The 242,908-nt window shown below is 39.6% G+C and overlaps 17 protein-coding genes and 1 pseudogene across 30 annotated transcripts in view; 8 read left to right on the top strand and 10 right to left on the bottom strand.

Moving 5' to 3' along the window:
- Positions 1–8,506: 8,506 nt before the first annotated feature.
- Positions 8,507–13,909, top strand: LOC6034733 (glycine dehydrogenase (decarboxylating), mitochondrial). Its single transcript, XM_001844961.2, has 6 exons — positions 8,507–8,911; positions 9,125–9,203; positions 10,906–12,776; positions 12,835–13,089; positions 13,152–13,616; positions 13,733–13,909. The coding sequence occupies exons 1-6, from the start codon at positions 8,693–8,695 to the stop codon at positions 13,844–13,846; spliced, it is 3,003 nt and encodes a 1,000-aa protein (XP_001845013.1). The 5' UTR covers positions 8,507–8,692; the 3' UTR covers positions 13,847–13,909.
- A 10,010-nt stretch (positions 13,910–23,919) lies between these two features.
- On the bottom strand, positions 23,920–29,492 carry LOC6034734. The gene is made up of 5 exons (XM_001844962.2): positions 29,262–29,492; positions 29,140–29,193; positions 27,052–28,482; positions 26,656–26,976; positions 23,920–25,959 (listed from the first exon to the last, which is right to left on the bottom strand). Exons 1-5 carry the CDS (start codon positions 29,284–29,286, stop codon positions 24,755–24,757), a joined length of 3,036 nt encoding a protein of 1,011 aa, XP_001845014.1. The 5' UTR covers positions 29,287–29,492; the 3' UTR covers positions 23,920–24,754.
- Positions 29,493–37,418: 7,926 nt separating this feature from the next.
- On the top strand, positions 37,419–39,081 carry LOC6034735 (ruvB-like helicase 1). The gene is made up of 2 exons (XM_001844963.2): positions 37,419–37,716; positions 37,778–39,081. Exons 1-2 carry the CDS (start codon positions 37,576–37,578, stop codon positions 39,005–39,007), a joined length of 1,371 nt encoding a protein of 456 aa, XP_001845015.1. The 5' UTR covers positions 37,419–37,575; the 3' UTR covers positions 39,008–39,081.
- Positions 39,082–44,314: 5,233 nt separating this feature from the next.
- LOC6034736 (E3 ubiquitin-protein ligase HRD1) lies at positions 44,315–49,783 on the top strand. Its single transcript, XM_001844964.2, has 6 exons — positions 44,315–44,783; positions 47,673–47,918; positions 47,982–48,361; positions 48,421–48,812; positions 48,874–49,085; positions 49,145–49,783. Exons 1-6 carry the CDS (start codon positions 44,655–44,657, stop codon positions 49,589–49,591), a joined length of 1,806 nt encoding a protein of 601 aa, XP_001845016.1. The 5' UTR covers positions 44,315–44,654; the 3' UTR covers positions 49,592–49,783.
- A 6,952-nt stretch (positions 49,784–56,735) lies between these two features.
- Positions 56,736–81,064, bottom strand: LOC6034737 (cyclin-dependent kinase-like 4). 5 transcript variants are annotated; one of them, XM_038248244.1, is made up of 7 exons: positions 81,045–81,064; positions 59,931–59,984; positions 59,216–59,522; positions 57,675–57,840; positions 57,369–57,619; positions 57,210–57,305; positions 56,736–57,147 (listed from the first exon to the last, which is right to left on the bottom strand). In XM_038248244.1, exons 1-7 carry the CDS (start codon positions 81,047–81,049, stop codon positions 56,893–56,895), a joined length of 1,134 nt encoding a protein of 377 aa, XP_038104172.1. In that variant the 5' UTR covers positions 81,050–81,064; the 3' UTR covers positions 56,736–56,892. The 5 variants fall into 5 exon arrangements, with proteins under 5 accessions (XP_038104172.1, XP_038104170.1, XP_038104171.1 ...); XM_038248242.1 differs by lacking the exon at positions 81,045–81,064 and adding an exon at positions 75,598–75,746 and having other exon boundaries at positions 59,931–59,999; XM_038248243.1 differs by lacking the exon at positions 81,045–81,064 and adding an exon at positions 75,598–75,746.
- Positions 81,065–84,750: 3,686 nt separating this feature from the next.
- On the top strand, positions 84,751–122,698 carry LOC6034739 (cell growth regulator with RING finger domain protein 1). The gene is made up of 8 exons (XM_038266494.1): positions 84,751–84,890; positions 91,568–92,557; positions 96,593–96,747; positions 110,648–110,822; positions 111,154–111,304; positions 114,952–115,059; positions 119,912–120,155; positions 120,222–122,698. The coding sequence occupies exons 2-8, from the start codon at positions 92,451–92,453 to the stop codon at positions 120,398–120,400; spliced, it is 1,119 nt and encodes a 372-aa protein (XP_038122422.1). The 5' UTR covers positions 84,751–84,890; positions 91,568–92,450; the 3' UTR covers positions 120,401–122,698.
- On the bottom strand, positions 122,694–126,702 carry LOC6034740 (helicase SKI2W). Its single transcript, XM_001844967.2, has 5 exons — positions 126,691–126,702; positions 124,310–126,634; positions 123,482–124,247; positions 123,239–123,417; positions 122,694–123,175 (listed from the first exon to the last, which is right to left on the bottom strand). Exons 1-5 carry the CDS (start codon positions 126,700–126,702, stop codon positions 122,807–122,809), a joined length of 3,651 nt encoding a protein of 1,216 aa, XP_001845019.2. The 3' UTR covers positions 122,694–122,806.
- A 2,323-nt stretch (positions 126,703–129,025) lies between these two features.
- Positions 129,026–135,023, bottom strand: LOC6034741. The gene is made up of 6 exons (XM_038249708.1): positions 134,789–135,023; positions 132,925–133,380; positions 132,521–132,853; positions 132,240–132,458; positions 131,448–132,182; positions 129,026–131,060 (listed from the first exon to the last, which is right to left on the bottom strand). Exons 1-6 carry the CDS (start codon positions 134,823–134,825, stop codon positions 130,576–130,578), a joined length of 2,265 nt encoding a protein of 754 aa, XP_038105636.1. The 5' UTR covers positions 134,826–135,023; the 3' UTR covers positions 129,026–130,575.
- Positions 135,024–135,829: 806 nt separating this feature from the next.
- On the top strand, positions 135,830–139,501 carry LOC6034742 (annotated as a pseudogene).
- An 11,098-nt stretch (positions 139,502–150,599) lies between these two features.
- Positions 150,600–151,327, top strand: LOC119765570 (thioredoxin domain-containing protein 17-like). The gene is made up of 2 exons (XM_038249709.1): positions 150,600–150,926; positions 150,981–151,327. Exons 1-2 carry the CDS (start codon positions 150,782–150,784, stop codon positions 151,217–151,219), a joined length of 384 nt encoding a protein of 127 aa, XP_038105637.1. The 5' UTR covers positions 150,600–150,781; the 3' UTR covers positions 151,220–151,327.
- Positions 151,328–152,497: 1,170 nt separating this feature from the next.
- LOC119765569 lies at positions 152,498–156,239 on the bottom strand. The gene is made up of 5 exons (XM_038249707.1): positions 155,910–156,239; positions 155,651–155,845; positions 154,879–155,591; positions 154,754–154,822; positions 152,498–154,694 (listed from the first exon to the last, which is right to left on the bottom strand). Exons 1-5 carry the CDS (start codon positions 156,039–156,041, stop codon positions 152,660–152,662), a joined length of 3,144 nt encoding a protein of 1,047 aa, XP_038105635.1. The 5' UTR covers positions 156,042–156,239; the 3' UTR covers positions 152,498–152,659.
- Positions 156,240–164,148: 7,909 nt separating this feature from the next.
- LOC6034743 (protein SEC13 homolog) lies at positions 164,149–165,347 on the bottom strand. Its single transcript, XM_001844970.2, has one exon. The coding sequence runs from the start codon at positions 165,228–165,230 to the stop codon at positions 164,250–164,252; it is 981 nt and encodes a 326-aa protein (XP_001845022.1). The 5' UTR covers positions 165,231–165,347; the 3' UTR covers positions 164,149–164,249.
- A 107-nt stretch (positions 165,348–165,454) lies between these two features.
- On the top strand, positions 165,455–170,647 carry LOC6034744 (protein max). Of its 2 annotated transcripts, none has more exons than XM_038253297.1 (5): positions 165,455–165,798; positions 165,867–165,935; positions 169,734–169,862; positions 169,918–170,041; positions 170,107–170,647. In XM_038253297.1, the coding sequence occupies exons 1-5, from the start codon at positions 165,718–165,720 to the stop codon at positions 170,277–170,279; spliced, it is 576 nt and encodes a 191-aa protein (XP_038109225.1). In that variant the 5' UTR covers positions 165,455–165,717; the 3' UTR covers positions 170,280–170,647. The 2 variants fall into 2 exon arrangements, with proteins under 2 accessions (XP_038109225.1, XP_038109234.1); XM_038253306.1 differs by having other exon boundaries at positions 165,456–165,798; positions 169,734–169,841.
- LOC119766896 (THAP domain-containing protein 1-like) lies at positions 170,609–172,346 on the bottom strand. The gene is made up of 2 exons (XM_038253288.1): positions 172,161–172,346; positions 170,609–171,432 (listed from the first exon to the last, which is right to left on the bottom strand). Exons 1-2 carry the CDS (start codon positions 172,253–172,255, stop codon positions 170,712–170,714), a joined length of 816 nt encoding a protein of 271 aa, XP_038109216.1. The 5' UTR covers positions 172,256–172,346; the 3' UTR covers positions 170,609–170,711.
- Positions 172,347–173,252: 906 nt separating this feature from the next.
- LOC6034745 (solute carrier family 23 member 2) lies at positions 173,253–184,482 on the bottom strand. Its single transcript, XM_038253269.1, has 5 exons — positions 184,258–184,482; positions 184,073–184,192; positions 175,846–177,344; positions 175,699–175,781; positions 173,253–173,457 (listed from the first exon to the last, which is right to left on the bottom strand). Exons 1-4 carry the CDS (start codon positions 184,282–184,284, stop codon positions 175,727–175,729), a joined length of 1,701 nt encoding a protein of 566 aa, XP_038109197.1. The 5' UTR covers positions 184,285–184,482; the 3' UTR covers positions 173,253–173,457; positions 175,699–175,726.
- Positions 184,483–186,861: 2,379 nt separating this feature from the next.
- LOC119769653 (uncharacterized protein K02A2.6-like) lies at positions 186,862–188,802 on the top strand. The gene has a single exon (XM_038262931.1). It carries the CDS (start codon positions 186,862–186,864, stop codon positions 188,800–188,802), a length of 1,941 nt encoding a protein of 646 aa, XP_038118859.1.
- A 10,748-nt stretch (positions 188,803–199,550) lies between these two features.
- Positions 199,551–200,006, bottom strand: LOC119769652. Its single transcript, XM_038262930.1, has one exon. It carries the CDS (start codon positions 200,004–200,006, stop codon positions 199,551–199,553), a length of 456 nt encoding a protein of 151 aa, XP_038118858.1.
- Positions 200,007–206,105: 6,099 nt separating this feature from the next.
- Positions 206,106–242,908, bottom strand: part of LOC6034748 — a 43,552-nt gene continuing 6,749 nt past the window's right edge. For 6 of the 9 annotated variants that reach the window (XM_038248737.1, XM_038248741.1, XM_038248742.1 and 3 more), the window contains 12 exons: positions 227,486–227,796; positions 227,228–227,427; positions 224,466–226,655; positions 224,267–224,394; positions 223,712–224,205; positions 223,366–223,488; positions 223,181–223,307; positions 222,991–223,118; positions 222,401–222,451; positions 222,052–222,158; positions 211,465–215,767; positions 206,106–206,669 (listed from right to left, as the gene is read on the bottom strand). In XM_038248737.1, the coding sequence (XP_038104665.1) occupies positions 206,618–206,669; positions 211,465–215,767; positions 222,052–222,158; positions 222,401–222,451; positions 222,991–223,118; positions 223,181–223,307; positions 223,366–223,488; positions 223,712–224,205; positions 224,267–224,394; positions 224,466–226,655; positions 227,228–227,427; positions 227,486–227,652 (8,070 nt within the window). In that variant the 5' untranslated portion in view covers positions 227,653–227,796 and the 3' untranslated portion in view covers positions 206,106–206,617. The remainder of the gene's footprint in view (positions 206,670–211,464; positions 215,768–222,051; positions 222,159–222,400; positions 222,452–222,990; positions 223,119–223,180; positions 223,308–223,365; positions 223,489–223,711; positions 224,206–224,266; positions 224,395–224,465; positions 226,656–227,227; positions 227,428–227,485; positions 227,797–242,908) is intronic. The other 3 variants (XM_038248745.1, XM_038248744.1, XM_038248743.1) reach the window with 3 other exon arrangements.

Genomic DNA, 242,908 nt, shown 5'->3' with positions numbered 1-242,908 from the left:
TATAACATAAAAAAACAGTTTAATAAACAGTCTAAAGAATACAAGTTTAGTTATTTCAACATTTTTGCAAAAAAAATACTCTTGATAAACACAAGATTCCTGTTTTCGTTGAGTGTTTTCCAATATTTTAGCTAGACATTTCAAAAAGGCTTTCTTTTGCATTTATTGCAATCCAACGGACTTCGCAAAACAAAAAAATGCCTTTTGTGCCAAAAAACAAAAGCGGGTCTGAAACTCGACTTGAACGCTTCATCACTTGCTTTGAACCATGATTTAAAAAAACTGCTCAAAGGCACGACGAAGGTCAGGATGAGGCAACACAATAATATTTGTTACATCGCAAAATACAAGCTAAACACACCACAAACTTTTTTTTTCTTGAAAAGCAAAAAAAGCGATTTTTTTGCAATCCAACAATAGTTGAGCTGATGTTCATAGAGTTAAAAATGTTATTAAGCCCATTGTATTTATCTATATATTTTTTAAAAGATCATTTAATTCAAAATTACTCTCAACACAAATTCAAACAAAAATTATGTTAAGTTCTGTTAACGGTACACATCAACCAAAGCTTTTGCACAACGAGTTTTGGTAACAATCATTTTAGTATCTTCAAAACTACAGGAACTATCTATATGATTTGTTATTCAAGTTTCACTATTTTTACAATCAAGTTGTTGCAGGATTGGGTCCGTAAGTTTGATCATTTTGGAATAAGAAGACAACAACTTTCTTTGTTACTGTGCACCCTTAAAATAAAACAAAAATCAATCATCATTTTAAAATCTGCAATGTTGGACGAGCATAAACAACCATTCATATTTGACAAAATTTACATCAAAACTGAAAAGTTACTATGTCATTGCAAACAGGAATTGGATTACACAATTCACGCTGAAAAAAACTCAGAAGGATGATCAGTACATGTAAATAACTTAGGCCGTTGTAAATATTTTTCAAAGTTTATGTCATTTTTACATGAGTGAACTCCTTTGAAAACATTTTAAATTTTCATGAAGTACCAATGTACAGTCCTACGAAAAGTTTTTTTTTCGTGAAAAAAAATTTCCGTCTTTACCTCGATATTTTAAAACCTAATGATTTGATAGCACCTGGCCGCGTGTAAAATGCATTTTAAAACACTTTTTTCATCGAAATGTTGAAATGTTGTCCCCCTCCCCCCCCCCATGATTGAACTCCTTTGAAAACATTTTAAATTTTCATGAAGTACCAATGTACAGTCCTACGAAAAGTTTTTTTTTTCGTGAAAAAAAATTTCCGTCTATACCTCGATATTTTAAAACCTAATGATTAGAAAGCACCTGGCCGCGTGTAAAATTCATTTTAAAACACTTTTTTCATCGAAATGTTGAAATCGTGTCCCCCCCCCCCCCCGGCCTTGGTCAGAGCCGAGGGACACAAACTTCAGAAAATATTGGCAACGACCTTACAAAATATTTAAAAAAATATATTAAACTAAACGCTTAGTCGCAAGACAGTACTGAGCATAGTTTCTTCAGTTACTTTTATATTCCCTTTGAATTGATATGATTGTTATGATCTCCACTTTGCTAAGTGGATAAGCGAATTTGTAAATAAGTTAGTTTAAGATTCACAATTTTAGGCAACTGCAACATTTCAAAGCTGCGTTAAAACATTTAAGAATTAGAATGTTCAACAACTTACAAATATGTATAAAACAAATTTCGACTGTTTTTTTTATATTTTCAATAAATATTATAGCTAAAAAAGAAACAAACTTTGTAACACCCAATAGCGATTCATGTAGACTCACTAAAGCGAGAGAGTTTTGGACAATTCTCAGCATATTTCCCTGCTAAGATCCCTTTGTTGCATTTTGTATAAATTGAACTATACTGAAAAAAAACCTATAATCCAACCTTACTTTACAAACCATCAGAAGTGTCGAGATATTTTCAATGTCCAAAATCCTCTCGTTTCTCTGTTAGGTATACATCGTAATTTCGGGACGTGGTCATCGCAAGGTCGTGGAATGTTTGTCATTGATTAAGTTTTACCAATGGAACGTGTATAGTTAAGTCATTGAAATAATGAACTAAAATATATAAGTATGTAAAATGAAAGGTTCACATTTATTGGAAATACATCATCCGAAAAACCCGTTTTACGAAGCCTTAGTCGTTATTTTATGAAATGTTTTTAAAGATCGACGGTATCTTGAATTAAATACATTTTTTTTTAAGATATTTATCACGGAGTAGACAACCCTGGTAACGCTAGAGCCAGCAGAGCAATTCTCCACGAAAGCGGTATTTTTTCTTAAATTTTAACTTTTGTATTTTTTAATCCAGCTGAAACTTTTTTAGTGCCTTCGGTATGTCCAAAGAAGCCATTTTGCATCATTAGTTTGTCCATATAATTTTCCATACAAATTTGGCAGCTGGCCATACAAAAATGATGTATGAAAATTCAAAAATCTGTATCTTTTGAAGGAATTTTTTGATCGATTTGGTGTCTTCGGCAAAGTTGTAGGTATGGATATGGACTACACTGAAAAAAAATGATACACGGTAAAAAATTTTTGGTGATTTTTTATTTAACTTTTTGTCACTAAAACTTGATTTGCAAAAAAACACTATTTTTATTTTTGATATGTTTTAGAGGACCTCAAATCCCAACTTTTCAGAAATTTCCAGGTTGTGCAAAAAATCTTTGAGCGAGTTATGAATTTTTTAATCAAAACTAATTTTTTCATATAATCGAAAAATTGGTCGCAAAAATTTTTAACTTAATTTTTTGATGTAAAATCAAATTTGCAATCAAAAAGTACTTTAGTGAAATTTTGATAAAGTGCACCGTTATCAAGTTATATCCATTTTTAGGTAATTTTTTAAAAATAGTCGAAGTTTTTCATTTTTTTTTAAATTAGTGCACATGTTTGCCCACCTTTGAAAAATATTTTTGAAAAGCTGAGAAAATTCTCTATGTTTTGCTTATTTGGACTTTGTTGATAGGACCCTTAGTTGCTGAGATATTGCCATGCAAAGGTTTAAAAACAGAAAAAATTATGTTTTCTGAGTCCCACCCAAACAACACACCATTTTCTAGTGTCGATATCTCAGCAACTAATGGTCCGATTTTCAATGTTAAAATATAAAACATTCGTGAAATTTTCCGATCTCTTCGAAAAAACTATTTTAATTTTTTTTAAACCAAGACTAACATTTCAAAACGGCCAAACATTCAATATTACATCCTTTTAAAATGTTAGTCTTGGTTTAAAAAATTTGAAAATATTTTTTTCGAAAAGATCGGAAAATTTCACGAATGTTTCATATTTAACATTGAAAATCGGACCATTAGTTGCTGAGATATCGACATTAGAAAATGGTGTGTTGTTTGGGTGGGACTTAGAAAACATCAATTTTCCTGTTTTTAAACCTTTGCATGGCAATATCTCATCAACTAAGGGTCCTATTAACTAAGTCCGAATAAGCAAAACATAGAGAATTTTCTCAGCTTTTCAAAAATATTTTTTTCAAGGGTGGGCAAACATGTGCACTAATTTAAAAAAATGAAAAACTTCGACTATTTTCAAAAAATCACCTGAAAATGGATATAACTTGATAACGGTGCACTTTATCAAAATTTCACTAAAGTACTTTTTGATTGCAAATTTGATTTTACATCAAAAAATGAAGTTAAAAATTTTTGCGACCAATTTTTCGATTTTTTTAAAAAATCAGTTTTGATTAAAAAATTCATAACTCGCTCAAAGATTTTTTGCACAACCTGGAAATTTCTGAAAAGTTGGGATTTGATGTCCTCTAAAACATATCAAAAAAAATAAATAAAAATAGTGTTTTTTTGCAAATCAAGTTTTAGTGACAAAAAGTTAATTAAAAAATCACCAATTTTTTTTACCGTGTAACATTTTTTTTTCAGTATAGTCCATATCCATACCTACAACTTTGCCGAAGACACCAAATCGATCAAAAAATTCAGATTCAGATCAGATTTTTGAATTTTCATACATCATTTTTGTATGGCCAGCTGCCAAATTTGTATGGAAAATTATATGGACAAACTAATGATGCAAAATGGCTTCTTTTAAACAAGCAGTGACGACGACGACGACAACAGCAACACTCCTGAGTTCAGCGTAAAGGAGAAGAACAAAACGCGTTTACAAGAACGAAGGCCGCCGCCTATCTATTGTCTGGGCCATCTCGTAGACGATATTGACGAGCTCCTCGCGGGCAATAAATATTCGAAAAACTGCAGTGCAAGTCATCACGCTCGACAAAAAAAGTTTTGCCGATGTGATCGCGACTCTCAAAGCAAATGTCCTCGGCGGGTATATGGATCGCGATATTTTGCAACTGGAGGAATACCTCCAAAACGCGAAAGTACAACCGCGGGAGATAAAGGTGCTCTCGCGCAAGACCACGGAGACAGGTACGCACACGCTGTACTTGTTGTACTTCAATCGCGGCGCCGTCAAGATCCAGGACCTGCGGCGGATTAAAAAATTGGACGGGTTTTGGGTAAACTGGCGGTTTTACTCGAAACACCCGAACGACGCAGCGCAATTTCACCGTTGCCAGAAGTACGGCCACGGCTCACGATGCTGCAACCTCCAGCCGCGTTGCGTGAAATGCGGTGACACACACCTTTCTGAGGTGTGTTCACTGCCACGAAAGGCGGATTTGGGGGATGACGCAGCCCAAACCAAGCCGCGCATCAAGTGCGCCAACTGCGAAGATAATCATACTAGTAATTTCCGTGGATACAGCGCACGCCAAGCTTACCTCGAGGAGCAGGAAAAGAGGAAGAAGAAAACAGCAGCGTCCTGCCCTCCTCATCGAAGTACGTGCACACCCGTTCCTGCAGCTGAGCAGCGTACGGTCCCAGTGAGCAATTTAGCGTCTCCTGCTGGATGGGGACGTTCTTTTGACAGCGTCGTCGCCGCTGGCGGCAATTCGGCGCAGCAAGAAGTAACTGGCGAGGATCTTTTCATCCTGCCGGAGTTTTTTGCTCTCGCGGGGGAGATGCTAACGCGGTTCAAGACCTGCCGTAACAAGGCAGAGCAATTTATGGCGCTTGGCGAACTTATGATTAAGTATATCTATAATGGATAAATATTTTACTGTGATCTATTTTTAAGCTTTCCTCTCTAACTATCCCCTTTCCTTAGCAAGTACTGATAGTTTTTTATTATTTTTCTATCTATTGTTAAATCCTTATTTAAAAGCAATTAGAGTTTCCAAATAAACTATGAAATAACTCACAGATTAAGGAACCCCAAAACTCTGTCATGTACTTAAATGAACTAATTGTATCATGATTATTCGCTAATAAAACCTGAATCGAATTGAATTGAATTGAAAATTATCACGGAGTAACCCAGAGGGAATACTGCCATTTTATTTATGGTTCCACTTCGCGGTACATGCCATGCTTGCTACCAACAAATGCATTGGAGCCAAAAAATTAAATGCATTTTCTTCGGGCTTTTCTCTCTGGGTTTAGCTTGCAACATTATTATCCGTCGAACGCAGTCGCAGAACTTGGTGCCTGTCATCGTAGTCCTGCTTGTCATCAACAATTGAACAAAGCAACCCCTAAAGATTTTCGGACTGCCATATCTTGGAAAAAAATAACTGGCGCAAAGTTCTAAAAATAACCTAGTAAGCGGTAGATCGATGTTCAAATCCATGGGAAACGGGAAAACAGGGGGGGGGGGGCATCAACTTTGAAAAATATTTGCAACGGCCTAACTGGTTTTGGGCTGCAAAATTAAATACACGCCAGAAAATGATTAAACAGTGCGGCGTCCTGTACACCGACAATTAAATAAGCAATAAAGAGCCTTATTCGTCTACCTTAATTTTTGTTCACCTTTTCGGTTAACACCTGAACAATCTTGAAATTATTTATGCGAATTTGTGGTTCCCCTCGTTCCATCATTCCCTTGCATATATCAGTTGAATGAAATAACAAATTTGATATTATGAAACGCAAAAAAAAAATCTATGTTTCAACATAAGTAACAAGCATGTTACACTAGCCTGTCCCATTTTGAGGTCATGTCGAGGAATTTCAGGTGCTCACTTCTTAAATGGTAGATTATGATGTTAGGAACAATGTTTTCTTAGACAAGAAAAAATAATAAAATACTTTCTCGCACCCCCTAGTCGATTTACTGAAAAAAGTCACTTTTTTGAACAAATTTTCTAAAATCGCTTGGAATCAATACAAAAACTGTTTCGATCAGGTGTGTATTATCTTCAAACGATAGGTTTTTGTCCATAGATTAAGATGCACTATCAATATTGGACGAAAATTTAAGTTTTTGGACTCTCCCAGGCGGATTTGTGTCGAAAAAATCGCATTTTTTCGAAACTTTTTTCAGAAATGTTCATTTAATTCAGGGTAGCCTATTTTTCCCAGTGAAACCAATACGTGCAGCTTGTAGGAAATTTCATGGCGAACATTTTTCTCTCTGAGAAAATGCAATTTCGACACTCCAGAGCCAAGATATTTGAGTTTTAGTGAGGAAAAAAGTGCCAATTTTCAAAATTTCTCAGAATTCTGAAGCAAGGCCTACTAATTACACGATGTAGCAAGCATATGTCTCAAAGGTCAGGGTATGCTTTTATAGTAATTTTGGCCGCTGAATCCGAATCTGAAATCAAATTTCGTGCAAACAGTGATGTTTTGGAGCTACACCCTTTTGGAATGTTATTTGCGTGTTTAAGAGGTAGTTTTTGTAAATATTGCTCGGTTTGTTGTCGTATCAAGGTGCTCCGATTTGGATGAAACTTTCAGCGTTTGTTTGTCTATACATGAGATGAACTCATGCCAGTTTGGAGTTTGAATTTTCCGAGGATTTCGAATATGACAAAAGTGAGACTAAACAACAGGACAATAACTAACATTGTAAAATGTTTGTTATAGAAAAATCGAAAAACTATGAGAAAAACTGCGATTGGCCAAAAAAGTTATTACCGTAGGCTTATAGTCCATGAAATTCCCTAACTTGAACTAAAAGAGTATGGGTGTTGGAGGCTGTTGCAAAAATATATTGAGGTTTAAAAAAAACAATTTTTAACAGTAATTTGCAAAAGCTATGAGAAAAAGTTAAACCAATCTTGGATGTCTATGGCTCATTTTGAAGTGCTTCAAAAGACCATTCAAATGCATCTAAGATAGTTGAAATTGATGAAGTTTTACTTAAATACGAGCAATTTTAAGATTTTTTATGTTTTTTGGACCTCAATCTTCAATGCCCGTTTTACCCCACTTCCCTTTGTCTTAGAGGGCTCATTTTTGGCATGAGTTTATCTCATGTATAGACAAACAAACGCTGAAAGTTTCATCCAAATCGGAGCACCTCGATACGACTCTAGAACAAACCGAGCAATATTTACAAAAACTGCCTCTTAAACACGCAAATAACATTCCAAAGGGTGTAGCTCCAAAACATCACTGTTTGCACGAAATTTGATTTCAGATTCGGATTCAGCGGCCAAAATTACTATAAAAGCATACCCTGACCTTTGAGACATGTGCTTGCTACATCGTGTAATTAGTAGGCCTTGCTTCAGAATTCTGAGAAATTTTGAAAATTGGCACTTTTTCCTCACTAAAACTCAAATATCTTGGCTCTGGAGTGTCGAAATTGCATTTTCTCAGAGAGAAAATGTTCGCCATGAAATTTCCTACAAGCTGCACGTATTGGTTTCACTGGGAAAAATAGGCTACCCTGAATTAAATGAACATTTCTGAAAAAGTTTCGAAAAATGCGATTTTTTCGACACAAATCCGCCTGGGAGAGTCCAAAACTTAAATTTTCGTCCAATATTGATAGTGCATCTTAATCTATGGACAAAAACCTATCGTTTGAAGATAATACACACCTGATCGAAACAGTTTTTGTATTGATTCCAAGCGATTTTAGAAAATTTGTTCAAAAAAGTGACTTTTTTCAGTAAATCGACTAGGGGGTGCGAGAAAGTATTTTATTATTTTTTCTTGTCTAAGAAAACATTGTTCCTAACATCATAATCTACCATTTAAGAAGTGAGCACCTGAAATTCCTCGACATGACCTCAAAATGGGACAGGCTAATGTTACACAGATATTCTATCAACTGACTATCTGACTGAAATTGGTCGAACAGTTGTTATTAGAACTGTTTAACAACAAGTTTGCTTCTTGGGAAAATTAACTTTCGAATGACAAATTAAAATAGTTATTGTTGTAAGTAAGTACACGATTTTTTCAGGCTAAAATGAAAAAAAAAACGAGTGTCGGCCAGCAAGTCCTGTGGTACGCTAGTATGTGTGAATAATAATAACCTTATACCTGTAACAAATAAAGTACCTAATAAGGCACCAACTCATAATTAAAATACAGCCATACCTATCACAAATAGGGTACCTTGGGTCGAAGCTATTCATATTCGAATCATCTTCGTGTGTTGTTGATAAGCCCCGGAGTTAAAACTAGACTGAAGATCGAGCGATCGGTTTAGTCCTGTGCAAATTGTCGAGGGGAGCGAGTGTTTTTCAGCTGAAGCGATTGACTACGTGTAAAGTGATCAACGCATGGTAGATTCTTTATCATTCGTGTGGATGCTGCCGAATATGTGTTTTTGAACCTATTGATTGTTTTAAAGATTTAGTATCGATTTTGTGCAACTGAAATGCATCGCGCCATACTTTCTAAATCGTGTAGGAGTGTTGTCTCTGGACAAACACTTCTCGATCCATGGCTGAAAATACAAGTGCTGAGTAACAAACAGTTCCAGCGATGTCTTGCCACCGTGGAGGAAATATTTCCGAACAAGCCGGATTTTGCCTCGCGCCACATTGGGCCCCGCAAAACGGACGTTGTTACCATGTTAAATTCAATTGGTTTTAAGGTAATTAAAAAAGCTGACAAACTGTAATCAGCTTTGAGCGATAACGCTGACGATCGTACAGAAAATTTTGGTTGGACACAATATCAGTGATTTTGTTCACACTTGAACTCTACGTGAATCAACAACCATTAAGCTCATCGAGCGGAAATTATGAAAAGTGATATGCAGTGGTGAAATTTTAAGGAAAATAAACCTATTTTTTTTTATTTTCAGTCATTGGATGAACTATCAGAAAAAGCTGTCCCTACTGCCATTAAGTTCCAGAGAATTTTGAACATTGAAGACCCACTGAGTAAGTATTTATTAATGTAATGGGGTCGTCCCATAGATGACGAAACACGAAAAGAAATTATCGTGTACCAACCATGTGGGACATTCTCTGACACCTTCTGTGTCGGTTAATTGAAGGCCCCTAAAAAGCTAGTTCAACCAAATATTACACTTAGAATGAATGGCCCTTAGCTTCTTCACCTCCTTTACCCTTATAACTGCCAGCGCCCTGTCTGATCTATCCACCAAAGGGTTTGAAAAAACTGTTGTCGCGATCTTCAATTCTGTCTCTCCTCGTTCTGTCCTAGGCTAGTTTAATATTTCTCGCCGCTAATTGCCAATATAAGCAAATAATTAAACTTGTAATTACGAAAGGTAACTCGGTCCTAACCAGATCTTAGCATCGAAAAAAAAAACTCATAAAAATAAGTTTTTGCAAAAATATGTAATTGGACCATCCGCTAACCACGTGGACACACCAACCTCTCCTTCATGTGTCCACATGATTTGTATTTGGCTCCTAAATCGAAATTTCATCGGAAATAAATTGCAGTCAACTGAGTTAAAGGAAATACAATTTAAAAACTATATTTTCATAGCCTAAGTTATTTGAACTAATTTATATCATAAATATAGCCTCTAAACCACGAAAACAAAAGAAAAGAGAGTTCATAAAATATATTGCAAAATTTATGCGCTGAACTGAAAATCTTTTAAAATTCCTGCGTTATAGTTATTTTTGCTAGTTTGGTATATTTTAAAAATATTTTGGATACACAGGACAGGAGCCAGAATGAGCCACTTTAGTAAAATGATCTGAAAAGCTTGGAAAAATTTACCCTCAATGTTGTGTTAGTACTTGGTTGAAGAAAAACATTTAGTCTAAATAGTAACATTTAAATTTAAAATTTATTTTATTTGAACTTAACCTTTCGGAAGTCGCGCTTGTGTACACGGAGAAAAAAGAGTTCACAAAATCAAACAAGCGTTCATGAAATTGGGAACCATGAACAAAATGTTCAAATGTTATGGTACGTTGTGCACCATTTGAAAATATGTTTGTAACGGAGGCCAATAAATATACATTTTAGTATTTATTTTGAAAAATAAAATGAATTCAAACGTCTTTTAAAAGAACCATGCTTTATGATTAGTCAAAACCTTTAAAAAACCCAAAACCAAGGATTGCTCATTCAGAGCAAAAAAAAGCAAAAGAAATTCAAATGCGTAAAACAGCAACATATTCAGACATTGAACGAGTGAAAAAACAACGAATTGACTACTGATAACCTCTTCTGTAAACGATCCCTCATGAAAGAATCGGAATCACCACTCAGTGATGATTACGTATTTACAGTATTTACTATATTCCTTTCAAATCAGCATAATATTTTCTCATTGCCTCCCCGCAAAGAGACAAGCCCGCAAGGTTCATTGGAAACAGCCGATAGAAAATGAAATGTGCAATTTTGCTTCCAAGGCCCTATCTCTAATGTCTACTACCTATAGAAAGTTTTCAAAAATATACTACGTTTGCATGCATCAGATTAGATCGGATGTATTCGAGAATTGGCGTTAATAGGATTGGGGAGGGGTAACGTAACGCAGTTAGTAGGGGGTCGAGGCAATAAAGGCAGATCTATGCTATAACTAAGTTCGCTAAAAGAAATTGGCATTGTGCGTCTTCATTTATCATTTATATAAATCTTTGCTCTCATTCACAGATGAACATGAGTTGATTGAACGGATTCGAGCCATTGCTAACAAAAATGAAGTATGGAGATCCTACATCGGTATGGGCTACCACAATTGCTTGGTACCTCATCCGATTTTGCGTAATATTTTCGAGAATCCCGGCTGGACCACACAATACACTCCTTATCAACCGGAGATTAGCCAAGGCCGTCTGGAGTCGTTGCTGAACTTTCAAACACTAGTTACAGAGCTGACTGGCCTTGAAATAGCCAACGCCTCATTGCTGGACGAAGGTACGGCCGCCGCCGAAGCTATGAGTTTGTGTCATCGTCACAATAAGCGTAAGAAGATTTTCATTTCACGTAAGTTGCATCCACAAACCGTCGCAGTGGTGCGAACCCGTCTGGAAGCTTTTGGAATCGAGGTATTGGTCGGTTCGGTTAAGGAAATTGATTTCGGCGATCATGAAATATCTGGCATCTTACTCCAGTACCCGGATACTTACGGAGATGTGCAAAATTTCGAGCAAGTTTCAGCAGACTGTAAAAAAAATGGAACCTTGGTGGTAGTTGCGACGGATTTGCTCGCGTTGACACTGTTGCGCCCTCCAGCGGAATTCGGAGCGGACATTGCGATTGGATCCGCCCAAAGACTTGGCGTGCCGTTGGGTTACGGAGGCCCTCATGCTGCCTTCTTCGCCTGCAGACAAAAGCTGACGAGATTGATTCCAGGCAGAATGATTGGTGTTACGAGGGACATGGATGGTCAGGACGCTTATCGTTTGGCCCTACAAACTAGGGAGCAGCACATCAGACGAGACAAAGCTACCAGCAACATCTGTACTGCTCAGGCGCTTCTTGCCAATATGGCCGCCATGTATGCAATTTACCATGGTCCCGAGGGTTTGAAGGGAATTTCGAATCGCATTCACAATTGTGCGCTGACTCTGAATGCTGGATTAAGAAAAGCTGGTCACGATCAGCTCAACAAGATGTTCTTCGATACGTTGCATGTAGTTCCCCATGGCATGAGCACGACGGAAGTTAAAGCCAGAGCTGAAGCGAAGAAGATTAATTTGCGCTATTTCGAGGATGGATCGATCGGAGTGTCGATGGATGAGACTGTCAAGACTTCCGATATCGCAGATTTGCTGTGGGTGTTTAACTGCCCGGACATTGAAACGACCGTGGCTGATCCCATTGCTACATCAATGTCCGTTCACAAATCTCAATTCAAGCGTACTTCCCCGTTCTTGACGCACCCGATTTTCAACAAGCATCACAGTGAAGCAAGAATGGTTCGTTACATGAAGCAGTTGGAAAACAAGGATATATCTTTGGTGCATTCAATGATCCCGTTGGGCTCTTGTACCATGAAGTTGAACTCAACCACCGAGATGATTCCTTGCTCGTTCCGTCATTTCAACGAAATTCATCCATTTGTACCAATCGAACAGGCCAAGGGCTATAAACAAATGTTCGAGGAGCTGGAAAAGGATTTGTGCGAAATCACCGGATACGATAAGATTTCCTTCCAACCTAACAGTGGAGCCCAGGGAGAATACGCTGGACTCAGAGCGATCCGCAGCTACCATGAGTCACGTGGTGAGCACAATAGAACCATTTGCCTGATTCCCATGTCTGCCCACGGGACAAATCCTGCCTCGGCACAGATGGCTGGCATGCGAGTGGAAGCAATCCGCGTGAACAGTGCCACCGGTACAATTGACATTGCCCATCTGAAGGAGAAGGTTGAGCAGCATTCTGCAAATTTGTCCTGCCTTATGATTACCTATCCCTCAACGAATGGAATCTTTGAAGACAACGTGGTGGAAGTGTGTAAGCTCATCCATGAACACGGAGGTCAGGTATACCTGGATGGAGCTAACATGAACGCTCAGGTAAGTTATATCGGTATACATTAGAGCTTTTATAAAAATCCTCGGTCAATTTCATCAGGTCGGACTGTGCCGTCCAGGAGACTTTGGCAGCGATGTGTCTCACTTGAACTTGCATAAAACGTTCTGCATTCCACACGGTGGTGGTGGCCCAGGGATGGGCCCTATTGGCGTCAAGGGGCATTTAATTCCCTTCTTACCGACTCACCCGGTTGTTGATCCATTGGCCGGAATCGAAAACCAAAGCTTCGGTGTCGTCAGCGCTGGACCGTACGGTAGCTCGTCAATCTTGCCAATTTCGTGGGCATACATCAAGGTAATGTTAAAAGTACAATTATGTTCTATGTTTCAAATAAATAAATTCTTTAAATCTTACAGTTAATGGGTGGTCGTGGATTACGCCGCGCAACTCAAGTGGCGATCCTAAACGCAAATTACATGTCCAAACGGCTGGAGGACCACTACAAAACTCTGTACACTGATCCTAACACCGGATTGGTGGCGCACGAGTTCATCATGGATGTGCGTGACTTTAAGAAAACCGCAAACATTGAGGCTGTAGATATTGCCAAACGGCTGATGGATTACGGTTTTCACGCGCCCACAATGTCTTGGCCGGTGGCGGGCACGCTTATGGTCGAACCGACAGAATCGGAGGACAAGGAGGAACTGGATCGATTCTGCGAGGCCATGATTTCCATTCGCGGAGAAATTCAAGACATCGAGGAAGGCCGCCTGGACATTCGAGTGAATCCACTCAAGATGGCTCCTCACACCCAGAAGCAAAGTATTTCATCCGACTGGAACAGACCATACCCTCGAGAACTAGGAGCATTCCCTGCGGTAAGACCTTGTTAATTAACAACTGTCAAAGCATCAAAACAGTTAGGATATTGAGCTACCTTTTGCTCATTTGGCATCTCAATAATCGTTATTATTTTCTTCCTTCTACCATCTAGCCATTCGTGAAGCCGGAAACTAAAGTGTGGCCAACGGTTGGCAGAATCGACGACCTGTACGGTGACAAGCATCTTGTGTGCACGTGTCCGCCAATGGTTCCTGACTACGAATAATTCAAGTCCTAACAATGTAACATGATCGGAATAATACAAATGTCAGTTGTACGTCTTTTTTTTTTAATTAAATTAATTTTTGACTTGGACCCCCGTCATAATCAAACGAAGTTAAGTGATTTTGAGCAATTTTTATTCTATTCTAATCTAATCTTTTTTTTTTCCTTGGATGGCCCACCACTTACCCATACACAGTTTTTGTAGCATGAAAGGTTTATGAGCAGATATCTTTCGATAATTCTTCGTTCGTGTTTCGAGAGTGTCCTGTTATCTTACTCCACTTCCGTGAATGCCCATCCATATCTCTCTTTTCTCGTCCTCGTCCTTTTTTTTATAAACAAATTGCAGCAATTATTCATCCATTTAGGGTATTGGAACCATTTGCAATTCCACACGCATTGAGCACATAGGGTTAAGGTGAAGCCGTTGATCATTTTCGAAGAAAATTGATCATCACTATAAAATATTCTGTATTAAATTCAATTTAGCGAATTTCTGCACCAAAATGAATCAGCATGTGCCGGCTGTTGCCTTCTTGAAGCCACTGAAGGAATTTTTGATCTAAAGCAATTGTGTTTCAAAATTTATAAAATTTTGTGGTACAATCATTGACGTCCTAGTTGGCAATCATTGATTAATGACGATTTCCATAACTTTACAGGGAATGGGATAATCGTTACCAAAAGGAATCAGCATGTGTAGGGCACTATTCTAAACAACTTATTGAAGGAATTTTGTCAAAATACTGAAAGCGACGCAAAATTTATATCTTTGAACGATAAATCATGACAATAATGAAAGTCTACACGTTAAACCGCACCCAGATTCGTGATTCCATGCGAATGCGTACCGATAATAAAGATGGCTGACGGTCACTCTACTCCAACGGCCGTTGCCGTACAAACTCCTTGCAGCTCCGTTTAAACTCGTTTATATTGCTCTAAATCTTTGCAGCCTCTGGAAGCTTGTTATAAAGCTTAATCCTTTGTAGAATAGCGAGTTCTGCGTGCATGCCTTTTTCAAATTTTGCAACCCGAGATCGTCAGCTCCTCTAGTGTCATGCTCATGGATGTCCCATCCGCATACCATGGCTTCCGTCAAGTATTGTGATTCCATTCTTTCATTCGCAATTCGCAATTTTCAGTGTAAGAACGGGCCTTGACCGATCTTATGCACTAGGTTCCCGACGAACACGCACTGCCCTTACACCTACATCTCACCCTTGCTCTGAGTCAGTACGAGCAGCACGCTAGAACACGCTTTGAGTGTTCGTGCCAGGCATGCACACCTTCTTTTCCGGTTTACGCATTTTAACTCGGCCGGGGGTGGTACATCACGTAGGGTTTGATGTAAGTATAAGCGCCTAACCATTTAAAGTGTGCCTAACAACTTTCATTAAAGCAAAAACTGTTTTATTTTTAGTTTGAATTCAAAAACTAATTGTTATTTACTGTGTATTGTTTTCTCCTGAAATCTTCCCTATTGTTGAGTCTGTTTATCTGTTGCCATTTCTTCTGTCGCGGTGTTTTGTTACAATGTTTTGAACCTAAGTCCTAAGGAGCGGTCGTGGCTGAATGGTTACGATGTTCGCTTTATAAGCGAATGGTTCTGGGTTCGATACCCATCTGCTTCCAACGAGAATGTTCTGGACTCATTAAATTTGGAATTAATGGAAAATCATGAAAAAGCTCACGGTGGGGTTCGATCCCCTGTCCTTAGGATTGGCAAGCAAAAATGCTTTCCACTTAACCGTGGAGCATTGGTAGCTTGAAGAGGAATTAGACTGGTATAGTTGAATCCAAGAATCGGACAAAAGAATCAAAATTGGGTCCTAAAATGAAGCTTAGATTGCTGATATTATTGTTTACAGCGATTAAGCTTATTTTTCTGATTACAATGACCCTTTGTACGATCACATAGAGTTTAAAATGGATTTTTAAATCAATTTTGAAAAATTAATCTCGCGGTCCTTCTTGACAGAAAAGCTCCTACTTGACAGCTCGTTCCAAGGGGACCATAGTTAATACATCGAAAAAATGTTGTCTTGTCAAAAAAAAATGTTGCGTTAAAATGAAAAAAAGTGATCAGAAATGGTGTTTAATCGTGTTTTTTAACGTTGTACATGAAAATTGACACAGGGCTTTAGTACCCAATTGAATGCAAGTTGAACATCAGAACTCAAACAAGATTGCATGCAAGATTGCAAGCGCACCCAGTCACGAAATATTCTAGCAGAGCTGGTTCTGTCAGAATCCTGCTAGAACGGTAGAACATTTCTGCTAGAATGCTGTAAGAATATCCAGCTCTGTAAGAACTCTGCTAGAATCCTGCTAGAACGTCGTGACTGGGCAGTTGAAATTGAATCTAAAAATACCTCGCTATAAATAGCCTGGGCGACTGATAGAATTCATCCAATAAGAGATGAGAAGAATTGAAAGCTTTCCCATTAGAAATGAGAACACACGAAGAATTCGAACAACAATGCAAACGGTCGTTACCACTCGCCTAGGGTGGCTCCTCAGACCATTCACCTTCCCAAAAACCGTCCAACTCCAAGCGAAACTTACTTGAGGATACCGTGGAGATTTTCCCTTAATACTCTGAAAAAAGTGGAGCATCAACACTTCCCGTCTTCCAAATCCCCTATCCTTGTCCCTGGTGCGCGGTGGAGATGGGAGCGGCCGGCAATGGACGGCTGCCATGGTGGTGAGAATCTGGTTCAGGTGGAATTGGTTCTATTCCCAATTATCGATTCCTAGGCAACTTGGGCTTAGACAATCATCACATCACATGGCGAAAATCCAGTCTGCAATCCGCTAAAATCACCGTCTCCTAGCGAAGCGAATGTTTTGAACCTAAGTAATAATAATAATTCGCAATAAAATCAAAAAAGATTAGGCGAATGATAAATAGACTTGATATTACTAGTACATTAAGGAAAAGTATATTTTTAGGGAAAAAAAAACAAAACAAAGTTTGTTACAGCAGTATCAATTGATAGAAAAGAGTGGAAAATCTTTGAGAGATAAGAGAATCAAAAGTTAGTAAAATTAAAATCAAATGTTGGATATTAAATAAAAGAATCAGTGAAGAATTGGGAATCAGAAGAGCAAAATAAAAATAGGAGATAGGTGGCAGCTGAGAATGAAGAGAAGAGAAACCCGTTGTGCGATGTTTCAGGTACATCCACAGCAGTTGACTCAACATACTGCGAATCAAAACAATACCGTCTACAATCACAAATTACTTCCCTTTCCCACATTGTTGCGCCCCTTTCTTTTAGCCGTCTCGACTCTGACCCGCGGTAGTCAAAGGTTTACGATCCGTTTCCACAGGCCACCAGCTAGGTCATCATGAAAGCCAAGCCAACGTGGAGGTAAGAAAATATGACACTTGCAAGGAAAAAGAGCTATACTCTTCTGATCAAGATAATACGGATGATCTAACAGAACTACGGATGTAGTCAGTTGCGCTCCTTCCAGGATGTTCCTTACCTGGACGTCAACCAAAGAGCACACAACAAAATCAGAGCCATTGCATGCTCTTAGGTATCAATAATCCTTGGCCTGCACTTGCACTATACAATTGTAAAATAAATGCCAGTGCCAGGATATCCGTGTTGGCTCATTTTGACCCCCCCCCCCTTCCCCCTCTTACCAATGACAATTTGTAAATAACGAGTAGCTGACTAGGGCTTGTAAGATTTTCCCGTTTCGGATTGTGATATGCTTTGAAATGACACGAATCATATGAAATGTTTTTAATTTATCAAATATGCATTTATTTGTGAAGTATCAAACGAAAACAGTGCTTTTAGGTACAGCCGAGATGCGTATGCGATGACTGAGCCTAAAACGGTAGTTTATATTATACATAGGAAGCGTCAAGTAGCTGTTTAGAACACGGAATAAAATAAAAATTTCAATAGCAAATTGCAGCAGAACCGACCATCTTCAGTAATAAAAAGGTATAATCATTTTTCGATCGTTAAAACTAAAGACATTTCACAGATTTTGGCACTCGCCGGCAAATTAATATTACCTTAGGCTCTTAAGGAAAAAGATGCACATTAGCGCCAATAGTGACGGCAGACAAGCGAAAGAGAGAGAGAGAGAGTGACGCAAGGACATTGATCAATTGACAAACATTCGTTTGGAAGGCACTTCTTCTTCGTTGTTATTCAAATACTTTTTAAAACGAAAGTCCGGAAACTTAATAGTGTGGTTTGCTACAATTTGCGTAATCCCAACTAAACCATTTGTCAGTTTGCTACTCAGCGGCTTGCATTGTTGCTCTGCTACTCTTTTTTTTTTCTTGCTGTTGAGTATTTCAAGTAATTTTCCAGTAAATGAGAATTATGCTTTGCAAAATGTGACAGGAAACTTTGTATATTTTAGCGTATTTTTTGTGAACTCGAAAGGAATAATTCCCTTTGTTTTAGCCCTATCGAAAACTACAGTGTTCGAAGAGAATTGTTAATAATCGTCTATGGCCTATCAAAAAACTTCAGCTGCTTATAGAATATTGGAAGGCGTATTAGTCTCTATCATTGGTGATAGCCTATCATTGGTTTATATCAAATTGTATATTAATAACTTCTAAATATCACTACAATTCCGATAACATGTTGTTTCAGTAATTCCTTCTTCCTTTTCATGGCTCTAGCTTCTTCTACACGGTGAACGCGGTGACGGAAAACTATACAAAGAAAATGTGTGTTTATGCTATCAAAGAAAATAAACATCACACATCCAATACAATACAATTAAAACTTGGAAATAATGCTAACGCCTTTTTATCTATTATTTGGAAAGGCAACATGGTTGTGTTGAATTATTCTTTTTTCGTTAAATTTCCGAATGGAAATAACAAACAAATAACCTCGCAATCTTTAACCGCGCCTGTGTTCTTTGTTCACCAACAATGTTACACTAGTTTATTTTGTGAGTGTGTTTTCTTTATCATAAATGTCTTGTTTACTTTTTGATTTAAAGCCGCATTAAACATGCTGTCAATAGTTGTGTATTAGTTTTATATATTGTTTTTAATTTATATATATTTGTATGCTTCTCCTGTTGTTGCTACACGAAACGAAAAAGAAAAATACATTTCAACTAAACGGCCATCCAAATCGTCAGTTAGTGTAGTATACTCGTTAGGTATCAATATAAAGTCGATACATTCAAGTGTACAAATTTTGCCAAGTTTGGCGATGTTGATTCACACTCACACATCGTTGTCCGCAGCAGTGGAACATTGTATATTTACAAAAAATCCTACACTTTGCTTTTTCGCTTTAAATATTTATGTATCGTTGTTCCGTGTAAATATAATAAATATTTGTAAGGCCAGTTATTGTTTCCAATATAAATTCTTATATATATATATATATAGTTTTGTTGTTTTTTTTTTTCAATCTTCAAGATTAATTATTTTTTCTACTTCCTCAACAAGATTAATTTGCATTTCGTTTTGATTTTGTATGTAAAACAATTCTCTAGATTTTCGCATTTTTTTGCGTTTGTAATGTTTGTTTTTACTTTTCCATCGACTCCTTGTGTCTAAAAGTAAACTAGTTTAGATGTTGTCAATCGTTGTATATTTTTCAAGGAATTTTAACAATTTTGTATTTCTGAAAGTTTTTGTGGTGTACTTTGGCACAGCCCCGTTTGACTTTGACAAACTTCATTATTGCTGTCGATCGAGATGGTAGTTCTGCTAGGAATGGTCGAACGATTCTAGGCAGGGTTCTGACAAAAAGCTTTGCTTGAATTCAGGGCATTAGGTGCAATTTGTCAAACTGGAAAAATGCCAAAAATAGGGTCCTAAAGCACTGCAATTTTTATGTACACAACGTTTTTATGCATCGAGATTTACCGAGTTGGATAAATACGACGGTTGCTGTATAAAAACAAGTGAGTTGCATACAATATTTTTAGCAAATCCAGAAAACACCCTTTGAAACAGATTTTTTCCATGAGTGTCAAATTCCAATACAGAAGGGCTGAAAAGTTCTTTGCAGTACTATTAATTTCAGCGATGACAAGTAGAACGTTTCGTCATTTGAAAATGATAGAAAAAGTAGGCAAAAATATGTCCAAGAAGCATTGAATCACTTTCCCAAAACACAAACACTGTTTATGTGAATGTTTAATACATTAAACCTAATCACTGGACCGGGTCCGGTAGTGTAGTGGCTAGCGTGGTAGTCTCTCACCCCAGTAAGGCCTGGGTTCATTCCCGGACGGACCCGGTGGCATTTTTCGAGACGAGATTTGCATGATCACACCTTCTATCGGATAGGAAAGTAATACGCGTCGGTCCATTTGCGTAAAAGAGGTTTTGGGTGATAGAAATGAGCTGAAACTTGCAACGGAGGCCACAAAAGACCTGGGGGTAGTTAAAGTGGATTCCTTTGCTTATTTTATTAATATTTGAGAAATTACTAAGCAAAATGACTTCTTTAGACATGAGGATTGAGCAAGTTGCATCCAAAACAAAAATTACATCTTAAAATGTGGAGTTTTTTTTGAAAAGGTCCAATAAACCAATTTTCCAGTTTTTTCTTTTTGGGTGTTTTTAGAACCGCCTTGAGTCAGGGGTATTAAAAAACACCCAAAAAGCAAAAATTGAAAATTTGGTTTATTGGTCCTTTTCAAAAAAAACTCCAAAAATGAACTTGCGAAAACGTAGAGAATTGCTCACGGTTGTTTTCTGTTTTAGTAATAGATTCTCGTAAGTGTTAGTGAACTGAGTATTTTCTGTTATTCAAATATTATCTACCAAGAAACGCCCTAGGTGTTGGTAATGTATGTTGTCCGTGAATAAATTGTTGTTGTTATCATAGTTATTGTCCCTAATCCAATTCGTCATAGAAAAGAAAAAAAAATCCTAAAAAAGAACCAACGTACAAACATGTTTTCTTATTCTTCCTACTTTGTTTAGAATAGTGTTAATTGCTTTTTCTTCAATCTTTGAATTGGATACTAGTAAATTTTCGTTCGTTTTTCTTTATAAGGCATTTAGCAACCGATAATTGTAACTTTTGTATATAGTAGGAGATGCTCGTTCAAACTGTGCCGGAGGTGTTCAGAGATCATCTTGGGGCTCGATTTTGTCTTCGCGGGGCAGTAACACGAGATACTGACGGTCAATCTCGTCCTGGCGTTCCATTTCCGCCCTGCCCCATGCAACTTCGGCACCGTGTTCTACGATGGCAGCACTGGCGGCCGCCGCAGCGACCGCGTCTTGGCGCATCATCATTTCGACGCCGTGGCACTCGTTGGCGGTCACGAGATTCGACAGACTCCCGATCGGGTTCGTGGCCGCTTCGTAGTGTCGCTCGTTGTACAACATTCCGCTGGTGATGGTGTGCGTCGTCGGTTGGTACAACCGATCGTGCATCATCGGTGGAGAGTTCATCGTTTGTTCGTACTGCCGGTTGTCCAGTATGTACGAACTGGTGATCGTACTGACCGGGTAGTAGTGGCGATCGTCCCGGTACAGCGGAACCGGATTCGAGATGGCACTGTCTGCTGCCGCGACCAGGCCCGTTTCGTACATCCGAGCGTCCCGGGACATCATGCTCGCCGGGAACTCGTACCGTTCGTCCCGGGGAACGGGTATGTACTCCGACTGGAAGGAATTGTCGCTCGTGATGACCGTCGTCGCGGCAGTTGCCGGGGCCACGGCCTGGATTGTGGCCGGAACCGGAAGGGCCGGCGTGGGCGTTATCGACTGGTAGTACCGTTCGTCATCGAATGTGTCTGGGTTTGGCGCGTGGCGTTTGTATGTGAGAAAAGCCACAGTCATTATCATTGGTTCGATTACAGAGGTCCATTCGTGTCAACCTCCGGTGACTGTGTGAGTGTGCGTCCCGAAATGGGCCCTTACCATTTGCCACTCAAAGGAACATCACACAGTTGATCCTTGGATGATTCACGCGAATGGACAATCCTTTCGATTAGTTTTTGTTTACAATTTAATTCGGATGCAGCTCGGCACGGTTCGGGATATCGCACGTACGCTTCGTTGTAGTTTGGTGACAATCGGTTAACTCATAACTTACTCGTTGACATTGACAATCGGTTAAAAGGGTTGGTTTTCTTGCATTGAACTTAATCAACGCTTACAATATTTGTATTAACTATCAAACAACTAAACATCTTACCATAAACACATAAACACAATCTCGCTGACCCACAATCTTACCAATACCTTGTCTCCCACCAAGAGGAGGTGAAAGCGCTTCATGGCTCAGCCTAAAAGTAGATCAAATTTAGAGTAAACAGTGTTTTGGCAATGTTTAAAAATAATAGAAACAAAAAAGGATCTTTTAAGGATCTTCGGACGGGGAAAAATGGCAAAAATTTACTTCAAAAAGTAAAAAAAGATGGGGCGGGAGGGGCGGCGCGCGTTTCTGATCCACTGGCGATCACAGAGTAGAAATAAAAATTACACTTAAAAAAGGGGGGCCTTAAAGGTATCTCTCTCCGTGCAGAGAAAGAACATTCGATGAGAAGTGAAAGATAAAATCTCAATAGAAAGTAATACAGTACAAATGTTAGAATTAATGCGATAATCTAAAACAAATACAAAAAAAAATACATTTTGATGGTGGTAAAATACTGAGGTGTGTGTGTGTATTTCTCATAAAAAAACACACATTTTCGGACGTTTTAAAGCCCAACAACTAATGTTAAATTTAGAAGATTTTAAGCTCAATTGCTTAAATGTAATACTTACGAGCAATCTCAAACAACTAAACATCTTACCATAAACACATAAACACAATCTCGCTGACCCACAATCTTACCAATACCTTGTCTCCCACCAAGAGGAGGTGAAAGCGCTTCATGGCTCAGCCTAAAAGTAGATCAAATTTAGAGTAAACAGTGTTTTGGCAATGTTTAAAAATAATAGAAACAAAAAAGGATCTTTTAAGGATCTTCGGACGGGGAAAAATGGCAAAAATTTACTTCAAAAAGTAAAAAAAGATGGGGCGGGAGGGGCGGCGCGCGTTTCTGATCCACTGGCGATCACAGAGTAGAAATAAAAATTACACTTAAAAAAGGGGGGCCTTAAAGGTATCTCTCTCCGTGCAGAGAAAGAACATTCGATGAGAAGTGAAAGATAAAATCTCAATAGAAAGTAATACAGTACAAATGTTAGAATTAATGCGATAATCTAAAACAAATACAAAAAAAAATACATTTTGATGGTGGTAAAATACTGAGGTGTGTGTGTGTATTTCTCATAAAAAAACACACATTTTCGGACGTTTTAAAGCCCAACAACTAATGTTAAATTTAGAAGATTTTAAGCTCAATTGCTTAAATGTAATACTTACGAGCAATCTCATTGGATAAACATTTAAATCATCTCATGTTTGTACTCCTTCTGACTGTTTTCCTTTTTGTGGCTAAAGCCAATCGTTCTTTTTATTATAATCACTGTTTCAATTTTTCTCTCTAGGTAAACAAGTTGTGTTGAATCAGCACCGATTTTTAGGTCAAGTGTGATTGCGAAGTTGCTGCTACACTGGCATCATTTTATTTTTCTTGGCTGGAAATTCGCCTAAATCAATGAACACTGACAAAAAAATGACATCGCGAAAAAGAAAACCTAATTTTACAGCCCGGAACGTGCGACAGCTGTTTTGAGAAATAATTTGACGGGGGGATTATTTTTTAAACGACACGTTGGCAAAACTGAATGAAAATTCCGCGAAAATGCGACAGAAAAATACACACCGAATGCGACTTTTGTATTTTATTTTTCGGATGGAACCTAAAATCAAAGAAACAAACCATTTCATTCATGCAAGATTTAGCAGCACACACTATATGTTTTTTTTTTTGTTTGGAAATTTGTCTGCTTTAAAAAGCAGATTATGTGTATTTATTTATTTATACTTTGTTTTGCAACAGAGACATTGCAAATGTGCTGCAATTTCTTGTGACCATGAAATAAAAATTAAGACGTCATGTGAGCAGTTTGTAATTAAAAAACCAAATATTTTTTGTTGTTTGTATTTTTTCAGTGTTTCACATTTTATTTAAGTTTCACACCAATTTTTTTTTTCTTCAGTTGGGCCTATTATAAGTTCACCGCGCATAAATGCGATGCGATGTTTACTATTTAATTCAACTACGTGAACTATTTAGCGGGTACGTTTGTCATTATTTAATTTTATCAGCAGCAGGGGCATGTCGCCATCTAGTAGCGAGAAAGAGTACTTTTTTATCTTTTATTTTAAGAGACAAATTGTGTGAGTGTGTGTGACATCACATCAAGAAACTGTACGTGAGCTGCATCTATTGGTTTGTTTGTTTTTTTGTTTATCATTTTTATTCATAGCTTGTCAAAAACATTAAACTGTAAAGACATCGTTGCGTTTGCAGATCAAATTAAAAACATAATTTATTCACTGTATCCGACCTTGCGAAAGAATCGAACGCTTCTGTTATATTTTATGTTAATGTGTGATTACAAGTTAACGTTCCTAATATCTATTTTATTTTCTTTGCTGTGCTGATGACGCACTGCTGTGCTTTGCGGGGGGGTACGACGATCAATTTAATGAGATTTAAATCTGTCTTTCAAATTAAAAATATGGACAAAAAAATCAATCAGGATAAATTAAAGGTCTCTCTCGCTTTCGTACGTTTTGTTATTTTTGTTTTAAGCAAATGAACTCTTAAAATAAGTTTACATTAGTTTGTTCTTCCTATGTCTAAAATTCTCTCTCGCACACACAAATCTCCTTATTTTTCTCCTCCTAACGGGGCCTGAGTCACACAGAGAAAGCTGTGACACTCTACTACATATATACAAGATACTTTTCTTGTAAAAAAGAAGAAAATAAGTTATTAAATGTCTCGTTGGTGGGTGGTGGGGTGGCGACACTTAGAAACGGCGGCTAAAGATCGTGCCAGCGAGGCGACCACCGGACTGATTTTGATTGTTGTTGGACTGTCCGGAATTGTTGGAGTTGTTGTTCCACTTGTTAAAACCACCTCCTCCATTTCCGTTTCCGCCAAAGTTGTTGCGGTTCGAGTTCGAGTTAAACTCGCCAAAGGACATGCCACCACCACCCTGGTTGTTATTTCCGCCAAATTGCTTACGCTGGAAATTCTTCTGATTGTTAAAACCACCCCCATTTCCTCCGACATTGTCACTGTTATCATTATTATCAGCGAAACGGTTGTTACGGTTGTTGAAATTGCCACCGTTGTTACCAAACGAGTTATTTCCACCATTGTCATTGTTTTGGAATCGGTTGTTTCCACCCCCGAAGGAGTTTCCACCAAAAGAGTCACTTTGATTTTGTCGGTTGTTAAAGTTGCGCTGGTTTCCGAAAGAATTTCCTCCATCGTTGGAGTTTCCAAAAGAGTCGTTGGAAAAGTCATTGTTTGAAAAATTGTTGTTGGAGCGGGCATTATAATTGCCACCGCCTCCACCGGAGCCAAAGGAGTTGTCGTCCGAGGCAAAGTTGTTGTTGTTACGATTGCCCTGGTTCTGGTTACGCGTCTGACTGTTGTTGCGGACATTCACGTTGTTGCCCCCCTGCTGATTCTGCGGTCGGTTTTGGCCCAGATTGAGATTGCCCCCACCTTGAACGTTGGGCTTGTTTTGCTGCTGCTGAGTAACGTTACGGTTTTGCTGAACGCCCCCCTGTCCCTGACCTTGACCCTGCACACGGTTCTGACTTGGGTTGCGGTTGTTCGCATTGCCCTGGTTGTTTCCACGGTTTGCATTCTGTGCATTTCCTTGGAAGTTATTTCCGCCAGCATTGTTAAAATTATTGTTGGGCCGATTTTGGTTGTTCTGGTTGTTCATGTTGTTGCGGTTATTCGGCCGGAAGTTGGACTGTCCGCCGCCCATCTGATTATTGCCACCCCGGTTATTATTGCCCCGGAAGCCACCATCGCCGAAATTGTTCGAATTGGCCAGTGGTGGATCGGGAGCATTGAACGAGCCCTGGCCAGTGGCCAAACTCTCGCCTACGTTCTTGCCAGACATAAACGCAAGACGCAACAAATCTTGGATCGCTTGGGGATTGTTCATATTGTTTGAAGGATTGAAGCCAACAGGGCCTTGGTTAAATGTACCTGTAAAATGAAACGTTCGTTGTAGTACACAAATTTGAAACCAAAAAAAAACAAAATCTCTGTTTGTCTGAGTCGAAACGGTGACCAGGAACAGAAACGAAATTTAAATCATCTTCATAGTTTATAATTAACAACAGTTCTCACAGAGGATGGTGTTGAAAAACACCCTCAAAATTTGAACAAACGCGAAAGTATGGATCACTTTTATCATTATAAACTTTGAAGTTTGTTTTTAAAACCTTTGAAAGGATCCGAGGAGAGCGGACAAGAATTAATTGGAAAAGTGGGATGGGAAGAGAAGGTACTACGGTTACTACTTCTACTACCGAAACACAAAACATCAACAATGCGATGGCTGCGTTCCTGTGTACGGTTCCAGTGTAAGGTGGTCCAAGGTATGATTTTAATAAAGTATTTCAAATTTTATCTAAGTTTTAAAATTTGTCAAAAATAAAAAAAAAATGTTACGAGTAAGTTGTAAAATTTTAGCAAAAATATTCTGCATATTATGGACGAAAATTGAAGAAAGTGCGTAAAAATGGCCACTGCTTTCCAGTTGTGATTTAAGCTCAAGTTCTAAGCATCAACAATTTACATTTTGGACCACCCTATCCTGTATTCATGTTGGGAATTTCCGATGAGGGATTCTGAAATAAAGATAGAGAAGACAGACAGAAACCGTATCCAAACTCTTACCGGGTCCGTTCAGCCGCGGGCGTTTGTTCAGCTGGCCTGGCGCGACCTTCTTCAGCATGTCCGGATTCTTGGCGATGATCTTGGCGATGCCACGGAGCACGCGCGTGTCGTTCTCGTCGTACAGACGCACGCTCGTGTTGGCCGAGATTGGTTCCATCTTGGCCTTGTTCAACGGGTGATCGGCGGCGTCGACGTCCATGAACTTGTCAACGTCGGCCAGATCGTTCAGCTCGATGTACGCAGCCACGCGGGTCTTCTTTACGATGCGGTTGATCTTGCCGACGTACGGCTTGACCTTCTTGAACAGCGCATCTTCGGACACTGCAAAATGGCATGAACAGAGAGAGAAAAAAAACGTTAGAATTCTGAAGAATTCAAGTGATTTAAGTTACTTACGGTAGGGAATCTTGGTGATCTTGACGGTCTTCTTCACGTCAAAGTTCAGCTCCCCACGCAGCGGAAGAACGTGCAGACGATGGCCACCGAAGAACTTGTGGTCCAAGAACTTGCAGGCGTTGAGCGCACTCGGGCGGAAGTTGTAGTAGATAATAAAGGTCTTGACCGGGTGCGGCGCGCTCGTCTGGTACGTCACGATTTGCGGCGAGAACATGAACTTGATCGGACCATGCTGGGCAAAGTACCGCTTGAGCTCGAGCGGCGGGCAGTTAAGCGGAACGTTGCCGACGAAAACGGGATGGTATGCTTGCAGCTTCTTCAGTACATCCGCCATTTCCTTGGTCTTTTCCTCCGGGTCGGCCGGGGTACCATCTTCGTTCGTCTTCAGCTTACGCTTCATGGCCAAAGTACGCAGCAGCAGAGGTCCGTCGTACTTCTTCACCGTGATTTCGGTGGTAGCGTCCTTGTCAGCCTCGGTCGGAGCCGGGAGTTTGGTGCAGGCGATAGCCTTCTCGACCGAGTCGGCCGATTTGAAACACACGATGGCAGCATCGTTGCAGTTGCGTCGGTTCACAAACTCAATCTCTCCAAACTGCTTGAAGTGGTCGTACACGTTCTCCTCGGTTACGGTCTTCTCCAGCGACGTAACGTACACCGACGTCTTGTAGTTGGGGATGAGGGCCGAGCCCAGGTGCAGAGCGTGGATGCGCTTGCCTTCGACGATGCGTCCGTTCAGCGAAGCAGCAGCCTTGATGGCCTGCTCCTCAGTTTCGTAAAACACGCGTGCGTAGTTGGAAGAACTCTGGTTGACGTTGTTCGAGACGGCCTCGGTGATGACGCCTCCTTCGGCGCACTGCTTCTTCATTTCCTCCTTATCCTCAATCCACTTGGTGGGAATGTTCAGCAGCTGGACGCGATTGCGATTGCGGAAGAACAGCTTGGCCGCACGCCAGATGTCAAGATGCTGGTTCTGGTCCCGTTGGTTCACGTCATGCGCATTGAAGCCCGCAGCAGTCAGCTTCTCAAGAATGGCCGGCTTGTCGGCCTCCTTGTCCAACGCGACGTATCCCAGCGGGTAGAAGACCAGCACGGAAGTCACTTCGACGCCAGCGGCCTTAATCTTGTCCCACAGCTGATCCTCAGTCGTGTTTTCATCGTCCAGCACGGTCACAATCACTTCGCGCTTAATGTGACGGATGGTCATGTACTCCAGGTGGACGCGAATACGGCGACCACGCAACGTCGAGTGTTCTTTCTCTTCGACGGCCTTGGCAGCGGCATCCTTCTCCTTGAACAGCAAAAGCGCAAGCGTGTACTTCCGGTAGTGGTAGATGTCGACGCGCTCAATCTCGTAACCGCTGAAGTGGTCACGCAGCTGCTGCTCGGTGATGTCCGAGGGCAAATTTCCAACGTTGATCTTGCGTTGGTGCTCTAGAAAAAGAAGCATCAATTAAATTAGTCCTTAATATTGCCAAAATAGTGGGAAAAAGATTTTCTAAAGCAAAATGGCGGGCCGACTCCAAGTGAAACTCTTCAAAAGGCTGCTTCGACAAACCCGCAATTGAATTAAATTGTACAAGTTTTGCTAAACAAATTAGAAAAGCGATGCAAAAAGTAATAGAAAGGCATACGATGGAGTGGAAAGGTTTCAAATTGAATTTGATCTCATCAAAGTCGACCATTTCCAACTAAAAGCCGACGTCAGCTAATAACGGTACCAACAAAGCAAGCCAAGCCACCCAAAAATCCAAAATGGCGCGCCCGGCAAGTGATGAAACATAATTTAATACAAATTTCACCGTATTTGTTATTCCACGTCCACGTTGAAATCCCTCTATAAAAATAGAATGTCACGATTTGCACATCGGTCGCCAATAAAAAAACCTTGATCGTAGAACGAAAGAAAAAAGCGTAGCGCCCAACCTCAACCCAGATATCGATTAGCGCTAGTAATGATGGTGGCGGAGGCATCGGCGCCATTTTGTTTTCTCTTCTGCAAGATGATTCACAGGAAGTAACGCTAGCGTTCCGCCCTGGGGACAAGCCGCCATTATGGCTCGGTGAAAAAATGCCCAGAAGTACACTTACCGTTGTCGGTTTTCGGAGCGTCGCCCTCGTTTTCGGTTCCGTCTTGGGTCTTCTCTACAATAAATAAAAGAAAGAAGGAAATAAGGACGCCATTTTCCAGGAATTGGCCCCGTTCTACTTACCAACTGGCTTGGTGGCGTCAGACATGATGGTGAAAGTTTAGAACACACACACGAGCTCAAAAGTTCAAAATTAGTTTATTAATGCACAAATAATTCTCCTTTAGTGAAGAATAAACCAGATTGGTTCACTTTGAAAAAGCTTTAAAATTTCTTGTAATAGCAGTTAAAACCGAGAGCCACACTCCGACGATGTTCACGGCACGAGAGGATAGCGAACAATGACCTGGATCGTTCAGGAAACTGCGGCTTTTTCAGGCCGGCGAGGTAGAGCAAACTCGCCTGACAGGTAGAGTACGGGCGAACTGCGTTGGTAGCGGGCAGGGTTGCCATCAGCGTTGCCGCAATGTACAGATATTTATTTGAACACATAAAAACATACCAGGGGGATGCTAAAGGCAGCCATCGTGGGGGTTGAGATTAATATTGTGGTTTCGGAAATAAATCGAATTTTTGCGGCGACTTCTCCGACACTACGCTTCGCAAACTTATTAACATCATTTCTGAGTGTAACGATATGTTGTGCTGAAACGTCACTGACAACATTTTGTCGCTCTGGCACCAAATCGAAACGAGCGATTTCAACTCTCGCCGCACTTTTTCTCTCCGCATTTTTTTGCAAAATAAATAGCATCAGTGCTTGCGTGTTGCCGTCGGATGTTTTGGATGATAATGATGGGCATTTTTGAAGATAAAAATAGTAAATATTTTATTTGTTTTTTTATTAAATAAACAAAAAAAAATGTTTCATCCCTCGACAAAAAATTTCGCCAATCAAAACAACATGGAGGAATCCCAAGTAACCAATCAGCACTAAAAGTAGTAATTGTTCAGCACTAACAGCGCTTTACCTGCAATTAATAACAGCTGAATTGTTTTGGAAATTGCTGGAAAAGCGCTTTTACAGCTGATTTGCAGCTGAGTTTGGACTTTATATTTCTGGTTTAGAGCTAGGCCCCTACTGTTCTTGATCCGGCCCTGCAAAACGTCAAAAAATATGAGATGCAAAAATGTTGTCATCTCTTTCTCTCTCGTCCTCCTACCCCAGTTCTATTTTCGGTTTGTTTACTTCTTTACCGACACAGCTTGATGGGAGGAAATTGGCTGAGAGGGGGGAACAATTTATTTGATGAAAAGCTTGGTGTTGGAGACTTGATGCCAGGCATGGGTTGTTGATGTTTTTCGTTGATCGAATCATGCACGCTTGCCGTCATGCCTAAATAGGCGGTGGGATTCGGGCGCAGTTTTAGTTGTATATGTAAGTTGCATTTCGTACTGGAATGTGCTAACTTTTTCTCGAGACTAATTAATCATAAAAAGGAAGCCAAACGACGGACTTGGACAGATTCATCAACGGTGTGTTTGCAACCCCGGAACAGCATGACCAACTCTCAACGGAGAAACATTTGAAAGCAATTAAAAAAAAAATTGTGGTTCTTACGGTGGAATCCCAAGCAATTGCCGTTTGCATTTGATACCAAACTGGCCCCCAAAATGCCAACATCCATCCTCTTAGTCTAAGAAATCTGTCCAGCAGAAGTGATGGTTCCCTTTCTATTGTGCTACACCTTGGTAACACCGCAATTCTCGCCGCAATTTCACCTCATTGAACATAAAATAATCGTGCAAAATATCGGAATTGGATAATCTCAGCTGCGACCGACAGCCGTTCCGTTTTTCCTCAGCTGGTTGATTTTCGTGAGGGATGAGCGAGCCAGAGATATATTGTTTTGGTTTTCATCATTCTTTCTCTTTCACATCTCAACTGTGTTGCCAGTTTAATGGGAAAATATTAGGCAGTGTTGCTGGTAGCAGCATTAAATGAGCTGCATTTCAGCATTTGCTAGAGCAGTTGTTTTAGAGCTGATTTGCTCTAAGGCTAGCTGTTTTAATGCAGATTAGCTGTGGAATGCTGGTTTACAGCCTATTAATGATTTCTTTTAGTGCAGGATGGTTACTTGGGATCATAACAAACTTGGCTACACTCTGATCGGGTAATACCAAATAAAGCTTGGCAGAAAAAGGCGGAGAGGAAAAGTGCGGCGAGAGTGGAAATCGCTCGATTCGGTTTAGTGCCAGAGCGACAATATCACGCGCATACTGCGCACAGTAAAAACAAAAATATTTTTTATTTATACCAAGCTTCCCATGCGCCAGTGACAAGGCACACCGCGAGTTTGGTTTTCTAGCTTCGGTACGAACCCAAACCCATGTGTGTGTTGGTATTTTGGTTCATCGTACTAACGTCGCTCGGCTCGTCACCTCGGTTTTTTGTCTGGCACTCACCCTCGGCATGAACCCTGCGTACACGCAGAAAAATAAGGCATATTTAAATCAACAAAACGTTTTGTTGATTTAAAAATCATTATTTTTGTTGAATCAACACTAAACGTCAAAGCAGCTTTTTCGAAACAACAAAAGACTTTTGTGGTCTTGAGAAAATCAAGGTTTGTTTCAACGCAAAATTGGCGTTGATTATATTCAACAAAAAAATTGTTGATTCAAACCTCGTACAGGCTGATTCTACAGAACATTTTTTATCGAGAAATTAAAAGTGCAACATGGAGTTAAACTTTCTGTCAAGCTGCTGTGAAGTTTTCTATGAGAGCTGCGAAAGTTTCACTCCATGTTACCGGCTCACATCTCTCTTTTTAATTTCTCGATAGGTAGAGTTGCCACTCATTCATTTAACCGGGAGACAAAACAGTGCTGCCTAACTGAGATTGGTGGCGAAACGGGGAACTAACCTAACCTGCGCATTCAAGGTACAAGATGATCATAGTTAGGTGGGCATTGAATATTATTTTACAAATTTCAAGAATAATCCTGCAAAAAATAATGTCAATGGTTATTTTTAATTGTAAATGATATTTCTAGAGTTTTTTTTTAAAAAAAAAGGTCCTATAAACATGTGATAGACAATAGCTGAAAGGACCTTTTTAAAAAGCGTTTTAGCGTTCCGTATACGTTCCAGCTAGTGGTTCACAATTGCAAGAGCTTACGAAGTTCTTTGGATCGGTCTTTCGCCAGCACGAGTTTGCAGCTACAGGAACGATTTTTTCGCCGGTACAGACACTTGGCAACAGGAATGTTTTTAGGTTCTCCAACTGTTAAATTATTAGCTGTGGTGCGTTTCTGGGGACGACCGGAAAGAATCGATGACAAAAAGGGGAAATGCCACGTGTTTAGGGATAGCCACCGAGCGGAGATCCCCAACGAAAAAAAAATAGTAAAGCTTTTATCCGGCGAGAAATCCCGATAAGTTCTTCCAACTCTGAACCTCCAAAGCACTCAAGCTTCCGCAATCAAAACAAATCAACTTTCATTTATTTTGTCTTAGGGCTCTATACAGGGTAGCAATCCAAAATTTCGCGAAGCGAAATGAAACGCTTTGGTTTCACCTTCCCCTCTCGGCAAATTTCCCCTCTTCTTAGCGCACGCTGGTTGGTTGAACAAACGTTTCCCAATCAGTCAAACGAGAGACGTGAGATTGATGTATCTAAAATCACCCCCACTCTACCTCATAATTTTCGGATCGTCGACGTGGCAAAAAGCGAATAAGGAGATGTAGGAGAATGGGTGCAAAAAGGCGGGGCATACGTCCCCGATCTAAATTAACAAAACGGGGCTCGGTCGGTCCCGAAAATTCATTCTGTTGCTGGACATCGACGAGTCAACATCAGGAGCAGATGGCCTGGAGGCCCGGTAGCAGACGGCTTGGAGGCCCGGGAGCAGATGGCTTGGAGACCCTAGAGCAGATGGCCTGGAGGCATGGACACGCCAAGACATGCCAGCCGGCATGAGCGGGAGTTGATTATTGGAACTGGCAACCACCTGGAGTGGCCGGAGGCCCCGGGGATGTTCCGATAAGGGGACATTTGGCGGAACCATAAGAGTTGGGGCAATATGGGTATCAAACTTTAGGGATTTTGATACTGGACATGAAATTTGACATTTTGGCAGTAGTGACCACGACCTGGAGTGGCCGGAGGCCCCGGGGATGTTCCGATATGGGGACATTTGCGGAACCATAAAGGTAAGAACAAGATTGTCCGTCAGACCTGGACGCAAACGCAAAATTTTGCGCCTGTCATCATAGCCTGCCAGTCATCGACCATTGAACAAAGCAACCCCTGCAGATTGTTCGACTGACAGTTGATGGAAAAATCGAACTGGCACAGCGTTCTGCGTTCATCACTGCGTCGAACGGACAATCTTGCTCTTAGCTTAAGAGGCAGTATTTGTAAATTCTGTTCGGTTTGTTCTAGAGGCAAGTCTAGAGGTCGTATCGAGGTGCTCCGATTTGGATGAAACTTTCAGCGTTTATTTGTCTATACATGAGATGAACTCATGCCAAATATGAGCCCTCTATGACAAAGGGAAGTGGGGTAAAACGGGCTTTGAAGTTTGAGGTCCAAAAAAATTTTGCTTTTGACCGTTTTCAGCTCATTCTTCTCGGTTGCTCTACTTTCCTCCAGATTCCTACAGATTCCTCCCAATTGCTCCCATTTGTTCTGGGTTGCTCAGATTTTTTGAGGAGAGATCTCTTTGAAGAGAGCAACACTCGTTGGTGTACTTGGTTTTATTGAATTTCAAGGAACAATCCAGATTATCTAGCATCATTCAAACACGACCGCTTACACTCAAACCCCGATTGTTTGACACCAACTGTTGTCAAACGAAGGGGTCACGTTTTAGTTTGACACCCATTTTACACGGAGTTCACACACACTACCAAACGTTTGTTTTGTTAGTGTGCGTGAGTGCCGTGTAAAAAGTTTGACTTTGACCAACCAACGAGGTACAAACTAAAAAAGTGTCAAACGAAAAAGTGACCAACCACCGGGGGTTGAGTGTATTAGGCTTAAAATGGGCATATTTCCCCTATTTTTTCAATTCTGTACATGCAGATAAAGATATGTTCGAAATAGGAATGAAAAAACTAACCGCAGATTTCATCCTCGTTTTTCTCAATATTTTGAAAAATGAGATTGCACTCAAAATCAGAAGTATCCCTTAAAAGGATACTTTCTATCCTTTATTCAAATTCACCCGGCGTCACCCTTTTAAAATTGTATCGATTTTGAACTTGGAAAAAGGATACTTTTGACTTTCACTGGTAAACAGTAGAGATGGGCTTATTTGAGCGAACCGTTCTTATGACCCGGCTCAAGCTAAAGAACGAATGAGCGACCGCTCAGAAAAAATGAGCGGCGGTTCATTTTGTGAACCGGTTCTTTTCAAAGATCCGTCAAATCAAAGAGTGAGTCAAAGAATGAACCGAACGAGAGCGAATGAGCGAGAGCGAATGAACGGAAAGAACGAACGAAGCGCTTGATTAGCGTCGCTCGCGCCGTCGTCGACGTCGTCGAACGGCGTCGTTTTCGTTCGCTCTTTCGTTCTTTCGCTCTCGCTCATTCGCTCTCGTTCGGTTCGTTCTTCCACGCGCCGGTGGTGACGGTGCTGTAGAGAAAAGAGGGGAAACTAGGTTCTCACCGGTCGCCTCATGTTCCAACATTATGGCGCACTTTATGCACCCTTACCAAAAATCATGACTTTTTGAGTTCCAAATCCCACTTTTCATACGATTTTTTCAGTTCAACCCATATAACCATTTTTATGGTTGTAGTACCTGAATTCAAAAAATCGTATGAAAAGTGGGATTTGGAACTCAACAAATCATGATTTTTGGTAAGGGTGTACTTGTTGCTAGCCCGTGTCGGGGCGCTTGTGATTTTGAATCAGCTGACTGTCGCCATTTCTCAAATGTTATTTACATGAAGTTGTTACACGCATTCGAACATAGTTAGTATGCTAGTTTACGGTTTTAATCCATGTATTGGACCGCTTATGATTTAAAATGTAATTTACCACAGCACATCACACAAACTTGGCATTCTTTTGTGGTAACTGTTCAATAGTTTTCTTAATGCATTTTTTCTGATCTTTTTTTACGCTTGTTTTGATCATTCATTTGCTGTCATTAATAAAAGTTGTTCTTATTAAACAAAAAACTGCATTTCAAGACTATTTTATCAAGTGCAGCAAAAGGCTACCTCAAATATGCCTGTTACTGAACACGAACTTAAATCTATTGTTTCACAAAATAATGGAAAGATAATTATCAAAACTTTTCTTAATTTTTAACGATTGAAAGCAATAATTTGGTTGAAAATATTCACTTTTGAAGAAAACTCAAGTTTGTTAAACAAACAAACTTTGTTAACCTCTCTATGAAAAAAGTTTTCGATATTTGTGGATTTCAGAGATCAATGTTTTTCTTCTTTTTCATATAAAGCGTTTATATTTGAAATGCTTTCCAAAAAAGGATAAAGCAAATCGACGATTTTCTATGTTTTATGGTTGATCTCCAATCTGTTCAGAATAAATGCGATGAAAACATATATTTTTTAATTATCAATCAACAAAAATCATACGAAGCGTGACACTCATGGACACTCCATTGATCGTTTGAAAAAAAATCTTAATATCTTGAGCAGATTCTTCAGTTCATTCCAGTCTACTTTCTGACTTTGAGCGAAATGAGCGGATGAGCCGTTCAAAAGAGCCACTCATTTAAATGAGCGAACGAAAATGAGCGGCTCACAGAAATGAGCGGTTTTGCCCACCACTAGTAAACAGCATTACACTTTTTTCAGTTCACTTTTACACACTTGTACAAGGGGCAGGAAACTCCGTTGAACTTTACTTATTATATTAATAAGTATACTAACGTTCGTTATTATATTAATACTTTCCCACCCTGAATATATACACCTTTAATAGAAATGTCATAACTGACGTAAAGAAAAGTCAGATTTTTGTTGTTGTTTTTGTTTACCGTTGACCGTCGTCGGTCGACCGTTGCCGCTTGCAAGCGGCTTGTCTCACAAGCCAGGTTCCCATCCGATTTCCACCCAGGCTCTTCACGCCGAAAACGGGATGTGGCCAACTTTGAACTCTGTTCCAAGTATCTAACAGGAAATACTCACATATCGTTCAAACTCGCCAACTGGAAGCTGTAACTTTGCCATCTCCGGAGTACATGCGATTGCCGGAAGATGGATTCCGTTGTAGCTGGTTCTGTCCAGAACGGCATGACGAAATTTCTGCCAACCGTACCTCGAACGGCTATAATGTCAGTGCCAAAGGAACAGCCTCATGAGCGCAACAGTAGTAGGAGGAGAAGGAGGGTGACATTTTCTGAAGTGTTTTCATGCCAACGCAAGTGCCTGTCTGACGGTGGAAATTCCGTCAATCGAGCCTGGTCGGGCACGGCGGCTAGCTCTAGCCAAACAAAAGTGGCCAGCTAATGTGTCAAGAGTCCCTACCGAAGATGTTACACCAGACACGGTCAATTTGGAGACGGATGTTGAAGCCAGTCAACGTTCCCTGACATCTAAGGCAAACGAGCACGATAATCTGTTGATGTCAAGGTTGAGGTCCAAATCAGGTCCACAAATATTGCGGCAGAAAATCTAGCCTAGACGAAACATCTCCCAACCCGCCCCTCGAACGGTCTATGATTACAAAATTGTTTTATTATTTGTTTAAAAATTGCTGATTGAAATATTAGCTGATAAATGAAAACAACAACAATTCGCTTGCACTGTCAAAATCAAGGTGCTTCAAGTGTTGGTGAGAACTTATGTTGACATTTCGTTAATATATTAAAAAGTATATTAAAAGTTCGTTATTCTACCAAAATGTTCTTAATATTTTTGAAATTTCCTCCCCCTTGCACTTGTATCGAGGTTTTTAAGCGAAGATGGCGTTCGAATGGTGAACGCCCGAAATGTCAAAATCACGCAGTGGTACCAACATTACGGAACAAGTGTGCCATGGCATGACAGCCATATATTTTTTCTAATGTTGGTGCTACTGCGCGATTTTGACATTTCGGGCGTTCATCATTCGAACGCCATCTTCGCTTAAAGACCTGGATGGGATTTTTCAGTTCAAGTATGATTACACACTTTCGTGAAAAATCCCATACAAGTGTGTAAAAGTGAACTGAACAGTGTGTAATGTTGATTATCAGTGTTGAGTGTGGAATGTTTCGCAAAGGTCTGCAGATGTTTACAAAAATACGTAGTTTTAAAATTATACCTGCAATGTTGGTAACCAAAACAACCATGCGATTTGGTAACCCAAACATGCCGCTCAAATGTCAAATATTCACGCGGCGCGGCATCTTCACGTCGCTCAAGTTGTCAAGGAAACTGGAAAATTATTTAACAAATTTGGAAAAAAGTAAGCTCATTGTTTGTAAAGTTCTGGAACAAGTCAGCAGATTTTAAAGACAATTTGAGAAACGATGAAGATCGAAGAAGTGAAAAGTACGGTCAAAACTCAGCGGATTGCAGCGCACAGCCATGTCAAGGGACTCGGATTGGATGAAAACGGCGTCCCGCTCCAGATGGCGGCCGGTTTAGTTGGCCAGAAGGATGCCCGGGAGGTAATTGTGGTTGCTTGCAGATTCTTTCTGTAATAATTAAAAATGGTCAATTTTTTTGCAGGCCGCTGGAGTCGTGGTGGATTTGATCAAGACAAAGAAAATGTCCGGCAGGGCACTGTTGCTGGCCGGCCCACCTGGCACCGGTAAGACGGCCATAGCATTGGCGATTGCACAGGAGCTCGGAAATAAGGTTCCGTTTTGTCCGATGGTCGGCTCTGAGGTTTTCAGCAGCGAAATCAAAAAGACCGAAGTGCTGATGGAAAACTTCCGTCGTTCAATCGGTCTGCGCATCCGGGAGACCAAGGAAGTTTATGAAGGCGAAGTGACCGAGCTGACCCCGGTCGAAACTGAAAATCCGATGGGCGGATATGGAAAGACGATTAGCAACGTGATTATTGGGCTGAAAACGGCCAAGGGAACCAAACAACTGAAGCTGGATCCAAGTATTTACGAATCGCTGCAGAAGGAAAAGGTCGAAGTCGGAGATGTGATCTACATCGAGGCCAACAGTGGCGCCGTCAAGAGACAGGGACGAAGCGATACATTTGCCACCGAATTTGATCTGGAGACGGAAGAGTATGTGCCGCTTCCGAAGGGCGATGTCCACAAGAAGAAGGAAGTGGTGCAAGATGTGACCCTTCATGATTTGGACGTGGCCAATGCGCGACCCCAAGGTGGCCAGGATGTGCTGTCAATGGTGGGCCAATTGATGAAGCCGAAGAAAACGGAAATCACGGATAAACTTCGCATGGAGATCAATAAGGTAGTGAACAAGTATATTGACCAGGGCGTCGCCGAATTGGTTCCCGGCGTTTTATTTATCGATGAAGTTCACATGCTGGACTTGGAATGTTTCACCTATTTGCACAAATCGCTGGAGTCGGCCATTGCACCAATTGTCATATTCGCAACCAACCGAGGTCGATGCGTCATTCGTGGCACCGACGACATTGTGTCTCCTCACGGAATTCCGTTGGATTTGCTGGACCGATTGCTCATTGTTCGTACCGCGCCGTACAACTTGACGGAAATTGAACAGATCATTCGTCTGCGGGCACAAACAGAGGGACTCAACGTCGAAGACACTGCCATTCAGGCTCTCAGCAAAATTGGAGGAAATACGACATTGCGGTATGCGGTCCAGCTTATGACGCCGGCTCATCAGACGTGTAAGGTCAATGGCCGAACACAAATCACCAAGGATGATATTATGGACGTCAATTCACTTTTCCTGGATGCTAAGAGATCCGCCAAATATTTGCAGGAAGAAAACACAAAATATATGATGTAAGCACACTTTTCACCAAACGATTACTATGTCTCATCTTGACTTGATATGAACTAATAAATGTTAATTGAGCTAAACTTTTCTATTCGTTCAAAACAATTTGATTGACCATAAAAAGGCAGCGTTTCAAATACGGTCCAGAATCAATCCAGACTTATCCCGAATTTGGGTTACGTACTATCATATTCGGAACAGTGTACGGATTTCCCAATGTTTAGAAAATCGATAGTCGATTCGCATTTACCTTCACTTGAAAGATTTTCTTGTGATCTTTTGATTGATGTATCGACCGTCTGCAAATATTAACGTTTTATGTCACAAATTTGGAACACTTTCATTTCCTTATGTACTGTCCATTTTCTGTTGAAATGTGCAGTGTTCACCTTCTTTACACCACCTTGGTGTGCCGTTATTGTGCTAACCTTGCTAGCCGAGCCTTGGTGGTTGTGACAGCTCATTCCCGCCAAACCAGTCGACGCGTGCGGTTGGCAGTTGTGTTTGCTCGCCCAAATAAAAGTTCATTCGTAGAAGTGAAACGCGTGTTCTTTCTTTCCTCGATTCCGGTCCGATTCGCGGTAATCCGCTGTGCGTTCTGGACGGCAAATTCCGTCAGGTTATGGTCCCAGTTAGGACGGTTTCGGGAAAGTGAAAAAGGACGGTTCCGCGTGGAGGAAAAGTTTAGTTTTTTCGCGTGGTGGACGAAAAGTGTGTTTACTTTTGTTTACCGTTCGGTGGAGGAGCACCAACGGAAAAGTGAGGTTGTGTTTTTCGCGTGTGGAAGAACTTTGAAGTGCGCGTGAAAAATGGCCGGAAAGTTCGGGATTGCCAAGCTCGATGGCACGAACTGGCCAGTGTGGAAGATGCGTGTGGAGGCACTCTTGGCCGTCGAAGACCTCTGGGAGGTTGTGATGGAAGATGTGCCGGCGGCAGAGAAGCAGGACGCGGCTTGGAGGAGCTGCGACCGGAAGGCGAAGGAAAACATCTTGTCGCTGCTGGTGGACAGCCAGCGGTCGCTCGTGGAGGGAGAAGTCCACGCGCGGGACGTTTTCAAAGCTCTCAAGGAACATCATCAGCAGGTGAGCCGATCTGCGGAACATACACAGCGGGGGAAATCACGGAAGTGCTTCCGTTGTGGCCAGCCGGGACATTTCAAACGGAGTTGCCCGGTTCGTGGCGGATTGCGGCGGAAAAGCGAGAGCGATGGTGAGAAGGATGCTGCCAGGAACACGGAGAAGAAGATCGCCGGGAAGACGGCGACGGTGTCCATCGAGAGCACGGCGGCGGCGACTGTTGGAACCTTGGAAGTTCAAATCGCCAGGTGCACGGAGATCGAGACCGCTGAAAGCGACGAACAGGACGTCGCGCTCACCACCGGAGTGAGGAGATCTGCGAGTTGGGTGATTGACAGTGGTGCCAGCGCGCACATGAGCAACGACAGGAACTTTTTCTTGTCGCTGCGGGAATTTGCTGGTGGTCATATCACGGTGGCCAACGGAAAGCAGACGGAGATTCGTGGTGAAGGAAGCGGGGTAGTGTACGGCATTGACGGCGAGGAAAAGCCGAAGAAGATCGACATCGGCGAAGTGAAGTTCGTGCCAGGACTAACAACGAACTTGCTCTCGGTCGGGAAGTTGGCCGAAAAGAACTACAGTGTTGTGTTTGAGAAGAAAAGCTGTTCGATTGTGAGTGCCGAAGGTGAAGTGGTCGCTACGGGTAGACGTCACGGAGGACTCTACTACCTGCGCCAGACGAAAGCGGCGGTCAAATCGATGGTGGCTGCGGAGGCTCGACACAACGAGGGTTGCCAGCACCAGTGGCACCGACGGCTCGGTCATCACGACTGGGCAGTGGCAGCGCGGATCTACAAGGAGGGGCTTGCCACGGGGATGAAAGTGCCGAACTGTGGACAGCGGCTGGTGTGTGAGTACTGCGAGGAGGGTAAGTCAACAAATTTACCTCCTATGCTCGGCCGGAAGTCGAAGCAATTGCTAGACGTGGTGCACGCTAGCGTTTGTGGGCCGATGCGCACCGTCACGCCGAGCGGAAATCGATTTGTCTTAACGATGGTCGATGACTTCAGTAGGTTTACGGTCACCTACCTGCTGAAGCGGAAGTGCGAAGCGGCGAGTGGGATCAAGGAGTACGTCCGGTGGGTCGAAAGCCAGTTCGGTCGCAAGCCGCGAGTGGTGAGGTCGGATGGAGGGGGAGTGTTCAACAACACAGAACTCCGGAACTTCTACAAGGTGGAAGCGATCCAACCTCAGTTCACCAATGTGCGGAACGGCGTCGCTGAATGGAAGACCAAATCGCTGATGGAAATTGCTACCTGCATGCTGAAGGACGCGGAACTGGACATGCGATTCTGGGGTGAGGCCATGCTCACGGCCACGTACCTCCAGAACAGGATGCCGATTGTACCGGATCAGAACACGCCCTATAAGTTCTGGTGGGGACAGAAGCCAGACCTGGAACACCTCCGAGTGTTCGGCAGTAGAGCGTATGTCAACGTGCCGGAAAAGGAGCTGATCTTCGTCGGGTACGCCTTGGACCAAGAAGCGTACCGGTTTGTCGACCTGGAGACGGACAAGGTCACCGTTAGCCGTGACGCCAGATTCTTCGAACTCGGTGACGGCATAACAACGGTGGAGTGGCCTTCGTCGGAACCAGCGGAAGAGATCCAGTTGAAGCCGATCGTTGTGAAGGAAGAGTTCAAGGAAGAAGAAGTCGGAGACAACGCGGCTGGAGACGAAGAAGCTGAAAAAGAGGCCAGCGAAAGTGACGACGAAGAGTTCTTCGAAGCAGAAGGAGACGAAGGCGGACTGAGACTAAGCCTTCGACGCTCGGGAAGGTCGAATCTGGGAGCAAGACCGCGCTACCTGGACGACTACGAGGTGAAGCACGCTGTCGGGATCGCGGTGAGCGCAGTCGAGGAGACTGCAGGCCGCATGGAGGAGCTGAAAGGACAGAAGTGGAGCACCTTTAAGCGGTGCATTCAAAGGCTGTGGCTGTGAGAGGAGGCACCGGATGGGGGACTAGTGAAGAAGGCTCACCCTGAGGGGGAGTGTTGAAATGTGCAGTGTTCACCTTCTTTACACCACCTTGGTGTGCCGTTATTGTGCTAACCTTGCTAGCCGAGCCTTGGTGGTTGTGACAGCTCATTCCCGCCAAACCAGTCGACGCGTGCGGTTGGCAGTTGTGTTTGCTCGCCCAAATAAAAGTTCATTCGTAGAAGTGAAACGCGTGTTCTTTCTTTCCTCGATTCCGGTCCGATTCGCGGTAATCCGCTGTGCGTTCTGGACGGCAAATTCCGTCATTTTCCAGTTCCAATCAGGAAGGTGCTGTGTCCTATCCCTCGCCTAGACCAGACCAAAATCCATGATAAAGCTGTCAGACCAAAAAGCAAAAAGTAAACAATCTTGGTCGTCAACGTACACTCAGCCAAAACAAACACTCAGCCAAAACAAACTATACCGGCCATAAGGATTCCATATAATTTTTTTCCATACGCAAATCGTATAGATTGTATAGGATCGTTGATTGATTTTTTGCCATAAGAGAATGGGAGCGTTCTTTTATTACGTAACGCAGTAGGGGGGGAGGGGGGGTCGGAGGCCGTGTTACGCTCCATGCAAAAATTTTAAAATTTGTATGAAAATTTTGTTACGAGGGGGGGGGAGGGGGTCCAAAAATCCATTTTTTTGCGTTACGTAATAAAAGAACGCTCCCAATCTTATAAATCTCATGTATGAGCGATTGTTGCTTCCATAAGAAAACCGTATAACATTCAAATATTCGAAACTCGCAGTTTTAGTTCTTATATGGTAAACATATGAATTAAATTTTCTCTTTTATTGTTACTATTAAAACTAATTGATTTAAAAAACATTTTAAATTTACTTTTCCAAAAATTACATAAAATATATTTAAAAGGCTACGCGTGGTTCTTGGGTTAAGTTGCTTGGGTTGCTCGGCGGACATAGGAAAAACACCGCTTTGGACGAGGGTTTGCTGGTGACGGCGCGGTTGACCGTCTGGTGAAAGTGTTTAGTCCCTGCATTTGTGTGTATGAGGAGCTCAGGTTTCTGTCCACCTTGACCAGCATGCCACAATCGCGTTCTCCAGTTTGCGGACTCCGTACCCGTACTGCTGCGCAAGTTGACGGTGAATCTGCGATTGCGATGGAACCTACCGCCTTCGACCTGGTCGAAGAATAGCAAGCCGTTTTATGTTTGATGCCTGCCTGTGTGGATCAATCGGACCGCGCACTGGACTTACAACCCAGAGGTCGCCGGTTCGAATCCCGAGGCGGACGCTTAAATCTAAACAAATATTTTTTTAATTACAAACCTAGAATTTGCTAGCACTTGCTCCGAAATATATTTGAAGTCATTCGCCATGTAACTTTGAAAACTCATAAGTTTGCCATATGACTTTTTCTCATCAACAATATTAATGATACAGTAGTTGTTCGGTAACTGGGCGTTATTTAACTGGGCTGCTTTTCAACTGGGCGCTCGATAACTGGGCTGTAGCCCAGTTAAAAAGCAGACAAACGTCAAAAAACCAAAACAAACCGAAATGAACGAGGGGTTAATGGATGCCAAAAGCCTTTTCAACAAATAAAAAAAACTTTTTTCAAACATGTATTACATTTCAAGTCACAATTAAAGAAATATGAAAAGTAAGCATTGTAAATAAATTTGAGTATTTTTAATTTTTATTTTTCATCAGGAAAATATTATGCATCGGTGGTCCCCTCGTTATTTTTCGTTCAGCCCAGTTAGCGAGCAGCATTCGGTGACTGGGCTACGTTCTCAGCCCAGTTACCGAACAACTACTGTAATCATAAGCATATCTTATAAATTGAATAATGCCTGTCTTAGTTCATAACTTAAACTTATGGTTTTTAAAACAGGTAACTTTTTCTGTATCTATAAGGTGCGCCATATACATTTGAAAAGGTATTTTGGCTGAGTGTACGGCAAATTCTGAAATGCCGCGGCTAAACAATCACTTAATTTAGTAGTAACATTCACAAATTTCAAAGTTTTTAAGGTAATTTTCAAGAAAACAGCCAAAAATCGCTGTCCAGCCAAACTACTCATTCGGCAGTTCGAGAGCTAAACTCATTTATGAGTTTCAGCATTAAACTCATAAATGAATTCCTCCACGCATGGTCCAAAATGAGTGAATCGAACTTGATTTTGAGTACATCCAGCTGACCGTGCGTGTGGCGTGTACTTTTGAGAGAAACGGACAATACTTTAGCTGACAGTTGTGTTGTCAAATGTCATGTCATTTTGAACTGACTTTGGAAGACATTTGAAAATATTCAGTGTTTCTCAGTGTGTACGTGGAATTGTGGCATTTGTTTTCGAGTGAATTTTAAGTAAAATTGCCAGAATATCAAGAATATTTTGCTAATTTGCGTGGAAGGTTGACGTTACACCATGTTTTAGTAGCAGCAATCCTTCCCGGTGCTGAATTGCGCAGAGCAAAGTGCCGTAACTTTTCGAGCGTATCGCACATATGTAAAAGGTCACGCTCGTCACACGGCGGAAGGAAAAAAGAAAAAGTTTCGCCCAGATAATTCAACAAGATTAACATTTTCTTTGAAAGTATCAGCCAGCTGGCTGAGAATTTACTAGAGATGCGTGCCCTCGGGATATCGGTGATAAGTTTGACGCTGACCGGAATGGTGATCGGGAATGCGTACTACCAGAAGAAGCAGTTTTATCCATCCGTCGTCTACATCACAAAGTCCAACCCAAGTATGGCGGTGAGTAAACATAATTTATTGAGCCGTGGTCCCGCAAGTGGTTTGTAGTTTTCTGGTTTAACATATTACCATTGTTTTGCAAAACACCTCCTTAACTTGATAAAAAGTTGTAAACTAACAGGCTTTCGTCACAAATAAACAATCAATTACAATTACAACATTTTGGCTACGTAGGACATTGTATCTCCAAGACCTTTACTAGACAGCTATCAGTAATTAATGAATAACTTTTGGGTTTGCCTGCCTCAGTGAAGAAGGGAAATCTTTCAAAAATATTGCTTATTTGCCCCTATCCAGTCTGTAATACTTCCGGATCAACACTTCGTGACCCTTTCAACCGTGATCGTGCTATTCCCCATGTCGGAGACGGCTCTTACTGCCGTATGTATTCCAAGCTAATTGTGGCTGAATTGAAATTCCTGGCGTTGACGTGGGCTCAAAGCAGCATCAGTAGAAGACCATGGGTTTGGTGCAGGTTACACATATCCGCACACCATTGGGATTACGTTTTAATAGATAGAAGGACCTTCTCGGACATCTTCTACTTTAGAGCCTATTCCGTGGCAATCATCGACTCGGCATACTAATCGATGATCGGTGATGTTGAATAGATGATTTATTCTAGTGAATTGCATTCGGTTCTGCTGTCCTCCGCGGTTGAATCTGCAGGAGTAATGTCAACGCAGCCAGATTTTGGAGAAAGTAACGCAATTCAGGTGGCTTCCTGTCTCAGTCAGGATCTGAAAGTCAAAACCGCTAGTGGAGGAGAGGAAGCAGGGTTTATGAAGCCTAGCTTCTGTAGTCAAATTGCTTCGGGTTTCACCTCATAAGCGTAAAAACAAGAATTCAAACCCAAATGGCTTGGCACATTCTTTACCAAGACCCAGTATTCTTCGGAGATGTATTATCGCTGAAAGTCGTGCCTGCTTCGGCCTAAGGTCCTAGAAATTCTCTCTACGATACGACCCTTCAACAAGTCGCTGATATAACCGGTCATCCTATACGACGTGGACAATGTTAAGCGCCTTCGAGCGTCTAGTGCTGAGGACCATCTTTGGCGGCGATGCACTATGGGGTATTTCCATATAAGCGAGCGGCCAAAAATATTTTTTTGCTTTTTTGTGACTTTTTTGTGTTGTTTGTACTTAGTATAATGAAAACAAATGAATTTTGATATTTTTCCAAAAAAAAAGTTTAATTTTCGATTTTTTCATATATTTGAGGCCACATGCATTAAAGTGGTGAATTTTAATATTCTTGCTCTGTCTATTTGATGCACGGAATGGCGGTTTATGCTATGTTAAAGTTTCTGATTTACGTTCAATCTCCCTCCTCTTTTTCTTGAGTTTAAATCCACCTCTCTTTGAAGACACCTCCTCCCCCCCTCCCCCTCCAATTAAAATTTGATTTTTGCGGTGTTTTAGAATTTTAGACGGTTTATTTTATGGAACATTGTATGGATTCTCGTCCACGTTTTTGGTTGATCCACTTGCAAAATTCACGTTTTCCACGATAAATTCTTCTAAATCAAAATCACTATGTAACCGATTGTCTTTAGATTACTTAAAATATGAACTTCTTCTATGGGCTTTTGTATACCTCGTTTTGAAGCTACAGAACAAGATGCGTAGTTTTTCCTCTGTGGTTTTTCCCTGAGTTGATCATGTGATGGTTCTGCAATGTTGTAATACCTACAAATATACTCGAAAGCAGTTCTCACGTTTTCAGAATAATGCTTCGTTATATCGTACAGGGACACTACGGTATTATTATCCATACTTTCAAAAGAACACAACAACGAACTGATATGAATATTCGACGAATCGTTTCTGTAAAATACTTAGAATAGGAATTTCTAATTTTATTAAACGTACCTAAGTACCGTAAACTGGGGTGACTTTGATAGCCCGGGGTGACATTGATAGAAATTTGATTTGGCCACTATTTTTGATACATCCAATGTAACAGTCACATTTTTGCATATATGTTCGATAATAAGCTTTCCCTTAATGCTTACATACTCAAAATTCTCAAAAATGTTTAAATATTAATTTGACGGGCATTTGAAAAACCTATCAAAGTTACCCCGGGCTATCAAAGTCACCCCAGTTTACGGTACCAACAAAGTCATGAATATCAAATAAATTTCAAAACATACATAGCAGGTACGTCATTTCTGCCTCCGCAGGTAAATAATGTGATTTTAACCAAGCGTATACGCGAAATCATTAATTTTCTTGCATGAATCAAAATGTTCAAAATGGCATAACTCAAAAAGTGCACATAAGTGCACTTTGAAATTTGGAGACAAGTTAGGACATGGTTCAAATTTTAAACTGCAAAATTTTCAGATCGCACAAATGCACACAAAAAAAGTACTCCATTAACAAAGTTGAAAAAAACTAAATTTTGAATAAAAATCCATCTTTTTTGATTTTTATTATTTTTTTTAGCCTATAAAAGTGTGTTTTGTAAAATTTTATTGAAAAGTTGAATCAATTACCTTTCTGAATATTTATAATGATGCAGGAAAAATACATAAACAGCTACACAGTACAACTATGAAAAATAATCATTTTTTTGTCAAAAACATGTTTTTCTTACCATTTTCGCCTTTGAAGGTCTGCAATTCAGTGAATATTGAACCTACAACTTTCAAACTCCGGATTTTTCTTAGTTAGAATGTTTATTTTCGAAAAAAATACCAAAAAAATAATTAGAGTATGTCGGTTTTTCGATTTATGGCCGCCTGAAACCCCATAGTGCGATGTTGGGGTTTGTGTTAGAACCGGTATAAAACAAGATCTGGTCCCTCCCTTAAATAAACCTGCGTCAACTTTAGTGAGGATTCGGTTCGCATATTAAACCGTATTTTTGCACCTCTTCCAGGTTATCTACATACAGTCGCTGGTCCTAGTGCTGATGCTGGGCAAACTGATGAAGAAGATCTTCCTGGGAACGCTGCGGGCGGCCGAATTTGAGCACCTGATGGAGCGGTTCTGGTACGCGCTGACCGAGACGTGTCTCGCCTTCACCGTGTTTCGGGACGACTTTAATCCCAAGTTTGTGGCTCTGTTTACGGTGCTCCTATTTCTCAAGTCGTTCCACTGGCTGGCGGAGGATCGCGTCGACTATGTAAGCATCATTTGAGTTTGGGGTTTTGGGCGTTTGAATTAAACATCGACTTTTTCTATCCAGATGGAACGAAGTCCAGTGATTGGATGGATATTCCACCTCAGAGTGGCCGGACTGTTGGCTTGCCTGGCCGTTTTGGACTATCAGCTGATTGCTTACGCGTACCAGTCAACGATCGCCAAGGGTGCCACCGTGCAGTTGGTGTTTGGATTCGAGTACGCGATCCTGATGACGATGGTTCTGAACACGGCCATCAAGTACATGTTCCACGCAGCGGAGTTGCGATCCGATACGCCCTGGGAGAACAAGGCCGTCTTTCTACTGTACACGGAATTGATCATTGGACTGATTCGAGTGATCCTGTACGTGATTTTCGTAATTCTCATGGTGAAAATCTACACATTGCCACTGTTTGCTTTCCGGCCCATGTACTACACGATGAGGTAAGTTACTGTTTGATTTAGCTGAACCGGAAAGTATTAACATTTGCTTTCGGTTCCAGAAATTTCAAAAAAGCACTCAACGACGTGATTCTATCGCGCCGTGCCATTCGAAACATGAACACCCTGTATCCGGACGCCACGCCGGAAGAGCTGCAACTGTCAGACAACATTTGCATCATCTGCCGGGAGGACATGGTCAGCAGCTCGAAGAAGCTGCCGTGTGGGCACATTTTCCACACCGCCTGTCTGCGGTCGTGGTTCCAGCGGCAGCAGACGTGCCCGACCTGTCGGTTGAACATTTTGCGCACTCCCATCACAACAACCGCGCCGAATCCCATCCAACCGGCTGCCGGCAACGACGCGAACAATCAAAACGACGCAAATCGATCTACTTCGACGATGGGAGCGGCAGGTGCGACCGTGCCCGGAGCTGCCGCAGCACAGGCTAATTGTAAGCATTTTGAATATTTAACACGTTTTTATTTACTTTATTGTAACATTCCTACTTTCAGTGCCAAATATGAATCTACCAAACTCGGCCACCCTCCCAATAATTCCTGGAGCACCCGGATTTGTACTCCCGCAGATGCCGTTCATCGGCCTTCCACCTTCCACCTTGCTTATGCCTCTGCCCCCGGTTCCGCCAGCTCTGGACACCCTAACCGACGAAGAGCTGCGCGCAATGGAAGGAAACGAGCGCCACCACGTCGAAGAACGAATTAAGGTGAGTCAGCTGTTGTATGAACCCAAAACTGAAATTCTACAACTCCTCCCCCCTCTCAGCATCTCCAAAACATTCGCACCCTGCTGGACGCTTCGGTTGCCCTCATGAACCAATATTCGACGATCGTTGCCCGGTTGCCCCCGGTGGAGATCGTTCCAGCCGCAGCAACTTTGACAACCGCCGCCGTACCGCCACCACCATCACCAGTTGCATCGCCATCCACCGAGGTAGCCGCCAGCAGCAGTGCATCCGCCGTACTTGCGACCGTCAAGCAACCGTCCGAAGTTCAAATCGAAGACCTCGGCAGCGATGACGATTCGGTGACAAAGCTGAAGAAAGAACCGCTCCCGAGTACCAGCAAAGCGTTCCTTATAACTCCCGACCAGCAGCAACAATCGCCGTCCACCAGCAGTAGCAGCGTGCGACATTCAGAGGATTCCGAAATGAGCGAACTAAGGCGCAGAAGGTTGGAAAAGTTTGGCGCCGCCTCGTCTGGAGCCAACTAGAGCGACCCTGCGATAAAACAAGACTGGCGAAGGCTTCAATTTCCGGAAAGATCCGGCAAAAACAGAGAGAAAAGAAAAACATCCACTTGATGCCGCTGGGAGCTGCGGAGTGATACATGAATTATTATTTTGTTTAGTTTTTCTCCGATTTTCTATTTGTTATATAATTATTGCTTTTATCCTTCGCTTTAAGGTTTTTTTTTTTTAATTCGTCGAAAATTGCATTTTTATTTTCACATACCGTTGATAGCTGAGGATAGATTTGATAGCATCACCGTGCATGAACCTGTTTTGGCTGGACAATTTTTTTTAAAGGGCTTCAAAGAAATACAAATTGACGCGAACGCTGCCGTTACTTTATCGGAAACTGTCACTCCCCAGATGATCGATTCCAACTCAATTTTCGATACAGTCACGGCAATCTAAAAAGGTAAAACTATTTATTGCAGTTTGATTCATGCTGATTTGTATGGGACCATCCATAAACCACGTGGACACTTTAGGGAGGGGGGGGGGTATGGCGATTGTCCATGCTCAATTGTCCACGAGGTGGGGGGTCGAGATTACCAAAAAAGTGTCCACGTGGTTTATGAATGTTCCCTATTGATTAAATAGCATTTTGGAGTAAATGACCCTACGTTGGATTTGAAAGCCATATTGCAGGGACATTTGCTCCGAACATAACACAAAATAGAGAAATTCGGTAGAGACGAAAACATCAAATTACAAAATTTTAGTGATGTGGTTTGATGATGTAATCTAACGATGGATATCGTTTAATATTTGTATCTGTAAATATTCGTGCATCTCAATGAAGAATAAATATTAAATAACCTGATAAATTTTGTGTTTTCATTTTGTCTCTTTCAAAAGTAATTATTTTTGAAAGGTGAAAATTTTAGCATTTTTAGAGCATGGTCTGTATGGTTGTTTTGCATGCCAAACCTAATCGAAATGAAATGCATTTTATTTTTTGAAAACATATTTTGCTTAACAACCATACAGACCATATAAAACACAGTTTTCGTGCTAAATATTTTTTGACAGCTGCCCTTACTTTACCTAATCTATAAGCAATACAATCCAGATACGATTATCCGAAGCCTTGGTATTCCGAAGGTTTGTAATCACGATAAAAAACAACTGTTTTTAAATTTTCTTGTTTCATCAAAATCAAGTTATGGGGTCGCAGTCAAATTGGAATAGTGTATTGCCTATTATTCGTAATTCGTAATTTTCAGTGTAAGAAGGGGCCTTGACCGATCTTATGCACCAGGTCCCCGATGAACACGCACTGCCCTTACACCAACATCTCACCCTTGCTCTGAGTCAGTACGAGCAACACTCTAGAACACGCTTTAAGTGTTCGTGCCAGGCATTCGCACCTGTTTCGGTTACGCATTTGAACTCGTTCCGGAGGTGGTACATTGCTTAGGGTTTGATTGCGCCTAACCATTTGTAGTGTGCCCAACAACATTAATTTAAAGTTTTTTTTTTAAATTTTGATATTTATAAAATCCACATTTCCGATGTACCAAAACCGATATTCATATTTGGATTTCCTGAAAGATGCTCTACAACTTTCCCGAAGAGAGCATGGTGCTAACTTGCTCCCAAAAAAGATACAGCGTGTTCAAAACACGTATAAAACGTGTTTTTTGCTCGAAAATCACTTTTTAGACGAGTTTTGAGGATACACTTCTTTAAGGGGCAAGCCAGCACCATTACTCCATACCGGTTTTAGTACAGCGTGAAACGTGGATTTTATAAATATCAAAATTCAAACCAGGTTCCACAATTGTGGGAGGCAAATATCATCCTACAATTATGAAACAGTCAATTTGGAGGCAGTGTTTTACTGCTTTTGATTAAATAGTCTTATAAAGCATTTTAAAAAGAACTACTTTTACTGGTGAAGTAGCAAGGTCCTACAAATAGAAGGGTCGACAGAAAAGATGCATTTAGCATGCTTTTGACAAATTATCACAATAGCGTTCCGAGTTTGTGGGTGTTCCGAATATGTGAGATGACTGTTTCCGAAGTGAAAATTTCGACTCTACGTGGTTTCAAGCTTTCGACAACTTTCGTTCCAATTAGCGAATTCAGATCCGAATCTGTCAAGATATTAACATTCCAACGCCCAAGGCTCCAACAAAGTTGGAACGGTAACTTCAACTCAATGGTTCTCGGGCATAACTCAACCAATCAAGATGATTCTTCTTTCCAGTGATTTGTAAGAATGTCTAGATGATTCTAGAACTTTGCAGAACTTAATTAGATTTTCGCGCGTAAAAAAAAAATCGCCAAAAATTCCGCGGAGGCAGTCGTTTTGAAAAAAGGTGGAACGATGTTTTCGGTCGCAGAAATTACAGATTTCTTCAAATCAAGTTCTGCAAAATTTTAGGATCATCTAGAAATTCTTACAAATCACTGGAAACAAGTTGAGTTATGCCCGAGAACCAGCGAGTTGAAGTTGCCGTTCCACCTTTTTTGGGAGGCTTGGACGTCCGTGTAAGTTGGACATGCGTTGGGCGTTCCAGTGTTAAAATGTATAGCGGAATTAAAGTAACAACACGTCTCTTTTTATTCGCAGTAATTCATTCTGCTAAAAGTTAACCCATTAAGTTAAAAATGCCAACAACAACAATTATGCTACCAAACCAAATCACAACCTCTCCAAAGTTTCGGAATTTATGTACACGGAAATTGTGAAAACTTCCATTATCAAACTACAATCTCTCTGCAACCACAATTTGTTGATACTTGTTCGAAGACTTATGTTCAGCTAATAAAAAAATATTGATTTAATATCACAATGAGCGCTTATTTTATCTTAAATGTTGTTGTGTTCCTGAAAAAAAATACGTTTTCCAATTTTGATCAATGCTTACTCGCAGCACCTGATAATGCTGACAAGTGACCCTGTTCAATATTTTTTTATATTTTTGGTAATTATTAAACTCTAGCATTCAAAACAAAACCTGTTTTTGCTAAATTATCATTAAAAAATGAAATAAACCAGCTTCAATATTTTTTTTCCAAGACGACCAAAAAAAGAAAATGTTCATTTAGTGTGTCCATCCCGGGTATTCCCGGGACAAAAATCCCGGGATTTTTCCAAAACCGGGAATTCCCGAATCCCGGGATTTTTTATTATTTTGTCCCGGGAATTCCCGAAATTGAAAACATATCAAATTTTGGTCTAGAAATTCAGATTTGGTTGTGGAAATTAGTAATCGATAAGCATTTTAAAGCATTAAAATTTTTATTCGGCATATGACAACATTAATTTGGCAGGGAAAATTGTTAAAATTTTTGTTTACAGATCCGCAAAATGCTTTGCGCCTTAGATATTTTCTACTAAATTTTATTTATTTAAAAAAAGACTTATTATTATATTCACGTTCATTTATGACTTTAAACTTGAAAAAAGCATAATATTTTAAAAATTATTTAACTTTTCATCATAAACCGGCATCTGGAGCAAATCAGGAAAAAGTAACGAATTAAGACAGCTGTTTAAGCTAATTTGTTTTTGAATAATGTTCTGATTGTTTTGATTGATTTCGATTACAACAGGAACAGATCAAAACAATTAGTACACTAATTTCCAAATTTATTGCTCTAAAATCTCCTGTACCTATTCAGACTGTAGTCCCGATTATCCCCAGTTGGTAGTTGATTGGTAGTGACTTAAAGATAATTTTTAAAATATGTTTTTAAATATAAAACATAAAATTCGAAACTTATCCAAAGTGTTACATTGTCTGGTATAATTTTATTTCTTGTTGTTTTAGACACTTTCAATGAAATTGTATAAGCTTTTGTAGTTATATTATATAAATAAAAAAATAAAAGAAATATATTCAAAATTCTGGTTCAATTAAATTCCAAAGCACATCAAAGAACACATTTTTTAAATTGTGTTTTACACTATCTAAAGACTGCTGTCCATGTTCAGATTGAAGTGTAGCTAACCATTAACAGTTTTGAGCTAATTCTATGATTTAAGCTGGGTGCTGAAAAGACAGAATGCGTAACGTGATTTCCGAATGATCCCTACTGTTCTTCACTAATACAACTGCACTACAGCTGTAAACATAAACAAAGTAGAAGGCTATGTTCAAGCTCAAGCGTGACATATTTTTTGCTGCTGAAGTGACTTATTTTGAAACATTTTGGATCTGTTGATTTTAAAGTTTTCGCTGAAAAATTAAGTGTTTTGCGCTTTTTTTGTTCGTAGACTAAATGATGGGCGGCCAAAAGAGTCAATCTATGTTTTCCACGTGACGAACAATTGCGTCAGAAGTGGGTGGAATTTTATGAATCTGATAAGCAACCGAATGGATGTTCCGTGATTTTGTATCATTGAAGCGCAGTGATAATATCAGAGTAAGTTTTTTCAATATTATTTAGCTGGTGCCATTCATAGCTATTGATAATTCGTCACTAACATTTCAAAAAACCTCATAAACATAGGTTTTGCGTGAAACATAGCGCTTATTTAAATGTTAGCGACAAATTACCTTCACAAAATTTGTTGACTTCAAATACCTCAAAAGCTCGACGCCCTCGACTTTTTTATTCCTGAAAAAAATAAATCATAGATCGATTACAATACTTGCCACTTCTTGGTATCATTTTTCAAACAGTAAGTTGGTTCCACTTTGACAGTCCTAAATTGAGGCCGTTTTGCGGACAACTATTCTGCACCCAGGATTTAAGCTAGAAAAACGTAACAAATATAATGAAAACATAGATTTTATGACTGCTGCAAAAATTTCCCGGGATTCAAAAAATATTTTTCCCGTTTCCCGGGAAATTCAAAACCCGAGAAAATTGGACGCCCTATGTTCATTCAATTATAAATTATAATGCAGTACAGTTGATCAAGCTTTTTGTTTTGTTCTGAACCCCCATAGTTTTGCTTGAAATTCGGCAATTCTTTGTTTTATTAGTGTAAAGTTACTTAACTTTACATTGTTTAGACTAAATAACGTGAAATAACTCAGCTACCGTTAACCGGGGTGACATTGATAGCCTGGGTGACTTCGATAGGTTTTAAAAACGTACGGAATGGTATGGAATCATACTACCGTTGTAGGTCAGTATGATTCCATTCCATACCGTACACAGAAAAAAATATGTAAATTTACACAGCACGTAAATACTGTTTCTTATGTAAACTCACTCAATGTAATGTTGAAATATGATGTAAAGAGTAAAAAGTCATGGAAATTACTCTAATGTAAATCTAAATCTAATGTAAATCATGAATCTAATGGAAACGTTGAGCATGGAAACTTAAATCTGATGAATTTCTACCCGTGTTCGGCTTCCTGTAAATTCCTATTCAATGTAAATCATATATCCAATGTATTTCTGCCAAACGTTGACTTCAAAACTACCCGAACTAAAAATAGTCATATTTAGTTCTCTTTCTATCGCTCTCATACTTCGCTGGCCCACTGCCTGAGCCTCGCCCTGAACAAGTTGATGCTTTAGCCGCTCGTTTATAAAATGCGAAGATGGCTCAGTCGGCAGCGGGTAGCAGCAGTAACACCGAACATTCTACCCGTCGTCCGTTCGATTCCAGTCCAGCGTTATTCCACTTGGCCGTCGACGAGAAAGCGTCCCCTACCTGTGAAATAACTTTTTTAAATCCGAATTTCCTTTTGCTGCCCGCTTCACTCATTTTAAAATAGAACATAGGCCACACCCTTTTCCTACTGCAATCCAAGTCGAGCTTCTCATTCCCATTGGCCAATCAGAATTAGTTGATTTGAACTAATGTAAATTCAAAACTAATGTAAATTCCAAAACTAATGTAAATTTTCAAAACTAATGTAAATTTCCAATGAATATAATGTAAATTTCCAATGAACCTAATGTAAATATACATCATTTATCATGATACCTTTTGGTACATGATAAACAATGTAAATTTACAGAAATATTTTTTTCTGTGTACGTCTTCAATTTGATCTCTTCATTTTGCGGACAATTCTAAAACCTATCAAATTCACTCCGGTTTACGGTAAACAAATTCAAAGTTGTTTGCAGTCGATATAATTTAATTTAAACGCAAAAGAGGCCTTCAAACATCGCATGATTTTTGAAGCATAAAAAATGGATCTGTTTTTGAAAAGCCATCCGTCACCTTCGAAGTTTCGGTTGTTGTTTATTGAATTACCTTTAACGAAATTTGGTTAAGCTTTATAGAGATAGTAAGAAAGGCAAAAATATGGAGGCGTCTGGCTCTGTATATAAACTACAACTAAACTATTCATTCTGATTTTATTGAATATTTCATCAAACAATCTCCAAACGTTCCACCTCAGGAAACGGATCAACTAATAGATAATAGATTAGAACAAATGGATAAGTGATATTGGATATAAGTTTTAGCAGAAACGCTCAACCATTTATTATCCCATAGATATGCATATTTATTCTTAATGCAGAATTTGGAAAACATTTGCGTTTCTAGTTTTAGAGGGGTACAGTTTAGAAAAAAAAAACCTTTTTGAAACATGTTTGAACTCTTGTCCGAATTAGGATTCAATCAAGCCTCTTAATTTCATTCTAGAACCACCTTTATTTTTACCGAACTGTGTTAGGGTATTCAGCACTCTGTAGAAAAAGTCAAGTTGCTTGAAGTAATTATGTCTCTCCTTAAAGTAGACCATTGCAAAATCTATGTATGATAGATTGAATCTTATTTCGAAAAGAAGTTCAAACATTCTTTTCTATCTATTGAGGAAAAATGATCCAATACAATAAATAAAGTTATCAAATTTGAACAATATTGGCAAATCATAAAAAATATAAACTGCCGCTCTAATCGAGTCCGTCCCATGTGTAAAAACAGCAAGCCGAGAAAAACGTAAGTCAAATTTGTCCCGCCCATAAGGTACCGTCATCTGGGGTGAATTGGGACTACAGTCTGAATAGGGATAGCAGTGTTTAGAGCATTTAATGGTTTTAAATTTGGAAATGGATGTACACATTTTGTTGGTCTGAGTCTGTTCTAACTGTAACCACCCAGAAAAATCAAAATATTGTTAAAACTGCTGTCCCAATTCGCCCCAGTTGACGGTAACATGTTAGAATTTCACGAAAAAGTGAATTTGCTACGGTTTTCTGGAACAAAGTACTAAAGTTTATTGGGTTTTCTGATAGTTCACATGATTTCGAATCAAACTGCATCATTACCTCAAAATTGACGAAATTACATATGGGACGGACTTGCTTTGAGCGGCAGTAAAGCTCATACACAATAAGGATTCAAGAGGTGCAACCTATATGGTAGGTAGATGATGATCAGAGCGAAGATAAAGATTTTTCTGCGGCATGCGGGACTCCTGGGTGGCCGGAAGCTGTGGCAGAGATGTATTTGAAATTTTTGATTTTGAATCTCTGCTGTTAAGCTTCTGACTTTCCAGCGTTATGGTTTGCTCGATTTCCTTCTGCTTGCTCACGTAATCCTCGAAATACGGATGGGTCGATAGTCTCTCACAGGACCATCGTTTTGCAGGATCCTTGTCCAGGCATTTCTACGGGCCGAAACAGGTATTAATTTATAAACGGCTTTGTTTTTTTTTTGATAAATAAATACCTTTAGGAAATCCATCATCATTGGGTTAGCTAGAGTTCGTGGAGGCATTTTAGTTTCTAGAGGCTCCAATGTAGGAGGAACCGGCAAAGTGATACCCTGTAATTGCAACGAAATTTTAATAAAAATCTGCATTGATTTCCAACGGCAAAAGTTCTGTACCTTGAAAAACTCGTTTTGATTAAATATTGCCAGATGCCGAGGTAGCAAATCACCGAGTGTACGACGGATGAGGAAGAGCTGGTCCACATCGCTTCTTCCGGGCCAAAGGGCATCGCCTCGCACAAGTTCGGCAAATACGCACCCGATTGCCCAGACGTCCACCGGTGTTCCGTACTGTGTGTCTCCGACGAGCAGTTCCGGAGCTCGGTACCAACGCGTGGCCACGTAGTCGGTATAGTTTTCGCCGGGACCTGCGCAGAAATCAACAGTCAGCAGATCTATCCAACTTAAGGTGACTAAACTTACTAAGCATTCGGGCGAACCCAAAGTCACAAAGTTTCACCTGTCCTTGGGCAGTTAGTAGGATGTTTTCCGGCTTAATGTCCCGGTGTAGACATCCGGCGTGGTGACAGTAAGCCACACCTTGTATAGTTTGGAAAGTAATCTGCTTGGTAAGATTATCTGGACATCCCTGTATAATTTGAAAAATCGTGAGTTGGTTTCTATAAATTATATCATAAATTTTAAATGTGACAGGATTGACCCCTTCCTGTATTTAAATATTAAATGCTGGTTCTTGATTTATAATATTTATGACACAAGGAATTTGCTAATGGAAATTTAGGCCGATGCAAATATTTAAAAAAGTTTTTGTCCCTCGGCCCTGGCCGAGGTCAAGGGGTAGGCAAAAAAATTAAAAAAATATAAAAATTTAAATAACAAGCCATAATCTTCACATTTAAATGAAAAAAGTTTTTTAAAATGCATTTTACACTAGTTCAGTTGTTTTGCAATCATTAGTTTTCAAAAAATCTAAGATCTGACAAAAACAAAAATTGTATCGAAAAAAAGATTTTGCATCGAAAATTTTCAAAAAATCTTAAGATTTTTTAATAAACCCAAACATGCTAAAAATGATTTTAAACGCAGGAGAATGTATTTTAATTTGATTTCAGCTGGTTGCCCTTGAATTTTCATTGAAATTTTGAAGTTTGTTGTAAAAATATTTTTTTTGCCCCCTGATTTTTCGGGCCAATTTTGGAGGGGGGGGGGGGGGGGGGGACAAAAACATTTAAAAATATTTGTAGCAGCCTTAATATATTTAAATGTAAGATAAAACAAAACATCGTAATGCGAGTTAATTTGGCAATTCGCAATTCGCCATCTTCGCTTCAAAATCTGGATAGCAGTGAGTAACCGAAGTGTCAAAATACAGATATTTATTAGGGTGTTTCAACCAAAACAAAAAGTTCTCAGATCGCAGCAAACCGAGGATACCCATAGGGACTCTCATGCCAAATATCAGCCCATTTTGTTGAGAATTGGCCTGTCCCAGCGTGCTGAAATTTACATGGAAATTACTATGGGATTTTTGTGCTTTTCGTTCAATCGATCCTACACGCCAGGGGACAACACGGATTCACTCGGAATAAAGACAGGTGTGTAGGGGATGGTCCAATGAACACATTCCAGAAGGAATTAGGGTTGTCCATTCTGTCCCCAAGGTGCGCATTGGATCGACGTCCGGTGTCTCCAGAATCAACAATTCACCCTTCAAAAGCATCGCACTCCCTTAGTATGACGGCTTTGTTGAAACCACGACACCACATCTGTCTTTATTCCGAGTGAATCCATGTTGTCCCCTGACCTGTAGGATCGATTGAACGAAAAGCACAAAAATCCCATAGTAATTTCCATGTAAACTTTAAACCGCTGGGGACAGGTCAATTCTCGTTGCCGTGATCTGAGAACTTTTTGTTTTGGTTAAAACACCCTAATATTTATTTAATAAAATATACAATAATTAAAAATATTCAAAAATCATTTAAAAAAAACAATTAATTTACTTCCGGGTGTCTTTCCAACTCGTGCAGCACGGTGTGTTCGCAAAATTCAAACACCAGATGAAGTCGTCGTTTCCGTCGAAAGACCTCCAACAAACACACTAAATTTGAGTGTTTGAGATTTTTCAACAAGCGAATTTCTCGCAGAGCTATCTTCCTGATGGCCGGATCGTCCTCTGATTCGACGAACCGTTTCACGGCGACCAGTGACCCCGTGTCACGATCGCGGCACTTATACACAACTCCGTACGATCCTTCTCCAAGTCGGCTCAACTTTTCGTATCGATCCATTCTGCTGCTTCCACGTGATCTAGACAAAGAAGGTTCAGAGATGTTATTTAAATGTTCATGCTGCTTTAATAACCTAGGCAACAACAAAGAGAGTAAACCTAAATTGGAAAAGAATCATCTCGAATCGCAATGCAATGGAATAAAATTATAATTAATTAGTTCTCCCTCAGCTGGGATAGAAAAATCGTTATGCTAATTAATTTTTCCTTCACCTTACACGCAACCGAACTTCTCAAAATCCGAAAATGTTTTTGGTCACTTTCCTTCATGGTTGGTAACGCTAGGTTTTCCTAGAGTGCGACCTTGTATCTGAACTTTTTCAATGCCAATTAGCAATCAATTCTCCGCAAATCAAGCTTGTTTATCGAAATAAATGAAGAGAAAAACTAAACTTTGACCTTTTGAAAATAGAAAATGCTATAATCACCTCTCTGCTAATGCTTTTAGGGCACTTCCCGCACTTGAGTCTCCAGAGGTCCATCTGAAAGGAAGATTACTGGTAAAATAACACTAATTAACATCTATGATTTGTATGCATTATTTGATATGGTCTTATGATTTTTTTTATTTCCTGCAAAATAACTTTTAGCTCTAACTTTGTCTTAAACAACTTTACCGGAAACACTAATATGATAACATATTCCGTTCTCAAAATATTTACAGAATTTCAAATACTGCTCATAAATGTTCCATATCTAGTTTTTTAAAGGTCCTATATGGTATTGTCTTTCCTATGTTTATTGGACCTATTAAAAAAAGTTACTTAAGCCACCCTACACAGAAAAAAATATGTGAATTTACTCGACACGGAAAAAATGAATCACATGTAAACTCAGTTGATGTAAACTTGAGATTCGACGTAAACGGTTGAATCACACGTAAAATCATGTTTCACGTATAATTTGTCTCAAATTTACATCAATTTGCATTTAAATTTAAATGTTTAATGACGTACAAAAGTGTTACATCATAAATGACGTAACATTCGGAAATATTTTTTTGTGTGTAGGGTGGTTGGTGCCTTCCTCATATTTAAAGGGTGCTATCCAAAATAGTTACAAAAGGGCGGGTTTTTTCAGTGTTTTAACAATTTGACATTATTCATAACACTAGATTGGGTAGTCAGATCTTCATATTGCAGGGCACTTATGTGCTTACAACTTATGATAGGGTAGTCAGATCTCCAATCCAATTCATGCTCGTTGAAAAGGTCTTTTGATTACCTATCCAACGAAAGGTCGCGTGAGAGATCCGAACAACGTGTTCATCAAAATATCTGAGATCCGGCCTCCAAAAAGTGCATAAATAACACTTACGTGCTTACTTCAAATAACTTTATGAAATGTATAACATTTCTTACAAAAATACAATCTTCCGAACTCAAGTCAAAATCGTTTTTTTATCATAACTTTTGAAGTACTTTACTAAACTGCATATTTTTTTTAAAGCGACTCATTTTTCGAGTGATTTTATAGCATTTCCTCAGTATGGTGAGGAAGGCAAAACTCTGGATATGCAAAAACAACAAGCTGAGAAAAAACGAAAGGTGAATTTTGTCTCACCCATTCCGAGCAGGGGTAAATAACACGGGAACACCATATTTTGGTATTACTTGACATAATAACAAATGCCAAAATGTGTTCTTGGTTGCCCAGTAATAGATGGTAAAATACCAAGAAATCATTCCAAAAAATGTATGGATAAGACCAAAGCAATACCACATTCTGCTATTCCAAGGGCAAACGAAGACCGGACGAATTATTTATTTTTTGGGTAAATAAAACACTCAGCAGACAAAAAACAATGAGAATTTTATGCAAAGTTACAATGAGAATACAGTTTGCCTAATGAAATTCTAATGAAAAATAGTTAGAGTTTCGATGCTATTTTTTAAATCCTTTCAACCGGAAACAGGCAGGAAAACGAAATCTACCAAAAAATATCAGGGAGAGAAAACAAGAGGCGTATCCCGAGCAAGGGTAAATAACACGGGAATATCAAATTTTGGTATTACTTGGGCAAATAATAGAGACCAAAATGTGCCCTTGGTTGCCCAGTAATAGATGGTAAAATACCATGAAATCATACCAAAGTCTTGTATGTGGAAGGGCACAACAATACCAAACCATGTTATTCCAAGGGTAAAATAAAACCATTTCAATACCAAGTTGAGGTCTTCTGGATTTTTGAACATTGCTTGAATACCAAAACTTTTAACGTTTTATGTTTAGGTATTCCCGCGCCCTTGGAAAATCAGATTTTGGTATTCCTGTGGTCTTCCACAAACATGATTTTGGTTTGATTTCATGGTATTTTACCATCTATTACAAGAGCACATTTTGGTCGCTGGTTAACTCGTTTTTCAAAGTATTCCGACTTAGAGAAATTTCAACGTTTTTAAAAAAAATCAAAAACACATGAAAATCAGCTTTAACATTTTTGGGTTTCAAATCAATTAATTATCTCGTCAAAATTAATAAAAAAATCCATAGTTTAAGAGGAATTTGATGAAAGCTTTCAATACCAAAATAATACCAAAATGTGGCATCCTGACTTAATTTTTTTTCCACAATTTCAAGTCATTTCTTTAGGGGGTATATCAAAAATGTTTAAAATCAAGTTTAAAATTTCCTTGTTATTAACCCATGCTCGGGATACTGGTATCGAACCCGTGACAGGTACAGTACAGACACCATTTTAGATACCCGTTTACCAACTTAACTATCTACGCTTGTTCAGGCAAAAAAGCCGAAGATTCTAGCGAAGATTCAAAGAAATGGAAACAAACTAAACTAGAATGAGAAATCTATAGCCCAGGCAGTGATTCTGACTGAATAGTATCCACAAATCCAATAATAAAAGGATTTTAGAAAGACGTTCAAATATCACATGCATATCGAAATTTTGTATTGAAATTCAAATTTTATCAAATTAACAAAGATTGACATTTTTTGTTTGGTTGATCGATTATAATGAAAATAGAAAAAAGTCTCTCAAGCGCCCTAAATTAGAAATAAATCTCGGATGAGTTTTCAAAAAGCCGTAAGAGCCATCGTGACCTCTGAAACTATTTTTTGTTTTTCTCGAATATGAAACAAAATTTCATTTATTTTAAGTTTGGGGCACTTGAAGGACGTGTAGATGAACAATCTCGAGCATTTTTGATATTAGTTTTTCGTAAGTAGGTCGAATACCAATGCAAAAAGGACTCTGTTTACCAATGGCTCTTACGGCTTTTTGAAAACGAATCCGAGAAATGAAGTTTTGTTTCAATTTGGAAAAACACGAAAATTAATGTTGGAGGTCACGGTGGCTCTTACGGCTTCTTGAAAACTCACACGAGACATGGTTAAAAGCTAAATACATTCTTAACATTTATATATTTCGCGTTAATCTTATTATGGTGGTATGAAATGTAACGATATGTTATTATTTTTAACATTTACAACTGTTTCAACATACTTTTGAGAATGCATATTTATAAATAAGATTATTTTATTTTTGTTCATAATACCTTTAGAATACCAATATATTGTATTCCCAAAATTATTAAATGAATTTTTAGACCAATTTAAAGTAGTAGGCCCTTATTTGATGTAGATTTTGCGTTCCATTTTGTTAGTAAATATCCTTACGCCAAAATTTGATATTTTCCAAAAATTGGCCCAATAGTGAAAAAAAGCAAAGCAATCCACTTTAACAACCCCCGGGTCTTTTGTGGCCTCTGTTGCAAGTTTCTGCTCATTTCTAGGCGTCCAAAGGTTATGTGTGAGATTGAACCCAGGCCATATTGGGGTGAGAGGCTACCACGCTAACCACTGCACCACCGGACCCGGCAATAGTGGCCCAATATTAAAACAATTCCATAATTTGGTATAATACCACAGATTGGTATTAACTAAGGCTACCAACTTTTGCTGAGCAAAAATCCGCACATTTTGCCGATATGACACCATCAAAGAGTATTGATTTATTTTATTTATTTCCCTTCTCTCTGACACCATGGTAAAAGAAAAACTGTAAAGGAATTATTTAGATAAATTTGTAATTTGAGAATTAAAAATATTAAACTGAATCGTTTTTGCAGCTTATTTCGCTTGCTATCAGAGTGCTTATGACTTTCACGCTTAAAAATATTTACAAAATAAACCGTGATTTGCTGAATTTGCTGAATCTTCGTCATTTTTTTTTTGTTTAACGTTTAAAAGTTCGCGGAATGTCAAGTTGGTTTTTACTAATAATATCATTCTTTCTTAGTGTTTTCAAGAAAATACTTGAGAAAATATTTCCACATTTTTTATAAAAAAGGTCCAATAAACATGTGTAAAACAAAAGTTTACAGGACAGTACAGTTTAAGAACACTACATTTGCTAATTTGCTTTAGAAAGCCTTTGGATCTTTTATTGAAAAAAAATGTTTTGTAAGGAATTTGGAAAGTACACACATCAGTATAGGGGGATGGCGTCGCTAGTTTTAGACCGCGTTTTCCACTTTTTCTCCATCAAAACCGACTACTTTATTGACTTCATTTTGCTGGGAGAAATAGGACGCCGTCTATTTTAAGACGATGACTCAGCACTTTTCCACTCTTGCACTTAAAAAACCAGATGGCAGCACGATGTAACGCCACGTCCCTATGGGAAACCTACTTGACCGAAATGTCAAGCTCATATATGCGTTTATCCTAACTGCTTGAAATCGGACTGATAGCCGAGTGGGCTAAGGCGCCAGTCCTTACTGCTGATGCTTGGTTTGAATCCCGCCGATTGCAACTTTTTTTGTGTTTGCAAAAATTGTACATGCAGTGGGTAATATTAAGTATTTATTTTGACGAGAGTGATGTGCATGCTTTTGCTTGCGATTTCACCATCGGATTTTTTGCTGAGCAATTATTGATAATCCACTCTGAAATAAGGTATCTCTGGAAAACTATTCGCCGAGCTTCCGTGGCCGTGAGTTACGGGTTTCGCCTTGTAAGCGGAAGGTGATGGGTTCGATTCCTGTCTGGCTCGGCAAAGTCAGATCCCTTTAAAGAGTAAATATGCTCACTGGGAATACTGACCGGTAGGGGATGGGTTTCGACTAGCGGCGGGCTGGGTTTTTATTTTATGTTATTAAAATTCCGTACAAATCCGTATTTTGCGAAAAATTCCGGACGAAATCCATGAAAAGAGTCGATAAGTACGGTAAGGAAAAAAATCCGTACAGTTGGTAGGATTAGTATTAACTTACACTTGAGACATTTTTTCATGGGCTAACGAATAGCAAACTTTGGTATTGATATCAGAGAATGGTATTATTTTGCATTTCCATTGTTATTTACCCATACTCGGGATCTATATTTTTATAACAATAAGGATTTCGTGAAAACGTTGTTTTTTTATAAAGATTTCTAAAACAAAGAATAAACTTTTTTTGCATTAGTTTTTTTTTCTGAAGGTCAGCTCTAGAACTAGACCCCATCATTAATTAAAAGTGATTCGTACAGACCTATTCAATGAAAATGAAAACGAAATGATGAAAAAGCATCAAGAAGTTTTCTTTAGGGGACAATACATGGCATTGGTCAAAGTTTCTGTGAAATAATGGAGTTTTTTTTACGGCTATGACGGTGCAGAATCAACAGATGACATTTTTTTTTTAAATTTAATATGTCTTTATTGAACTTTCTTATAATAATTACATTTCTTCAACATGCTAAGTGGTATGGCCTAATAATCTTCATCTTTGTTGTATTTTTCGTTTTATTATTATTCTATTTATTTCAAATTGTTTTACATTTTTGCATTGAATCGAATACATTTTGGTAAAAAAGAAAAAAAATCACTTTTACAACTAATCCTAACTTAAACCTAAAAAAATAAATTCATTGAAATATTCAAAATCATTAGAACGAGTAAACTACGAACTGTATTTTAAGATGAATGCTCCAAGCGTTCTTACTTGTTCCTGGCGAGTTTTGCAACCACGCAGTGTTGTTGTCATCTCGATAAAAATGTTCAAAAGTTCTTGTGGTGAAAACAGGTCACTGCTGCCTTCATCCGTTGAAGCTGGTTAGTTTCCCCTCGGTTGCTGACTGAAGCCTGGAGGTGTTGTATTCTCTGCAACTCTTTGCCGCTGCTTCAACGGCAATGGCTGCGGATTTGGAACCACTCGAACAGATCCCGCTCCAGGTGACGCCAAAGCAGGAAAATCCACGTCCGTGAAAGTATGTGGTGTTTTGCGACGATTTGGTTGGTGCCTCGTCGTCGCTTGCTGCCGAATTTTTACAAACTCAGCTCGTTTTGGGCAGCTTCGATTCTTGGTAGAATGGTCGCCGCCGCAATTGAAGCATTTTGCTTCGATGTTCTCGTTGATTGTTTCGCAAGCTTGAGTTTTGTGCTCACCTCCGCAGGTTGCACAACGACTCTTGATGAAACAGTTCCTTCCACCATGCCCAAACTGCAAACAGTTCGAACACTGTGTCACGTCACGGTGCACTGGACGATAACGTTCCCAAGTCACGATGATGTTGAAAATTGCCCGAACTGCTTTCAGCTCATACGGCGTTGTCGATCCTTTCTCGAGATGAACCAGGTACAGTTGATCACGATACTTGATGATTTGAGCTCTTCTTTCAGCACATTCACATCCATGTCATACAGGCCTCGGAGGACCTGTTTCATGGGGCGTTTACCTGGATCGTCATGGCTGTAGTATTCAATCTTTGTGTTGTTCAGGAAATCCCGAACGTAGTTGTAATCCTTTCTGGTAGGTAGCAGAATTTTGAGTCCATCAGCACACAAGCGAATGGAAGCTCGTAAAGCACCAGATTTGATAAACCCGGTCAGCCACTTTCGCACCGAATCCGATGACGATGTTTTCACAAAAATGGGTGGCAACTTTTCCCGTCGTTCAAATTCTTCCTTCTCGCTCACGTCCACAGGGAGGGTAGCGAACTGGTTTCCAGACTAATTTTGAGCGTCCTTGCTCAAACTGCCTGGCTTTGCAGGTAGCGCTTCGGCATTCTTTAGCTTCTTCAAATCTGCCGATCCTGCTGGTGAGGACCGCCTCTTTTTCTTGCCGTGAGGCATTTTTGCACTTTTTAAGCACTTTTCAGGAGCTAATATCCAGGAGTACCTCACTAATCGGTGGTCCACAAAGGAATCAGACAGATGACAGATGATTTTTTCCTCTTGTCCCACCTTCCCTTCGTGGATTAATTTAAGTTTTTCTTGACTTGTATACAAACATGAAACAAACCGTAACCAAATATATTTTAAATATATTTATCAAAACTTTCTTGAAAGAAAAACAACCTTTTTATATTTCATTTCATTTTTTTGGTTGTTTTAGCAAAACATCAGTGCTATTTTAACAGCTAAATAATTCAAAAGGGGTAATTATTTACTGGAAAGCGAATTTAGCATTCCCCTGCTAAATTTATCCTTTTTAAAAATCTCAAACACTCGCAATTTGGAAACATTAAGAAATAGAAAAAAAGATATAAATTTGATATTAAATAGATGTATCTGGCGGTATCTTAAAGTGCATCGCTGCAGACGGCTGATTCATAACTGGAATCTACAGTCAGTGGTGGAGTCATTCATTACGTTCTTTGATAATATCACGACTTATCTACAACTCAGTTACACTTGCAATACGATGGGTTCCAAAATCCGGAATGAGTTTTGAAATATTTTACATGGCGTGGCGTGATGGATTACTACTGTTGACTACCCTCTTATCACACTTTCGAGACATATGATATTGGTTCACATTTGTGGTGGTCGATGATATAAAAGCAAACATGCTTCTCGAAACTAGCGAGTGTTTCTAGATCCATTTTCGTAACTGTAGCAAGCACTTCTCCTGACATCAAAATGAAGTTTCTGGTGCATATAATCTGCGCGTTTGCAGTAGTGCAGTTGGTTCAATCTAATCCGATCATTGTGAACGAAGGTTCGGTTTTTACCGATTTACCTCCAGAGTTGGACAACATTTCGAGGGCTAACATCAACATCAATGCTGAGACAATCAACCAACTAACAGTTATCGTGGCCGAGGTGGTAAACATTAATTCTGACGGTTCAATTGATGTTGAGAATCCGATCACCACCGTTGTGCCTCCGCCCCAAACTATACCCACCACCGGGCCAGCGCAAACGACTACTCCTGGAGTTCCCGGCACTACCCCCGGAGGACCCATCATCACACCACCACCAATTGGTAGAAAATGAATGTTGTACCATTTTACCTTCCTATCATACAAATAAAATTTAACTATCGACAAATCAGAATTTTATCACTATGATCAATGTGGAAGAAAACCGGCTCCGTGGCTTAATGGTTGCGGCTTCTGCCTCGAAAACAGAAGGTTCAGGGATCAAATCCCGGTCGATTCCCTTGAAATTTGGAATCAGGAATAGGGAGATGGCGTCGCTATTTTTAGATCACGTTTTCCACTTTTTCTTCATCAAAACCGACTACTTTATCGACTTCATTTTGCTGGGCGAGATAGGACGACGTCTATTTTTAGACGATGACTCAGCACTTTTCCACTCTTGCACTTAAAAAAACCAGATGGCAGCACGATGTAACGCCACGTCCCTATTGAACTTTGAATACGAACAAAAAACCTTGAAGAATTAGGTAAGATTCGAACTCACACCTTGGGATTGATGGTCTGGGACGCTACCCATCATAGAAGTTAAAGCTCTAGAAATGAATTGATCCGGGGCAAAATAATGTCACAAGGTATAACATATCAAACCATTATATAACTACTAGCACCGTCTCAAAAACCGCCATCTGCATTACCGATCTATGTATGTACAATTTCAGAAGACATCGTTGGCCAGAGAAAAGTATTCGTTTCAAAGGTTCTTGAGATAATATGGTGGTTACTAACCGAACCGTCTCAGTTGAAATATACTGTGGTCATGGCCAAGTGCTGCCTAGACGGGGGTTCAAATACATACATACATACATACATACATACATACATACATACATACATACATACATACATACATACATACATACATACATACATGCATACATATATTATCCCACCCGTGTGGATCAATCGGACCGCGCACTGGACTCACAATCCAGAGGTCGTCGGTTCGAATCCCGCGGCGGGCGCTCTAAAATTCTTTGTGTAAATATGGGTATTCGGCGCCGTCGCTCCGTGCCATACTTCCATACACTTAGGGCGGCGAAGTCCTTGTAGATAAAAAGGAAGACAACTAGTAGTTGGTACTAGCAATGGTGGCCGACAGCTATAAAGTCAACTTCGTTTTTATACATACATACATACACACAAAAAAATATTTCCGAATGTTACATCATTTAAAACATTTTTAAACATTTAAATTTAAAAGCAATATGATGTAAATTTGCTGTTTACACACAAGATTAAGATTCTAGTCAGAAACTTTTGTACTGTACTGTTTTCGTGTAGTTTTTACCGTAGTTTCTGTTGTCTAGTTTTCTCACTCTACGTTACTTGTAAACACACACATATTTGTACTCACAGAACACAAACAGAATGAAAAGGGTCAGTGAACTTGTCCTGACCGCTCAGTTTCTTGAGGGAAAACATCCCAAGATCAGTCCCATTCCCTGACAGACCTCAGAACAGGTCAGAACAGTTCCGTTCAGTACAGAAACTGCTAAATACAGTTTAGTTTAAAAGCAAATAAACAGTTTTTGCAATAAATAGTTTTGTTTTGTACCGCGAGAACTTTTGTTTGTAATTACCGGGAAAGAAAGTGCGACAGGATCAAACAGACGCTCTTATGTGCGCAATCATAAAATGGTCCTTCGAGCCGGATCATGTCGCGCCGTAAATCCTGGTTCCGAAGCCGATGGATCGTGTCCGTCGGGCCACTGAATTTGTGCTGTAAACAATCGTCGCTGAAGATGGCGCCGGCAGCCATTCCGTCGAAGTGAAGTGCTGAAAAAGAACACTCGACGATCCGCCATCTTCGGTAATCGTACCGACGTTCCGCGCGCGCCTCGATCGCGTCCCGATCCGCGGTCAGTTTTCGTCCGGTGCTTCTAAGACCGGTTTCTGTGACAAAAATCTGCTCCGTCGAAGAAATTCGCAGTTTTCGTGTGTGAAATTTCGGACTTGTTTTTGTTTTGATGTCTGACAACTGCGGTTGTCACTGTGAGCTCCACCAACTGTCAGCGCCGTGAAGAGCTGGGAGCTATTTCACCGCACTGAAGAAAAGTCTGCAGAAAAGTACTGCAGAAGTCTGCATGCCGTCAGTTACAACCTGAAAGTTAAGTTGCCCGTGTCGAAAATCCGTGTTAATTGTGCCAAAACGTCGTACTGTATCCACCATTTTGTTCTGTGTCGCCATTTTGTCTTGTCATTTTGCCACACGAGACCAAAACATGAGCGAAATCCAAAATTGTAAAAAGTTGTGTGCGCCGGTGTAATACCGCGCAGCTCTACCATCGGCGAAAGTGGAACGGCGAAACTGGAGGTGACAGATCTGACGAAGAGGAGAAACGTCAAACGAAATTGAATTTGTTTACCTCGGTCGACTCGGTTGGAAGAAAAATCGTTCCGCGAAAAGTGCAGCAGGGAAATTTCGTTATTTCCTGCGACGGGACGTTTGGTTGTGCGACTTTCTGCGGTGATGACCCGAGACGGAAGAAACGCATGCAGTGCGTCGTGTTCAAGAAGCTACGGGCGTTCCGAACATCACAATTCCGCTGTATTTCGCGCTTTGGTGTTTTGCGAAGGTGAATCGGAGCTGCAACCGGCAGCAGTGCGTACAGTCAAGCACCATAGACTACGGGCGAGGATCAATCTGCGGCTGTTGAATTGTACGAGATCGGAAGAGAAAACGTTGGTTCCAGTGGCAGCATTGGGACGCAGCAACAGCAGAAGAATCTGACCTGACCAGAACAGTACAGCAGCTCAGCACAGAACAGTGTCAGCGTCGCAGACGGCAACAGTCGTCCACAGTACAGTACGGCCAGCAACAGACCAACAGCAGCGACAGTAAGAAACACAACATCTACCGTACCACGGGGAGAACTCGGACTCCTCCACCGGCGGAGGCTGGGAGGCCTCCGCACACCAGGGAAGTTAATTTATTGTTCGAATTTCAAAAGCTAATGAAATGTTTTTCACAGCGTAACTTCCCTCGGACATCACTGGTAGTGGACTGACAACGGTCTAAGTCCATTCTACTGTATCTGCAGTCGTCGCAATTTAATGTAAGGTAACCTGTGTGTTGGTCCGTTAAACTATCCTGGAGTCAGGAATGTTCGTGCTCGTCAATTTGGAAGTTTTGTGTTTGTATGTCTGTGTGCATAAGTCGTGTTCTAAAAGATGCACCCCTTTTGGAATCTTTGCGAGATGGACGAGCACAGCGAGCGCAAATTCAAGTTCAGCTCTACAGTTAGCGCACGCAAACTACGGTCGAGAAGTCCCGTAGTACATCTTCGGTGGAACGGAAGTCAAGGTGCAGCAGTCAACTAAAGCTTGCGGCCGAAGCCGGCAAGTCATCGGAGGTCAGCACGTCTAACGCTGACAGCTGGTTCCAGCACCAGAGGCATGAGGGGTGGCAAGTTCGTGGTCGGACGGGCCAGAACAGCCCCCCACCACCGTCACGAGTTGAGTATTTTCTGTCAACTTTGGTTGCGATCAGTCGCTCAGCGCTCTCACACTCAGGTACGGTGCAGCTGGAACCACAACAACAACTACAGCTGATCAACGATCAACACTCTGATAGTCGGACGGACTGTCGGAGGCATCACTGTTCAGGAGCAGATCTTCAACAACAACCTGGTGGTCTACGACTACTGGAAAAGGGATCTGCACAGCAACAGTTCAGCGAAGGCAACGAAGCTGCAGTCCACAGTGCAACGGACTGTCGGATGCAGCACTGCAATCAACGTTTGGACGGACAGCTGCAAGAACTGTCTGCACGTCATCGGTTCGGCGGTCAGAAGGACTGCTGGGCACTACAGCTACCGATCCAGAATCACCGCATGCTACAGTTGGTGTCGAGGTTCCAGCAAACAAGCCCCAAGGGGCGGCGCGTTCGTGATCGGACGGGTCAGAACAGCCGCTCCAACAGTTCTCCAAATTAAGTACCTGAAATACTGTTCGTGAGCATCCGCTCAATCACTCTGCTTAACAGGTACTTCAACATTTGCTGGAACTCGACAGAAGAAGTCGAGAGTCGTCTTAGTCAGTCAGCCCATCCTCAACGGCCACAGTAAACAGTTTCGGGAACACTGGTTCCATCTACAGTCAACACGTACGTACGGGTCATGTTCGCGACATGACTTCAAGTTGGAAGGAGACACACTGGTCTCAACATTACGGTCGCTTTTTGATGCGGGTTCAAGTCCCAAAGATACTGTTGGCGAGGATGAGTTGAGAAGCGGGTGAAAGTCCCAACAGTTACGGTGAAGGCAGGAGTACAAACTAGGACAGCAACAACGACAACTTCAACAACAACAGCAGCGCAAGTTACAGTACAATCGGTACGCGAGGTGACACCCTGGTCACGCGTACAAAAGCAGCGGTCGAGAGGAAGCAAGAAGCAGCAGCAGCAGGTCAAGCCAGCAACAGCAGTTCGGACCCGTCAGCAGCAGCAGTTCGACTCTGCAGTTACAGCTTACAGTCGAGCAACAGTAGAAGCAGGTTCAGCGAAGCATCGCTCACAGCCCCGTATCAGCATGGCGGGCGGCATTTTATGTTTGGCAACATCGGACAGTGATTGAACAAGAAGAAGAAAGAAGGAAGAAAAGACGATTGATCGTTTGATCACACACATACACACATTAGTTTTGTAACAGTTCAGACCAAGACAGTACAGAAGTTAACCGGAGAGTTTATGCACGAAGATTCATGTTGAAAGCACGCTCAGAGCCGCCGTCTTTCAAGGCGGGCGGCATGTTTACACACAAGATTAAGATTCTAGTCAGAAACTTTTGTACTGTACTGTTTTCGTGTAGTTTTTACCGTAGTTTCTGTTGTCTAGTTTTCTCACTCTACGTTACTTGTAAACACACACATATTTGTACTCACAGAACACAAACAGAATGAAAAGGGTCAGTGAACTTGTCCTGACCGCTCAGTTTCTTGAGGGAAAACATCCCAAGATCAGTCCCATTCCCTGACAGACCTCAGAACAGGTCAGAACAGTTCCGTTCAGTACAGAAACTGCTAAATACAGTTTAGTTTAAAAGCAAATAAACAGTTTTTGCAATAAATAGTTTTGTTTTGTACCGCGAGAACTTTTGTTTGTAATTACCGGGAAAGAAAGTGCGACAGGATCAAACAGACGCTCTTATGTGCGCAATCATTTGCAACAAATTATACGTAAAAACAAGATTTTACGTGTGATTCAACCGTTTACGTCAAATCTCAAGTTTACATCAACTGAGTTTACATGTGATTCATTTTTTTCGTGTCGAGTAAATTCACATATTTTTTTCTGTGTACATGCTATGATCATTGTGGAAGGAAAAAGTATCGTAATAAAATTTAGAGTAAGTATACACATAATTGACAATAACGATCTGATAAAAAATGGTTAATCCCTTTTAAGTAGTGATGTTTTATGAAAGTATGTTACCGTTCAAGGTTACGTCCTTTTGAAAAATTACGTTAGAAGGCTCGGAAGACATTTTCTACAAAATTAATTGAAAAATGATTAAAATTTTACTGAAGTTTTCATGATATTTGACAAGGTTGCCAAATCTTCATCATTTATAACTCATCAGATTGGTCAATTACCAATAGAATAATATGGTCAGGAAAACCTTTTTCACTGAAAAAAGAACCAAACGAAACATCAATTTGCATGACAAGATGAACTTATAATTTTCGAAATTCACAGCCATTTTAAATTGCGTCATAATGAAATACCTTAATCTATGTTTTGATCCAAATTGGACAGCAATGAAGCACATGATACGAAATGAATATCTCAGGCTCACCTTCTAGGAAGTAATGGCAAATGGTTACCAAACAACCACAATCGTTTTTCTCCAAACCATTTGTCCATACAGCCCGGAACCAGGGTTTCAGGTTCGTTCGATGGTCGAATTTTTCGATTAAATTTCTTTCCAATGGTTGGCGAGGGCTGCTGCTGGGGGTACGCAAGTCGCTTTATGTTTAACATTAAGCGTGTCTGCTTGAATATTAATCACTATTTTCCACTGGTCAAATGGTTACGTTTTTTAGAAGTCAAGAATGTTCACACATTTTCAAAAGTTGTTTTTAGATGCACGATTTTTTGACTTGATATATTGGCAATCCACTGAGAAAATGGGTCTCCTGATTGATAATCGATAATTTGCTTTTCAGATATCGCGAACCGTAATAATAGTTGGAATAATTTAAATTACAAACTGATAACACTATTTGATAACCTAGATTACAAACGTTAAGCATACCAACTTGAGGGAAATTATTTTGTAACTCAATAACGCAGAAAAAACACGCGAATGTTCAAGTGTTTGCTTTACACCAAACGGCGTTGTTATATAGAAGCAACTAAGCATCTAAAACTTGGTGAAATTGTTCGTTTTGCGGACACCGCCTTACATGGTAACGCTGGCAACCAACATGCAAAACAAACCAATTTCTTACACCCAAATTTAAATTTATCGTGTCACAGAGACTAATACTAAAATATTGTATTATTTTTAAATTTCAGAATCTAGACTCGCAACACAGTATTCAATTGAGGAAAAAACATTGCGAGGCAGTCTGAAAAAAAAATCTGTACAATTTATCAATGTTTTATACAATACTGCTTTTCAGGGATGGAATAATCGCAAACAAATCATTTTCGCTTGAGAACTTTCTTCACACGCGAAAGAGAGAGGAGGCGAATCACGCAAAAGTAAACCGCTCCCGAACTTTTTAAAGAAAATTAATCTCTTGATGATTTTTTTTGTGAATTTTCTTGTTATTTGCACCATTTAAAATTATCTATTTCTCTAATCAAGCTGATGATTTTTTGGCTTCCTTTTACCGATCTTTTGTGCGCGAGAGAGGAAAGCCATGTTCTTTTCGGATTTTTTCTTCTGATGAACGTTTAAAGATTTTTTTTATGATGAATCCTTCCATCGCTGCTACTTTCATAACTTTTTTTTTTGCTGTGGAAGCGTTTCTGGCGAGGTTTCTGGTAACTTGTAATCTAATGCTCATCAGTGTCATCATTCATTGCAATTCTCATAAATTGCAAACCAGCGATAGCCGTCATGTTTGGGTGTACATAATTTATGTTTTATTTCCCTGAAGCAGAGTTTTCTCTCTCCGTAGAAGAAATTCTGCCTCCTTCCTATAAAGAAACAAAACCAATTGGTTTTTGTAATTGCAAGCTTCCTTTTTGTTACTTTCATTGGGATTTTGTTATCATAGCAGCAATCCATTGATTCAATACCGTAGAGAACATTACCAAAAATCACCGATGAATATTGCCTATTCACCATGCGATATATTTCTATTATTCTTTTGTTGAAAGCAAGATGGTAAATAATCTACCTGAATTACATTGTAATTCAGTTTAAATGCTCCTTGTTCTCTTAAAAATAATATCCGGTTATAATCGTGGTAAAAGAGAGGATGTGAAGTGTAGAATCGTATAGTCAATCTTCATGTCATGAATTAAAAAAATGGTGGAAATTGATAAATAACTGTCGAATAATATAAAAAATCGTGTAATTATTGATGTGTTTATTTTCATTATCTGGTTGGATTGCTCCTAAACGCTTTACAAAACTTTTTATATGAATTCATAACGTACTGTACTACTTCTTTTATTTACATTTCCTTTATAATGAAGCTGAACATAACCTTTAGTGCCACTAGCGAATACTTTTTGTAATGCTATGATTGAATCATCAGTTTTATTTTAAGCTTTCTGATGTTTTTGAGTCAAATAAAAAAAAATCAAATAATTGAGAAAAGTCGCAATCGCCGCAATTTAATTCATGTTCACAAGCAATTAATCGATTGAGTTATTTCCGTGCGTTGAACGACCTTCAACTTAAACTTATACTTGTTCTGTTTCAATGTTAATTTACTAAAAACAACCAATGGTTCTCATTTTCAAAAACTTACCCCATTATCAATGCGGGTAACGCATCTCTTTAATATTCTTCTTAAAAATCACTTTTCCAGTACAAATGCCAATAAACCACAGAAAATATTTTTTGAAATGCCACAAATTAGTTACTTTCCCACGCAAAGATCTAGCGAAACTGACCGCAACAAGCATGTGTTATACGGCGTGTTCCGTAGCCAAAGTAATAAAAAGCATAAACAAAAAAAAATCCTAAGCCGGGAGGTGGAGGAAACTACTCACCTCATGGAACTGAAATTTTTAAGTTATGGTGAATTTATAATTATCTAATAATATTAAGAACCTTGTTCACATTATGTCAATCGATACAAAAGAAATTACAACAATTACCTCAGAGAACAAATTTTTAAGTAAATCCAAGAGGGGCCGGGGCAACTTTTTCCGATTTCATGCTAGTTGAGTCGTCCGTCTCCGTGCTCACATTTTTATTTTAAATTTTAGAACCGCAGTTCGGAAAAAACACTTATGAAAAATAAAATCCATTAATTCATTGATATTTTTTTAATGGAATAACTATAATATTTCATACAAAAATATAATTTATTTAAATATTGAAAATTTCACTTTTTTGCCTTCTCCCTCAGTCTCGACTAGATCTGAGGGACAATAAGAATAATAGTCTAGTCAATTAACTACTCCTCAAATTTTTTTTTCTACGAAAAACTTTACTTCTCTTGTTTTAAGTTTTTGTTGTTTTATTTTTAGTACTTTAAATAACATTTATCTTGTTTAGTTTAAGTTTTTTTGTAGTATTTGGCTTATTATATCACTTTCTATCATTACATTTTGCCTTCCCAATTTTTTATGTTTTTACAGTCGTTTTTTTCAATTTTTTGTTTGTTTTTCACATTTGCTGCTAAAGACTGGCACTGTTATCATTTGAATTGTAACAAAATGCTGGACATCGGCATACGAGAGGATAAAGAGCACGATTCGGTAGTAAAATGGTACTGTGTGCGGACTGAGAGGATAAATCCCGAAATTACCGAGAGTACTTTACTCATGGGTTCATCTTCAAAAAAATTTCATCTATTAAAAAAAGCACCGGTACCGAGACTCGAACCCAAGACCTTCGGCATATTGAACCGTGCCTTTGCCGTATAGGCCACCATGGTTCGGTGACTAAGTGGTGGTCATTTGTCCATATAAGCCACTCAATAGGATGAACTGTTCCAATGAATGATTGAACACGCTAGAGGACTATACTCTCGCAAAATAGGGTGATGGCGTCGCTATTTTTAGACCAGGTTTTCCACTTTTTCTCATCGAAACCGACTACTTTATCGACTTAATTTTGCTGGGCGATATAGGACGCCGTCTATTTTTAGACGATGACTCAGCACTTTTCCACTCTTGCACTTAAAAAAACCAGATGGCAGCACGATGTAACGCCACGTCCCTATAGTACTTTTCTCACGTTTCTTTTCGTGAAGACTATCCCCTCGTTCTTTAACTTTGGGTGTAGAGACATTGTCTGGGACAGTACAAAAATTACCTTTCTTTTTACTTAAAATATAATAAATGTTAGTAAAATAACAGCCAAAGTTGACCCATAAAAAATGTATTTTTGTTTTTAAATGCACCCAAAGTTAAAGACCGAGGGGATAGTCCTCCCCAAAAGAAACGTGAGGAAAGTACTATTCTGCGTGAGTAAAGACCTCTCGCGTGTTCATTCGTTCATTGAAACAGTTCATCCTATTGAGTGGCTTATATGGACAAATGACCGCCACTTAGTCACCGAACCTTGGTGGCCCGTACGGCAAAGGCACGGTTCAATAAGCTGAAGGTCTTGGGTTCGAGTCTCGGTACCGGTACTTTTTTTTGATAGATGAACTTTTTGGAAAATGAACCCATGAGTAAAGTACTCTCGGTAATTTCAGGATTTATCCTCTCCGTCCGCACACAGTACCATTTTACTACCGAACCGTGCTCTTTATCCTCCCGTATGCCGATGCCCAGTTCTGGGTGTGGCAAAGTCACATAAAACAGAGCGAGTTGTGGCGCTATAACCACGGCAAATAGTGTCCAGGGCATTCGTGGAAATACAGTGTCCCATCCCAGTGGGTCCCGGAGTACCAAACCTTCTTTGCATGGTGCTCCCAACCAGAGCTGAAAATGTCAGGGGTCCTGACGCGAAATTCGGCGACGCATACAGGATTTTTTCAGATCCATTCACTGAACCGCAAAACCGTGACATAAACAAACCCGACTCAGTCGTGAGTGCCCTAGCTCACTGAGCAGCTGCAATGCGAGGCAGTAGTCGACCAACGCTCATTGAACGTTGCACGTACACACATAAAGAAACAAGTTTTTACACAAAAAGTTGGTATTTATGCGTGGAAATGTATTTTTGAATATAAGTTATGGTTGTTTTAATTGTTTTGCACAGTCTAGAACCATTTAATTGTTTAAAAATAGTCAAAATAGTGTTTAGAGAGGATTTTACGAGTCAGTCATACGACACGAATTGAGTGAGTGTAGCTCATTTTTTCACGTCTCTCATTCTCCAGCAGCTGACCGGCACGAGTCAGGCGGCAGTGCCCAGTCAAATCAATCCGAATTCTGAAACGGAATCTAATTAGAATCGTATACAAATTCCGTTTCAAACGCAACAACCGGTTCGAACACGGAACCGGTTGTTGCGTTTGAAACGGAATTTGTTTAAGATTCTAATTAGATTCCGTTTCAGAATTCGGATTGATTTGACTGGGTGGTTGAACGGACACAGTAGGCTTACAGTCAGATGCTAGCAGTGAACTGACATTTTGGTTTGCTTCATGTGTACGCTGGGTTGGAAACATTTTGCAGGCCTGCTCCCAACGAATACAACCAAATCTCGGAGCGTATGGTGGTGTGTCCCCACGCTTCTTCTTCCCCTGTCGATTCAGAATTGTGTTGTTGTTCGAACACTCTGTGCTCAAACTCAACCCAATTACGAGTCATCTCTGCGATACGGCTTTACGCAGTAGGCCTGGCCGCTTTAACGCTTGTGATGTTTCAATGCATTCTAATGCAATGGCGCACTACAAATGTTAATAAATGACAAGAAGAGTGCTAGGCGTCATCTAACCTAAGGCACTCTCCAGGATCCCTTCGAAAGATTGGCTGCGCTAGGGTCTGATTAGATTAGATTAGAAATGGCAAAGTCACATATAACAAGTCAAACTTCCAACCCTAAAATTTTAAGAGTTTTTCTTTTGAACACCCAAAGTTGAAGACCGAGGGGATAGTCCTCCCGAAAAGAAACGTGAGGAATGTAAATACTATTTTGCGAGAGAAAAGACCTCTCGCGTGTTCATTCGTTCATTGAAACAGTTCATCCTATTGGGTGGCTTATATGGACAAATTACCGCCACTTATTCATCCAATCATGGTGGCCCATATGGGAAAGGCACGGTTCAATAAGCCGAAGGTCTAAAGTTCGAGTCTCGGTGCTGATAATGGTTTTTGATAAATGAACTTTTTTGGAAAATGAACTGAGTAAAGTACTCTCGGTAATTTTGGGATTTATCCTCTCCGTCCGCACACAGTACCATTTTACTACCGAACCGTGCTCTTTATCCTCGCGTATGCCGATGCCCAGTTTTGGGCGAATGATTCGGAAAGATCAAAAAATGAAAATGGATTTTGGCGAATTTTTAGATCGAAGCCCGTCTAGAGGCGGAGTTGGGTTGTAGAGGGTTGAATTCAAATTTCAGCTTTAGCAAAGTACCTAATTAAATATCAACTATGTGGTGATAACTTGAGGAAAAGTTACCGGACCTTTTAATTTAATGATTCGTACGAAAGGTATTTCAATAACCTCTTCAACGGCACGCTGCATACACAGCAAATAAAGTAGTAATCCAGCTGCGTGTAAAAGGCCTAGGTGTAAAATAAATTTTGCATTATTTTATGAAAATCTGTGTAATATTACACGCTGAAATATGTAGCCGATCAGTATGGGAAACCTACTTGACCGAAATGTCAAGCTTATATATGCGTTTATCCTTTCCATTTTTCAACGGTCTGATGGCCGAGTGGGCTAAGGCGCCAGTTCTTACTGTTGGTGCTGGGTTTGAATCCCGTCGGTTGCAACTTTTTTTTGTGTTTGCAAAAAAATTACATGCAGTGTGTAATATCAAGTGTTTATTTTGATGAAGGTGATGTGCATGCTTTTGCATGCGATTTTACCATCGGATTTTTTGCTGTGTAATGAGCCCAAATATAATGTTTATGAAAATTACTAAGAATCGCTTTTCAAAAAATAGTATCTGTTCGTATAAATGTCCCATATGTAGCAATTTTTTAGTTTATGATTCAGTCATATTTTAAAGCGTTGCACAATGATCAGTTATGTGGATACTAATAACATTTTCATGAAAAAATTTTGAGATCCTGTTCTGAAAAGTATTTATAAATATCCAAAAACAAAATACACTCTAACCCGGATGGTTTGACACCAACTGTTGTCAAACGAACGGGGTCACTTTTTAGTTTGACACCCTTTTTACACGGAGTTTACACACACTACCAAACGTTTGTTTTGATAGTGTGCGTTAGTGACGTGTCAAAAGTGACAGTTCGTTGGGAGCACCATGCTAAGAAGGTTTGGTACTCCAGGACCCTCTTGGATGGGACATTGTATTTCCACGAATGCCCTGGACACTATTTGCCGTAGTTATAGCGCCACAACTCGCTCTCTGTAACAGTATTCCTAATTCCTGTCCAAGTTCACCAAGTCGACATGGCATAGTGGTTAGCGATTTTGCTTACCAATCCAAAGGACGGGGGTTCGAACCCCGCCACGAGCGACTTTGATTTTTCGTTCATGTTCATCATTACTAATTTCTGTGTTCTAAACTTTCTCGTTGGGAGCAGATGGGCATCGAACCCAGAACCATTCGCTTACAAAGCGAACACCGTAACCAGTCGGCCACGGCCGCTCCTGAAGGCGAGGACTCCTAGGTTCGAGCAGAAACTTGCAATAGAGACCACAGAAGGTCTGTGGGTCGTAAAAGTGGATGGTTTGTTTTTGATTTTGGTTTGAAATCTCCAACATATTAGGAGATTGATAGTTAATACTTCACTTGCTTGATGTGTGGAGTCTATAAATCATTTAAAATTTGTACAACTATGTAGAATCCAATCACAATATCCATTTTTTTAATTTCCTGTAGAAAAAACACCCTACTGTTCCTAAAATATAATCGGGTTTAGTCAGTCCTCTGTCACTGCCGTCATGTTTATGAAACCAAAATATTCGATGACGAACACCAAGAAAACAAAAAAGAAAACGAAGGTGTCTACTGTCAGGTTTTGAAAAATAAACAAAGTGGGGGTGAACAATTGTCGATCCTCGGTCCCCGATTTTCCCGGTCGATTCGGACTTTTCCTTTTTATTTGGTTTATCCTCCATTGCTATTGTTGAAGGTTCTTTACTTACTCCATGATTCAGAGCAGCTTTCGGTTGGATTCTTGCTCCGAAAAAACAGGAACCCGGCCGGTACCGGTTTTCGGAAGAGGTAAAATTTTACTCTGCTTCTCTGTCTGCAGCCAGCCAGCCGGCCGATTCAAGAGCTTCTTGGTTTCCGACATCATACACACACGATAAACGTCCGGAAATATGCCGAAGATACACAGGACCACTCGCGTGACCACTTGAATCAAATTTTGTAATAATTTTATCACAAAATTAATATTTTTGTTAAGCGCGCCAGTTATGTAAACAATCAGAAGACACCAATACTACTTCTTCCAAAGCCTTGTTTATGATGGGCTCTTCACACATACACATCCAATGCATTGTTTATGGTGGGCTCTTCGAGGTTTTGGTGACTGTCAAACGTTCTAGGCATTTACAGTGGAGCCAGGGGGCTGGGTGAATCGACCGACGAAATACCCTGTAAAAAATTAGACAGTTCTCAATCTGAGCAATCAGCCAACGAAATAAGGTGACTTCTAAATCGACCGACCAGTAAACCTACTAAGTTGGCATGCGTCGATGCCAACGTTTCAGTCGATCTATTAATCGAAAAATTCCCTGTATAAAGTTTGACCGTTCTCAATCTGAGCAATCAGCCAACGAAATCGGGTGTCTTCTGAAACGAGCGACCAGTATTGTGAAGGCAGACAAAAATCAAAATACGAGCGCCACCTGTCAAAGCCTGTAGTGCAATGGGCTGATGTACACGCTTATGACAAACCACTCAGTTTTTGTACGGCGCAACAGATTTTTTCGCGCAACAGAAGAGATGCGCACTTCGGTTTGGTGGTGCGCAGTAATAAACCTACTAAGTTGGCATGCGTCGATGATAACATATCAGTCGATCTATTAATCGACATATTAAATTGGCCTTAGTCGGGCATGCACGGAAACACACTAAATTGGTCAAAGAATCGATCAATTAAATACGTTTTAGTGTTGTTTACTTAATGGACTTAAGTAAATTATTGTCTGCGTTCATTTGAACCGGAATTCCTGCAATTTGTTGTAGCAAACAGTATAGCTATAGCTTAAGCACACAAAGTGCAAAGTGTAAATGTTTCAATAGTCATTTTTATGAAAAAAAGGTAAGTTTATTGTTTCAGGTGTTTGTTTGTTTTTAAATGTTTTGAAGGTGATCAACCTTCAACCCAAAATTCCATCATACAATTCAGTTAATAACTACAAATAGCTCCCGCAGCACTCGTCAGAGGAACAACCTTCAACGCATTAGAGCACATACAACACGAGGTCAAAATAGATTAAGTTTCATAGGACCTACACTTTATAATCTGCTGCCAGATAATCTAAAGTTATTAGAAAACCGCTCCATCTTTAATGGTAGAATCAAACAACATTATAAACAAAAATTAAATGAAACTTTCAACTAATCGTCATTTAATTTTATTAACCCGTCAATAGCGTTAACAAATCATTACATTGTTGTGGTTCCCTTAAAAGGAAGTAGCTTCCACTGGGATACCATCCTAAAAGTTAATAGTAGTTAAACTACCGCACATCCTAGTAAAGTCAGCTCATTTTTGTATTACATCGCTTTATTATCATTTTGAATTCAAGCTGAAATTAGTTTGCGTCCATAACCAGGGGGCTCTGGAATAATGAGCTTTTTGGTGTGGGGGATTGTGGTGGGTTTAAAAAAAAAAAACCTAGTTTTGAGATAGCGGTCCAAGCAGAATGCCCGGCGCATCGATTAGTCGGCTATTTCGTCAGTCGATCCAACCGACTAAACCCGAATAAATTTAAGGAACAATAAGTTTTTTTTTCTACGGGGAGCCGACTAATCGGTCAACGATGCAACATACGCTTATGGAAATTTAACCCAGACGTAAGCCGGCATTTTTCGAGACGAGATTTGTCTGATCACGCCTTCCGTCGGAAGGGAAGTAAATGTTGGTCCCGGACTAACCTAAAAAAGGTTAGGTCGTTAGCTCAGTCCAGGTGTAGGAGTCGTCTCCCTGGGTCCTGCCTCGGTGGAGTCGCTGGAAGGCAGTTGGACTAACAATCCAAAGGTCGTCAGTTCGAATCCCGGGGTGGATGGAAGCTAATGTGTAAAAAGAGGTTTGCAATTGCCTCAACAATCAAGCCTTCGAACACCTAGTTTCGAGTAGGAATCTCGCAATCGAGAACGCCAAGGCAATGCTGTAGAGCGAATAATTTGATTTTTGTAAGCCGACTAATCGGTATTCGCAATCAGCCAACTCGACCATACGAAGTTGGCTGATTTAAAGGTTGATTAAAATCACTGTCTCCAGAGAAATCCGGGAATCTGTATCCTAATGGACCGGTTGATGAATAAGCTATAAATAAATTTTCGAACTAATTTTTTTGTCTATTTTTTAGAACTCTCGGTCAAAGTTCAAAATGTTTTGTAATTAAAATTTGTTGAATATTTCGTAATAAAAACATACCCCAAAAGATTTAGGTAAATACACCGATAGTCAATTGAAGCGCTGGGCCTTCTGCTGGGACCTCAACCTCAAAACTATGTTTTGGCACACCACCTTCAAAACATTTAAAATTCTACTTGAAACTTGCCTATTTTACTTAAAAGTGACGATTGAAACACTTAGCAAACACTTACCAAACATTGTTGAAGCTACTTTTTCCTACATCATTGAAAAATGCAGGAATTCCTTTTCGAATTAACGTAGACAAAAATTTGCCTAAGTCCACAACACTAAGGGAGCGTTCTTTTATTACGTAACGCAGTAGGGGGGGAGGGGGGGTCGGAGGCCGTGTTACGCTCCATACAATTTTTTTAAAATTTGTATGGAAATTTTGTTACGAGGGGGGGGGGAGGGGGTCTAAAAGTCCGATTTTTCGCGTTACGTAATAAAAGAACGCTCCCTAAAACGTATTTCATTGACCGATTCTTTGACCATTTTAGTGTGTTTCCGTGCATGCCCAACAAAGGCCAATTTAATATGTCGATTAATAGATCGACTGAAATCTTGTCATCGACGCACGCCAACTTAGTAGGTTTACTGGTCGGTAGTTTTAGGAGACATCCGATTTCGTTGGCTGATTGCTCAGATTGAGAACTGTCAAACTTTTTACAGGGTTATCCCGCTACTATCGAGAAATTAAAAGTGAGAGTGTGTGCGTGCAACATGGAGTTAAACTTTTCAAAGTGCCATGGTAATCTTCACAGCAACTTCACAGAAAGTTTAACTCCATGTTGCACACACTCTCACTTTTAATTTCTCGATAGAGTTATCTACGTGCGCATGTGTTGCGTGTACGTACACGAAAAAGATTGAGGTTAAATTTCGTACCGGCCAGCAAAAACAAATGGTAAGCTAGTGTGCGTGAGATCGGGCTTAGATAACTCTATCGAGAAATTAAAAGTGAGAGTGTGTGCGTGCAACATGGAGTTAAACTTTTCAAAGAGTCATGGTAACCTTCACAGCATCTTCATAGAAAGTTTAACTCCATGTTGCACACACTCTCACTTTTAATTTCTCGATACAAAGAATGTGTCTTCAATATATTTTTTAAGCATACACCACACTTCCTTTTAAGATATTCCAACAAAATTGTCAATCTTACGCCCCGTCTAAATAAAGAAGGCACATGAAGAAAATTGAACCGCGTTATGTATCATCTTGACGTATTGGTGGGAACGCAAGCGCAAACGTAACATAACAGACAGACGTCAAAATGTATTTTAGTTGATTTTGTAGTCAAACTTCTCATGTGATTGTAAATAGTACTAGTGAATCACTAAGGAAATATTTTTAATGTATTCTTTTCGCGATATCTATTATAAAAAAAATAATTAAAATTGTGAGTACGCAATGTGAGACTGTGGAGTGCATATACATCTTTTTTATTACTTAGTTTGAATGCTTAAAAACATTATATGAATCCATTTGTTTTATTTTTGCATTCTATGATTTCTTTGCGTAAAAGTTTTTTTTTTCAATTGCCAATTTCACAATATGAGTAAGATTTCATAACATATACGCATACAAAAATCATACATCTCTTTAAAAAAAACTTTAGATAAAAATTATATTATGTTTTACCGAAGAACTCAAATGTTTGGAAATATTTACTTTTCGTTCTTCTTTGCTGGTTTTTTCTGTTGGACATAATGTTATTTGAAATGCTATGCCAATATAATACCAGCGCCGGTTTAAAAAATAATGCATCTGTGTATCTTGCTCAATAAAAGTTTCAAGAACTAAGCACGAGCGTGTCATAATTAGGACACGTACCTACTTTTTGGTCTCTCAGGAGGAATTGAACACGTCAAATTTAGTTTACATTTGAACCAAAGACTTAAGTCAGTATGGGTCACCTCTTGTTTTGATCCAAAATTTTCAGAAACATGTTTCATTTCTTTATTTTTATTAGTTTTCTACACACCAACTATTTGTTTTCATGTAGACCATTAAAAGTTAGGCCAAGTGTAAAAAATCGCCCAAAATTCCGCGGAGGCAAGCGGACAAGTTGGACAGGCGTTGGGCGTGTTAACAAGTGTTCAAAAATCGAGAAGTCCTCAACTTGGTATTGAAATCTACTCACCTGCTGATTCCATGTTGTTCTTAGTGATATTCTTCACCACATCAAATACATTTGTGATTGATGAACGGCTTATGCTTGAATTTCTTGAAGCTTCTGAAAAATAACAAGATTGAAAAATAAATGTTATCAAAATTAATTTGCCCTGTCGGGAACCGTAGTGTAAGTGTAAGCGTGATTGCCTCTCACCCAGTCGGCCTGGGTTCGATCCCAGACGGTCCCGGTGGCATTTTTCGAGACAAGATTTGTCTGACCACGCCTTCCGTCGGACGGGGAAGGAAATGTTGGCCCCGGACTAACCTAAAAAGGTTAGGTCGTTAGCTCAGTCCAGGTGTAGGTGTCGTCTCCCTGGGTCCTGTCTCAGTGGAGTCGCTGGTAGGCAGTTGGACTCACAATCCAAAGGTCGTCAGTTTGAATCCCGGGTGGATTGAATGCTAAGGTGTAAAAAGAGGTTTACAATTGCCTCAACAATCAAGCCTTCGAACAAGCCTTCGAGTAGGAATCTCGCAATCGAGAACGCCAAGGCAATGCTGTAGAGCGAATAAATTGATTTGATTTTTAAAAATTAAACTGGATTAGAATTCAATTCAATAATCTGTCGATTGACTCGTTTTTCAAAGTATTTGGTTATCCCGACTTTGAGAAATTTCAAAGATTTTACAAATTTTCTTAGTGAGTATAAAAAAATGAAAATCAGCTTTATTTTTTTTTTATTTTCAAGTCATTTTAGCTCGAAGTGAATTATTTTGTCAAAATTGGTCAAAAATTCGAAATTGAAAAAAAAACACTTTAATACCAAAATAATACTAAAATGTGGTATCCTGACTTAGAAAATTTTCCACAACTTCAAGTCATCTCTTTATTTATTAGTTATTTTGTTAAAATTGGTCAAAATTTTCCCATAGTTTCAGAGGAATTTGATAAAATACTGAAATACAGAAAAAAAATGCCAAAATGTGGTGTCTGACCTTTGACAAATTCTGTAATTTTGCAATATCAAAACAATATCTTAAATTGGTATTATACCAAATTTTGCTCTTGCATAATCCTTAAGGGTGCACAGCCCTAGTAACATTTTTAAACTTACAGGTTTTATCATGGTTCTGGAAACCTTCATACGGCCTATATGGGCTTTTATGGCCTACTTAAAACCTAAAATGTTACTAGGGAGCAACCAAGGAAGTTGTTGTCTTCTTCTTCCAAAATTGTCAAACTTACGGACCCATTCCTGCATTAACGGGATTTTAAAATTAATCAAACTTTGTTGTAAATTACTTTGTGGACAGTACTTTAGGAGATGAATAAAACAATATTTCGATAGTACTTGTAGTTGTGAAGATACTTATATGTATGTAACAAAAATCTGGGTGTCAAAGCTCTGGTTGATGTGCACCGTTAAGACAAATTTTAAAGGGTCAAGGAATAACAAAAGTTGGTATTGATACCAGACAAAGGTTTACAACATCGAAAAGAAGTCGGGACAACTGATATGTGCACTACCTTTAGTTCATTTAAACTAAACCTTAATATCACTGATAGACTTAAATGTTTTGTTACTAAAAAATGTGATGGTTGAGAGCGTATTTGTTTATTTCTGGACTTTTTTAAAACCGGCTCCGTGGCTTAATGGTTGCGGCTTCTGCCTTGCAAGCAGAAGGTTCAGGGATTAATTTCCGGTCGGTTCCTTTGAAATTTGGAATCAAGAATAGGGACGTGGCGTTACATCGTGCTGCCACCTGGTTTTTTGAGGTGCAAGAGTGGAAAAGTGCTGAGTCATCGTCTAAAAATAGACGGCGTCCTATCTCGCCCAGCAAAATGAAGTCGATAAAGTAGTCGGTTTCGATGAGGAAAAGTGGAAAACGTGGTCCAAAAATAGCGACGCCATCCCCCTATTGAACTTTGAATATGAACAAAAAACCTTTAAGAATCAGGTGAGATTCGAACTCACTCCATTGGATTGATGGTCTGGAAAGCTAACCAGTCGGCCACTATAGAGTTGATTCTCTAAAATCGAATTGATTCGTAGTGACGAAATAATGTCACAAGGTGTACCACATCAAACCATTATATAACTACTAATACCGTCTCAAAAAACAGTCCAGGGCCATCTCATATACTCATGAACTGGACGAGGGAGTCGTGGATCGAAGAAATCGTTAGCCAGAGAAAGGTATTCGCTTCGAAGGTTCTTGAGATATATGGTGGTTACTAAGACCAATTCTCTGAGATTTCAGTCATTCGTTTTTTTTGTATTTTTTAATACGGTTGAAACTTTTTTGGTGCCTTCGGTATGCCCAAAGAAGCCATTTGCATCATTAGTTCGTTCATATAATTTTCCATACAAATTTGGCAGTTGTCCATACAAAAATGATATGTGAAAATTCAAAAATCTGTATCTTTTGAAGGAATTTTTTGATCGATTAGGTGTCTTCGGTAAAGTTGTAGGTATGAATATGGACTACACTGAAAAAAAATGATACGCAGTAAAAAAATGTGGTGATTTTTAATATCACTTTTTGTCACTAAAAATTAATTTGCAAAAAAAACACTACACCCAAAGTTAAAGAACGAGGGGATAGTCTTCACGAAAAGAAACGTGAGGAAAGTGCTATTTTGCGAGAGTATAGTCCTCTCGCGTGTTCATTCGTTCATAGGAACAGTTCATCCTATTGAGTGGCTTATATGGACAAATGACCGACACTTAGTCACCGAACCATGGTGGCCCATACGGCAAAGGCACGGTTCGATATGCCGAAGGTCTTGGGTTTGAATCTCGGTACCGGTACTTTTTTTTTGATAGATGAACTTTTTCGGAAAATGAACCATGAGTAAAGTACTCTCGGTAATTTCGGGATTTATCCTCTCCGTCCGCACAAAGTACCATTTTACAACCGAATCGTGCTCATTATCCTCTCGTATGACGATACCCAGTTCTGGGTGTATTTTTATTTTATTTATTTGATTATTTTTTTGATACACCCAAAGTTAAAGAACGAGGGGATAGTCCTCACGAAAAGAAACGTGAGGAAAGTGCTATATTGCGAGAGTATAGTCCTCTCGCGTGTTCATTCGTTCATTGGAACAGTTCATCCTATGAGTGGCTTATATAGGGACGTGGCGTTACATCGTGCTGCCACCTGGTTTTTTTAAGCGCAAGAGTGTAAAAGTGCTGAGTCCTCGTCTAAAAATAGACGGCGTCCTATCTCGCCCAGCAAAATGAAGTCGATAAAGTAGTCGGTTTCGATGAGAAAAAGTGGAAAATGTGGTCTAAAAATAGCGACGCCATCCCCCTATGGACAAACGACCGCCACTTAGTCACCGAACCATGGTGGCCCATAGGGACGTGGCGTTACATCGTGCTGCCACCTGGTTTTTTGAGGTGCAAGAGTGGAAAAGTGCTGTGTCATCGTCTAAAAATAGACGGCGTCCTATCTCGCCCAGCAAAATTAAGTCGATAAAGTAGTCGGTTTCGATGAGAAAAAGTGGAAAACGTGGTCTAAAAATAGCGACGCCATCCCCCTATACGTCAAAGGCACGGTTCAATATGCCGAAGGTTTTGGGTTCGAGTCTCGGTATCGGTACTTTTTTTTTTTTTTGATGGATGAACTTTTTTGGAAAATGAACCATGAGTAAAGTACTCTCGGTAATTTCGGGATTTATCCTCTCCAGTACCACAGTACCATTTTACTACCGAATCGTGCTCTTTATCCTCTCGTATGACGATGCCCAGTTCTGGGTGTATTTTTATTTTTTTTTATATGTATTAGAGGACATCAAATGCCAACTTTTCAGAAATTTACAGAAGGGGCAAAAAATCTTTGACCGAGTTATAATTTTTTTAATCAATACAGAATTTAAAAAAAAATTGAAATATTGGTCGTAAAAATTTTTCAACTTGAGTTTTCGATGTAAAATCGAAATTGCAATCAAAAAGTACTCAAGTGATTTTTTGATAAGGTGCACCATTATAGTTATAGCCATTTTTAGGTAACTTTTTTGAAAATAGTCGCAGTTTTTAATCTTTGAAAAAAATTGTTTTTGAAAAGCTGAGAAAATTCTCTATATTTTGCTTTATTGAACTTTGTGTAAATGTAAATCAAGACTAACATTTCAAAAGGGCGTAATATTGAATGTTTGGCCCGTTTGAAATTTTAGTCTTAATTTTAATTTTTTCTTAATTTTTTTTCGAAAAGATCGGAAAATTTCACGAATGTTTCATATTTTAACATTGAAAATCGGACCATTAGTTGCTGAGATATCGACATTAGAAAATGGTGGGTTGTTTGGGTGAGACTTAGAAAACATCAGTTTTCCTGTTCTTAAACCTTTGCATGGCAATATCTTAGCAACTAAGGGTCGTATCAACAAAGTTCAATCAAGCAAAATATAGAGAATTTTCTCAGCTCTTCAAAAAAAAGTTCAAAGGTGAGCAAACACTAATTTTAAAAATGAAAGACTGCGATTATTTTCAAAAAATCTACCTTAAAATGGATTTAACTTGAAAACGGTGCACTTTATCAAAAAATCACTAAGGAACTTTTTGATTGCAAATTCGATTTTACATCGAAAACTCAAGTTGAAAAATTTTTGCGACCAATATTTCGATTTAAAAAAAACTTTATTGATTAAAAAAAATTATAACTCGGTCAAAGATTTTTTGCCCATTCTGGAAATTTCTGAAAAGTTGGCATTTGATGTCCTCTAAAACATATCAAAAAATAAAAAAAAATAGTATTTTTTTGCTAATTAAGTTTTGGTGACAAAAAGTGAAATTAAAAATCACCATATTTTTTTTTTTACTGTGTATCATTTTTTTTCAGTGTAGTCCATATCCATACCAACAACTTTGCCGACGACACCAAATCGATCAAAAAATTCCATCAAAAGATACAGATTTTTGAATTTTCACTAACTAATGATGCAAAATAGCTTCTTTGGGCATACCAAAGGCACCAAAAAGTTTCAGCCGGATTAAAAAATACAAAAATTAAAATTAAAGAAAAAAGACCGATTCCATAGAGAACAGCTCCTAACCGAACCGTCTCAGTTGAAATGTGGAGTTTTTTTTTAAAAGGTGCAATAAACCAAATTTACATTTCTTTGCTTTTTGGGTGTTTTTGAGATCGATATAAAAAAAACACCTAAAAAGCAAAAACTTAAAATTTGGTTTATTGGACCTTTTCGAAAAAAACTCCAGAAATATACTATGGTCATGGCCAAGTCCTGCCAAGATGGAGTTTCAAATACATACATACATACATTTCTGGACTTTTTTAACAGGTCCTATAAACAAATCGGCTGTTGTGTGCTATCTTGCGACAATTGTGCTGTAAAAAGAAATGTTCAACGCAGCCAAGATTTTGACTGAGATTCGGCTCAGGCAACAATTCAAGCAAAACAATCTAAATGGGCCAAAGCAAAATATGAACAATCAGTCTATCCTGCTCACATCAGTTGGTGATTACAGCTAGAACGAGCAGGATAGAATTTTTGTTTGTTTTTTTGAACGAGCAGGATAGAATTTTTGTTTGTTTTTCTTGTATGGCCCATTTGTATTATTTTGCTTGATTGTTTCTGAATACCTTTATCATAATTAAATGTGTCATTAACTATTTTTATTGAAGTTCTGCATTTCTAGACATTTTTTGAAAGCGTCCTTTATACATATGGAGCACAATAGCTTATAGGACCTTTAAAAAATCTCTAGATATATTCATGCAAAGTCACTAACGCACGTGAACATTATTACATAAACGAAAACTTTATTCACCGGCTCAATAGGTCGTACTCAAATTGCAGTCTCTAAAGTTTTCTGCATCACCAACAGTGAAAAACCTTGGCTGGTGATGAACAGATCAGGCGTAACCTTCGTCTTTCCATACATACACCTAGAAAACATACATTTCAAAAACTCCAACATTATCGTCCATTTCCAGAGTCAACTCTCCTATAACTTAGTGTTTGTAACTAGTTCAGAACTAACTGTCCACCATCTAGACGAAAATTGTACGCGCGTCCGTTAGAAGTGCACACTTTTCTGAGTCTCAAAGCTCGTGCTTGGCTGCCTCCCAAAAAGAGTCGTAGCGAGGTTCGTAGCTTGCCGACAACAACGTTGACATCTCCCCAAGGCGCTCGGTTGTAGAGGCTCTAACAGTTAACGGCCTGGCCTCTTGGAGTTCTCTCGTGATCGTACCTTAGCCGCCGCAGCTCCGAAAGAGCCATTTTAATGCAGAAGAAGGAAAAGAAGAAGAAGAAATAGAGGAAAGATCAAGAGAGACTTTGCGAGCGATCGAGCGAACGAGGAGTGTGCTCTGGTAGTGTGTGAATATTTGGTGTGTGATATAAAACCATACCGTTTCTTTGATGCTATTTCAACATCGTAACCACTGAGACCTCTCAGTTATGTTTATTCTCTGGTCGAGTGCTGAGGTGCGAGTTCCGAGAGTGGCAGTTCCGGCGGATCGTAGTTTGCGGATCTGTGAGCCTGTTCATGAGACTGCACTGGAGTGGTAATCAAAGCAATTGGCAGCCGCAAGTAATAAAATAATTCAAGAGGATCTACCGCTAGGAAATTCAATGGTTAGCGGTTTAACTAGAGTGATTGTGCGATAATTTAATAAAAATCTTAATCACAAGGATCGAAGAACAAGAAGAAACAAAAGTGGGATGCCGCTTCGTCGGAAGGCCGTACTTTCTGGAAATAGCTGACTCGTGGATTAAAACCAGAAACTCGGATTAGATTTGTGCGTGTTGAAAAATATTTGTGGAAAACAAAGAGCATTTGGTGTGTCTGATCAGCGAGGAAGAAATAACACAACAATGAATGTGCTTAGTTCGCTGATCCTATCAACGGTGGAGGTCGCTAATCTTCTTCCGCTGGTAGCGGTGGTCATCTGCGTTGGTGCCATGATAATGTTTCTAGCCAAGTAAGTGGAACCCTTTCTACTCGTTTTCATGTTTAGAATTTCAGCTGCTTTTCAAAAAATATATTTTTCTACAATAAATTTCATTTTTATTAATTTGTATAGTTAAGTCTTATTCTGTAGAATGATCCAAAGATGTTTTAAATTTTTTCTCAATTATTTTTTCAGAATAAAATGGTTTTGAAACTGAAGTGTAAAGTTATATCTGAGTACAGTCCAGACTCGAAAAATAAAAATAAAAAATAAATAAATAAACAAAATATTTTTTTCAATATTGCATCATCACCATTTTGGCCGCCATCTTGGATTTTAAAATTTTAAATCTTTTAGCGTAGTTTAGGGTTCATACCTAAGCTTGACAATCAAAATTTAGACATCGAAAAAACTTTTTTTTTCGTGATTCGATTATCCGAAGTAAATTTTTTCCGATGCCTTCGGATAATCGAGTCTGGACTGTATTTTCTAAAATTTCAAAATTTGACTTTATTTTAAAAGATAAAAAAACAAACAAGGTTGGTACACAATACAATGTGATTCTTTCTTTTGAATGTTTCTTGCAACTAATTTAGGCACTTTAAACTAGACGTCCCAAAGTATCTCACAAATTTAGTAGGTCAACTAGCACAGTTCTTAATCCAACCACTCTCAGATTTCGTGGAATATTGTTGTCATTGTTATTGTCAAAAGTTTGACAATAACAACTTATTTCAAGACAACTTTTTACTCATAAATTTCTCAACTTTTTTTGACAAGCAACTTCATTTCAAAATCACGCCTAATTTTTTTAAAAGTCAAAATATTGTGTTTTTGAAGTAGAATGATTAAATAATTCAATTTAAGTTGTATCAAAATTTCTAATATTTCTTTTCATAAAATTTCTATTTCTTCACCAGAAATTGTAGAAAACTAATAATTTTGGAATATAAGAGACTGCCATCAAATTTCGGAAGTTGTTTAAGGCTTGAGCGAACCTCTCTAACGAAAACAACTATATAAATTAAGTGAACAGCTGTCGCAAAAAAAGAATTATTAAAAAAGTGAAAGAAGCTTGTCCAAAAAGCATATCATCAAAGTGATGCTCGAACATTTCTCTGTTTTATCGGACGCGATAATTATCAGCCTACCGGAATATGAACGTGTGATAAATGATTGACGAATGCTCGATAATTTATGCAAATCACGATCTAGTCACAACCATTGCCGGTATTCACAGTATTTTTGATGGAAGCGTTCAAGGCCATTTGTTTGTCAGCCGGTGGATGTGGTCAGCCACATTGCTGTTGGCATCGTCGTGTAGATGAAAATCCTGCAGCTTGAACTGAACGTCGCTCGCCTAGGATCTCTTGCAATTCAAAGAACATCACCAGCTCATTCTAAGGAAAAATGTCAATTATATGAATAGACGTTGTCGCGCTCGATACTCTTTATGGCACGTGGTGGGTTTTTGTGCTGTATTCTGAACACTTTTTGGTGGCGTTCAGTGAGATCCTAAAAGCACGGCTTGCGCATTCTGATTTTCATTGCCCACGCCACAAACTTCGAGAACAAGTTTCAAATCTCACCTCCAATTTTGCCGACCAAGCTGAGCTATGACGCTACAAACTGGACAGGCCGGTCTCTCGTGTAGCAGCACCAAGAACAACGTTCAATCAATGATCCAGTTTGACTAGTGGACATTCTTAGGCCCTCCCCGTTAACAACATTCATCTTGTATTGTGTGTGCGGGTTGGATCAAGTGTTTTTTTTTGTACCTAGTCGTCGATCTTCTTTCTGTTGCTTGTTTTAAAGTTGATAAATACAAACTACCTAATTAACAAAAAAAAAAAAGACAATGCTCTGAATAAAGTGTTATACAATGCATTATACACCAGTACAGTTGTTTTGCAATTATTTGTTTCGATGAAAGTTATTTTTTTGCGAAAAGAAACCCTTTTTGCAGTACTGTACATAGATATTTCAGAAAATTTCAAAATATTTACGAATTAGTCCGAACATGATAAAAATGATAATCAACGCAGGAAAATGCATTTTAAATTGACGCTGATGCACGTTTATGAGCATGAGCATGAGCTTACTTTTTATCCCGCCCGTGTGGATCAATCGGACCGCGCACAGGACTCACGATCCAGAGGTCGCCAGTTCGAATCCCGCGGCGGGCGCTCTAAAATTCTTTGTGTAAATATGGGTATTCGGCGCCGTCGCTCCGTGCCATACTTTCATACACTTAGGAGCCCAGGGCGGCGAAGTCCTTGTAGATAAAAGGAAGACACTAGTGGTTGGTACTAGCAATGGTGGCTGACAGCTATAAAGTCAACTTCGTTTTTTTTTTTCGCATGAGCATGAGCATGGTTGACTGCCAATGAGCTGCTACTCCGTTATTGACGGATCAGCTGAAGTTGCACAATGAACCAACAGATGAATAGTGGGAGCTAATCATCCTCACTGTATAACGCCTGAAGATCTCTGCTTTAAGTCCAGGGCATTCGTGGAAATACAATGTCTCATCCCAGAGGGTCCCGGAGTACCAAACCTTCTTAGCATGGTGCTCCCAACGAATACAACCAAATCTTGGAGCGTATGGTGGTGTGTCCCCACGCTTCTTCCTCCCCTGTCGATTCAGAATTGTGTTGTTGTTCGAACACCAAGTGCTCAAACTCAACCCAATTACGAATCAGACGTTAATAAATGACAAAAAGAGTGCTAGGCGTAATCTAACCTAAGGCACTCTCCAGGATCCCTTCGAAAGATTGGCTGCGTTAGGGTCTGATTAGATTAGATTAGATTAGATTAACGTAAACTGGGATGACTTTGATAAGTTTTTCAAATGCCCGTCAAACTAATATCTAAACATTTTTGAGAATTTTGAGTATGTAAGCATTAAGAGATAGATTATTATCAAACATATATGCAAAAATGTGACTGTTACATTGGATGTATCAACATTAGTGGCCAAATCAAATTTCTATAAATGACACCCCGGGCTATCAAAGTCACCCCAGTTTACGGTACTTAACCAATCTAACATTTGAATGGAAACAAAGCCAATCCTAATCCAATAAAAACTTGTCTTAAAATCAAAACTTTAAACAAAGAAACAAACTCTCGAGAAAGAAGAACAGGGAAGTCGTGGATATAAACATTTGAAAGTAATGCGGAAAAGTAACAACGTTACTAGAACTTGTGATAAAGGCAGTTAAAAAACTCCACGACCAGGCAATGGCATAGAAAGCTATATTTTTCTATATGTCAAACCTGTTTGTGCGATGCGTACGTTCACCTTTTCTCTATCAATCGCGCTTCGATGCACATGAGCCGTTTTCGTTTTCAATTTCAAATACAAACAGTGAAGGTTGCCCTTGCCTTGCCGTCGTATCAAACACTAGTGTGTTTATTCTGAACCCTGAAAAACGGATTAGATATTTTGGTGGCTCTCTTTGAAAAGCATGAAAAGCATTGGTGGCAAACCTGTACTATTTATTCATTCTTTATTTATTATTTCATCATCATTGCATCTGAGAGGTCTTCTTTTCCCGCAATAGTTTGAAAAAAAAAAACAATTAAATTGTCAATGACAAATATCTTTAAAAATATATTTTGTGGTATTTTGGTAGGATTATAATTAAGATATCAAAGGAAAATATATTTGTTTAAAGATTCCCGTTTTAACTAAAGCTAAACAAGCAGATCACTTCACCATAAGATGCTGTAAAACTAGACAGAGAGTACCTTGAATTTCACACAAGGTCCTGCCATTGAGTCGGGCCACGGTGCTGGCTTGTCTCGCGATGATGGCTTTTTTCCTCCGTGTATTTGGGGACAACGTTTGCGGCTATTCAAACCAGTTTTTGATAAAAAATACCTTTTTCTAAAATTTTACACTTTAGGTCAGTGCTTGACGGAGATGGTTTGCGGCTTGTCTGTAATGAGTTATAAGTTATAACTAAAAAAAATCAAAACTTCAAATAATATTTTGTATTTAAATTAAAAAAGAATATAATATCTAATCAATTTGGCGTCATCCCTACCCTTGTTTCGCAGGGCTGCTGTTATACTGCGAGTTCAAGCTGACGACACTTTGCGACCTTCAACGATACCCACGAACCCTAATGTGCAAGTGCCCAGGCTGAAAATGACGCGCGTTCACATACCGTTCACCTTTCGCCTGTTGGAGACAGGAAACAACTCTTTTGAAGGTAAGCTAACGTCAATTTGACGGTTATATTTGAGATTCTTATATCTTCCCGCTAAATCTAAATCTGCATTCTTAGAACGGGCCCCTATACTCAGCTAAATCATTTTACAAATTTTATTATCCCAGTGTTTGAGGTGTGTTCGAGAGTACAAATATTTTAACGATTCTCAGCTTACATACTGATCAACATTTGAATCAAAGCTAGACATAGATTGAGATTTGAGATTGAGACAAACCCTTTGGTTTCTGAGTCACGAAACATTTCTGTTGGACAGTTTTATGCATCCTTTGCTTACTAAACACATTATGAATGCATATAGTGCAAAAAAGTTTAAAAAAGGAAGTATAAAAGACTACATCCAAGAATCTGCATTTCTGCATTCAGCGATACGTGATTCTCAAATCAACTTTCCGGCAACTGTCATACGATAACTTTTGGCTATCAAAATATCGAGTTCTTCATCCAACAACCTGATAGTACAAATAATACGCGTACGTGACATATCTCACGTTTAGCATCGCAGTGGGTCTCATTTGAACTAATTACAGCTCACTCAGAATGATAAATAATAGGTCTGGCTAACGAGTGAGACCTGAGACATTTTTTAAAACAGTAATAGCAGTTATTATTATAGCATCCCTCCATTGTATCAATCTATCTCGAAAAGGGGTTCCTAGTAATTTATGAAAAGTCTCTAAAACTTATTTAGCAAATTCAATCAGTTTTATTGTTCTGTGGCTGTTCAAACCAAATCCAGTAAAAGATGCCAAAACATTGTTATAATACACCTAAGGCTTCATCCATAAAGTACGTCTCGCTAAAATCAGCCAAAATTTACCCCCCCCCCCCTCCCCCCTTTTGTCACGCTCACCCTATACTTATAACACGCAATGTCACACTTTCTCATACCCCCCCTCCCCCTAGAGCGTGGCATACTTTATGGATGACGCCTTAACCTTCCCTTGGTATTAAAAAGAAAATCACACATAAGGTATTGGGGTCCTTTTCGACCCAAAACTTTAAAAAATCGTCAAACATCCAGTTTTTGACCGATTCCGGTTCTTTTGGTCACAAATGAAAGCATAGAACGTCCCCTTTCCGAAACCGACCTGGAAAACCGGATTTGGTCACTGTGGCCACCGGGAATCGGCTACAACCGAAAAAAGGCCTTTTTGAGACCCCAACTTTGACGACCTGTATCTCCGGCAAATTTCAACCAATCAGGATGCTCTGGGTTGCATTCGACAGGTGTATACCTGTACTTTGACCACAAATATTAATATCAGGGCCAGGTGACCTACCGGTTCCGGAAATCCGGAACATCCGAAAAGTTCATATTTTACTGATTTTCACGTATATGTGATACCAATACTCTCATGATAGTTGAAATTGATCCATAAAACTTACTAAAAACACAATACAAGATTGTCAAAACCACTCTGGAGTGTTAGTGGCCACTTCCGGGTAACCTGGAACCGGTTCCCGGGTACCCGATGTACGGCCAATTTGATTTTTTTGTTGAAAACCCATCATGTTGCATATCAAACTTCATGAAATTGAAAGATATGTCCATCTTTGATAATGCCGTTAATGGCTGAATCTGGAACCGGTTACCGGTGGCGCCTTGGAGACACTTCCGGAATATGAGAGAATCCCTATCATCCGACATATCAAACTTCATGAAATTGAAAAATATGTCAATCTACGGTCATGCCGTTGTTCGTTGACCCATCCTGGCCAATCTGGAACCGGTTACCCGTGGCCCCTTGGGGACACTCTCGGAATATGAGATAAACCCTATCATCCGACATATCAAACTTCATGAAATTGAAAGATATGTCAATCTACGGTCATGCCGTTGTTCGTTGACCCATCCTGGCCAATCTGGAACCGGTTACCGGTGGCCCCTTGGGGACACTCTCGAAATATGAGATAAACCCTATCATCCGACATATCAAACTTTATGAAATTGAAAAATATGTCAATCTACGGTCACGCCGTTGTTCGCTGATCCATTCTGGGAACTCTGGAATTGGTTTCCGGTGGCCCCTTGGGGACATTCCAGGAATATGAGAGAAACCCTATCATCCGACGTATCAAACTTCATGAAATTGAAATATATGTCAATCTACGGTCATGCCGTTGTTCGTTGACCTATCTTGGCCAATTTGGAACCGGTTACCGGTGGCCCCTTGGGGACACTCTCGGAATATGAGATAAACCCTATCATCCGACATATCAAACTTCATGAAATTGAAAGATATGTCAATTTACGGCCATGCCGTTGTTCATTGACCCATCCTGGCCAATCTGGAACCGGTTACCGGTGGTGCCTTGAGGACACTTCCAGAATATGTGAGAAACCCAATCATCCGACGTATCAAACTTCATGAAATTGAAAGATATGTCAATTTATGGTCATGCCATTGTTCGCTGATCCATTCTGGCCAATCTGGAACCGGTTCATCCGATCATCCGACGTATCAAACTTCATGAAATTGAAAGATATGTCAATTTATGGTCATGCCATTGTTCGCTGATCCGATCTGGCCAATCTGGAACCGGTTACCGGTGGCTCCTTGGGGACACTCTCGGAATATGAAATAAACCCTATCATCCGACGTATCAAACTCCATGAAATTAAAATATATGTCAATCTATGGTCATGCCGTTGACCCATCCTGGCCAATCTGGAACCGGTTACCGGTGGCGCCTTGAGGACACTTCCGAAATATGAGAGAAACCCTATCATCCGACATATCAAACTTCATGAAATTGAAAGATATGTCAATCTAAGGTTATGCCGTTGTTCGTTGACCCATTGTGACCAATCTGGAACCGGTTACCGATGGCAGGGCTTGCAAAATTTCGACTTTTTTGGTGATAGCTGACAGAACACTTTAATCGTCTTCACCACAACAACCTGATTTTTATATTCTACTTTCGTTCGTTTCACACACAAAGGAATGAGTGCTACGCAAAGTCACTCACACAATCAGGTTGGTGTTCCAGATTGGTCACAATGGGTCAACTAACAACGGCATGACCGTAGATTGACATATCTTTCAATTTCATGAAGTTTGATATGTCGGATAATAGGGTTTCTCTCATATTCCGGGAGTGTCCCAAAGGGCCACAGGGAACCAGTTCCAGAATGGATCAGCGAACAACGGCATGACGTTAGATTGACATATCTTTCAATTTCATGAAGTTTGATATGTAAGATGATAGGGTTTCTATCATATTCCGGAGGTGTTCCCAAGGGGGCCCCCGTAACCGGTTCCAGATAGGCCACAATGGTTCAGCAAACAACGGCATGACCGAAGATTGACATATCTTTCAATTTCATGAAGTTTGATATGGCGGATGATAGGGTTTATCTCATATTCCGGAAGTGTCGCCAAGGGGTCGTGCATAAACCACGTGGCCTTTTTTTCAAGAATTTTTTACCCCCCCCTCCCCCCTCATGGTTTTTCGTGGTTTCACGCCAACCCCCCCCCCCCCCCTATAAGACCACGTGGCTTTTTCCTCCCAGGTGAAAAATCTAAAAAAAAACAAAATAGTATAGATTTCCAAACTGTTTATCCACATATCATACACCGTCAGTGGGGATGACTTTGGATCAAAAAACGACATAACGATAAAAACGAATGTTGGGGAATGTTCCTGAATGATTGGTCCAAGTGGGTCTTGCAGGTCTTGATCCTGCCGATGTACTCGGAGAAAATCCCCCCAGAAATTTACTTAAAAGTGTGAAAAAAGTATAACGTTACAAAGTTTAAGGTAAATAATAAAAGTATAACAATTTATTGAAATGGTACAGACAGTAAAAAAATCTCTCAACAAAACAAGAAACTTAGTAAAACATATGCATTTAAAATTATGGATTTGCAGAATAATTAATTGCATCCAGGATAAATATGCTTTATGAATCAAAGCTACTTTGTTATAAAAACATTATTCATGATTTAACTAAAATGCGCTTTTAAATATAAAATAAAAATTATTTAAAAAAACGTTACTTAATCCACCCTTAGGTGGTTGGTGCCTTCCTCTCATTTATAGACTACCTACAGACTTTTTGTCAAGATTATACAGACTTTGAAGAAAATGGCATCCCTCTATACGGCTTTTTCGTGGCGATCAGACCCGACCAGTTGAGGTTATGTGAATTCAGACCATTTTTTAAACTGGTTGTAATTTGAGATAGGTAGGTCAGATCTAGAAAATTCTTACTCCACCTAAAAGGTCTTCTCATATGCTTTCTAAAAATATATAACATGTGAGAGTTTCATGAAAAAAGCACCCTTTTTACCATAATTTTAATTTAATATGAAACAGTTTTTTTACATAACTTTTTAAATACATGATAAAACTGCATGAATTTAAATAGCAACTTAGGGGGCGTTAAGACGGATCGATTAAAACCATTCCGGCCAAAATCAGTTGAGCCTGTGACGAGATATTCCAGTGACATTGATTTGGTACACATGTCTACATACAGCCAAACACACAGACATTTGCTCAGCTGGTGATTCTGAGTCGATATGTACAAATGAAGGTTGGTCTAGGAGGTCTAATTAAAAAGTTCATTTTCCGAGTGATTTTATAGCCTTTCCTCAGTAAGGTGAGGAAGGCAAAAGTAAAAAGTTTTGTTTCAGGAAATTTTTTTTTTATTTTATTTGGAAGAAAATATCTCATTATAAAAGCTCCTAGTTAATATTTATTTTATTCCAAACATTCATAAACAAAACCCAACTAAAGCAACTTTTCTTTTTAACTAAGCATGATTGATTCCAATGATCCAGTATATCCAAAAAAAAGTCGAGTTATGTCATTTATTTCTCCATACAAGAATCAGAGACAGGGACAAACATTCAATATTGCGCCATTTTGAAATTTTAGTCCTGATTTAATTTTTTTGCAAAATATTGTTTTCGAAAAGATCGGAAAAATCCACGAATGTTTTACATATTAACATTGAAAATCGGACCATTAGCACCTATAGCTTTGCCGAAGACACCAAATCGATCAAAAAATTCCTTCAAAAGATTTTTGAATTTTCTTATTTCATTAGCTGCCAAATTTGTATGGAAATTTAAATGGACAAACTTTGAGCATACCGAAGGCACTTTAAAATTTTCGGACGGATTAATAAATCAAAAATAAAAAATAAAAAAAGACAGTTCTCGTTAAAAGTTGCTTGGCTATACAAATAAAAGTTATGTGAAAATAATCTAAAAAATCGATTTCGTGTCTTTGACAAAGTTGTAGACAACGCGCTAAAAATCATTCTTTTAGTCATGGACGTCCGAATTGTTTAAGTCTTACTCTTACTTTAAATTAAATTTGCTATCGACTACGTGTTTTGATAAATCTGAAAGATCAGGAAATTACCTACGATTTAAAATTTTTGATCCAACTTTTGGTTGCTTAGATATTATCTCAAAATATATACAAAAAATAATTAAATATAAGTTATTTTTTCAATCATATCCTTCAAATTATTAACACTGCGACATTGCCCAATATGCACGGATGCCTAAGTCGCATAAATTACAGATTTGATCAAGTCGAGTTCTGCAAATGTTTAGGATCATCTAGACATCCTAATAATTCACTAAAAAAATTGTCCTGGTTGGCTAAGTTATGCCCGAGAACCAGCGAGTTGAAAATACAGTTCCATTTTTTTAAGGAGTTTTATTTATGTTGATCCGGCTTTGTATTGAAATTTGTTTCACAAATTGATATCGGCATTTGAAAATTAAGATTGATATTCTTGGAGATTTTCGGGAGCGATTTTCTTTTGCGTGATTTGCATCCTCTCTCTTTCGCGGGTGAAGAAAGTTCGCAAACGAAATTGTTTTTTTGCGATTATTCCATCCCTGGTTGCCTTTTTACGAAAATTTCATATAAATTGTCACCAATATTTATTTTTAAATTGTTCGGAAATAGAAATATCGAAGACTACATCTACTTTCAATGACAATTTGAAAGCACATTTTTAGCTACAAGACATACGCTTTTTTTAGTAAGTATTAACTTTGAATAATTAATTGAAAAATATTGTGACATTGAAATATAAGTAATATTTCTAAACACAATAAATGTCTCGATAACTGTATGGTTTAAAAGAGTAACAAAAAATGTATGCATATAAGTAAACTTAACGTTCGTTTTTTTTGTTTTTTTTTTATAGAAAAGATTTTTTTTTGAAAGGCCACGTGGTCAGCCGTCAACCCCCCCCCTCCCCCCATGGCTTTTCATGGTTTTTTTCGGTCGGATTTCGGACCTCCTCCCCCCCCCCCCCTAAGGAGGCCACGTGGTTTATGCACGACCCCCAAGGGGCCATCGGTAACCGGTTCCAGATTGACCAGGATGGGTCAGCGAACAACGGCATGACCGTAGATTGACATATCTTTCAATTTCATGATGTTTGATATGTCGGAAATATAAAGCTGCAACAGTGGATTTGCTACGGGACCATCCATAAACCACGTGGACACTTAAGGGGGGGGGGGTCGGTATGGCGATTGTCCACGATCCATATAAAAAAAATTATATGAACAATTGTCCACGAGGAGGGGGGGGGGGATTCGAGATTTCTAAAAAAGAGTCCATGTGGCTTATGGATGGTCCCTACAGAAAATGTTACATTTTATAACAGTTTTTGCAGCAAGCTCATACACTCAAACCCGGATGGTTTGACACCAACTGTTGTCAAACGAACGGGGTCACTTTTTAGTTTGACACCCCATTTACACGGAGTTCACACACACTACCAAACGTTTGTTTTGATAGTGTAAGTGAGCGCCGTGTAAAAAGTGACAGTTCGTCATTTTTTAGATTGACTTTGTCAAACCAACTGGGTACAAACGAAAAAGTGTCAAACGAAAAAGTGACCAACCACCAGTAGTTGAGTGTACACAGAAAAAAATATTCCTGTAAATTTACATTATTTATCATGTACCAAAAGGTATCATGATAAATGATGTATATTTACATTAGGTTCATTGGAAATTTACATTAGATTCATTGGAAATTTACATTAGATTCATTGGAAATTTACATTAGTTTTGAAAATTTACATTAGTTTTGGAATTTACATTACTTTTGGAATTTACATTAGTTCAAATCAACTAATTCTGGTAGGCCAATGGGAATGAGAAGCTCGACTTGGAGTGCAGTAGGGTGTGGCCTATGTTCTATTTTAAAATGATTGAAAGGAAATTCGGATTTTAAAAAGTTGTTTCACAGGTAGGGGACGCTTTCTCGTCGACGACCAAGTGGAATAACGCTGGACTGGAATCGAACGGACGACGTGTAGGATGTTCGGTGTTACTGCTACTACCCGCTGCCGACTGAGCCATCTTCGCATTTTATAAACGAGCGGCTAAAGCATCAACTTGTTCAGGTAGAGGCTCAGGCAGTGTGCCAGCGAAATATGAGAGCGATAGAAAGAGAACCAAATATAACTATTTTTAGTTCGGGTAGTTTTGAAGTCAACGTTTGGCAAAAATATAAATATTTCCATGCTCAATGTTTCTATTAGATTCATGATTTACATTAGATTTAGATTTACATTGGAGTAATTTCCATGACTTTTAACTCTCTACATCATATTTCAACATTACATTGAGTGAGTTTACATAAGAAACAGTAATTACGTGCTGTGTAAAGGAGAATGGGCGAATGTGGTCCAAGGATGTACACGAACGGGACCAGCTTTTTTCGAAAGATCTCGCCGAGACATGAAAAAAAGTCTTCTGGACCAACTCTCTAAACCCCGGGGTTCAAAAGTTACATGCTGTTGAAGTTTGAGCATTTTGAGTAAAAATATACAAAAAATCGGATTTTTGCTATTTCTAAAATCATTCATAAAATCTCTGTTTCATTATGGATTTCGATTTTCTTGACTTCATTCGACGCGTATCAGCAAAAACTATGAATTCTGATATATCTTAGCATGATTGAAATATGATTTCACTTGTTTTTATCCGTTTGAGCCGTTTGTGCAAGAGGCATTCCATAGAAACAAGTCGAAACATCAAGGTTTTGAAAACGGATCCGACCCAAACTGCTTCATTAAGTATAAAAGGCTTCAGTGCAATGTGTTGTTACAACATTTATTGGGATGGTCTGAGTCATCCGAGAACTCCTTGGAGTTAAGACCGGTGAGTCTACCGCCGTAACAAACAAGATGTCGGCGGTTTTTGACCACTGATCATACCCGCATAGCTTCAGTGAGTGTGGTAGACTACTTTGCTAATGTGTTAGGATGCCCTGGGTCATCCAAGGACTCCCTGGAGTTATGATCTGTGGAGCTACAGCCTTAACAAGCAAGAGGTCGACGGTTTTTGACCCCGGAACATACACGCATAGCTTCAGTCAGTATGGTAGACTGCTTTGTTAATGTGTTGGGATGTCTTTGGTCATCCTAGGACTCCCTGGAGTTATGATCTGTAGGTCTACGGCTGTTACAAGGACTCCCTGGACTGGTCTAGAACATCCCAACATAACAGCAATACAGTCTGCCATACTCACTGAATCTTTGCGGTTATGATGCGCGGTTAAAAATCGCCGACCTTTTTCTTGTTACAGTGACCCAAATATCTTAACTCCAGGGAGTCCTAGGATGACCAAAGACATCTTAACACATTAACAAAGCAGTCTACCATACTGACTGAAGCTATGCGGGTATGTTCCGGGGTCAAAACCGTCGACCTCTTGCTTGTTACGGCTGTAGCTCCACATATCATAACTCCAGGGAGTCCTTGGATGACCCAGGACATCCTAACATATTAGCAAAGTAGTCTACCACACCCACTGAAGCTATGCGGGTATGTTCCGTTGTCAAAACCGGTCGACATTTTGCTTGTTACGGTAGTAGACCCACAGATCTTAACTCCAGGGAGTCCTAGGAGAACCCATGACACTCCAACACATCAGCATAGTAGTCTACCATACTCACTGAAGCCATGCGGGTATGATCAGTGGTCAAAAACCGCCGACATCTTGCTTGTTACGGCGGTAGACTCGCCGGTCTTAACTCCAAGGAGTTCTCGGATGACTCAGACCATCCCAATAAGTTATTACAACATTGCACTGAAGCCTTCCATACTCACTGAAGCAGTCTGGGTCGGATCCGGTTTCAATACCATGAAGTTTCGACTTTTTTCTATGGGATGCCTCTTGCACAAACTGGTTCAAACGGATAAAAACAAGAGAAATCATGTTTCAATCATGCTAAGACATATAAGAACTCATAGTTATTGCTGATACGCGTCGAATGAAGTCAAGATGAGCAAAATCCATAATAAAATGGAGATTTAATAAATGATTTTAGAATTAGCAAAAATACGATTTTTTGTACATTTTTACCCAAAATGCTCAAACTTCAACAACATGTAACTTTTGAACCCCGGGGTTTAGAGAGTTGGTCCGGAAGACTTTTTTTCATGTCTCGGCGAGATCTTTCGAAAAAAGTTGGTCCCGTTCGTGTACATCCTTGGACCAGCTCCCATGCAAATTTGCCCATTCTCCTTTACATATTTTTTTCTGTGTAGGCCACACCTTTTTCCTACTGCAATCCAAGTCAAGCTTCTCATTCCCATTGGCCAATCAGAATTAATTGATTTGAACTAATGTAAATTTCAAAACTAATTTAAATTCCAAAACTAATGTAAATTTTCAAAACTAATGTAAATTTCCAATGAACCTAATGTAAATATACATCATTTATCATGATACCTTTTGGTACATGGTAAATATGTAAACAAAGTAATGTAAATTTACAGAAATATTTTTTTCTGTGTACGTTGAAGAGCTTTAACTCCATGATGGCCGACTGATTAGCGTCCCAGACCATCAATCCCAAGGTGTGAGTTCGAATCCCACCTGATTCCTTAAGGTTTTTTTTTGTTCATATTCAAAGTTCAATTAATGATTCCAAATTTCAAGGAAGCCGACCGGGATTTGATCCCTGAACCTTCTGCCTTCGAGGCAGAAGCCGTATCCATTAAGAGGCAGTATTTGTAAATATTGCTCGGTTTGTTCTAGAGGTCGTATCGAGGTGCTCCGATTTGGATGAAACTTTCAGCGTTTGTTTGTCTATACATGAGATGAACTCATGCCAAATATGAGCCCTCTACGACAAAGGAAAGTGGGGTAAAACGGGCTTTGAAGTTTGAGGTCGAAAAACTCTAAAAAATCTTAAAATTGCTCGCATTTTCTTAAAACTTCATCAATTCCAACTCTCTTAGATGCTTTCGAAAGGTCTTTTGAAGCACTTCAAAATGTGCCATAGACATCCAGGATTGGTTCGACTTTTTCTCTTAGCTTTTGCAAATTACTGTCAAAAAATGATTTTTTAAAACCTTAATATCTTTTTGCAACAGCCTCCAACACCCATACTCCCATAGGTCGAAAGATAGGTAATTACATGGACTATAAGCCTACGGTGTTAACTTTTTGGCCAATCGCAGTTTTTCTCATAGTTTTTCGATTTTTCTGCAACATACATTTTACAACGTTAGTTTTTGCCCTGTAGGCCCCCATAGCGGCACTTTTTGATCTCAATTTTGTCATATTCGGAATCCTCGGACAATTTCACGTAAGTTAGAAGTATTGGAGTTGTAATTTTGATTTAAAAAATAATTAAATAAAACATTTTTGAAAAAAGAAATAGATCTTATTTACCCTGTGATCAATACGTCAAATGCTGTATCAAGTAGGCGAAACCCTGTTTTGCCCCTAATCCAACAAATTGTTAAAAAATATTTTAATTCATTCTAAATGGCAACTTTTCCAATCAAATTTACAACTCCAATACTTCTAACTTACGTGAAATTGTCCGAGGATTCCGAATATGACAAAATTGAGACCAAAAAGTGCCGCTATGGCGGCCTACAGGGCAAAAACTAACGTTGTAAAATGAATGTTGTAGAAAAATCGAAAAACTATGAGAAAAACTGCGATTGGCCAAAAAGTTAACACTGTGGCTTATAGTCCATGTAATTACCTATCTTTCGACCTATGAGGAGTATGGGCGTTGGAGGCTGTTGCAAAAAGATATTAAGGTTTAAAAAAAATCAATTTTTGACAGTAATTTGCAAAAGCTAAGAGAAAAAGTCAAACCAATCCTGGATGTTTTGAAGTGCTTTAAAAGACCTTTCGAATGCATCTAAGAGAGTTGGAATTGATGAAGTTTTACGGAAATGCGAGCAATTTTAAGATTTTTTAGGTTTTTTTCGACCTCAAACTTCAAAGCCCGTTTTACCCCACTTCCCTTTGTCGTAGAGGGCTCATATTTGGCATGAGTTCAGCTAATGTATAGACAAACAAACGCTGAAAGTTTCATCCAAATCGGAGCACCTAGATACGACCTGTTACACATTGGTGAAAAACTCGCTCTTAAGGCACAGAACCGGTACTTGGTTGATGAATTTTTTTAGCTTAAAAGTATTTTTGATGGAATTTAAAAAAAATGTGTTTTTCGACTACTTTTCCAGAGTAAGGGCAGAATGCTGAGCTTCCGTGGCCGTAGGGTTACGGGTTTCGCTTTGTAAGCGGAAGGTGATGGGTTCGATTCCTGTCTGGCTTGGCAAAGTCAGATCCCTTAAAAGAGTAATTCTACTCACTGGGAATACTGACCAGTAGGGGATGGGTTTCGACTAGTGGCGTGCTGGATTTCCAATCCAGAGGTCATGAGTTCGATTCTCGTACCGGGATGATGAAGTTTAAAAAAAAGAATGGGCCACCTTAGAAAACAAGTTATTGCGTCTAATACCGATAGGTACCAGGAGTGAAATAATCAATTTAGATCAAATTTCGTTCATTCAGCCCCCAAGTGGATTCTCTAAATCAGCGATTCTCAACGGGGATACCGAGCCTACTTGATTCACATGGCAGGGGGTACCGGCCTAGAAGAAGGTTGAGAATTGCTGCTCTAAATGATTTGAGGGTTCCGTTGTTGTTTGTTTACCTTGGTAGTAACATCTAGTGACATTATAAGCATTGAACAAACTTTTTCAAACAATCCTACTTTCCAGAAAGCTTATTTAAGACCCTGAAATAAACAACATTTGCGTGGTTTTGTCAGTAAAATTACATGTTTGGTCATAATTTGAAAAATACAATGAATTCAAACGTTGTTTTCGGTATGGTGATGTTATTTGACGTCCTTTATAAGACCCTTGCCTTACAGTTGGTCTACACGGAAAAAAATCAATTATCCTAATCGTGAATTAAATTCACGAATGCGAGAACCACGAAGGAATATATTCACGTTTATAGTGCAAATGCTGGAAAAATTTGAGCATCGTAGTATAAAAACAGCTTAAGTTATTTGCAAAACATTAAAATGTTGTGTTTTCATCTAATTTTCATTGAACTTTCAATGTGATTTTTGGACAATATAAAAAGCATTTATTGATATTGTAAGTGTTGATTTCAAAACTTTTTGCTACAATCTTCATCATTCATGTGATAGATGAGTCCAAAAACATTTAAAAAATGTATTTTTAATTAAATTTTCTGCAAAAAGCGTTATCGGGGCAAAATGCACCGCTGTGATGCTCCTTTGTAAAAACAGCGGTGTCATCTAGTGGTGACTAGTGAAAACTGCTTTAACCCGGTGCATTTTTCTCCGTTGTTGTGGTGCATTTTGCCCCGTTGCTGTAGTGCATTTTGCCCCAAAATTGGGGTGCATATTGCCCCGCATGGTTATTTTAAATGAATCAAAAATGTTTTTAGAAATTTGATATTTTAGATCAATTTTGAGGTTTTTAAAGACTTTTTTCACATGGATGACGAAGAATATTAGTTGTGTTGGAACATTGAACAAAATTCTTTCATAGAAATGCTTTCATAGAAATAGTTGAGAAATCACAGTTTTCCCTTAGGGGGTGCATATTACCCCCTCTCCCCCTACTTACTCATCCGACGGAAGGCGTGGTCAGACAAATCTCGTCTCGAAAAATGCCACCGGGTCCGTGTCTGGGATCGAACCCAAACCGACTGGGTGAGAGGCAACCACGCTTATCCCTACACCACGATCCCGGATATATTATATATTTTAATTATATCTGGAGCAACATTTGAAAGGGGCGGTACGACATTGCTCTTACGGCCTTTTGTCCCATTTAAACGCGTGTAATGAAAGGCTGTAAGAGCAATGTCGTACCGCCCCTTTCAAATGTTGCTCCAGATTTGAAGCCTCATCTACAGTGAGAAAATTCTGCGATCTGGTGTTTTCGGGTGTTTTCGGATGTACTGCAATTATTGTTATTGATAAAAAAGTGCTTGGAGGGCAAGGGGTTGGAAACTCTTAGGGCTATAATTATTATGCTAACCAGTATATCAAAATATATGTTAGTATACTTATTATTTCCTTTACATACCGCCAGTATACTTACCAATATACTGAGAGTATCATAATATACTAACAGTTTATTGCTTTTCGGTTAGTATACTAACAAGTATACTGGAATATCGTTAGTATACTAAGTATTCCTAAGTAATATTAGAGTTTCCAGCCCCTTGTTGGAGGGTCTTCTAACCCTAAGACTTTCCAGCAAGCTTTCATCGGACTGGCTCAATACATTTGGCGATCTTGTCCCCTAAACGCTAATAGATACCACAACCGAAACCATTTTTACGAAAATTTCCATGAAATGTATGTTTGTGATTTATTGTTTTATTCGTAAGAATAGCCTGTTTGTATAAACTATGTTCATGGGTTCATCCGGATTGGGTTCACAAATATCCGGTGGCCAGATATTTAAACAAAAGTTCCGCAATCAATGTGATATTTTTTTTTAGCTGACTCGAAATGATATTTAGATTTGTATAGTCTTAAGAACATCAAATGCACTTCGTTTTCTGTTTTGTTTCTTTACAGAGGTTCGGTTAGCTGTTTCCAGCCAGGTTAAGTACCAGATGGCCGCATTTTGGGCCGTTTCGATACGTGAACTTCATATGTCCTTGTGGCGAACCTGGAGTGAACTGCGGGAACAAACACGACTTTCGGTGATAGTGGACTCGGCGCACTGCCAACAGCTCGCTACAAATGTGAGGTTAGGTTTAGTACTATACGGGAAAACTATCAGAGCTTAATTGTTTATTTTTTTTTCTCAATTGGATCTTTACCCTGTAGAGGTGAAGTTTAATTTAGTTAGAATTCTATCAATCTACTGGGATTTTCTTATGCTTTAATTTATTATTTCTGATGTTTTTGATTCAGCTCTCAAATTCAAAAAAGTTAGTTTAAAGTCAACCCTGACTTTTTATTTGTTCTTTAGCCTCTTTTACTTATTTTCTTATGTCATGAGCAAACTCTGCTTAAATCTTAACGTTTCCAGCTCAAGCGTCTTTTGCGCTTTCTCATAAACTCTATTTTACTTGCAGATGTCAACAACCTCACAGCGAAACGGTGGTAGCATTAAAGTCGCCAAAGCCACCCCTTCTGCTAGGTGCCCCACCGCGACTTGCCTATCCGCTGGTGGTGTTTATGATTCGCGAAACTGAAACCGACGAGTTATTGCACCCAGATGAAACGGTACGTTTGTTTACTGTTCTATTGAGTTAGCGTCAGTTACAAGAAAAAGGTTGGTTGGTTGGTTGGTTGTAAAACCAATAACTAAATTTTCCCAAAATCGGCTCTGAAAGTAAGCTCAAACACTTTCATAAAAGTAAATACATTGCAACAGACAGTGATATAACCGTCTACTTGACACACTAACTTGGACTTTCAAGTGGCAATGACGGAAGCCGTGTCCAATACCTTTTCTCCGGTTTATCCCAATAATGGTGAAATGTTCATTAATACATTGAAGAGTTTCCGTGTTTCCCTATAAGGTTATGAGATTGAACTTTCCTCAACAAATGTACACCATATTTGGCACTCATTAATTTTTATTGTACAGACGAGTGTTCAAAGCCCTGAATCAATTGATAATTGCATAATTTCCAAATCCAACTTAATATATATTATACAATAATAATTGACAAAACCTTACAAAAAAACTCATAACCCTACCAATCTCGTTAAGTTTGTCAAGACCACTTTCACCATTCACCACTTTCATTCTTGTGGTAAGCCAACGTACGTGGTCGTCGTTGCCTAACCCGGCAAAATGTTTCTTCTGCGTTGATGTAGGTACATAAACGCGCGCAAAAAAAACACTTTGTGTACGATGGAAATTACTCTCGCTTTCGTTGACCCAGGTAAACTGAACGTACGAGATTAAGTAATAGCCAGCTCCTCGTACGCGCACGTCTGACAAAGCAGGAGAGTCATCCGGCAACCCTCATTCATTGGCGCTGCCGTTGATGATGGGGATTCCTTTTTTTGCCCTGTCTTCCGTATAATTCAAGCACCCTCGGCAGGAGACGACGACGACGGCGAGTATTATCTAATTTTTTTTGCTGCATGAAATTGGCACACGAAAAGTACTGAAGGTTGGAAGCTGTGTTTTTTGGTGTTGTTTATTACGACATCTGACACATTTCGTAATATGTAGTTTTTATCGAAAAGTCAAACACCTTTACAATTGGGTAAACTAATAGTTAGGCCGTTACAAATATTTTTCAAAGATTATGTCTTCCCTTCAAAATTGGTCCGAAAAATCAGTGCGCAAAACATATATTTTTTTCAAAAAAATAAAAAAAATCCAATAAAATAGAAGTCTAATGAACTGAAAACTATCTAAAATGCATTTTTCTGCATATTTAGCATGTTTAAGCTTTTAACCATGTTAGAGCACAATATTTTGATTTTTCTGGTGGGTTTCGGTTAGAACAGACTCTGGCCAACAATATGTGTACATCCATTTCCAAATTTAAAGGCTTTAAGTGCTCTAAAAACTGCTGTCCCTATTCAGACTGTAGTCCCGATTCACCCCAGATTACGGTACTAACTAAACTTAATAATTTTTTTCACGAAACTAACTCCGTAAAAGTAAGACTTAACTCTCTCGAAGACAGCATGATGCTAAATTGCTTCTAACAAAAGTTACATAGCGTTCAAGACAGACACTTCGAAATACTCGGTTAAAAATGTTCCTATATAGCTCGATTCTACTGCCCATACAACAATGATTATGTAAATCTTCCTAAATTTATATTAAAGTAGGGGTTTTTTATCAAGTAGTTCCTTCGATTACAGTATTTGTCAAGATTGATATTAGGATTATTCAGAAAAAATGGAATTCGCTATCATATTTTGTAACCCTCTTTAACATATTAAACAGTTAACCACAGACAAACAGACATGAAAGTCGAGTTCACTAACTTGTCCCAAAAATGTAACGGTCATTTTTGAAAAATCTGAAAGCATGGTGATTACCTTTCGGTTTCACCGCCAGAGGCGCCCTTGTGCTCAGCGACAGTTCTTTTATATGACAGCTTTGAGCTTTTATTTTTATTTTGTTTTGGTTGCCGGCAACACGTGGAGTTATTAGACTTATTTTTCGGACATTGTTGGCTTGAAGTCGTTTTTCTTAGGTTTCCCGTCGGATGGATCATTGCGGAAACCATATGCACTCGATGCTTTCAGAACCTGTTGCTCCGGTGGATTAAGCTGCGCTTGTTTATTCGGAGTGCTTGTTAGCCAGGCAGATGATTCCGTCGGTGAAGTTTCTTCAATAGCAAAGGGGAAACTTGCCACCTACTTCACAGCAGCTTCATTCTCTTCGGCACGTTTGTTGCCACATTCGTGTTTACGTGTTGGAAGATCCCACACGTCGATCGATGGTAGAACGACCAACGCTTTGCGAAAAGCGTTCCGCTTCGACGGAAATTCCTCATATCGCTGAGCAGGCCAGCTTGTTCTTGTATTCGGGACCGTGTCAAATAAACACTAGAATGCGTTGGCCATTCTACCAACCGACAGAAAGTGGAGGTTCTTCCACCACCTACCTACTATGACCCATCGCTAGGGACCGATAAAAGTCCAATTTTTCTACGTTTTCTTTACAACTGGTAAGAGAAGATGTTAAGGCGACCGTGTTGTCCGCGGCAGGACACGCGACTTTATTGTGGGACTTAACTTGGCCAGTAGACGAAGAGGAATAAACAGGCTTTGCAAGCGCGATTTTCCGGTGGGTTTCGGAACGACGACATGGAGAAGTTCCGTTGAAACGGAACGCCTCCTTTCTTGTACCGAAAGTGAACATTTTTTTCTTTCGACGTGCATTTTCAATGTTTTGTTGTGATTGCCTTTGATGCGTGCTTTTGGTTATCTGTCATCACATACTCATACATACATATGCATGTCCTGCTGTCATTTGGGAGAGAGATTCTAGGAATTGTAGATAGATGGCGTTAGTGAGCTAACAAAATTCAAATTCAAACTGGTCCCACTTTTTGAACAGAAATTTGTTCTAACTTTCATGTCTGTTTGTCTGTGAGTTAACATTTAAAAAATCTAAATTTATTTAGGCAATGCTCTCATTTGAGTGTCTTTTCAGCATAAACATAACTGGATGCAATTAAGTGTCGCCGTAATGTGATCTAATTAGCTCTAAGAAAAAAACGTTTTTGCGATGTGAGATTGAGCGAGAGGGAAGATGTTAGTGAACTCTAGCAACGAAAGTGATCTGCAATCGCGTACAACAACTTATTTAGATCAACTCGCCGTTGCCAGTTAGGAACAGGTTATATCACTTTTCAACACTTGCTCGCAGCATTGCTGCCAGTGCCAAGTTCATATAAGAAATACAGACTCGTTTAAGCAGTCCGATTTCTAATTTCTAACTCTGTGATTAAAATTTCTCTTTCGTGGAGCTTATCAAACATTTCTATAAGCTGCTATAACAAAATAAACACAGGGCAAAACCAGCTAAATGTTTTTTAATTCATAGAAAATGTAGAAAATGGATTACATGAAATTGCAATACAAAAAATATCGAAAAAAAACCTTCGAATCCAATCTTAGTTATTTTATGCTTTTGTGTACCAAGCATCAAGCATGCTTTACTTTCGAAACCTTTGAATCGGTTTCAAGACTCGGTACCAAGAGTGTTTGAAATTGTTGCATATCAAATAAATCTCAACTTTCAGCCTATAATTTAACATACTTTCCATAACCGGCCTAAAGATCAAAGCCAAGAATGTTCCCAAGGTTGTCACGTTTTCTTTATTTTCAAACATTACGTTCTGTTTTTTTTTTTCTAATCGACTCTCTTTTTTGCTCCCTCGATCTAGGTTATTCTTGTGAATGTAGTGCATCTCAGAGATCCGGTCTGCCCACTGCCAACGTCCATACTGGCGCAGTATCTAAAGCAAGCGAGCGGACAATTATCATGTTTGAAGGTAAGACCTTATACCTTGTTCGTTCTTATGCTGGTTGTACTAAACTACTGTCAATAAACCGGTTTGGACCCTGTTTCATGCTGTCCCTAGAAGAGGTGAATCTATTTAATATAAATTACAGAACCAGGGAGCGTGACCGCACCGCAGAATTGGTCGGTTTGACTTTGAGCACCGTTTTAATCGTTGCAGATTCAAGTACTGACCACGTTTTAAGGCGTTACATACATGTAAATCGCCAAAAATGTCAGAGGTTGTTATGAGCACACACTTAAACTTTTTTTTAATTTGTTTTCAAGGCATTTAAATATACATTTTCATCCAATAACAAAACAAATTTGAAGACATTTGGTTATATCATTGCCGAGATAGACCGAGCAACGTAGCCTAGTGGTAACGCTTCCGCCTCGTAAGCGGTAGATCGGGGTTCAAATCCCGGCTCTGGATTCGATTGCTTAGTAAAGGGAAGGTAGTGTATCGTCACAAACTGGACCTTATCATGAAACCTTAGGGAGACAACCTATGGAATGTTAACATCAACCTTAACATGTTAACATTAAATTGATTAAAAAGTCAAAGTAGTTGGATTGTTTTGGTAAATCTTTGACTAGAAAGCCTTATATAAACAATGGAAACATCGAATGGAGGAGAGAAGAACGAAAAACGTTTTTTTGCGCGAACCGAATGAAAGTTTGGTAGCAAAATGTGGTGGAGAGAGAGGGGTTCAGAAAGCTGTGCAATCCGTCACCCCCGAAGACCAACACTAGTTCCTGAAAGGCATTTCACCGACTCATCACGGGTGGGACGAGAGACGGGGAGTGAGGCAACTCCGAAGAGTTGGGAAGTCTTCACCCCCTTCCTGATAGTTTCACAACCACGGCTTGACCCACGAGAGGCAACTGTTCGGTGAGACGGCAGCAGGCGCGTGCCTCGTCCCGGGTGGGACGAGGGACGGGTAGTGAGGCAACTTCGAAGAGTTGGGAAATCCTCACCCCCTACCACGAAAGATCCAAACTGTCCGGCCATCGAGAGGCAACTGGCTGACGGTGACGACGAGAAGGCGATGCGCGCTTCTTTTGCAGTTCTGGTCCCTCTCTGCTGCTGCTGCTGCTCTGGTCTCTCTCCTGCTGCTGCTGCTCTGGGCTGAGCTTTCCTGCTGCTGCTGCCGGTCCGACGTCTGAGACGTGAATGATAGAATGGGCTCTTGCGCGCGTTCTTATATATGGTGTCGGCTCTCTATTTCCCCTCCTTTTTCGCGACCGACACCGTTCGCGCTGCTTGTGTGATTTTCCCCTCAAAATAGGTACTTGACATTCCCGTCCGTGAGTGGGAAGCGCTCATTTTGCTTGCAAAATCTCTGCATTTTGAAAACATTTTAAAACATTGAGTTGTTACAATAGTAAAACTATTTTGCCAACATTGAAAATTTAATAGCAAATTGCTGAATAATTTTCGAATCGAATGGAATCAAAAACGTGCCAATTCGATTTGAGGGAAGGAAGATAACAGCGATTGACGGATGACGTAATATTCCAGGGCCTTCGGCCCAGGTTTTTTAGAATGGCTCCCCAGTACCTTCGACAAAGACGTAAGTCTACGTCAAAACTGTAACTGAATCCGCTTTGTAAATGCCGGCCCCGCAACTCTTCACTACAGATTGTCAAGTCAATCTGTACTCTTCACAAATGTTCCCCTCAGGAACAGGGAAAGACTTACTTTTACTTATTGCCGAGATATAGCTATTTGAAGTTAGTAGTTTCAAAAAACGGGTGCAACGGTATCTCAACAACGCTTTGACCAAATCGGCTTAAAATTTTGGTGAAGCCTCGTTAAACCAGTCCCGTGTGCATGACGAACACAGCAAAAAATCCGATGGTAAAATCGTATGCAAAAGCATGCACATCACCTTTGTGAGCAATAGCATGTAATATTGTATGCGAAAACGTGTACATAATAAGCATGTACAAAAGAAAAATAAATTAATGTTGCACACCCCAAAAATATCATCAATCTGTTGAGAGTCATATCCCGATTACCAAGTCCGCGCCCCAACCGTCTCGGCTATCTCACCGTGTTGTAAATGATGTGTCCAATGCCGATGTACCAGTAGGTTTTCCGTACGTCGTATACTGAATTAGCTGCATACGATGTATGGGGAACATACATCTACATCGGTGTTGATCCAGTTAACTTCACAGCGGCGAGATAGCCGAGGTGGTTGGGGCGCGGACTTGGTAATCTGGATATAACTCTCAACAGGTTGATGTTATTTTTGGGGTGTACAAAATTTATTTATTTTTCTTTTGTACATGCTTTTTATGTACACTTTTTTGCTTCAATATTACATGCTTTTGCTCACAAAGGTGATGTGCATGCTTTTGCATGCGATTTTACACAGATTTTTTTTACTGTGAAGGCTGATTTTCAAAAAGTTTATTTTTGAAAAAGATTAAAATATTTTTATGTTTTTCATATAAAAAATCACCAGTTTTTGATTTTTGTATTTTTTGAAAATGAAAAATTTCAAAATCGAGCTTCGTCATGCACACGGGATATGTCTTGAAAGTCTTCACCCGAAATGTCAGCCAATTTGGTCCATCCCATCGATCCCATCTCGAGATATCGTGGCACTCGTAAATCAACGTGGTGTTCGGAGAAAAACGCTCACAAAGTTTGATAGTTTTCGCTTTACGCATGGCAAAGTAAGCTTAAATCGTTTCTTACTCAGTTAAATCATGAAATTTCTTTATGAAACTTTCAGGAGTGATTGAAAAACATCTTTTAAGTGGATTTTATAAATTTCTGCATTATAAAATTATGAGATTTTCTACATGTATGTAACCCCTTAGTCCCAATTAAACATTACATTCAATTGGTCATTCATTTACATACTTCTATGTTTTGATAAATGGAGTAGATTTCATGAAGAGTTTTACACATTTTTTGTGAACAAACATCGATTTTAAATAAACCTACGCAGACGAAAGGTGGATCAAGATTAAAATTTAGTTTGATTACTTAAAATAAATAAATTGTGATCAAATCAAGAAATTTTTATTTTTATTTCATATTTTTTTTTTAGATCTCTTGTTGAAATTTTAAAACATTTGCAGAGCACTCTGTTGATTTTAAAGTATCTCTAAATCAAATTATAAACATGCTGTTTTTGTTTAAGTTTTCAAAGTATGAAGTTTATTTTTTTTCTTTGGGCTGACAGGCTAAGACCGCGGTTGGTCCATCTCGCCATATGAAGTTTATTTTAAAATGTGTGATCCTTGATATTATGAAGTTTTATTTGGTAAAATAGTTTCTCCAATGATTTGAAAAAAAGGATGGTAAATTAATAATTGAAACCGTTTTAATTGAAAAATGGAATTCAAAAGTTTTTTTTTTATTTTAAGTTTTATTAACTTGACTTGTTGTATATTGATAATTTATAAGATGAAAACGCCATAAGCTGTTTTTGTTCAAGCTTTTAAAGTACCGTCAGTGGGGGTGACTATGGGTCAAAAAACGATACACCTCTCGTAGTTTCTTAATAACAAAAACAATTTGAATAACATCGAAAATCTGTTATCGTGGAATTGTTCTTAGATAGTTTACTAACATTTTCCCAAAATATGGTGTAATTTGATGGACTCTACCTTAAATGGCAATCGTTTGAAAATTGGCCCAATCTCACCACTTTGAGGGGGTGACATTGGGTCAAATGAAACTAAATCAATCAATTCCAACAAAAAAAAATCAAAAATTGATTTTTCGAGCGGTCATTTTTGGCCAAAAACATACCTCAACTTTAGACAGCTGCTAAAATGACAGGATTTGTTCTAGGAACGAGATTTTTTCAGAAAAGTTATCTCAAGATGTCCCTTGCACAACAGAATTTAGTTTCATTGAGAAGTACCTGCGAAATTTAAAAAAACCGTAAAAAAATACTTTGACCCAATGTCACCCCCACTGACGGTATGATGTGTATTTGGGAAAGTGTAAGCTTTAATTTATGAAGTTTTATTTCTTAAAATAGTTTCTTCAATGGTTTCAAAAAAAGGATTCTAAATTAATAATTGAAACCGTTTCAATTGCTAAAATAGTACCCAAAGTTTTATTATATAAGTTATTTTGACTTATTTTATATTGTTATTTTATAAGATGAAAAAGCCATAAGTTTACCAATTTGAACAAATCCTGGGTGAAAAATATTAAAGAGTTGTGCGCGATTGATTTAAACTCGGTGTGCAAAACATATCTAGAGTTTTTTCAAAAGGTCCTATAAACATATGAAACAAAATAGCTTATAGGACCTTATTAAAAAAACTCTACACCCTAACCAAAAATCATGATTTTCTGAGTTCATACGAGTTTTTCAGTTCAACCCATACAACCATTTTTATGGTTGCAGTACCTGAACTCAAAAAATCGTATGAAAAAGTTGGAAATTGGTAAGGTTGTAGGTGTAGATATACCGTCATCATTGGGTCATACAAAAATGCTGAAATTTGTAAGACCCAATATCACCCTCAGACCCAATGTCACCCCTGAAGACGGTACACTAAACCCCCGGCGGTTGGTCACTTTTTCGTTTGACACTTTTTTAGTTTGTACCCCGTTTGTTGGTCAAAGTTAAACTAAAAAGTGACGAACTGTCACTTTTTACAGGGCGCTCACGCACATTATCAAAACAAACGTTTGGTAGCGTGTGTGAATTCCGTGTAAAAGGGGTGTCAAACTAAAAAGTGACCCCGTTCGTTTGACAACAGTTCTGGTCGTTAGGTCAGTCAGAAGTGGGAAGTTTGAACACCCTCCCATTTAAATGAAAAATTCAGCGCGTCTTATATAAATCCCTTACATTTTCCAGCAACTGTACCTAGCCACCGGAGATCCGTCGTCGTCCGATGATGGTGGTTCCGCGCAGATCTCCGGATCGCTGTCCCTGGCGGAGCCCGTTGCTTGTGCGGACAGCACTGGGCCACTTTTGTGCACGGACTCGGTGCTTCAGGACTGTCCCGGCATCGAGCAGCTGTGCGTCGTTTGCCACTACTTTCCTCTTTCGCGGGCGCTGTTACCCTGCCGACACACCTGCATCTGCGCGGTTTGCTTCGGTGAGTTTTTGTAAAACATATATTTTAGAACAAATGTATATGCTTATTTGGCTTCACCAATTTCAGGCAAACTGGACCGCTGTCCGATGTGCCGCGCCGCAATCACCAGCTATTTCTGCATACGATCGGAGGAGTACGTACCACCGAATGCGATCGAGTCCAAGGTAAATAGCAAGTCCAAAGTGACCGTTCACTGGCTGGACGCACTCAACGATAGACTAACAGACTTTTTAGGGTTCAGATAACGAGCGTCCCACCTGACTTAAGCGATGTGTTTTAATGTGTTAATAAATTGTGGATTTATGTGTAACGAAAGCTTACGAACTAAACTAAAATCATCTTGGAATAGAATTAACAGCGTTGACGTGATTTCGACATCTTGCACGTGGGAAACGCTTTTAAATCAAAAAAATAAACAATATTCTATTTGATTGTGTATGAACATCGCCGGCGATCGGAGTCACAAAATCTAGATACGATAAGGGAAGTTCTATTGTTTTACCGTTTAAACTTGTGCGGCTTGTTCCTTTTATTTTAAGATTGCTTGATTCGTTTCTATGACTATGCTCTAATTATCTGCCCTTATAACACTCAAAGCAAGTCCGTCTCACAAACATAATGTTGTCGACTTTTTTTTTGGTCAGCCAAATCTTCATCGAAATTGTATGGCTTCTGATTACTTTTAGTGGTAAATAAGATTTATCCCAAATAACCCATGACTGCAGAATCGCAGAGTTGGGCTTTTCAGTGAAATATTTCAGGTGGAGTATCGTTTTACGCAATTCACAGCGATTTCAATCAATGTTTTTTTTAATTCGTTCCACCTTGGGATTCCTTACATCCCTATACAGATTTTTAAGCGATGATGGTGTTACGAATGGTGCACCCCCGAAATATCAATCACGCAGTGGTACCAACATGACAAAAAAATGTGACAAACCAAACGTTTGGTAGTAAGTGTAAGCGCTGTGTAAAAAGGGTGTCAAACTTAAAAGTGACACCGTTCGTTTGACAACAATTGGTGTCAAACGATCGGGGTTTTAGTGTATTATTGTTCATAACAATAAAGTTAATTTTTCAGAGTAGATTGACCCTTTGTAGACCACAAACGATTTAAAAATTAATTTTAATTCAAATTAAAAAAAAAATAACTTTGCGGCTCTTTTTGACAGAAAGCATCCTTCTTGGCAGCTCATACCAAAGGGACCGTAGTTGATCCATCGGAAAATTTTGACTTGCAAATAAATTTTGTGTGTATTAAAATTTTCATTTAACGGTGCACATCAACCAGAACTTGTGCACCCAGATTTTTGTTGCAGACATTTTAGTATCTTCAAAACTCAAAACTAGAGCTATCGATATATTTTTTTATTCATCACCTAAGCTACTGTTTCCATAAACATTTACAACAAAATTCGTCAATTTGTATATTCACATTATTTCAGGATTGGGTCCGTATGTTCAACAATTTTGGAATAAGAGGATAACAACTTCCTTGCTCGTTGTGTACCCTTAATTGAATTAAATTTCATTTAATTTAATGAAACAAGTGATCAAGTGAAATGGTTTTCTATCTATTTTTTAACGGTGTACATAAAAATTAACATAGGACCTTCTTTATACATTTCAGAAGCTGAACCTCCTTAAAGTCAATAAAGTTGATGCCCAGATTAATCATACGATCCGTTGTTTACAGTTTAACAGCAATACACTGAAACCCCGATGGTTTGACACAAATTGCACGGGGTCACTGTTAAGTTTGACACCCTCTTTACACGGAGCTCACACACACTAGGGAGCTTTCCTTTATTAAGTAACACAAAAAAGTGAGCTTTTTGACCCCCTCCTCATTCAAATTTTATAAATTTTGTATGAGGCGTAACACAGCCCTCGACCTCCACTATCGCCCCAACTGCGTTACGTAATAAAAGAACACTCCCCTACCAAACGCTTAAACAAAATTTGTTTAATATTTGTTTAAAATTTATTTAATATTTTTCTATACTAAATTTGCATGCAATTTCAATTTTGGCAATTTCGAAATATCTGGACAAAAATACATTATTAAAAAGCGAAGCTACGAAATGAATGATTCTGCAGGCATGGTAGAGTTTATTTTCATAAACCTGTATAATTAATCTATAGCAACCGGCTTTAATTCTTCGATTTATAGTTCAATCTGAATCTATACATATTTTAGTCCCGCTTCAATAAATAATAACACAAAATAGCCAACTCAAGATAAAAGCAATCCTTCTCCCGTGTATTTTATTAACCATGTAAAACATTAGAACCATATATGTGATTAAAAATTCCAAAATCAAAAGCACGATTTACCCAGATAGGGTGATTCTTCTTAGTATTGTAAAAATAAAGAATTTCAAACGTTCAACGCTCAGAGGTTGATCGGCATAGTAATAACCTTCTGAAGTAATAGCAAAATTTAGCCTAGATAATTTATTGTATGTAGAAGAACCCGATAAACAATATTGCCTAGGTATTTTTAAGGTAGCGAAACATAATAATAAAAAAAAATAATTGTCGGAGAAGATTTTTAAAACAAATGTATTGTGAAAGCCCATTAGAGATACGAACAATTGCAATTTATTAAATAGGAAATGTTTTCAACATTAATGCGTTACCATCGCCACTCACTCCACCGAGTTATCGATCTCGATCGGCGTGCTGGATGTGTACAGACTAGCAGCAAACACAATGTCCCGCTTAATGGCATTGGATGCCTCCTCCATTTTACTGTGCAGCACCGGATCGCCGATAATTCTTGCGGCGTCCTTTACGTTGCACAACGTTTCGTTCAGCTGCTGAATGCAGCGCACAATGATGCCCTCCTTGATGTCAGTCAGGTCCATGATTTCCGAAAACGGCTTGTTCTGGGCCCACTCATACACGACCTCCACCAGTCCAAAGTTGAGCTTGTCCCGTTCCAGCAGATCCGTCACGCCGTACATCTGCTCCACACTGCGGATGTCCCGTTCGACCTCTTCGAAGAGTGCTCGCGCCTGAAATTTACGTTGGTTGAGGGTTAACGTGATCTTCGTTGCGTTCAACTCGAGTAATCTTACCTTTTTCAACGTTTCGATCATTTTCGGTTCCACCTCGGTTTTCGACTGGAAGACCAAGCTCGACAGCAGGGCAGCAATTTCCGCCGGTTGCAGATCGGTCAGAATGTTCCGCAGCACCAGCTCCGTAATCATCAGCTCGTTCTGGCCCATTTCGCACGCGACACGTCCCTTCATGGCCACTGGAAAAAATAATAGTTTTTTCCTACTTATGAATCGCCTCAACTAAATGTGCTCAAGCCTTACCCTGCTGCATATCGTCGATGTACTTTAACTCTTGCAGAACCTTCAGCTTGTTGCAATAATCAGGGTAGAGTGACATGCTTTTGTAGGAAACTTGATACTTGAGGTCTTCCAGTTTCGTTTCCAACTGTTTGCGATCGTACACAAATGCAAACTCGTGCCCAAAGTCGGCAATATCGGTGTAAGGCAGGAAACGATCCAGCACCTCTCTGGCCCGCTTCAAATCCTCGCTCAGTTTAACCTGATTGATGTTGAACTGGAACTTTAATGACTCCAGCTTGGTCTTTTCGTTCACAATGTCCATGTTGAGCTCGCTCAGCGCGGCCGTCGCGTCCAGCACGGATTGTGAAGGCGGTTGGTCCTTGAACCGGGGAATCTGCCGGTTGTCCCAATTTTGAAGAATTTTAACCGGATCACACTTGATCACCTGCTTCGTGACATCCATCACGTCGTCGACGGTAATCTGCAGCACGCAATGTCCACCAACGCCCTCTGGTACAAAGTGGCGATGCTGGGCGGACAGCGCCAGCATTCGGTGCCACAGCTTGCCTCGTTCCATTACCGGGTTATCCTTATCGGCGTCTCCGGTCGATGAGGACGGCGCTTTTTGGTGGTCAAGCACCAGGACCTTGTAGCGTGCGGTATTCTGGTCTTGTTGGACGACGGACAGCAGAATGGCCAGCTTGTTGTGGTGTTGTGCGTGGGTTACCACCAACACCCGGCCCGGTTTCATCTCGTTGGAGACTTTTTGCGAAAGAAATAGTTTGGGCTGAAAGAGAGAAAAGCAATCATGAGTTAAAATACTGAGGTAAGCCATTTGCAACTACTTACCATAAGCTCGTCCCATTTCCCTAGATATTCAGCAGCTGCTTCATAAAACTGGCACAATGGCTTCAAATGCTCGCTAAGATCGTTGAGTTTGGACATTTTTTCCTCCATCTTGTTCAGCTCGCTGGTGCTCTCGGGAAGCTTCAACCTCTTTCCAAACTCGCGGAAGCTGTGTAGCATCATGTTCTCCACCGTGACCAGTTCCACCCGCAGCAGGTAGAGTATCATCGCGTACGTAAGCCGAAACTGTGACTCCAGTCGCATTGGCTTACCAAGGATCATGTTCTGAAGCTCGGATTCGCCCGCCACACCCATCTTGCAGATGATAATTACGGTTCCGTTCTTATCCAGGCCACGCCGTCCGGCACGACCCGCCATCTGAGTGTACTCGGCCGGTTGCAACATTCGCGAGGTTTGGCCATCAAATTTCTTCGTCGAGTCGAAAATGACCGTCCTGGCGGGCATGTTGACGCCCATGGCGAACGTTTCCGTCGCAAACAGGATCTTTACCAAGCCACGCGCAAACAACATCTCCACAATCTCCTTCAGAATGGGCAAAATTCCGCTGTGATGAATTCCGATGCCCCGTTGCAAGCAATTTTGGACCTGAATTACCTGAGGCAGCATACGATCCGGGGGCTTGAGCTTTTGCAGACACAGCTGGAAGAACGACGTTATGAGATATTTCTCCCGGCCCGTGGTCAAATCGCACGACATCAACGCATTGGCATTGTTATCGCAACGGTTCCGTGACAACGTGAAAGCAACCACGGGCAGTTTATCGTTCTTTTGCAGCTGATCAATCAGTCCGACCCATAGGGTTTGCTCCTGCTTCTGATTAAACTGCGCCGGACGGCCAGAGTTCTTGTTGGCGTTTTTGGACATCCTGGCCGTGATGGCTTCTTTCGCCTTCCGGAACCCATCAATGAGGAATTTGCTCTGTTCGTCCACGACCAAAAACATGTCGTCCTTGGACTTGCCCCCACAACCCGTATACAGGTAATGTTTGAGCGGAACCGGTCGCTTCGGAGTACTCACGACGTGGACGCGTTTCTTTTTCGTCTTTCCCACCCAATTGGCAAACTCGAGCGTGTTCGGAACCGTGGCACTCAGCATGACGATGCACACGTGGTCGGGCAGCAAAATTAGAACCTCTTCCCACACGTGTCCCCGGTCGGCATCGGTAATGTAATGAACCTCATCGAAAATCACGTACTCCAAATCTCGAGTTATGTCACTGCCACAGTACAGCATGGAACGGAGAATCTCCGTCGTCATAATCAAGCAGGATGCCGTAGGATCTATCTGAATGTCCCCAGTTATCAATCCAACGTCTTCGAAGGTTGATTTAAAGTCCCGATACTTCTGGTTGGACAATGCCTTGATCGGCGAAGTGTAGATCGTTTTAGTCATGTGCTTTTTGGACAATGCAATGGCATATTCCGCCACAACCGTCTTTCCAGCCGAAGTGTGAGCGGCCACAAACACGTGGTTGTGCTCTTCCAGCTTGATGATGGCCTGCTTTTGAAAAATATCCAACTCAAACGGATATCTGTGCGCCATTTCGGGAATTTTAGTGTGAAAATCCGTCACCGGCTTGGACACGTCCAGAATTTCAGCCCATTCCGCAGTTTTCACCCCATTCGTGCCCGTATTTGCAATCTTAAGCACCTGCTCAGCCGGATTCTGCTCAACTTTGAGCAAATCTTCATCGACATTTTCCCCAAGTGGAACGGCTTTCAGTGTTTTCGGGTCAAATCTCGGCTCATCGTCAGAACTGTCGCTTCCATCCCGATCCCAAACCGACAAACCTTCCATTTCTAGCTCGATGGCCGACAACAGGTCGATGATGCCACCGTCGGAACCCCTCACATCGCCAAACTCCATTCCATTCGTAAACCCGGGCGGACAAGTTTTTAAATTTTCCTCAAACGCCGCGTTATCAATGTCCAGCATCTTAAGCGTATTTTCCGGTTCGTCGAATCCACCCGGCCAGAAGGGAAAGTTCGCTGCCGAACCTCGCGTCGCATTGTCGTCCGCTGGGCCCGGTTCACGCTGCAGGGACATGGAATTTTTTGCATTACTTCCGGCATTTTCCAGGGGAACCTCGACAAAGTCTATAATTGCACCCGTTTCCTGGCAGCGTTTCGGCACGATTTGGGTGCTCAACGGTGCCGGCGGGATCTCGTACAACGACTCGATCGTCAGTGTCCGCGGGTAGAAGCTCGGCTTAGGCTCGCTACCCGAAGAGAACGGTTCCAGGATAAAGTGACGAAGTGTGTCCTCAGTGTCCTCGACGATCGGGGGAGGTTTGCTCCACCAGGATGGCTAAATTTAAATATTATTTATCATTTCAGATGCTTATGGTGAACGATAATACTTACATCAATAGACATTGCGACTAACTTAAAGAACTTCCTAATTTATTTAATGTAAACTTGATGATGTTTCACTTCGCTGATCACAAAATGTAAATAAACCGGGTTTTTTTGACAGCTGCGAAAAGTCATTCATATGCATGAACACTGTTAAACAGCATTACACTTTTTTCAGTTCACTTTTACACACTTGTATGGGATTTTTCAGTTCAAGTATCATACTTGAACTGAAAAATCCCATACAAGTGTGTAAAAGACTGTGTGAACTGTGAACTGAATTCAGTTAACAGTGTGTAATGTTGATTATCAGCTTATCAGTGAACAAATCTAGTACACTGTAAAAATTGTATCACACGACTGCCAAAAATTAAGTCTAAAACTAGCAAAACAATGCAAAAGGACCGAAGCCGAAGTGTAAACAAAGAGTCTATCCTGCTCATTCCGAATGTAAACATCAACTGACATGAGCAGGATAGACTCTTTGTTTACACTTCGGCTTCGGTCCTTTTGCATTGTTTTGCTAGTAGTCTTTGAGTATTTTTTAAAGAGCTAAATAATTAGGTTTTACAGCGTGACGTCACGAGCGCACACGCACACACATTTTTGCTGAGACACACGTGCACAAAATGTAAACAGTGCAGCGAAGCTGTCAAATTTCTAACCTAAAATTCGAGACGGCGTAAAACCTAATTTAAACTTGATTTCGATGATATTTTAGAAAGGGAGCGTTCTTTTATTACGTAACGCAGTTAGGAGGGGAGGGGGTGTCGGCGTCTGTTACGAAATTTTACGAAAATTGGGTGAGGGGGAGTGATGAAAAGTCTTGTGAAAAGTTCTGAAAGTTGGCAGCCCTGCCATCGAGTTCAGAGGCTGGCGGTGTGCGGTCCGCGAAATTTGAATTTTTTAATCGGTTGTTTTTATAAAAAAAAAATCGCGTGAAAAGTAGTGAAAAGATTTTACAATGTGTAGATTTGCATCTGGAAAGTAAAGATTTCCTGCAAATTTGGGAATCTGGACAGTTTTTTTTCGCGATTTTTGTTTTCTACGCCGCTTGGTAAAAGGTTTGACAGTTCGCAGGGTGCCCAGTCACGAAATATTCTAGCAGAGCTGGTTCTGTCCGAATCCTGCTAGAACGGTAGAACATTTCTGCTAGAATGCTCTAAGAATATCCAGCTCTCTAAGAATTCTGCTAGAATCCTGCTAGAACGTCGAGACTGGGTGGTATCTAGGGTGGCCGTCTTACCCCCAGCTCCCCTTCTATAAGTCATGCGTTTTAATTGACATGATTGTTTACCAATAATATGAGTTGGGCTGAAGTGAAATTTACATAAATTCAATTTGAATGTTCGTGAATATGCCCGAAAAAAACAAATTGGTGTAATAATAAACTAAAGGTAAGATACTACAACTTCCTTACTTATTTTGCTAACATTATTTATAATCTTTTTTTGCCTGTAGTCCGCAGTAATGGAGCAACAAAAGCATCCTTTCAATCCGGATCATCGAAATTCAGTGCTCGAAAAAGCAAACCGCCGCAGTTTGCTACGTTCGGTAGCCTTGCAGGCGTGCCAGGAACAGGAACAAAATCCTCAAGCTCAACGACGGCGCAAGTTTCTTGGCGTTCACGCCGGAAACCGGTGCGAGCAGCAAGCGCTCGCGAGGTACGCCATTCGACCGTGTCCACCGCGTTTTCACGGGGAAAGCATCGACGATGTCAGCTACGGCGCGTTCTATGATACCAATTTTCAAAAGTATCGCAACACCTTTTACGAATCATCGAGTTCCGGCGAGGTTGGCGTGGAGCAACCGGATGAACCGGAACGCCAGAGGGTAAAAGTGCCTGCGGCAGCAGCAGCGGAGAAGGAACAAGAAAAGAAGCTATATTTCCAGGTGAAACCACAGACGAGTATTGTGAAAAGGCTCGAGATCTTCGAAACCGATGACTGAATTCGGCGGTCGATTGTTGTCTGATCTGGAACAAGGTAAATTATTGGGCAATTATCGCATTTGTTTGCTATCGCGTTGACAACTTATCAAACTTTATTATTTGAAATCATAACTCGAATGTAAAACAAATTTAAAATTATTTATACACGTTTTAGAGGCCGTATCTCATGCAAACTATCGTTGGATAGGTTATCAAAAGACCTTGCCGATGAGCCAGAAAGATTGTAGATCAGAAAATCCTATCGAAAGTGCAACCAATCAGACTAGTATTTGGGATTCGGGCTCAGTATATCTGGCCCTGTAATGCCCTCAACATTTTTTTAACGAATTTTTGTGAAAAAAAACTAAAGATGATTTTTCATGGATGTCATCATTATCAAGTACAAATACAACATTTGGATTTTAAATACAGTTTGCACTATTTTATTCTAATAGTAGAATGTTTCCATCGTTCACACTAAAATTGAGTTTTGTCAAGGTTTTCTCTTGTTCAAATACCAACTGATATTGAACAATCTTTCAGTGTGTTAGTGTGTTCATTTCGACCTCAGGCTCGTTCATGTAGTTTTTTTGTCGGGGTAAATTGAGGAGGTTAAGCTCTCACCTTGCCCCACCCCAACTACACACGACTATAGTGTATCCAGGCAGTTGTTCCCCAGTCGGTCTGCTGGTCGCATAATCTCCTAACTAGGGCGCACATTACCAACTCGTAGTACCGGCGGCATCCATTTCAGCGCAGACATGGGAATTCACCATCATTGAACCAGTTTCCAATTACGAACCTTTTTGTCAGTTTTAAACTCCATTTTTTCTCAGTGCATATTGTAAGTGCTCGCGATTAAGAGATACAAATGTTAATTTTAAAGTGGAAAAGGAAACAAAAAAATCGCAGCCTTTTTCTATGCCATTTAAACACGAAGAAAGTAAAATATTTAAAGAAAGTAAGAAAAAACAAGCAGAAAAACCAGTTAATATCTACCATTTTGCGCACCAGGTGGCTGCCACCTCTCATAAAAATTTCGCAAAAAAAAACACCATCATTGAAAGTGTTCTGCAATCATTGTGCAAATTGCAGCACTGAAATATATTTAGATATCATGTATTGATTTTTACTCCAGTTGACAGCCACACTGTTTTAAGATAAGTGCGACAAATTTCACTATATCGTAATTGTTTGTTATATGTAATTTTCCAAGATGCAAAGACAAAATGTTTTATTTTTATCAGATACGGTATAGTGTTTTTTTTCTTGTTTTATATATGTGATCATTTCATGCAAATCCATCGGGGCGTCATGAAGAGAAAAGAAGCACATAAACATGTTTTTCATAATCTCAAAATTACATCCTCAATGCCCACCGATAGGAGTTTTCAATATTTACTGTGTATTTTCTGGTCCAAACCGGATTAATGTTCTAATACAATTATTTTTTTATCTCAAATTTTCATTGTTTTCTCACCTACTTCTTGTCATTTAATTGTAGTAATGAATTTCAAGTAATTTTGTTTTGTTTTCATGGAACAGTGTAATTGTTTGTGATTAAATAAAATCAAATCTTAAACGTACTTACAATCATAAAACTACCAATGGAGATACAATATGTTTGTCTTTAATATTTTATAAATTTCATGCACATCAAATCAAGGTTGTCTAAAATCCGTTAAATCGTAAATGTTTGTTGTAATTATTGAAAGTGTGTGATTTTTTTATCATCAAATTTGTTATGTAATCATTAGTTCATCATCTTTCTCGTCATCTTTCTTGCTAAATATGTATTTCGTCACAATGTTCTATAAATCTTATCTGCTCGCTGGAATTATCGGATTCAAAGCGACTGCCGGCTCAAAATTGTTCTTCGTAGCACGTTTGTGTCCATAAACCCAAACGGCTTCCAGCTACGATATCAAAGAAGAATAAAAAGGAAGGGAAGAAGCGTAACGTTCTTAGAAGCGTCTGTTCTGATTTCCCCCCCCTTGGCGGTTCTGGTTCTGGTTTTGGTTATTGTTGTTTCGGTTCTGGTTTTGATTGTTTTGTGAATTGTTGCCAAATTTGTTTCCATTGTTTCCGTTGTTTCCATTGTTTCCAAAGTTGTTTCTATTGTTCTGGTTTCCTCCAGAATTGTTTCGGTTGTTGAAGTTATTTTGGTTATTTCCAAAATTTCCTCGGTTTCCCGAGTTATTACCAAATCCGTTGTTCGAACCTCCGCCAAAGTTACGACCGCTGAACCCGTTGGCCAGGTTCAAGCTGGACAGTGGTGAATCGGAGCTATTGTTAAACGGATTGTTGTTTCCGCTAGCTAGACCCTCGCCCAGATTTTTACCCGAGATAAACGCCAAACGCAGTAGGTCCTGGATGACCTGTGGGTTACTAAAATCATTGTTGCTGTTCATCGAATTAAAATCGTTCCGGTTGCCAAGGTTGCCAAAGTCTGTGGAAGGAAATATTGGGTTATTCATTCTGTTCGATTTATCCAAACCCAACCCTGCTTTGACAGTTGGTACTAGCGTTATCTTTCTAGTGCTAAAGGCAAGCACCCGTCAATCATAAGGGCTGTACACTCAAACCCCGATGGTTTGACACCAACTGTTGTCAAACGAACGGGGTCACTTTTTAGTTTGACACCCCTTTTACACGGAGTTCACACGCACTACCAAACGTTTGTTTTGATAGTGTTCGTGAGTGCTGTGTAAAAAGTGGCAGTTCGTCACTTTTTAGTTTGAATTTGACCAACCAACGGGGTACAAACTAAAAAAGTGTCAAACGAAAAAGTGACCAACCACCGGGGGGGTTCGAGTGTACTGTATGTTGTACTTACTCGGATCTGGTCCATTGAAGCGTCCCCGCTTGAGTGGTGGTGGACCGCTGAACCGGTTCGACTGCACGTTCTCGAGCACAGCCGGGTTCTTGTCGATGATTTCCTGCATCGCCAGTGAGATCTTTTCGTCATTTTCTTTGAAAATCTTCCGGTTAACCTTCGTAGTTAGCGGTTCGATTCCGCAGCGCACGGGCTTCTCGCCGTCGGGAAGCTGCAGCACTTTGTCGCAAACTTCCTTGTCACGGAACTCGATCAACGCGGTGTTTCGGTTACGCTTCACGACGCACTCGATGAAGCCAAACTTGCGGAATTTTTCAAACAGCTTTTCTTCGCTAACACCAATGGTCAGTCGAACCAGGCGAACCGAGGTTTCCGGGTTAAAGTAGGTGTCCTTGCGTCCCGGGAATACGTGCAGGCAGCGGTTCTGGAAGTGCTTTCCGTTAAAAGCCTTGATAGCGTCTGTGGCCTGTTCGCGACGAGCGTAGTAAATCAACGCAGCCATCACCATCGACGTCTGGCTGGTTTTGTACGCCGGGATGTTCGGCGAGAAGATGAACTTGATGTGTCCACCAACGCTCGAGAAGTAATCCCGCATGTCGCGCTTGTCGGCAGTGTACGGAAGGTTGGACACGTAGATTGGCCACAACTTGGCCAGCGGTAGAGGCGGCGGGCGCATCTTGGATTCTTCGCCATCTTCCAGCAATTTTTTAACGTGTGATGGTTTCAGATCGATAACTGTAACAAGAATGAGGTTAAGCAAATTGGTATGACTTTGGAGGTTCAAATACTCACTCAATGGACCGTTGTATTTTTTAACTCCGATGGTTTTATCCTCGGTTTCTTCGCTGTCCGGCTTAGGAACGGGCAACGTTTTGCACTCCAAGGCCGCTTCGACGGCACTGCTGTTCTTGAAGCAAATGATGGCATGCTCATCGGCACACTTGCGACGGCTGACAAACTCGATCTCTCCAAACTGTTCAAAGTGGGAGTAGATGGTCTCTTCGGAAATTGCTGTGGGAACAAGGATCAGTTAGGAACTTGGTATACATTAAACCAAGAGTTTAGCAACTCACGTTTTTCCAACCCTGTCAGGTACACGCTCGAGGTGTAGTCTGGAATGAGAGCAGCAGTAACGTGAAGAGCATGGATCCGTTTGCCTTCAAACACCTGCTGGTTTAGAGTCTGTGATGCGTTTCTAGCGGTATCTTCGTCCTCGTAGAACAGCTGGGCCACCGAACCGTGGCTGTTGTTGATGACCTTAACCTCGGTCAAAGTGCCGGTGCCTTCGACGGCCTTCTTCAGCTCTTCCTGGTTCGAAACCCAGCTTTCGGGCAAATTAATAAGTGATACACGGTTCATGTTTCGGAAGAATAACTTGGCAGCGCGCCAAATTTCAATGTGATGGTCTGTTCAAAAGAAAGAGAAAGAAATTTGTCAGACCTAAATAATCCCATCAGTTTCCCCGGTGACAACATACTCTGATCATGTCCGGTCAGATCGTAAACGGTGGTTTCTTCGGCATTCAGCTCCTTGATGGCCGCCTCCTTCTGTTCCTGGGTGTTGCACGAAACGTACGCCAAAGGGTGGAAAACCAGGACACCGGTCACCTCGGTGATGGTCTTAAATTTGTCGTACACATCTTCTTCAGTAGTGTTATCATCAACGACATAAACAAAAACGTTCTTCTTAATGTTCCAAATAGCGATGTATTCGATATGCATACGCAGCCGGCGGTTCCGGAACAAGGTGCCCTCCTTGGCCTTGAGAGCTTTGGTGGCTGTATCCTTATCCTTGAACAACAGCAAAGCCAAGGTGTACTTCAAGTAGTGGAAAATTTCAACATTCTCCACGGTGAACTCCTTGAAGTGATCGCGCAGCTCTTTTTCGGTAACATCGACGGGCAAGTTGCCGACGTTCAGCTTCTTTCCATTATCTGGGTTAAAAAAAAGTAAATTAAAATATGGTTATTATATTAAATATTTGTGTTCAAGCAAAGACATTGTATGTTTCTCGGTTCAAATCAATTAATGCATTCATGAAGTCATATTTGTCTGAATACTTATGCCGGTTAAATCTCCTCCTAATTATTTTGTTGCAAGAAATAAAGCTTCAGCACTGTCGTTAAATAATTGTACAGTCTAGACTCGATTATCCGAAAACCTTAGAAAAATTCACTTCGGATAATCGAACCACGAATAACAAAAAAGTCGTTGTCTTATTTTTGCTTACACTACTACTCTAAAGTTTTAGAATTATTGAAATCAAGATGGCGGAGATGAAATATTGGGAAATATCTTATCTTTGGCTAATATTTGTTTTGTTTTTTACTGTTGAACTCAACTGTGCTTAGACTAGGCCAAAATGGCTAATTAAATCAACAGGACAAATTCTTCTCACAAAATTCGTGTATTAAGTATTTTGTCTACTATTTATTGAATAAGAGCAATAAGGGACCATCCATAAACCACGTGGACACTTTTTTGGGAATCTGTAACCCCCTCGTGGACAATCCATATATAAAAAATCTTTTTTGTATGGATCGTGGACAATCGCTTAAAGTGGATTGCTCTGCTTTGCGCATTTCGCCAGCTTAATCTCTTTTATAATTTGACTGATTAGAAGCTACTATTTAATTATCAATTTTCTTTATTTGGGATTTGATGAGAAGATCAAATTTCATACAAAAAAAATCATAAAAAAATCAATTTAAACAATGAAAAAGGTTCTGATTAAGAAAAAATAGACTCGATGCTCATTGAAGAATAGGGCATACAAAATAAATCTAGTTATAAAAACCAACCCGCAAACAACAGTGAAAGGAATGGTCAAGCAAAACGTGTGTTTATCGTGGTTTCTTTGCGCTGAAAGTGTACAGTACCGCTACGAATCCAGTGGTAGCGTCTATAGGGACCATTAACTTATAAAAGAGTGCTTACTCGTTTATGGAGCAAGCATCAAAGTAATAAAAAAATGACGAATTATTTCATACATTTAATTATTACCCTCGCCGAAAATATTAACAAACTTTAAAAACATCTTTTTTCATTTTCTTTGTAACAAAGCCAATATTTTTCTTCTTCCCAAAGTAAAAACAACGCGCACCATTTTGATTAGTGCCGGGTCTGGTAAATTTTCTAAGCAAATTTAGTATCGCTCTCAAATTTGCTACTCGGTATTTCGCTAAGATATTTCATTTGCTCGTTAGCAAATGTTAAAATGTTGAAAAAAAATTAGAAAAAGAGTATCAATCTGGCATTTGCAATTTTTCTTCCATTTTTTTTTATGTCGGCTTGGAAAAATTCACAATGGCGTTCCTTGGCTTGACCGTGATGGAGGCTTACCTGCAGCTTTGTTCGACGTATTTTCGTTTGAAGCCATTTTTCCAGCAATAAATAGTTACAAGTTACAATAAATATGATGCACTGCAAGAAGAATACTTTGTTCTTCGATTTTTCACAATTTTTAAGTGGGATGCTGCACTTAAAACAGATAATATTCACAAACAAGAACGTGAAAACGATGTGTGAACGACGTTTGACACCTACAGCCCGGCATAACTTTTTCGCTACCGACTTGACGCTGTGTTACGATGCTGCAGGGTTGTACTACCTCCAGATTTCTCCTTTTTGGCTTACCTATCAAAGGTAACGGTGTTAACTCTTGCTGTTTTTTTTTGTGGTAGTGTAACGTCTGGTCACGTAACTGATCAAGATTCCTCTTCTATACCCTAACTTTTAATAGTTTTAAGGAGTATTTAAGAACATTCCCAGTACCAGTCCCGAAATATTCTAGCAGAGCTGGTTCTATCAGAATCCTGCTAGAACGGTGGAACATTTCTGCTAGAATGCTATATGAATATCCAGCTCTGTGAGAATTCTGCTAGAACGTCGTAACTGGGTTAATTTAACGAAAACATAACTTTTTTGTTTTGAGGTGTTGCACATACATTTCTTGATTTGGGTCCTAAAATGAAGCTTAAATTTGTAATATTGTTAAGGGAGTGTAACCGTTGTTACAGGTTTCCTTAACTTATAAATATTTAAATGCGAACGTTCACGATCTTTAAGGTTATGGTTAGTAGGGAAAACACACTGATACAACACAACAACAAGGTGGGACCAATATCAACAAGAATAACAAACTACAGAATCCATCTCTGGTGGGTGGAAAATGGAACGACTCCAGAGGGTGGTGTGACCTCCCTCTGTGACGTCATGCCGTGTCACTGGCATCGGAGGCTTGAAGGAATCTAGGGAAGGCCGCCATCGGTCTATTCCCCTCAGCCAAGTGTGCGATCAACAAGTAAATTTGTGGAGCATAAATTAGATAAGTGAGAGTGATTTGGTGGAATTCCGGAAGTTTACACCTCACGTCGTTCAGGTATGCCAAACACCCTGCAGTACGGCTCTGTAGTACGGACGACGTTGCTTAGCCTAGATAGTACGGTTAAAGTAACTCCTCTCACTAATCTCCGTCCAACAGGACCTTTTGTGTTGCCGTTTAACGGCCATTTTGTCGGTCAGCAGGAAGCTGGTCCGACACCACGATCGCACACTCTCGGCCTAGCAGCAGTAAGAGCGGAGGAGCCAGCTGCTACGCCTAACCCGTCAAGGATCATCGTTTTCGCTCTGGCCAGGGTGGCCATCAACACCAAGGAGCACGCTCGGACCGGAAGGTTCTAATTCCCAAGGAGCGTTTTCCCCTCTCGAGTTGGCAGGATTGGGCAGGTCCCAGGTCGCCCGATTGAGCCAAAGAGGGAAGGCCTGAGATTCCAGCCGTGCTCTACACCACCACCGTCGACACTGTTCCTGAGAACCGGTGTCCGCCTGTACGCGAGCGCTCACCGGCCGAACGGATTCGGCCCAGAAGTCATCGTCGTCATCAAGGTAGCAGCGGTACGTACCGGCAGCGTCTAACCCCCCCTCCTACACACACATACACTTACAATAAACACACTTTAAACGAATTAGTAAATGTTATTTAATTATTGAACCTAGCCCTAAAAGAAAGTGAACGTTTAAGTCCTTGTCCGCGATCTCCTCTGTTTGACGACCGTAGCGCAGCCGACCCTAAGATTATCCCTCAAGTGCCTCATGCCTTAACCTGAGTTAGCCGTTGGCCTAGTTTTACAATAGTTACAGGAGACAAAAATCAAAATCAAAATGCGCTACAGGCTGGTGTACAAGCTTCCCGGACGAAAATTGCGGGCGCAATTCTGGCGTTCGTCTGCGGGCTTGCGCCAGCCATCTGGCAGAATTTCCCCCAGATTTGCCCCAGATTTCTGCCATGATTTCTGGCGAATATGACACAAACCGGTCGTGCACTGAAAGAAAGGCGCATAGTAATGGCACATGTTTTGCAGATGAATCCGCCCCATACAACTTACCCGGTCGGAAAAAAATCTGGTAAATTTGAGTGTCTGGCGCAGGCGGACGTTTGTCGTGCAGTTCAGACAAACTTGGCACATTTCTTTTAGCCAGGTTTTGCGTGACGCCCGACGAATCTGGCAAAAATCTGGCGGAATAACACACAGCTGTCTGGCACAAAAACCAATCGGTTCAATCGGTTGAACCGTGCACGACCGGTTTGTTGCATATTCGCCAGAATTCTGGCAACATTCTTGGGCCAGTCGGGGGGAAAATCTGCCAGACGTCTTGCGCAGCTAAGTGCAGCGCCCAAGACAAAACGCCCGCCAGGCGCCCCCCTTTTCCGTCTGGGTTAGCATATCCCAGACGGAAACGGGGGGCGCCTGGCGGGCGTTTTGTCTTGGATGCTGCACTTTGCTGCGCAAGACGTCTGGCAGATTTTTACCCCGACTTGCCCAAGAACGTAGTCAGAATTCTGGCGAATATGCAACAAACCGGTCGTGCACGGTTCGACCGATTGAACCGATTGGTTTTTCTGCCAGACAGCTATGAGTAATTCCGCCAGATTTTCGCCAGATTCGTCGGGCGTCACGCAAAACCTGGCTAAAATAAGTGTGTCAAGTGTGTCTGAACTGCACGACATATTCAAGCAAAACATTGTAAAAGGTCCTAAGTCGAAAATGTAAACAAATCGGATTATTGTTTGAAATACATAAGAATAACTTACTTTACACATAAAAAATACAACATCCCTCAAAACTTCACAAAATTTGCATGATATTAAATTTTTTGATAAGGGCCAAATTCGTTGTTGGTTTGTTGTTGTTTATTACTCCGTGTTAGTCTTCCACCACAAGAGGCCGAAAACGTAAATAAACATCATCATTAGGTCAACTGAGTTAGGGCTTTGTGTTCTGAGGACCTATATGGAAAATGAAACGGCTGCTGTCAAAAAAGTTTTTTGCCTCGTGTTGTTAGCTCGCTGCCTTTTTTGTAGAAAAAAATTGAAGTAAAACGTACAAAAAAAATTCGAACCTGTTAGCAATTTTGATTTATTACTAGGTAAGATTACCAACAGGTATGTTTCTGTCGGATAGCAGTCTAGTCTGTTACAAAAATCAAAAGAAACCGATCACCATAAAATGGAATGATAACCGATATTTTATGTTTTATTTCCAGAAGCAGCTCAAATGATGCTGGACGCTTCTGTAGCCACCGTCTGATCGAGAGCCGCAACTTGACCAACAGCGGCCGGGTGCGATACTTCACGGCGAAGGAACTGGTCAAGCCGGAGGCCAAGGAGTGGTGGAATTTAGTGAAGGTTATTTGTACGCAGCCGTTCAATAGTCGGGTTCAGTACGGGGTTGCTTTTGTGATGCTGCACTTGGTTGGGGGCAAGAAGAAGGACAAACCGCTGGTTCCGGCCGCGTTTCAGAAGCAGATTCAGGAGAAGTTTCAGAAGAAGGAGCCTCCGAAGATGCTTCAACTTGGGATGTTTAAGCTCCGGGAGGAATTTCCCGGTTCGGTCGAGGAAGCTCGGCGGGGTTATTTGCGCGCTGGAAAGCGTCGCGATCCGGTGCGGACTCGCAACTCGTCGCGAGTTAACCCACAACGACTCCGGCCAGGGCAGCGACGTCTATGGCGGCACGATTCGGGACGCGTCGACGCCGGCGGGCATCCGGAATACGTTGGCCTCTCCACAACCAGCCAAAATGATGACCAAAATCACGCCAAAGCCGAAGCCACGACTCTTTGACGACAATGGCGAGAAGGAAAAAGCCTCGGAACCGAAACCAGGACGCCCTGCTGTACGACAAGCCAAACGAAAAGCTGGATCACAAGCTGGCCGAAGATTGTGTCCGGAAGCACCGTGAAAAGGACGCCATGGAGGAACGCGAGCAACGTCGGCGACCAAGTTCAAGAACATTTTCTTTGACGAACCGGAAACTTCGTCGGAGAAGAAGAACTCTGCCCGTCGGGACAGAACATCCGACATCAAGAAGCCAAAGTTGGACAAGGATCAAGATCGGGAAGAAGATGAAGAGCGGAAGCGAAAGCCGGTGACGTACAAGTCATTAAACAATTTGTTTGAAAAGGTGGTGCTCGTGATTAGCGGGATTCAAAATCCGGAACGGGCCAACCTGCGGAATCAGGCGCTGGCCATGGGAGCCAAGTACAAGTCCGATTGGGATTCAAGCTGTACCTACGAATTTGATTTGCGTCTTCAAAAATACCCCCAAGTACAACCAGGTCTACGGCTACGGTAAGATCGTACGCAAGGGTGAATCGAACGTCCAGGTCTACGGCTACGGTAAGATCGTACGCAAGGGGTGAATCGAACGGTGCCACGCACTGCGCAAGCGCCTTTCGTGGCGCAAGTTCGCCCTAGATTCGGCGAGTAGAGCGCTCCGACTCGGCGGGTGAAATCGTGGACGAAGCGCGCCGGCCAGAATTGCCGGAAATGGCAACGGTCAAAGATCAGCCGATTGAACTTTCTCAGGAAAAGCTTGCCGTTTTGATGAGCTTGCTCAAATACGTGAGTGAGCGGAACAAGCAGCGGACGGAAGCGGCAATTAATGACCATTTCGAGGCAGACCTAGATCCGTTGGAAGAGTGTTGGTAGTAGGATAGTTGATTATTGATCAAATGCGGTCCTAAATAAAGCTGTTTATATAGCAGTAACAATAACTGTTTGTTTTTTATTTAGAAAAAGCTAGGAATCTCCGATTTACTGTCCCGGTTTACGGCTGTCCAGGTCGAAAACCTTAAGCAGACATTCCTGCTTGCTATCCGGCCGCATAACTGACGAATGCTACCCGTCGTTGTTCCGTAAGACATCTCTAAACTTCAACTCAAACGTGACCATCACCCACGAAACGACGAGCTTGTCTAAATATTTCAAGCACTCAGCAAAATCCATTTATAACGGAACTAGATCCACTTCTGGTTCACTTGAGTCCACGGCCGGTTCCTGCTTCTTGCAAAGACCCGTTCCCAAATGATGAATTAACTCTTCCACTAACAAAGATTTTCTCTAAATAAAAATTATTTCAGTATTTCTGGTATATTCCAAATATTGATAAAAATGTTAATTAATTTATTAGGCAAACCATCACCATCTTTAATGCTCAGGTGCGATTCTCAGATATGCTATTTCGTGCCGTACTGTTCCGTCTCAACTATCTCGGTTACAATCCGCCCGTTGATTGAGCACTTCCGATCCGAAGGTACACTGGTCAATAATGTCCCCGCTTCTTCAACTATTTCACGGAGGAAAACCTGCGGCCGCACTCACCGGCGGACGTCTACCGCTAACCCGGCAGCAACAATGTAAATCAGGTGAACCAACCCCGCAAAGTTTAGCCCAGCCGATGATGTCCAAAACCACCAGGCAAAATGTCGAGTGCTGATGACGATCGGGCTCGTGTAACACTCTGACCATTTTTTGAAACGGCACAAACATATGTCGGCACGTTGTTCGGAGCTGATTCCAAACTTTCTATTTCCTCTTCTGGACTCGTCGGACAATTCACCTTGACTGGTTCGTCCAGCTTGAGCCAACTGGACCGTTGCTTCGCTACAGGTGTCGTTTTGGTCTCCACCGAGATTTCGATTGTTTCTGAAACGCGATTTTTCAGCAAAGTTAAAACAGCATTCAGCAGGATATTAAATTCAACAAGACTTACCTTCAGTTGTTCCGACGGTTGCGAACCACTAATATTTCACCCATCTAAGGTGAAATCCAACACAAAAATCAGTCAAAAGACTGTTTAAAACGTTGAAAAATTAAGTTTACTGCAAAAGGCCAAAAGGAGACTGAAATTTGTTTTGGTTTGGCCTGTTTTGCCACGGGCTGAAAAAACAAAGCATAAACAAAAACAATCTGAAATCGTGTTAGGCCAGGGGCCAAAATGGAAAGTGAAACTTCCACTGTTTTCAAAAGACCAAAAATGCAAAGGGCCAACTCTCTCTCCACGGTGCAAAATATTTTTGTCAGGGTCTATGTTGCTTTTATAGCAATTTTCTCGAATAAAAGATTTTTTTTGATAATTCTAAGTACAAGACATTGTAGTCGTGATAGTTTTCCATCATTTTAATGAATAATCTTTTAGATAATCTTTATTCTCTTGAATTAGGATTTAAAATACGTTCGCCAAACTTCATCCTCAATTTTCTCAATGTTTTGAAAATGGACTTTGAACCTTTTACAATGTTTTGCTTGAAATGTCCGCCTGCGCCAGACACTCAAATTTACCAGATTATTTTCCGACCGGGATGTGATTGTCATGTGTGAATCACTTGGAAAAAAATCTTCGCTTGACAGGTTAAATTCAAGTGCAAAACACGTGAACTCAACGTGACGACTCACTTGAATTTGCAATGATATTCTAGTGAATAAAATATGAAATTCCATTGATTTTCGAGTGATTTTATATCGGGTTCAATAAAAATATATATTTAAGAATATTTATTTAACATTTTATTTTGTTTTTCGCCAAATTTTTACATTATTTATTTTTTACTGTCACCACACGCATCATTTTATTTTTTACACACTGCCAAGTATTTTTAGCGACGTTCATCTTCCCAGAAATAAACACGCCTCCCGGCCGAATCCGCTGGGAACTGACAGTTACGGATTGTCAGAGAACATCACCCCAGTCACGGCGTTCTCACAAAATTCTTACAGAATTCTAGCAGGGCGAAAATATTCTTACTAGAACTGTGCCACCATCCTGTCAGAACTTTGCAAGAATTCTCAAAGAATTCTAGCTCAAATGCAATAACCGGTTCTAGCAGGAGCCAGCGAAATCAACCGGTTCTGTAAGAATTCTGCTAGAATGTTGCTAGGATGAACTGACAGCCCATTCTGCTAGAATTTTGTATGAGTCCTGCTAGAATGAACTGGCAGGAAATTTCTGCTAGAATCCTGCTTGAATTTTGCTAGAAGCAGTTAGTAAGATATTTTTGTTTGTATTATTTTCCAAATTAAAACGAGTTTCAAAATCAAATTTATTTAAACATTCATTTTTATAATCACAACAAATACAAGTAAGAACACTAGCACTTACATTTCAAATCTACACTATAAATTTCTTCTACGAGAATTTTCTTCGTCTTTCTTGAAGTTTGTTGGTTGGGGCGTCCTGCTTGACCCATCTCGTTTCACTCCATGGCCACTCCGATCGTTAAGAAGCGGATGGCCCGGGTCATGGCGATGCGTGGACAAATCTCGGAATTGATTTTTTTTCTCGCGGGTTATTCGTGCCTGTTGATAAATAATAAATAAATAAATTATCTGGGCACGCAATTATCTTGGCTGTATTACTTACCAAAAAGTCAACCAAACAGCTGACAAATAAGAAGCGATGTGGCACCTTCTTTTAACAAAAACCTCCGAATAAAGTGAACTCGTGTAAACAAGTTCGATGACAGGATGATTTTGGCGGAAGTCAAATTCGCTACAAAGCGGTTTGGCGGAAATGCTTTAATTTTTGACAGATTTCGCTCTGTCAGATTTTTCTAGCTAAATTCTCACAGAAATCTAGCAGATTTCGCTTTGCTAAAATATTCTGGTAAAATTCTTAAAGAATTCTGACAGGCTTGCTAGAATCTTTCTAGCAGGATTCTAGTAGAACCAACTCTGCCAGAATTTCTCGTGACCGGGACGGGTAGGAACTTCAGCATCGACGACCCAGTCACGATGTTCTCACAGGATTCTTACAGAATTCCAGCAGAGCGAAAATATTCTTACTAGAACTATGTCATCATCCTGCTAGAACTTTGTAAGAATTCTCAGAGAATTCTAGCTCAAATGCAATAACCGGTTCTAGCACAGGGGTGACCAAAGTATGGCCCGCGGGCCAAACGTGGCCCGCGAGGTGATATTTTGTGGCCCGCGGACCCATTTTGAATGATCATGTAAAATGGTTCGTTGACCACTTGTAAAGTGATTTTATACTTTTTCAAAATGAAGGTTTATTTTAAACTTTTAAATGCTAATCTTTATAATTTTTTATTGATAAACAAAATTTATGATTTATCAATATTCTGATCCCCACATTAGGATACAAATAGTTTGTTCAAAAAAATTTATAATTAAAACAATTTCACACGTTGCAATGTGAGTGAAACTAGTAAATTTCGTCAAAACTTTCATCAAACATTTTTGGAAATATTTAAAAAACGTTAACTTAGGTAGAATTCTGTAATTGTTGCAAAAATATAAGTTTTCTTTATTAATATGCAAGTCATAATGGCCCTTTAATGAACTGACCCTCAAACTTACATTGCACTTCCTCCGGGATTCGAACTCGTTACAGTTGGATAACGAATCTGATTGACTACCAACTGATTCAGGCTGACAAAATGTGGAAATCGGAGGATCAAGTTTGTTGCAAATATTTCGTCAATGAACCCACCCCTCCCCCATTATTAAAAAAATGGCTCGAAAAACCAGGAGCAAAAATATATTTTCAAAAAACTTCAAAACTAAAAAAAATAAATTCAAGTGCAATCAGCTGAAATTAAATAAATATACATTCCTTTCCATTTAGAATCATTGGAGCATGTTTGGGTTTATTGAAAATAATTTGGATTTTAGTGAATTTTCGATGAAATAAATGTTGAAATTCTGGCTCTCAACGATTTTTCTTAGCCACACTTAACTTATAGATAAAATTACGCCTTTAGATGAATTGTTTAATTGTTTGGTGACATAACACATTTTCGAAATATAACAACAAAACTTATTTTTTTATTTGAAAACACAAGTACATTCAGCTAAAAACTTTTTTTCAAATACCTGAAACAATAAAATCAACAATACCGATAGAAAACCGTTATTTTGTTGTTTCTATTATTTTGAATTGACTTTTTTTAAATAACAGAAATTAAATCTTTAAAATTAAAATAACGTTATTTTATTCAAATAACCTTTTTTTTGGAAATTTGGCCCGCAAGCTCATTTGAGCTTCAATTTTGGCCCAGCCTCCAAAAACTTTGAGCACCCCTGTTCTAGCAGGAGCCGGCGAAATCAACCGGTTCTGTTAGAATCTTGCTAGAACTATTCTGACAGGCCTTCTGCTAGAATTCTGTAAGAATTTTGCTAGAATGAAATGGCAAAAAATTCTGCTAGAATCCTACTAGAATTTTGTTAGAAAATACAAGAAACGATTTTTTAAGGATTTTGGAGTTTTTCTAGCTTGTGTTTGCCAAATAAAACTAATAGAAACATTAATTTATTGTAAACTAAAGAAGGTTACAACATCTTAAGTTAACACAATGTTTTTTTTTTTATCACTGTTTCACTGTGGCACTTTGATTCTTCTTATCAACGTATTTAATACCCGACGACGATCGAAACTAGCGGCAAGGGTTGACGTTTTCTCCCGCCGTCCCGGGGAACGAATGTGGTGATTTTCTTGCTGATTTTGGTGAGCTGCATCGGATACACTTGCAGATTGCGGAGTGCCTTGCCTTTCCCGGGGACGCTCCGGCAATTGGAATTGATTTTCACCAGGTTCCCAGCAATATCCTGTTAAAATAAAAAGCGAAATGTTTATTAATGTGGATGATTTATTCTCTTGCATAAATTAACTTACCAAAAACAGGCGGTGCTGGAAAACGCGACATCTTGCGACAGCATGCTTCAACGGAAAAGTAAAAATGAACTTGATCGAACAAGTTTGCCGATGAGATGGTTTTGGTGGCAAACACATTCGCCACAAAGCGGTTATGCAAAATGACGTCATTTTCGACAGATTTGGTTCTGTTAGAACATTCTGGCAAAATTCTAGCCGAAATCTGACAGGCTTGCTAGAATCATTTTAGCAGGATTCTAGCAGAACCAATTCTGTAAGAAATTCTCGTGTCTGGGAGAATTCTGTAAAATTTTGCCAGAATGAAATGGCTTAAATTTCTGCTAGAATCCTGCTAGAATTTTATTAGAATGTTCTTACTAAAAATTTTGAATGAAATTAATGACCTGAAATTTATTTCAAATTATACAAGAAAAAAATATTCATATTCCACATAACAGTAAAAAGAAAACAAGATTTTTAACATTTTTATTACACAGAAAACACTGGGAAAAACAAAAATCACTGGCATTGTCCTTTTTCCTTCACTACGGATGAATCCTGGCTTCGACTAGTTAACGTGTTGTGGATTAACCGGCATCTCCTTGTAAATCGGCGGTAACGGAAGCACCTGAACTCAAATAAGATGATGCATGATGCATGGCCAGCAGGCGGCAACCTGAGTCGATGTTTCTTGGGGTGAAATTCCACCGTGTCTTCCGGGAGTTTCCAACTGGAATTGTGCCAGGGGAGTTAAAATAATGAAATTATAGTTACTTCAATTTATTTATTTATTTATAGCAATCTTACCGATATGCAGATGGCCAGGAAATCAAAAATAAATGGGCATTTTTCGACTGAATTAAAAAATGCTGCTGTTGCTCACAAGTTTTTTTTTTTTGGGACAAGATGGCGGTCACAATACGGTTTGGCGAAAATGACGTAATTTCGACAGATTTCGCTCTGCTAGAAAATTCTGACAAAATTCTTACAGAATTCTTGCAGGCCTGTTAGAATCATTCTAGCAGGATTCTAGCAAAACCAGCTCTGCTAGAAATTTCCGTGACCGCACGCAGAAAAAAGTTTTGTAAAATCAGTCTGTACGAGGTTTGAATCAACAAACTTTTTGTTGAATATAATCAACGCCGATTTTGCGTTGAAACAAACCTTGATTTTCTCAATTCCACAAAAGTCTGTTGTTGTTTTGAAAAAGCTGCTTTGACGTTTAGCGTTGATTCAACAAAAATCATGATTTTCAAATCAACAAAACGTTTTGTTGATTCAAATATGCCTTATTTTTCTGCGTGCGGGGAAAACTGACCAGCTCCCAGAAAGCTTTTTTCAGAGCTTGATCTTGATTATCTGAAAAGTGTTGGAAAATTTTGTTTAAATAATTCCATCGTCATACAAAATAGTTTGTACACTCAACCCCCGGTGGTTGGTCACTTTTTCGTTTGACACTTTTTTAGTTTGTACCCCGCTGGTTGGTCAAAGTCAAACTAAAAAGTGACGAACTGTCACTTTTTACACGGCGCTCACGCACACTATCAAAACAAACGTTTGATAGTGTGTGTGAACTCCGTGTAAAAGGGGTGTCAAACTAAAAAGTGACCCCGTTCGTTTGACAACAGTTGGTGTCAAACCATCGGAGTTTGAGTGTAGTACCTACCGTTATTGTAATTTTGTTATTTGTAATTTGTTGTTTTATTGGGCACGTCAACTTGTTAGCATAACACTTTAAGAGCGAGTTTTTCACCGATGTGAAACAGGTCGTATCGAGGTGCTCCGATTTGGATGAAACTTTCAGGGTTTGTTTGTCTATACATGAGATGAACTCATGCCAAATATGAGCCCTCTACGACAAAGGGAAGTGGGGTAAAACGGGCATTGAAGTTTGAGGTCCAAAAAACATGAAAAATCTTAAAATTGCTCGCATTTCCGTAAAACTTCATCAATTCCAACTCTCTTAGATGCATTCGAATGGTCTTTTGAAGCCCTTCATAATGTGCTATAGACATCCAGGATTGGTTTTACTTTTTCTCATAGCTTTTGCAAATTACTGTTAAAAATGGATTTTTTTAAAACCTTAATATCTTTTCCCAACAGCCTCCAACACCCATACTCCCATAGGTCAAAAGTTAGGGAATTTCATGGACTATAAGCCTACGGTATTAACTTTTTGGCCAATCGCAGTTTTTCTCATAGTTTGACGATTTTTCTAGAACAAACATTTTACAACGTTAGTTTTTGCCCTGTAGGCCGCCATAGCGGCATTTTTTGGTCTCAATTTCGTCATATTCGGAATCCTCGGACAATTTCACGTAAGTTAGAAGTATTGGAGTTGTAATATTTCTTTAAAAAATAATTAAATAAAACATTTTTGAAAAAAGAAAAAGATCTTATTAACCCTATGACCAATACGTCAAATGCTGTATCAAGTAGGCGAAAACCTGTTTTACCCCCAATCCAACAAATTGTTAAAAAATATTTTAATTCATTCTAAACGGCAATTTTTCCAATCAAATTTACAACTCCAATACTTCTAACTTACGTGAAATTGTCCGAGGATTCCGAATATGACGAAATTGAGACCAAAAAATGCCGCTATGGCGGCCTACAGGGCAAAAACTAACGTTGTAAAATGTTTGTTCTAGAAAAATCGTCAAACTATGAGAAAAACTGCGATTGGCCAAAAAGTTAATACCGTAGGCTTATAGTCCATGAAATTCCCTAACTTTTGACCTATGGGAGTATGGGTGTTGGAGGCTGTTGGGAAAAGATATTAAGGTTTTAAAAAAATCCATTTTTAACAGTAATTTGCAAAAGCTATGAGAAAAAGTAAAACCAATCCTGGATGTCTATAGCACATTTTGAAGGGCTTCAAAAGACCATTCGAATGCATCTAAGAGAGTTGGAATTGATGAAGTTTTATGGAAATGCGAGCAATTTTAAGATTTTTCATGTGTTTTGGACCTCAAACTTCAATGCCCGTTTTACCCCACTTCCCTTTGTCGTAGAGGGCTCATATTTGGCATGAGTTCATCTCATGTATAGACAAACAAACCCTGAAAGTTTCATCCAAATCGGAGCACCTCGATACGACCTCTAGAACAAACCGAGCAGAATCTACAAATACTGCCTCTTAAATCAAGTCAAGGAAGAAACAACAGAAGGTTATAAAAGATCCAAAGATAAAACCAAACAAATTATTGTACAATAAGTTTTTTCGTCCATTTTTGATAAATTTTCAATATTATTACAATAAACTTATTTTAAAAGGAAGAGTTCAAACAGCGAGCTTCTGAAATTCGCCATCTTATTTTGTTGACTCATCGTCATTTTTCGACACGCAGCTTTCATAATCAAAACATGTGATTCTAACGTGACTTTCACTTCAGGATCGAAGGACAAGTCGATTAAGGCAAATCAAAGTGAAATTAATTTGACCTTCGCGTGAACTACTACATGCGAAAACGTTTTTTTTTTTCATAAAATTATTTTTATTAGGTCCTTTTCGGTACTGGGACCTGGTTAGGACCGAGTCGGATTTTGTAATTACATTGTTCTTAATGCTAAGAGTATTTACAGAGGATCTTGTGTGTAAATGTTAGTGGGAGGGGAACCGATTACCCGCGGCCTAATCGGGGCTAGTAGGGAAGGGATTGATGTTAAAAGACAAGGCTTGGGAAGGGAAGGGGGATTGTGTAGGGGTCTTGGTTTGCTCTGCTGGCCATTGCTTTTGTCCTCAGCCGCAACTCGGTGTCCAGCTGCTGGGGCGATCTTGCTTTGCTTCCGGTACAAACCAGAAACGACGGCTTTGTGTGAAGGCGAGTTATACTAACTGAAGGAAAACTAACTGAAGAAAAACTAAATTGATATTTTGGAATCTAAGAGGAACTGATAGATCGGATAGAGAACATCAAGGTCTAGTTGAGATAACGCGTCTCGCATCGGGATTTCTGGTGGTCTTCCTCGGGCCCTGAGGGTATCTTTCAACTTAATTCTGTGAACATGGTGATCTGGACACGCCCATACGAGATGGTCGATGTCCTGATAACCCTGCCCACAGTCGCAAAGCTTTCGTGACTGGGCTGCTGCCGTTTTTGTGCAGAATTGCAGAATTCTGCAGTACGGGAATAGACCTACTGTTGTCGAAACAGGTCAGAAAGATGAGCACCCCACTGGTTGCCAGAGACGCTGCGCAGAAAATTAGTTCTTTGCAGGCACTTTTGCTTCAGGTAGTTGATGTGCTTCCCCCATGTTCCCTTTTGATCAAAGATGGTACCCATGTACAAGAAGTGGTCCGACTGCTCGATAGTCTTTCCCGAGAGAGAAAGATTGAGCTGCGGCGGTTCATGCTTCCCCGTAAAAACGACCAGTTCCGTCTTCTCCGGAGAGAATTCAACACCCTTTCCAACTGCCCAATGGGCCAAGTTGTTCAGGGTATCTTGCAAGGGTTCTAGCCGTTCTAGCAGATCGAATTCTTTCTTGGCAGCGATTGAAACCACTGCGTCATCTGCGTACTGTATAGAGCTATCTAAGCCCGATCTCACGCACACTAGCTTACCATTTGTTTTTGCTGGCGGGTACAAATTTTAACCTAAAAATCCATCGTGTACGTACACACAATACATGCGCATGTAGATAACTCTATAAGGGTGCAGTCTCCGGTCAAGCAATCATCGATATCGCTGACGTAGAAGTTATACATGGATGGACTAAGGCGTGAGCCTTGTGCCAAACCCATGTAACTTATCCGGGTGATTGCCAGATCACCTTGCACAAAGTGCATGTGTTTTTCTGACAACAGGTTGATGAGGAAGTTGTCATCGTCGAATTGAGACCGCTCCGCCGCAGCTTTACTCCCAACACCTCGATGGAGACTGAATCGAATGCACCCTTGATGTCTAGGAAGACAGAAGCCATTTGCTGTTTTTTACCACGGGCTATGTCGATCCCTGTGGCCAGCAAGTTCATTTTTCGAGTGATTTTATAGCCTTGCCTCAGTGAGGTGAGGTAGGCAAAAAAAGTGAAGGAATTTTGGTCGACGATGTGTGTGTGTGTGTGGTCCAATCCAATACCCGCTAACCGGTAGCGAAATTATGGGAAAGTATAATTTGTATCAGACTTTGTAGCTGTTTGACATGTGGCGTCGCGGTGTTCATCAAGCATTCATAGCATGCTAAGGAAAATTTGTTGCTTTTCTGGGGAAAACCGTTGGTGCCGAAAACCCCGGATGTATTGCCGTTGAGCTCGATGGGGGTTGAACGAATCGGCCTGGTCTCTTAGGGAAAGTTGTTCTCCAGACGATTCCGCTCATTTTTGGCCATCCTAGAAGTTTCTACATGTTTTCCCAAGGCATGTACGAGCGAATGAACGAAAATTCAAAATTTCCCATAGTAATTTCCAAGTAAACTTGAACTCGCTTGAGACAAGCCAGTTTTCAACCAAATGAGCTGAAATTTGGCGTGAGAGTCCCGTCGGGTATACCCTACAAGGGGAACCACACCAGAACTTGATCTGAGAACTTTTCAAAATCCGTACCCACCCTTGTATACAAGTCGTGAAGTGCGCAAACTAGGGGAACTATACCCTTTCTCAGCCTATTTCTATTATCGGCCTATCAGCACTTTGAACAATAATTAAAGCTTTCATAAAGTGTTTTTGACTGTTCCAAAGTAATAAATAGCTCAAATAAAAGTGAGCAAGCAACTCTACATTGTTGAAACATCTGAAAATGTTGATTTAATAGCGGAAAACAGCAAAAGTGATGAGAATTGGTCGAACGGCTTAGTGTGATTAGAATGGGTATATTTCCCCTACCTTGGGAATCATACCGCAAACTTTCCCGGATGCACCAAAGAGTATTTAGCGTACAGTATTTAGGGTATTTAGGGTTGTTGTACATACATTCGTAAGCATCACGGTTCCTGACCTTATCAATCGAGTTATCAATTCGTGCTTTCCATTTCATTAGGGCACAAAACTTTTGTAAACAAGAGTGTATCCCTCTCACACCTTATACAAACTGTCATTTGAGTGAAAGGGATACATTATTGTTTACAAAAGTTTTGTGCCCTTTTGAAATGTTAGGCTCCAATTAAGCAGTGTCGTCTGACCGTACCAAACGAAACATGACTGTTTATAAATGCGAATGTATAAATACACACAGCGACAGAAAATCTATTATCTGAGCTTCAGCGGCGACTCATCCATCAAGTTGGTTTGCATCTTCCATATCGGTTTTTGTAATAGGTACAAAGCTACTCGAACCAATTTCGGCCACTTGTTTGTTTAGTCTTATCACCATCTCACCCACTATCGCCGATAGCTGGACATTGTATTAGTAGAGTATTGACCGCGAAGAGTGAAACCTGCGGTGGCAAACATGGTCCAAAAACACTACGTAGCCGGTTTTCAAAACTTTGTCGACTTCATGAAGAACTTTAAGGCCGATGGTCAGGACATCAATATCCTCTTCACCGGAGCAAAAATGGACAGTGGAATCAGCTGGTGTAGCGATTGCGTCGATGGTTCGTAACAATCCCCCTGATGATCGTTCGTAGATTAACTGGAATCCATTTCAGCCGCCCCTTTCATCGCTGCCGCCTTAGAGAAGGCTCCGGCGGAGTCACACTTTATCTACGTTGACGTGGGTGATCGGCCAACGTGGAAGGATATGACGAACCCATTCCGCAAGGACACCGACACTCATCTCAGCGTAATTCCGACCTTGATCCGATGGAAAAATCCACAGCGCCTCGAGGGCGAGCAGTGTCAAAATGCCGATTTGCTCGACATGTTCTTCAACGACGAAACTGATTAAAGTGCAATTGAGAGGAATTTGAAGTGGATGATTGTGTGTTTTTTTTTTAAATAAAAGTTGTTTCTTCTTTCGCAACTCTTGTGGGGCTTCCCGTTGAAATTATCCAAAGATCTGAGCGTTTCTTTTAAAATAACCAATGAACCAAATGTAAACATTCAGTCTGCTAAGAAATCAAGGGTTGGTTTGAGACATTTGTCTTTGTAATAGCAATATAGCCGATTCAGAGAAAAATGTCCTCATCCTGCTGAGAAATCAAGGGTTGACTTGAGACATTTGTCTCTGTAATCGCAATATTTAAGCAACCATCTCAATCGATCGAGTTAAACAAAGCCCTTAGTTTGTATTGATTTTTTTTCCAAGCATATCTGTCTGATGTGTTCCCATTTTGTAGTCAAGTTCATCTATAATTTGAGTTATTGCTATTACAGAGACAAATGTCTCAAGCCAACCCTTGATTTCTTAGCAGAATGAGGACATTTTTCTCTGAATCGGCTATAAATTATCATTTTGTCACCGTTCTAGCTGTGCACCATAAACAAATATTGTGAGATTGTGACTGAACTTGGGTTCGTGCCAGAAAGAAGAAGCTGGACTGCTTAAATTGATGATTTCATAAATAGATTTGCGAGGTGGGAAATTACCGGTTGACTGGATTGATGGCCTCGTATGTCCTGACTGGATGCATATGTTTAAGATAACTTGCGGAAAATACCGTGGCATCATCTCAAAATTCGAGAATGAATCTCCGGCCAGACTGACTCGGCTGGTCAAGGGCTACTTGGATCGTGTGATGTGATCGACTTTAGGGGGTTGTGTGAAAAGCGGCAATTGACACGAGAGGCACGATTTGCAACAAGGCAGTTCAACAACTGGCTTACATATGTTGATTACAGTGACAAAAAAAAAACCTGTATACGTTAAGAAGAGTTTACACCGACATGGAGACGCAAGCACGACGGATGATTCAGACGAAAACAATCTACATAAGAGGATGTGTTAGAAAATGTGAACAAGCTCGTGTACGAGGGATTGTTAATATCTACCAAAAACGACACCAGCAAAGTTATTACGGACTCGTACCCCCGCTTCTATTGCGCCTTCTTCGGGTTACGGATAACCTTGACATCTGATCGAGTGCAATGCTGCACGATGCCGGGAATGTAATAGAAACTGCCTAGACTCCCTAGACTTCCAACGGAAGGTGCTGCGAATGATTTACGGTTGATTTTCGGTTGATTACGTACAGCATAATCTTAATTATTTTTAAGTATTGATTGGTTAGTCACGTTAAAAGTTTCTTTAAATTTTATTAATCATTTCAGCATTTATGTGCCTCTCGGCATGTTCTACACTACGCTTGTCAATACAAAGTCGGTCTTCAACTATAAAATGCCACATTATTTTCACTCGTAAGAATAGTATAAAAAGAAAGACCACACTTCAAGGTCTGATGGCGGCATGCACGCTGGATGACCGCCGCACCGCCGAGTTGGCAGCGGCAGCAAGCAGTCTAGGCGACTCGCAACGTCCCTTGTCACTCCGTAACGAAGGGGAAAACGGCGACGAGGTCGAAGCAGGAGCCATCGCCAGTTTGGATCCCTTCAGCGGCGTCTGTTTCCGCTGACCGACGACGGCGAGCCGATTTTCCCGACCCTGCGGGGTTTTGCCGACGATCCGGCGGGGCGAGTTCCGCATGATTGGTTTCTTCGCGTGGGGCGTTTTGTTGTCCAGGTCGTACAAGTTCGGCGAGAGGCACACGCTAATGTCCGGGTTTTCCTGCAGCTTGCTGAGGACCCTCGGCGAGTGGAAGCCCGGGGACTTGGCCGCGACGAGGCGCAGTTTGTCCCGCCGGTTGATGCCACCGTGGGGTGACTTTGTGGTGGTCCGTTTATGGGGTGTGTTTCGGCGGGGACTTTTCACGTTGTGGTGGCTCGAGCTGCGAACCTTCTGCACCTGTCGGAGTTGAATTTTGTCGGGGACCAGCATCAACGGTTTGATGTGCTGACTGCCGTCGGGATTTTTCTTCACGACGAACCGATTGCTCTGGCGTCTGGGGTCGAGCTGGGCCGGTTGAGCTCCCGAACGGTTTGCGCTGGTGACCATTCCGTCGAAAAGTTTCGCTTTGGCCATGACCATTCCGGCATTTTGGCTTCGCAGCCGCGCTATCGATGCCCGTCCCGATTGGAGTTCTTGCAGCGGCGTCAAATGGGTCTTGAGCGCGGCGGATGATTCCGTTCGGCCGGGTGTTTTCGGTGGCAACATCGGGGTCTTCACGGGTGTTTTACGCGGAGGTATTTCGGGCGGCAGCATGGGCGTTTTGGCAACGTTTAACTCAATCCTCGTTACAAAGCTCGGGGTGGAAGCTTTCTTGTGCGAGCCGGACGCCGGGCGGAGCGAAGTACGTCGCGAGGGCACCGTCGTTACCTCCGGTGTCTTGAACACTTCATCGGCCGTGGTGCTGTCCATAAACGAATCCAGTTTCGATTGGCTGCTCGGCGAGTTGAAAAAGTTTTGGGCGCAGGTCCATTTTTCGTCTTGCTGCTTCTCTTCATCGGTAAAATTTTGTCCCACAACCACGGTTGAGTTCTGTTCTGAGTCTTCTTCCGGCCGCCTCACCGGGCTCAGTTCCATATGTTTGAGTCCCGTTTGGATCGTGTTGGGACGACCCCGTTTCAGGTTCGTCTTGGGGTAAAAGGATAAATCGGAAACGACGACAGGTGGTATCGATTTTGCGGTTCCGCCCGTAACAGAACTTGCAACATGCCACGATTGGTTGCGTGAAAGTCGTACGTTTTCCCGGGAACGCCGTCGGATTGTGCCAATTTTTCGCGCACTCGGCGACCGCATGACTTTGTGCTCGGAACTTCGGCGAATCTTCAACTCCCGGCTCAGCCGTTTCGCCAGTTGATCCGTACTCGTGCAGCTTGCCTCGATTGGAATGGTTTGCTCAAGCGTCTGCTGGTACTGGTCCTCAACGCGGTCAACGGTCCCCATTATGCTTCCAAACTCTTGCGAAATGCGCGTTTCTATCGCGCTCACACGCTCCTTGATGGCCTCGTATTCGCTCCTCAGATATTTATCGTCGTCTTCGTGATCACGGCCGCTGCCATCGTCGTCATCGTTGAACAGTGCTTTTCCCTTCAGGAAGGACTTTCGCGCCGCCACCGAATCTTCCGTATCGGCGTCCGAAATGCTAAAGCTTGGAAGGGACACCATCGGGGACAGTCCGGCCAACACATTAGACGCATCATCGTCAGTTTTTACCGCGACTTCTGCTGTTTTGGTGGCCGGCACATTGGCCGCTCGTTTTTTGCTTCGATTCCAAGGAGCGCCGACCACACTCCAGCGCCGTTCCATGACCGGTTTCTCGGCGATCGATGTGGTCGAAGTGCTTGGAACTAGCAGCTGCTGGTTGGCAGATTTAGCCTGTTTGTTCTTGTGTCCTCCCAGACTCAAACGGGACTTTTTCGTTTCTCTGAAAGGTTTAGAAAGTGATTGTGAAAAATTGATTACTTTTAAAATTGCCAGACTTACTTCATTATTGCAATCGGTGTGTATGGCAGAATTTCCTGATTGTCCGGAAGCGACGATACGACTTCCTTCCTGAAAAAAGGAGAACCGTTAATTTCAGATTTCTTACGTATTTCAAACGGTCTTACTTCTTCTTGGCACTGAACGGCATCCCGTCGACGACCTTGCGCTTCTTGGAGGACTTGTTAAGGCACGGAGTGGCAGCGATCGCCATCGTCATATCGGGATGTTCATCGGTCTTGTCCAGGCACTCGGACGATCCCTTGGCGCCCACCTTTTTCATCAGACCGTGAATCATCCGCGTTAGCGATCCGCTGCGGCGTTTCTTCTTTTTCTTGTCGGTGTTGCTGCTGCCTCCACCGGTCATCATGCTGGAATCGGTCGACCGCACCACCACGCTGACCGTTTCGTTTAGCTTTTCCAGAATTCCCAGCGGGATTACTCCAATTTGGTGCGAATTCTCAATCAACAGCTGAATCACCTTGACATGGCTGGTCAAGCGTTGCTGAATCATTTCGGCGATCGGCATCAAGTTCGGGGTCAAGATTATGGCCAGGTTTTCGACGGTCATTTTATTGACGTCCGAATTCAGCGAAACGGTGTGCAGGAACTGAAGAAAAAAGGCCAACGTATTTAGGGTTATCGGCGGCAACAGCAGGCACGTTATCATCAGATCGTAAACTTTTTGTTCGCCGGCCAGCAGGCATCGGATTAGTGCTTCTTGGATGTTACCAGTCGGAAGCAACGGTTCCGGCAGGTCTCTGAAGAAGGTTTTCAGTATGTTGGCGACGTCGATTACGTGATGCGACTTTCCGAGCGGAATTCCAGATTCCAAATTCGCCTGTGAAATAAAATAGTTTACAGGAATTTTCACGACAGAAACAAACCAAAATTACTAACCTTAATTTCTTGCTGCCGCTTAGATGACCCGGCCTTCCGAAAAAGTCCTTCTGTATGAACCTGCTCCAGGATTCGTTGACAGGCGTCGGACACAAACAACGGAACCTGGGCGATTCCCCCATTGGCCAGGATGACATCGGTCAACTCGAGCGTATGTAACGGGACGTTGAAAATTCTTCGGCACCGGAGTTTATCCTGAAAACAACAATAATTTAGATAAACAACAAGAAGAAGAATCTACAACTTTTTTCTCCTTTACCTGGCCCGGTTTTGACCGCTTTTCTTTGCGATATTTAATTCCATGGCTGCGCAACTCGCTCACAATGATGTTGAACAGTTCTTCCTTGTTTTCCACATCATTGATTAGCATTTTTACTCCGGCTTTGTCCATAGCGGTCAGTGCATGGTTTTCCGCAGATTAAAACAATTTATGTCCCAGTAGAACGTTGTAGATTTCAAAAATAAGCTTCGTTTTTCCCTTGAATCAAAAACAAAAATCCAACCACAAACTGTCAACGGTCACTGAGATTGAGGGGAAAAAATGTTTCGCCGCGCGAATTCGACGTTTCGCTCGGCGCTTTGCACGTTTATCGTGGAAGGGTCATGGGCTATCTACAATCACTTAGCTTAGAACATCTAAGTAAAGTAGTTACTTAGGAAAGTACGCAACTTACGGCCGTCATCCACAATCAACTTAGAAATTTTGCTGGGCTGATATACGTTGCTATGCAGTTGTTTGTTTACCTTTGATATTGAAACGTCAACTTACCGTAGATTTTGAAATTTTTCAAACCATACGTCAGTTTCTAATTTGATTACTTTTCCATTGTAGAAGCTCGGCTTCATTTCCATTGATTCAAATTCCTAATCTAAGTGAAATTTTCTAAGCTAAGTGATTGTAGATAGGCCATCATTGTTATGTTTTACACACTTGATTAAATCACAAAAAGTATACACGCAAACTGAGAGCCACGTATCTGATTACATATTTTTCATACGAATATATTGCGCGTATTCCCGAAAAAAACACGCGGCATATAAGCCTCGAAAGGACGTGCCGCCCCACTCGGAAAATAATCTGGTAAATTTGAGTGTCTGGCGCAGGCGGACGTTTGTCGTGCAGTTCAGACACACTTGGCACACTTCTTTTAGCCAGGTTTCGCGTGACGCCCGACAAATCTGGCGGAATAACTCACAGCTGCCTGGCAGAAAAACCAATCGGTTCAGTCGGTTGAACCGTGCACGACCGGTTTGTTGCATATTCGCCAGAATTCTGGCTACAATCTTGGGTCAGTCGGGGGAAAATCTGCCAGACGTCTTGCGCAGCTAAGCGCAGTGCCCAAGACAAAACGCCTGCCAGGCGCCCCCCGTTTCTGTCTGGGTCTGCCAGATGGCCAGACGAACGCCAGAAATGCGTCCGCCATTTCCGACCGGGTTATCGAGACTACCCGATCGGAAATGGCGGACACAATTCTGGCGTTCGTCTGGGGGCTTGCGCCAGCCATCTGGCAGAATTTCCCCCAGATTTACCTCAGATTTCTGCCATGATTTCTGGCGAATATGACACAAACCGGTCGTGCACGGTTCAACCGATTGAACCGGTTGATTTTTGTGCCAGTCACCCACCCGGTCACGGAAATTTCTAGCAGAGATTGTTCTGTCAGAATCCTGCTAGAATAATTCTAGCAGGCCTGCCAGAATGCTGTTAGAATTTTACTAGAAAATTCTAGCAGATATAATCTGACAAAAATGACGTCATTTTCGCCAAACCGTTTTGTGGCGAATGAAATTACCGCCATCTTGTCAATTTTCTCTTCTATTTCGACGCCAACATTTCAAAAAGCATCATGTACAAACCATGCGTTTTGAGAAAAACGCATTTGAATGTTGAGCATCCATTTTCAATTACCATTTTTATATAAAAGCAAAATAAGATGTTCTAATGATAACAAACGATGAAAAACGTTGCTTTTGTTGATACTTGATCATCCATATTCAATAAAACATTATTTCCGTAATTTTATTTGAGAAAAAACAAACATAACTTCTTTTGAAATCACCAACGTCGATATCACCCTGCTGTCACTGAGGGGGGCGCTTTGTTATGATTCGTTTTTCTTGGCCGAATGTACATGGCGCTTTTTTCTTGTTGCTTTTTTTTCGTCACGAGGTTTATGTAGCCTTTTGTTTGACAGGTTGACAGGCCCAACTAGAATTTTGTTAGAATAAAATGGCAGAAAATTTTGGAAATAACCATACAATTAAAAATATTCAATATCAAAAACATAACACAATCTTAAATTCTTAAATTCTTAAATTCTTAACTTCTTAAATTCTTAAATTCTTAAATTCTTAAATTCTTAAATTCTTAAATTCTTAAATTCTTAAATTCTTAAATTCTTAAATTCTTAAATTCTTAAATTCTTAAATTCTTAAATTCTTAAATACTTAAATTATTAAAGTCTTAAATTCTTAAATTCCTATATTCTTAAATTCTGGAGTTTTTTTTTAAAAGTCCAATAAACCAAATTTCCAGTTTTTGCTTTTTGGGTGTTTTTAGAACCACCTTGAGTCAGGGGTATTAAAAAACACCCAAAAAGCAAAAATTGAAAATTTGGTTTATTGGTCCTTTTTAAAAAAAAAAAACTCCAGAATTCATAAATTCTTAAATTCTTCAATTCTATTTTTTTTTAAATTTCCAAACTCTTAATTTTTTTTAAACTTTGGAAGAAATAGAGTTTTTGATTGTTATAATTTCAAGGTTTTCGGAAATTTGTATTTACGAATTTATATATTTTCAAACTTTTTGAATTCAGACTTGTACATTCGTTTCGAATTTTAACAGTTTTGAGCTATTGAATTTATAAAAACTTTAATATTATAATTATTATTCAATACTGCATTTTTTTCAATTTTGAATTTCCAAATTTCAGATTTTTGCTGAAATTTTCTTTATTATTTCAAAAAAAAAGTTATTTGAAATTTGAAAATGTTTGTTTTTCATATTTTTGAATTGTTTGTTTGGTTTGATTTCAAAATTTCTGATTATTATTGTATTTTTAGTAAAAACATCGATATTTGTATGATTATTGTCAAGTTTAATTTCACTCCGATTTACTTCATTTTGGACCCGCGAGTGTGGATCAATCGGACAGCGCAGGGGACTCATAATCCAGAGGTAGCTGTTTGGTACTAGCAATAAATAGTTGGTGACACGATGGCCGACATCTATAAAGACAACTTCTTTTTTTAATTACTCCATTTCGACCAAAAAACTAAATCTGCCCTTTTAATTTCAATATTCTGCTTTTTTAAGATTCGGCGGGAATTTTAAATATTTTTATACCCAATACAAAATTATTATAACGTATGTAATTATCAGTCGCATTCAAAATGGAACATTACAATTCTTTGATTTTTTCATCAAAACATATCCAGATTTTTAAGCGAAGATGGCGTTACGAATGGTGCACGCCCGAATTGTCAAAATCACGCAGTGATACCAACATAACAAAAAACTGTCACATGGCATGACAGCCACACTTTTTTTCTAATGTTGGTACCACTGCGCGATTTTGACATTTTGGGCGTGCACCATTCGTAACGCCATCTTCACTTAAAAATCTGGATTACAAACAAGCACCGCGCGAAGAAACGTCAAACGCAATCTTTCCGTTTCTGTTACTTTTCAGCTGCGTATCGCTTAAGAAAAATCTTTTAAAATCAAATAAAAGGCAAATACCAATAAGTAATGACTATGTATATTTATTTCAATTCAATGTTGTCAATTCAATTAAATGACTACCCTTATTTTGAAAAAAATAATCTGATTTGTTTCAACAAAAATCTGATTTGAACGTACTTTCCGTCAAATTTTGATCAACAAAAAACTGCGTAGATGCACATGTAAACAATAATATCAGCAATCTAAGCTTCATTTTAGGATCCAATTGGGTGCATCTACGCAGTTTTTTGTTGATCAAAATTTGACGGAAAGTACGTTCAAATCAGATTTTTGTTGAAACAAATCAGATTATTTTTTTCAAAATAAGGATCAACAAAAAACTGCGTAGATGCACATGTAAACAATAATATCAGCAATCTAAGCTTCATTTTAGGATCCAATTGGGTGCATCTACGCAGTTTTTTGTTGATCAAAATTTGACGGAAAGTACGTTCAAATCAGATTTTTGTTGAAACAAATCAGATTATTTTTTTCAAAATAAGGGTAGTCATTTAATTGAATTGACAACATTGAATTGAAATAAATATACATAGTCATTACTTATTGATATTTGCCTTTTATTTGATTTTAAAAGATTTTTCTTAAGCGATACGCAGCTGAAAAGTAACAGAAACGGAAAGATTGCGTTTGACGTTTCTTCGCGCGGTGCTTTTGTAATCCAGATTTTTAGTGAAGATGGCGTTACGAATGGTGCACGCCCAAAATGTCAAAATCGCGCAGTGGTACCAACATTAGAAAAAAAGTGTGGCTGTCATGCCATGTGACAGTTTTTTGTTATGTTGGTATCACTGCGTGATTTGACAATTCGGGCGTGCACCATTCGTAACGCCATCTTCGCTTAAAAATCTGGATATGTTTTGATGAAAAAATCAAAGAATTGTAATGTTCCATTTTGAATGCGACTGATAATTACATACGTTATAATAATTTTGTATTGGGTATAAAAATATTTAAAATTCCCGCCGAATCTTAAAAAAGCAGAATATTGAAATTAAAAGGGCAGATAGATTGCTGATATTATTGTTTACAGCGATAAAGCTTATTTTTCTGAGTACAATGACCCTTTGTACGACCACAAAAAGTTTAAAATGGATTTTTAAATCAATTTTGAAAAATTTACCTCGCGGTCCTTCTTGACAGAAAAGCTCCTACTTGACAGCTCGTTCCATAGTTGATCCATCGAAAAAATGTTGTCTTGCCAAAAAAAAATGCATTAAAATGAAAAAAAGTGATCAGAAAATGTTTTTTAAGCGTGTTTTTCACCGTTGTACATAATTGTAATTGTAATTTATTTGGTAACGATATCCTGTTAGTTTTACACTTCGTATCAGGGCAAGGAAGGGATTAAGGAGAAAGTACATTTGGAGCCAAAGAAATTGACAATTTTCTGAACATAAAAATTGACATAGGGCTTTAGTGCCCAATTACCCCGATTTGAATCAACAAAATCTGAGGGTTGATTCAATGCAAAAATTTTGTTGAATCAAACCTCGTACAGGCTGATTCTACAAAACATTTTTCTGCGTGGGACCAAGGGGTTTCCAGCATCGTGTCAGACTGGTCACTAATCCGGAATTACTTGGAATTTGAGCAAGTAATTCTGTAATTCCGGATTTACTGAGTAATTCCAGAGTAATCCTGGTAATTCCTAATAATCCCAGTAATCCTGGTAATTCCATGATTCTTGTTTGTGAAAACATACTTCAGAAAATAATAAAATAATAAAAAATAACTGTTAAAAAGATAATTTCGATAAACCTTTTATAATTCCTATTAATTTTCATGTATGAAACCAAAGTTACAGCTAGTACGGGATCATTCGGATTTTGAGTAAGTAATTCAGTAATTCCAGATTTGGGTACTAAAGCCCTGTGTAAATTTTTATGTACAACGGTAAAAAACACGATTAAAAACAATTTCTGATTACTTTTTTTCATTTTAATGCAATTTTTTTTTTGACCAGACAACATTTTTTCGATGCATCAACTATGGTCCCCTTGGAACGAGCTGTCAAGTAGGAGCATTTCTGTCAAGAAGGACCGCGAGGTTAATTTTTCAAAATTGGTTTAAAAATCCATTTTAAACTCTTTGTGGTCGTACAAAGGGTCATTGTACTCAGAAAAATAAGCTTTATCGCTGTAAACAATAATATCAGCAATCTAAGCTTCATTTTAGGACCCAATTACTCCGCAATTCTGCAGTAATTCCTATAATTCTGGAATTACCTAGTAGTTCCGTAGTAATTCGAGTAATTCCATAGTTACTCAGTAATTCGTGTATTTCCCATTAATTCAAGTAACTACTAGTAATTCTTAAAAGGTAAATCGGCAGAATGCATTTTGCTTTTCCTTGATGCTTTTATGGTTGTAAGAAGTACAGAGCGGATTCGAAATGTCCGCCAATTTGGATGCTCTCTAATTCAAATGTATTCGGATGAAAAACACTCAAACGTCAAAATCAGTTGTCAAACTGACGTTGATGTTTACCACATTATTCGATGATTTCCAAGTAGGGCGTCCAATTTTCCAGGGTTTTGAGTTTACCGGAAAACGGAAAAAATATATTTTTTATCCCGGGAAATTTTTGAAAATGTCATGAAATCTAAGTTTTCTTTATATTAGTTATGTTTTTAAAATCAAACTATTAGCACAATACTATTAAAATCAATCTAAACAAAGATAGCACTTTTAGATAGTTTTGAAGATTTTTTTTGTTCTTTGTTGTGCTTTGAATTTTAAATGCACTCGAACGCCAAAATCAGTTTTCAAAATGATGTTGATATTTACCCAATTGTTCGATGATTTCCAAGCAGGACGTCTAATTTTCCCAGGTTTTGAGTTTCCGGAAAACGGGAAAATATTTATTTATTCCCGGAAGTTTTTAGTTTTTGAAAAGTCATAAAATCTATGTTTTCTTTATATTTGTTATGTTTGTCAAGCTTTAAATTTATAGAATTAGCTCAATACTATTAATATCAATCTAAAGAAGGATAGCAGTTTTTAGATAGCTTAACATTCCAACGCCTAAGGCTCCAACAAAGTTGGAACGGTAACTTCAACTCGCTGGTTCTCGGGCATAACTCAACCAATCAAGATGATTCTTCTTTCCAGTGATTTGTTAGATGTTTAGATGATTATAGAACTTTGCAGAACTTAATTCGATCAAATCTGTAACTTTTGCGATCAAAAACATCGTTCCAACTTTTTTTTCGCTTGTAAAAAAAATCGCCAAAAATTCCGCGGCGGCAGTCGTTTTAAAAAAGGTGGAACGATGTTTTTGATCGCAAAAATTACAGAATTGATCGAATTAAGTTCTGCACAATTTTAGGATCTAGACATTCTTACAAATCACTGGAAACAAGAATTGTCCTGATTGGTTGAGTAATGCCTGAGAACCAGTGAGTTGAAGTTACTGTTCCTCCATTTTTGGGAGGCTTGGGCGTCTGTGTAAGTTGGACATGCGTTGGGCGTTCCAGTGTTAAACAAATTTTTGCTGTTCTCTGTTGTGCTTTGAATTTTATATGCACCACATTTCTAATTCAAATTAAATAAGTATCTTATAAATATTTATTTTTTATTTATTTCTATATGACATGAATAAAACAGCTTGAAAATTGGTTTAAGATGTCTAAAATCAAAAATGACAACAAATTAAATGGTACCAATTTATGTAAATTTTAGAAAACTTTAAACTTATTAATTGTAATACTAATGTAATTTCCAGGCCAAATTATGATTTTTGTTTAATTTCGGAAATTCCCCGTACAACATATAAAAAACCCGGGAATTTTGTGCCGGGAATTCCCGGGATGGACGTACCACAGAGTAACACAGAGCGGGCAGTTCGAAGAAATGTCATTTTATTTTTTGGCTCCATAAGGTTTGCTTTTATAAGGTTTGCTGGTAGCAGGCGTGCGATATACCACAAAGTGGAACTAAAAATCAAATGGCAGTAGTGACTCTGTCTTACTCTGTGGACGTACTATTGCCAAGCACGTGGTTTTGTGCATTTGACAGCTGTCATTCGATCCAATTCTCAATATGCTGGAAGCTAGGCAGTAATTCCAAGTTATTTTTATAAATTTGAGCAATTCTGCGTGGTTTCTGGAAATCCCAAGTAATTCTGGGAAATCATAGTAATTCATGACATATTGCCAGTAATCCTGGTAATTCCATTTAGACTGGTCAGTAATCCTTGATGCTGGAAACCCCTTGCGTGGGACTATAATATCAACAAGTTAAGGTGAAGCCGTTGATCATTTTCGAAGAAAATTGAACATCACTCTGAAATTCTCTGTATTGAATTCAATTTAACGAATTTCTCGCCAAAATAATCGTCAGGATGTGCAGGTTGTTGCCTTCTTGAAGCCACTGAAAGAATTTTTGGTCTAAATCAAATGTGTTTAAAAATTTATATAATTTTGTGGTACAATCATTGACATCCCAGTTGGCAATCATTGATTAATGACGATTTCCATAACTTTGCAAAGAATGGGATAATCGTTACCAAAATGAATCAGCATGTGTAGGGAAGGAATTTTGACCTGTGCCTGCTGATCAATGAAAAACAGAAAATCGACAGCATATGAACACCATAAGACGAGCAAATGGAGCATATTGTCTCCATTGCGGGGAACTAGCTGAAGCATTTTTAATTTAGTATATGTCCACGCGTTGCACTTTTGTTCGGACTGCTCCCTCTGGATTAAATGCTCTGTGCTTAAACCTTATAAACTAGAGAAACTTTACACACATTTGTTTTATATATCGTTTATTAGCAATGAATCGATTATATGGAATACACATTCAAAAAGAAGTTACAACCAAATCAATAAAACTACAATTATTTTCGCATCTAAAGTGTTCTTTGCTCAGGAACGAAATTGTTCTGAGTCTGGTTCAGCGAATGCGACTGTCCTGAAGCGTTCGTGTCCTCGCTAATGCAAATCCATTGGCCTTCGTTGTTCTCGCGCCAAAGGCTGATCTTGTTGTCCCCACCGGAAACGGCCAGAATGTTACCCGTCAAGGACCAGCTCACATTCCACACGACGTCGTCAAAGTTGTTCAGGATAGTCGATTGCCAGTTTAGCAGATCATCGCTGCTCCAGATAATGACTCGGCGATCCTGCGAACAGCTAGCAATCTGGTGCCGCGGAAGGCCTACATTCGGGGCCCAGGCCACATCGCGAACCCAGTCGGAGTGCAGTTCCAGACGTTTTTCCTCTTCCCAGCGTTCTCCTTCCTCTTTCCAAATTTTAACCGAATTATCGCATCCGCCAGTTGCAAGACGTTTCACCGCTAGGTTAGACTTGCTGGACTTTTGATCAAATGCCGGTTCCGGTGCGGTTGCAGGGCACCAACTAACCGTGTTGCAGCCGATGCTGTGGGCGTTTGGAATCTTTTTCGTGTCCCAAGTTCCAGCCTCGACGCTTGCGGTCAAAACGGAAACCGATCCATCCGAACTTCCGCAAGCCAAAATCAACCCATATTCTGCCGGAGCCCAAGCGACGGAATTTACGGAAGAATCGTGATTGTTGTACTCGTAAGATTTGCTCCAATCTCCCGGACCAACCTCCTTCCAGATGATGACCTTACGATCGTACGAGCATGAAGCCAAGATGTTTCCGTACCGCGGGTGGGCCCACGCCACTTGCCATACCGGTCCGCCGTGGCCTTTCAGATCCGCGGCCAGCGTTTGAGCACCGCTTTTGATGTCAAATATCTTGACAGAATTGTCCGACGAACAGGTCGCTAGCCTCAAGCCGTAGTAGTCCACCTCGGCACCGTGGATCATATCTTCGTGGCCAGTATCGATTGTGTTTAGAACGGACACCATTTTCACGGGTTTTTAATGGATTTTATCCGCGTATTTTTCCGAAAATGTTTTTTACGATGCAAAACTGACTGACATAAAAATGTTTGACGTGGAGGGAGAACGAGTGTTGCAGAATGCGTCAAACTTGACTAATGTCAAAATGCCTACACTCTTAAAATAAACTACTAATTTATTTACTGTACTGTCATTGCGGCCACTGCAGCCATTTTGACATTCTCTTCTTTTCGCTGTCAAATTTCATCGTGTGGTCGTGCGTGTGTCGCGTTTTTGCTCTTTGTTGAACTGCGACTTAAAAAAAGGTCCGAGAAAATCGTAAATTTCGTCCATTTTAAGCAATTTTGTGGTTCTCAACTGTGCAAGTCGTGCAGTGCTTCCGGTGCAGAAGCTATTCCGATAGCGATTCCGTACAAGTGTGGGAGGCAACCTGAAGTTAGCAGCCTTTTTTCTTCTTGTGACCCAGCAAAAGGCGACCAGGAACAGCCTGTGAATGCGCCTTTACGAGGACCAGGCCGGAAACTCGTACGACAACATGAGTGACGACGACCGGGACATAGATATAGATAGCGATGTGAGGCCTTTCGAAAGTGGTTCCGACTACAGATTGGAAAAAAATAAGTTTGTGTTTTGCTTTCACAGGATGGTGAGGACTCGGACAACACCAAGAGTCAGCCGCGGAATTCCAGTGGGGGCCAGTTCTACTCACAGGTAAGTGAGAGGCTTATAAGTTTCTTCAAGTAATGGATTCAAGGTCAACAGACGAAACTCTTTCACGCATAAACATGTATCGAGGGACCGAGCAAGTTTTGTATGTATTTAGAGCGCATTTCAATGTGTGATTTTTGCTTCGCGTTAAAATCACCAGTCTTCAAAACAAACACAAAAATAAAAACATATTTAATAGAATAATGATGAATACCACAGATCATGCGCACGTTGCAATATTATTAAATTAATGTGTTTTAAAACTAAAGAGTTAAATTTTGAAAATTCTAGTAACTTGGAGCATAGTTAGGGGAAGGTGGGAAAAGAAAAGCAATCGCTTGTATTGGCGTAATTGGGTCCTAAAATTGGGCTTAAATTTTTGATATTATTGTTCACAAAGATAAAGCTAATTTTTCTGAGCACAATGACCCGACCGCAAAGGATTTAAAATTGATTTTCAAAAAAAACTTTGCAACCCTTCTTGACAAAAAAGGTCCTACTTGACAGCTCGTTCCAAGGGGACCATAGTTGAACCATCGAAAAAATGTTGTCTTGTCAATTTTTTTTTCTTGCATTAGAATGAAAAAAAAGTAATCGGAAATGGTTTTTAATTGAGTTTTTTTAACGTTTTACATACAAATTTACATAAGGACCCTTACAATTTTGATATTCCTGATCCTTTAATCTTCAAATTTGAGTGTCGCAGCTTCGAATGCTCGCTAATTGGGTACTAAAGCCCTATGTGAATTTTTATGTACAACAGTAAAAAACACGATCAAAAACCATTTCTGATCACTTTTTTTCATTTTAATGCAAAAAAATAATAATTACAAGACAACATTTTTTCGATGGATCAACTATGGTCCCCTTGGAACGAGCTGTCAAGTAGGACCATTACCGTCAAGAAGGACCGCGAGGTTAATTTTTCAAAATTGATTTAAAAATCCATTTTAAACTCTTTGTGGTCGTACAAAGTGCCATTGTAGTCAGAAAAATAAGCTTTATCGCTGTAAACAATAATATCAGCAATCTATAGATTATAAGCTTTATTTTAGGACCCAATTCGAACGTATTCAAATCAAAAAGCAAACTTCAACATTAGTTGTCAACCCATAGCCAAAATTCTCACTGGGCGTAGTTTCGTGCCTTTGATATCTGCCAGCCGTTCCAATGGAGTACCCGACGCGATTGATGGTGAAAAAAGTATTTCTTGGTCGTATTAGCCAGTCGTTCGTCGCATGGGACCCCACAGCTGTTGCACCCTGCCTTGAGGTCCTTCCGCTTGGTGGTGGCAAGCAAAAATCATAACTTTTTGAGTTCCAGATCCCACTTTTCGTACGATTTTTTCAGTTCAACCCATATAACCATTTTTATGGTTGTAGTACCTGAACTCAAAAAATCGTATGAAAGGTGGGATTTGGAACTCAAAAAGTCATGATTTTTGGTAAGGGTGTACTGTGTCCGTTCAACCACTGCCGCCTGACTTGGGCCGGTCGGCTGGTGGAGGATGAGAGACGTGAAAAAATGAGCTACACTCACTCAATTCGTTTCATATGACTGACTCGTAAAATCCTCTTTAAACACTATTTTGACTATTTTCAAACAAATTAATGGTTGTAGACTGTGCAAAACACTTAAAACAACCATAACTTATATTCAAAATTACATTTCCACGCATAAATACGAACTTTTTGCGTAAAAACTTGTTTCTTTATGTGTGTGCGTGCAACGTCGAATAAGCGTTGGTCGACTACTGCCTCGCATTGCAGCTGCTCAATGAACTAGGGCACTCACGACTGCGCCGGGTTTGTTTATGTCACGGTTTTGCGGTTCAGTGAATGGATCTCAAAAAATCGTGTCAGCGTCGCCAATTTTCGCGTCATGACCCCTGACATTTTCAGCACTGGTGGCAAGCACCTCCAGGGCGTCCAGCTACAAATCCCTCTACAGCAGATACCATTTCCGGGTTCAGTTCAGGTAAAAGCGGTGTATGCACATCGGAAGGAACCGGTCAAGAAAAAATTCAAATGGACAACAGCGGCAGCGAAAGCAAGCCAGAGAGGGTGAAGAAAAGCCCCAAGAAAACGCTTCCTCTCCTTTGTTCTGCTGTTCGTAAAGCTGTTTCTTGACCCCTTTCCTTCCGATCTCCATACCAGCCTAAACCGCGAACAACTACCCGGTGAGATCGTTCGCTCCGTCGTTCGTGGGTGTAGAATTTCACTTTGTTCTTCTTCAGGAGCTCTCGCAACTTGTCAAACTCTTTGACAGAGAAGCAGGTCACTTTGGTTCCAAATCGGGTTAGTTTGTATATCGGCTCGAAACTAAATTGCTTGTGAAAAGCCGTGGTATACTTAACCACCAGGGGTGGTTGCCTTTGTTTACTCGGCGACTGACCGGGTGCTTTTTCCTTCTCCGACGACAGCTCCGGTGTTAAACCATCAGTCTCGGAGGTCTCTTCCACCTTAAGGCTAGTACGCAGATTGGAAGTAAAGGGGTCAAGAAACAGCTCTACGAACAGCAGAACAAAGGAGAGGGAGCGATTTCTTGGGGCTTTTCTTCACCCTCTCTGGCTTGCTTTCGCTGCCGCTGCTGCCCATTTGAAATTTTTCTTGACCGATACCTTCCGAAGTGCATACGCCGCTTTAATCCGACAAATCAGAGTCAAACAACTACAGCACTTGTTCGGTAACTGAGCTGAGAACGCAGCCCAGTCACCGAATGCTGCTAGCTAACTGGGCATAACGAAAAATTACGAGGGAACAACGGTGCATAATATTTTCCTGATGAAAAATAAAAATATATGTTACTCAAATTTATTTACAATGCTTACTTTTCATATTTCTTTGATTGTGACTTGAAATCAAATAAAAGTTTAATTTTTTTTTTCTTATAGAACATGATTTTTGCATCCATTAACCCCTAGGTCATTTCCGTTTGTTTTGGTTTTTTGACGTTTGTCTGCTTTTAACTGGGCTACGGTCCAGTTATCGAGCGCCCAGTTAAAAAGCAGCCCAGTTAAACAACGCCCAGTTACCGAACAACTACTGTATAGGCACGCCAATTTGCTGCGGTTTCGACGGCTTCATGCTGCGAGATCAATCGGTCTCGTTCCGTTTGGAGTTCACAGACGAACCGGGGATCTTTGAAATAATTTTATGTCGTCTTGTAAATCTAGAACACTTCGTGTTTGCTTGCCATGATAACTACGATGCAAGCATTGGTAACGGGCTTGGAAAACTGATTTTTCTCCGTCGAAGAAAGCTGGAGCTTCGTGACGGTCTGAGCCAGCTTGAAGTCGGTCATCTTGAGAGTTTTGAGAGCGTTGAGAGGGTTTTGAGAATTTTCCAAGCACCTTTTTCTCGTCGTTAAAGGTTAGTAACAAAAAAACGGGCCTGTTATGGTAGATTAAAGGCCTTAATATGTCCGACGTGTTGGCTAGCTGGGAACGAACTGTACTGTTGTATGTGGTTGAATCATCGTAAAATGTTGACATGTTCATTTCCACGTGGACAGTTTTTTTTGTTTTTTTTTTGAAATCTCAAACCCCCCTCTCCCCCTCGTGGACAATTATCCATACAAAAAAAATCTTTTCATATGGAGCGTTGACAATCGACACCGCCCCCCCCCCCCCCCACCCTCAAGGTGTCCACGTGGTTTATGGATGGTCCCTAAACTAAAATAGAGTAATAAATAGTTAAGTAGAAAGTGAGAAAACATATGAGAATTTTCCCTAGTTAGATTTAGCTTCGCTTCACACTTTTTTCTTCTTCTCAAAACTTGCCACCCTTGAATGCCGTGCAGGCGGAAAAACGCGCCCACCACAACGCCCTGGAGCGCAAGCGGCGTGACCACATCAAGGACAGCTTTACTTCTCTCCGCGACTCTGTGCCGTCGCTGCAGGGCGAGAAAGTAAGTAAACGCTCGGAAAAGGTAAACGGTGCGTCCGGTCGGGTTATGTGGTCTATTTACCTTTCGTTTACTTCAGGCAAGCCGGGCGCAAATCCTGAAGAAAGCCGCCGAGTACATTCAGTTTATGCGCCGCAAGAACAACTCCCACCAGCAGGACATTGACGATCTTAAGCGGCAGAACAGCCTGCTGGAGACGCAAAGTGAATAATGTTGAACTTTCGAGCTTTTGTTCAACAGCTGATTTTGTTTTTTTTTGTATCCACAGTTCGATCTTTGGAACAGGCTCGGGCTACCGGAAATTTCGGCGAGGGAAGTGACCTGGGGCTGGGCATGAACGACAGTTCCCGGGAATCGGACAGCTCTGACATTGACGATGGTGGCAGCAACAACGGCAGCATTCATCGAAGCAAAAAGATGAAAACCAACTCAAACTACTGAGTTGGGTGATGATGTTGATCCATATTGCATTGCATTAGTTGGAAGGCATAGAATTGTACAGCCTTTCAAATATTATCTATTCAACGTAAATTTTACACACTATTGAAGCACGATACATCCTTCCGTTTCCCCCCAATACAACAATCATACAAACCAGAATTTAGTATTGATATGAAATTAACGTGACCGTCTTTTGTACAAAAAAAAAATCGTCTTTCTCCAGTTTAGTTTGAAAATTACTGATTTTTTTATGATTACTAATTTTTCATATATCATCAAACAAATTCAGGAGAGGATGTTCGGGCAGAGTAATGAAAGGAAGAGGAATATAGCTTTACGAGTTTTTTTTTTATAAATCTGATGTAACTTAAAAATACAGTTGTTTTAATAAAAGATGAAAGAAATTCCAATTTATTTGACTCAAAACTCTTTTCATCGCTTTAGTTTCTCCTGTGCCGCTCTGAAGGTTTCTATCGTGTTTAGACATCTCGTCGCATCTTCCAAACATGTGAGACAAACTTTCTGGGAAAACCCGTCGCCCGGACAAATCGGATAGTCGGGAAGTATCCTCTCTAAAATATACGCCATCTCGCTCCCATCCCCGAAAATTGGCACCAGCAGCTCGTTGTCTCCGTTCGAAAGACAGAGTCGGCACAGGTTAGGACTAGGCTCCGCTTCCGAAAATTGACATTCCTCGTCCTCCTCCTCTACCAACTCTTCTTCCTTTCCCGCCAGCGATTCGAAGTCGTCGCTACTCTGGACGAAATGTTCCTCCAGTATCTCACTGTCTTGATCGTGGTCTTGGTTGAAAGCAATGTACTCTTCCAGCAGCAGCGGATCCTGCAGTTCTGTCTGATGTCCCGCGAGGTAACTGCATCCGCCGGAATCTTCGGGCAACTGCTCTTGCAATTGGACGTCGGCTTTGTCTTCCTTCAGAGATTTCGAAACGCACTCGTCGAAATTGTTACGAAATATCGTCGGTATCGGGACCACCATAGTCGGACGAGAAGTTTTCTTCAACTTCCGGTTGTGGGGCGGATCTTGAAAGCAGTCGTTGGTGAAATGTTCCGAACACAGATAATATTTCACGATGTTATTTAGGTTCTTTTCGAGCAAATCCTCCCGGCTAGCAGCTTTGGCCCATGCTGTGGCACTGGGAAATAAATGGAAATTTATATTATTTGACCTTTCAGAAGTCACAAATGGTGCACACAGTATGAATTTTGAGCTTTAATTTAGATTCGGACTTCCTTTCAAAAACAGACTAATTCAAAGTGGTCCTCGATATTGATAGATCGAGTTTGTTTTATAGAATCTATAACAAATCCACTCCAACGTTTTCTTACAAGTGTCCATACAAAGTGCGTACAATGTACACTTACTCTACTCGAGGGCTATATTTAAAATTTTATGCAGATAGGTTCAATAAAAATCCTAGTCCCCTGCATTCCCCGGCAAAACGATTTCTTATTACAAACTTTTCGAAAGTTTCTTTACATCGAGAAAAATGTTTTAAATCGCCTACTAAAGTAAGGAGCGCAAATCTGCCCATGATTGAAAATTCGGCTATTATGCCAAATCAAGTATTCCGAGAAAACGCGTTTTAGTGTTTGTCACCAAATCTTCTTCAAGGCAATTTCCCATAAGAGTGGTTTTTCGCATCGGCAGCCAAATCTAAATACTATTTTAGTTAAATTCAAGTTGCAGAAGACTCCCAGTACCGAAAAGGACCTAATAAAAATAATTTTATGGAAAAAAAGTTGTAGAAGATGCGTTCGAACATCCTCTACCACCTGGTGCTAATATCTCGTTTTTGCCAAAAGTGGATATTAGCCGTTTTTTCAATGGTGGGCAGAAATCGAGTTTCCAGAGTTTACTTACTACTCCATGCTCTTCGGGAAGCCAAAGTACTCAAGCGATCGGTTTGAGTTGGCGTTGGAATTGAAACAGGAAGCCGCGCAGCAACGTTTGGACATTTTTAGTTACGTTTTCATACGTGAAAATAATCTAAACACAATATTCAATTCTGTAGAACGACTTTCAGTTTGTTTGTAAACATTGGCATGGTCAAGATATTCACCTGAGAGGCAACAACACTTGTGTGATGTAACTGTGTTAGTGGTTCAGGTAGATAAATTCAATGTGCTGACTCTAGTGTGTTCCTATTAAAAAGTATGCAAAACAATTATTTAACGAAGTCAATTGACTTTCAATTAGTCAAGATGGTAGCCAGATTCGTCTGTTAGAATGCTTTTTTTATACCACGAGCACGTTGTAAACAGCTTGTTTTTACAGAACAACACGAGAAAAGGGCAGATAACACGGCAGATAAGCATTTTGATAGCTGGCACTATTTTGCAAATTCCGAGCCAACGGTAACATTTTCACAAAACTCGAAATGTAAAATAATACCTAGCTGTCCTTCCCAGCTACCAAAATGGATAAGCATTATCCCCCAAGTAACCATCAAGTACTAGCAAAAGTCACAAATCAGCAGTAAATTGGCACCTTTATTGCTGATTCGCCACTCAACAGCATTTGTTAATGCGAATCAGCACTTATTTAATGGCACAGTTAAAAGCTGTTTTAGTGCTGATTTAGAGCCACGACTGGCAACACATTCCAGATTATTTATCAAACTGGCAACACGATTCTGATTATGAGTTTAGAGCGAAAGAGAGAGAAAAAGCAAAACAAACCTTGTGCTAACTCTTCTTCCTTGAAGTAGGAAAAAATTTAGAATGTCCACTCAAATCATAACTTATTTTGTAATGTTTTATGTAATTATGTGAAATAATTCGATACACAGTTTTTACATCATCAATAAATGATGATTTTTTTTCCAGTTTTTCAACATCGTTTCGTTTCAGTGAACAGACAGCTGGTGGGCCAAGTGATTTATTTCTTTTTTATTGATTTATTCATAAAGAAAGTCAATTAATTTTAATAAATCTAAAAAAAACTTTTCAAATGTGACCAAGAACAAAATTGATGTATTTTAGCCAAGTTTGAAACAGTAAACACAAGATGTTTTGAAGTCGCACTTGGAAATTACGTCTCACTTAGCCGTGCGGACACGGGCTCAGGACCATCACCACAACAGCACACTCCTCTGCAGAGCAACATCGACAAAGCAACATCCCAAATCAGCCCAGTCGGTAATGCAGTTAGAAGCAAACTAAAAATAGAGTAGAAATCGTTAAGCCAAAGGGAAGAGGGAGAGCGAGAGCAACTTTTGTTTTGCTCTCTGTTTTTTTTTGTTTTGACATTTTCCGCAGGGGTGAACAGAAACAGTCGAGGCCAGCACTAAACCAGCCGAGTAAAGTCCAAATGCGGTCATTATTCAGCACTATAGTAGTTGTTAGTGCATATCCTTAATGACGAGATGTAAGCAAGGGCGTCTACGTGAAGTGTCGCTACACCTGCTACACATTTCCGGCGCTTGGGAAGGGAAGGGGAAACCATTTTGTTCTATGTGCCGGTATTTGTAGCGTTAAAATTTGTGCAAAAAAAAAACTTATGCACGTGGGTGTACAGATTCCGGAGTAAAAGATGATCGAATCGTTCACCTATAGCCTAGCGCTCACATGTGATTCAGGACCAAGTTGCTTGCGGGTTTGGGAATCATTTGTATAATCTGGGTGCCCAGAAAAAATTACCCCCTGCTCCACAAGCGGAAAACGGTTTATTGGGTTATTTTAAGCATCTGTGCCAACTTTGAGCGAAATTGGTTGAGTTCTAAAAAAACTTAAGGAACAATATTCAGATTGTGGAGCGAGCTTTTGAGAAAAAGTCCCATATTCTCGGCACCCTAATGTACATACATACATACATTTCTCGGGAGAGTTTTCAAAAAGCCGTAAGAGCCACTGTGACCTCTGACACTAATTTTCGTTTTTCTCGAAAATGAAACAAAATTTCGGTTTTTCGTAAGTAGGTCGATTACCGATGCAAAAAGGACTTTGTTTACCAATGACTCTTACGGCTTTTTGAAAACTAATCCGAGATTTGTTTGTTTTATATGAGCAGTTCTCTACGAAATCGATCTTTTTTTTTAATTTTAATTTTTGTGTTTTTTAATCTGACTGAAACTTTTTTGCATATAATCCATATAATTTTCCATACAAATTTGGCAGCTGGCCATACAAAAATGATGTATGAAAATTCAAAAATCTTTATCTTTTGAAGGAATTTTTTGATCGATTTGGTGTCTTCGGCAAAGTTGTAGGTATGGATATGGACTACACTGAAAAAAAATGATACACGGTAAAAAAAATTTGTGATTTTTTATTTAACTTTTTGTCACTTAAACTTGATTTGCAAAAAAAACACAATTTTTTTTATATGTTTTAGAGGACATTAAATGCCAACTTTTCAGAAATTTCCAGGTTGTGCAAAAAATCTTCGAGCGAGTTATGAATTTTTGAATCAATACTGATTTTGGTTTTTGCAATTTTTCAATTTTATTTTTCGATGTATAGTGAAATGTTGATAAAGTGCACCGTTTTCAAGTTAAATCAATTTTTAGGTGACTTGAAAATAGTCGCAGTTTTTCATTTTTTTAAATTAGTGCACATGTTTGCCCACCTTTGAAAAAAATATTTTTGAAAAGCTGAGAAAATTCTCTATATTTTGCTTATTTGAACTTTGATGATACGACCCTTAGTTGCTGAGATATTGCCATACAAAGGTTTAAAAACAGGAAAATTTATGTTTTCTAATTCTCTCTCAAACAACCCACCATTTTCTAATGTCAATATCTCAGCAACTAATGGTCCGATTTTCAATGTTAAAATAGGAAACATTCGTGAAATTTTCCGATCTCTTCGAAAAAAATATTTTAAATTTTTCTAAACCAAGAATAACATTTCAAAAGGGTCAAACATTCAATATTACGCCCTTTTAAAATGTTAGTCTTGGTTTAAAAATTTTGAAAATATTTTTCTGACAAATGTTTTAGTGACAAAAAGTTAAATAAAAAATCACCAAATTTTTTTTACCTTGTGTTTTTACCTACAACTTTGCCGAAGACACCAAATCAATCAAAAAATTCCTTCAAAAGATACAGATTTTTTAATTTTCACACATCATTTTTGTATGGTCAGCTGCCAAATTTGTATTGAAAATTATATGAACAAACTAATGATGCAAAATGGCTTCTTTGGGCATACCGAAGGCACCAAAAAAGTTTCAGTCGGATTAAAAAATACAAAAAAATCGAATGACCGAAATCTGAGAGAACTGCTCATATGTAAATATCTTTTGCAGACACAGAAACAAGGAAGCTTATTTTTTTGTATTAAAAACTATGTTTACAAAGTTAAACAGGGTGTTTTCTTATATGTCAGTTAAAATGTGTAATTTTATGTACACCAAATGATTTTTTACATTTCTGATAAACGATTAAAACTTTAAGTACCGTTTTTTTAGAGAATAAATGACGTTTTTTATAATTCCATCTTGTATGTTGGTAGAAAGGGTACATATTTAGTCCATTTACACCTGTGAAAACATTAAAAATCAGATATTTTAAGATTAAATATTAATGAACAAAAACCTACGTTACCTTTTAAGAAAAGACATTCCGTAAGGAAAGTCAAAAGTGCTCGGGACACCCGTTTGTTCTCCGTCCACTTTAAGTGCCATTTCCTTACTCCAGGCTACCAAACCTCTCTCTTCGGGGGTTCCTGGAATCAAGTTGTCTAGTATACAACCCAGAACGCCCCCAACAAGAATACTGGTGCCTAATAAAACAGACAGCGTGGAGTCGACGGTTTCGTTCCCAGTCTGAATAAATGTGGGATGATCTTTGAGCCACAAGCACAGCACTAGTGGGAAAAATATCGATAATCCTAGAATGTATAAATTTCTTGCGGAACGAAGGTCGACGTACTGTAGAGCAGAGAGGCCAAAGGCAGCTATCATTCCAAACATGACGCAGAATATACCACCGACTACGGGATCAGGAATCATTATGAATGCTGCGCCAAACTTGTTCAAAACTCCCTGAAAGATCATTATGATTGCTGCCCATTGAATTACCCGACGGCTGCCCACTTTTGTAACTCCAATGGCTCCGACGTTTTCTCCGAACGTATTGGTTCCGTTACCGGATCCCCAAAGACCGGCGAGGACTGTGCCAAGACCTTCCGTTGCTATTCCTCGATTGATGGCATGAAGTGGAGGAGGTGGCGCTCCACACATCTGGGATACCGTTGGGTAGTAGCTTATGGATTCTACGGTACATGCTAGAACTCCTGCCAACATCCCCAGCACACCCGCTAGAGTTACCGTTGGAATTCCAAACTGTCCCGGGTACGGCACACGGAACCACGCTGCGTCTTCAAGCACTCGGATCCGAACGTCCGTCCGAGCTGGATGGCCACTGGGGAAAACATTGGTAGCCGTCAGTACGCCGCACAGAGACCACATAATCAGTATGGTCAACAAGACTGGGAACAGCTTGAATAGAGGAAACCATCCAATCTGCAAACCGTGACCTTTTCGGTATTTCAGGGTTGGTACTGTTACACCGGTCATTGCTTGTGAAAATAAAGTCATGAGAACAATGGTTCCGACAGCGATTCCCCAGTGCTTTGAAGCTGTCTCGCTGGCATGGGAGAACAATGTCAGTCCGACTAGCGAAACAGTTGGAACAATAGTAAGCGGGGTGATAACCTTAAGCAGCTTCCCTACTAAACCACTGTATCCGATGAACACTTGAAACAAGGCAGACACGGCAATCGCTCCGGATAACTCGCGCATTCGCACCTGCCACAACTCCGTTTTAGCCTCCGCATCCAGAGTTGCCATTACGGATTCTGCCGGACACTTCCACTGGGGTAAATTTAGAATGGCTAGTGTTGGCACCAGAAAGGAAATGGTCCCTCCTTGGACAATAGGCAGACGGCATCCCCAGGTGGCTTGTATGTACGTTACGATTCCGGTTACAAATATCATTGTAGAAATTATGATTCCACGAGATGGGTCCTCATCTTCCATACACAACGCCGGTGTGAGAATAAACGGTATTGACACAATCGCTCCAATCATCGTGAGGTAGTGCTGAAAGGGAAATGAAGGTGATTAATCATTTGTTTCCAATACTCCAACATAAACCACCTGATCTAATATTTTGCCTTTTTTGATTTAAAATGGTATCTAGAACACAGATTTTCAATTTCAAAGGAATTCAAAACAATCTTCATCCTTCCAGAAAGAAAAAAAAAATGTGGTAACTGGGCGTTGTTTAACTGGGCTGGGTTTTAACTGTGCCCTCGATAACTGGGCCGTAGCCCAGTTAAAAAGCAGACAATCGTCAAAAAACCAAAACGAACCAAAATGAATGGATGCAAAAATCATATTTAATAAATAAAAAAACTTTTTTCAAACTATTGTTTAATTTCAAGATACAACTAAAGAAAGATGAAATGTAAGCATTAGGGTGGGTACGTTTTTCAAAAAGTTCTCGGATCAAGTTTTAGTATGGTTCCCCTTGTAGGGCATGCCCATAGGGACTTTCATGCCAAATATCAGCTCATTTGGTTGTAAACTGGCTGCGCGCATCAGGGCTAATGTTTACATGGGAATTACTATGGGAAATTGGAACTTTTTGTTCAAACGCTCCTGCAGGCCTGGGAAAATCACGCGCCAACTTCTGGTATGGTCAGGCCTATGGGGAATGGTCTGGAGAACACTTTTCCCAAAGAGAGCATATGGATTCGTTGTCCCTAGACCTGGCGCATCGGCAAACAATCCGATGTCTCCGGAATCAACGGTTTTCCCTAAAAAAGCATCAAATTTTCCTTAGCATGCTATGAAAGCTTGATGAACACCGCGACGCCATATGTCAGACAGCTACCACGTGGGTGAGAAACGGCTGGAATATTTAATTGCAAACCTTTTTTTAAGTAGAAAATGATCATTTCGAGTAATCCTGATATTATTTAGTCGAATTCAAAATCTTTGCATAGCAAATTTGTATTTTTTTTGCAAATATTTCAACTACGTGGTAGCTGTCTGACATATGGCGTCGCGGTGTTCATCAAGCTTTCATAGCATGCTAAGGAAAATTTGATGCTTTTTGAGGGAAAACCGTTGATTCCGGAGACATCGGATTGTTTGCCGATGCGCCAGGTCTAGGGACAACGAATCCATATGCTCTCTTCGGGAAAAGTGTTCTCCAGACCATTTCCCATAGGCCTGACCATACCAGAAGTTGGCGCGTCATTTTCCCAGGCCTGTAGGAGCGTTTGAACAAAATGTTCCAATTTCCCATAGTAATTCCCATGTAAACTTTAACCTCGATGCGCGCAGCCAGTTTACAACCAAATGAGCTGATATTTGGCATGAAAGTCCCTATGGGCATGCCCTACAAGGGGAACCATACTAAAACTTGATCCGAGAACTTTTTGAAAAACGTACCCACCCTAGTAAGCATTGTAAATAAATTTGAGTAACTTTTATTTTTATATTTCATCTGAAAAATATGATGCATCGGTGAGTGTGCATTGTGCAGCCCCTATGCTGGGGGGAGAATAGAGTTATCTAAGCCCGCTCTCACAAACACTAGCACGCCATTTGTTTTGCTGGCTGGTACAAAATTTAACCTCAATCTTTTTCGTGTACGTACACACAATACATGCGCACGTAGATAACTCTATGCAACGAGCAGCGGCAGAGCTAAACTGAAATTAGGAAAAAAAAGTTTCTCAAAAGAATTATTTGCGAGTGATCAGCAGGGGTGCCAGGTTGCCAGATAAATCTGGCATTGCCAGATTTTTTGAGCGTCAATTAGAAAAAAATAATTTTCTATTTCTTCCTCACATTGTTTTATTGACGTATTTTGTTTATTTTGTGAAGCTATAATGTATAAAAAATGAAAAATGACAGTTTTTGAACAAAAAATTACTTATTACTTTGAGAAAAGTGGCTTGCCAGATTTTTCCCAGATTTTTTGCCAGATTTTTTACTCTTCAGACCTGGTAACCCTGGTGATCAGTGTTAATTGTCTTTCTTGCATCAGTCGACTACTTCCACGTGGTTGCTGTGCAGGATTGATCGTGATTTTTGGTGTCCATTTTTTGTGTTTAACCCTCTAACGCCCAGAGCTGTTTGCTTATCGTAAAAATAGTAAATGGTTTAATTTTGGTAGAATAATGCAGGAAATACTTTACTTTGACCCACAAACATCGAATTGGGGCAAAAAAATAGAATTTGAAGTAGAGCACCATCAGGAAGATGAGCAACTTTTTTTTTAAGCCACATAATCTCGTTTTCTTCAAATCTTCATTTGTTTGAAAACGCTTCGAAATGTGTTAAACACTATTTATTATTTGCTGTAAGACCATATTTCTGAAGTATTAACTACAAATTCTAAAATCTCTGCATTTTCAGGTTTCTTTGGTTGGCTCATTCAAAACCCACAAACAACCATTTTCATGAAAAATGAGGAAAATAATAAAACTATCGGTCTAATAACAATGTTTTGTCTTGTTTATGAATAGTCAAAACGTTTAAAAACTTTTGTTTTGATAAAAATAAGCTTTTTCTGTAATTTAGAAAAAAGTGCTCCTGAATATTTAGTTGCTCATATGCCTAGGTGGTGCTCTGGTGCACCAAATGAAAAAGGTTGAAAAACACTTTAAACCGGTCCAAACTCACAATGTTATTCACAGGGGTTCTTGTCCAAGGTTCAAATGATAGCAAAACATTTTTCGTTTTATAAAATTTTGTGCTCGGTAATTTTTACGGGCTTTCGAAAACAGATCTTATTTATTTCCCTAAAATTGGCCCATTTTTGTTTACATTTCACACTGTAACTTTGCTTGTGCTTAACCAAATATGATGAAATTTGGGGAGATGTTAGTATACATTCTACATGAACACCAGCAATTTGAAACATCATGAAAAGTTGTGCCAGTTCCGAGATAATTGAGTTCAAAGTTTTGGTGCTCTGAAGTAACCATGGGCGGGAGAGAGTTAAACTGTGCACGTAATTTGGTTTTCTTCAATATGGAAGCATGGTGTGTTAATCTGAACAAGATATTGCAATGTTAATCAATTGTTTGATAATGTTTGGAGCCACGGGTGACCGATTCAAGTAATAATTATATTTATAAAATTTAAAAAGCTGAAATAAGATCAATGGCGTGGTTTAGGCGTGGTTAACATTGTGGACAGTATTTTTGATTAAATTGATATTGGGAGATTGTCCATTTGATTTTAGCATAATGGTGATTGTGAGCTAATGCGTTGATTTGCTAAGGAGTTTTTTCTGATGACAGAAAGGCTTCCTAAGCTTTGGAGCTGAAGAGATGTGTTACTTTTCGGTTTGGGAACCGGGAGGTGAAGTAAACTTTCAGTTTGGAAACAGGGAGGAGTGAACTTCCAGTTTGGGAACTGGAAGGAGTGAACTTCCAGTTTGGGAACTGGAAGGAATGAACTTTCAGTTTGGGAACTGGAAGGAGTGAATTTCCAGTTTGGGAACTGGGGGGTTTTTCATCCTGGGAGCTGATGGAAAAGTAAGCTTCCATTTGGAGAACTGGATGGATTCAGTCTAGGGACTGATGGAAAAATTATTTCCAATTTAGGAATTGGAGGAGTTTTCAGCCTAGGGGCTCATGGAAAAGTATACTTCTAGACACGAAATAGAGGAGAAATAGCTGAAGGACTTGATTATGATTTTGTTTAACCTGATACAAAGTATACTAACGGGCTATCGTTGCCAATTAATTACAAATTACAAACATTAGAAATTGTGGACATGGGTTTGACATGATCGTTATGCATAAATATGACTAATATGGCATGAAGATCTACAAGGTTCAGTAATTGTATAATTAAAAATAATAACGAGTTTTATACAATAAGTCGAAAAAAAAGTTAAATCTATCAATACATAATTTCCAATTTATCAATGTACTGCACAGATCTAAAGTTTGAATGGATAGGTTAATGATGGACTAGAGGCAACATATAATGAATGTTTTTAAATAATCCTGATCCTAACGTGGTATAACAACCGCAAAATCATTCGTTTTCTTTTGTATTTTTTAATCCAACTGAAACTTTTTTGGTGCCTTCGGTATGCCCAAAGAAGCCATTTTACATCATAAGGGTCAAACATTCAAAATTATGCCATTATTCTATAATTATGTTATTCTTGATTTAAAATTTTTGAAAATATTTTTTTTCGAAAAGATCGGAAAATTTTACGAATGTTTCATATTTTAACATTGAAAATCGGATCATTAGTTGCTGAGTTATCGACATTAGAAAATTGTGGGGTGCTGGGTGAGACTTAGAAAACATCAATTTTCCTGGCAATATCTCAGCAACGAAGGGTCTTATCAACAAAGTTCAAAAAAGCAAAATATAGAGAATTTTCTCAGATTTTCAAAAATATTTTTTACAAAAATGGGCAAACATGTGCACTAATTTAAAAAAATGAAAAACTGCGACTATTTTCAAAAATGGATTTAACTTGAAAACGGTGCACTTTATCATAATTTCACTATAGTACTTTTTGATTGCAAATTTGATTTTTCATTGAAAAATGAAGTTAAAAATTTTTGCGACCAATATTTCGATTTTTTGAAAAAATCAATATTGATTAAAAAATTCATAACTCGTTCAAAGATTTTTTGCACTACCTGGAAATTTCTGAAAAGTTGGCATTTTATGTCCTGTAAAACATATCAAAAAAAAAAGTTTTTTTTTGCAAATCTACTTTTAGTGACAAAAAGTTAAATAAAAAATCACAATTTTTTACCGTGTATCATTTTTTTCAGTGTAGTCCATATCCATACCTACAACCGAATTTGGTTGCCGAAGACACCAAATCGATCAAAAAATTCCTTCAAAAGATACAGATTTTTGAATTTTCATACATCAATTTTGTATGGCCAGCTGCCAAATTTGTATGGAAAATTATATGGACAAATTAATGATGCAAACGGCTTCTTTGAGCATACCGAAGGCACCAAAAAAGTTTCAGCCGGATTAAAAAATACAAAAATTAAAATTGAAGAAAAAATACCGATTTCGTAGAGAATTACTCAGTTAAGGAAATGCTCGTTAAAAATCATTGAAAACGTATATAAATCAGTCGGATTTTTTTTAATCTTATTAATCCAGGTCTTGATTAAGACTTTGATAGGACAAACTTCTTAAACTTTGTACCATAACAAATAGATTTCAAAATGATTGATTTTCCGTACGTTCTACTCAACTAGTGGGTATCAATGCATGAAACAACATATTAATTTGTTAACAATTGAACTGTTATCGCTTAGACACATCAGATTAGAATGTATTTTCAGATGAAATAATAATATTTTACCAATATTTTGATCGTTTTTACGAAAAACAAAAAATACTTAGATGATAATTAGTAAATTTTCATAGTATCATCATATATGGCATGGACATTTTTTAATGGTTTATCAGTTTTTAAGTACTTTTGTGTATTTATTTCCCAATAAATTATGTTGTTGCGGCAATTCGTAATTTTTACACACTTAAAATCCATATGGTACGCATGCCCCACCTGAAAAATATTTTTTAAAAGTTCTCAACAAAAATAATTAAAAGATAAATCATACTTTGTAATATGAGCAATTCATTGGTAGGGACCTGGGTGATGAATAGAGAGAATGCCTAACGCGATTTTCGAATGATCCCACTTTGTTTACATCTACAAAGTAGGAGGCTGTTCAAGCAAAAGCATGACTTTTTCTGACTTTTTAAATTATCTGTTTATAATCAGCAATTAGTGTTTTATTTGTCTAGTTTTTGTCATTTTTTGCTGGAAAATTGTCGCGTTTCGATCGGTTAGATTTTTTTCTTTCTAAAAGATGACGAAGAACTGCGGCGAGAGTGTCATTCTATGATGTCGCAGATAAATTCCCTGGCTGGTTTAGGAATCCTGCTGCTAATTCTAGCAAAGCTGATCCAACAAACAGAGATGATTTTCACTAAACCAGGTTTTCAAACGGAATCAAACAATAAAGTCTGCTTCTGGATGGATACAACCCCATCGACAATCTCGCCTTCAACTTTCTTGAGAGGTCATCAAAAGCCACACATTTTGCATTCTCGTAAAAAAATACCATGATCGATAACAATACTCTCTGCTTTTGGCGAACAGTAAATTGGTTCCACTTTGACAGTTCAAAATTGAGGCCGTTTTGCGAACCACTATTCAGCACCCAGGTTGGGACTATACTGATCTAGGAAAAATGGCATTTTGATAAAATGAACATAAAAACGAACCCTAAGTCTTATTTTGGACTTTCCAAATGTTATGAGAAAACAAAGAATTTGAAAAGAACACCATTCAATCTTGTGACCCGTGGCGTTTACGTCGTTTTGGCGGTTTTGTGTTGAGATTTGCAAAAAAAGTGTCCAAGTAGTTTGTGGATGGTCCTGATGATTGAAAATTGATTACAAAATAATCGAAACTAACTTTCGTTTGATGAATCACATTGACCATGTCTAAAAAACGATTTTTTTGCATATTGCTGTCGCAAATCGCTCAGCAATCTAAATCAATTAGCGCGCTCGAGCTTGTATTGTATAATTATGAGTGATCAGTGCCATTGGTTTCATATCTAATTTAAATTGACAATATGATGACTTGTTCTGTGGTTAGTTCTTTTTACTTTGAAAAAGTTACAATTTGATGTTTATATTTTTTTAACTGTTGCTCAGATTTTTTAAATTCAATTTGGTCTTTAAGGTCGTAAATTATCAAACAAGTTTTTTTTTTAAATATAATTAGTAAAATTTACCTGAAGTGCCATAAAAATGCACAAAAACCACGGTGGAATGTCGTCTATCCCATAGTTAATATCGGCGCCACGCTTCAGCTTGTCCTGGCCTTCATTTGTCGTCGAGATTTGAACAACGCTCTGGAACAATATGTTTTTCGGTTAAATTTAATATTTCACTTCACAACTTAAAATTCAAGATATACCACAGCGTGATTTTCTTGCATTTCCATCGCTGATTACGACGGTTTAGCAATTCAATCGCGATCAGTTCAGGTGCTCAATTAAAAATAAATGTAGATTCGATCTTCGGCGGCACTATCTATCGTGTGCTAGTGCATCGGGAGAAATCTCAAGTCAGACTGTTTGGCGCAATCGACCGACAGGCTGCTAAAATCGTGGGTCAGTTGTGTATATTGTTTCAAACTATATCTATAGTTATCCTACGGGAAGGGATCGTGGATTTGGTCAATTGTTGCACAATGTTTTGTGTCTTTGGCTGCTTAAAAAAAAAACATAGTTGAAATATTCAAATTGAACAACCGATTATTTTGTTATTTTTTGCTCTTGAGCAGTTCTCTAGGATTTCGGTCATTCGATTTTTTTTTGTATTTTTTAATCCAATTGAAACTTTTGATCGAATTGGTGTCTTCGGTAAAGTTGTAGGTATGGATATGGACTACACTGGAAAAAAATGATACACGGTAAAAAAAAATTGGTGATTTTTAATTTAACTTTTTGTCACTAAAACTTGATTTGCAAAAAAAAACACTATTTTTATTTTTTTTTATTTTTTGATATGTTTTAGAGGACATCAAATGCCAACTTTTCAGAAATTTCCAGATTGTGCAAAAAATCTTAGAGCCAGTTATAAATTTTTGAATCAATACTGATTTTTTTCAAAAAATCGAAATATTGGTCGCAAAAATTTTTCAACTTCATTTTTCGATGTTAAATCAAATTTGCAATCGAAAAGTACTTTAGTAAAATTTGGTAAAGTGCACCGTTTTCATGTTAAGTCCATTTTTAGGTGACTTTTTTGAAAATAGTCGCAATTTTTCATTTTTTTTTAAATTAGTGCACATGTTTTCCCACTTTTGTAAAAAATATTTTTGAAAAACTGAGAAAATTCTCTATGTTTTGTTTCTACGGACATTGTTGATACGACCCTTAGTTGCTGAGATATTGCAATGCAAAGGTTTAAAAATAGGAAAATTTATGTTTTCTAAGTCTCACCCATACAGCCCACCATTTTTCAATGTCGATATCTCAGCAACTAATGGTCCGAGGGCTTTTGTTAATTTGATTTGGTTAACCGCGGTGGATTTTCTTGAAATAATTCGAACTGTCAAAAATCCACCAAAGCATCTACCACATTGATCGCACAAAAATCTGTGGTAGAAAAGTATCCACCGGTAGATGCTTTGGTGGATTTTTGACAGTTCGAATTATTTCAAGAAAATCCACCGTGGTTAACCGAATCAAATTAACAAAAGCCCTCCGATTTTCAATGTTAAAATATGAAACATTTGTTAAATTTTCCGATCTTTTCGAAAACAATATTTCCAAAATTTTCAAATCAAGACTAACATTTCAAAAAGGCCAAACATTCAATCCATTCATTCCTTTTAAAATGTTAGTCTAGGTTTAAAAATTATAAAAATATTGTTTTCGAAAAGATCGGAAAATTTCACAAATTTTTCATATTTTAACATGGAAAATCGGACCATTAGTTGCTGAGATATCGACATTGAAAAATGTTGGGCTGTTTTGGTGAGACTTAGAAAACATCAATTTTCCTGTTTTTAAACCTTTGCATAGCAATATCTCAACAACTAAAGGTCGTATCAACAAAGTCCGAAGAAGCAAAATATAGAGAATTTTACCAGCTTTTCAAAACTATTTTTTTCAAAAGTGTGCAAACATGTGCACTAATTTAAAAAAAAATGAAAAACTGCGACTATTTTCAAAAAAGTCTCTTAAATATGGATTTAACTTGAAAACGGTGCACTTTATCAAAATTTCACTAGAGTACTTTTTGATTGCAAATTTGATTCTACATCGAAAAATGAAGTTGAAAAATTTTTGCGACCAAAATTTCGATTTTTTGAAAAAAATCAGTATTGATTAAAAAATTCATAACTGGGTCAACGACTTTTTGTACAACCTGGAAATTTCTGAAAAGTTGGCATTTTATGTCCTCTAAAACTTATCAAAAAATAAAAAAAATTAAAAATAGTGTTTTTTTGCAAATCAAGTTTTAGTGATAAAAAGTTAAATAAAAAAATCACCTTTTTTTACCGTGTATCATTTTTTCCAGTGTAGTCCGTATCCATACTGCTACCGCAGAGTACAACCCTGCCGCGAGCGCAGTGTTGCGACCCTGTGCTGTCAGACACGAAGAGAGAAAAAGTTGAGTTTATGTAGAGACGCCAGAGAATAAACAACACTAGTTTTGTAGAAGCAAAAAAACACGTGTTTTGCTAGCTGCTAAACACAGCATTTTGGCGACGAGGTTTATCCTCCAAAGTGATCTAACGCCGGGATCGAAGAGCCATGTCCGGCAACGGAAGTGATGACAGTGACGATGACCAACAAAAGGATTTCCTGGATTCAAGGATCCGGCGACGCAGGAGTTGCTGAAGCAAATGGCCGACAACAATGCTCGGCTATTGCAGCTACTGGAACGGCTCTCAACGCAGCCGGCGGCACAAACAGCGAATCCTGCGCCGGTCCAAAGGAGGCCGGAACAAATCATCGAATCCCTGTCATCGGTGATTAAGGAGTTTTGTTATGATCCGGAGGCTGGCATGACGTTCGATCGGTGGTACAACAAATATGACGATCTCTTCGAGGAGGATGGCAAAGAGCTCAACGATGCGGCGAAGATTCGACTTCTTCTTCGTAGCTTGAGTGTTCCTGTGCACGAAAAGTTTTTGAGCTATCTTTTGCCAAAGCACCCACGCGACTACAAGTTCAAGGAGGTGGTAGACAAGCTGAAGGCCATTTTCGGAGTTAACAGATCCCTGTTCAGCAAGCGTTACGATTGCCTTCGACTGGCCAAGAGCGACGCCGATGACTACATCACGTTTGCCTCGCTTGTGAATCGACACTGCGAGGAATTTGAGCTGCCGCAATTGAAAATCGACCAGTTCAAAGCGCTGGTGTTCATTTGTGGTCTGCAGTCATCTAAGGAAGCCGAAGTACGAACCAGACTTCTGTCTAAGCTGGAAGCGGAAGGAGCTACAGAGATCAACTTGGAGGCGCTCATTACCGAGTGTCAGCGTTTGTCGAATCTTAAACACGACACCGCGCTGGTGGAAAATCCGCAATCCGCAGTGGTTCAAGCCGTCACGTCGCAGCAGCCGCCCGCTTCGGTTCAAGCTGTAGCAGCTCACCAGCGGCACAGGTCGCCGAAGCCAAGCACAGCGGAAGTCGCGAAACACCCAGCAGAAGCAGTACCACCGTCACCTTGCTGGCAGTGTGGAGCAATGCACTTCGTAAAGGAGTGCCCTTACACCGAACACACGTGCAGGCAGTGCCACAAGCAAGGGCACAAGGAAGGATACTGCAACTGCGTAAACAGAACCAGCAGTTCAGGACCAAGTGACTCCAACAAGCAATTCCGGAAGCAGAAAAAGAAACCGGCGCAGTCGAACCATGTCCACGTAATCAACAACATTGGCAACCGCAGAAAATACGTAACTACTCGTATCAACAACAACGTGGTTAAACTACAGCTGGACTGTGGATCGGACATCACAGTCATTTCGGAGCAATCCTGGCAGATCTGTGGATCTCCTGCGCTCGTTCCGACTCTGCACCGGGCCAACACAGCTTCGGGTCAGCCGTTACCGATCGTCGGTGAATTCAACTGCGCTATGAAGATTGGGGAGGAATCGCGGACCGGAGTTTGCTACGTCACGTCGGTGAAAGGACTCAACTTGCTGGGCCTTGACTTCATTGACTCGTTCGACCTCTGGAGCAAACCGCTGACTACCGTTTGCAATCAGGTAAATCGTTCCAATTTGATCAATCCTGCTAGCCGGTACCTCACCCGATTTCCTGAAGTTTTCAGTGACACGCTGGGGCACTGCACCAAAACTAAAGTGAAACTTTACCTCAAGGCTGACGCACAACCCGTGTTCCGGCCAAAGCGACCGGTGCCGTTCCATGCCGTTGAGTTGATCGATGCCGAGCTGGACCGGTTACAACAACTGAACATCATCACGCCAGTAGATTATGCTGACTGGGCTGCTCCAATTGTTTCGGTCAGGAAACCAGGAGGTAAAATCCGGATATGTGCGGATTACTCAACTGGCCTGAACGCGGTGCTGGAATCGCACCACTACCCGCTGCCAACGCCAGACGACATCTTCTCGAAGCTCTCCGGAAGCAAGATCTTCAGCATCATTGATCTATCAGACGCCTACCTGCAAGTTGAGGTGGATGATGACTCGAAGAAGTTGCTGACGATCAATACTCACCGTGGACTGTTCCAGTTCAACCGGCTGTCGCCGGGAGTAAAACCAGCAACGGGAGCATTCCAGCAGCTAATGGCCAAGATGTGCGCTGGGCTCAAGGGAGTGGACAACTTTCTAGATGATTTCATCATCTACAGCGCCACCGCACGCGAGCATGATGAAATTCTCAACGCTCTCTTCGCTCGCATACAAGAATACGGATTCCACCTCCGACCAGAAAAGTGCAGTTTCTACAAGGCGGAGATCAAAATCTTGGCTACATCGTGAACGCTGCAGGAATCAAGCCGGACCCGGAAAAAGTCGCCGCCATCTCTCGCATGCCACAGCCTACAGACGTCAGCACACTCCGCTCTTTCCTGGGTGCAGCTAATTTTACGGGAAATTCGTTCCGGAGATTCACCGCATCCGACGCCCGTTGGACGATTTGCTGAAGAAAGGCAACAAGTTCGTTTGGACTGGGGCTTGCCAAGAAGCGTTCGAGAACATCAAGAACGTGCTGCAATCGGACCTTCTACTCACACACTACAACCCTGCGTTGGAGCTGATAGTGGCCGGGGACGCTTCGAAGACTGGCGTGGGAGCGGTCATCATGCATCGGTTTCCTGATGGCCAGATCAAAGCAATCGCCCACGCATCGAAAACGCTCACTTCAGCTGAACAAAACTACAGCCAGGTGGAAAAAGAAGCACTGGCTCTCGTTTTCGCGTTGGAGAAATTCCGGCGCATGCTGCTGGGACGAACGTTCAAACTCCAAACAGACCACAAGCCCCTTTTGCGAGTGTTCGGATCTAAGAAAGGCATACCACTACACACGGCAAACCGCCTGCAGCGTTGGGCCCTTTCAATGCTTGGATTCGACTTCGGATTGGAGTACGTCTCAACGGATCATTTTGGCTACGCAGATGTGCTCTCCCGTTTGATTAGCAATCATCCGAAGCCAGACGAAGAATTCGTTGTTGCTAACGTCTGAGTCGAGAAAGAGGTGAAAGCAAGTCTCCAAGAAAGCGTCGACGATCTTCCGCTGAGTTTCAAGAAGCTCAAAACTGCAACATCTTCCGATCCTACGTTGCAGCTTGTCACCCGGTACATCAACACCAGTTGGCCGCATTCCAAACTGATAAGCGATTCCAAGTTGAAGGCATTTCACTCCCGCAGAGACTCGCTATCGGTGGTCAACGGATGCATAATGATGGAGGATCGAGTTGTTGTTCCGGAGGTGTTGAGTCAGCGAATCTTGCGGCAGATCCACCGTGGTCATCAAGGCATGGAGCGGATGAAATCAATCGCACGCAGTATTGTTTTCTGGCCGAACATAGATGCAGACATCCAGCAGTTGGTGCGTCAGTGCGGAATTTGCGCCATGGCCGCGAAGTCGCCAGCCCATCATCAACCTCAACCGTGGCCCAGAGCGGACGGCCCATGGAAACGGATTCATCTGGATTATGCAGGTCCACTTGACGGCCTGTACTACTTGGTTGCTGTGGACTCCTTCTCGAAGTGGCCAGAGATCTTCGCGACGCGCTCGACCACGTCAGCCGCTACCATTCGCTTCCTGTTTGAGATGTTCGCAAGATTCGGCATTCCGGAGACTATCATCACGGACAACGGAAGTCAATTCTGCAGTGGGGAATTCAAGGAAATGTGTGATAAACTCGGAATCATACACATACGCACAGCACCCTATCACCCGCAATCGAATGGACAAGCCGAGAGATTTGTCGACACTCTCAAGCGGTCGCTGAAGAAACTCGTTGAAGGGGAAGGTATGCCATCGGCCGAAGCGTTGCAGACTTTTCTTCAGGTGTATCGTTCAACACCCAGTGCTGTGCTAAACGGGAAGTCTCCTGCAGAAGAGATGTTGGGCCGGCCAATGAGGACAACGTTGGACCTATTACGCCCACCATCTCACCGTGACAGTCCGGCTGGTCCGCCTCAAGCAAAGTTTTCGACTGGATCAACCGTGTACGCTAAGCTGTACAGTAATGCCGAAAAGTGGAAATGGGTCGCCGGAACTATAATCGAGGCATTCGGTTCCGTTAACTTCAACGTGTTGCTGGAACACCCATCGGGTCGCAGAAAACTTATCAGGTCTCATGCAAATCAGCTACGCCTACGGTATGAGGACCCCGGGTATCACGCAAGACAGCCAACTACTGCGAAGTCACCGTTGAGCATTTTGGTGGATGACTTCGGCCTCAAACCACCGACACAGCCCAGCAGTTCTGCACAGCATCCAGCACTTCTTCCAGATCTACCAGATGATACCGACGAGTACGAGTCTGCCGAGTCCGAAGCTGAGCATAGGGTAGGGTAGTCATCAATGAGACACTTTTGGTTTTCAACTTTCAACGATTTTTCTAATTTTTTCATCAGCATGTCTTAATGAGCTTTTAGTTGCATTATCATTCTTTTAATGTGTTCTATCATTGACCAATATATGAGATCGATCCGACATCTACAGCCAGAGTTATTCAACTGTCTCATTGTAGACGCACTTGGCAGGAACAATGAGACAGCTGGGGAACAATGAGACACTCTACGAAAATCAACATTTTTCTAGCAAAACATCATGTTTTTGTATTGTTCCCTTGTACATTTTAGAGCAATTTTGCCAACATGAAACTTTTAATAACAAAAGTTACACTAAAAAGTATTTAAATTTTGTAAAATCCATATATTAATACCAAATAACTTTGTATTTTTGGTTAAATGAATTTTAAACTCTATAAATATGCCAAAAATCACTTTTAATTTATGTTTTGAAAGATTTCCATCGATTTTGAAAAGTTTATTGAAGAAAAATCAAAGTGTCTCATTGTTACCCATGGACTGAAATGAGTGGGGAACAATGAGACAGTCCTGGATTCTGGGTGTATTCTAAATTTTGGCCAAATCTAATGAAAGGACATTGTAGCCCAACTTAATCCCAATGGAATGTCGAAAGAAATTTGAAGAAATATTAGTTTTGGTGTAAATGGCAGCCTACGAGCGAAAAAGTATTTTTTGTCCATGATTTACTTTTACACCCCAGAATCAAACATTTATGAATTACTTTTCAAGGGAGCGTCCATAACCAAAGCCACTTATATGGCAGACGTGTATCCAGTAGACACACCTTTCCCCAAAAAATGAGCCTGATTGGTTGAAACTACGACTTGTGAGAGCCGTTTTATCATTGTTCCCCGTGTCTCATTGATGACTACTCTACCCTACAGCCCAACCTGCTGTTGTCGAACCTGCACCGTCCATCCCGTCGCGACCCAAACGTCCTATCAAACTTCCGGAAAGATTGAAGAACTTCGTGATGGGCTGAGTCTTCAAGGGGAGATGCTACCGCAGAGTACAACCCTGCCGCGAGCGCAGTGTTGCGACCCTGTGCTGTCAGACACGAAGAGAGAAAAAGTTGAGTTTATGTAGAGACGCCAGAGAATAAACAACACTAGTTTTGTAGAAGCAAAAAAACACGTGTTTTGCTAGCTGCTAAACACAGCACATACCTACAATTTTGCCGAAGACACCAAATCGATCAAAAAATTCCTTCAAAAGATACAGATTTTTGAATTTTCATGCATCATTTTTGTATGGACAGCTGCCAAATTTGTATGGAAAATTATATGGATTTTATGCAAAATGACTTCTTTGGGCAAACCGAAGGCAACAAAAAAGTTTCAGTCGGATTAAAAAACACAAAAATTAAAATTGAAGAAAAAAGACCGATTTCGTAGAGAATTGCTCTCTTATAAACGGTGAATTGCCAAAAAGCCCTATGAGACGATCATAGATTTTTGCCGTCTGCAGTCCAATATTAGTGTGATGACGATAAAAGGATTGTGTCCATATGTGTGATATTTGCTGACACTTGCTTCAAGTAGTTTTTAGAATTTAAACGTTCTTCTGCATCAAAGCATAATCAGAGTTATCTAGGGGAGTGTGGGGTAATTTGGACACCCTAAGGAAATTGCTCTGCCACGGGGTGTATGGACATTTTAAAGGAATGTGGATGACACCAGAGGATAATAGTGACCATATTTTATGGGAAAATGTCATTTATTTCGAGAAATTTTTATGAAAAACCTATTTTTATCGCAAAAATTAAAAGGTGTCCAAATTACCCCCACATTTTTGTGTGGGGGTAATATAAACACCCCTATGGAGTTATTTGGACATGCCTTGTGGGGTAATTTACACAGTAGTACACCGGTGCATCGCGGCGTGAAATTCCGTCGAGATACTCCGGAACCTGCAGTGAATCGGTGGCCACTAAAAACCGTGCGCGACGATCGTGAGATTGGCCAAAATCGTTGCAAATTTATTGGTCGACTCGCAGATCAAATCGGGCCATAACAAAGAACCAAAATAGTCCCCGCTTGGCAAGTACAATACCGTCGTCGTCGTCGTCTTCGTTTTTTTTGCACGGCGTTTGTGTGCGGGTATCGTCGTCGTCGTCAACGTGCTGGGTGTAGTGCTGCTTGGGAGTGCATACAGAAGAAATTCTCGATAGTGCACAGTGGGTCTGAGTGGAAGATTTTGTGCGAGGAAAAACAACAACAAAAAGTTTTTAAAAATTAAAAAGAAAAATAATTTCAAACGAGAGTGCATTCAAAACCCAAATCGTGCGTGCGCCCCCCCCCCCCACCCCTCCCTCCATCACCCGTTTTTGGGCGGCTGTACCCCAGGTTAGGGTCGGCCCGAAACAACCTGCAGTATACTACTTCGTCTATCGCCGTCTGGATGGTACGTATGCTTTCGTCGAGGATCGCTCCTCGACACGCCACTGTTATGTCGTCTGCAAAATCCAGATAGAAAACTAACTTAATCCACCTATGTGGTTGATGCCTTCCTCACTTTTCACCAACAATGGGTAATATGAGTGGTTTAGACACATATTTCAGCTATTTTTTTTAGGTCCAGAAAAATAAGTACACAGATACAACTTAAGTGGTCAGAACTCGAGACAGGGTTGCCAGATCTTCAATGATGTGGACTCGTTGCAAAGGTCTCTCGATAACCTAACCAACGATGGGTCGGATGATGGTTCCGGACATCGTTTACATGCATTTAGGTGAGATCCGTCTTCAAAAAGTACATAAATATCACTTAAGTGGTCATAACTCGAGATAGGGTTGCCAGATCTTCAATGTTGTGGACTCGTTGCAAAGGTCTCTCGATTACCTAACCAACGATGGGTCGGATGATGGATCCGGACATCGTTTACATGCATTTAAGTGAGATCCGGCTTCAAAAAAGTACATAAATATCACTTAAGTGGTCATAACTCGAGACAGGGTTGCCAGATCTTCAATGATGTGGACTCGTTGCAAAGGTCTCTCGATAACCTAACCAACGATGGGTCGGATGATGGTTCCGGACATCGTTTACATGCATTTAGGTGAGATCCGTCTTCAAAAAGTACATAAATATCACTTAAGTGGTCATAACTCGAGATAGGGTTGCCAGATCTTCAATGTTGTGGACTCGTTGGAAAGGTCTCTCGATTACCTAACCAACGATGGGTCGGATGATGGATCCGGACATCGTTTACATGCATTTAAGTGAGATCCGGCTTTAAAAAAGTACATAAATATCACTTAAGTGGTCATAACTTGAGACAGGGTTGCCAGATCTTCAATGTTTTAGAATCATTGGAATGGTCTTTCAATTACCTAAACAACGATGGGTTGGATGATGGATCTGGGTATAGTTTAAATGCATTTAAGTGAGATCCGGCATCAAAATTCCAGCACCCGATTCGCAACTTTGACACTTTTGACAAAGAACTTTGTCCTAAGGGCACTGTCTACGGGTGTCAATCCAAAATTTCGCGAAGCGAAAGTGTAACGATTTGTGTAATCGTTTAAACGCTTATATCTTCCACCCAATTCAAGCAATCTGCATGCTTTATCCACCAAACGAAAGGGGAAGTCTTAAATTGCAAGTAGACTACCTCACAAAGTTGATAAAACTTTGTTAAAGTACTCAAAAGTTAAGATGAAAAAAAAAAAAAAATCAGACCGGGAAAATCCCGGTCGCTGATTGGTTGAGCGCAACCTTTCCCGAACACATTAATCAGATTCAAGTATCTAGCACTTAGCAAATTTTGCTCTCTGCCACTGCTTCGAAAGCGTCGAGCCGTCACAGCCAAGCGAGGTTATAAAAGAGCGCCGTGCCGCCGGTTGAAGCTCAAACGAGTCCGAAGCTTTGCACGAGGAGGATCGAGAAGCAGCAGCAGCACAGCAGAGCCGCCGAGAGGAAGGAGAGAATTGAAAAATTGGAAAGAGAGGCAGAGCAGGCGCGGGAGGGAAAATTGCCGGCAACTTGGAGTGTCATCATCGCATGGTTTTATCATCGTCATAGGACGTTAAAATGGCCCTTTTCAGGGCCAATTCACACGAAAGAGTATTCTTTAAAAATCTGGTTGGGTACGGTAGTGAGTGTTTGTGTGTGCGGAAGGGAAATCGAGTGGCAAGTTTGGGGCTTGAAAGAGCACCAAATTATCAACGCATACACACAAACGCGGGCTGGGGAGCTTCATTTGTGTGCGCCTGGTTTCTGCCGTGCAACTACCCTTCACGAGTTTGCTCATCCGATCGATCTTGGAGGAAATTGATTTTCGATATTAGTGTGGTTCCGCGAACACAATTTTAGTGTGGTTTACTACACACACACACACACACACACACACACACACACACACACACACGAGCAAATCCACAGTCGATGGCGCTTTCTTGCTACAAATACACTTGCAACACACTGTTTGGTGCTCTAGGTGGTGTGTAGTATGTGTAAAGAGAATGAATAAAAAGATCGGAACCCAATTTTTGCGAAGCGAAATCGTTACGTGGCGATTTCCCTCTTCGCAGACTTCCCTCCTTTTCCTTCACGCTGATTGGTTGAACAAACCTTTCCCGATCATCCTCTCCGAGAGACGTGAGATTGATGTATCTAAAATCATCTCCACTCAAGCTCATAATTTTCTGACAGCCGAGGAGTCAACATCGAGTGGCAGTTGCAGAATCAGAAGGGACAGCAGAAATTTCCCCCGGTCAACGACGTGGAGAGGTTGCCGAAATGGCTCGGGCCGTCGCAGAAACGGGACGGATTGTCGCTGCAGGCCATCAAGGAAGAACGTTAGGGACCGATGCACAGTGGTCGGAAACGCAAATTTAGCAGGAATAATTTATTTCCGCTTCAGGGATGCATTTTCGAGCTTCGGTGTCTAAGAAGCATTTGTTAAAAATGAAATTCTACATCTTTTGGTCAAAACGATATTAGGGTGGTCCAACAATTTCTAATATTTTCAAAAACTATCTTCGCTTCTAGATGAGATAAAGGTATACTTTCTTCGACAGTATTGTAGTACTAGCCATTTCAAACAACTTTGTTGAAGACACCAAATCTCTATCTCTTAATCTGATCATTCTACAGCATTTTATATGAAAAGCAGTAGGGTGGCCCATCAAAAAAGTGTTTTTATTGCGTATCTTTTTTGTATTATTTTTGGCAATTTTGGTGTCTTCGGGACATATTTAGAGCATAAAAATACGCGTCTTTTGAAATGTCAACGAAGTCGCTAGGTCATTTTGGTAAAAAGTTACAGCGTTTTTAAAGTTTTTAATAGGCCTTTTTCAAATGTTTGTATCTTTTCGAGGGGGACACAAAAAAATACGCTCCGCGGTGCATCTGAAAGCTCAAAATTTCTTCTTTAATATGAATATAACATCTCAAAAGGGTTTTTCTTAAACCCAAGTTACAGCGATTTAAAAATGGTCATTTTATGAGATTTTATACCATGCTCTATGAGAAAATTTACATGAATATCGCATTAATCAGTATCAAAACTGCTCTTAGTGAGCTCAAATGCAGGTAAAATTGGTTTGGGGACAAACGTGGTCGAACCTGGTTTTTGTGGCAACTAGGGTGGTCTTAGATGACATAGGGTGGTTCATATTCGTTCACTCTTAAAAGATATGATTTTTTTAAATTCGCATAGAAACAAAAATTAAAAAAAAAACATTGAAACAAAATTCAAATACATAACCTGTTTTAAATAGTAAAGCAGCTGAGGATAAGATATCTGATTAGGGTGGCTCAAATTAATTAGAAATTAAAAAGATTAAAGATTAAAGATTTTATTCGTTAGAAAATGTATTTTAACATATTATTATTCCTCTACGTTTTGATAAATCGTCTTTTATTTGTATTTTTTTTAATAGGATAATACTTTCCATGCATTTTCTTTGACAAAAAGATTCATTTTGTATAATTAGTATGCCAATACGAGGATCCTTTTCCAATTTATATCTTTTTACCAAAAATTTAGTACCAGGTTTTACAACAAAACCTGAACACTAGCCTAAAAGATGTTTCCTTACAAATATGACAAATTTTCAGAAATAAAATAAGAGTTTTGGGAAATCAACTTCAATAACAATTTCTAAAGTGTGCATTTTTCCCTGAAACTATTTTAAGGGTTCAAATCATAACCTAAAACTTTTTCAAGACGCTAAATCGATAAGAAAAAAACATGATACTTACGAATATTCACATTCCCATTTTGTATGGAACAACTAATGATGCAAAATGGAACCCTTTAACACAGTAAATGCATGGAAAGTTATATCCTATTAAAAAAATACAAATAAAGACGATTTACCAAAACGTAGAGGAATAATAATATGTTAAAATACATTTTGTTACGAATAAAATCTTTAATCTTTAATCTTTTTTATTTTCTAATTAATTTGAGCCACCCTAATCAGATATCTTATCCTCAGCTGCTTTACTATTTAAAACGGGTTATGCATTTGAATTTTGTTTAAATGTTTTTTTTTTATTTTTCTTTCCATGCGAATTTAAAAAAAATCATATCTTATAAGAATGAACGAATATGAACCACCCTAGGTCATCTAAGGCCACCCTAGTTGCCACAAAAACCAGGTTCGACCACGTTTGTCCACAAACCAATTTTACCTGCATTTGAGCTCACTAAGAGCAGTTTTGATACTGATTAATGCGATATTCATGTAAATTTTCTCATAGAGCATGGTACAAAATCTCATAAAATGACCATTTTTAAATCGCTGTAACTTGGGTTTAAGAAAACCCTTTGAGATGTTATATTCATATTAAAGAAGAAGTTTTGAGCTTTCAGATGCACCGCGGAGCGTATTTTTGTGTCCCCTCGAAAAGATACAAACATTTGAAAAAGGCCAATTAAAAACTTTAAAAACGCTGTAACTTTTTACCAAAATGACCTAGCGACTTCGTTGACATTTCAAAAGACGCGTATTTTTATGCTCTAAATATGTCCCGAAGACACCAAAATTGCCAAAAATAATACAAAAAAGATACGCAATAAAAACACTTTTTTGATGGGCCACCCTACTGCTTTTCATATAAAATGCTGTAGAATGATCAGATTAAGAGATAGAGATTTGGTGTCTTCGACAAAGTTGTTTGAAACGGCTAGTACTACAATACTGTCGAAGAAAGTATACCTCTATCTCATCTAGAAGCGAAGATAGTTTTTGAAAATACTAGAAATTTTTGGACCACCCTAATATCGTTTGGACCAAAAGATGTAGAATTTCATTTTTAACAAATGCTTCTTAGACTTCGAAGCTCGAAAATGCATCCCTGAAGCGGAAATAAATTATTCCTGCTAAATTTGCGTTTCCGACCACTGTGCGATGTGGTCAAGCTGCTGATCTTCACCCGGAAGGCTCCGGTTAACGGCATCAAGAAGGGGTCTCCGTGTTGATCGAGAACCAGTTCCCTTTGGGTCAAGTTGGTTGTGGTTGCGATAAAGTTTATGGTTTTTGATACTGGACATGAAATTTAACATTTCGGCAGTCGTGACCGCAATCCGGAGTGGCCGGAGGCCCCGCGGATGTTCCGAAGGGGGACATTTGCCGAACCAAAAGAGTTGGGGCAATATGGGTATCAAACTTTATGGTTTTTGATACTGGACATGAAATTTGAAATTTCGGAAGTATTGGCCACAATCTGGAGTGGCCGGAGGCCCCGCGGATGTTCCGATGAGGGAACATTTGCCGAACCATAAGAGTTAGGGCAATATGGGTATCAAACTTTATGGTTTTTGATACTGCACATGCATCTGACCATTATCTGAAGTTACGCAGTTAAAATAAATCGCTTATTTTACGCAGGAAGTAATAAATCGATTACTGCGATTGCCTTTTTATTGTGCCGCGGCGAAATTCTTTTTCTGGAAATATAGAAAAACTATTTCGAATTCAATTAGAGCCCTTGAAAGGGCAGTTTTAATGTTTCCTGTTCAAATTTACTTTGCTGCCGCCAATTGCTTGCAACAGCCTTGCAAAAACATTTCCGCATCTTGATAACTTTCGAGTGGTGAGGGAAAGTCGATTGATTTCACATTGATTTCTATTGCAGCTCCATTTGCAATTTCCGTCCCCTTAGTTCGATAGGACGTAGATATTATGTCTTAAAACTATTCACAAAAGAGTTGTCTTATGTAATTATAAGGGAATCATGGGGAAATTTGGACCGGACATTCTTATCGAAAATTTCAACAATCATCTTGCAAAGTTCTTTGTCATACTGGTCATGTGTAACATAACCACCTGCACCTTTTTTATACGTAACTTTTGAACTACTTATCGGATCTTCAAACAATTCAATAGTGCAGTATGGGGCACCAAACCGGACCGAATGCAACTTGTTTGGCTCAAATCGGATCAGCCAGTGCCGAGAAAACTTGGCAAGAATTTTGAGCACCAAGGGGAATACGCACACACATACACACACACACACACAGACATTTGTTCAGTTTTCGATTCTGAGTCGATAGGTATACATGAATATAGGTCTACGAGCTGTTTTTCAAAAGTTACTTTTTCGAGCAGGATTATAGCCTTACCTCAGTGAGGAAGGCAAAACCCCCGCGATATGGAATCCGAAGAGGCTGAAGATCACGATGTTGAAACACAGAGGACTCAACGGAGACCCTTGTGGTAGTCCAACCCATGTTACCCGTTGAATTGGGTTACCATCCAAACCGCGTGGAGAAGACGTTCCTTGAACAGACTGTACACAGCCTTGACGAGGCACTCGCTGATTCCCAATCGGCGCATCTGTGCTACTAGCACCTCAATCTGTATGTTGTCGTAAGCGCCTTCAACATCAACACTACACGCGATGACGTGCTGATTGTTGTTCAACGCCAGCTGAACTTGGTCCACCAGGATGTGTAGCGCATCTAGAGTACCTTTCCCTTTCCGAAAACCGCATATTTCGTGAGGAAAAAGTTTGTTACTCTCGATGTACCACTCGATCTTCTCATTTATCACATTTACGAAAACATGATGCGAGTCCGATCGGGCGGAAGGAACTGGCGTCAGACGAATGTTTACCGGGTTTGAGGATTGGTATGACCTTGAAGACTTTCCAGGCTTCTGGAATCCGGCCATCGTCGAAGATGTCATTGTATCGAGGTTTTTAAGCGAAGATGGCGTTCGAATGGTGAACGTCCGAAATGTCAAAATCTCCCAGTAGCACCAACATTAGAAAAAAAATGTGGCTGTCATGCCATGGTACACTTTTTTCGTAATGTTGGTGTCATTGCGTGATTTTGACATTTCGGGCGTTCACCTTTCGAAGGCCATTTTCGCTTGAAAACTTGGATATGCGAAGGAGTTTCCTTTTTGCAGTGAAAGCACGGCGTCTTTTTCAGAGGGATAGTATTTTTTGAGAAATAGCAAGAAAACTTTCATATACATATGAAAGTGTGGAACATCCCCGTTCATTTGCGGGGCGAACGAAAATCTTTGGTCGGGAAAAATCAAAGTTATCCTCATTTGAAGTTTTTGAACTTTTTTCCTATGGGGCGAAATTTCGTCTATTTCAATTTAGTATTGTTATAAGTCTACATGGGCATGATTTATGGTTCAGATCATATAATTTCTTATGGGAAATAATGCAAGGAACATTTTTCCTAATGCACGCAAAGTGATTGAAAATAAAGGAAAAAAGTTATAAAGGTTTTATTGAAAATTTGGGAGATTTTCTGATAAAATTGCACACCCCTTTCCCAAAAACCGCAATGCTTTTGATATTCAGATCATTATTTCGATGAATTCTTTTTTGATTAATGTTTCTGGGCCCATTGAGTATATAAATCACTAAAGAAAAGTGTAATTGGTTGGGTTTATGCTCAACTGTAAGTCACATTTATGAATTTTGGATTTCAACCAAATCAACATATTTTTGTGTGTTTTGGTTATAAAATGTACCGTTTACATTATATTTTCACTTTTTTTTTGTGAGTACATGGTCCACATGATATTTGTTTTATCTAATTGAGACATGCAGTGTAAATAACATCACAGGGTTTCTATTTCTATGCCTTTTGTTAATTTGTATTTCCATTTAGGCTATATTATTTGTATTGAAACTATAGAGTTGAACTTGCAATTCTTGGTAATAAATATTGCGTAAAAATCATTTAAAAGTTTAAATGTATGTAAATCTATTAATTTAATCTCAAATAATTAAGCTTAACATACTAAACAAGTCTGGCATCCAAATTTGAAACAACGAACAATACAACTATTAAATTGTTTTGCTAAAAAACACACAAATAATTGATCTTTTTATTTACAGTGGCAGTGCGTGGCCGAATGGTTACGCTGTCCGCTTTGTAAGCGGATGATTCTGGGTTCGATTCCCATCTGCTCCAACCTTCCATCGGATGAGGAAGTAAAATTTCGGTCCCGGCCGTGGTTGTTAGGCCGTTAAGTCATTCTAGGTGTAGGAGTCGTCTCCATGCCATAAGTACAAACAACACACCAAACCAAGCCTACTCCGGTGGAATCGCTGGCGGCGGTTGGACTCGCAATCCAAAGGTTGCGTCAGTTCTAACACTGGGGTGGAAGGTTCCTTGGAGTAGAAAGAGGTTTGGGTGCTCTCATCATTCAATAGAGACCACAAAAGACCCGGGGGTAGTTAATGTGGATGGTTTGATTTTGATTTAAGGGGAAAAGGGGTGTGCAATTTTATCAGAAAATCTCCCAAATTTTCAATAAAACCTTTATAACTTTTTTCCCTTATTTTCAATCACTTTGCGTGCATTAGGAATAATGTTCCTTGCATCATTTCCCATAAGAAATTATATGATCTGAACCATAAATCATGCCCATGTAGACTTATAACAATACTAAATTGAAATAGACGAAATTTCGCCCCATAGGAAAAAAGTTCAAAAACTTCAAATGAGCATAACTTTGATTTTTCCCGACCAAAGCTTTTCGTTCGCCCCGCAAATGAACGGGGATGTTCCACACTTTCATATGTATATGACAGTTTTCTTGCTATTTCTCAAAAAATACTACCCCCCTGAAAAAGACGCCGTGAAAGGCAAATTGCGCATTACCGAGTAGCAAATGCCGTCCACGCCCGTTGCGGTGTCTTGCCCCGGCTTGATGGCACTGTCCAGATCGCTTGTGGTAAAATAAGCTCCGGCCATGATTCTCGTTGCTTCCTGTTGACTAGAACCTTGAACTGTTGCTCTGCATCCGTATAGATGCAGTAACTTTCGTAGTCTAATTTTCTGCGCCAAGCTATGAACTTGTCCCTTCTGTCCTCCAGCGCCGTTTGCAGTTCCGTATCCCAGGGCTGTGGTAGCTTTCTCACCTGGGTGGAGGATTTAGTTGGTGTTGCATCCGTTAGGCTTCGCCACACCGTCTCGAAAAATACTTCGTAACTTGCTGTAGGGCAGGGTTGCCCAACCTTTTGGCCCTGCGGGCCAGATCTGATTTTTCTGAACCAGTGCGTGGCGGGCCGGAAAAAAAGTTTGCTTAACAGTTGAAAATGTAAAAACGCCCAACCAATCCACAAAGATAATATTTTTTTTTAATTTAAGGTTCTTTCAAGTCTAGAGTTTTTTTAAATTGTTTTTTTATGTGTCCTATAAATAAATAAACTAGTGTCAGTTCATGACCATGATTTTAGAAAGATAATCAAAGATAAATTTCAAAAATGATCAGTAGTGAGGTGCCTGTGTGGACGCGCAGTCCTGTTTTTTCGTGTTATTTTCCGTCTCTTTTGTGTCGCTGTTCGAGTGCGATAAGTGCAGTGCTTCTGAGGACGCGCAGTCCTGTTTTTTCGTGATAATTTTCGTCTCTTGTGTCGCTGTTTGTGTTCAGATTATGTTCCACCAGTGCAAGCGGATGGTTTTTTTATGTGCAAAGTAAAGAAAAAAAATCAGGATTGTGCCTGCAAGAATTCTGAGTGAAGGGACGCGTTGGTTGGGGGAAATTTTTCAATTATGGTTGTGTTTGTGTGCAAAGTGAAAAAAAGCAAAAAAAAAAAAAATGAAAAAAAGAAAAAAAAAAAACAAATCAGGATTGTGAGATGGATTTTTGCGGTGTTCGATTTGTGCTGTATTCGGGATCGTGAAAATCAGGAGTGAGTCGCGCTGTAGTTTTAAAACAAGATCGATCTTGAAAATTATTCATATTAATCGGTGAGTTATCGTGTGCTTCAAGCCCTTGTGTTGAAAAGACCTTCCCATAGCTCCGTAGCTCGGAAGGCTCGACGTCGGTTGTTTGTGTGTTAAGCCCTCTCCATAGCATCGTAGCTCGAGAGGCAACGAAAATCAATACCTTATCTAGCTAACAGAAAGAAGATTTGAAGACACTTGATGGTTGAGTTCGTCGCGTTTATTCCGTAACAAATTCATAAACTAAATGATTATATAATTAAAAAGCAGACTACGCTATCATTGCAGCATTGCGTTTAACACCTCATTTTATAAATAAATATTATTTGGTTTTATCTTTCCACAGCCGGCTGTCTAAGATTAAACCATTTCATTAAAACATTAACAACAGTTAAACGGGAAATGTCTCATCCGCAGCATCCGATTGTTTGCCTTGAGAATAAAATATAATACCTTTCAAAAAACACTATGATTTTGGGTCACATCATCATCTTCTATGATGAATCCTGACCAAACACCCTATCCTACTACCAAGTTTTCAGGTTCCTGGCGCTCGTGGGGTGTAAGCACAGAGTAAATCAGCTGCCCTAGTAGCAACCTGCGCTAACTAACATTCCCGTCCCTTAAAATCGAGATCTACAAACTGACATGGCGGGCGCCGTTGGTGGCCAATGACTGTTACCTATTCGCAACTGATCTTTTTTTGGCAATTATGGTGTTTTATCTTTTCAGCGCATTCATACATGCTGTTGATAAGGGAAATACCACTTGATAGTCGAAGTCTATAATCAGTAGTGCTGAAAGGATATTACGGTTCTGTTCAGCAACGGAGAAGGACAACCATGGGTGGTCTCTCATGCTCATGCTCATGCTCATAATCAAAGATAAATTTCAAAAATATGTTTATTTGATTTATTTTTTTTTGTTTAAAATTGATTCAACTACTCAATCAAATGAATGAAAAAATAAAAATAAAAATATTTTTGCTCACTGATTTCGTTACTTATTTTGGACTTTTTTTAAAATTCTAGAATTTTTTGCAGCAATCTTTATTTTCAGTATGAGTAAATTGCTTTCTGTAAGGTTTTTCAAACAAAACTTTATCACTGCAAAATTTTATTTAAAAAAAATACTTTACTTTGCTTACTCACTTATTGAAAAAAATCAATTTTAATCAAGTCCTCAAAAAAGAAAAGCTTCAATTTGCAGTAAACATGGTACAAATTGTAAAATTTTAAATTAAGTGTCTTATTGTGCATTTTTAAACAGTGATACAAGTTTTTTTTTTCATTTACATTTTTACGAAATGGGTAATTTCATTATCTTGCGCCATTTTACAGTTTATTAATTGATTCTGAAACTTTCAATAAAGAAATGACATGAATAAAACTTAAACATAAAAAATTGCATTCGAAAGAAAAAATATTTCAAAATTACAAAGCCAAATTAAAATAATAGTTGAATTCACAAAATTTTATCGCAAAAAATTGATCTCAAGTTTATTTTTTTTATTTAGACACTCAATTTTTTTATTTAATATTTCATGATCAGCGTTAGGGGCCGGTCATAGAACTATTTTGAAAAGTCGTCGCGGGCCGGATGAAATGGCTTCACGGGCCGGATCCGGCCCGCGGGCCGGACGTTGGGCAGGCCTGCTGTAGGGGTCAACAGCTTGAACCTTTCGTCCAGCAGCGTGGAGAACTTTTCCCAGTCAAGCCTTTTGTAATTTATTCCTGGTTGCTGTTCTTCCACCACTTCCGTTGTCGTGCCGAAAGTAATCGGAAGATGGTCGCTACCGTAGGGAAAATCTAACGGAGCCCACTCGAAGAGTAAGCTGATGTCCGCTGAGGCAATGGTCAAGTCAATAGCACTTGGTAAACGATTCGCGTCGAACCGTGTGTAGCTGCCATCGTTCAAAACTACAAATCTCGACACATCCAGAGCCGCCAGAAGGTTCGTTCCACGCTGGTTCTGAATGTCTCCGCCCAAGCTGGATTTTTAGCGTTCCAGTCCCCTGCCAGGATGCACGGTTGAGGGTTGAAGAAGTCTTCGAAAGTGTTTTGCGACACGACCGTGTTCGGATGAATATATACCGAAACGATCGTCAGCTTTCCGAGTCGGCAGTGAACTTGACAGGCCACTGCGTCTATTTCCTGCGGGGTTGGGATGTCCAGCGATGTGGGATTTGGGTCGGTTCTAGCAGCTACGAGTACACCCCTGGAGTTGCTTTGATGATCTTTTCGGAATAGATGAAAGCCTGGAATGTCGAAATTTCAGAATTTTCAAACGTCTCCTGGACAGAACTACGGCACGTACGTAGTCCTGCTGGTACATGCCAATGATAGTCTTTGAGAGGTTTGTTGGTCGAAGATTGTCCTCGCCGATAGCTTCCGCAATGACCAAGAACGGACCGGTCGCCTCGTCTGGATACTGTCCCACCCGACGAGTAGTTGACTCCGTCGTAGTTATTCTTCTCGGCTTGCGGTAGCTATTCAATCGGCAATGTGGATGATGGTGCTATTGCTCAAACAGAACTGTCACCATAAAATTGAAAAAATATTTTCAGCGGTGTAATGCGGAAATAAGCCGGGACCGTGGTGTAGGGGTAAGCGTGGTTGCCACTCACCCAGTCGGCCTGGGTTCGATCCCAGAAGGTCCCGGTGGCAAATTTTGTGACGAGATTTGTCTGATCACGCCTTCCGTCGGATGGGGAAGTAAATGTTGGCCCCGGTCTAACCTAGAGGTGTTAGGTCGTTAGCTCAGTCCAGGTGTAGGAGTCGTCTCCCTGGGTCCTGCCTCGGTGGATTCGCTGGTAGGCAGTTGGACTCACAATCCAAAGGTCGTCAATTAGAATCCCGGGGTGGATGGAAGCTAAGGTGTAAAAAGAGGTTTGCAATTGCCTCAACAATCAAGCCTTCGGACACCTAGTTTCGAGTAGGAATCTCGCAATCGAGAACGCCAAGGCAAAGCTGTAGAGCGAATAATTTGATTGAATGCGGAAATGATTTTTTTATATTTAATTATAAAGCTAAATTTAAAAAGAAAAAGTGAGGATTTTTTTCATTCAAATATTTTAAACACGTAATTCATAGTACACTTCTAACTTTATTTTCATGTTTTTACAAATTATTACATTCTAAAATCTCGATTCAGATTCGCTAGCTTTAATATTTTTTCCGTGCAATTTTTTAAAACGTTAAAACCTAAATAAATGTACAAAATCCTTTCTGTCTTGTTCATGTCTCTCTCCCTCTCATAAGCTTGACGGTTCCATTCATTGTTTTGCTTTCTTAATTGGAAATTCGATGGAAAATATTTTCACTAAGTAACGTTTTAAAATGCTAGTTTCTAAAGTAAACGGTTCTCCGTCAGTAAACAACACACATGTACATTGATTCCGCTTTTCCACCTTTGTTTCCTCCTTTTCCTCGTATTGCGTGTTGTGTAAAACTCTATTCTGTAGTAATGAATGATTTCGTTGAATGTGCTAACCACTACTTTTTTTGTTTGATTTTATTGTTTCAAATTTGATCGCGATAAAGTTTCAAATCCTTAGAAATTGTAGTAAATACCGCACTCGTCAGTGAATGCTGACGATCATACGTTGGTGGGGTTTCGAGGTATTGATGGGTTTCTGAGACGACTGTTTCTGCAAAAACAAATGTGGTACAAATCATTAGTAACAAGTTAGAATCTCAAAGCTAAAGGCCATATTTTAAACTTTATTTGCTCAAGCGTTACCTGGAATTTATTTGGAAGTGGGGGAAAAGAGGAGCATGGGTCGTTTATTTGGCAGCAATTTTCAGGCATAGATGAAAGCTTTTGTAGGCTACGGAACGGACCGGACTTAAACGGGTTTCACTGGTGTTTTTTATTGAATATTTTATTGATTTGTTTGAAAAAAGAAGATATTAAACTGCTCATTATTTTAGGAGAAGCACTAGTAAGATTTGATAAGTTTTTGGCAGAAACATTTGTTATCACAATATAGATGGACTATTGAGTTGTTCAAAATTTCTTTTCGCCGTCTATTATAGGGCTAAATTTTCTTAAATTCCAAATATAAGCTCGATTGGACGGATACTCGGGTATTTTTGATCAAAACTTTTACAATTTCGTGTTAGTTGACAGAAAATATATTATGTTATATTTACAACAGATAAACACGACGAGTGCTGAAAAAGTCGAGTTTTGCATCGAGTTTTATACAATTTTTTTTTTCCAATTCCGAAAACACCCTTGGACAGGGTTTTAAGTGAAAGAAACGTGTTTATTTTCCATGCGTATAATCTATTCAACGACTGTTCCAAATGGTTGAATCGAAAATTGTTTTTTTTTCAGCAACACATTTTTGGGTCCCTTTTAGGGTCCTAAATAACCTCCCAAAATTTCAGTTGTTCAGGACATCCAGGGCAATACTTCTACGGTATTAGTTTCATATGATAATAAAACATGAAATATGTTAATTCAAAAATGTGAAAATACTAGCTTCCCCATAGTAATTTCCATATAAATTTCATTCGCTTTGCGCCAATCGTGGGCTTAACCAATCGCTTCCAAATTTTGGGAGGTTGTTTGGGACTCTAAAAGGGACCCGAAAAATGTGTTGCTGACTGGATTTTTATCATTTTTAATTTTACCATATCAACTAGACTGCCGCTCTAATCAAGGAGCGGCCGTGGCTGACTGGTTACGGTGTTCGCTTTGTAAGCGAATGGTCCTGGGTTCGATTCCCATCTGCTCCCAACGAGAAAGTATAGGAAATATAAATCTTTAAACTCTGAACATGAACGAAAAATCAAAGTCGCTCCAGTCGGGGTTCGATCCCCCGTCCTTTGGATTGGTAACACTAGCGTGCCCAGGGTGGGGCAACATGGGGCAGTTGCCCCACCATCCTCGGAAATGTGTTCTAAAATTGGGCAGGGGGTGTCCATAAACGACGAAATTTTCAAAACTCTAATATTTTTGCCCCACCTTCCTTGAGGACCTGGGCACGCTAGTGATTGGTAAGCAAAAATGCTAATCACTTGGCCATCGCGACTTAGTAGGCTATGACTGGAATTAGGAATACTGTTACTGTTACTATATACGCGCTGGGTCCTTGTCCATTTGACAAGGGTTCGGAAGTTCTAAATAACGTTTGAATCCGATTGATGCAAACGTTCTTCAGGGCGGGGCTTGTCGACTCAAGCTGAGGGACCTCGCGCTCGGCTAGCCAGCGTAGAAATGGGTCACCGAAGCTCGGCAGAGCTAACACCATCCAAATGCCTATGCGAGTTATTTGCATGTATAGAATGTAGATCTAAAAATAAAATACATGGAAACAACTCAATTTATAAGAAGCGACCGCGTGGTCCCGTTTGGTTGGTTGCACACACACACACACACACACACATAACTAGACTGCCGCTCTAATCGTGTCCGTCCCATATGTAAAAACAGCAAGCCAAGAAAAACGCGTGTCAAAGTTGTCCCGCCCATAAGGCTACGTGTTAGAATTTCACGAAAAAGTGGATTTTCTCGGGATTTCTAGAACAAAGTACTACATTTTATTGGTTTTTCTGATAGTTTACATGATTTTGAACCAAACTGCATTATTACCTCAATATTGACGAAATTACATATGGGACGGACTAGCTTCGAGCGAGTTGTGGAGTTGTGGAGTTGTGGCGCTATAACCACGGCAAATAGTGTCTAGGGCATTCGTAGAAATACAATGTCCCATCCCAGAGGGTCTCGGAGTACCAAACCTTCTTAGCATGGTGCTCCCAACGAATACAACCAAAATCTCGGAGCGTATGGTGGTGTGTCCCCAAGCTTCTTCCTCCCCTGTCGATTCAGAATTGTGTTGTTGTTCGAACACTCAATGCTCAAACTCAACCCAATTACTAGTCATCTCTGCGATACGGCTTTACGCAGTAAGCCTGACCGCTTTAACGCTTGTGATGTTTCAATGCATTCGAATGCAATGGCGCACTAGAAATGTTAATAAATGACTAGAAGAGTGCTAGGCGTCATCTAACCTAAGGCACTCTCCAGGATCCCTTCAAAAGATTGGCTGCGCTAGGGTCTGATTAGATTAGATAACTAGATTCCACCCTACTGTTCCAACCTAGTAGTCATTGATTATCGCAATAATGTTTTTGCAATTCCGTCGTGAAACTACCGTAAAACGGGGTGACTTTGATAGCCGGGGTGACTTTGATAGGTTTGCGATTTTTCCGCAAAATGAAAAGTACAATTAAAATATGTAAGGAATGGTTCAGAAACATACTGACCGTGGTAGAGAAGTGTTCAAAGTACCTCAAGAAGAACTTTTCATAAATTTTTGAAAGGTTTATAAAGTTAGTTAACTATAGTTAAGAGAATGTTGATGGAAGTCATTATTTTAAACTTCTCAAAGTGTCATGATTTTCTCAATGATCATGATTTTTAATCGGAAAATGAAATGCATTTTCGGATTCTTTGGACAATTTTCCACTAGGAGAAGGTTTAATAAGTTTGTAAATAATAAATATTATCTGTTATTGAAACACAGTTTAAAAAAAACTTCAAATTTATAGGCATTTTTAGTTGAACAAATTTCATGTAAAATGTGAAAACTTGTGATTCGTGCTTCGAATTCAGTATAAAATGCAATATAAATCGATAATTTTATCAACAAAACTAGTTTTAACAAATTTCAGGCAAAATTCCGACTTTTTAACAAGTTTACCTAAAATTTATATGTATTTAGTTAAAAAGCTTGTAAACTTAGTTAACTTAACATAAACATTGTTTTTATTCTTGCAAACTATATCAGCTACTTTAGTAATGGTACATTTAACGTACAAATAAAGTTTGAACATCTTAAATATGATTTTAACAAGAAAAACTATGACTATCAAAGTCACCCCGGAATTAAAACTAAGAATTTTTAACGTAACTATTTTTCTAAACACAATTGAAAAAACTTTTTTTCCAAAATTGTGCATGGACTTTGTGTGGCCTACCCCAGTACATGTTTTGAAAATAATAATCTTGAGAAAAACCTTACCTGTTGAAAAATATTCTAAAAACAAATTGAAATCCTATCAAAGTCACCCCGGTTTACGGTACTTACTTTTCCTGTCATTCTCATACTACGAAACAGCCTTCTCTACCAAAAATAAAAGGATCGAATAGTAACATCTTTCTAAACAAAAGCTGAAAAGTTCTACTTTCAGCACTGAAATGGATGCTGAAAAGTTGAACTTTTCAGCACTTGTTTCGAAAAGTTATACTTTTCAACAATTTTTCGATTCCAATCGATTCATTGACTAAATCCATGGACATTTGACTTACAATTAAATTCAAAGGATGTTTTTCGGAATTGCAAAAAAAGTTGTATGGAACTCGTTGCAAAACTTGATTTTTTATCACTTGTCGAACTCGGTGAACCTCGTTGGATACGTCGTACGACTCGTGCTGAAAAATCCTCTTTTTGCTACTTGTTGCACAAACTACTTATTCCCTGTCACAAGTCTTAATTTCAGGTCTGAAAAAAGGATTGAAAAGTGAGGCGTCGATTTTTACGTTCTAAAAACAAAACCGCAATGGCGACGCCAGTAAATCTAGTTAACTTTCCCGCACTCTAGCTTTTTTGTTTTGAGAACGACAGGAAAAGAAAGGGCCTATCTACAATCACTTTACTTAGAAAATGGCACTTAGCTTAGCAATTTGAATCAATGGAAATGAATCTGATCTCCTACAATGGAAAAGTAATCAAATTAGAAACTTGACTGCTTTGGTAAATTTCAAAATCTACGGAAGTTTGACGTTTCCATATCAAAGGTGTTTTCTAAGAGTATTGTACAAGACGGCTGTAAGTTGCGTACTTTTGTAAGTGATATATCTATTTGACTTTACTTATTTATTCTAAGTAAAGCTAAGTGATTGTAGATAAGTAGATTCACGACGGAATTGCAAAAATAATTATAAAATACTTTCTAGCACCAGCCCTTGAGACGAGAAATGTTTGATCGCACCGTTCCGTTGGAGTGGGAAATCAATATCGGTCCCGGCCTAAGTGTTAAGTTAGGTTGTTAGGTCTTTCCAGGTGTGGAAGTCGTCGTCCTGGACAAAAAAGTACCAGACTAAAGCCTGCTCCGATGGAATAACTGGTCGGCGGATGGACTCGCCATCCAAAGATCATTGATTCGAGACCGAGATGGTTATTAGTATTAACTGATGATGATGGCCCTCCACTAACCCTTTATTATTAGAAGCTTTCGGACGCCTAGGACCGAATATGAATCTTTCAATAGCGACCGCCAAGACCTGTGGGTTGTAGTGCGAATGGTTTCGTTTTTCTCAAAACATCGACTTTAAAAAAAAAAATATGAGCAGAGAGACAGGACGGGGATTGGTTATAGAAGGACGGGCAGAGAGCGTTACGATTACACGAATTTGCGCATGATATTTACCTGGTCATCGATGTGCTATCATATCCACCATAACGCGAATCTCTTGCTGCTGAAGAGGACGAGTTTAGCATCGAAATGCTTCGGTTGTCGTACGGGCGGATCTTACGCAGCCCACTGGCACCTTCCGATGAGGTCGATGCATCAGTCACGGTAGAATCACGCCGGTGGTACTCCTTTGCCACCGATGGTGCTGTGGCAGAAGAATCTAGTGCTATTGATGAAGAGGATGAAGCAAGATTAGCGGCTGTGGCTGTGTTGCTGGTGTTGAATGATGAACGCCGTCTCGGATTGTATGCAGCGTAATACGGTGGTGACGAGGTTTCGAAATACGTATTTTTAAAGGTGGTGGATTTACCGACAGTGTTATAGTTAATGTTATCGGAAGAATCGTTACTGGTGGAGTAGTGTGGGTAGTGATGATGATGGTAGTAGTCACTGTTGCCTGCTTTTGTGGACTTTGAATGGTCATCTGTTGTTGTACCCGTGTACTTGGTTTTGCTGGCACTTGATGTCCTAGCGATCGGTAGTCGGTAGGAGTAATCGTAGGCATTCTTGGAACGATCAACACTTGCCAGAGCGCCCGCTACCGAAGTAGATGAAGACTTACCGTACTCTTTCAACTGAGTGGACGACGGTCCACCTCTGGAAAGAGATGACTCGCGGTAGCAATCCTTCGAAGAACCGGATCCCATGAGGGTGCTAACACGACTCTTTGACTTGTTGTCGTTAAATCGGGAGTAGAAACTTTTTCTACGTATCCGTTCGATTACACTTTCGGAATCATTATCTACCGGAGAGACAGAGTTCATATAGGTTAGCCTGGAGAGTCGCGACACGGAAGGCGAAGCGCTAAGCATGTTGTTGTGATCATCGGAGCAGATTGACCAATTGTCAAAGTAAAGCTCGTGCTCTTCGGATGGAGACATGAATGTGCTGGACGAGTTGCAATCGTCGTACGGGCTACTTCTAGAACCAGAAGAGTAATTCGTGATGCTATCGTACGAAGGTGTAAGCATGTTTATGTAGTTGTTGTTGTTTTTGTTGTGACTGGTAATGCTAGTAGATGTACCATTCATTGAGCTCATTTCACTGGGCATTGGAGGAGGGTAACTGTAGTTGTTATTATTGGTTCGAACTTTTCGACCGTCTTGAAGCTTGCTAAAGTCCAGGGTCAAAGCTCTGCGGTTAGTTTTGACGCGATCGGTCTCGTCCAACGAGAGGTTTCGAGCATCGCATAGTGTAAAGGAATGCTTCCTAGTGTTTTCATGATTAGAATCTTCCTTATTGCAGTCAGGACAGCTATACTTTACGGGAATATTCGTTGTTGCGTTTCCACCGTTTAGTTTGTCTGATTTTGGAATACTCGACTTACTCGGCTGTTGCTGCTCCGTCATGGTCAGCACGGTGTCACTCCTCGTTCCATTGTACGGTTTGCGTAATTTGCTCACAAAGTTTGCGGACTTTGGCCGTTCCTTCTGCTGCTCTTCGTCCTGTACCAGCTTGTTGGTGCGTTCGATGATGACAGATTCCAGCGCATTCAATGTTGCAGCTGTGTCCATAGTGTTGATATGACTAGATGACTTTGTATTAAGAACTTTATTATTTTTGGTATCCTTTTCAATCTTTTTGAAGAATCCTAGTACCTTTGTAACGCCATATTTATTAAATGTTCCGGGCATCTCTTCAACGCTTACAGCTCGCTTTATCAGGTTAGACTCCGTTAGAGGCGGTGCCCTCGGTACTGACAATTCCCTCAAGTTTCGTATTACTTTGTCGATCTTAGACTCGCGGTTGCTAGTGCCAGCTTCATCCTTGGCAGCTACTTCAACTGGTACGTTTGCAGCAGCGTTCGTTGCACCTGGACTTTTCTTTTTCTCCTTCTTCGTCACTTCGACTTGACTGGCGCTTTCCCCAACTTCCTCTTGCGTTTTGTTATCTGCAGCTGCAATCTTTTTGGCCTCTTTATTGCTTTTGTTCGTTTCGCGGAACTTTTCAAACTTTTGTCCAATACTAGCTAAAAAGCCTTGCTTTAGTTTCTTTTCCGGTGACTTTGATTTATCCTTGACCGTTTTTTCGCTGAGAGTTGGTGAAACTATTGTCACACTTTTCTCTTTAGGCTCTTTAACCTCGACGATGGTCGTGGCTTTATTTTCCTCACTGCTGCTCTTTGTGGATGTATCACTTTTAGTAGATTTCTTCACAATGCGAATAACCTTACGAACTTTTTTAGTTGATCCTTCAGGTGTGATCGCTGCTGTTTGACCATCTGCTGCCACTTTGTTGGAAGTTTTCACTGCAATTGCAGTTGTTGGTGGAGTTGGCTCTTTCACTACTGAACTGTTGTCCAATTTTTGTTCTTCGTTGATTATGTTTTTCAACAGTTTAATTTCTTTGGGAGGGGTTAGTTTCGAACTCGGAAAGCTTTTCGGTCTGGCAATTTTACTTGTCGGCGTTGCTGCTGTAGTTGTTGATTGTGATGAATCCGCACCGAGAGAAGCTTTTACTTCAGCTGGTGTAGCAGGTTGATCCGTTGGCGGCTTTTCGACCTTTACATTTTCCGGATCTTTGCAAGGGTACGATTTAGGGCGGATAAGTTTGGACTCTCTTTTGATAGTTTTAATTTTCTCGCTTTTATCATCGTTGGGAGTGTCAGCGGGGATTGTCTCTACGATTGGAACATCCGTAGCTGGTTTGATTACTTTTTTCACCTTCTTTACGGTCACTGTGATAGGGTTCCCGTCAGCATCCAGTTTTGGCTTTGGTTTAACTTTTTTTACTTTGACCACCTTAGTCGTAATAGGTTCTGTTAATGGATCATCTAGCAGAGGGTCATCCTGCTGTTTGGCATTCATCGTGCATTCAATACAATTTTCGTACGAATTTCTTTTAGTATTTGTTTCCAACGCTGTATCTGCGATAATAAGTTCTTTACTTTTACTCTTGGTTGGCATCGATTTTTGTCGTATCGTCAAGTTTTGCAGTTCATCTAAAATTTTGTCTGTGAATGAGTCGGTCTTATTCATTATGGCGACGCTCGAATCTACGATGTCTCGAGGTTTTGAGATACTTCGACGATTCCGTGAATCTCGAGCATCTCGTAACAATTCCAGCGTTTCGTTAGTCCTGTTGTCATCGCCGATGTTTTCTTTGCGATATTTTTCCATAAAGTAACTCAACCGATCGGAGCTTTTTTCAATATTACAGTCCGAATTGTGATGTCGATCGACGCTTTTCTCGCGACTTTTCTCTCGTATTTCACGCAAGACTTTTTGAGTTTCCTGCTCCTTCTTGGCCTTGTCCTGCTCGTTCGGATCGGTCGGTGGATCAAAAAAATCTGGACGCAAAAATCTGGAAATACGACGCGTGGTTGAGCGTTGGCTCGAGTAACCGGACGAGGAAGAGTTTGGAGGTGGTGAGATGCAGCCAATCGGTGGTCTACTGTAACCTTCCCCAGCTGGACTTAGACAGGAAGTTCGTGAACTGTCGTAATAACTGGCTCTTTTGTCGAAATCCAAAGATTTGCTTTGATCTTGTTCGGGAATGTCGTTGTACGGGTTTATCGAATATGGAGTGTACTTTTCGTACGTTCGGAACCGCTCATGATTCTCGTTAGTATATGGAAAACGAGAAGATGAAGTTCCGTAGTCGTCGTTGAATGTGGGTGGAGGGAGGGGTGGAGGAGATGTGACGTCCCTCGAGTTACTTGAGCTTCGTGAGTTTCGTTCTGATTTACTGTTGCTGAATCGCTTTTGCGAGTACAACTCATTCGTCGGAGTGACGCTATCACGTGATTCGGATGGCTGATAGCTTTCAGAAGTATCCACTGTAGTAGCACGACTGGCACTGCTACTCAGACTTCGCTTGTAAAGTCGGTTGGCTGCGTTATTTCCATTTTGCATTGAAAGTGTTCTTGAGAGTTTTTTTGCTTGCTGGGGCGGAAGCTGGGCGAGCAACTGATCCTGCAAATGTTGAGACAGAGCAGGAGTAATACTCGAGAGGGCTTCCAAATCCTTCTTGGACAAACGTAGCTGCGATAGGTCGAGATCACCCAAGTCTAACACTTGATCGCTACCTTCATGAAGCAGATCTAACGACTTCTGTTCTAAGTTTAGACAGTTATTGTTAAGTACATTGTTTTTGCTATTGCTAACATTCTCAAAACTTGACTGATATGTATCAGATCTACTACTATTGCTGTTGAAATTTCGACTAGATATTGTGCTTGTTTGATTAATGTTGTTGAACTTGCTATGAGATACGCCAATATTATTGTTATTATTGTTTGGTGATTTGTATTTAGTTCCTGGAAGAAATCAGAAAGAAAGGGAAGAGAAAAGAGAAGAACAAATAGTATTGACAGGCCAGACAAAGACAATGCTTAAATTCGAAAGTCGAATGTTGAACAAAACAAAAGATAAATATCTCAAACATTGCATTTCATTGACGACTACTGAACTTGTGTTTGAATACTTGTTCTAATCTTCGAGTGTTGTGTCACACATTTAAGGATATATTTATTAGTGGAGAACAGATTAGATGGGTATAAAAGATATTAAAAAAAACACTTTCGACTTACCTTTACAAGTAATTCAAAGAGCCTCTTTTTCGGTTACCAATTTACTAGCAGAGTACTTTATACAAGATATTAAACACATGTTTGCCTTCTTCGCTGAGGAAATGAATTCGAAACATGATTAGGGCGATGCAAATATTTTTCAAAGTTTTTGTCCCTCGGCTCTGCCGGGGTCGAGAGGGAGGGGCAAAAAAAAAATAAAAATATAAAAACTGAAATAACAAGCCATTGTTCCGACAAAGGAAAAAGTGTTTTAAAATGCATTTTACACTAGTTCAGTTGTTTTGCAATCATTTCAATAAGCAAGAGATTCGACGAAAAAAAATTAGTTTTTACGAAAAAAAACTTACGCATCGAAAATTTTCAAAAAATCTATAGATTTTTAAATCAACCCAAACATACTAAAAATGATTCTAAACGCAGGGAAATGCATTTTGAATTGATTTCAGCTGATAGGTAGTACTTGAATTTCCATTGAAATATTGAAGTTTTTTGAAAAAAAAATTTTTTTTGCTCCCTGATTTTTCGGGCCAACTTTGAAGGAAGGGGGAGACAAAAACTTTCAATAAAATTTGTTAAAATTTGGTTCCTGTTGTTCCAGCTCCGTGTGCAATAAGTGTCCTTACTGAACCAACGTCATTCAAGTACCGCTGGATGTGTACGAGAATTTCCCTCAACATTTCCAACCGGTTCAAACAATTCTGGAGTTTTTTTTGAAAAAGTCCAATAAACCAAATTTCAATTTTTTGCTTTTTGGGTGTTTTTGAAACTGCCTTGAGTCAGGAGTATTAAAAAACACCCAAAAAGCAAAAACTGAAAATTTGGTTTAGTGGACCTTTTCAAAAAAAAAAAAAAACTCCAGAATTGCTTTCTGATTGAGTGTGTTGAGTGATGGCCATCGTCCGAATACTTCTAAGGTCAAGCCGGTGGTTGTGTCGTGTGTTGCAAGAATTCGGCTACCAGATCGCAAGTTCCATCAAGTTTGAGACGTTTGCAAAATGTCCTAAACCATGGATCACTAATTTGTTGAGACCTTTCCTATTTTTATACATATTTTTTCATCTACTCATTCAGACATTTCACTAAAGTCAACCTACGCCAACCTTATTATATACGTGGTAGGGTGTTCCCTTAGTCGTTCGCTGTGAGTTGTGGATTGCTTACTTCTCTAATGAAGGTTCGACTGAGGGGGCATGCTTATTATTTTCTCGTCGCTCCATACCCTCAGTGACGTGATGGGGACAAGGGCGTCTATGCAAAGTGTCCCTAAACCCGCTACAAAATTCCGGTGCTTGGGGAGGGATAAGGGGAACCATTTTAGCATAAAAATTCGTGCAAACAAAAATTATGCACGTGGGTGTACAGATTACGGAGTAAAAGATGATCGAATTGTTCACCTAGCGCTCACATGTGTTTCGGGACCAAGTTGCCTGCGGGTATGGGGATCATACATACATACATACATTTCAGGGCATGATCCCCTAGGTGTACTGAGCCCGAATTTCAAATATGGGTTTGATCGGTTACGAATTTTAAGTGGGATTAACCCGTAAAATCTATGCGTTTTGGTTTTGCCAGTTTGAGCTCCTCGACGATTTTTGCATTTTTTCAAAAACCTCATGAGCTCATGGTCCGTGTTCCAGAGAACAACTTTGCCGAAGAGTGCGAAAAGATTCGTCCACTATTTAAAATGTTACAGAATTTATAATAACACCGCTGAAAACATCAACTTTTTCTTCACTCTCTTCTGGCAGCACCTTCAGCTTGCTCGGTTGCGTGAGCGTCGCGACGCCTGCCTCAATCTTTTCTACAGGAGCAGCAAGTGCTGCCAGAAGAGAATGAAAAAAAGTGGAACACGGAACATGAGCTCATGAGGTTTTTGAAAAATGCAAAACATGTTTAGGGCCTCGAAACTGGCAAATACCAAAACGCACCGATTTTACGGGTTAATCCCACTTAAAATTCAAATTCAAAACGTCAGGTCCTATAGCAACCAATCAAGCTCATATTTGGGATTCGGACTGAGTTTACCTAGGCGATCATGCCCTGAAATGCCCGCAAAATTGACCCGTTTTGTTACATCCTAATGTATATGCTATTTAGCTACTTGAATCAATCAATTTTGTTTTGTATAGAAAAATAATTCATTACATTGGTCTTCAACATACTTAGTTATTTTTTTGCGCTGAAAATCATATTGGAATGAAAATTCTTCAATACATTACAGTCCAACCATTTCGTCAATTTATCAAATCTTCTATAGCTTAGTGGTGGAGACTTGGAATAAGAATCTGAAAGATTTGGGCCTTAATCCAGACGAAGGCAACTTTTTTTATGGCAATCCTGCTAAATGTTATGAATTCACAAGTGATATTTATACAACTTTTTACAGAAGAATTTTGTGAATTTTGAATGAACCACAAATAACTGCAACTTTTAAATATAGAAAAAAAATGTGACATAAAAATTTATTAATGGGACACATACATAACTAGAATCCGTTCGCCATTTGCGTTCAAGTTCTTGTTTTATTTTCCAAATAAAAATGCCATCATAGATGAGTAGCGGTTTGCACACTTCATGTAAATTTATTGTTTTGATTTTCGAAAGAATACTTACCATTGAAGCACTGTTGTTGGTCGCAGCATACGATTCTAGGACAGTAGTACACACAAACAGTAACAATAAAAGTAAAACTTAAACATATTGGTTGTTGAACATTCCGTAAGTGTAATTGCACTTGGTTTTATACAGTTTTGAAAGTGTTCTACTCTTTCTATAGTTTTAATACATTATCATTTCAATATTGTTAGTGGTTATTACTTTGACTTGACCAATTTCAGATATTTTAGACTTTTACATGATTAACTCATAACAACCTCTAGCAATATTTGGAGCAAGAAAAACAATAACACATGCTACTGGTTCTTACAATATCTCATAAGAACAGAAATCTAGCATTGCTCAACTGTGAGTGTTAAAGAAATATAATTAGGTTATCTCATAACGTTGTTTGCATATTAACGGACACGGTGTGATTAGTTTGTAGTTTTCTTTTGGTTTTTGATTTCGTTTGAAATGTATAGTAAGATACATAGTTCGCACGCAGCTTTGATTGTGTATTTGAGAGTTGCAGTGCTTTGCAGTGATTTAGTCACAAAATTATGATTAAATGTATAAAAAAAAACTTTCAAATAAATAAACTTATGCTAAAAGTGATCGAATCTGTTTCTCTTTCTATTGTTTTGATATTCTGAAGGAGGGAAAAAATCAAACATCATGTATGGGATAAATGGTTTCAGTTGTTTTCGGTACTATGTGTTCGTTGATGGTGTTGTTGTAGTAGTAGAAGTAGAAGTATTCGCGGTTGTTGTGGTGGAAGTGGTTTCAGGTTGCGAACTACTGCCACCGGTATGTGGTACATGTGTTAACGTAACGCGGAACCCCACTGCAATCACATAGAGAAAAAAATAAACAAACAAGCAACAATCAGCTTTGTATATTTTTGTTGTAGAAACAGATAATTTTATTTGTTGACTTGTCGAATGTTTTGGTTGAAAAAATAATAAAAAATTAACATGAGAAAATGGTTATTTATCGCTAATCAACTTAAATTTTTTTTAAAGGCCAATGTGGAGTTAGAGTGCTTGTATTAAAGTCGAAAAGAATACAGAAATGTATTGATAATATGAAGTTTTTTATTCGAGATTTTGTTGCTTTTCTGTTAAATTCGGTCTATTTTCAACTGTTTACCTCATTGAAATTTGCAATGGAGTCTCCGCCTTTCCCGCTCCGAAAGTGTTTTGTTGGATTTTGGAAACATTTCTGTATTCTACATGATGCACATGATCATTTTTAAATTACATGAAAAGCACTAATCTAAATACTGCATAGTGTAACAAGTTCACGCACAATCACACTTATTTGAACTGTTTCAGCGACTGAGGCAAATGAGGACAATTATCTTACATTTTCAATTTAATTTTTTTATGTTTGATGTTGTTCATTTACACCCGAATTATCTTTGATTGTGTAGAAAGCTTTTTGACAAAAATGTTGAAAAATCATTCTCGTTTTTTATCACTCTCATGCATTTTACCAATCAATCCACATATTAATGAAATAATGACACAAAACGAGAAATAAAAAAACTATCCCGAATCGACTTTTCGTGAACACCAATTTGAAGTTTATATCCACTCTAATGGGACTAATGGAGACGCGTGGTAACTAAAGTCGGTGGGCCTATTTGGAATAAATTTTAAACTTCAAATTAATGTAATAATCTTTACCTAAATTCATTCAAAGCCGATTCTTTAATATGTTGTTTAATAACAAAAATTTCTTACAATCAATCCTAGATTGAAACAACGAAATCGGGATGCTTATTCATCTAACAATTTCTCATAGTCAAATTGAGGATGACTCAAGCTCATGTTTAAAAAACAGCAACAAATTATATTTTTAATGAAGTGTTTTCCATTACACGTGGTTTCCTTTTCCATGTGGCTTGGCAATCGTGTCATGTGTAAATAATAAAATATACCACAGAGCAAAGCTAGTTCAAATTTTATGTCGGAATTACGTGACTTCCGTGGCTAAACATATAAAAAATCCTTAACATTGCATTGTCTTGACTATTGTTTTATTTTTCATTATCTATAATCTTGTTCCGTTAAGAAAACAACTCTTTCGGAAATTAAATCGAAAGTCTGATTAACATTTTCTTCTTATTATTACTAATTTACTTACAATAAATCTACTCACTGTGTGTTTGTGCATTAAAGGCTGCATGGCGCTTTAACATATTTTCAAAAACCAAAACAAAACTATTCGCGTTCAACACATACTTTCACACTTCACTTAATCGTATTGACATTGACAGATGGTTAAAGTTGAACGGTTTTACGCGAGATTTAAGTTTAAAAGAAAAAAAAAGTACTCAATTGGGTTTGCAAAATATTCGATTAGTACCTCTCGTTCCAGTTTTGTTTTAAATGTTTTTTTTGTTTGAAGACCTCCAACTTTAACCATCTATCGCAATCATTATTTTTGAGTGTTATCATATTATGTATAAAAAAACTTGCAAAGCGGCATAACAAAATGATTGAAGAAAAATTCGTTAACGTAAACGTAACTTAATATTCAAACTAAACTAAAACTGAGAGGAACACTAAACAAATATTTTGGATTGAGACTTTTCTGCAAAGAGACATTTCCGCGCGAACAAAAAAAAACAGTCGAAACAACTTAGATCGTGAGCCGGGTCTTATCAACAGATATGGAGTATTTGGAAACAAGGGTTGAAAAGAAAAAGCTACAGGTTCGACTATATTTTTGTAAAACTTTTATTGAACTTTATTTTCCATATAGATATCGTCAATCCAAACATCTATTTAATGTTACATTTGATAAATAATTTTAACATAGTAATTCGATCTCAAAACAACTAGCTACACAACTTTGAAAAGCAGTTATTTCTAATATAATAATGGGTGGCACAACAAAAGGAAAAGCTATCAACCAAACAATCGCACATACTTTAATCGTTACTCAAACTCAAATCAACAAGCATTAGCAAAAACAACTCGATATTCGATGAAAAAAATTGGTTACTTTTGGACTGGTACTTGGGATTACGTTGTAAAATTGATGGTTATTATGCATTTTGTTTTTGTATGCGTTTAGGTTCAGTTGCGCATTGGTTGGTAGTTTGAAATGTTGGTTTTGTGTTTAATTTACACCGACGACAGTGTAAAGTTGATTTGGGTGTGTAAAAGGTCTAGCTTGCATCAACTGGAGGAATTTCGCTACAGGTAAACTCTTAATCGGTTCTTAACTTCTTTGAGGGAGGAAAAGTTTGCAGAATATAGGAAAACATTTTAAGCGGTTAGAAATTAAACAAAAAAGTAATGACGATAATGAAAAACTAAAATCATAAAACTAATGAAAAATTCTAAGCACTTTTTTGGAAGAATCCAATGAAATCTAGTGAAAGAAACTACGATAATCACCTCTGGGAAGTGTTGCTCCCGACCGCGAAAACATGGAATCGATATCCGAACTGAGATCACGGGACATGCTGTGGCGCCACGCGTTTGAGTTTCCTCCATTCAAACGGCTGGAAAAATAACAATGTGTTAAATAGCTTCAACAAAGGTAGTTTGATATATGAATGTTTAGTTTCAATATAGAAATCCAAAGAATTGTGTCAAAATTGATATTTTAAAAACACAAATTGAATAGAGTTTAAGTGCGAAAGTGTTTTGTGAACATATAATTAAACTTATAAATAAATAGTCAAGAGCACGAGGAACGCAAATATGTAAACTATATTATATTTTGTTTCCAAACAATACTTACACCTCTTTCGACTCTATTGTTTCATTCCTGTATGAATATGTGTAATGCGAGCTAAGACATTGCAACATAATAAATAACACGAATAGATATTTAAGTTTCAATATACTGTGGTAAGGTTTTGAAATATCAAGACTTTTTTTTAAGTTCCTGTGAACATATGAAACATAATAGCTTATAGGACCTTTTTCCAAAAGTAAACTCTAGATATGATAAAAAAAACGAAAAAAACATTTTCAAACGTGAACGTGAGAATGAAATCGGTGGAACAAAAATGCAAATATTGAAAAAAATATATATAAGAAATCTTCAAGGGTCAGATTTTTTTCTCGCTTTGACTCGCTTTGACACGCTCTGCTAGTGGTTTTGGTAGCAGGCCTTTGTTCTTCACTTCTCTTTCGTCAGTGATTAAAATAGGTAGAAACGTCAAAGGACCGAGTGCGGGAGAATTTTCAATAATTCTGGCTAATAAATTATATGCTTCGGGAATATTTTTTCAGAACTCTTGACGCAAACCATCGTCATTCAAACGATGCAAAATTGTGCTTAAAAATAATGTTACTAACCAAACAAACAACTAATCTCTCCCTTACCTTGTAAACGGGTCGTGGTGTTGCCAGAACGGTGCTTGAGTTTGTCTCAAGTTGCTCATAAAGCGCGATGATGGGAAATTGCTTGTGTTTGGCTCATTCACATTTAATCGGTTGGTGAGTGCTCGAACCTGCAAGGAACACAAATTGTTACCATTGAAATACGTCAACAAAGTATCATTAAACCATGTACCCTCGACAGCAGCGTTGAGAAGAGATTCTCCGCGGTCAATATTTCGAATCCGTCGTCGTCGTCTTCCTCGCCCGAGCTGCCAGAGTCATTGGGTTCGGCTGTGCCACGTTGCGATGGCCGCGAGCTCCTGGAAAAAATGTTTTTGGTCAATTTACGTAAAATGTATTTAAATGATTTCGATTTACCTCAGGCGATGCATGGTGTGGAAGCGTGGCTCTTCAGAGTCGCTCTCACGGCCCAAGGATGTGTGACGATTGATTCGCGAAAATGAAGAGTCTTCCTCGGAATCTTTTTCACTGAGCAAAGAGCTGGAAAAATTAATTAGTTGTAATATATGGCCATGCCAGCGGTGGAAGAATCTCATCAAAAGAGTTTCTTTTGACAATCAGTAAGCTTGAAATTCCACAGAGAACTTGTCCCTCCTCCTTTCATGCACGAAACATCGGTAAAAACAAGCTCAAAAGTTCAATTTCAGGACGATCGGGAGGAATTTTGATTTTTAGAGATATTTCTCTGAGGGTTTAAACTTACCCTATTTTTCTTGGACGTCCAAGGCGCTGCTTTGTACTGAAGCTAGTCGATGTGTTTGTTGTGCTCGACTCGGACGGTTCGAGGCTGTTGGCACGTGGTGTAACGAATCCGCCGCCCTCCACGGCAATCGGGATGATGAACTCTCGCGGGCTCTTCTTGATGGGCATCGTGCTGCTGCTGCTGCCCGGCAACGGTGGCATTTGGCCACTCTGGGATAGCGTCGTGTCCGAATCGTTTGACTCGTTGGTCGACTGCCGGGACAGTGAGCCACGTGCCGTCGAAGGACCAAATGCGTTGGACAGCGTGCGCTGGTAGGTGGGAGGCTTTTGGACGGGAATTGTCTGCTCCTTGACCTGCGGTTCTAAACTGTTGGCACGTTGCTGTACCGTGAATGCAATCGGATGCTCCCGTATTGGGGCACTGCGCAGATCCGGCACTTGATGCTGCATTTCGGTAGAAAAGCGTATCGGTTGAGGCGTTGCCTGTGGATCACCCTGTTGGAGGAACGTTGAGTTGGTATCTTATTTTAAAAGGAGGGAAAACAAATTGTAATACCTTAATTGGTTGATCTCCATGAGCTCCAATTTTTCGTCTCGGTAACGTAGCGGATTTAAGGGTAATCTCAGCATGTGATGTTTTAGTATCATCAACCAATGGCGTGGGGACACTTCCAACCGACACTTCTAAACGATTGAGAAAAGAGAACAATTACTAATCCACAGAAAAAAAAACAAAGCTAGCTAATAGTACTCACTTCTAGGTACCGACATGGTGTCAAACCTAGGTTCGGGTCCTTCCGAACCAAGGCGGAACTGCTTATTGGATAGAGAGGTGTTCAGACTAATACCACCCGTGGCGGATCGCCCGTTGGCTCCGAATGGCATCGGAGGCTTCCGCAGACGTCCAATGGGGATGGCATTTCCAATGATCTCACGTGCATTCTTCAGCTTTCTCTCGCGATCATTACTATCGGTGAATGAAACATTTTCCGTCTTGGCACACAGCTGATCAACCGGGTTTATAGAGCTCTCCGGGCGTACCTTATTCAAAAGTGCAATCGAATTTTCCATCGACCGGCGAGCTTCTTCAAGTGAAAAGCTGCTAACGGAGCTCTTTGAATCGCTTTCCTGGACTTCGTCCGTTTCAAATTTGGCTTCGCGATCAACCGATCTGTCGTCGCCGTACGAAACGGGACTTTGCAGGTCAGCTTCACTGTTTGGATAGCTCCGGTCGGGTGATGCCATCTCTTGCTCGAGACGTCGTTGCATCTCGAATGGCGACGGTTTGAATGGTGCACCGGAGGAACTATTGACGGAAGTTTTACGTTCAAATTCCTTCTTGTAGTTGCCCACCGTGGGGATACCAGGTAACGAAAACTTTTTAAACTTATCGTTGTTTTGATTGTTCATGCTCTGGAACTTTTCAGCAGTCTCCAAAATTCGCGACTTTCGTCGCTCGACGGGTTTAGTGAGGTTCTCCTCAGGAAGACTATTCTTGCGCTCCAGGTTCGAAGCTGATTTGACTTGGGCAAATTCTTGGTCCAGTTTTGACACCTGATTGATGGCCGCGGCCAGATCCGCGGTTTTATTTTTATTAAATACTTTCTTCATCGGTACCTTCTCAGCGGGTTTGTCAGCCTTCTCGAGTTTCTCCAGTCTTGCTTTGACACCTGACGTGACCGGTGCCGGTGGTGCGGGAGTTTCAGGTTTTGGGGTGGGTGCAATGGGATGAACCGTTGGTACGGATTCCTCCGGTGTTGCCGCTTTCGATGTCGGTGGGGTGGCAGTTTCTTGAAGCAGCTCGTCGCACAAGTTTTCAAGATTTTGAAGATCCAGTAACACGTCATGTGCAGCGGTAGGTGTGCTTGCGGTTGATTCTGATGGCTCAACAGGACTTGTGTCTGCTTTGTTTTGGGGTTCAGCAGGTCGAGGAGATGGTGAGTGTTCCATGTCTATCACTTCAGGAATCACAGGATGCGAATGATCTGGCTTAAGTTTATCAATTGGTTTTTCTTTTTTCTTAACCGCACCAGTGGCATTTTCTGTTGAAACTGTTGTCTCCAGTTTCCGTTTCGGTTGAGCAGGACTGCTCTCGGAGGGTGTAATGGTTCGAGTAGGTGAAGGCATAAGGGCTGCTTCGCCTCCTGCTGCCACCATATCCAATATTCGACGTTCGGCGTCCGTCCCACCCATGTCGATGATGGAACCAACCGAATGACTTCGTTGTATTCTTTCCTTAGGCTTAGCTTCCTCTTGACCACTCCCCACAACTACCTGATCGGCAGTTACGGATGGTGGCGCCAACGAGAGCAGCACATCCAATCGTACAGGGGTCTGATTCGCAAGTTCTTCGGCGAGATCCAAGCATGACCCTTCGTAGCCTTCGTTCACCCACCAGTGATTACAAATTTGCTCAATGTTTGCTCGTCGCTGGGGACACACCGTGAGCATTTCTCGGATCAACGGAGATGCACGTGACGGTTTCTTTGGTTCGAAGTAGTCGCCCTGACTGATTTGTTTCACAAGCCTTTTGAAATTAGCACCATCGAATGGCATTGCACCGTACACCAAGGTATACAACAGTACACCCAGCGACCAACAGTCCACCTCTGGTCCAAGGTACGGAGTTCCCTTCACAATTTCCGGCGAGGCGTACAGTGGAGATCCACAAAACGTCGCCAGCAGTCTTTGCTCATCAAATACGTTGGACAAACCGAAATCGGCAATTTTGGCATTACCATGCTCGTCCAGCAGGATATTCTCTAGTTTTAGATCACGGTGACAAATTTTGTGCTTGTGACAGTAGTAGATTGCGGTGGACACTTGGCGGAAAATGCGACGGGCTTCCTCCTCAGAGAGTACCTTCCGCTCGGACAGATAGTCGTACAACTCTCCACCCGCAGCAAACTCCATGACTAGAACCATTTTCTCACGGTTTTCGAACACTGTAAATGTTATTATTATTAATGTTGTTGAAAGGCAGAATATTCAAAATTACTGATTAACTCGTGGAAATGCTTTTTATGACAAATTTCAGATTTTTACTTTTACAATACTTTGAGTTTATAAAGGTTTACGGCCTTTAGAATAACTGTACAATCTAGTTTGGAAATGCTTAAATCAAGATATATTTTCTGTAAATATAATATGCTTCAAAATTATTTTTCGGGATTCTGGCTGCGAAATCATAGCAGCTGCGGCATCGAACTCTTAAAACTGCTGTCCATATTTTTTTTCCAATTTTTACAAAAATTGTACAGATTGTGCGTGTAATGGTATAACTAATATCTAATTGGAGTCAATTTGGCCAGAAGTTAGTTTATATGTTTCTTCACCATGTACAAAAAGAAACAGTTGAAAATATTGTAACATCTTCGAGAAATACGATCTCAAAGTCTTGGTGCTACCATGTGCTTTAGAATGTTAAGGATGTTACACGATGGCTGATAGAAAGTTCACAGAGCAGAGTCTTTAAAACATTTCCATTGAGTTAATTTCACTCTTAAGTTTATCCTACCTTCATAAATATGAATGATATTGGGATGCTGTACAGAGCTCATAATCTGCACCTCCCTTCGTATCCGAATTAGGTCGGCTTCTGTTTCAATCTTGCTCTTTTTAATTGTTTTTATTGCAACCTCTTGACCGGTTTCCTTATTGATACCTAATTGCACCTTGCCGTACGTTCCTTGACCCAGTTTCTTTATGATATCAAATCTGAAAACGAATTTCGACGCTCAATAAATATTTCCTAGAATTCGCTTTCTTTACTTACCGCTGCCGTAGTTTTTTCCTGTGATTATTCATCTTCACCGTCCCTGTATTCTCAATTCCACTCATTATGTTTTCAATCGTGGCTTTCTGGGGAGCGCACTGCTGTGACTGTGGTGGGGGCACAGCTTCCCCATTGGGAGCGTTCCCGGTGGCTTCTCCTATCACCATTTTGTGGCTGCTATCGACGGCGTCGTCGTCGTCGATTCTGTTGATCAGAAAGCACGAGCTGATGAATTGAGACCGTCAGTTCGTTTCCTTTGATTGGTTATCCGATGTAATTAAAGCAAACTCCTGTGCAGTTGAAATTGATTCCTGCGTGAGGAAAAAAGAGAGGAAAAACGACAAAATTGTATAATTGAGGTTGAATTAGTTTGCATCGATGAGGATTCCAGAAAGCTGAAATTGAATTTAAAATTGACGAAAAAAAACAAATTCATTTGAAAATCGAACCATGAATTCCAGATTGATTTTAACAGCTACACTTTTGAATTGGTGAAGTTGCTATCATGTTCACTAAGCTCAATTAATTTCGGTTGCATATTCTATGGCACATCGCGTGAGACTGGGTTAGTACAACTTGTCGCTCGATATCTATCCTGATCGAACTCAAAATAAATTGCATCATGATGTTGGTATTGCATCACGCGCGAGTGTTATACTGATGGTTTCATTTTCGTGCCAATAAAGATCTTGAGACGCATGCAAAAGTCATGTGAGTGGTTAGCTTCGTATCGTTTGGATTGGCTGTGAGGGTAAAATTTTTGTTTCATTTTTTGATGAAATAAAAACGAACCAAACTTGTCAGTCTCTTCATTGAAGCTACTATTGAAACAAAAGGCATAATTTTTAAGAAGAAAAAAAATTGTACAGATAAATTTACAATAACACTTTGAATCTGATACTGCAAAAACAAATCAAGATGTGAAAATACTCACCAAATTTAATAAACTAAAAAATCTCGTTGTGGCCTGAAAGTAATGAATTTGGGCATTTTTTTTATACTCCAAACAACTTTCAAGCGACGCCGTCATCAATGATATTGAACTACACAGGAACTATCCTATTTGATTTATGAATCCGAAACAGCATTTTACTGCATTAAATTTGAGTCATCTCAGGACAGACAGAATTTGCGGGAACTGATGTTTGTTTTTAATTGAAAATATAAAAATAATTTAATTGCACATCAGTTCACATTAGTTTGTGAAAAAATGCTGCATCTGATTGCTGATGAAAAAAGGTTCAAAGTGTTAGTTTCAGCGTTGCATTTCTTTGTAAATATTATCGCCTATTAAATTATTTAAATTTTAAATTATGAACTGTTAAAAAAAATATTTCTAAATATTATGAAATGTTCATAAAATTACATCAAAATATAGCCCGAATACTAATTTCATCATTCAAATGCTAAATGAAAATTGAGGTAAGTGCGACAACTGGCCAAAGGGATTTCAGGTCAGAACGCGTTTGACGCACGTACAAGTTAGACTATCGTTAACCATTTGTAATTATAACTCGGGACTTCAGCAACCAACTTCAACCAAACTTCGGGACAATGCACATAATGGTCAGCCAAACAAAATGTGTTTGTTATTGTTTACATTGCATGCTTTCGTTTTTTTTATTCAAGGTCAAATATTAAAACGCGTTTTTCTCGGAACGTCGAAATGGCGGGTGTGACAAGATAGCACGACGACGTCGATTTTATAAATCTAAAGTTATCTAAACCCGATCTCACGCACACTAGCTTACCATTTGTGAAAGAATGATAGATTAGGATGTCAGGAACAATGTTTTCATACAACAAAAAATTCCCAAAAATGATTTACAACTCGCGCGCGGAGCTTGAATGAAAAAAGTGCATTTTCCGAGTATTTTCCAGAAATGCGCGTAACAATCATACTAAAGTCATTCAAATTTGGTCGCCTTGGGCTTCAGTTCATAAAAGCTTGTGTTTGAGCATGGCAGGGCGTTTTGGGGAGAAAAATGTGTATTTTTAGCAAGAAAATTTCAAAAATCACTCCCCAAAACGAGCCAAAAAATGTTGCAGCCACAACTAATGCAATTAGCTTTACGGAGATCATTTTGCTTTTTAGACATTCAATTTATGTCCACGCATAGCCAAGATATTGGCATTTTAGTGAACAAAACGTGACGAATTTTCAAAATTCTTAGTATATGAGCGTTTTTAGCATAAAACATGGCCTACTATGATTACAAACGAAAGGCATATATTTAGATATTTCTATTTTGCCCGCTCAAAAACGATATTTGTTAATAAGATTTCATGAAAAAACATTAGATTTTAAAATGTAAGAATTCTTACAATGTGACGTAAACGACAAATCAAGCAAAACAATGTAAATGGGCCGATGTAAAAGTGTAAACAATGAGTCTATCCTGCTCACGTCAGTTGATGTTTACATCAGGATCGAGTAGGATAGACTTTTTGTTTACACTTCGAACTTCGACATCGGCCCAATTTCATTGTTTTGCTAGAAATAATCATAAATCAATAAATCATGCATGTACATTCGAATGAAACAAATTAATCTATAAAAAAAAATATTTTTTCAAAAATATTTACCCATAAGAGCTTTATTTGTTCGAAGTGTAAACAAAAAGTCTATCCTACTCGATCCTGATGTAAACATCAACTGACGTGAGCAGGATAGACTCATTGTTTACACTTTTACATCGGCCCATTTACATTGTTTTGCTTGATTTGTCGTTTACGTCACATTGTAAGAAAATCTCATGTTTTTTCATGAAATCTTATTAACAAATATCGTTTTTGAGCGAGCAAAATAAAAATATCCAAATATATGCCTTTCGTTTGTAATCATAGTAGGCCATGTTTTATGCTAAAAACGCTCATATACTAAGAATTTTGAAAATTCGTCACGTTTTGTTCACTAAAATGCCAATATCTCGGCTATGCGTGGACATAAATTGAATGTCTAAAAAGTAAAATGATCTCCGTAAAGCTAATTGCATTAGTTGTGGCTGCAACATTTTTTGGCTCGTTTTGGGGAGTGATTTTTGAAATTTTCTTGCTAAAAATACACATTTTTCTCCCCAAAACGCCCTGCCATGCTCAAACACAAGCTTTTATGAACCATGTCTATACAGGAATTTGTTCAGGGGACATTAAACTATAACTTGAAGCCCAAGGCGACCAAATTTGAATGACTTTAGTATGATTGTTACGCGCATTTCTGGAAAATACTCGGAAAATGCACTTTTTTCATTCAAGCTTCGCGCGCGAGTTGTAAATCATTTTTGGGAATTTTTTGTTGTATAAAACATTGTTCCTGACATCCTAATCTATCATTCTTTCACAAATGGTAAGCTAGTGTGCGTGAGATCGGGTTTAGATAACTTTAGATTTATAAAATCGACGTCGTCGTGCTATCTTGTCACACCCGCCATTTCGACGTTCCGAGAAAAACGCGTTTTAATATTTGACCTTGAATAAAAAAAACGAAAGCATGCAATGTAAACAATAACAAACACATTTTGTTTGGCTGACCATTATGTGCATTGTCCCGAAGTTTGGTTGAAGTTGGTTGCTGAAGTCCCGAGTTATAATTACAAATGGTTAACGATAGTCTAACTTGTACGTGCGTCAAACGCGTTCTGACCTGAAATCCCTTTGGCGAGAAGATCACAGATCAGTACTTATAAATATGTCGTTTACGTCACATTGTAAGAAAATCTCATTTTTTCATGAAATGTTATTAACAAATATCGTTTTTGAGCGAGCAAAATAAAAATATCCAAAATATATGCCTTCTCGTTTGTAATCATAGTAGCCCATGTTTTATGTTAAAAACGCTTATATAGGGTAGAGTAGTCATCAATGAGACACGGGGAACAATGATAAAATGGCTCTCACAAGTCGTAGTTTCAACCAATCAAGTCTACTAGATGCACGTCTGCCATAATAGTGGGTTTGGTTATGGACGCTCTCTTGAAAAGTTATTCATAAATGTTTGATTCTGGGGCCTCGTGGCGCGGTGGTTAGCGGCTTCGGCTGCCGATCCCGCGGGTTCGATTCCCGCCTTATCCTTCTGGCCTTCTATCGGATGAGGAAGTAAAACGTCGGTCCATTTGCGTAAAAGAGGTTTTGGGTGACTCACCGCACATACCTTTGGACGCCTAGAAATGAGCAGAAACTTGCAACAGAGCCCACAAAAGACCCGGGGGTCGTTAAAGTGGATTGCTTTGCTTTTTTTTATTCTGGGGTGTGAAAGTAAACTATGGACAAAAATTACTTTTTCGCTCGTAGGCTGCCATTTACACCAAAACTAATATTTCTTCAGATTTCTTTCAACGTCCCATACGAAATGAGTTGGGCTACAATGTCCTTTCATTAGTTTTTACCAAAATTTAGAATATACCCAGAATCCAGGGCTGTCTCATTGTTCCCCACTCTTTTCAGCCCATGGATAACAATGAGACACTTTGATTTTTCTTCATTAAATTTTTCAAAATCGATGGAAATCTTTCAAAACATAAATTGAAAATGAATTTTTGCATATTTATTGAATGGTAATAAAAGTTTTAAGTTGGCAAAATTGACGCAAATGTTCAAACCAAGTCACTTGCAATGATACAACACAAAAACATGATGTTTTGCTCGAAACCCAACTAGCACACTTTGTCAGATAAACGTATTTCCTTACTGGTTGTATAACCAATCCGCCTCGTTACTAAAACTTGTTCTACAACTCCTGTGAACTGGAAAAAGCGCACTTTTTTTTTGTATAACTTGTCAGAAAAAGATGCAAGTTATCAGAGTAAGTTGTACAAATGTATTTTTGCAATTCCGTCGTGAAACTACTTACTTTTCCTGTCATTCTTGAACGACGAAATAGCCTACTTTTCTGTACCAAAAATTACAGAATCGAATAGCAACACTTTTCAAAATAAATGCTGAAAAGTTCTACTTTTCAGCACTTGTTTCGAAAAGTAACACTTTTCAACATTTTTTGATTTAAACGATTTATTGACAAAATACATGAAAATTTGAAATAAAATTTCACTCATTGTGTGTTTTTGGAATTGCAAAAAATGTTGTATGGAACTCGTTGCAAAACTTGATTTTTTCAGCACTCTTCGTATTTATCCAACTCGGTGAACCTCGTTGGATAAATGTTCGACTCGTGCTGAAAAAAATCCTTTTTTTGCAACTTGTTGCATAAACTACTATTGACAACACTGTGCCATCTAACAAGAGATTCAACGAAAAAAGGGGGCGTAGTTTACGGCTGTGCTGTCAAATCAAAGCGCACACTGGAAAAGAAAGTTAGATTGAAAACAGCTATCTAACCGTCGACTAACTTACATGTAAACAAACGTTTCTTATTAGAATTTCAATCAACGACGAAGCTAATAAAAAAAGTACGCTTGTTTCTGCAAGATTCATTTAAAATAATTGGGTAATTCTCCGCCAACTCACACAGCAGTTGCCCCGACCCCTCTTCGATTTGCGTGAAACTTTGTCCTGAGGGGTAACTTTTGTCCCTGATCACGAATCCGAGGTCTGTTTTTTTGATATCTCGTGACGGAGGGGCAGTACGACTCCTTCCATTTTTGAACATGCGAAAAAAGAGGTGTTTTTCAATAATTTGCAGCAAGTTTTGAAAAAGTTGGTCGTCATCGATCATGGCCGTTCCCCAGTCACGAAATATTCTAGCAGAGCTGGTTCTGTCAGAATCCTGCTAGAACGGTGGAACAAACCTGCTAGAATGCTGTAAGAATATCCAGCTCTGTAAGAAACCTGCTAGAATCCTGCTAGAACGTCGCGACTGGGTCATGGTCACCCGCGATAGACACGGACGACGAAACAAAGAGAAACGCAAAAAGTAACTTTTTCAAAACTTTTTTTTTCGTAAAATCGCGATAACTTGTGATGTTTATAAGCAAACCCCTTATGTCTATATATCAAAATTTTTGTAATTGTCTGCTCTACAACTTTGTAGAACATTGTTACACTATAAAAAATAACCCTGCAAAGTTAGAAAAACCACGACATTTTAAAATGAAAATTTTTGTTCTAAATGAAAAAATTACCCTTCTGGGTCAATGTAGATTCGAAAAGAACATTCGAGTAACGGAAAATAAGAGAATTTTTAAAACTTTTTTAGTGTTTTTTATTTATGAAAAATACGTTTTTTCGGAATTCTGAGTACGCCATCAAATCGGGCGTCTAATTTTACATAAAAGTCCCTTTGACATCAAATTTCTATCTCATCACCGTTTCAGGCTGCAAATTATTGAAAAAACACCTCTTTTTTCGCATGTTCAAAAATGGAAGGGGTCGTACCGCCCCTCCGTCACGAGATATCAATAAACGGACCTCGGATTCGTGATCAGGGACAAAAGTTACCCCTTAGAACAAAGTTTCACGCAAATCGAAGAGGGGTCGGGGCAACTTTTCCCACTTCGTGTGAGTTGGTAGAGAATTACCCAATTCGAAATTGAATTAAAAAAAAAGAAAAACAATCATGGCACGCATGTGATTAGTATGAAATTCCCTGCATGGCGAACTTTTAGATTTTCCTTTTTTGATGAACTTCCTCTGTCCCCGGGCAGACGGTAATAACAAAATTCATAATATTTCAATAACAAATCCTGTTAAAATAACAAACAGTGTTATTATTTTAACCTGAAGTTCAACTTCAAGAAGAAAAATTAATAACAGTTTCTGATAAAATAACAATATTTGGTATTGAAGTGATATTATATTGAAAATGTTTAATAACACGCCAATAAGAGGAAATGTTATACATTTCAAAAACTCTCCTAATAACAAAATTTGTTATTCGTTCGGTATACTGACTTAGAAATAAAATTACCACAAATCGCACAAATGGAAAAGTTTCTAAGTGTCCATAACACAATCTGTTATTATTTTTCTTTTGTTAAATATGTTTAGATCTTTGGGATAATTTTGTCTAATTTCGTCGGGGTCAATATTTTGGCCATGAAATGGGGTCCTTAAGCTAAAATTATTCTAAAAGTTGAAATATTGGAAGTTGATTTTTAAATTATTTGATATACCCCCTAAGGGACTTTGCTAAAATTGGCTAGAACTATGGGATAATTTTGACCAATTTCGTCGGGGTCATTATTTTGGCCATGAAATGGGGTCCTTAAGCTAAAATTATTCTAAAAGTTGAAATTTTGAAAGTTGATTTTTTAATTATTTGATATACCCCTAAAGGACTTAGTTTAAAATGGTTAGAACTATGGGATAATTTTGACCAATTTCGTCGGGGTCATTATTTTGGCCATGAAATGGGGTCCTTAAGCTAAAATTATTCTAAAAAGTTGAAATTTTGAAAGTTGATTTTTTTAATTATTTGATATACCCCCTAAAGGACTTAGTTTAAAATGGTTAGAACTATGGGATAATTTTTACCAATTTCGTCAGGGTCATTATTTTGGCCATGAAATGGGGTCCTTAAGCTAAAATTATTCTAAAAAGTTGAAATTTTGAAAGTTGATTTTTTTAATTATTTGATATACCCCCTAAGGGACTTTGTTAAAATTGGCTAGAACTATGGGATAATTTTTACCAATTTCATCGGGATCATTATTTTGGTCATGAAATGGGGTCCTTAAGCTAAAATTATTCTAAAAAGTTGAAATTTTGAAAGTTGATTTTTTTAATTATTTGATATACCCCCTAAAGGACTTAGTTTAAAATGGTTAGAACTATGGGATAATTTTTACCAATTTCGTCAGGGTCATTATTTTGGCCATGAAATGGGGTCCTTAAGCTAAAATTATTCTAAAAGTTGAAATTTTGAAAGTTGATTTTTAATTATTTGATATACCCCTAAAGGACTTAATTTAAAATGGTTAGAACTATGGGATAATTTTGACCAATTTCGTCGGGGTCATTATTTTGGCCATGAAATGGGGTCCTTAAGCTAAAATTATTCTAAAAAGTTGAAATTTTGAAAGTTGATTTTTTTAATTATTTGATATACCCCCTAAGGGATTTTACTAAAATTGGCTAGAACTATGGGATAATTTTGACCAATTTCGTCGGGGTCATTATTTTGGCCATGAAATGGGGTCCTTAAGCTAAAATTATTATAAAAAGTTGAAATTTTGAAAGTTGATTTTTTTAATTATTTGATATATCCCCTAAAGGACTTAGTTTAAAATGGTTAGAACTATGGGATAATTTTGACCAATTTCGTCGGGGTCATTATTTTGGCCATGAAATGGGGTCCTTAAGCTAAAATTATTCTAAAAAGTTGAAATTTTGAAAGTTGATTTTTTTAATTATTTGATATACCCCCTAAGGGATTTTACTAAAATTGGCTAGAACTATGAAATAATTTTGACCAATTTCATCGGGGTCATTATTTCACCATGAAATGGGGTTTCAAGCTAAAATTAATCCGATAAATTAACTTTTGAGAGTTCTTTTTTTATTTTGTTATATTCGCTAACGGAATTGATTTATTTATTGAGAATTTTTGAAGTGTGAATAACAAAAACTGTTATTATTTTCACAGAGCCAGGAAGTCGGAGCTGACGTTGAAGTTCGAGCTGGAGTGTGACCTCGGAGACTGCATCGGATTCATCTAATTTTCAGCAACTTTTACTTGGAGTCGGAATCTGTGAAGTCGGGTATTTTTGAGAGCTAAAGTCGTCGTTGACGTCATATCCTGCATCCAGTGTCGGAGTTGTCTTCAAAGTATGGATTCAAAGTCGCTTGGAGGTACCCGACTCTACAGCCCTGACTAGTACAGAGGAGTTATGGCAACTGCAGGTTTATTTGCAAATTATAAATAAACCAAAACAATAACTTTTTTTGTTATGGAGACATACCAGTGCAATAACATTTTTTGTTATTATGCTGCTCCACCTCTCCGCACAAAATAACAAATCTTGTTATTCCTTCATGATTCCTTCTGTGTTATTGGTTTGTTATTGCAATAACAACATAATAACAGTTTAAGTTATTCTTCGAACAAATCTTTGTTATTGATTTTTGTTATTTTAACAACTAATCCGATCATCCCAATAACATATTTCGATCTTCTCACAATATCAAAAACTGACCTTCCCAAGTTATTTCCGTCTGCTCGGGTCCCCAGATTCGATCCGATGACTTCGACGATTTGTTGTTATCTCCACGGCAGGTCCAGGCGCGCTTCCACATCTCTCCACGGGGCTTCATAGTTAACAAGCTGGCCCAAGCGTCAATAAGAAGGCTGCTGTCTGTTTTGTTAGCTAAAAAACTTAACTCCAACGAAGGATGTCATTGGAATTGAAGTTTTATAAGTTTGTTTCAAATCAGTTTTTATAACTCCACTATATAACTTTGTTAAAACAAACCGTTTCAACTGTCATTTCGATTACCGTACCACGAAGTTATATTGAAAATCGGTATGATTTTGATTTGTTGTTTTCTCTATCGTAAACTCTATAAGCTGATAATTTTTGTAGCTTTTACCAGCGATATGTTCACAAATGAATCGGCCAACAATCATAACTATTGCAATCTTCAATACATAAACATTTTTGAAACTCTAAATTCCTCATGTACAAATCTACACCACCTATCAACACGCAATATCAAGTTGAGTATGTATGTTGAGCATCAGTTATTATATTATATATGATATTATATTATATTATAATCTATTCTCCGATAACATTTGTGTAACAAAGCGAGAAAACCTAATGTTATTTTTGCAATTCCGTCGTGAAACTACTTACTTTTCCTGTCATTCTTGAACGACGAAATAGCCTACTTTTCTGTACCAAAAATAACAGAATCGAATAGCAACACTTTTCAAAATAAATGCTGAAAAGTTCTACTTTTCAGCACTCAAACGGGTGCTGAAAAGTTGAACTTTTCAGCACTTGTTTCGAAAAGTAACACTTTTCAACATTTTTTTGATTTAAACGATTTATTGACAAAAAAAATGAAAATTTGACATAAAATTTCACTCAGTGTGTGTTTTTTGGAATTGCAAAAAATGTTGTATGGAACTCGTTGCAAAACTTGATTTTTTCAGCACTCTTCGTATTTATCCAACTCGGTGAACCTCGTTGGATAAATGTACGACTCGTGCTGAAAAAATCCTCTTTTTGCAACTTGTTGCATAAACTACTATTATAGAATGGTTGGCCATGCCCATTTTTTAGAAAATGTGCCGTGACAATGTTAGATAAGCAGTGTAACAAACTGTGCAATATTGTTTTTATTCAACAAACTGATTTCGAGTAAAACATTGCAGATGAGGGAACAACATCTTGGCATATCAGCACTTTGACGTTCAATTACAGCTCATAAAAAGTGTTTTCAAGTGAAATAAAGTGATAAATAGCTCAATAGGAAGTGAGCAAGCATGTTTCTATCAAAAGTGTTTCAAAATGAATTGTTTAAATAGTGAAAATTATCAAATTGGATGGAGTTAGGAGCAAGTGCCCAAACATTTGAAAATATTCCCTATGTTGTGTGTTAAAGTTGGAAAAGAGTGATGTTGACTGTGTTTTAACACTTGTGGGGCACAAATCTCAAGAGTTACATAAGTCAGTTATACAAGTAGTGAAACAAACTGTTATTTAACTAACGTTGATTTTTTTATCGTATGTTGATCAAACTCAGCTGTCTAACTATTATTCAACAGACAAGTTATGAGTGCTACTTGGGAAAGTTTTGATTATTATAGAGTGTCTCATTGTTCCTGCCAAGTGCGTCTACAATGAGACAGTTGAATAACTCTGGCTGTAGACATCAGATCGACTTCATATTTTGGTCAATGCTAGAACACTGAAATAGAATGAAAATGTAACAAAAAGCTCATGAAAAAATGCAGATGAAAAAAATACAAAAAACATTGAAAGTTGAAATCCAAAAGTGTCTCATTGATGACTACAATTTTTGTTCACTAAAATGCCAATATCTCGGCTTTGCGTGGACATAAATTGAATGTTAAAAATAGCAAAATGATCTCCGTAAAATTTCCTTTAAGCTGATTGCATTAGTTTTGGCTGCAAAATTTTTTGGCTCGTTTAAGGGAGTGATTTTTGAAATTTTTTGGCTAAAAATACAAATTTTTCTCCCTAAAACGCCCTGCCATGCTCAAACACAAGCTTTTATGGACCGTGTCTGTACAGGAATTTGTTCAAGGGACATTAAACTATAACTTGAAGCCCAAGGCGACCAAATTTGAGTGACTTTGAATGAAGCTGAAACTATACAAAACACAACACATTCTATTCACACGATTCGCACGCTCCATACCAACATGTAACAAGTGGCTTTCCCGGCGTCGGTTCTAATGTCATCGATTCTTGATGCGTTTTTTTTCTTTTTCCTAAAAATAGGCCAACTATTACGCATCATTTGTACTGGTTTGACTGTGTGCCTTACTGAAGCCGCGATGGTGAAACTCTTCAAAGCAAGTTTATTTAGGCAACTGTCTTTCTATTGAAGCAAAATGCCAATATAGCCGAAATCAATACCCGAATGGGTATTGTTCTAATAGTGTCATAAAAGTTTGTGCCGTCTGCTATTTATTTAACAAGAACCATTATCCCAGACGGTCCCGGTGGCATTTTTCGAGACGAGATTTGTCTGATCACGCCTTCCGTCGGACGGGGAAGGAAATGTTGGCCCCGGACTAACCTAAAAAGGTTAGGTCGTTAACTCAGTCCAGGTGTAGGAGTCGTCTCCCTGGGTCCTGTGTCGGTGGAATCGCTGGTAGGCAGTTGGACTAACAATCCAAAGGTCGTCAGTTCGAATCCCGGGGTGGATGGAAGCTAATGTGTAAAAAGAAGTTTGCAGTTGCCTCAACAACCAAACCTTCGGACACCTAGTTTCGAGTAGGAATCTCGCAATCGAGAACGCCAAGGCAATGCTGTAAGAGCGAATAATTTGATTTTTTTAATTTTTTTTCGTTATGCGGCGATCATCCCAGTTGAGGTTATGTTTAATTTTACCGGTGTTATTTCTGCATTTTGCTTGCTTTAAAGTTCAATTAAAATAATAATTAAACATTATTACACTTAACCCTGTGTTGATTATCGTGTGAACAGCAGCACCGGGAAGATGGATTTTTGTGGTGTTCTTTTTGTGCTGTATTCGTGATCGTGTTCATGTCGAATTCTATGGAAGGTACGAAGCCGCATGTTTAGATTCTTGTGTCTCTGTTGTTTTATTTGTGGTTCTATGTGGAGTATTAGCTTTACAATTATTTTTATTTTTTACAGCTTTAAATTAAATGTCTACATGTAAATTTATCTACTCACTATATGATTTATTTAAATGTTCATATTATTCCTTATCCCATTCCTTTCCTGTAGCATACCATCTCCTCATACCATATATGATCAAATTGCTTAAATTAACGAAACTTTCTAAAACAGCATGGGAACCATCTGAATCATTTATATTTTAAATTACTGCTTTTTTACAGCTTCCTGGAATCATCTTGATTTTATTTATTATATTTATCATATTTATTATATTTATTCTATATACTATATTTATTATATTTATTATTTATCATTATTACAAAACTATATGCTTATTAGATAATACACTACAGACTAACATTTACACTTACAAACACCCAATTCATGTAATACATTACGCATTCAACCATTTTCATCGGCCCGATGAAATTCCTCTAACCCCCATTCCAAACCTCCCAAAAATATTCCGTTCACTTTTAAAAGTGGCATGGGTTCCCTGCACTTTTGCCACTAGTGAACAACAAAAACATCCCCTCACAAATCCCCACGGGACTGTATGGGCGTAGCCTTGGAGCACAGTGTGGAAATTTACGTTCTTAGATATTCTTGGTTGTACCGGGCAGCAATCAAATTGTCTAAGAATATTGAATTGACCATTGTGGCACCCCCTACAGCGTGGTGCAGGCCCGTTATGCTATGAAGCTATGCTATGCTATTATTACACTTAACCCTGTGTTACTAAATAATTTCACACAAAAGGTAATACGATCAGCAGCAGCAATTTTGTTCACTGATCACCAATTTTTAACTCACGAGAAAGAAATGCACGGCCATCACAATTTCTCACTTCTGTTTTAAGCACGTATTGGTGGAACATTTGTTGAACCAAAAATGAAAAAGCCTTAGTATCATTTGTTTGCTAGTTTTACTTTAAAAGCGAATAAACGCGATGGTGAAACTCTTCAAAGCAAGTTTATTTAGGCAACTGTCTTTCTATTGAAGCAAAATGCCAATATAGCCGAAATCAATACCCGAATGGGTATTGTTCTAATAGTGTCATAAAAGTTTGTGCCGTCTGCTATTTATTTAACAAGAACCATTATCCCAGACGGTCCCGGTGGCATTTTTCGAGACGAGATTTGTCTGATCACGCCTTCCGTCGGACTGGAAGTAAATGTTGGCCCCGGACTAACCTAAAAAGGTTAGGTCGTTCATCGGCCCGATGAAATTCCTCTAACCCCCATTCCAAACCTCCCAAAAATATTCCGTTCACTTTTAAAAGTGGCATGGGTTCCCTGCACTTTTGCCACTAGTGAACAACAAAAACATCCCCTCACAAATCCCCACGGGACTGTATGGGCGTAGCCTTGGAGCACAGTGTGGAAATTTACGTTCTTAGATATTCTTGGTTGTACCGGGCAGCAATCAAATTGTCTAAGAATATTGAATTGACCATTGTGGCACCCCCTACAGCGTGGTGCAGGCCCGTTATGCTATGAAGCTATGCTATGCTATTATTACACTTAACCCTGTGTTACTAAATAATTTCACACAAAAGGTAATACGATCAGCAGCAGCAATTTTGTTCACTGATCACCAATTTTTAACTCACGAGAAAGAAATGCACGGCCATCACAATTTCTCACTTCTGTTTTAAGCACGTATTGGTGGAACATTTGTTGAACCAAAAATGAAAAAGCCTTAGTATCATTTGTTTGCTAGTTTTACTTTAAAAGCGAATAAACTTTTTCTTTTAACACACTGTTGTTCGAAAAGCGAATAAACTCTACATTTATTGCAAGACAGCAGAACGGAGCAGAAAGTATCATAGTTCACGCAAGCAGACGAGACTTAAAAATGCGACTAGTGATCGGGATCGTGATCGTCACCGAAACTCACACACTGAAGCAAAACAAGGAGAGGAGAAAGTGAAATAGAGAGAGAAAATTAGAACGAAGTTATTGAGTATGTGAGTAAATATTTAATTGCGCATTTTCTCACGAGTAAACCAAAAAATCCTAAAACAGCTGATGTAGATATTAACAGATATTTCGGATATTTAAGTCTTTGGATTAAATTAATGTTTCTTTATTGAAATAATTCGATGTATTAATTGCTCTGTTTTCAGCGCAAGAGAATAATCCTAAATACAATTAATTACATGTGGAACAAAACAAAATTGGTAAAAGCACGTTTGTTCAACACAGAAAATTATCTTAAGCAACCATGCGCACAAACGTGTACGTTTTGGTGTATCAAACATAAGCAACCATGCGCACCCTCTTATACATGTAGGTGCGCATGGTTGCTTAAGATTATTGCATAGCATTCAGACCCTAAATTTACTATTTTATTAGCAGAAAATTAACCAAAATTATATTCTGTCGATTGAAGCGTGTAGCCCAGGTAGCCCAAATCTATTAGAACTTGACGAAATCAGCATAAAAATGTCGGGTTTTGAAATTGAATAACACAAACCATGAGAATGTTTTTTTCACAGAACTTGATTGATAAAAAGAAAGTTTATTTCTTTGTTATTTTTGTGTAACCTGTTTTTAAAGAGATTTCAAATCTTTTTTCTTAAACAAAGACAGATTCAAATAACCACAAGTCAGTTTTTCTTGTGTGTGACCTACAGCGTCAAAAGCCGGTGCTCTAACTTGAAGGCAACTCGTTCCTCGACAAGGTAAAAGGGTGAAATGATTGTGACATTGGAAAAGTACTTCCTGTTCCTATAGTTAACACCTTCGCGTAAGGCTGGAAGGTGGTATATGTTGGTGCAATGCTTTGCTAGTTATGTCGGTATGTCGCGGATTAAAACATTACGCCTGGAAGAAGATAAGTAGAGCTGGAAGTGAATGATGTCGGTTGAAGAAGTTTTTCACATTTTCTTTTTCATTCTCGAGTGCTGTGGCACCGGCAACTACTCAGGAGAGATACTTTGTTTTTCAGTTGTGGAATTTTGCATTCTATGTGCTGTACTTTATAACAAGTGCTTGCAAAAAGAGCACAAAGCATACCTTCTTTATTAGTTGATTATTTTTTGTTTGATTTATTAATCAAAATTAATTTGCAAATTCTGCTTTTCTTATTACATATCTGAAGTAACACGAGAAAAAAGGCGGATAAGCATTTTGACGGTTTTAACTATGTTGTTTTTCCTCAGGCTTCAAATAACCCTTTCACT

The sequence above is a fragment of the Culex quinquefasciatus genome, chromosome 1 (genome assembly GCF_015732765.1).
Source record: "Culex quinquefasciatus strain JHB chromosome 1, VPISU_Cqui_1.0_pri_paternal, whole genome shotgun sequence".
NCBI classification, from domain to species: Eukaryota; Metazoa; Arthropoda; class Insecta; order Diptera; family Culicidae; genus Culex; species Culex quinquefasciatus.
This window is presented reverse-complemented; position numbering and strand designations above follow the sequence as displayed.

Coding starts and splice junctions, on each gene's coding strand:
- LOC6034733 (XM_001844961.2), top strand. CDS start 8,693: ATGCATCGCGCCATACTTTCTAAATCGTGTAGGAGTGTTGTCTCTGGA. Junction 13,090..13,151: donor TTTCGTGGGCATACATCAAG/GTAATGTTAAAA, acceptor TAAATCTTACAG/TTAATGGGTGGTCGTGGATT. Junction 13,617..13,732: donor AACTAGGAGCATTCCCTGCG/GTAAGACCTTGT, acceptor TCTACCATCTAG/CCATTCGTGAAGCCGGAAAC.
- LOC6034734 (XM_001844962.2), bottom strand. CDS start 29,286: ATGTCTGACGCCACCAAGCCAGTTG. Junction 28,483..29,139: donor CGCTCCGAAAACCGACAACG/GTAAGTGTACTT, acceptor TTCTTTTTCTAG/AGCACCAACGCAAGATCAAC. Junction 25,960..26,655: donor CCCGCGGCTGAACGGACCCG/GTAAGAGTTTGG, acceptor TTCATTTTACAG/GTACATTTAACCAAGGCCCT.
- LOC6034735 (XM_001844963.2), top strand. CDS start 37,576: ATGAAGATCGAAGAAGTGAAAAGTACGGTCAAAACTCAGCGGATTGCA. Junction 37,717..37,777: donor GCCAGAAGGATGCCCGGGAG/GTAATTGTGGTT, acceptor ATTTTTTTGCAG/GCCGCTGGAGTCGTGGTGGA.
- LOC6034736 (XM_001844964.2), top strand. CDS start 44,655: ATGCGTGCCCTCGGGATATCGGTGATAAGTTTGACGCTGACCGGAATG. Junction 44,784..47,672: donor AGTCCAACCCAAGTATGGCG/GTGAGTAAACAT, acceptor CACCTCTTCCAG/GTTATCTACATACAGTCGCT. Junction 47,919..47,981: donor CGGAGGATCGCGTCGACTAT/GTAAGCATCATT, acceptor TTTTCTATCCAG/ATGGAACGAAGTCCAGTGAT.
- LOC6034737 (XM_038248239.1), bottom strand. CDS start 73,648: ATGTTAAACATAAAGCGACTTGCGTACCCCCAGCAGCAGCCCTCGCCA. Junction 60,000..73,463: donor TTGCCATTACTTCCTAGAAG/GTGAGCCTGAGA, acceptor TTATTTTACCAG/TAATCTTCCTTTCAGATGGA. Junction 59,523..59,930: donor CTAAAAGCATTAGCAGAGAG/GTGATTATAGCA, acceptor TTCTTTGTCTAG/ATCACGTGGAAGCAGCAGAA.
- LOC6034739 (XM_038266494.1), top strand. CDS start 92,451: ATGAATGTGCTTAGTTCGCTGATCCTATCAACGGTGGAGGTCGCTAAT. Junction 115,060..119,911: donor GACAATTATCATGTTTGAAG/GTAAGACCTTAT, acceptor TACATTTTCCAG/CAACTGTACCTAGCCACCGG. Junction 120,156..120,221: donor CATCTGCGCGGTTTGCTTCG/GTGAGTTTTTGT, acceptor CACCAATTTCAG/GCAAACTGGACCGCTGTCCG.
- LOC6034740 (XM_001844967.2), bottom strand. Junction 123,418..123,481: donor CATCGACGATATGCAGCAGG/GTAAGGCTTGAG, acceptor TATTTTTTCCAG/TGGCCATGAAGGGACGTGTC. Junction 123,176..123,238: donor TGATCGAAACGTTGAAAAAG/GTAAGATTACTC, acceptor CGTAAATTTCAG/GCGCGAGCACTCTTCGAAGA.
- LOC6034741 (XM_038249708.1), bottom strand. CDS start 134,825: ATGGCTTCAAACGAAAATACGTCGAACAAAGCTGCAG. Junction 132,854..132,924: donor TCTGACCGGACATGATCAGA/GTATGTTGTCAC, acceptor TCTTTTGAACAG/ACCATCACATTGAAATTTGG. Junction 131,061..131,447: donor CTTCAATGGACCAGATCCGA/GTAAGTACAACA, acceptor TTCCTTCCACAG/ACTTTGGCAACCTTGGCAAC.
- LOC119765570 (XM_038249709.1), top strand. CDS start 150,782: ATGGTCCAAAAACACTACGTAGCCGGTTTTCAAAACTTTGTCGACTTC. Junction 150,927..150,980: donor GTGTAGCGATTGCGTCGATG/GTTCGTAACAAT, acceptor AATCCATTTCAG/CCGCCCCTTTCATCGCTGCC.
- LOC119765569 (XM_038249707.1), bottom strand. CDS start 156,041: ATGGACAAAGCCGGAGTAAAAATGCTAATCAATGATGTGGAAAACAAG. Junction 155,846..155,909: donor AGCGGTCAAAACCGGGCCAG/GTAAAGGAGAAA, acceptor TGTTGTTTTCAG/GATAAACTCCGGTGCCGAAG. Junction 154,695..154,753: donor ACACCGATTGCAATAATGAA/GTAAGTCTGGCA, acceptor TAAACCTTTCAG/AGAAACGAAAAAGTCCCGTT.
- LOC6034743 (XM_001844970.2), bottom strand. CDS start 165,230: ATGGTGTCCGTTCTAAACACAATCGATACTGGCCACGAAGATATGATC.
- LOC6034744 (XM_038253297.1), top strand. CDS start 165,718: ATGCGCCTTTACGAGGACCAGGCCGGAAACTCGTACGACAACATGAGT. Junction 165,799..165,866: donor ACATAGATATAGATAGCGAT/GTGAGGCCTTTC, acceptor TTGCTTTCACAG/GATGGTGAGGACTCGGACAA. Junction 169,863..169,917: donor TAAGTAAACGCTCGGAAAAG/GTAAACGGTGCG, acceptor CGTTTACTTCAG/GCAAGCCGGGCGCAAATCCT.
- LOC119766896 (XM_038253288.1), bottom strand. CDS start 172,255: ATGTCCAAACGTTGCTGCGCGGCTTCCTGTTTCAATTCCAACGCCAAC. Junction 171,433..172,160: donor TTCCCGAAGAGCATGGAGTA/GTAAGTAAACTC, acceptor TTTATTTCCCAG/TGCCACAGCATGGGCCAAAG.
- LOC6034745 (XM_038253269.1), bottom strand. CDS start 184,284: ATGGAAATGCAAGAAAATCACGCTGTG. Junction 184,193..184,257: donor TGCAAGAAAATCACGCTGTG/GTATATCTTGAA, acceptor ATATTGTTCCAG/AGCGTTGTTCAAATCTCGAC. Junction 177,345..184,072: donor GCATTTTTATGGCACTTCAG/GTAAATTTTACT, acceptor TTTCCCTTTCAG/CACTACCTCACGATGATTGG.
- LOC119769653 (XM_038262931.1), top strand. CDS start 186,862: ATGACGTTCGATCGGTGGTACAACAAATATGACGATCTCTTCGAGGAG.
- LOC119769652 (XM_038262930.1), bottom strand. CDS start 200,006: ATGACATCTTCGACGATGGCCGGATTCCAGAAGCCTGGAAAGTCTTCA.